The 285,533-nt window shown below is 53.4% G+C and overlaps 2 protein-coding genes and 1 long non-coding RNA gene across 7 annotated transcripts; 2 read left to right on the top strand and 1 right to left on the bottom strand.

Moving 5' to 3' along the window:
* The first annotated feature begins 22,407 nt into the window (after positions 1-22,407).
* Positions 22,408-98,710, top strand: PPP1R1A (protein phosphatase 1 regulatory inhibitor subunit 1A). Of its 2 annotated transcripts, none has more exons than XM_054013210.1 (7): positions 22,408-22,651; positions 56,829-56,889; positions 81,536-81,573; positions 82,737-82,800; positions 84,934-85,140; positions 96,391-96,492; positions 97,759-98,710. In XM_054013210.1, the coding sequence occupies exons 1-7, from the start codon at positions 22,571-22,573 to the stop codon at positions 97,779-97,781; spliced, it is 576 nt and encodes a 191-aa protein (XP_053869185.1). In that variant the 5' UTR covers positions 22,408-22,570; the 3' UTR covers positions 97,782-98,710. The 2 variants fall into 2 exon arrangements, with proteins under 2 accessions (XP_053869185.1, XP_053869184.1); XM_054013209.1 differs by having other exon boundaries at positions 22,412-22,651; positions 96,391-96,518.
* Positions 98,711-108,335: 9,625 nt separating this feature from the next.
* Positions 108,336-263,047, bottom strand: PDE1B (phosphodiesterase 1B). 4 transcript variants are annotated; one of them, XM_054012752.1, is made up of 16 exons: positions 263,001-263,047; positions 262,177-262,313; positions 134,095-134,208; positions 128,423-128,605; positions 127,826-127,892; positions 127,014-127,130; positions 120,954-121,094; positions 120,026-120,126; positions 118,892-119,017; positions 118,044-118,145; positions 116,578-116,698; positions 114,880-114,961; positions 114,584-114,704; positions 111,087-111,223; positions 110,367-110,485; positions 108,336-108,476 (listed from the first exon to the last, which is right to left on the bottom strand). In XM_054012752.1, exons 1-15 carry the CDS (start codon positions 263,007-263,009, stop codon positions 110,388-110,390), a joined length of 1,656 nt encoding a protein of 551 aa, XP_053868727.1. In that variant the 5' UTR covers positions 263,010-263,047; the 3' UTR covers positions 108,336-108,476; positions 110,367-110,387. The 4 variants fall into 4 exon arrangements, with proteins under 4 accessions (XP_053868727.1, XP_053868726.1, XP_053868729.1 ...); XM_054012751.1 differs by having other exon boundaries at positions 108,336-108,473; positions 263,001-263,046; XM_054012754.1 differs by lacking the exon at positions 263,001-263,047 and adding an exon at positions 262,443-262,582 and having other exon boundaries at positions 108,336-108,473.
* On the top strand, positions 199,403-205,130 carry LOC128828252 (uncharacterized). Its single transcript, XR_008443172.1, has 2 exons — positions 199,403-199,730; positions 201,138-205,130. It is a non-coding gene; the product is annotated as an uncharacterized LOC128828252 (long non-coding RNA).
* Positions 263,048-285,533: the final 22,486 nt, after the last annotated feature.

Raw genomic sequence — 285,533 nt, 5'->3', positions numbered from 1 at the left:
ATATCTGTGCTGTGCTGCTCCCCACCTCTGCACACCGTCACCCTCTCCCCCTCCGCTCCTTCAGCATGTGTGCCCCCACCCCTTCCAGGTGCTGCCCACCAGGCTCAGGGGGTGCAGGCTCATGTGGGTCTGTGGGAGTGAGGTGGGGACATGGGGGACTGGGAGGCTCTGGCCCCATTCAGGGGAGCTGAGAGCCCCTCAGCGCTCTCCACCCAGCCCCAGACTGTCACCAGCACAACAGCCTAGGTATTCTTCAGCCCCTGCAAAGACCCCAGAGTGACGCTGCAGACAGCGGGCCTTTAACACCAGGACATGGATTCCAGGAGCAGCCAGGGGCCCCAGCTGAGACCACGGCCCCATTGCTGGACAAACAGTCCCTGCCCCAGAGAGTTCACAGTCCAGACAGACAGATGGTGGTGCTCCAGGGCAGGGAGGAATAAAATGGCAGACCTGTGCCCCATCATAACCCATAGAGGCCATTACAACCAGGGCATAAGCTAGGGGGACCAGATGTCCTGATTTTATAGGGAGAGTCCCGATGTTTGGGTCTTTTTCTTATATAGGCTCCTATTACTCCCCACCCCCTGTCCCGATTTTTCACACTTGCTGTCTGGTCACCCTAGCATAAGCCCTCGGGGCTACACTAGCTCTCACTACTGCTGCCCAGCAGAGGACAAGCTGCCTCCACCATCCAGTGCACAGAGGAACCTGGCTCATCGTGTGCAGAGTGGCTGGGCCCAGCACCCCATACTAGCCTGCGCTGGGCTCAGGATTTCACACCTGGCAAAGAGGTTTGCCATGGTGTGTCAGAGAGCTTCACGCTCAGGCTGACACGCAGCCCTGCGCCGATGTGTGTGAATGGAGAGAGGCGGCTCAGTCACATGCGGGGGTGGGGAGGTTGTTTGCGCTAATACGCACTTCTCTCTTAACTGGATTAGTATCGGCTTGGATTTTTCCATCCCCTTTTTCCTCAGAGAAAGGCTCCTTTCACCAGCCTGGCTGCTAGTCATCCCACGGCCCTGCCTCGCTCCAGGGGGACCTGGCTCAGTGACTCATTGGGAAGATCCTTTTTTGTGAGCTTAGATGTTTGCTCTCTTCTCAGAAATGCTGATTTCTGCAAATTGATCCAGGGCCAAATCCTGCCTGTGATATGGTCCCATGCACTACCTGACTGGCACAAGGAGCTCAGAGCTGCACCAATCCACACAGAGGAATCCCAGGCCAGTAACCGGCTCCCAGTAGATGGTGTGATGTCCTACTTGGGCTACCGAGAACAGTGAACCACTGTGTTACCCCTCCCAGCCTCAGCAAGGGAGAGCTGTGTCAGCTCCCAGACACACCAGCTGGCCTGCCCTGCCAGCAAACTCCCCAGGCCTCTGCCAGTCCAAACCTTACCTTGCAGGTAATAGGCCCCCGTTCCTGAGTTCCCCAGAGACATCTCTCTGCAATGCCCAGTCCATCTGACTGGACACTCACAGAAGTTTTTTGCCTCCAACGCGACAGCACATCCACCAGCCTGTTAGTTTAGCTGCAGATTTACCTTCATTGTAATAGACAGCACTGAGCTGGTTTTGTAATAAAACAAGATAAGTTCATTAACAAAGAACAGAGGTGTAAGTGATAATAAGTAAGAAAGAAGAAACAGATAAAGAAGAAACAGGTATGGTTACAAGTAAAAAATAAAAAATAATATGTGACCTGGTGACTAGCGAAGTTACAACAGACAATAAAGGGGGGAGGGGTGCAGATTGGGATAAGTAAAGAACACATCAGAGATCTTCTGGCCAATTGGAATGAATTCAAATCAGCGGGGCCAGATGCTATTCATCCTAGGCTGCTGAAGGAATTAGCTGAAGAAATCTTGGAGCCATTGGCAATAATATTTGGAAACTCATGGATAACAGGAGAGGGACCAGAAGACTGGAGAAGGATTAATGTAGTGCCCATCTTCAAAAAGAGGGGAAAGGAGGAGTTGGGGAACTATAGACAAGGACTACGATATCTGGGAAGCTACTAGAGCAATGTATAAAACATCCAGTTTGTGAATACCTGGAGGATGAAGGGGTGATCACTAGCAGCCAGCATGGATTTACCAAGAACAAATCATGCCAAACCAGCTTGATATCCTTTGACAAGGTAACTGATTTGGTGGATAGGGGGAATGTGGTGGACATAATATAATATACCTGGACTTCAGCAAGGCTGGACACAGTCCCACATGACATTTTGATAAGTAAGCTGGAAAAATACAGGCTTGGCGGAACGGCCATTAGCTGGATATATAATTGGTTAAACAACCACAAACTAAGGCCTTCTCTACACTACCACTTAAGTCGACTTAAGTTATGTTGCTCAGGGGTGTAAAAAACCCACCACCTTAGCGACATAACTTACATTGACTTAATACAGTGTCTACACCGTGCTATGTCTGCGGGAGACTCTGTCCTGTTGACATAGCTTCCGCCTTTCATTGAAGTGGATAATTACGTTGACGGGAGGGTACTTGCCCATCAGTTTATCGTGTCTTAACCAGACCAGCTAAATCGATGCTGCTGCAGCACTGTTGTCATAATCTGCTTATGCGCTGCCTGTGTGACGCTCTGTACCTCAGGGGAACAACCTACACCCCCATGTTCATCTTTATAAAATGATTGTGTGGTATCCAATGCAAAGTTTGTCATGTCGGGTGTCTTTGGAAGGCTCATAATGCACTGAGCATGGTTGTTATAGTGATGTTATAGTAATTGTTATAGGAAGGTTATAGGTTATAATTTCATGTATATAGTTATGAGGCTGAAAATGTATCCTCATGGCTTAAAGCAAGCCCAGACAAAAACTCTCCAAGAACAGAGAGGCAGTTCACACCTCGTCAGGGCATCCATGGGACAAACCCAGCCAGCCTCACAAGAACAATGGACACTGACTTAGGCCTTGGCTACACTTGCGAGTTGCAGCGCTGTATAGCCGCCCCCAGCGCTGTAACTCACTCCCCGTCCACACTGGCAAGGCATTTGCAGCGCTGTATCTCCTTGGTTGCAGCGCTGCATGTACTCCACCTCTCCGAGAGGAATAGCGAGTGCAGCGCTGCCACTGCAGCGCTGCGGCGCCAGTGTGGCCATCCAATGCGCTGTCAATGGCCTCCAGAATTATTCGACAGTATCCCACAATGCCTGTTCTAGCCTCTCTGGTCATCAGTTCAAACTCTACTGCCCTGGCCTCAGGTAACCAACCATGTGACCAACTCTTTACATTCCCCGGGAATTTTAAAAATCCCCTTCCTGTTTGCTCAGCCCAGCATGGTGTGGAGTGCTATCAGCAAATCTTTCCAGGTGACCATGCCTCCACGCGCCAAGCGAGCCCCAGCATGGAGCAATGGCGAGTTGCTGGACCTCATCAGTGTTTGGGGGGAGGAAGCTGTCCAGTCCCAGCTGCGCTCCAGCCGTAGGAATTATGATACCTTCGGGAAGGTATCAAAGGACATGATGGAAAGGGGCCATGACCGGGACGCCCTGCAGTGCAGGATTAAAGTCAAGGAGCTGCGGAGTGCCTACCGCAAAGCCCACGGCGCAAATGGCCACTCGGGTGCCTCCCCCCCTCCCGCGACCTGCAGATTCTACAAGGAGCTGGATGCGATACTTGGGGTTAACCCCACCTCCACTCCAAGCACCACCATGGACACTTCAGAGCCGGTGTGGGGGGGGAGAGGAGGAAGAGGAGGAGGAGGAGGAGGAAAACGGGAGTGATGGTGGTGGGCCGGATGGAGACACCCCGGAATCCCTGGAGCCATGCAGCCAGGAGCTCTTCTCGAGCCAGGAGGATGGTAACCAGTCACAGCGGCCGGTACTTAGTAGAAGACAAACAGAAGAGCAGGTTCCCGGTAAGCGTTTTTTTTTTTTTCGGGAAGGAATTTTTTCGGTGTGGGCTCTTTGGGAGAGGAGGGTTAAGCATTCATGCCTAGATGTGGAATAGTGCATTGATGTGGTTTATCACATCGCGGTAATCAGCCTCGGTAATCTCTTCGAATGTCTCATCCAGAACGTGTGCAATGCGCTTGCGCAGGTTTATAGGGAGAGCCACCGTGGTCCTTGTCCCAGCCAGGCTAACGTGTCCGCGCCACTGTGCCGCGAGGGGCGGGGGGACCATTGCTGCACACAGGCAAGCTGCATATGGGCCAGGGCGGAAGCCGCATTGCAGTAGAAGACCCTCCCTTGCTTCCCAGGTCACCCTCAGCAGCAAGACATCGTCCAGGACAAACTCCTGTGGAAAATGTTGGGACAGTGTTCAGTGTAGGTGCCCCCTGAAGCTGTTGGCTCTCCCCGAGGCACAGCAACCCAGAGGACAGTGCAGCCCTGAAACAATCAGTCCCCATTACTCACCATTTTGAGGCTCCCGTGGGATATGTGTGCTCTGTTTCGGATGGGAAAATTATGCTATTGTGTAGACCCTGTGTGTTTTCTACTCCTTAAGTGCGGGAGGAATCATTACTCTGTCTGGTATAAACAATGCTGCCTCTGTTAAATGTTACGTTTTGCCTATACAGCTGCATCAACCTTGAGACCTCAGCCATCCCTCTTATCGCCTGCTCAGAGACTGCAAAGACTCAGGAAGAGACCGTGAAAAAGCAAAGAAGACATGCTGCAAGAAGTGATGCGGCAATCTATTAAAGAGAATGAGAAGGCACAGGACTGGAGGGAGAGAGAAAGCAGGGTCCGCCAGGAAAACGCAGTGAACCGGCGGCAAAGCACCGCGCACCGGCAGCAAAGCACTGATAGGCTCATCAGCATCCTGGAGCGCCAAGCAGATGCTATCCAGGAGCTGGTAGCCATGCAGAAAGAGGAGCAGTACCGCAAACGCAAACGCCACCCCCCCTACAGCCCTTGTCCCAAAACTCTTTCCGTTGTGCCCCACTGTCACCTCCAACCCACTTTCCCCAACTTCCATGTTCTTCACGCCACCCGCTGCCTCCAACACCAGTATCTTCACCACCCAACCCTGAAGACCACGACCCTTACCCTCTGCACTCAACCCCCATCACCATGCAGTATAGCTGCCCTGAAGTGCAGCACTCACTGCACAGCACACCAGACAGGACATACGCGAATCTGTGATTGCACTGTTCCCCACTCCACCCCCTTGTTTCTTTTCAATAAATGGACTCTTTGGCTTTGAAAATATTCTTTATTATTGCATAAAGTAAAAGACTCCTTAGCCCAGGAACTAAACAGGCACTGCAAGTCTGCTTGTCTGCTGAGCAGACACTGATTCCTAAAGATTGGAACTACTGCACTTCACTCCTGTGCAGAGCACCAGATATCACTGCTGGTTTTCAGCCTCAAATTGCTCCCTCAAGGCATCCCTAATCCTTGCAGCCCCGTGCTGGGACCCTGTAATAGCCCTACTCTCTGGCTGTGCAAATTCAGCCTCCAGGTGTTGAACCTCGGAGGTCCATGCTTGAGTGAAGCTTTAACCCCTCCCTTCACAAATATTATGGAGGGCACAGCACACGGATATAACTGCGGGGATGCTGCTTTCGGCCAAGTCCAGCTTCCCGTACAGAGATCGCCAGTGGCCCTTTAAACAGCCAAAGGCACGCTCCACAGTCATTCGGCACCGGCTCAGCCTGTAGTTGAACCATTCCTTGCTGCTGTCAAGGCTCCCTGTGTAGGGTTTCATGAGCCACGGCATTAACGGGTAAGCGGGATCTCCAAGGATCACAATGGGCATTTCAACTTCCCCTACCATGATCTTCCGCTCGGGAAAAAGTCCCGGCCTGCATCTTCCTGAACAGCCAAGTGTTCCGAAAGATGCGTGCGTCATGCACCTTTCCAGGCCAGCCTGTGTTAATGTCAATGAAACGCCCACGGTGATCCACAAGCACCTGGAGAACCATAGAGAAATACCCCTTCCAATTAACGTACTCGGATCCTAGGTGGGGTGGTGCCAGAATAGGAATGTGCGTCCCATCTATCGCCCCTCCACAGTTAGGGAACCCCATTTGTGCAAAGCCATCCACTATTTCTTGAACGTTACCCAGAGTCACGGTTCTTCTGAGTAGGATGCGATTAATGGCCTTGCAAACTTGCATCAACACGATTCCGACGGTCGACTTTCCCACTCCAAACTGGTTTGCGACTGACCGGTAGCTGTCTGGAGTTGCCAGCTTCCAGATTGCAATAGCCGCCCGCTTCTCCACTGGCAGGGCAGCTCTCAATCTCGTGTCCTTGCGCCGCAGGGTGGGGGCAAGCTCCTCACACAGTCCCATGAAAGTGGCTTTTCTCATCCGAAAATTCTGCAGCCACTGCTCCTCATCCCAGACTTCCATGACGATGTGATCCCACCACTCGGTGCTTGTTTCCCGAACCCAAAAGCGGCGTTCCACGGTGCTAAGCATGTCCGTGAATGCCACAAGCAATTTCGTGTCATACACGTTACGCGTCTCGATAGCATTGTCGGAATCCTCACCCTCACTCTCACTGTCACTTTGGATCTTAAGGAATAGTTCAATAGCCAAACGTGACGTGCTGGCGAGACTCATCAGCATATGCCTCAGCAATTTGGACTCCATTTCCCGCAGACAGATCACGCTGCACAGAAACCGTTGAAAGATGGCGCCAAAGGTGGACGGAAACAAAGGGATTTCCGGGATGCGAAGCGATGCATCACGGGGCATTGGGACAGGACCCAGAATCCCCCACACCCACGCCCCCTTCCCACAACCCACGGCGCCAGAATGGGAAAAGGTGCTCTGTGGGATAGCTGCCCATAATGCACCGCTCCCAATAGCGCTGCAATTGCCGCAAATGTGGCCACGATAGGGCGCTGGGCAGCTGTCAGTGTGGACAGGCTGCAGCGCTCTCCCTACTCAGCTGCATGAAGTCAGGTTTAACTCACAGCGCTGTACATCTGCAAGTGTAGCCAAGGCCTTAGGCAGCAACAAAAGAATCTGTTAGGCCCTTGAGGGAGTCACCCCCTTCCTTTGGTCAGTTTGGGACTGCGATGAGGTAGTGCTCACCTGACTCTGAAGGGGGGGGGGCAAAGCCAAGAGGAAAGAAAGGACATGATAAAAGGGATAAAATGCTCTCTCTCTTCTGCCTACATCTACAGACACTGCCACCACCAAGCGACTAAAACGCTGATCAAAGGGGAGAGCCTGACTGAAAAGTAACCAGCCAGCCTGTGGTGAGAAACATCTAAGTTTGTAAGGACATTAAAAATGTTAAGATCAGCTTAGAATGTGTTTTGCTTTTATTTCATTTGACTAAATCTGACTTGTGCTTTGACTTATAATCACTTAAATGTATCTTTATAGTTAATAAATTTGTTTGTTTATTCTACCTGAAGCAGTGCGTTTGGTTTGAAGTGTGTCAGAGACTCCCCTTGGTACATATCAATTTCTTTGTTAAATTGACAAACTTATACACGCTGGCAGTGTCCAGCGGGCATAACTGGACACACAAGACAGAGGTTCCTAGAGTTGTGTCTGGGACCAGAGATATAGGCTGGTGTCATTCGGTCACAAGTAGCTGGGAGCAGTTACATGCCAGAGGCTGTGCATGAACAGCCCCGGAGTGGGGGTTCTCACAGCACAGCAGGGTAAGGCTGGCTCCCAGAGTCAAGGATTGGAGTGGCCTAGCAGATCACCGGTCCAGATAACACCAGAGGGGAACGTCACAGCCTGCCAAACACATTTTAAGAACATATGTCCAGCACACATCTGCAATTCTTGGTAGACACCCCAAACGTACATCACACAATGATTTTTGGGACCAGCATGTCACAAGTTTATATAGAATACCTTGTATGACACCTTTAACTACAGATTATGACAACAGTGTGTTGGGGTAATAAGGATGTCAGGCCAGATGTGAGTTACAGTATAAGGGGCCCTCTACCAATTGGTATTGAGGGGCTCCCAGAATCACAGATTAGTTTAGCTGGGGGTGTGCCGGGGCAGGAGAGTGTGCTGCTGTTACAAGATGGGCTTGGTTAGAACAGCCCTGGGGTTGCTCTATAGACACCAGGGACCTTGGGATCGGGGGTGTGCAAAGGCCAAAAGCCAAAGCCAGGGATCAGGGTTATTCCGTGTCAGTATTTGCCAAATGGTTTGGATGCTCAATCTTCAGCCTGACTGTGGGTCAATCGCAAACCGCCTGCTTCGAACATTCGCTATTCGTGTTGTGTGATCGGTCACCTAAGCCATGTAGTTCTGTTTCTGCTTCCTGACTGAATGGCTGGGAACTTTGGAAACAGGAGAACCGCTGCTGACAGATACCAAATAGAACTGCCTGGGGAGATGGATTTCACTGGTGTGGGGCTGATTTACACAACTGGGGAACTATGCACGGCAATGGACAAATCCAATGACATCTGTCAAGGCAGATCCCCCACTCTAGCACTTCGAGTGCAGAAGGTGGGGGCTCGCAAGGATTCTAAAAATTAATACTGGCCACTCCAGGCTTGTATTAAACTCCCAAGGTTACAGTTTCTCTCTGACCTTGGATGGGTAGATGCTGCCACCACGCAAATGCTAAAACCCTTCTGAAACCAGAAAAGTGCACTTGAGAATTTCTTCTTGTAGGGTACCCTCAAGCCCTTTCACCCCCCTTTGAGAAAAGCTGAGAAAGAAAAACAATGGAAATCATCTGTTGCCACCAACTAATTAAACAACATGTGCACAAACCTCTTAGGACACCAAAATTCCAATCCTGTTCTTAAAAAAAGTAAATTTTATTAAAAACAAAAAGAAGGAAAATACATCTGGAACTTAGGCTTTTGCTAGATTTAAAAAACTCATTTACAAAATTTAAACATCAAGAATAACCTTGAGGTCCAGCTTAAAGGCTACAAGCAAAATAAAAAGCATCTGGGGTTAGCACAAAGGAGTCCACAAGCCAATAAGAAATAAAAGAAATAACCCTAATTGTGTCTTTCTAAACATTCCTTGATTACTTACATATTTGGGGTTTCAGAAAAATAGGGTTGAGCTATGATTTGATGCTTTTTCATACTTGGTTTTAAAGCTTTTTACAGCATAGCTTCAGCCCTGTACTGCTCTGTCTCCTCTCTCAGAGAACCACAACACACAGACAAAGGGAATTTCCCCCCCCAATTTTAAGAAGTTCTAGCCCTCCCAATCGCTCTTTTGGTCAGGTGCCCACTCCTTTCCTTTTACCTGTGGACTTGTTAAGCCTTTACAGGTAAAAGCAAGTAGAGAACAGCTACTAAGAGGAATTTTATAGCTAACTGGCTGGCTGGGTATCCATAAAAGGGAGCTACCCCCCCACACACCTTCATTTATCACAACATCCTAAAACTCCTGATGCCCTGGGGCTCACCGATGGATCTACAGATCCCTGGAGGTCCCCTGTACACTCATGCATAGCAAAGAACATGAGCCTGTGAACTGTAGTGGAACCAAGTGATCCCAGCCCGTTCATGGGGGACACAAACCCCGCTTTACCTGGAATCTGACCCCTCTACCTCTGACTCTTCCCCTTAACACCTCACCCAGCGCTCCATCCTTTAGTAGCCATTGCACAGGTCTTAGCGGGCATCCTCAGTTCTGTCACAGGAAGATTGACAGGGCCAGAGCCTCAGGTGGTACAAATCAGCAGGTCCATGAAATGAAGGGAGCTGCACACGTTTACACCAGCAGAGGAGCTGTCCCAGTGTTTATGCACTTTATAGCATGTGGGTAAAGAATCTGACATTCAAGTGTCATTTTTTTGGCGATAGAGTTATCCTTGGATTTGTCCATTGTTATATCTGGGACAGATCCCGGGCTGGTGGAAATCAGCCCTGCTCTGGTGATTACAATGGAGCGGTGCAGGAGACAAAGCATTCAGTTCAGATACTGATCTTCTTTCATCAGTCTTTAACATCACCCTCAATACCTGGTGCTTCTTCTGCTTCTTCAGACAAGTCTCTGGGCCAGGGACCTTCCAGTATGTATGTGTGCAACCCCTAGCACATTGTACCCATGCTGGGGTCTGGAGGTGCTACGAATAATAAAGAAGAAAGAGTGATGGTTCATTTCCACTGTGACACTTTTTCAGTTGCCACCAGTTGCTGCTAGATCTATTTGGAGGATTCTGGCTGAATTTCCAGTCCCCTGCCAGAGCCCCAGACATCTGGAGAATAGCAGGAGGCAGTCATTTATCCATTGCAGGTCTTCTGCACCTCTTAAGCTGAAAAGCTGCAGTTAGATACTTTAATTGGAACCCAATCTCTGTTGCCCTGGGGGGCTACTGTTGGTGGAGCTCAAATCTGAAAATCTTGATGAAAGTTTTCTAACGTGGGTGTCTGAACTTAGACTGAAATCCTGATCTATGCGTCTGAAACACTAGTCTGATTTACACCTGATCTGCACCCTCAACCCCCACCGAAGGCAATAGGAGCGGTGGGTGCTGCTCAGCACCTTTAAAAAACAAGCCATTTATTTAGGCTCCCAATAGTGGATTTAGATGTCTGAGTTTGAAAATGTTGATCATAAACCTTTGCCCTTCTATAGTCGCCCCCATACAAGGATCTTACAGCACACTAATGAATTAAACCCTACAAAACATCTTCTATCTATCCCCATACACATCTAATCTATCTATCCATCTGTCTATCTATCTCAGCGGGAATTGGATCTATCTTTCTTAGGTGTGTAGGCATTTGTATTCTGCTCATATTGTAGTCATTGAGCACCTGTTATCTCTGCACATTACTTTGCATTATGGATAATTTAGCAGGGCCTTGGAGTCTGTGAATCCCCTACAAATTTGCTCTAACTGTGAGTTCAGCTGTGAGAAGTGAGTGAACATTCATGGCATGTCACAATAACCTGTAACAACAACTATTTATTGGGAAAAGGTGCAAAAACAAGATGACAGACTGCATTAGTACAAACAAAAAGGCCTCCTGATATAACTCATGGACTGTGTTAAGATTATGACTGGCAAAGACGAGGAGTAGAGGACCAGACAGAAATCAATTAACCAAAATTGGTGTGTCAGAAATTAGGCCTAATTGGTGGCCCAAGTGATGAAGGGATGGGCTATTCCACTCATCACTCCCTTTTGGGTCCTGAAAGAAAGAGACTGGGAGAAAAATTGGCAGCTGGAGTGAGCTGCACCATCACGGCTGCCCCTCATCTCCTGGGACCCTGCACCTTTGTCATCCTGATCCTGAGAGATGTTCTGATCAGACTGGGACAGAGGGCCAGAGCCAGATGACATGACCACCTTCACTAGCTCCAGCTGACTCCCAAACACCACCTGGGATGTGACACTTTGTCTCCTCCCAACTCCCCAAATATGTCCTTTTTCTTCCCCTCCCCGCCCTTACTTCTTTTTTTCTCCATTTTGTCTGTCTAATAAGAGTCTGGCTTAGCCACCAAGACTGCAGATTTTGCAACACTGCTGTGAGCCTGTGACCAAAGGCAGCTGAAAGCAGTGTCCTAAACAGGCTGATGCTAGTGCAGGTTTGCCAGATCTCAGAACAGCTGATAAGACCATGTGCTGGACGTGGGTTTTTCCAGCAGTGAGGTTGCAAATGAAAGACAACTTCAGAGACAGAAGCTGCATTTTCTATCTTTGCTGTTCTTTTCTCTCCCCCTTTTGCGTGTGTTTGTGTTGTAGGAACCAGGATTGGACTTGAACAACAGCAGCAATGACAGCTCCAGCCCAGCTCAACTTATTTCTTCTCTTTTCCCCCAAAAGGACAGTTATTACCCTCTTTGATACCATTTAAGAGACTGTCAGACAAAAGTTTTATTTTTCCTTTAAAAACTCTCTACAGCTAATTAGAAAAGTAACAAGGGATGTTGTTACAATGAAAAGCTTATTAATACTGCATATTTCAAAGGCTTTCACTGTTTTTCTTTCTTTTCTGTAGCTTTGGTAAAAGGTTAAAAGGATTCAAAATGGTGTGTTTGCCATGGCACTGAGCAGGCTGAGGTCTCTGTATACCAACCCCTGAACCTTGTTTAACACTCTTGAACATTGAACAGTGACGGGGTTATATTAACACCTTTGACTCTTTGGCGGGGCCGGTTCCAGGCACCAGCCTGGCAAGCAGGTGCTTGGGGCGGCCGCTCCAGAGAGGGGTGGCACATCCAGGTATTCGGCGGCAATTCGGCGGGAGGTCCTTCACTCCGAGTGGGAGTGAGGGACCGTCCGCCGAATTGCCGCCGCAGATTTTTTTTTTTTTTTTTTTTTTTTGGGCTGCTTGGAGCGGCCAAAACCCTGGAGCCAGCCCTGCTTTTTGGGCCCATAGATTCCATCTAGGGTGACCAGACAGCAAATGTGAAAAATCAGGATAGGAAGTGGGGGATAATAGGAGCCTATATAAGAAAAAGACCCAAAAATCGGGGCTGTACCTATAACATCATGACATCTGGTCACCCTAATTCCATCTAAATTAATACAACACTTCATGGGCTATGGGGAGAACTAGATTGTTTGTCTGCATTTCCCTCAACATGTTTGCAACACTCAAGACCCTCACTACAATCCAATCTCATGCTTCAGAGATTCAGCCAGTCTCCTCCAGGGGGCAGGAAGGAATTTCTTTTCCATACACAACTGGTCAGATGTATTCTAGAGTTAGGTTTTTGTTTTCATCTTCCTCAGTCCGAAGTATCAGGGATTGGCCCCAGCTGGAGACTGGGCACCAGATGGAATGGACCAGTGCTCTGAGCTGATCCAGACAATCCTCCGTCTAGATGCCTGGCTGGTTGGTCTTCCTCATATGCTCAAGGTCACACTGATAGTGTTCAGATTTGGGGTGAGGAAGGAATTTTCACCCAGGTCAGATTGGCAGGGACCGGGGAGGGGGGAGGTCACCTTTCTCCATAGCATGGTGCAGCGAATGTCTGGGCATATCCCATCTCTTCAACTCCCTGCCATTGCAGGGGCCTCAGGCAGTGGTGGCACATTGGATTCTCCTGTTCTCTGCCTGGTGCGTGCAACAGTTTAATCTCCTGAGGACTGAAATTCTTTAGCCTAACCCAAGTTATTGGGCTCCATACAGGCATAACTGGGTGGAATGTAATGGCTTGTGCTACACAGGAGGTCAAACTAGGGCTCTAATGGTCCCTTCTGGCCTTAAACTCTATGAAACTATTACATTAAACCCACTGTATAGACAAAGAAACTGAGGCACTGGGCAAAAAAGTGACTGGCTCAAGGCCACCCAAATGCATCAGTGGCAGAGCTGGGAATATTCAAGGATAATGTATAAACTCTGGCATGTGAAAGACCATCTTTATTCCCACTATTCCTACACATGGGGTTGGCTTGTCTCCCGCTCACCACTCTCAGCGGCGTGCTGGCTGGGCAATGGAGGAGCCCAGCTAGGGACGCTGGCTGAATCCCTTACTCTTAGTCTGGTAGGGGCAGGCACAAAGCAGAGGCAGCATGCTCACCCCCTGTGGGTGGCAATGTGACCTAGTGCATAGAGCACTGGACTCAAGAGACCTGGATTCTATTCCCAGTTCTGCAACTGGTTTGCTGTGTATCCTTGGGCAATGTACTGCCTCAGTTTCCTCATCTGTGAAATGGGGATAAATAATATGACCTCCTTTGTAAAGTGCTTTGAGATCTGCCGATGACATATGCCTTATTATGATCGTTTGTTCAGTTCGGGGAGGAAACAATTGCTTTCCATTGCAGAAGAGACCCTCTAGCCCCTCCCCACCTCCCTGGGCAGAGATGAGAGTCCTCCCACTGCAGGGCCTGGCTGGGAGCAGCAGAGATGGGAAGGGTTGTGCAATCTAGAGTGATGAATAAGATGCCATCCAGGGCCTCCCTGTGGTGAGGAGCGTCACACAGCTGTTTGCCTGGTTCCGGGCACAGCTGATGCTCACTGAGGATCAAAGCAGGGAGAGAGCACCAGCACAGCCCGGAGCTGATTGTTAGAAGTTCCCTTTTCACATGCAGGGAGACACATGTTAAGCAGCCCCCCTCCTCCTCCCCGCCGCCTCCGCCTCCACCAGCCAGCAATCAGCAGCTTTCTACTACAGGACTTGAATGAAAGTTCAAACTACACTGCATGGGAAAGCTTGTGAGGCTGCAAAGTGGGCGGGGGGGCCTGTAGGCAAGGGAAAGACAACCAGAAGATGCTACTTACCGCAAGGGTCTGAAGAGGAAGAGGGACTTGGGGGTGGGCTGGGACTGCCTCAATCCAGGTTCAATACCTAGCTCTGCTACAAAACTCTGTGTGACCTTGTCCAAGTCAGAGCATCTCTCAGTGACGTGTGTAAGGTGGTTATTATTATCTGTCTCTGCAGACAAGGCCAGAGAGGCAACTGCAGGGGCCATGTCTGTGTTACAGGGACTGACTGCACTTCTAGAGGCCTGTGCTGGCTTGCTGTCAACCCTGGAGGGATTCTTAAGGGGGACAGGAAGACACTAGCTACTGAAAATGGGACTTCCACAAGGAGGGCGCAAAAAGGAGCCCAAGGAAAAAGGGTGATAATACAGTGAGCCTGCATGATACAGCAGCAGTGTAGCCTGGAATATCCATAATAGGAGCAAGTCCCTTCTGGGCTACCCTCCCTCCCCCTCATTGGAGGAGATGGAGGCAGTGGACCACTCAACCATGCTGGTGCTTTTCTCTCCCTCCTCGAGGGGCAGCAGCAAAAAAAAGGCAGAGTGAGGCAGCACTTGGATTCCCTACTCACGCAGCAGGCCGGGCACTGGGCTCAGCTCTGTTGCCAGATAGAATGATCTGCGGGTACATGTAACCAGCACACCCACCCACTGACAGGTTCTGCTCTCAAGGAGTCAACAATAAGGAGTGATTATTGCCATCAAAATGGACTTTGGGCACCTCAAGCTGGGTGCCCAAAAACAGAGACACCCAAATCCCAGACCACTTTTGAGATACTGAGCCCGGTGTGGGCAGTGCCAACCACCATCGCTGGCCAGAGGATGGCTGCTCAGCCGAGTAACATTGCTGGCCAGAGGACTGAGCAGGGGCAGCGGAATCTTCTCAAAAGTGGGGTGGGGAGGCAGGGGCCCCTGCCCCTCTGTGGCCCCACCCCCTTGCCCCTGAGGCTCCGCCCCTGGGTTCCCCACACCCAGGGCAAATGAAGGGTAGGGTTACCATTCGTCCGGATTCCCCCGGACATGTCTGGCTTTTTTGAGTTAAAAATAGCGTCCGGGGGGAATTTGTCAATGTCCGGACTTCCCCTCCTCCCCCCCCCCCCCCCCCCCCCATACAGAGCGTGCACGCAGCTTACAGAGCAGCCGGAGCTCCGGCAGCCAGAGCCAGAGCCCTTCCTTCACTTCCCCCCTCCTCTCTCCTGAAACTTGAGACCAGCCCCCTCCTCTCCCTCCCTCCCCCTCCCTCCCTGCATTCACAGATCGCGGGCTGTCTGGAGCTCTGACCCTGCTCCCCTCCCCCGCTTCCGAGCGCGCTGCTCTGCAGCACAGTAAGGGGGCCGGGGGCCAGAGAAGTGGCAGGGAGGTTCTGGGGGAGGGGTAGTTAAGAGACAGGGAGCAGGGGGGAGGGGTGGATGGGTCAGGAGTTCGGGGGGGGCTATCTGGGGGTTGGGGGTGTAAGGTTTTGGGCAGTCAGGGTACAGGTGGGGGGGTCTCAGAGGGGGCAGTTAGGGGACAAGGAACAGGGAGGCTTAGGTAGGGGGTGGGGTTCTGGAGGGCAGTTAGGAGCAGGGGTCCCAGGAGGGGGGCAGTCAGGGGACAAGGAGCGGGGGGGGGGTCGGGAGTTCGGGGGGGGGCTTTCTAGGGGATAAGGTTTTGGGCAGTCAGGGTACAGGTAGGAGGTAGGGTCCTGGGGGGCAGTTAGGGAGAGGGGTCTTAGGAAGGGGCAGTTAGGGGATAAGGAACAGGGAGGCTTAGGTAGGGGGTGGGGTTCTGGAGGGCAGTTAGGAGCAGGGGTCCCAGGAGGGGGCAGTCAGGGGACAGGGAGCAGAGGGGTTTAGATGGGTCAGGAGTTCTGGGGGGGGCTGTCAGGGGGTGGGGGTGTGGATAAGGGTTGGGGCAGTCAGGGGACAGGTAGGGGATAGGCTCCTAGGGGGCCAGTTAGGATGTGGGGAAGGTCTCAGGAGGGGGCAGTCAGGGGACAAGAGGCAGGGAGGCTTAGGGAGGGGGTGGAGTCCTGGGGGGCAGTCAGGGGACAAGGAGTGGGGGGGAGGGTTGGGGGTTCTGAGGGGGCAGGAAGTGGGAGGGAGTGGAAGGGACAGGGGCAGGGCTAGGGCGGGGCTCCTCCCGTCCTCTTTTTTGATTGTTGAAATATGGTAACCCTAATGAAGGGTCCACGACTCCCCATAGCTGCAAGCGCAGCTCTTATCCCAATTCGGCTCTGGCCAGGGGGCATGGCCTTGGAGCCGCAGCCTGGTGATGGTAAGAGCTGTGCAGGCAGCTCTCAGGAGCCGCAGACCCTCCACCTGCCCTGGGCAGGAAGCCTGGGGGGCAGGGACACAAGCCGGGGGCTGCTCTCAGACCCCCCCACCCTGGGCAGGTGGCGGGTCTCCGGCTCCCCAGAGCTGCCCAGACTCCAGCTGCCAGCCTGCCCGGGGGGCGGGGCCTCAGGGGAATGGGGGAGGAGGGGCGGCAAAAAGTGGATGGGCCAGGGGTACTCATTCTCCTTGGGCACCTGCCTCTCAGCAGCCCTGTCACACCCCTCTTACCGCCCAGGGAGCTGCCATTGCAGCCGGTACACTCTCCCACACTCGTGCTGGGAGTAGGCAGCTGCAGACTCGCTCCTGCCAGCTCCGGAAACCAAGGCCTTGAGAATGGAGCAACCCCTAGGGTTACCAAATTTCAAGTTCTCAAATAGAGGACACTGCTGGAAGGAGGAGGAGATAGAGGGAGCATTTGAGGAGTGCTGGAGGGGGTACCTGCGGCAGGGGTATCTACTGGAGATGGGCTGCCAGTGATGGGGGGAATGGGCTGGCTTAATGGGGGAGCCCCAGCTGCTGTTTCTGCTGAGGGGATGCTGCATGTGGGGCTCCTGCTTCCCTCATATTCCCCTATCCCCTTCTCTTCCCCATCCCCCTTACCCACTCCCACATCCCCTTTCTCCCCCCACACTCACATCCCTCTGCCCCATTCCACTATCCCTTCTCTTCCCCTTGCCCTCTCCCATCCCCCTGCCACTTCCCCCTTTCCCCCATATCCCCCACCACCGACCCCCTTTCCCTGTCCTATCCCTCCATGGGCACCACTCACCATTGTACAGAAAACATGATGGGACATCAGCCCAGCACACATAGAAGGTGAAGACCACTAGCACTAGGACCCAGGAGGCAGCAGCCAGCTGCAGAGGCAGGAGAAGCAGCTCCTGACTTCCTCCTCTGCTCCTGCCTCCGGGCATCTGTTGGGGGGCAATACCCCCCTCAAACTGCACTCATGGACTCTGGCTGACACTGCTGGGTCCAAACCTGCAGGGGAGCTGCCGTTGCACTGCCCCTTTTTTGCACCGCTGCTGGCTCTGCGCACTGGGCGGTTGCCCTTCTCACCCCGCCCTACTTACAGCCCTGCCATCTGGCCCTCGTGGCTTATTATTGTTTAATTTATCAATTTGTTCCAAAGCCTCCTCTACTGCCACCTCAATGTGGGACAGCTCCTCAGATCTGTCATCTAAAAAGACTGGCTCAGGTCTGGAAATCTCCCTCACATCCTCTGCAGGGAAGATAGATATAAAGAATTCATTTAGCTTCTCTGCAACGGCCTTGTCTTCTTTCCGTGCTCCTTTAGCACCTCAATCATCCAGGGGCCCCACTGATTGTTCGGCAGGCTTCCTGCTTCTGAGGTACTTAAAAAAAAAAATTGCTGTTAGTTTTCGTGTCTTATGGTAGTTGTTCTTTTCTTTTGGCCGGCCCTGCCTAATTATGCTTTTACACTTCGACGTGCCAGAGTTTGTGCTCCTTTCTATTTTCTTCGGTAGCATTTGACTTCCAGTTTTTAAAGCATGCCTTTTTGCCTCTAATGGCCTCTTTCACTCTGTTGTTTAGCCATGGTGGCATTTTTTTGGTCCTCTTACTATTTGTTTTTTATTTGGGGTATACATTTTCTTTCTGCCTCTATTACAGTGTTTTAGGGTGACCAGATGTCCCGATTTTATAGGGACAGTCCTGATTTTTGGGTCTTTTTCTTATATAGCCTCCTATTACCTCCCACTCCCTGTCCCGATTTTTCACCCTTGCGGTCTGGTCACCCTACAGTGTTTTAAATAGTTTCCATGCAGCTTGCAGGCATTTCACTCTTGTGACTGTTCCTTTTAGTTTCCGTTTAACTAGCTTTCTCGTTTTTGTGTAGTTCCTTTGTTACCGTTAGATGCAGGGCCAGATCCAGGCAACCAAGCACATGCTTGGGGCAGCACCTGGTAAGGGGTGGCCAATCTTGGGGTGGCGGGGGGCAGCGCGGTGCCGCGTGGCATTCCACGGGGGGGGCGCTCTGGCGGCGCGGCGCTCGGCGGGGAGGGCGGCGGGGGGCGGGGCGTGGCGCTCGGCGGGGCGGGGGGGGGCGCAGCGGGGCAGCGCTTTTTTTTACTGCTTGGGACAGCAAAAAAGTTAGAGCCGGCCCTGGTTAGAGGCATGCTGGCTGGAGGGACTAGCCCCAGCCCTGCCCCTTTTGCCCAAGGCCTCACCCCTTCCATGCACCCTGCCAGACCCCAGAGCCCCCCCCCCCACTGCAGCCCCCACTAACCAGCCCCAGAGCGCCCCAGCCCCGGAGTGCCGGGAGGGCAAGCTGTGCAACTCCAATCTCCCCAGCCCCGGAGCTCCAGGAGGGTGGGCAGTGCAGCCCTAGTCTCCGCAGCCCTGGAACCATAGGCGCTGACTCTGTGGGTGCTACGGGGCTGGAGCACCCCCAGGGAAAAATTGGTGGGTGCTCTGCACCCACCGGCAGCTCCCCGCCCCCCCACCCCAGCTCACTTCCGCCTCCTCCCCTGAGCGTCCCCACTTCTCCCCCTAGCTCTCACCGCTTGCTGCTGCAAAACAGATGTTTCGTGGCGGCAAGCACTGGGAGGGAGGGAGGAGTAGGGGGAACATGGTGCGCTCCGGGAAGAGGCACGGCCGGGCGGGGATTTGGGGAAGGAGTCCAGTAGGAGCAGGGAGGAGGTGGAGTTGGGGTGGGGACTTTGGGGAAGGGTTTAGAATGGGGGCGGAAGGGGGCAGGGCCGGGGGCGAGAACCCACCGGTGCCGGGAAAAGTTGGTGCCTATGCCCGGAACGCCAGGATGGTAGGCTGCACAGCCCAAGCCCGGGCCATCCTGGGAGACTGGAGCCATACTGAGCGGAGGCATGAGGGGGAGGAGCCGAGAGCGGAGCATGGGTGGGGCCACGCCTCGCTGTTTGGGGAGGCACAGCCTCCCCCAGCCTATGATAACCGTTGCCCATGGTTAGATGCTACTGTGTTGGGTTTCTTTGTTATTCCCCCCCCCCCCCCCCCCACAAGGATGTTATGTTTAATTACATTATGGTCACTTTAGTGAGTGGTTCAGCTATATTCACCTCTTGGCCCAGATCCTGTGTGTCATTTACGACTAAATCAAGAATTGCCTCTCCACTTGTGGGTTCCAGAACTAGCTGCTCTAAGAAGCAGTCATTTAATGGTGTCAAGAAACTTTATCTTTGCATCCCATCCTGAAGTGACCTGATCCCAGTCAATAGGGGGATAGTTGAAATTCCTCATTATTATTGGGTTTTCTGGTTTTGTACCCTCTCTAATCTCCCTGAGCATCTCACAGTCACCATCCTGATCAGGTGGTCGGTACTATATTCCTACTGCTATTCTCTTATTATTCAAGCCTAGAATTTCTATCCATAGAGATTCTATGCTACTGTTTGATTCATTTAAGATTTTTACTCTATTTGACCCTATGCTTTCTTTCACATATAGTGCCACTCCCCTACCAGCACGACCTACTCTGTCATTCCTATATATTTTGTACCTTGGTATTACCATATCCCCATAATTATCATTGTTCCACCAAGTTTCTGTGATACCTATTATATCAATATCCTCATTTAGAACCAGGTACTCAAGTTCGCCCATTTTAGTATTTAGACTTCTAGTATTTGTATACAACACTTACAAAATCTGTCAATATTTAGTTGTCTGCCTTCATGTGATGTAACTGAACGGAACTCATTTAATTTGACTGTTTCTCTTCATTTCCTTCCTGTACTTTATATTCTTGTATTCTCTCCTCTTTAGTAGGATATAGAGAAACCCCTTAAAGGAATTCCCTTAAGGAATATCTCTGTTCAAATCATGTACTCCTCCACATCCGTTCCCCCAGCCCTTAGTTTAAAAACTCCCCTACAACCTTTTTAATTTTCCATGCCAGCAATCTGGTTCCATTTTGGTTTAGGTGGCCGGAGGACCAGGGGTGGCTCCAGGCACCAGCGCACCAAACGCGTGCCTGGGGCAGCAAGCTGCGGGGGGCAGCCTGCCGGTCGCCGTGAGGGCGGCAGTCAGGCTGCCTTTGGCGACATGCCTGCGGGAGATCCGCCGGTCCCGCGGCTTCGGCGGCAATTTGGCGGCTGGTATGCTGAAGCCACGGGACCGGTGGACCTCCTGCAGGCGCGCTGCCAAAAGCCACCTGCCTGCCGTGCTTGGGGCGGCAAAAAACATAGAGCCACTCCTGCGGAGGACTGAGCCGCATCTGGGCAGCGCTGAGCGCTGTCCGGAGGACTGAGCCCTGTCTGGGCAGCGCTGAGCGCCATCACTGGCCAGAGGACTGAGCCCTGTCTGGGTGGCACCGTGCGCTGTCACTGGCCAGATTGGTCTAAACCCCAAACCTTCCCAAAATTTTAATGACACCAGGGCTGTGTCAGAATGTCTGTTTTCTGCTGGGAAAGTCAGGTTCAATTCTGCTCTCTGTCCTCAGCAGAGAGTGGCAGACCTGGGCTGAGCAGGCCTCTGAGACGTCTTCATGATGCTTTCAGCCATACAGCACGTTCCAGTGAAAACCCAGTTAGCCAGGAACGTTCCAGCCAGCCCCCTGCACATGTTGCCTGCACGCAGTGAGAAAAGGGGCCAGCAGCTGAACAGGTGTAAAGCAGCAAAGCTCCAGGTCCTCACTAGCCTTGTGCCCGGGTACACCAGCTCTGGCACTGCCCCAGGAACTGAATTAAAGCCACTGAAACCCAGGCAGCACTTTACAAGCTCACTCAAAGGGATGTGGGAACGAATCTAACCCTAACTTCCCAAATTGCGGCCCATGACTCTCTGCTCCCTGACGCTCCGCCAGCTCACACAGCCAGGGCTCTGTTGGCCCAAAAAGGCCATGATGGCTTGGGAACTGCCAGCCCAAGAGATGCCCTCTCCCTCTCTGTGATGCCTCCAATGTCCAGATGCTCTCACAGGTGTGTGTGAGACAGGAGGCTCTGGATTCCTCCAGCACCACTCTGGGCCTGAAATAGCCCTTCATAGGCAGGCAGCAGAGGCCATCTCTTTGGGCAGGAGGTTGTGGGGGAGGGGTTTGGGCAGGGGTATGGGGGGGGCACCACACACACAATTCTGCCCCTGTGGAGGAGGTGAGAGAGAGAAATCACACATGCCATGTAACTGGACAGCGCAGGGCACCATGGTGACAGGGGCTGCACAGGAGCTGGAGGAGAACAGACTGGCCTGGCCTGGATGGGGTGTCCCAGGATGCTGGCGGGAGTCACGGATAATTGATGTTTTGGTTTGGTGGCCAAACCAAAAACATCCCCCCCCAATTATTTTGGGTTAAATGAAATGTTTTGTTCAACCTAACGTCTGTTCATCATTTGCTTTGGTGTGGGGGGTATTTGGCCCTTGCTTTGCTTTTTTAAATAATTTGGTGGAATTTCAAACAAAATCTGACCTTTTGGAGAAAATTTTCAGCGAAAGACATTGGCTCCACCCGAAATGGCGTTTAAAGTATGTGTCCGAAAATGGCACCTGGCTCCTCAGGGCAGTTCTGGGGCTGGTGTTCCCCCTGTTCTGGAGCTGCTTTCCCCCGACTCTGGGGCTCTGTCCCCCAGGCTCTGGGGTTGCTGTCCCCCAGCTTTTGCACCGCAGCCGGGCCCTGGTCCTCACTTTGCCAGGCCGCCGGCTCCGCCGATCGCTTGCGGGTTCTGTATCCCGAGATCATAAGAAGCGTCCGATGAACCGGGTAGAAACTGGGGGCCTCATCCTGCACCCCCACGCCAGCATGGGACGGGGTCTGCGCTGTCTGCTCGCGCCAGGCTCCTTACACCGCGCCAGGGCGCCCCGCGCCCGGGTGATGGGCGTCCGAGTCGGAGACGCTCAGCACCATGTTCCCCACCCATTGTAAGGAGCGGGCCCCATCACCTCGGGTGGCTGCCGCTGGCTGGGAGGCGGAGGGTTAACGCTCCGGGAAGCGCGCGTGTGTGTGTGTGTGTGTGTGTGTGTGTCGGGGGAGGGGGCGGCGGCCCGCGCCAGACCAGCCAATAGGCACCGGCTGCTTCTCCAGCTCCCCGAGCGGAGGCACCGGGACTGAGCGAAGACTGGCAGGGGCAACCTGGGCCAGCGCGGCACGGGGAAGGGAGGGGAGCCGAGCGCAGGGCGCGTCCTTCTCTCCCTGCCGGTGTCTCTGGGAGAGCGGAGCTGGAGCCCCCGGCCATGGAGCCCAACAGCCCCCGGAAGATCCAGTTCACCGTCCCGCTGCTGGAGCCGCATCTGGACCCGGAGGCAGCCGAGCAGGTGGGTCCGGAGCGGAGCTTTGTTCTGCGGGGGCCGGTTCCATGGCGATGCGCCCGGGGAGCGACCCTGCGGGCTCCCGGGCGCGGCACGGCAGAGCGGGCAGGGCGCGCACGGACCCTCCTGAGACCGGGGCTGCCAGCGCTTCCGGGCGGGGGGCAGCGGAGCCGGACAGGGCTGGAGACTCGGACCGGCCTGACGGAGCCAGGGAAAGGACCCCTAGCCTGCCCGGCCTGCAGGAGATGCCCCGCCAGGACCCACATACCTGCGGGGCACGGGAGGGGGCCGCCGTGGAGGGATCTGGGGTTTGAGTCGCGATGTGTAGTGGGACGGTGTGTGTGTGGTGGGGGGCACTGGGGTCAGAGTATCATGCAGGATGTATGGTGGGGGGGTTGTCTGGGGTGTTGTGCCAGGTAGGGTGTGTTGTGCGGGGAGAGGGGAGGTGTTGTCTGGGGTGTTGTGCCGGTTGGGGGGGGGTGTTGTGCCAAGTGTAATGGGGGTTGTGTGATGTTGGGGGTTGTCTGGGGTGTTGTGCCGGGTGTGCTGGTGGGCTGTGTGATGATGTGTGGTGGTGTGGCTTGTCTGGGGTGTTGTGTCAGGTGTAGTGCCGAGTAGGGGGTGTTGTGCCAGGTGTAATGGGGGCTGTGTGATGGTGTGGGTTGTCTGGGGTGTTGTCCCGGTGTGGTAGTATGTGTTGTTTGGGGTGTGGTGGGGGGCTGTGTGATGGTGTGTGGTGGTGTGGGTTGTCTCGGGGTGTTGTCCGGAGTGTTGTGCCGGGTGTGTGTGGGGGGGGGTGTTACCCCCCAGGGAGGCTCCCCTCGAGCGCAGCCTGTGAGCTATGACTGGTGCTTCCCTTCGGCGGTTCAGCCGGGCCGGACGGTCCGACCCGGCTGTTCTCAGCGCCTCCCCCTCCCCCGGGCTGCCCGGAGAGCGGGGGGAGGGTTTCACGGAAGCTCCGCAGCAGCCCGCACAGTGCAGCAGCCCCGGGCTCCCCCAGGGCCGGTCTCAGCAGCGCCCGAGTGACTCCGAGGGGAGCAGCACCTGGCCCGGCCCGGCTGGGAACGCCTCGGGCTCTTCGCTGTCCCGTGCCAGCCCCGCGCTGCTGGACTCAGCCATGGGCCAGCGCCCAGCTCAGCGCAATGGCATCTGGTGAGCCGAGGGTCAGGGTCTAGAATAGTAACGTGCGGAACGTGGCTCCGCCCCTCCCCCCACGACCCCTGCCCCCTGCCTCGCTGAGACTCCAGGGCTCGCTCCGTTTTGGCTCTTGCTGGCAGGGATCCAGGGCGAGACCTTGGCCCCGGGGACGAGGCAGAGGCTCTGGCTCGCGTTTTTAATCCATCCTGTCCTAACAACATGCTGAGCGGGGGGGCTCGGGGCTCGGTGACAAGGTCCAGCCCCCTTGGGAGTTCTGGGCGGACACAGAGTGGAGCTGGTGGCAGAGGCGGGGCTGGCATGGCATTGCTGTGCAGGCAGGGTCAGCACCCTGGGGCGGAGGGCCCACCTGTAGGGGCCTGAACCCTGGCCCAGTTCACTGGGCTAATGGCATCAGATCAACCTAGCACCAGCCAGCCTTCACGTGACTGCTTTGCAGCAGCGGCCCAGTCCCTTGGCTGCCGGTCCCCATTTGAGCTGGAACAGCAGTGGGATTGTGTGTCAAGGGAGACGTCAGGAATGAAATGGCAAAGGCCAGGTCAGGAGAGGACTAGGGTGTATTAGTAACGCTGGGTGTGGAGAGCTCAGACTGGGATAGCAGGGGGCTGTGGGTCAGGACTGAGGGGCACCAGCAGAGCTGACGGGGGGAGTCTTGGGGTGGCATAGCAGGGGCTGCAGGTTGGGATTGAGGGCACTAGCAGTACTGTGTGTGGAAAGTCCAGGGCTAGAATAGCAATGAGTTTCTGGCCCTCCTGGTTGTGGAGAAAAGCTTGAAAATGTGACCCAAGCACAAGTGAAAGGCTCTGGAACCAGAAGTCAACAAAACAGAAGCCAGCAGTCATTAATTTAAAAACAAACAAACATGATTTTTGAGCCAGTCTCACGATTTGGAGACGCCTGGCGTTGGCCATGCTCAGCTGGGGCTATCTCACCTGGGAAGGGATAGGAGGTGTGGTGCAGAGGGAACTGCTCTGACCCCAGAACTGCTGTTCATTTGAGGAGTTGCAAAGGCTGGTCCCAGACAGGCAGGCAGGCAGCACAGAGCCCAGCTGGGCGGTAGTTACCACCCTGGGACCTTCCAGTCCTGCCTTCCATGAGAATGGAGTGGAGATTTTCTTTTACAGGAACTCCATGCAGTCCAGTGGCTCTCCTCGTGCAGGGCCGAGCATCTTAATAGGTTCCAGGGCTGAAGCTCATGTGCTTTCCTCTTGGTTCTGGGGACAGGAGCCCCAGCACTGCATCTTTGTGGCCTGTGTTCCACCAGCAGGATGATACTGGGGTGTCAAAGATGTGGGATTGTGAAACATGGGCCGTCTCAGCACCGAGTGTCTTGCTGTCACTTCCCAGAGGAGCTAAACGCTGTCAGGCGCCATCTGTGTCACTGCTGCACAGCTCATTTGCAGAGAGGCTCGGAGAAGCTGCTGTAGCATCTCGCCAGCAGCAGCCGGGGTGGAGTGGAGGCTGGGGGATATGCAAATAAATGTGAAACTGATGCAGGGGGTAATGCACTGGGAGGAGGGCCGGGGGAAGCAGTGGAAATGGCACCTTCCTCACCCATCCTGTAGGAGACCTGCTTTGTCTGAGCTAGGAACAGGAGCTTCCACCTCCCAACTCCTCCACACCGTCTGGGCTGAGAGTCCTTTCCGGGAGGAATGATCATCTAGTCTGAACTACTGCGTAGAACTTCCCTGAATTCCATTTTCAAATATGTGTTCCCCAGGTAGGTACCTACACACTATGATCGAGTCACCCCTTTGAGTAGGTCTAGTGGGCTTGAGTGAAGTGAATGGGAGGCAGGACTCCTGGGTTCTAGTCCCAGCTTTGGGAGCGGAGTAAGGTCTAGTGGGTTAGAGCAGGAGGGTCTGTGAGCCAGGACTTGTGGGTTCTAATTCTGGCTTGGCCACTGATTCTCTCTGTGACGCTGGGCAAGTCCAGCCCCTATCCATGCCTCAGTTTCCCTGTCTGTAGATTGGGTTCAGTGACATCTCACAGGCAGGGATCATAGATGTTTGTAAAGCGCTAAGGTTCAGAGTTTCAAGAGTGCGGAACCGCCAGCAATGGAAGGTGCTGGATGCCGAAGGCCTGGCCAGGGGCCCTGGGGAGGCTGGAGCATTGTCCTTGTCATCACACTTTCCATGATCCATTCATTCACTTTTGCAGAGTTTTGTTGCTGAGACAGGTCACTTCTCACTAGGCAATCGACACTGGGCTGCGTGGGGAGAGGCACTTGGCTCCCTAAACTCTCCTCTTTAACCCCAAGGGAGCCCCTGAGCTCACACAGTTCAGAGGCAGCTGGCCGAGCAAGGGGAGCTGCAAAGTCCCTCTCTTGGGCTGGAGGGGAGCAGGCCATGGGCGGGGGGTTGGGAGGGTCAGGAGGCAGCCTGTTGGGGGCCAGCAGGTAGGAGGCTTTCCAGGAGCAGGGGACTGGGAGGCTGTTTAGGAAGAGGAGGAGGGAAGCAGGGGGTTGGGCAGAGCGAGGGGTTAGGCTTGGGCAGAATGAGGCAGGGGCAGGACCTACTGAGCAGCAGGGAGGGGAGCACTGGATAATCCAGGGCCTGTCCAGTCGGTTGATAGGAAACATCTGGAGCTGCTGTCTGTGCCGTACCATGGGGGCATATGTGCTGCGGGCGTGTTCAGTGAGTGCTGTGTGTGGCTGTGGCTGGGCTGTGTGGGCCGCCAGGCACCCAATGGGGTCAGCCAGGTAACCCAGCCTCATGCATTGAGGCACCAGCATGCATCTGTGCAAACCTCCCAGGCACTGTGCGTTCATGCTGGGAACTACAGTGTCTGAGAGCATCAGCCGAGGGACACAGGGCAGGGTGGGTGATGAAGCTGGTGTGATGCTGGGAGTCCGGCTCCAAGTGGTCAGCCCCCTTGGGTGGATGAATCCTGTGCCAGGGCCATCCCAGGCCAATTCACAGCACTTTTGGGGGATGTGAGACTCTCCTGGGGGCTGCCTTCCCGAGCTTCTCCTCAAAAGCAGAATGAAGTCTTTAGCCCTTATGGCTACGAGATGCCCTCGGAAGTGTGACCTGAGCGTCAGCAATGCAGCACTGTCTGTCTGAGTCTACAGAGACCCTGGTACGGTCACACTGTGTGAACTGACCCTGTTCCTTCCCAAGGGTGTTGACTCTGGAGAGTAATGATGATGGTTTAAATGTCAGCACTGTTCACTACTGATCAAAGCAGCTGGTGAAGGGGGAAGACGATCATGTTATGGAAGGATGGCCCTGTGCAGGGTCTCATGGGCATCTTGAGGGGATGGAGCCTAGTTTGTGGGCGAAGCCTGGGGCATAACAGATAGCTTTTTTCCCAGTTTGACCCCTGGTTCTGAACATTCACAACAGAGACTCAAATCAGGAGTCTCCCAAGGTCTGTGAGGAGCAAATCGACCAGGAAAGCCAAAGGCAGTGACTCATTGCGGGGGAGGAGCTGGTGCTTGCTGGGAGAGCCAGGGGCCTGAGTGGGATCTCCCTGCTGGGTTGAGGAGTTATTGGGGTTGGCTTTGTCTCCTGCCTGGGCAATGGAGCCATGATGCCTCAGCCAAATTTTCCTCCCAGTCCAGTGGTGCTGAGCCCAGGCACAGCCAGGCCACGGCCCCTCAATTGAGCTGCCAGGGCTTTCCCTGCCCAGATGCCGGTCCTTCTCAGGAGCTGGTGCAGGAGAGGATGCCTGAGTGCCAGAGCATCAGGGGTGAGAGCCCTCCCTTCTCGCTGTGTAGATGCCAGGTGGTTCATACCGTTTGCTCCATGTGTGCTTAAAACAACAGAGGTCCAGGTCTGCTCTGCTAGAACATGGTCGAAATGAGGTTGTTGGCCAGAAATCCCCATGGAGGCTGCTGTGCTGTCATCCTCCACCACAGAGGTGGCTGCATTTCAGGGTTGCTTATTGCATAAGGGCTTTGCAGTGAGGAATGTGAGGTTCCTAAAATAAATCTCTCTCTTGGTCTGGATTTTGACTGGCCACTGGCAGAGGGTGGGTTAGTGGAGCTGCCCGTTTCCCCCAGTCCCTCCCACTCAGAGGGATAGGAAAATGACCCCACCCCCCCCCAAGATGGGCCCAGGGCAGTGTTTGGACCCAGCCCCAGGCCTGGCTCCACATTCCAGACCCTCCAGAGGCTGGAGTGGGGCTAGATTGGGGCTTTGCTTGAGGCCCAACATACCCAGACCTCCAGATGGCCATGGGGGTGCTGGGGTGAGCAGCTCTGTGCAGAGGGAGGAGAGGCCCTGCCTGCCACGAAGCCTCCTTCTTGCTGCCCTGGCTTCTGACTCTACTCGGGTCCATCCTGACCCTGCCTGGAGGGTGGGAGCTCCCTTCCCTCTGGGGGCATCAGAGGCTGGCTGCTCCCTCTCTACATTCCTGCAGCTCATGAGCCCCCATGGTCCCTCCAGGGCTGTCACAGCCTGTTTCATGCTCCTCCCACTGCCTTCTGGCTCTTGAGCAGGTAGCAGGGCTGGAGAGGGAAGGGGAAGCCTTGGGGATATGGGAGAGACATGGAGCCATCAGCTCCTCCCTGCTTCTCCAGCTCCTTAGGAGGGAGCCTTCCCTGATGTGCTGGGGTCCCATTCTTCCCAGCAGCAACCCATGATCCCACAGTCACCTAGTGATAGCAGGAGCATGACCCTAAAAAGGTGCAACATCAGCCCAGCTCATCTGCCAGGGGCTCGAGAACATAGGTCACAACGGAGGGGCACGGCAGAGTTGTGGAGAAGGGAGCCCAGGGCTGCAGGTCAGGACCGAGGGGCACTGGCAGAGCCATGTGCATGGCAGGTGGGCGGCCCAGGACTGGGTTAGCAGGCGTCTCTGAGTTGGGACTGAGGGGCACCGGCATAGCTGTTGGGGTAGGGTGGAGGTTAAAGGTTGGGAAGCAGGATCCATTATTTGAGCCTCTGTGTCACTCAAATCCCAATGTCCATTTGAAAGTTGATGCTAGAAGAATTAGCTTTGAATTGCACTGAAACTGTAAGGTTCAGCCAGTGGAGAGGTGAGTCCAGGGAGGGGCTTGGTTGGAGACAATATCCCCCTGGTAGTGATGGTGATGAGAGGGGGTGGGGCCTGCTGTTAGTCAAGGATGAAGAGAGAAGGGGGTGCGTCAGTTTGCTGGGATTTGGAACTCTGGGAGGTGATGATGTGGTCCTGTATCCTAGGGGCTGAGATGTGGATGCAGTGGGAGCCCCTTGCTGGGCTGTCCCAGCTCTGCAGCGAGGGGCTGGCTCGTCACATTTCCCAATCCTCAGTCTCCCTGGTGTGGATTCACAAAGAGGTGTTTTTGCTGTAGAGGTGTGAAAGCTGCTGGTCAATACTACGGTCATTGTTACAGCCGCTGGTGCTGGGGTAACCAGATCTCTACAGTACTAGTCGTGCACCAGGCAAACTACAATTCGCAGGTTCCATTTGCCAGACCCTGTAAGCGCTAGGCCCGGTGGGTCCCACCAATGACTCAGCCGTGGCTGAGCGAAGGGCATTGGAGTAGAGCTGATAGGGAGGGGAAATCCCTTTGGGCCAGCGGCTTTAAACAATTATGATTCAAAGTAAAACAATAGTGGTTCCTGTTTGGCTCCTGGGTAGGAGGGGATAGTCCAGCAGAGGGCTCCTCAGGCCCTGTACCCAGGGTGCCCTCCCAGTCTCTTCTAGAGCCAAACAGGAGTTTGCTGGTTTCCAGGCCAGGCTCATGAGTTTGTGTCTCACTGGGACCCCTCTGTACAGCGTCTGCCCCATCTCTGCTGCTCCCCCACAGGTTCTGCGCAGACTCGGGCCCCCGTTGTGGTGTCCACCAATTACAGTCCCTTCACATGTAGTGCCCTGGCTGGCTCCTGCTGCAGCCAGCTGTGAATGCCATTCCATGGGGGTTCTCCTGCTGCTCCCTGTTTGCCCTGCACCCCCATCCCTGCTCTCTCAGAGCCAGGTTATTTCATTGGCTGGGTTTCCAGGGGAACATCCCTCCCCCCAAAAATCAAACCAAACACCCTACCCCAAGCAGAGCTCTGACCCCTGCCCGAGGAGCCAGAGACGCCATGATGTCTTCTAGGGACTTGGCTGCTCCTATTGATCATACATAGAAGGCACACAGACACTATGCTGGTGGGCAGCAGGATAAAACCGTTAGATAGATTGGGGTGTCTGTGGGGACAGACAGGTAGATTTGCCTGGGGCCCCGAATAACTGCTTTGGCACCAGGCTGTGGGAACCCCAGAGCCAGCCCCACACCAGGCACCAGTCCCTGCCCTGCACCCAGCGCATGATCCTTTGAGCAACTGAGCCAACATGCACAGTGTGGGGAGCACAGCCCTGCCCCCAGGCTCTGCACACCCATTCCAGCGGCCAACCAGCGAGCACATGCTAATGCATGCTAATGTGCTGCTGGCTCAGTGCTGGCTCCTGGCTTACTGCCAAGGTGAATGCTCTGATTTGCAACACAAGCCACTGTCCCAGGTTTGCTTTCTCCAAGTGATGAGCAGGAAAGGCTGCTGCCGCCACCTTTTGCTTTGGGAACCGGTGCTAATTAATGCTGCGCTTGGTCCTTTTGCGCCCATCAGTGACTTAGGAGTCGAGCAAATGTTCCCATAGAACCCAGCGCCCATGTGACATGCTCCTTAGGTGAAGGAGTCTGGAGTTTGAACTGTAGCAGAGTATAGACAGCCCAGGTAGGAGCACTCACAGCTCTACTTGGAGCCTCACCCCGGTGCTGGTGACATGTCCTCTCCAGCTGGGACCCTGAGGTGTGTTCAGCCCATGGCCTCTCTGCCTGTTGGTGCTGGCTGTGGTGATAGATGGTGTGTGGCAGAACCAGGCTGAGACCCATCACAACTCACTTCAAGGCACTGAACAGCCATGAAGGTAAAGGCCCTGGGCTGGATTGGAGCTGGTGCCCTAGAGCTGAGGGGCCACAAGTAGTATAGGTGCTGTCAATTGGCTTTGTGATCTGATGAGTGTGGGGAATGGCAACGCACCGGCCACACTGGTTTAAAGCAGCCAGAGCCCCAGGCTGGCAGCCTTGCCCCCGAGCTCTGGTGTTGTAGTGCCCCCAGCAGGAAACAAGAGACAAGGCTTGAATGTAATGAACATACGCGGGTTCTTTATGGAGGCTTCTGGACACAGACACACCTTATGGGTCTCTCTGGCCCTCCAGTCTGCACTGGTCAGTGCCTGCACACGGACTCTGCAGTCCATACTGCACACTGAAACACTAAGGCTGTTAAAGAGAGCAGAGCTGGGGCCTTAACCTGGGAGCCTGGCCAAGGTCCAACATCTCCCCAGATTCAACATCCGGCTTCATGTCCTGTCCCAGGGCTAAATTCAGGGCTGGTGTAAGTGAATGCAGTTTGTCCAGCTTCACGGGGTGAACTGAGCCTTCTGACACCATGGCTGAGTTGTGGCTCCCTGAGTGGCTGTTTAAGCAGCTGCCACTTTCCACCCCAGAGGAGGCTGCATTTTAGTGCTGGGTGCTGCAATTCCTTTGGGGCAGGAGGCGCTATATGGCTGCAGAACTCAATCCCTGTTAGTTCAGCCCTATTCTGAATACCATCTTCTTCTGCTTCTCCCCTAGGAAGGATTAATGAGATTTATTTCCTCCTAATGTTTTGCTTTGTTCCCATCTTGTCCTCCCCTCCCCTGCTCAGTTCATTGTTTCTGTCCTCCTCCTTTGTGTGTAACCAAACCTCAGATCTTTCCAGGTCACAGTGAGCTCCACTCGGCTCCAGCCCAGAGGAACATTGTGCAGGAAAAGGAGAGATTCCTGCATAGAGCGCTAGTGTGGGCAGCTTTTCCAGCCACGTGAGGGGACATTTCAGGGGAGGAGGGTAGAACAAAGGGAGCAGATGAGCCTTCTCCACTTGCTCTGGCACCAGCATCTTGCAAAAGCTTCAGCGTATTTCTGAGCCCCAGCCATGCTTGGGGCAGCGCTATCCACTGGTTAAAGCACCAGGCTGATAATGGGGAGACCTGGATTCTGTTCCCAGCTCTGCCAGTGCGTGGCTGTGTGACCTCAAGTGAGTCCCTCCTCCTCTGTAGCATGGAGAGGACAATCCAGTGAAGTGTTTTGAGATCAATAGATGGAAACTCTTCTGCAGGGGCTGAGCTACACATGCAGGGACCATCTGTAATGGATAGCTCTGGGGCTGGGGTTCAAACAGCCAGGATTGTGAATGTTTGGGGTCCAAATAAACCAAAACTGCAAAGGGAGCCCCCCTGTTTGACATCCGCTGTAGTTTGGGGTCTCACTCTCTCCGGATGTTTTCACAGCCCTGTGCGCTTCCTGCTGCCATTCACCCCCAGAGGGTTGGGGTGGGGGAGGTGAAGGCTCCAGTTGGGAGTGCGGACTCTGGGGTGGAACCGGGATGAGGGGCTCAGGGCTGGGGCAGAGGGTTGGGGTGCAGGCTCTGGGGTAGGGCCGGGGATGAGGGGCTCAGGGCTGGCACAGAGGGTTGAGGTATGGGGGGGGGTGAGGGCTCTGACTGGGGTTGTGAGCTCTGGAGTGGGGCCAGGGATGAGGGGTTTGGGGTGCAGGAGGGTGCTCTGGGGCTACAGCAGGGAGAGAGGACTCCGCCCAGCTGCGTGGCCACGCAGCTTACAAGGAACTTAGGTGGGTTCTGGGTTCGGCTGCCGGGTAAGATGGGCCCAAGAATGGCCACTCCTGTGTTCAGGGAAGGGAAGCATCTCAAAAACCTGTTCTCCTCTGAGCAGCATCCTCTGACCCTGCTCTTGCAGGCCTGTCTAGCATGGGGTGCAAAGTGTTTGGCACCCAGGAGCTGTCAGGGGCTGACTCACAGCTTTCAGAAGTCTTGTATAAATAAGACCACACGGTAGGGTTACCATATTTCAGCAAGCAAAAAAGAGAACGGGAGGAGCCCCGCCCTAGCCCCGCCCCTGCCCCTCCCACTTCCCGCCCCCCCAGAACCCCCAACCCTCCCCCCGTTCCTTGTCCCCTGACTGCCCCCTCCTGGGACCCCTGCTCCTAACTGCCCTCCAGAACCCCACCCCTAAGCCTCCCTGTTCCTTGTCCCCTAACTGCCCCCTCCTAAGACCCCCCCCAACTGCCCCCCAGGACCCTACCCCCTACCTGTACCCTGACTGCCCAAAACTTTCTCCACCCCCCCCCAAAAGCCCCCCCCCGTTTCTTGACTGCCCCCTCCAGAACCTTCCTGCCCCCGGTCCCCCTTACCCTGCTGCTCAGAACAGGGTGTTGGGCTCTGTGCCAGCCGAGCCGGACACGTGGCTGAGCTCCCCAGCACAACAAAACCCGGTCCCTGGCCCTGCACAACAAAACCCGGTCCCTGGCCCTGCACAGTGCTGCCAGACCGGGTTGCAGGAGAGGCCAACTCAGAATGCAGGGCGGCTCCGGCTCCTCTACAGCTGCTCAGGAGTCCAGCCCGGGATTTTTCTGCAGCCCTCCCATCTGCTCGCTCTGCTGGGGGAGGGGGAAATCCCGGACATTGTGAGTGCTTTACAAATTCCCCCCGGACGCTATTTTTAGCGCGAAAAGGAGGACATGTCCGGGTAAATCCGGACGAATGGTAACCCTACCACACGGCCTCCAACACGTGCTGAACCAGTCACGGTAAAGTCCAGGGCACAAGGGTATAGGTATTGCTCCCATCCTGCTGGCACCCATAGGGGGAATTAAGTGATGTCTAGGCTCCCTGTAGGGATCATCTTGCCCAGCCAATGCACGATAAAGCTATGGCCTGCCCTGGCCACCTTGGGTGTGAAAATGGGTTAGTGAGCAAGTTTTAAAACAGGCCTTTATTGTGTAGACAGAGCCACAGAGGTGATGCAAGTCAGAATTAAGGAGCATAGGCAGAGCTGCATGTGGGGAGCCCAGGGCTGGGCTATCAGGGGGCTGTGGGACGGGATTGAGGAGCACCGACAGAGCCATGTGTGTTGGAAGGGAGCCCAGGGCTGGGATAGCTTGGGGCTGTGGGACAGGACTGAGAAGCAGCCCCATAGCTGTGTGTGTTTGGGGGGAGCCCAGGGGTGGGCTAGCAGGGATTGTGGGTCAGGACTGAGGGCATTGCATGGCTGTGGGTCAGATGTGCCACCATTGCAGTGCACCTGCCTTACCCAGCTCTGCCAGCTCCTCCCTTTTGTGGAAATTAAATACAGCAAGAATTGAAAGTGAAGAGAATTAACAGTTTGGACATGGCTGCGGCGAGTGGGAATGTTCGCTCATGTCCCGTGGCCCCCTGCTCTCCCCTCCCGAGTCTTGTCCTCCAAGGCACGCGCAGCCCCCAGTCACCGCAGGGCTGGACTGGTCCTGCGCTGATTGAGCCCGGGTTGCAGTCAATGAACAGGCGCCGAGTTCGATTCCATTCGCATGCCTCTGCGCAGATGGGCAAATTACCCAACTCCGCGAGGAGACGTCTCATTTAGCAAGTGCCGCGCTGGGAGCAGACTCGGCGCAGGTGCAGGTTTGCCAGTGCGGGGAGTGGGGCTGGGAGCTATCTCACTGCGCAGCGGGCACGGTGCCAGCCCCAGCAGCTCCCCTCCCCCGGGAGTATTTTAGTTGCAGGTTTATTTTTATTTCACCTTTTCTGAGTGGATTCACTGCTGAGAAAGCGCCTGAACGGACCAGCCCTGAGCTTCCCCTGGAGTAGAGGCACTGCAGGGTGAAAGCCCCCTGGCACTAGCCGGGGGCCCCGGGCTACTGAACCTTCCATCCCCCAGGCTGGCCCCCTGCACTCATGCGCTCTGCCCTGGACTTGTGCTGAATTGGGCTTCCCTTGCTGAACAGGCTTCCTGCCTTCTGCCAAGGCAGGCCCTCCCTGGGCCTGGTGCTGAACAGGCCTCCCGCTGCCCCCCTCCCTCCACGTTCGGGCTCCCTGTCTGGGCCTGGCACTGAAAGGGCCTCCTGCCACCCCCTTCTGCTAGGGTTACCATACGTCCGGTTTTTCCCGGACATGTCCGGCTTTTTGGCAATCAAACCCCCATCCGGGGGGAATTGCCAAAAAGCCAAACATATCCGGGAAAATGCCAGCTGGGCACTTCCCCTCCCGCGGCTGCTCTGCTCCTCCCCTGACTCTTCGGCTCTGTTTAAGAGCCGAGCTGCCCGAGCGCTATGGGCTTCAGGCAGCCCCCTTGCCTCCGGACCCCAGCCGCCGGCCGGGCACTTCCCCTCCCGGGCTCCGGTGGCACAGGGTCCAGAGGTATGGGGGCTGCCCGAAGCCGGTAGCGCTCGGGCAGCTCGGCTCTTAAACAGAGCCGAAGAGTCAGGGGAGGAGCAGAGCCTCTGGCCGCGGCGGCTCTGCTCCTCCCCTGACTCTTCGGCTCTGTTTAAGAGCCGAGCGCTACGGGCTTTGGGCAGCCCCCATGCCTCCGGACCCTGCGCCGCCGGAGCCCGGGAGGGGAAGTGCCCGGCCGGGGGCGCAGGGTCCGGAGGCATAGGGGCTGCCCGAAGCCCAAGCGCTACCGGCTTCACGGTTTGCCGGGCAGCCTCCAGACCCTGTGCCCCCGGCTGGGCACTTCCCCTCCCGGGCTCCAGCTATGCTGCGGAAGCGCCGGCCGGGGGCGCAGGGTCTGAGGGCTGCCCGGCAAACCGTCAAGCCGGTAGCGCTCGGGCAGCCCTTTTCGCGTGGCTGGGAGTGGGAGGGAGGAGGGGGCGGGGAAGGGGTGGAGTTGGGGTGGGGCTGGCGGTGGGAAATGGGCAGGGCCAGGGCCTCGTGGAGGGTCCTCTTTTTTTATTTGTTAAATATGGTAACCCTACCTTCTGCACCTGCACATCCTGCCAAGGCCTGGTGCTAAATGGGTCTCCTGCTGCCACCCCCGCCCCCGTCTCTCTGACAGGGGGTACCCCTTAGGGCTAGTTTGGGGGATCGGCAACACCTGGGAACTTCACTGAAATCCCAGTGCTGCTGTCTCATGGGGTCAGTGAGTGCCCTGGGGAGGAACAAACCTGGCACATGGGCTGGGTTAAAACTGCTGCCTGAGGGCCCGGGGGAGGGGTGGTCCAGGGGAGGATGTTCTCTAGCTTGTTACCAACCCCCTGCGCCGTCTCCACTCAGCCATGTTCAGCCCCAGCCCGAAGCAAGTTCGGCCCCCCTCGCATTGCCCTGGTGCTCTCTGGCCCTGCCACTTTGCCCCTGACCCCCAGCCCACCCTGGGCCAATCAGCTCATGCTATGGGACTAGGGGAGGCCATGGACACGCTGTCCCCCGAGAAGATGCGAGGATCAGCCCTTCCTGGCAGCAGCACCCCAGCTCCTCCCTCCCTGCCAGAGCTGCCAGCGCATCTGGTTCCTGCCGGGCCTGTCACTAGCGGGGCCCTGGCCATCCCTGTGCGCTTGGCGTGGTGCAGCCTGTCCAGGCTGTGACCGCTTCTCCAGGGTCCTCTGAAACCCCCAAGCCTCTGAACAGCTCCAGTGATTCCCCCTTGTCTCTCGCAGGGACACTGACGCTTAGGGTCCCTTTGCTCCCTGCCCCTCCCCGCACTCCTGCCCTGGCCCCCCTCCAGTGTTGCCTCATCAACTGCAGCCCCGTGGCACCAGGGTCCTGCAGGTGCAGCACAGAACTAGCCCCCAGGACTATTGCTCCAGACGTGCCCCTGCCCATGACCCCGGTCCCAGGATAGGGCACAGGAGCCATGTGCTGATAGGGTTGTCAACTTTCTAATAGCACAAAATGAACAACCTAGCCCTGCCCCTTCCCTGAGGCCCCACCCCCGCTCACTACATTCCCCCTCCCTCAGTGGCTGGGGCAGGGGGTTGGGGTGAGGGAGGGGATGAGGGCTTCAGCTGGGGGTGCGGGCTCTGGGGTAGGGCTGGGGATGAGGGGTTTGGGGTGCAGGAGGGGGCTCCAGGCTGGGGAGGTGAGTCTGAGGGATTCGGAATGTGGGAGGGGGCTGTGGGTCGAGGCAGGGGGTTGGAGTGTGGGAGGGGGTATGGGCTGTTGGCTACGGCAGGGAGTTGGGGGTTTGGGGTTGCGGCACGAGCTTACCTCAGGCGGCTCCCGGTCAGTGGGGCTAAGGCAGGCTCCTGTCTGTCTTAGCACCGTGCTGTGCCCCAGAAGTGGCCAGCAGGTCCGGCTCCTAGGCAGGAGGGCCAGGAGGCTCCACATGCTGCTCTTGCCTGCAGGCACTGTCCATTGCCAATGGGAGTGCGGAGCCGGTGCTTGGGCAGGGGCAGCACGTGGAGCCCCTTGGCTGGCGCTTCTGGGGCGCAGCATGGTGCCAGGACACGTAGGGACTAGCCTGCCTTAGCACTCCAGCACCGCTGACCGGACTTTTAATGGCCTGGTCGGCGGTGCTGACCGGAGCCGCCAGGGTCCCTTTTCGAATGGGCTTTCCGGTCAAAAACCGGACACCTGGCAACCCTATGTGCTGATCTGGCCACTGGCCCAGGCCTGCCTCTGCCCCAGCTTGGCCCCATGGGTGCTGTGGGGATTTCTGGGGAGGGATTATTCAGATTAAAGGCGTGGCCCTCACCCTACAGCCCAGTCCAGCTACCATGGAAGTCACTGAGGGCTTAGCACCGACCTCACTGAGGCCAGAGCGAGCCCTTCTGGAGGCCTCAACTTTCCCTTCCCTGGGGTCTGTGTGGAATTGGCGAGAAGACGCCCTGCCTGAAGCCCTGCTCTGCAATCTCAGAGCAGCAGGGGCCTATAGCTAGATGTCCTCCTGAGGTCCCTTCCAACCCTGATAGTCTATGATATTCTATGATTCTATGGCTCTGCTGGCAGGGAGGGGCAGCCAAGGTGCTCCGGCCCTGCCAAACTTGGCCTGGACACCCTGCCCCGGTGTCAGGCCTTCCATCCCCGTGTCTCAGGGCCCTTCATCCCCCCTCCTCCTGCACCTGGGCCATACCCCTACCCACCTCGCTGCTGGCTAATGCCCTCCCCCAGTAGTTGGGCCCTTCCCAGCCCTGGGCTCCTGACCTCCTGTAGCCCTTCTCAGTCCTCAGTGCTGACCCGCCCCCGCCCCTAGTACTGAAGAGTGCCAGCACCTTTCCTTTTGCTACAACATCAGCAGCAGTTTATTAATCCCAGGCAGTTAACCCGCACTCCCCCTCCCGCACCTGAGTGATGGGGAAAGGCCTTGACCTGGGCTTGTTACAGTTGATGCCAAAATTGCCAATACTCCTATTGACCTCACTGGCTCAGGAGCAGCTCCAGGTCCCCTCGAAGGAAGCCATTTAACCTGCCCCCTCCCCCCTCAGCCAGTTGCCTGGCAGCACTTCTACCTTGGCCACATGTGCCCCATGGGGAAGGGGCAGCAGAGGCTCTCTTGGGGGGGAGGCGGGGCACAGATGCGCCACCTGAGCCATATGCTGTGGGATCAGACAGGCAGAGCAGGGGCTGGCTTTCTGACTTCATATTACAAGATTCTGCAGCTCTCCTCGCTGCTGATCCCATGTGTGGCTGGGCCTAGGCTTGGGGCAAAGCCAAATCCTGCTCAGACCCCTGGCACCATCACACCGCCATCACGGCTGACACTGGCCTGGCGCAGGAAGCAGCAGTGTGGGGAGCTGACAGCACAGGAACAGCATCACTTCCTGTGGCTCTGTTCAGGACTGTAGGCAGGAGGGGGCATCGCCCCTGGGTTGGGGCTTAGCTGTGTGATTCGAAAGCTGAGGGAGGGTTGGGGAGGGTAGTGCATAGCTGAGACCACAGCTTGGCCCTGCCACGAGCTACCAGGCAGGTCTGTGTTTCCCAGCCAGCGCCAGCGCTCTGCTCGAAGGGCATTTGAATGTCTCCTGAGAACTGCTGAACAAACAGCCCAGCCCGTCTGTGGCCACTGCTGCTCTCTGCCTCTGTGTGACATGGTGACAGTGGAGCACAATGAAGGCCAGGGCTTTTTGGGGGGGAGGGGTTGGTTTAAAGCAGGCCTGGGGCAGACAAGACTGGCACCAGGAGGTGGGATTTGCGGGGGGGTCTGTGTAGCTTTTGGTATTCTGCACACTGTGCCTTTAAATGGCAAAGTGCTGTGGTGTGTGCAGGGCCAGGCAGTCTGCTGCGGGGAGGTCAGCGCTCTGTGAGAGGGGACACACGAGGGGCTTGCGCTCCCAAGGAGACTTCCCACTGCTTTGCTGCTTCCCTGCAACAGGACGGAGGTGCCTGTTTGGCTCTTTGGGTGGGGGAAGCAGGAGAAGCCAAGGGCTTGTCACAGTGGGTCAGTCCAGGGGCCCATCTAGCCTGGTATCCCGTCTCTGAGCATCCCAACCACCCGCTGCTTCAGAGGGAGATGCAAGAAACTCCCGCAGAAGGGAATTATGGGATAATCTGCCCCCAAAGACAGTTCCTGCCCAACCCCCATTAGCTAGGGTTTGACCAGTGTTTCCAGGCCTGCCAGGCCTCCAGGTTATGGACACTGTTCTCACACTGGATGCCCTTCTTACCCAGAGAAAGTTTGCTCCTTTGTAGAGTCCTGCTCAGCTTTTGGCCTCACTGCTGTGCTGTGGCAGTGAGTTCCACAGGCCACGTTGTGTGATTTGGAGAGGAGAACAAAGGGGCCTGCAGAGGATCTGCCATGCACTGAACAGCCCCGTCCTGACTGGCAGGGTGGCACCTGCCATTAGATAGTTTGATCCTGATGGCTAACGAGTTCTTCAGAGTCTAATCAGGGTGGGGGAAGGGCAGGGGCCTCTGCGCAGGGAGAGCGAACGGGGAGCCAGGGTCAGGTTGCTCCAACACTGGGTGTGTCTGGCTCCAGAAGCTTTGAGAGAGCAGCACTGCAGTGGGGTCAGGGAACCTCTGGTCTGGGGCACTAATGAGCAGATGGAGAGCATCCTTCCCTGGCAGTGGGGCCAGCCTGGCCACTGAAGCAGGGCCCGGTGCCAGCGCTGGGGTTGCTTGGTGCTCTCACTGTTACAGATCTAGCGTCCCTGGGTGGGTGTCACTTAGCACCACCAGGGCTAACGCTTCTTGTGAGTCCTCCCCCAGCACAGACAGGGGCTTGCAGCACTTGTGCCTTCCTGTGGCCATACGTGTCTTACTGTGTCGCCTTGTCCCCTGTTGGGCATTCAAACCTGCCAGCCAGGCATGTGCATGGAGCGCCACCCATCGCCAGGGATGTGCTTCCTGCAGCCAAAGGGGCCCACACACACACACTGTCCCACGCACACGCACACTGTCCCATGCGTACACTGTCCTGCACACACTATCCCACGAGCACACACACACTATCCCACGTGTACACTGTCCCACACACGCTGTCCCACACACACTGTCCCACATACACACTGTCCCACACGCCCATGGGCACACTGTCCCATACACATTGTCCCACGCACACACGCACACTATCCCACGTGCACACTGTCACACGTACACTGTCCCATGCACACATGTACACCGTCCCACACTGTGACATGCACACTGTCCCACATGCACTGTGCCACGCACACAGTGTCGCACACGCGCACACTATCTCACACGTACTGTCCCACGCACACACTGTTCAACGCACACACTGTCCCACACGCACATGCGCATACTGTCCCACAGGCACTCTGTTCCATGCACACACATGCACTGTCCCATGCACACTGTCCCACATGCCCACGCACACACTGTCACATGCGCACACATACACACTGTCCCACGTGCACACTGTCCCACGTGCACACATGCACACTGTCCCATGCACACACACGCACACTGTCCTACGCGCACACATTCACAGTCACACAGAGAACATAATCTTTCCCTTTCCTTTCACTCACACAAGCTCACACAGCTTGAGACACATGCATGTTGGCAGTCATGCATGTGCATGCAAACAAACATACACGCACACAGACACACACTCTCAGCATGGTCTGTCATTCCCATAGTTATTGTTCTCCATGGCAATGGTCAATCGATGGTGGAGATTGATGTAGAAATAGCAAAGAAAGGAAAGCAGCAAAACTCCCAGCACCTCTGGGGCATGGAGCAAAGAGCCCTGACTGTGGGGCAGGGAGTAGCAGTAGCAGCAATGGGGTCATGCCCCCTTCAGGGGTACGGACAGCAGGTGTGTAGGTCCATGCTTGGAACACTGGCCTGGTGGCTCAGGACTCTTGGGCTCTATTCCTGGCTCTGGGAGAGGAGTGGTGTTTAGTGGTGAGAGCGGTGGGGCTGGGGGCCTGGACTCATAGGTTCTGTCTTTGGCTCTGGGTGAGGAATGGGGTCTAACGGTTGCAGGGAAGGAGCTGGGAATCTGCTCCCAGCTCTGCTCTGATTAGCTGGGTGACCTTGGGCAAGTCAGTTCAGCCTTCTGTGCCTCAGTTTCCCTATATTGTCCCATGGGGATAATGACACTGATCATCTCCGGGGGGGCTATGAAGGTTAATTCATTGGTGTCTGTAGAGTACTTTGAGATCATGGGACTGAAGGCAATAAAGGTGAGCCAAGGGTGTATCATAAGAACATACTGGGTTAGGCCATCTAGCCCAGTATACTGGGCCAGGTGCCCGAGAGGGAATGAACAGAACAGGGAATCATCAAGTGATCCATCCCCTGTCACCCATTCCCAGCTTCTGGCAAACAGAGGCTAGGGCCACCATCCCTGCCCATGCTGGCAAATAGCCATTGATGGACCTCCATGAAGCCATCTAGCTGTGTTTTATGGCATTCTGTTTATTAATAAAATGCCCTTTTCTCTCTGAAGCAGAGACTGGGAAGGAGGAAACTGGAAACTTCCCACTTCCTACTGCCCAGGCCACCAAACTAGAGGAGCAAAAATAACATCTTGGGGTTCAAATACATTTGTTTAGAAGCGAGGGTTTGGGGGAGGAGCTAGGAGGGGTATTGAGGCACGCGCCCCTCCCCTGGTGCCCAATCACCAGCTGGCGTAGGAGGGTGCAAGTAGCATAAATACCCTTCGGTAGGAGCCAGGGCCCACACCATGCCAAGGGCTTTAAGGGGACAGTCATGCCATGCCCAGTGCTGCTTGGGGCCGAAGGTAGGGTTACCATATTTCAGCAAGCAAAAAAGAGGACGGGAGGAGCCCCGCCCCTGCCCCTCCCACTTCCCGCCCCCCCAGAACCCCCAACCCTCCCCCCGTTCCTTGTCCCCTGACTGCCCCCTCCTGGGACCCCTGCCCCTAACTGCCCCCCAGGACTCCACCCCCTATCTAAGCCTCCCTGCCTCTTGTCCGCTGACTGCCCCAACCCTTATCCACACCCCCACCCCCAGACAGACCCCTGGGACTCCCACGCCCCATCTAACCACTCCCCACCCCCTGACAGCCCCCCCCAGAACTCCCAACCCATCTAAACCCCTCTGCTCCCTGTCCCCTGACTGCTCCGATCCCTCTCCCCACTCCTGCCCCCTGACAGCTCCCCCCCAGAACTCCCAACCCCCCACCCCCCCCCCGCTCCTTGTCCCCTGACTGCCCCCTCCTGGGACCCCTGCTCCTAACTGCCCTCCAGAACCCCACCCCCTACCTAAGACTCCCTGTGCATTGTCCCCTAACTGCCCCCTCCTAAGACCCCCCCCCAACTGCCCCCCAGGACCCTACCCCCTACCTGTACCCTGACTGCCCAAAACTTTCTCCACTCCCCCCAAAAAGCCCCCCCATGAACTCCCGACCCCCCCCCGTTTCTTGACTGCCCCCTCCAGAACCTCCCTGCCCCTTCTCCTGCCCCCTGGCCCCCTTACCCTGCTGCTCAGAACAGGGTGTTGGGCTCTGTGCGAGCCGGACACGTGGCTGCGCTCCCCAGCACAACAAAACCCGGTCCCTGGCCCTGCACAGTGCTGCCGGAGCCGGGCTGCAGGGGAGAGCTGCCGGCTCAGAATGCAGGGCGGATCCGGCTCCTCTACAGCTGCTCCAGAGTCCAGCCCGGGACTTCCCTGCAGCCCTCCCAGCCGCTCACTCTGCTCTGCCGGGGGAGGGAGGAAATCCCGGACATTGTGAGTGATTTACAAATTCCCCCCGGACGCTATTTTTAGCACAAAAAGGAGGACATGTCCGGGTAAATCCGGACGAATGGTAACCCTAGCCGAAGGACAGAGTTTGGGAGAGGAGAGGGTGTGATGCTGGGATGGGGCCCTGAGCTACCGTCTCACACCCACCAACTGGAGAGACACCCACGTTGATTCCTCCAGCAGCTGCTCCTGGTTTCGCCAGGTGAAAGGTTGTGCACAGGGCAGAGGGGACACTGCTTCAGCATGGCCTGCTTGGCTGCTGTCACCAGAATGTCCCCGGGGAGGAGCAGCAGGGACGGGGACTGCACTTCACCTGGGACATTGCCGTGGTGGGGTGGGAGGGGGCTGCCCGCGCCGTGTGCCCCAGAGCCGCTGTGCTGGCAGAGAGAACGGCAATGAATGCAAGTCGAGGAGGGAAGCTGATCGGTGGGGCACAGGTGGAGGAGGGAGGGATGCTGGGAGGAGTCAGGGAAGCAGGCCTGACATGTAGGGGGTGGGAGGCAGTTTCTGGACATACGGAGGGCCAGCTCCATTTGAAAGCTGTGGCCTTAGGATAGCGGGCCTGATTAGCAATGACACTAAGGCCCATTTAGGCCATGCTGGCAACACGAAGGAGCCTGGATGAGGGTGGGAACATCCCCCTGAGAATTCCCTGTAAGTAGGGCACCCCTCGCATAGGGAGTGGAGCAGGGCAGCATCAGGGGCAGGGCACTTCTGCTCAGCTCTGCTCCCCAGCACCCATAGGAAGCCATGGAGCAGAATATGAGTTAGAATAGCCCTGAGGTGGCTCTAATTCACACCAGAAAGGCTGGGAAGGCTGCCCTAGGCTTCAGGAACACAAAAGTGGCTCAACACCCCTTGCCCTTTAGCTCTGTCTCAACCTCAACTGCACGAGTGGGGATACGGACCGGACGTGAGCTGAACGATTTGGGGTATGGACCCAGCGTGAGCTGCACGATTGGGGATACGGACCCAGCGTGAGCTGCACAACTCGGGGTACGGACATGGTGTGAGCTGAACAATTGGGAGTATGGACCCGGTGTGAGCTGAACAATTGGGAGTATGGACCCAGTGTGAGCTGAACATTTGGGGGTATGGACCCAGCGTGAGCTGCACAACTGGGGGTATGGACCCAGCGTCAGCTGAAAGTTTGGGGGTATGGACCCAGCATGAGCTGCATGACTGGGGATACAGATCCAGAGTGAGTTGCGTGACTGGATGTATGGACCCAGTGTGAACTGCATAACTGGGGCTACAGACACAGCATGAGCTGCATGATTGGGGGTATGGACCCGGCATGAGCTGCATGTCTGGGGGTACAGACTTGGCATGAGCTGCACAATGGGGGGTACGGACCTGGCATGAGCTGCACAACTTGGGTACGAACCCAGCATGAGCTGCATGATCGGGGGTACGGACCTGGTGTGAGCTGGACGATCAGGGCTATGGATCCACTGTGAGCTGCACGACTTGGGGTAAGGACCCAGCGTGAGCTGCACGATTGGGGGTATGGGCCCGGCGTGAGCCGCACAATCCAGAATACAGACCAGGCATGAGCTGCACGACTGGGGGTATGGACCTGACGTGAGCCGCACAACTGAGGATATGGACCCAGTGTGAGCTGCATGATTGAGGATACAGACCCAGTACAAGCTGCATGATTGGCGGGAGGGGGGGGGGTACAGAGCCGGCCTGAGCCACCAGGCAGTTCCACTCAACGCTCTTGCCAAGCTGTCCTGCAATGAAGCATGAGTATCAGCCTCAGGGCAGGTTGTTAGGAAGCAGGGCCCAACCCCCAAACTGGCTGTGAGTGCTACACTGAGATTTCACCAACCATTAAGTGTAAATTCCTCAGGCACTGTACCAGCCTTAACGTGGAGTCACAGCCAGTCCCCCTGGGTACTCCCATCTATCTCACCACCCAGGTGAGCATCCCTGTGTGACAGATGGTCCCTTACACCAAAGATTGCAGCAATAGTCAGGTTACTCCCAGTCACAAAAGACCAGCCACTTACCCATGGCACCTTAGATCAAAGACAATGCTTGTATCCAATCCTATAATAAACTATATACAGATTTATTAACTAGGAAAATGAAACCAGAGAGTTTTTTACAAGAGTGAAGCAGGTAAATAAACACGCACACACAAACACACACACGAGCTACAGTCTTAAATTTCAAAAGGGAATAGAAGCTTCTATAATAAGCAAGATTTAACTGTCCCTTAGGGCTAACCCAAGCTAAGCACTGGGGATCCCTGTCTTATGCCTAGAAACCTTGCCTAAAAACCCAGAGTCCACACAGCAGTGAGACACGATTCCTCTTTGTCAGGGTTTTATTCCCTTCTCCCCTTGTGCTTTGAGTTTCAAACTTAGCTGATGGGAAGAATTCACTTGCAAGGCTCATCTTCATGGGTGTGTGGAGAATAAACAACAAAGTCTTTTGTCCTCTTTATGGTTCCACTCTGGAATGTCTGGTGTCAATGGACCTTCTTGGTCAGGCAGGGCTTGACACCTTCTGTTGGAGACCAGCACTTGGCACTAGTTAATGTCTCTCTCCTGGCTGGTGATTTACACAGTTCAGAGGCTCACAATGCAAATGCTCAAATATTACCGTACGATATGGGATCCAGAGGCTCTCAGTGAGATTAATGCTGCAGCAGCTCACAAACATCAACAGAGTCTAAACACTAAACACATTCTTATACCCGATACCCCTTGTAACCGCACAGCACACAGGCGAGCCAGACTGATCCAGCTGTGTACTTGCCAGCATCCAGTTGAGGGTGAAGCCACGAGCATCGGAACTGGCTGTCCAGCTCCTTGGGCCTGCTGGCCACACAGCCTGTCCCTTGCCTCCCCATCTGCAGGGAGGGAGGGAGAAGAGATGTGCCCTATAAGCCAGAGAGCAGGGAGAGCGCAGGCGCTCTGCTGGCAGCATGGAGGCATTTCCATTACCCCTCTCTCTGCCTCCAGTTTAAATCCATGACTCTTTGAAAAGGAATATTTGGTTAATGACTCCCCAGCTGTGTTCTTCTCCTGCCGGGGGGGTGGGGGGGGAAGGACAGGCCCTGGGCATTGGGCCCTGGGACTGGCGTTGCAGGGGTGCCCTGCATACCATATATGGGTCATGCTCTCCCCACAGAGCAGCCCCAGAGAATTCAATGTGAACAAGGCCAGAGGCTGGCCCTGAGTCTCCCTCACACCATCCCTTCTCAGCAGAACGGGAGTCTAGCCCTGCTTGACCCCTCCCCACCCAGCTGAGGGGAGCTGCTGGCCCCTGGTGCCCAGTGCAAGCTGAGCTGGCGTGGTGTCTGGCTGCACAGACCCAGAGCAGGTGCTGTCACTGCCTTTTGTTCTGGGTTTTGTTCCTGTTTTCTCAGTGCCTCTGATCAAACACCAGGCACCAAGCGCGTCGCTTTGGGAGCTGCCGCGTGCTGCGATGGTGTCTGATGCCATGGCAGGTGCAGCACGGGGAGTGCTAGTATCTGTCAGTGCTGTCAAGCCATCATCCCTCTACTCCACTTTCTCTAGCCAGCAGACAGGCTGGGCCAAATCCCCTCCCTGGTGAACCTGCAGCCTCGGAACTTGGGGAGCCAGGTGTGAACTCAGGGCTCTGTGCAGACTGCTCATGGTGCAGGGTGCTCAGGTCCCATGGTGAACCTGGGCTCCCATGACACGTAACCTTGTTCCGGGCCAAGTCTGGGTGCAACCACACTCTCTGCACCAGGGCAGGTTTACAGCCAGATCCTCAGCAGGTGCTAGTCGGCATCACTTCTTTGGAGTCCCATTGCAGAGCTGGCCCTTGCCCTTGCAGCCTGTTTCTCCTGCCATCTGCCCAAGCAGAGCGAAGCCGAGTGCACGGGGCAGGGCACAGCCGGGCAGAGCCCTCACAGCTCTCCTGGACGCAGAGGGGAAAGACGTGGAGGCTGGTGGCGGATCCCGCAGCACACACTGCCTGCGCCCACCTCACCTGGGTCCCCTGTCGCAGGCAGTATGTGGATTCCACACACCCCCCCCAGCCCTCAGCCTTTGCTCTCCATTCACACCTTTCCTGTGGGAACATGCGATAATCGAGTAATTTAATCACCAGGGAAACATCCATTTTTGTATCTTTTTAATCTCTGCTGAAAATTCAGATAGTGGGTTTCTATGGCAACTAGTCTAACAAGGAGAAGAGCATGAAAGAGCCCCTCCCCCAGCCTAGTGGGGAGGCAGGGAGGACCCAGATTATTACTGCATAAGGACCAGAAGTGTTTCCCTCCCCACTCTCTTACTGAGCTCCAGCCACCAATCCAGGTCTCATGAGCATCTCCTCAGGGCACTGAAGAGTAAATGATTCTACTGGAAATCAGCATTTGGAGAGATTCAGGATTACGAGCGCAGGCCCAGAGAGTCAGGTGCTTAGCAAATGCAAATAGGAGTTGGCACGTGAGGTGAAGAGAGAAGAGGGGTGAGTCGTTCAAATGATGACCTGGGGCTTGGGAGATCTGCTCTGGCACTGGTGCCCTAGGTGGCTCTTGGCAAGCGGCTTAGGGTCAGATTTGTAAGGGTATCTAAGGCCCTTAAAGATGCAGGGAGGTGCCTTGCACATATCTGCATCTTTAGGAGCCCAGATATCTTTACAAATCCAGCCCTTAATGTCTGTAGGCCTCAGTTCCCCCTCTGTGCTATGTGGATAATGGCCTGGCCTGCCTCCCAGGGGGTGGGAGGAGACATGGTGAGGCGGGTAAGATGGTGAGGTGCTGAGATACTCTGGTGATGGAGACCAATGACACACCTCGTGGTTGCTGTGCAATCTAGCCCCCGACAGCGCCTTACGAACGAAGGCAATTCTGCCCCTTACGGCTCTGCAGTTGCTCTCTACAGTTATTGAGCACAAAGTGGGTTCCTCTCATCTCTCTGCTCAGCAGATTCTTTGGGTCTAATGTTTCCTCCCACTTTCCATCCCTATCGCTCGCCCTCACAGCCACGCTGCCCCCATGTGTGGGGCTGCTGCCAGAGGACTGTTTCAGGGAGGATGCTGATATTTGCATAAAGGCCCAACCCAGTGCAGCATGTACAAGACTTTAGCTGTGAGTAGGCCTTTGGAAAGCCACTGGCAATAACTGCTCCATTAGCAAGGAGGCAGGGCCACTCCACATCCCATCCCTGGAGAACCTCTGGGGAGGGGTGAACCCCAGCAGGTTCCCGTCTCCACAAGACAGGGTGTGTTACCCCAGCTGGAGAGGGGCCATGGTCACCTTTCCTGAAGGTCAGACGATGTTGGGTCTTGGGAAAGGGGAGAGAGGTAATTGTTTGGCCCTTTGGAGAGAGGACTGGGTATGGATCCAAGCTATCCTGGTGCTGTGATCAGGCGAAATTATAACCAACTGAAAACAGGGTCCTACGCTGGGAAATGTCAGGCAGCCTTATCTATAGGTGTCCCTGCAAGCTCTGCCTGTAATACCTTTCTGCTCCATGAGCCCAGAGAGAAGGGATAGCGCTAGCTATTCATTGTATAACTCCAGCCTAATTTTGCCCATCAAGGGGTAATGGCAAACCAACATGGTAGACGACCCTGTGCTTCAGGATCTCTCAGCTCAATGCCCCGCTCCCCACCACCTTTCATGGATGCCTGGGTGTGGCTATGTGCCCAAACAGCAGCACCGCTGAGGCGGATGCGCCAGTCTCTCCTGCTGCTGGATGGGATCTGACAACCTGCCCCAGTCAATAAGGAAGGGTCTGTTGGAGCTGGTGCCTCTGCAGTCTCTGCGGGGGACATGGTGCTAACAAACCAAGCAGAGAACTCCTCAGATGGCGCTTCCAGAGCCTACTGCAGACAGCTAATGGAGCAAATTGCTAAGTCCATCTCTTTTCCCATCACCCTGACCAGGCTGGGGAGGGAGCAGGGAATTTGTGTCCACAGGGGCTTTGAGGAATCAGATGCTTCCCTGGCTGAGACAGAGCACCTGTTCCAGGCCCACCCTGCACAGCCAGGAGCGGGAGTCCAGAAGGCACTGAAGACAAGGCTGAGCAGGTTGTATTTCCTGAGCTACAGTGCCCCAGGCCTGCCCCGCACCCCAGCATTTGCATCGGACTCACTAGTAACAATTTTAGTTACTCTTGTGGCTAGGCGTGTGGTCTCCCCACACCGAACCCCCAGCTTGGTGGGACAGGGCATCTGCCACTGCATTGTCATCCAGCACAGATCTCCTGAACCTTGCCGGAAATCCCCCTGAGCCCTCTGGCCCTGGGATGCAGACTGTCTGTCCTTCCAAAAGACCCACTCTGGCTCAGCCAGCTGTTACTATACTCGGTACAGGAATCGCTGTTTGAGGTTCTCTAGAGGGCTTGTGTTATACATGTTCATAATTAACCCTTCTCACATATAGATCTGTGACTCTCTAACAGAGTATGTGCCTGGGGCTGTTGGCCCTGGGCCGAACCCTGCTGACGGCCCATGGCAAGGGTCATTACCTGTCATAGAAATGCCACCAGTTCCCACTTTAGCACAGGGCAAAGTGTTGTTATGCTAATTATGATGTATTGATACATCAGATCTCCCTGGTGCTTTGTCTCCTGGTGCCTGACCGAAGGGACCCCTCATCCAGGGCAGAGCTGGCTTTATGCTACGGAGTGAATTTTGTACCCTCTCTACTTGGGATAATGAGCCCAAGTGAACTATCCCAGTACCCAGCCCAAGCTGCGGGATTGTATTGAGAAATCTGTAGCTTTGGCTGGTTGCCACATAAATATTTTAGTACAGTGCAGGATGATGGAGCGTGTCGTGGGTAGGTGCTGGCCTGGGGCTCAGGACACCTGGCTTCAGTTCCTGGCCTCACCTTGGGCATGTCACTCAATGTCTTTGGGTCTCAGTTCCTCATCTGTAACATGGGACTAAGAAGAGCACTGTCCTGGCTCCCGGGATGTGTGGAGATAACTGCATGACAGATGGTGATGAAGGGGAGAGAGCACCAACCATATCACAATGCTGCCCCCAGTAACATTCTGGGTGGTTTGGACGCTCTTCCAGTGGCCCAGATCTCTTTGCCTGTGGACATGGTCACAGCTGATTACTAGGCCTTGGAGACCCGGAGTATTGATCCTGGAGACCCTGCTGCCTCAATGTCATTTCCGGTTGAATAATCTCCAGTGGGTCTCATTGGAAAGAGCAACTGGCTCCAGTGCCTCCAATAGTGCCCGACAGAGAGGGAGGCATGGAGTCTGATGGGATCATCTCTGTCACAGCTGCCTTCATTTTCCAACAGAAATGGACAGTTTGCTTTTTGATTATATATTGATTTCAATTTCCAAACTAGAATCCACAGTGAGCAGCAAGCGGCCATTCTCAGGGCAAATCGACAAGGCCAGAGGATACCTAAGCACCCCTGAGATCCCTCCCCCAGGATGGCTGCGGCCCAGCATGCAAATCCATCCGTCCTAAGTGCAGAAAGCCAGCTACTGACAACAGAGCCCGCTGGGGAACCATGTCAGGCAAGAGGCATTCCTGGCCAACAGGGGGCTAGCGCCAGGGCACATTCACCTGCAGACCTGCTCAGGAGGGCTGGAGATTGAAGGGCAATGGAGGGAAGCAGGACTAGTTGCTTAGGAAGTGGCTTGGAGCTGGGATCCAGCTGCCCAGAATTCCCCCAAGGCTGGGCGATAACCCAGGCTGGCTCTGATCACTGGTGACATGAGCCCAGTTTGTTTTGTTTGCTGCAGAGAGTGAACTCCAGCCACACGGGAGAATCCAAAGGCCCCACCTGGCAGATTGGCTCCAGAGACAAAGGAGTGACAGGCAACGCCGGTACCTTGAGAAGGGCTCTGCCCTAGGGGTCGAGATGGGCAGGAGAGAGAATCAGCCCACCCTGGGCTGCTATTGCTGCCAGTGATGGCCAAACCCTCCCCTTGTCACCACTGTGCCACATGAGAGAGGACAGGATTGGGGAGCAGGGAAGTGCAGGGATCTCATGGGGGTTGCTGGGGAACAGGCTGTATCACGGCATCGAACAGGGAAGATGATAGTTCTGCTGGGGGAGCAGGAGGGGCAGGAGGAGAAGCAGCCCTGCTGGAGCTGGGATGGTCTATAGCAGAGTCCATGCTGCATTCCCCCAACCCTAACCCCAGCCCCTCCCCCACTTGTGGAACAGCTGGGCCCTGGGCAGATCTGCTGCTGCGAATTATCATCTGAAGACTTTAGACATCGTGGTCCCGTCTTGTTCACGTTGACTGTTTGCTATCCAGGTCCGGGGGCGGGATTGGTCACATGACATCGTTCCTGTTCTCTGCCAGGAGAACGTTTTTGGGAAGCAGGAGAAAAGCGGATGGGGAATAGTGACCGCAGCTCGTTCTGGTTTCACTTTTCACTCTTCGCGTGAACCGCTGAGGAGTCATAAATGTTTCTGTGCATGAACTGGCCGTGTGGGAGTTTCTGGCTCTTTTCTGGGACAAGCTACCATGACCGTTCTCTAACCCAGCACTGCCTCGCTCTGCCAGGGACTCACTCGGCTACCACCATCTTTCTGGGTTTGCTCATCCCATGCTGCGGCCTCCTGAGCCACAGTACCATCTCTGTGAGGGCCTCGGGCGGGTCTGAGGGATGGTGGCAGAGGCCCACAGGGCACTGAAATGGCTCAAAGGAGGGAAATCTTCTTTCCACTTAAATATTTTTCCCTCCTCCCTTGGAAGCAAGAGGGACACAGTGTGGCTAAAGGGTGTGTTGTTAACCAGGCCTCTGCCCTGCCTGCCAGCCAGACCATGCTGCGGACAGTTGGCTCAGTCTGTCTGGCATCTTTGCAAGTGAGAACTAAACGGGGATGGTAGAAAATCTTCCAGGGATCCCAACGCCCTGGCTGAGCCTCAGGGCCCGGAGCAGCTAATGGCAGCTGGGGGATGGAGCTGGGGCCTGTGTGTATTGTATAAATAACACACTGACGGTGTTTTGGGACCTGTGGTGCAGAAGGGCCCTGCTCTATGTTCCCCCCAGCACTGATCGATACCATGGCTCCTCCTGATATTGATGGGAGGCAGGCAGCAAAGTGGAAGTAGCCTGTGAAAGCAGGAGCAGTCTGGGCTGCTCTCTGCAACATGGTCCAGCCCAGCTGGAGGCTCAGAGGAGCGGTATTGGGTGCAGCCTCTGCTCAGTAACTGGTTCAAATCCAGCCTGCTCGGAGCAGCCCTGGCTGGAGGTTTAGTTACTGCCTCATTCTTCCTCCATAAAGTGAGCTCTCTAACGCACAGTGGATCAGTTCAGTATCCACACAGGCTGTGTGCAGACATCCTCCCGGCTGAGGCTGCTGATAGCTCTCAGCACGCGTGGGTCTCAGAGGGTTTTACAAACAGGGGCTAAGAACCATCCGAAAGCCAAACAAATTCAAATTGCCGAAAAGGCGCAGATTTGTAACTGGGCGGGAGATTAACCATTGGAACAACTTGCCAAAGGAAGGGCTGGAGTCGCCACCTCTTGCTGTCTTCAGATCCAGTCTGGAGGCCTTTCTGGAAGGGGCTTCAGCCAAACACACGTTCCTGGGCTCAGTACAGGGGTAACTGGGGGACACTGAATGGCCTCTGTGACACAGGAGGTCAGACTAGATGATCTGAGAATCCTTTCTGGCTTTAAATCCTACAAGTCACCCCTGGTTTACAGAAGAGGAAACTGAGGAACAAAGCAGGGGAACTGACTTACGCAGAGCCAGATAGCACAACAGGGAACAGAACCCAGGAGTCCATTTTGAAGTACTTGGAGGAGAGGAAAGTGATCAGGAACAGTCAATATGGATTCACCAAGGGCAAGTCATGCCTGACCAACCTGATTGCCTTTTACGATGAGATAACTGACTCTGTGGATATGGGGAAAGCAATGGACGTAATATATCTTGATTTTAACATATATATATTTAATTTTGATACAGTCTCCCACAGTATTCTTGACAGCAAGTTAAAAAAGTATGGATTGGATGACTGGACTATGAGGTGGATAGAAAGCTGGCTAGATCGTCGGGCTAAACAGGAGTGATCAATGGCTCGATGTCTAGTTAGCAGCCAGTATCAAGCAGAGTGCCCCAGGGGTTGGTCCTGGGGCCAGTTTTGTTCAACAGCTTCATTAAATAACTGAATGATGGAATGGTTTGCACCCTCAGCAAGTTCGTGGATGACACTAATCTGGGGGGAGAGGTGGACATGATGGCGGGAGGGATAGGGTTCAGAGTGACCTAGACAAATTGGAGGATTGGGCCAAAAGAAATCTGATGAGGTTCAACAAGGACAAGTGCAGAGTCCTGCACTTAGGACAGAAGAATCCCATGCACTGCTACAGGCTGGGGACTGACTGGCTAAGCGGCAGTTCTGCAGAAAAGGACCTGGGGATTACAGTGGATGAGAAGCTGGATCTGAGTCAACAGTGTGTCCTTGTTGCCAAGAAGGCTAATGGCATATTGGGCTGCATTCATAGGAGCATTGCCAGCAGATCAAGGGAAGTGATTATTTCCCTCTATTCGGCACTGGTGAGACCACATCTGGAGTATTGCGTCCAGTTTTGGGCCCTCCACTACAGAAGGGATGTGGACAAATTGGAGAGAGTCCAGCAGAGGGCAACGAAAATTATTAAGGGGCTGGGGCACGTGGCTTACGAGGAGAGTCTGAGGGAACTGGGCTTATTTAGTCTGCAGAAGAGAAGAGTGAGGGGGGATTTGATAGCAGCCTTCAACTACCTGAAGGGGGGTTCCAAAGAGGATGGATCTAGACTTTTCTCAGTGGTGGCAGATGACAGAACAAGGAGCAATGGTCTCAAGTTGCAGAGGGGGAGGTTTAGGTTGGATATTAGGAAAAACCATTTCACTAGGAGGATGGTGAAGCACTGGAATGGGTTACCTTGAGAGGTGGTGGAATATCCTTCCTTAGTGGTTTTTAAGGCCTTGCTTGACAAAGCCCTGGCTGGGTTGATTTGATTGGGGTTGGTCCTGCTTTGTTCAGGGGGTTGGACTAGATGACCTCCTGAGGACTTTTCCAACTCTAATTTTCTATGATTCTATGACGCCTGGCCTGGGGTGTGACTTGCTGGACCTCCTTTGACTGGGGGGACGAGATTCTGCATCCCACCATGTCCCTTTCACTTCTGCCAGGAGGGGAAAGGCCCTGTATGCAGCTGGCGCAGGGACTGAACTGACAACCACAGGCCCCTCCACCGGCCCCAGGGTGGGGGGTGCTGGAGCAGGCTGGGACTGGAGGAGGCAGGCCAGCTGTGGGAGGGACCAGGGCTGTAGGGAACACTGCTATGGCAATTCTGGGTGGTGCTGCTGCCCACAGGCAGCTCGGCCTGGGCTCCCGATGGGCAGCACAAGCTCAGCTCATCCTGGCTGTGATTGGCCACCAGAGCCCCATGGTGCTGAGTATGCACCCTGATTAGTTGACCAAAACTTTTTAAACCGGAGCACAAGCTGCATCTTTGGGGCAAAGAGCAAATGCTTGGCATTGGTGGGTGAAACCCACTGCCCCCCTGGGCAGCAGCACCAAGGACAGCCATCCCCACAATGTCCATGTGAATCAAGGCCCCTTTACAAGGTTGTCTGCAGGGGTTGAACCTGGCCAGATGGAAAGCAAAGACACACAGCTGAGATCAGGGCCCCACATCATTAGGGCTGGATGGGCACTTCCTGCCCCAGGGAGCTCACACTCTTAGCTAGGCAAGACAGACTAACGTTATAGAATTGCCCCATGTTACACATGAGGAGCTGAGGCCCAGATCCACAAAGGTATTTAGGCTCCTAAGTTCAATTGAAAGCACCCTGAAATCAGGGGAAGTTAGGAAACTGAATATTTTGTGGCTCTGGGCCTAAGGGATTTGCCCAGGGTCACACAAAGCACCTGTGGCAGAGCCATGAATTGCACCCAGAATTTCTGAGTCTCAATACAACACCTTAAGTACAAGGCTATAATTCTATCCTGGTCAGCTGCCTCCCCCAGCTGTCATGGGACCCCACCCCATGGCTAGTCAGGCTTCACTCTTGATGCCTCTCCATCCAGCCACCTGTCACCCAAACTAAACAAATGTAAATGATCAAACAGCGCAGGTGGGCTCCGCTCTCTATGCTGAGCAATGGACAGCGCCCGGCTTTGGTGTGATCAATTTGTTAAATATGTCCAGGTAGTTAATGGCTGTACCGTGCTTTGAACACAGCAAGCACTCGAATTAAATGATTAATTAATTACCCTTGTTGAAGTGCTCTGGCGATGAAGAGCGCTATTAATAAGAGGCAGCCTCGTTGGAGGAGGAAGAGTGGAGCTAAACAGGACCACAAACAGCTCAGACATCGCCAAGTGTTTATCAGCACTGGGTATAATTAGCCCATGTACCTTATTATAGTCAATATTTTCCATGTTTGCCAGGAACTGTTCAAGGTATTGATTTTAAAGGACATCTGCATCCTGCTGAGCTTGTTGGAAGCTGCCTAGGCTCCAAGCCAGCCAGCCATGGAGGAACTTATGGTGCTAGAGAGAGACATCAGGGAGCAGCTTCTTTGCTGGAGCTCTGCTGATTTACACCCTTGCCTCTAGCTACATCATCTCAAGACTCATTACTGTTTGCATTCCCGTTGCACCCAGGTGCTGGGTACTGTCCAAACACATCACCTGCCCCAAAGCTCACAACCTAGCAGGCACCCTAGAGGGGAGAAGGGAAGGTTCGTGATCCCCAGAGCCCAGCTGAGGCCCAGAGGGATTATGTGATTAACTCAAGGTCACACCAGGAGGCTGTGGCAGCCCTCATTACCACAGTCCCAACAACCTGCCTACAAGTCCAGCCTTCCTCCTATCCAGTGTTGCCTCCTGAGCCAGATTTTCGAAAGACCTCAGCTCCCATTTAGATGCCAAGAGAAGTGGGCCAGATGTTCAAAAGAGTAACACATAGATCCTAAACTCTAGAAAGTAGAAATCCCTAGCTCTTGTCTAGTGCTTTTCATCAGTAGATTGCAAAGCACTTTACAGGTAGGTCAGGATCATTATCCCTATTTTACAGACGGGGAAACTGAGGCACAGAGCAAGGAAGTTGACTTTCCAAAGGTCACCAAGCAGGCCAGGTGCAGCACTATCCACTGGGCGCCACTATGTCAGTCAGGACCCCTGAGTGATGCAGTTACACTGACCTAACTCCTGGTGTAGACAGCGCTATCAACGGGAGAGCTTCTCCTGTCGACATAGCAACTGCCTCTCAGGGAGATGGAGTACCTACACTGACGGGAGAAGCTCTCCCGTGGGTGTAGGTGGTTTCTTCAGTAAGTCCTGCAGCTCTGTAAGCATAGACAAGTCCCGTGTTACATATGGGAATAGCGGAGCTGGCTGGGCAATCATTTCCCCCCTCTGAGAAGTTTAGCTGTTCTGCTACAATTTTCCTTTGAAAAACAGTTTTGTTTCTGGTGAAAAACTGAAAAAAAAGTGGATTTAAACCAAAATATCTCAGCTTTTGGGGTTTTGTATTTTTGACAAAAACCCAATTTTTGATAGAAATGGAAATTATTTTTTTGAAAATTTCCATTTGGTCCAAAAATCATTTTCCATCAAAAAATATTTATGAAAATTTTTGACAGCTCTAGTCAATATTGCTGCATGTTGCCATGTTAGATACACTAACAGAGGAGTGAGACTGGGCTTGTGGTTCAAGACAGGAGACCTGGATTCTATACTCATGTTTGCCAGCAATTTTATGCGCGACCTTGGGCCTCTCTTGTTCCTCAGTTTCCCCATCTATAAAGTGGTGACGATGTTCTTTCTCTATCTGCCCAGGAGAGGAGTCATTTATATTTGCCAGGTGCTTTGGGATCCTCAGCTGGGAGTGATACAGAACCAGAATCCCAGAGTGAATTCCCACCTCCTTGCAACTTTATGGGTGTATGAAATCCTCCCCCAGATGCAGATTTTGGGGCTTGAGCTATTTCTAATTAATGCTGTACTAAATATCAGCCCACCTGCAGCTGCTGTACAAGAGATACATGGCCAGGGTGTAGTAAGTACCTACAGACAGGTAGCACTAGGCCAAACAGCAGTGCCTCTGATGGATGGAACCACGCAGCAGCCAGTTTCAAACGGCTTGCTGCACCCGGGCAGTGGCAGGCTGGCACCACGTGTTGGCTCTGTCTCTGGGGTGCTGCCATATTGTATTGCTTTGTCTCCTGTTGCACAGCTGATGTTTAGAGATTATTTTTGTGCCCTCTCTCTGTCTAGATCCGGAGGCGCCGGCCAACTCCAGCCACCCTGGTTCTGAGCAGCGACCAGTCATCCCCAGGTGAGATCTGTAGCCAGCGGATGATTTGCAGGAATGATTTGCAGGATTCCGGAGACCCTGGGAAACTGGTTTCCTTTCTCAGGCCTGGCCCTGCGTCTGGGTGGAACTTGCAGAGCCCAGGCCCATATGCCAGGGTCCTCTCCAGGCACACTAACCCCACTCCCTCCCCTACCAGCTCCAAAACCTGCTCCCCATTAACGGGGGCCCCAGCCCCTGGCCAGCCAATGGGCCTGGGCAAGGGATCATGGTTGTAAGGTCCCCACATCCGGAAGAGCAGTCCTGGGTTCTGGCCATGCGCCAGTGTTGAATTTGTAAGCACCACTGCTCTAGTACTGCCCCACAGTGCATATCCCCAGACTCGGGGGAGGGGGGACTTGCTCCCTCATCAGAGGGAGATTTCCCCCTCACCTTCCCTTCCGGCTGCTTCCCCACCCCCACCAGCACCACCTTGCTCCAATCCAGGCTGCACTTCCTGTTCTGCTCCCAGGGCTGGAGCAGTCATAGCGTCCCTGGGGGCTCAGCCCCCTGCCTCACCCTGTCAATCTTCCGTCTCCTTTGGAAACAGCTGCCTCTGGCATCCGAGAGGCCTGGCCTGCACTGTCCCATCCCAGGAGCCCTTTGGCAGCATCTCCCTGCGCCAGGCAGCAGCTGCCTGGCTGAACTACATGTCCCTGGGATCTGTCTGTCCGTCTGTCTCTTTGTCTGTCTAGGGAAATGTCAAGGCAGCCGCCTGCCCTCTGCTTGCAAGGGCTGCGTCTGACCTGCAACGTGACGTGTAGACTCTGACAGCAGCCATAGGGCTCCCAGCCTCTGGGTTGGGGGACAGGGATGTGGCTGGCTGCTGTGCTACACTCCCCCTCCTTGAATCTCTTCTGCTTCCCTCCTCTCCTTCTCCCTCTCCCTCCTTCTTTCTCCAGCTCTCTCCCTTGCTCTTCCGGTCTGTCTTTCACTGTGCCTCCCTCCCAGCCGCACGCCTGGCCCTTGCAGGCCGTGCCCAGGGCCTGTCAGGGAGGGGGTGGAGTTTCCTCTGGGTATGGGGTGACTGTGTGCACCAGACACGGGGGAGCGAGTTAGCCGAGGTTGGCATGAGCCATGCGAGTGGGTAAGAAAGCAGCAGGACTCAGACTGCACTGCAGAGGCCAACGACGGCAATTTCCAATGTGGACCCCACAGTCTAGCCCTGAATCCTGTATTGAGGCTCTGAAATACATGGCCTGATTGTTCTTGCTTCTGACTTCCCAGTTCTTGTTGATTCGAGCGGGAGGGGGGTGATCAGCACCTTTGATATCAGGCCACTGATTTCGAAGGGGCTTGTGTTAAGGCATTTTGCGACCTGCATGTGTTCAGATGGTCACGGTGGCTGTATCGGCAACCCTAAAAGTTTACAGCTCATGAGCCTGTCTGAAAAATCATGGATTTTATTTTGTTTTGTTTTGATCCAGGGACTTTTCCCCCCCTTCCCCCGTGGTTTACAGTGTAGTCAACTCTACCAACGTCATCACGAGTAAGGCAGGTTTGGCCCCTCCTGCTGGAGCTCTTGTTAGAGGTCCCAACTAAGAACAGGGCCTGGTCACGCAGGGCACTGCACAGACAGTCCCTGCCCCCAGCAGTTCACCGTCTCACATGCAGCATGGTGGTACATATAGTGCAGTGGTTCCCAAACTGGGGTTTGTGAACCCCTGGGGTTTTGTGAAATGTTACAGGGGGTTCTCAGGAAAAAAAATTCCTAATGGCGGACAGAGTTGTCTCTAGGGACTCTGGGCAGCACGGGGCCAGCAGCCCAGAGCCCCTGGGCTCCCAAGAGCTAAGCAGATCAAAGCAAGCATATCTATCACACTGAGATTTAAACTTCAAGACTCCTTATAAGAAATGGAAAGGGAGGTGGGTATTTTTTGCTGTTTTTAAAATTAAATAGGCAGCTAGTATAGTTTTTTAAATTATTATGAAGAATAAGTTTAAGCTTTGTTGTAACGTGCGTTGTTTGCCTGGACTGCTCAAGACCTGAATGCTTTTGTAGGAGGAACTCTGAGTTGGTTTCTAAAATACCTTCCTGCTGTTTCACATCTGATACTCCTTGATGAAACATAGGAGCCTTGTCTTATAACAACAGGCTTATTCAAAGTGATACAAGTTATGAAAGTGAGATCTTGGAAGAGTGTTGCTGTTTTCATAATGTAATAAAAATACTGTAATTATAATAATAATAAATACTGGGTAATAATCATGTCATAAAAACAAATTTTATATTTCCAAGATCACTGCTTTTATAATTTATACTCCGGTAAAGGAGAAAATCCTTGGAAATATTCATTTTTAGGAGGGAGCTCGCGAGACTTGACATTTTAGTGAAAGGGGTTCACAGGTTGTTGAAGTTTGGGAACCACTGATGAAGTGTATAAGCTGGAATGGAGATTCGCCAAACTCATGTCATGTCAGGGCCACCTAATATGAGGGGAACAAGTTTCAGACAGTACTTGAGTCCTAAAAAAGGAGTGCCGGAGTCCCCAGCACCAGCTCCCCACTCCGGAGGAGAAATGGCAGCTCAATAACCAGTACTGTCAGGGAGCTGGTCAGAAGTACTGGAATGCTGTTCTGGAGCATTTTGGCATGACTGAATTGCTAGTTCTAAGCCCAGCTACACTGCGATTCAAACCAATGACCAAAAGGCTCATTGATGACACTCCAAGTTGCTTTCTGGAAAGATACATTTATTAAATTCCTGGTGCCCATGGAGTAATCCTAGGGTTACCATATCTAATAAATAAAAAAAGAGGACTCTCCACGGGCCCTGGCCCCGCCTATTTCCCCACCCCTAACCCCGCCCCAACTCCGCCCCTTCCCCGCCCTAACTCCGCCCCTCCTCCCTCCCACTCCCAGCCACACGGAAAGGGCTGCCCGAGCGCTACCGGCTTCACGGTTTGCCAGACAGCCCCCAGACCCTGCGCCCCCAGCCGGCGCTTCCCCAGCGCAGCTGGAGCCCAGGAGGGGAAGCGCCCAGCCGGGGGCGCAGGGTCTGGAGGCTGCCCGGCAAACCGTGAAGCCGGTAGCGCTCGGGCTTTGGGCAGCCCCTATGCCTCCGGACCCTGCGCCCCCAGCCGGGCACTTCCCCTCCCCGGCTCCGGCAGCGCAGGGTCCGGAGGCATGGGGGCTGCCCGAAGCCGGTAGCACTCAGGCAGCCCGGCTCTTAAACAGGCTCCTCCCCTGACTCTTCGGCTCTGTTTAAGAGCCAAGCTGCCCCAGCGCTACCGGCTTCGGGCAGCCCCCATGCCTCCGGACCCTGCGCCGCCGGAGCTCGGGAGGGGAAGTGCCCGGCCAGCGGCTGGGGTCTGGAGGCAAGGGGGCTGCCTGAAGCCCATAGCACTTGGGCAGCTCGGCTCTTAAACAGAGCCGAAGAGTCGGGGAGGAGCAGAGCCGCCATTTTCCCGGACATGTTCGGCTTTTTGGCAATTCCCCCCGGACGGAGGTTTGACTGCCGAAAAGCTGGACATGTCCGGGAAAAAGAGGACGTATGGTAACCCTAGTAATCCTGCCCCTGAATTGGCGCTAGCTAGAGAGACTTGGGCAAGGAGCAAACTCTCAGCTGTTTGCAACAGCTCCCCCAACGAAACTATATTGCAAAGCTAACAACAATAGAGCATTTCTTCGAAGGCTGGACGCTGCTCACTCACTGGGAAAAGAACTTGTAAGATTGTGCGTAATAGCACCACCTGGTGACTGCCACTAACAACACAGAACTAGAGCTGGGTGAACTTTTTCAGACAATAGTTCAAGGGTGGCCAAACTTACTGGCTTTTCGAGCCACAATCTTCAGAAGTTCGAGAGCCGGGGCACACCTTCTGGGAGCCAGAGGTTGGGGCTTCAGCCCCGCTCCTGCTGAAGGCCCTAGCCCTGGCAGGTGCACCCTGCAGGGTTGAAGCCCCAAGACCCCCCTCCCCGTGCACAGAAGCCCCGAGACCCCCACTCCCTGCTGGGTGGAAACCCCTACCACACCACTCTGCTGCAAGCCAGAGGTCCCAAGCTCCCACCTCTCCAAGTCTAGAAGGTGGAGAATGGGAGATGTGAGGGGGGGACTCTGCGAGCCTCACTTTAATGGTAAAAGAGCCACATGTGGCTCGCGAGCCACAGTTTGGCCACCCCTGCAATAGTTTATTCAACAAAAAATTCAGTTTTAGGTTGACTGAAGCTATTCATGAATTCAGGCTGAATTCGGCAAATCATTTCTGCCGTTAAAAAAAAAAGATTTTTTTTAAAAGTTGAAACTTTTTACACTTTCAAAATGAAACATTTTGACTTTTACTTTCAAAACGATGTTCTATTTCAGAATGTAGCTAGAGTAACTTAAAAAAACAAAATGAAAGAGGAAAAATCACCTGAAAACAAAACAAAAAACCTGAAAATTTTCTGGTTTGGATCATAGAATCATAGAATCATAGAATATCAGGGTTGGAAGGGACCTCAAGAGGTCATCTAGTCCAACCCCCTGCTCAAAGCAGGACCAATTCCCAACTAAATCATCCCAGCCAGGGCTTTGTCAAGCTGGTGCAAACCAAACAGAAATTCTGATTTTTTGGTTCAGCCAGTGAATGAAAGAATCAGTTATTCATCCAGCTCTATATAGATCACATTGTTACAGTGTTTTCTGGATGCCTGCCATAAATTTTCAGGCTGGTCAATTCCATCAAATGATTTTTGATGGAAAATTGGGTTTTTGACTAAATAATAGCAGACCAAAGAGTCTGCTTTCTGTCAAATAAAACAGAAATATTTCAATTCAGAGAGCCTGCTGCAGGCCTCATGGGAGTTCCTCATCTCCCCATTCTCCTCTATGAGCTGGGCTGGACTACGTCTCCCAAGGTACACAAGGACTTCATTATGGCAGAAAGGGCTCTAGGGGTTATAGTGGACCACAAGCTAAATATGAGTCAACAGTGTGATGCTGTTGCAAAAAAAGCAAACGTGATTCTGGGATGTATTAACAGGTGTGTTGTGAGCAAGACACGAGAAGTCATTCTTCTGCTCTACTCTGCACTGGTTAGGCCTCAACTGGAGTATTGGGTCCAGTTCTGAGCACCGCATTTCAAGAAAGATGTGGAAAAATTGGAGAGGGTCCAGAGAAGAGCAACAAGAATGATTAAAGGTCTTGAGAACATGACCTATGAAGGAAGGCTGAAAGAATTGAGTTTGTTTAGTTTGGAAAAGAGAAGACTGAGAGGGGACATGATAGCAGTTTTCAGATATCTAAAAGGGTGTCATAAGGAGGAGGGAGAAAACTTGTTCACCTTATCCTCTAAGGATAGAAACATAGAATCATAGAATCTTAGAATATCAGGGTTGGAAAGGACCTCAGGAGGTCATCTAGTCCAACCCCCTGCTCAATGCAGGACTTAATTCCAACTAAATCATCCCAGCCAGGGCTTTGTCAAGCCTGACCTTAAAAACCTCTAAGGAAGGAGATTCCACCACCTCCCTAGGTAACCCATTCCAGTGCAAGAAGCAATGGGTTTAAACTGCAGCAAGGGAGGTTTAGGTTGGACATTAGGAAAAAGTTCCTAACTGTCAGGGTGGTTAAACACTGGAATAAATTGCCCAGGGAGGTTGTGGAATCTCCATCTCTGGAGATATTTAAGAGTAGGTTAGATAAATGTCTATCAGGGATGGTCTAGACAGTATTTGATCCTGCCATGAGGGCAGGGGACTGGACTCGATGACTTCTCGAGGTCCCTTCCAGTCCCAGAATCTATGAATCTATGAATCTATGCAACTGCTTCCCCTCACCAGCTGGGAGATGCTGTCAGACCAGAGCCTGGCCTATAGAGGGGAATGGGAGTTTGGAGCATTCAGACTACAGATCCCATGAGGCATTTCCAAATTGAAATACTTTGTTTCCCACCAAAAAGTTGAAATTTTCTTCAAAAAACAATTCCATTTTCCAATCGTCTCTCCTAGATTTTCCTTTACAGAACTGCCACCGTTCCTAGCGCTCACCCCTCCTCACCTCTCTGGGCCTGTCCCTGCTGGATAGCTTCCTCCCTTCTGATACATGCAGACCATTAGCGGGTCTCTCTCTGTGTTAGTTGGTTCAGGTGAGAGTGTTTTCTGTTGTTGGCCAAGCTAGTACAACTCCCTTTGGCTTGCTTTTTGTGCCCAGCTCTGGGGAAGGAGTCACCGCTTGCTAATTCCTATGGCAGAACTAGGGTGACCAGATGTCCCAATTGGGACAGTCCCAATTTTTGGGTCTTTTTCTTATATAGGCTCCTATTACTCCCCACCCCCATCCCAATTTTTCACGCTTGCTGTCTGGTCACCCTAGGCAGAACAGCCAGGGTCACTCTCACTGCTTGGATTTGGGTTGCAATCCCCGCCCCCATGCAATGCTCTGCTCTGCTCCAGGCCTTCAGGGGCCAGGAAAGGCCTGGCCTGTTTCTGGGAGCAGCAGTGCTGGCAGATTTAGCTGCTATTCCAGCTAAGGCCCCAGCTCCCTCCACTCCACTGACAAATGAGCTGTGACACGCTACTGAGACCCACAGAGAGCTGCAGTCTTTTAAAAACACTCCTGGGTGATCAAATATGAATGAGCTCGCAATGCCACAGCCGCTCACTCCCTCACTCTGCGGGACTGAGCAGAGCCCCCTTCAGATGGAGGGAAAGCAGCTGGGGACCAGCGGCAAGCAGATTTTCAAATGTCAAGTCCCTCATTCCGGCTGGCGCCATTGATTTGGATCCAGATTTTAAACATCCCAAAGCCCCATGGCATTTGGATCTGGGGGTTTGGTTCGGCCCGTTATAAATGCCAGAGCCAGTGAGGTTCCTAGAGCTGCACTGATTAAGTCTCTGCAAACAAAAACTAATTGAATGCATGGAGCTGAGAGGAGCTGGCAGGTGGACCAAGCTTATTTATGCTGTAATTGGTCTGTCTTTCCTGCTAACCCCTTTTCAGCCATGATACCCTCTGATGCACACAATGCAGGTATTCTCCCTGCAGCCAGATCGCAGGGAGAAGGCTCCACACTTTGTCTCTTACCATGAAAGGAGCTGGCAGACACGCTCCATCAGCCAGGGTGAAATCTCCCTCTCAGAGAGATGGAAAGTGACAGCAGGAACGAAATGTTAATGATGGGAGGTTTAGCATAGCCAGAGCCACACCAGGCCCTGGCTGCCCTCCGTGATCCAACTCATGGGTTCTGCAGGGCTCAGGCATCCTTGCAGCCTGTCACACAACTGTAGAGAGAGGGAGTGGCATCCACAGGACTCTTGCATTGAGCTGTGTGAGCCGCCACTGTGCCAGTGTCTTTCTGTGACGATTGCCTCCTTGTTCTCCAGAATCTCAGTTTTCATTAAAAATATAGTAAGGGCCAGATCCTCAGCTGATGCAACCCGAGCACAGCACCAGTGCAGTCAGTTATCAGCGAGTGTAACAAATGCAGTGAAATTCACTTGAGTGTGCACAGACTGGAGCACTGGCTGTAGGAGGAGTGAACCGCCCCCATTCAGCTCAATGTGTGTTGACTCTGAAGCCTACTAATTACATTTAAAAGGAGCAGGACCATCCTATTATGAAGCTCTGTGCACTGGGTCTTCTTTTGGCGTGTCAAGGGGGTAGCGCTTGGTGGCTGTTTGTGGGTGGAGCCTGGGACCATCTTAGGTGAACAGCTTCTTATTACAGTGATCACTCAAGCACCCTTGTCTGTTGGTTGTGTCTCATCCTATAGTAATGTGACCTGCGTATAGCATCCAAGATCAGGGCCTCTAGGCATGACCACACCTAAATAACAAATAATAACAATACATTAATAAGAAATTATTTTTTCCACTTCACCTGCGCTGCATGATAGGATCATGGAGGCTCATTTTGATGGAGAGTAGGCTCGTCCATTTTATTCAGGTTAGCTGCTGCTGGGGGAATCGTGTTCTCCACAGTGGCTGGCTAAGCCCTGTCTTCACGAGACAGTTACATTGATTATACTTTACCCCACTGTCATTATCTTGACTGTTATTAGCACAAGCCAGTGCCTCCACACTCAGCAGGCACACATGTGGCAATTGTCGTACTCCTGGAGAGACACGGGTGGGCACAGAGCTTCCTTCTGAGCAAGATACGCACCAGATGTGAGCACTGTAAGATCCTTTAATACTTTGCCAGGTATGACAGAGGTGAACTTAACTAAAGTATGTTTCACACAATGCCACCTAGTGGCTGAACTGTATAATACAGTTTAGCATTCCATTACATCTCCCCCTTTAAGTTATAGACTCATAGACTTTAAGGTCAGAAGGGACCATTATGATCATCTAGTCTGACCTCCCTCATGATGCAGGCCACAAAAGCTGACCCAACCCCTTTCCCTTGACTCTGTTGTTGAAGTCCCCAAATTCTGTGATTTAAAGACTTCAAGTGGCAGAGAATCCTACAGCTAGCGACCCCCGCCCCATGCTGCGGAGGAAGGCGAAAAACCTCCAGGGCCTCTGCCAATCTACCCTGGAGGAAAATTCCTTCCCAACCCCAAATATGGCGATCAGTAGAACCCTGAGCATGTAGGCAAGATTCTCCAGCCAGACCCTCATTGGCCATTGATGCTATTTACCAGCGATGGCACGCTGTTGATTTGACTAAAATCATGTTATCCCATTAAACCATTTCCTCCATAAACTTATCTAGCTTAATCTTAAAGCCAGACAGGTCCTTCACCCCCACCGTTTCCCTCGGAAGGCTGTTCCAATATTTCACCCCTCTGATGGTTAGAAACCTTCATCTAATTTCAAGCCTAAACTTCCCCACGGCCAGTTTATATCCATTCGTTCTCGTGTCCACATTAGTACTGAGCTGGAATAATTCCTCTCCCTCCCTGGTATTTATCCCTCTGATATATTTAAAGAGAGCAATCATATCCCCCCTCAGCCTTCTTTTGGTTAGGCTAAACAAACCGAGCTCCTCAAGTCTCCTTTCATACGACAGGTTTTCCATTCCTCTGATCATCCTAGTGGCCCTTCTCTGTACCTGTTCCAGTTTGAGTTCATCCTTTTTAAACATGGGAAACCAGAACTGCACACAGTACTCCAAATGAGGTCTCACCAGTGCCTTGTACAACGGAAGCAGCACCTCCTTATCCCTACTAGATATACCTCACCTAATGCATCCCAAGACCACATTGGCTTTTTTCACTGCTACGTCACATTGCCGACTCATAGTCATCCTGCGGTCTACCAGGACTCCAAGGTCTTTCTCCTCCTCCGTTACTTCCAACCAATGCGTCCCCAGCTTGTAACTAAAATTCTTGTTAGTCATTCCTAAATGCATCACCTTACACTTTTCACTATTAAATTTCATCCTATTTCTGTTACTCCAATTTACAAGGTCATTCAAGTCTCCCTGCAGAATATCCCGATCCTCCTCCGTATTAGCAATACCTCCCAACTTTGTGTCATCCGCAAGCTTTATCAGCCCACTCCTACATTTGGTTCCGAGGTCAGTAATAAATAGATTAAATAAAATGGGACCCAAAACCGAACCTTGAGGAACTCCACTGGTGACCTCCCTCCAACCTGACAGTTCACCTTTCAGTTTGACCCGCTGCAGTCTCCCCATTAACCAGTTCCTTATCCACCTCTGGATTTTCATATCGATCCCCATCTTTTCCAATGTAACCAATAATTCCTCGTGCGGTACCGTATCAAACGCTTTACTGAAATCGAGGTATATTAGGTCCACCGCATTTCCCTTATCTAATAAGTCTGTTAGTTTCTCAAAGAAGGAGATCAGATTGGTTTGGCACGATCTGCCTTTGGTAAAACCACACCCCAAGCACTATCCCAGGGGAGGCTCTAGTAGTTCTTTTACCCAGTGTGAGTATTGCCCAGACAGACTCTGTCTTATCCATTCCATCAGTTATTATTTCTTTACAGTTTACCTCATTATTGACATACAATGCCACCCCCCCCACCTTTACAGTTCTACATTCCTGCCATTTACAAAGTTTACACAACCATGCTATCTTTGAAGCTCAGCATGTATCAGTCTGTTAAGTGCCTCTGAATCATAGTGATTTTCTAATTACATGACCCAAATGCATAACAGCTTGCTCATCTGGCTGTCCATTAATTGCAATGACTGGTTATGTTCAGTTTGGAATCCTTGCGTCTACTTCTTCTGCATCCGCCATCTGTAGAGTTTGCTCTGTTGATCTTGCTGAGGAACAAACTGTAGATGACAATAGTTTCTGTTGAACTCTCCACTGTTGGTCTTGATCACATATGATCTGGGTGATGAATTCTTTTTCTTTACAATAGCTGGAGCTATCCATCCTTTTTCTGCATCCAATTTGACACAAACACAGGACCCAGCTGTTCTCTGAGTGACATCTGTTGTAAAAGTGTTTTTAGGGTCTTTTTGCCTTTTTATCAGATTTGACTACTGTCTTCATGTCTGGCCACTTTCAAGATAGTTTCTGTTCCAAAGTTGGAACAATAGTTCTGAGCTGTCTTCCCATCAGGAGTTGTGATGGACTATATCCAGTAGCCACTATTGGTGTTGATCTGTAACTTAGAAGAGCAAGGATGGATCTTCCCGCTGTAGGATTTTGTTGGCTGTCTATACAGCTTATTTCAGCCTCTCTAATCAATTGTGGCTAATGTGGGTTAAGTCTGTTTTCAACTGTAGCTTCTGTGAAAGATTTTTATGTGTTAACCCGGTCTCTTATAAAAGAGAGAGAGAGCTCTTATAAAACATTCAGCATTTCTCAGATGAAAACATGCTCTTTCATAAACCACATTTCTCTGAGGTATAAAATATGCATCAGACATAGCCAGAACCCTTTCATAGTCATCTTTGTGACTGTCTTCAGTAAAGTCAAAGGATTTGCCTGCTGCCCAATAGCATAAACAAAGAAAATACCTGAATATCTTCCGTTTCACTGTGGAACTTGGTAGCAATGCAAAATCTTGCAAAATATTGTGTTCAGTCTGTCCATTCTGAAGGTTTGTCAAAGCTGAAGTTCTCTGGGGCATTGAAGAGTGGCACTTTGATGAGATCCTGCAACCTTTGTTGCTTTGTTCCTTCTGTTTCCAACTTTTGTTGCTGTTTCCCTTCTGTTTCTGTTCTTAATGTATTTCTGACGCCATGTCATGCTCCTGTACCAGACACGGTCCGGTCACAGAGCTTCCTTCTGAGCAAGATACACACCAGATGTGTGCACTATTAGTCTATTCAATGCTCCGCGATGTATGGCTGAGGTTAGGTTAAATAAGTTAGGTTACACACAGCACCGCCTAGTGGCTGAACAGTATAATAGAGTTTAGGATTCTATTACAGTAATGGACTTGCTATTACATCCCATGCTGCACTCAATCATGTTAATCCCAGAATCCCCGGCACTGCTCCAAACAACAATTCATTGTGGGTGATTTCACATGGCCTTCTGGGCAGGTGCCCAGGTAACATGCGACCAGACGACTAGCGAAGTTACCATGGACAATACAGGGGAAGGGGTGCAAATCAGGATAAGAAAAGAACACATCAGAGGTCTTCTGACCAGTTTGAATGAATTCAGATCAGTGGGGCCAGATGCTATTCAGCCCAGGTTACTGAAGGAATTAGCTGAAGCCACTGGCAATAATATTTACAAACTCATGGATGACAGGAGAGGTCCTGGATGACTGGAGAAGGGCTAACCTAGTGCTCATCTTTAAAAGGGGGGAAAGGAGGAGCCAGGGAACTATAGACCAGTCAGTCTGACTTGTTACCTGGGAAGCTACTGCAGCAATGTATAAATAGGGCCCTACCAATTTTCGGCCATGAAAAATGCATCACAGACCGTGAAATCTGGTCTCCCCTGGTGAAATCTGGTCTTTTATGTGCTTTACCCTATACTATACAGATTTCACAGGGGAGACCAGCATTTCTCAAATTGGGGGTCCTGACCCAAAAGGGAGTTGCAGGGGGGTTGCAAGGTTATTTTAGGGGGATTGTGATATTGCCACCCTTATTTATGCACTGCCTTCAGAGCTGGGTGGCTGGAGAGTAGCGGCGGTTGGCCGGGTGCCCAGCTCTGAAGGCAGTGCCCCGCCAGCAGCAGCGCAGAAGTAAAGGTGGCAATACCATACCATGCCATCCTTACTTCTGCACTGCTTCTGAAGGTGGATCCGCTGCCAGCAGCAGTGCAGAAGTAAGAGTAGCAGTACCGCAACCCCCCCCCCCACACACACACACAATAACCTTGTGACCACCCCACAACTCCTTCTTGGGTCAGGACCCCTACAATTACAACACTGTGAAATTTCAGGTTTAAATAGCTGAAATCATTAAATTTACAATTTTTCAAATCCTATGACCGTGAAATTGACCAAAATGGACTGTGAATTTGGTAGGGCCCTATGTATAAAACATTCAATTTGCAAATACCTGGATGATGAAGGGGTAATCACCAGCAGCAATCATGGATTTACCAAGAACAAATCATGCCAAACCAGCATGATTTCTTTCTTTGAGAGAGTAACTGGTTTGTTAGATCATACCTGGACTTCAGCAATGCTTTGGACAAAGCCCCCCATGATCTTCTGATAAGTAAGCTAGAGAAATGCGGGCTCAACAGAACTACCATTAAGTGGATACATAATTAGTTAACTGCAAACAAAGAGTAACTATGATGTCAGATTGGAGGGAGGTCTCAAGTGGGGTTCCACAGGGATCTGTTCTGGGACTGGTGTTGTTTTACATCTTTATTAATGACCCGATTGTAGCTATAGAAAGCATACTGATCAAGTCTGCAGATGACACAAAGCTGCGGGGGGGGGGGGATGACAGGTTCCCTGGGGTACAACCTGGAACTAGAGTACCGCTGTGCCCCTTAACTCTCCAGCCTGGGCTGTCTCACACAATGCTTTGCTAGTGACAAGCAGCAAACCCCTCCAGGCGCTGTTACCACTCAGTACAACAGCATGTGGAGCCCCACACCCAGCTAGATTGCATGAAGGCACACAAAGCCTCTCATCAATCACACAGAGAAAGGCACCAGCCATTTCCCCTCAGCTCCCTGACCTTGCACCCCTGAGCTGTACCATCTTGCCCAGATCAGAAGCCAGTGTAAGTTTGTAACCCAGTCCACCCCTCCCTCAATGTGGAGAGGATATGCACCAGCTTTTGTATCTGAGCTGCGGTTTTCTAAGCACTTCAAGCAAAATACAGTTTTAGGTAAAATATAAAACAAGTTTATTAACTACTGAAGGATAGATTTTACATAATTATAAGTGGTAGGCATCAAAGGACAGAGATGGTTGCCAAAGAAAATAAAAGATAAGTGCACCGTCTAAATCTTAAGCCTTATTCCACTAGGCAGTATTTAGATCAAGTAATGTTCTCACCCCACTGAAGCCTGGACCGTCTCCTCAGATGAGCTTCGTCTTCTTGGCGTTCTGGTAGTTTCCAGCGTAGGTGGGGAGGAAAAAAGCCAAGACATGGTGCTATTGTCCCTTGTTTGATACCTTTGGCCCATATATCTGGCAGACACTAGCCCAGGCATGTCCTGGTGGGCTTTGCCAAGTCACAGTGATCGAGCAGTTCCCATTGTGTGATGCTTGCATAATTGAGTCACACAGTTGATTAATGGACGGTCAACAAACACCCACCTGGGCAGGGACCCTTTGTATGTCACTAGCAGACTGACAGCCTATTTCAGTAACAGCCATACAGCACAATCTCATAACTTCATACATACTAATGATATACACATTTGGACAGAACAGTGGGTTCTAGCAGATCATGACTTTTCATATGATGCCTTACATGGCATGCTTTGTACGAAATATCACAACCATATATGAATGATGAATATGAGGGTTACATTGTGTCATTCTGAGGTAGAGTGTGTCACAGGGGCAGTGGCATAGCTAGGTGGAGAGAACAGGGGGGGACGGACATAAGAAAAGGCGCCACCCGCTGTGGCGCTTGTACTCACCAGGCGGCGCTCCGGGTCTTCGGCGGCACTGAAGGACCTGCCACCAAAATGCCGCTGAAGACCCGGAGCGAGTGAAGGATCCGCCGCCGAAGTGCTGCCGAAGACCCGGAGCGCCACCCGGTGAGTACAAGCGCCGCAGCGGGTGGCATCTTTTTTTATATCCGCCCCCCCGTTCAGAGTAAAAATTAAAAAGGCGCCAAAAAATTAAAAAGGCGCCACTTGTGCTCAGTGGCCACTCCACCTATACCCCCCACCCTCCCCCGACCCCCCGACCCCCCGACCCCCCGCCCAGCTACGCTACTGCACAGGGGTTGCCAATACTTTGGAGGATAGAACTAAAATTCAGAGAGATCTTAATAAAGTGGAGAACTGAGCTATAGACAAGAAAATCAACAAAATCAAATTCAACAAAGACAAATGTAAGGTGCTAGACTTGGGGGTGGGGAGGAAACAAGCGCGCAAATAGAGAACGGGTTGGCAGCCTGTGACGAACTGGGACTGTTCTTACTGTGGTCTGTGAATGCTGACAGGGGAGTGTGGCTAGGATAGTCTGCATTGGGGGATGGGAGACTGCCCGAAGGAGAATACCTGAGCGTGTAACATGAGAACCCAGGAAGGGGTTGGAGGCCAGGTGACACCTTGGCCCGGGAAACTGAACAAAGGCTGTGGGAGGGGTCGCTGAAGGCAGAGTGTTGGAAGCGGGCTGGAGAGATGGCTGGGAGGCAGAGATGGCTCTGACCTCCCAAGGGGGGGGGCTGGGATGTCCTGGGACCCCAAGATGGACCTAACTGAGGGGGGCCCTGTTGTCTGTGCCTGCAAGACCTGTCTTGGACTGTATTCCTGTCATCCAAATAAACCTTCTGCTTTACTGGCTGGCTGAGAGTCATGGTGAATCGCAGGAAGCCGGGGGTGCAGGGCCCTGAGTCGCCCAATACTCCGTGACAACTGGTGGCAGAGGTGGGATCTACTGCACCCCGTGGACGGCGCTTCCTGCAGTAAGTGACTGGGGAGCAGTAAAACGAAGGGGGATTGACGGGGACCAGGCATGCTGAAGAGTGAGAGAGAGACAGTTATTACCCCTGGGAGTGTGTGACCAGCGAGAAGGACTTTTGCAGTAACAGGGTCCCCCGGGGGGATCGCAGCGAGTGGTCCCAGGGGCGGAGGAGTCTGCAGCTCGACCCTGGCAGAGAGGTGGTGACCTCGAGAAGGGCTGGCACACTAGGGGTCCCCCTGGGAACTGTGGGGAGCTGTGAGCACACAGGCCGGTGAGTGGCCAGCAGGAAGATGTATGCCAAGCGGCTTAAGAGCGACCTGGTGGAGCTGTGCAAGCAGAGGGGGCTGCGCAGTGTGAGGCTCACCAAAGAACAGCTCATTGCCCAGCTGGAGGCGGGAGATCACGCGAATGAACTGATCCCTGTGTCTCAGGGAAGCAGCCTGGCAAATGCAGCGCAGGCACCAGTGTCTGTCCCAGCTGGGAGTGGTCAGCCGGCTGCTGAGGGCTTCCCGAGACCCCTCCTTCCTATGCCTAGGGGAAGGGTGGGGAGGAGCCCAGCAAATACCGAGGGCACCGTGACCCCCCCGGCCATCAGGGGATCCTCCCGGCGAAGCTCGCCGGCCAGCAGAGGATCCTCCCGGCGACGTTCGGCATCCGTGGAGCGGAATTGGCTGGAATGGGAGAAAGAGCTAAAACTGAGAGAGCTGGAGGATTGTGAACTACAGAGACAGCATGAAGAGAGACAGAGACAGCGTGAAGAGAGACAGCGTCAGCATGAACTGGAACTGGCGAGACTGAAGGGCAGCGAACCCCCGGCTGCGGTGAGTGAGGGGGGACCCAGGACTGCACGGAGCTTTGATAAGTGCATCCTGGCCCCACGCAAGGAGTGGGAGGACATGGATGACTTCCTGGATGCCTTTGAGACGGCCTGCGAGCTGCACCGGGTTGATCCCGTGGACAGACTCCGGGTCCTTACCACCTTACTGGACCCCAAAGCCATGGCATTGTACCGCCAACTGGAAGAGGCAGAGAAAGGGGACTACGAACTATTCAAAAAGGCCCTGCTACATGAGTTTGGGCTGACTCCTGAGATGTACCGGGAAAGGTTCCGGAGTCAGGATAAAACCCCTGAGATCTCATATCTGCAACTAGCCGTCCGCATGGAAGGATACGCCAGCAAGTAGGCTGATGGGGCCCAGACGAAGGAGGACCTGGTCAAACTGCTGGTACTGGAGCAACTGTATGAGCGGTGCCCATCCGACCTGAGGCTGTGGTTGGTGGACAGAAAGCCAGAGAACCCGCGACATGCAGGCCGGCTGGCCGATGAGTTTGTAAAGAGCTGGTCAGGAGATAACAGGGAGGAGTCCCAAAGGAACAGTCCCACCACAACGCAGAGAGAGAGTCACCATGGGACCTCCCCGTGGGAAAATACAGAAAAACCCCATCAAAGGGGAACATCCGGCGTCAGGACCATCCGACCCACTCAAGGGGACCCATGGGACATGGGCTGCTACCACTGTGGCCAGAAAGGCCACATACAGGCCCAGTGCCCCAGGCTCAGGGACAGACTGAGCAGACCGAACCCACAGAGGGTTGACTGGGTAGAGACCCAGCCCGGCGAGAGGCAGCATTCCCAGGGAAGGGGGGCTGGCAGAGTACCACCTGCTAAGGAGGGAGGAGAGCTCCAGGCCAGCTCCTCTGAGGGGCTGGATGCTCCAGACTCATGGTTTTTGGTTTATACGGTAGGCGTGGGGCTGTCCCTCCGGAGAGAGTACCTTGTTCCCCTGGAGGTGGATGGAAGGAAGGTCAATGGATACTGGGATACGGGCGCAGAGGTGACGCTGGCCCGGCCCGAGGTGGTGGCCCCAGATCAGGTGGTGCCCAACACCTACCTGACCCTGACGGGGGTGGGCGGGACACCAGTCAAAGTGCCTGTGGCAAGGGTACACCTGAAGTGGGGGGCCAAGGAGGGCCCCAAGGATGTGGGGGTACACCCGTATTTTCCCACTGAGGTGTTGATGGGGGGGACCTGGAGGACTGGCCAAGCAACCCCCAAAGGGCACTGGTTGTGACCCGCAGTCAGAGCCGGCGAGGTGCACTGCGCCCTGACCTTGGGGAGGGTGCCTTGCCTGAGGCGCAGGACCCTAACCTGGTGGGGAGGGAACGCCCAGGGACACGGCTCAGGGAGGCGGCAGCTTCAGACCCAGCCGGCGAGAAAGAGCAGGTGGCCATCCCTGTCCCAGCTGCTGAGTTCCAGGCCGAGTTGCAGAGAGATCCCTCCTTGCGGAAGATAAGGGACCTGGCCGACCTCAATGCGGTACAGACCATGGGACGAGGTGGCTGGAAAAGGTTCCTGTGGGAGAAGGGGTTCCTGTACCAAGAATGGGCTCCCCCAGGGAAAATGGAGTCAGGGGGGATCAGGAGGCAGCTGGTGGTACCCCAGAAGTATCGCCGCCAGCTGCTGTGCCGGGCCCATGACATTCCCCTCTCAGGGCACCAGGGAACCTGGCGTACCCAGCAGAGGCTGCTACGGAGCTTTTACTGGCCTGGGATCTTTGTTACTGTCCGACAGTACTGCAGATCCTGTGACCCCTGTCAGAGGGGGAAGAAGGCCCGGGACAAGGGGAAAACAGCTTTAGGACCCTTGCCCAGCATAGAGGATCCTTTCCGGAGGGTGGCCAAGGTTAAAAGGGCGGCTCTGAACCAAGAGAGCCCAAAGCACAGACCTCCAGACTGGAGTGCTGGGAGAAGACCACAGCCCAGTTGGAACCCCAGGGGTATTGGGGTGGGAAAAGGGCACAGGCCGCATAAACCTTCCCACATGCGAACTGCGAGTGCCATCAAGCACCCCCGACCTAAGGGGGGGCGTGAAACTGGAGGGGCCTGGTGTAATTCTCACCAAGGAATGGGAGGGATGCGGGGGCATCCATGGGAACGGGGGTAGGTTCGAACTTCCCCGGGTCACTGGCTAAAGTGACCCTGCTCAGTTCGGTCTCGAAGGGGGGAGAGATGTGACGAACTGGGACTGTTCTTACTGTGGTCTGTGAATGCTGACAGGGGAGTGTGGCTAGGATAGTCTGCATTGGGGGATGGGAGACTGCCCGAAGGAGAATACCTGAGCGTGTAACATGAGAACCCCGGAAGGGGTTGGAGGCGAGGTGACACCTTGGCCCGGGAAACTGAACAAAGGCTGTGGGAGGGGTTGCTGAAGGCAGAGTGTTGGAAGCAGGCTGGAGAGATGGCTGGGAGGCAGAGATGGCTCTGACCTCCCAGAGTGGGGGAGGCTGGGATGCCCTGGGACCCCAAGATGGACCTAACTGAGGGGGGCCCTGTTGTCTGTGCCTGCAAGACCTGTCTTGGACTGTATTCCTGTCATCCAAATAAACCTTCTGCTTTACTGGCTGGCTGAGAGTCATGGTGAATCGCAGGAAGCCGGGGGTGCAGGGCCCTGAGTCCCCCAATACTCCGTGACACAGCCGCACTGCTGAAAAGGATCTGGGAGTAGTGGTGGATTACAACCTCAACATGAATCAGCAACTCGATGCTGTTGCAAAAAAAGCAAATGCAATTTTAGGTGCATTAACAGAGGCATAGCATGCAGGTCACGGGAGGCGATAGTACCACTCTACTCGGCGCTGGTTAGGCCTCAGCTGGAGTACTGTGTCCAGTTTTGGTCACTACTGTATAGACAGAATGTAGAGAAACTGGAAAAGATCCAGAGGCGAGCAGCAAAGATGACGAAAGGGATGGAACGCCAGCCATATGAGCAAAGGCTGAAGCTACTGGGTATATTTAGTTTGGAAAAGAGGAGATTAAGAGGGGGACATGATAGTGGTCTTCTTGTATATTTGAATGGCTGCCATAAAAAAATGGTGAAAAGTTGTTCTTTCTTGCCACAGGGCAGGACAAGAGGCGATGGATTTAAACTACAGCATAGCAGATATAGATTTAATCTCAGGAAAACTGTACTGTAAGAACAATAGGACCGTGGAACAGATTCCCTGAGAGGTTGTGGAAGTTCCTTCACTGGAGGTTTCAAAAGGAGGCTGGAGCCATGTGTCTGTGATGGTTTACACACAACAAATCCTGCATCTTAGCAGGGGGTTAGACTACATGACCCTTGATTCTAACCCTATGACTCTATTATTCTAATTATGGGAGAGAGGTCAAGCTCCCCAAATCCCCCATGTAACAGCTGATTTACTTGTCTATTGGCAGGCTCTTCAGCAATATTTCTACGGCCCTGGCCATAGGCCTGTTTGGAAAACCCCTCCTGGGGCAACCCCACCTGGTGGAGGTGCTAGTGGCTCAGCCACGTTATTCCCACCTTGTCACCAAGACCTGCATCACAGTGGTTAAAATGCTGGTGTCCTCTGACAATTAGCCTAGTGTAGACACAGCCAGAGAGGACCAGCCTGTACTGTGTGGCATCTAATATGAGGCCCAGTTTGCTGAGCCTAGTGTATTTGCCTTCCATCTCACACTGTACTTTGTCCAGATTAGGTATGAGAAAATCAAACAGCATTGCCTTACTAGAGGTCCCTCTTACTGACGTCTGGTCTGCACTAGAAAATTAAATTGGTTTAACTGTCAACCTAGGTACCATCTCTCAGGGAGGAGGAGGGCTTCTCCCGTCACCCTAGGTAATGTCAACACTGAAGCACTACAGCGGTGCAGCTGTGCTGCTGTGCTGCTGTAGCATTTTAAGTGTAGACAAACCCTGAGACATTAGGGGCCATTGTGATCATCTAGTCTGGCCTCCTGTACAGCACAGGCCAGAGACCTGCTGTGAATTAATCCCTAAAAGGAGAACTTTTAGACAACAATCCAATCTGGATTTGAAAATTGCCCATGATGGAGAATCCACCATTGCTACAATGTCATAACAATGTTCTTTCTTTCTTTACCCCAGCGCTTCAGAGGTATAGGAAGGGGAGAGGACCAAGGGCTCTATTCATGGGCAGCAGGTGAAACCCCCCTTCGGGGAGGCTAGTCTGCCATCTTTTCCAACTGAGGCCCTACTGAGCTCCCCTCTCACACACACATCCTTGGCCAGAGCCCCTCCCCCTCTCCTGGCCTGCCTGCTCCAGTCGCTCCGGCCAGCCTGACCCCAGGTCTGGCCCAAGCCGCCCCAGCCTGCGCCAGGCCCAGCTGCGAGACAAACCCCTAGCTCCAGGCTGGGGCAGGAGCTGAGCCTCTGCCAGCTTCGGAGCCGGGTGAGGGGGGAGCGTGGGCGGGGCCACAGTCTAGATTAGGGGAAATTTAGCCTCCCTTGGCCTATGATACCCACCGACCCTGACTCCATTGAGGACCCTCCTGAGGACCACAAGCTCCTGCAGCCTCTCAGTGAAATTCTGGTTACCATGGCAACACCCTCTTTTGTTTCCCAGGCAACCGAGATGCTACGGGTGGAGTACTCATTGCTGAGTGGGAAAGTGTTTTAAAACTGGGGGATTTTTTTAGTCTGTTGGAGCAGATATTGTCATGGCGACAGCATCCCAGCTCGGTCCTGGCGGGAGGTGGAGAGACACAGGCAGAGAGCCCATGGAATCTCACACATACACACACCCTCCCCTGCTGTGCAGATACATGCTCTCCACACACACTCTGTACACACCCCACACAGACCACCACCCACAAATACACCCATTCCATAGGCTCTCTGTACAAAGAGAGCGCACACACACACACACACACACACACGCGCGCGCGCTCTGGGAGGCTAATGCTGTCCCCACGCTGTCCCTGTGCCTGGGAGGAGAGGGGGCCACTCACCCAGGCTGCCCAGCAGGGACTCGGCTCTACAGGCTCTGACCTCACCAGGGAAAAACGGGGAACAAATAAACCAAGCAGGCTGGGCCTGATCCTGATCTCAGCAACGCTGCTGCAAATCATCAGCAACTGGAGCTGCCTCAGTGTGGGTCAGGGTGAGTCCGGCAGCATCAGGCCTGCTGTGCCGTGTGTCCCATGCCAGCATAGGCTGTGGTGCCCTGGCACAGAGACTCCATTGCTGGGTGCTAGGAGCCAGCATGCTCCCTGGGACTGAGCCAATGCATTCACCAGCAATAAACTGAGACTCCTGGCCAGGGCATGACCGGCTAGGGTGACCAGATAGCAAATGTGAAAAATCAGGACGGAGGTGGGGAGTAATAGGAGCCTATATAAGAAAAAGACCAAAAAAACGGGACTGTCCCTATAAAATCGGGACATCTGGTCACCCTACATGACCCGCTGCTGCCCAGCCCAGTTCTCAGTGGTGGCAGATGACAGAACAAGAAGCAATGGTCTCAAGTTGCGGTGGGGGAGGTTTAGGTTGGATATTAGGAAACACTATTTCACTAGGAGGGTGGGGAAGCACTGGAATGGGTTACCCAGGGAGGTGGTGGAATCTCCATTCTTAGAGGTTTTTAAGACCCAGCTTGACAAAGCCCTGGCTCGGTTGATTCAGTTGGGGTTCGTGCTGCTTTGAGCAGGGGATTGGACTAGATGACCTCCTGAGGTCTCTTCCAACCCAAATCTTCTACGATTCTATGATTCTAAGTGGGCACAAAGTGCTGCCGTGCTGAATGGGTGGTGTTTTGCACCCACTTTGCATAGGTGGGAATGACACATGAGGGGCGTGGTCAGTCTGGCCCAGCCTCTGGCTGCTTGATGGGGTAGGAAGAGTGTCTGAGCAAATAGCCCAGCTGTTTCCCCCTCTGTAGACCCAGGGTTGAGCCCTCTGACCTGCCCCCTCACTCGTTGGGTGCTGCAATGAAGTTAATCCATATTTCTGCAAAAAGAACAGGAGTACTTGTGGCACCTTAGAGACTAACAAATTTATTAGAGCATAAGCTTTCATGGGCTACAGCCCATTTCTTCGGATGCATAGAATGGAACATATATTGATTCATAGATTCTAGGACTGGAAGGGACCTCGAGAGGTCATCGAGTCCAGTCCCCTGCCCGCATGGCAGGACCAAATACTGTTTAGACCATCCCTGATAGACATTTATCTAACCTACTCTTAAATATCTCCAGAGATGGAGATTCCACAACCTCCTTAGGCAATTTATTCCAGTGTTTAACCACCCTGACAGTTAGGAACTTTTTCCTAATGTCCAACCTAGACCTCCCTTGCTGCAGTTTAAGCCCATTGCTTCTTGTTCTATCCTTAGAGGCTAAGGTGAACAAGTTTTCTCCCTCCTCCTTATGACAACCTTTTAAATATCTGAAAACTGCTATCATGTCCCCTCTCAGTCTTCTCTTTTCCAAACTAAACAAACCCAATTCTTTCAGCCTTCCTTCATAGGTCATGTTCTCAAGACCTTTAATCATTCTTGTTGCTCTTCTCTGGACCCTTTCCAATTTCTCCACATCTTTCTTAAATGCGGTGCCCAGAACTGGACACAATACTCCAGCTGAGGCCTAACCAGAGCAGAGTAGAGCGGAAGAATGACTTCTCGTGTCTTGCTCACAGCACACCTGTTAATACATCCCAGAATCATGTTTGCTTTTTTTGCAACAGCATCACACTGTTGACTCATATTTAGCTTGTGGTCCACTATAACCCCTAGATCCCTTTCTGCTGTACTCCTTCCTAGACAGTCTCTTCCCATTCTGTATGTGTGAAATTGATTTTTCCTTCCTAAGTGGAGCACTTTGCATTTGTCTTTGTTAAACTTCATCCTGTTTAACTCAGACCATTTCTCCAATTTGTCCAGATAATTTTGAATTATGACCCTGTCCTCCAAAGCAGTTGCAATCCCTCCCAGTTTGGTATCATCCGCAAACTTAATAAGCATACTTTCTATGCCAATATCTAAGTCGTTAATGAAGATATTGAACAGAGCCGGTCCCAAAACAGACCCCTGCGGAACCCCACTCGTTATGCCTTTCCAGCAGGATTGGGAACCATTAATAACAACTCTCTGAGTACGGTTATCCAGCCAGTTATGCACCCACCTTATAGTAGCCCCATCTAAATTGTATTTGCCTAGTTTATCGATAAGAATATCATGCGAGACTGTATCAAATGTCTTACTAAAGTCTAGGTATACCACATCCACAGCTTCTCCCTTATCCACAAGACTCGTTATCCTATCGAAGAAAGCTATCAGATTGGTTTGACATGATTTGTTCTTTACAAATCCATGCTGGCTGTTCCCTATCACCTTACCACCTTCCAAGTGTTTGCAGATGATTTCCTTAATTACTTGCTCCATTATCTTCCCTGGCACAGAAGTTAAACTAACTGGTCTGTAGTTTCCTGGGTCGTTTTTATTTCCCTTTTTATAGATGGGCACTATATTTGCCCTTTTCCAGTCTTCTGGAATCTCTCCCGTCTCCCATGATTTTCCAAAGATAATAGCTAATGGCTCAGATACCTCCTCTATTAGCTCCTTGAGTATTCTAGGATGCATTTCATCAGGCCCTGGTGACTTGCAGGCATCTAACTTTTCTAAGTGATTTTTAACTTGTTCTTTTTTTATTTTATCTGCTAAACCTACCCCCTTTCCATTAGCATTCACTATGTTAGGCATTCCTTCAGACTTCTTGGTGAAGACCGAAACAAAGAAGTCATTAAGCATCTCTGCCATTTCCAAGTTTCCTGTTACTGTTTCTCCCTCTTCACTAAGCAGTGGACCTACCCTGTCTTTGGTCTTCCTCTTGCTTCTAATGTATTGATAAAAAGTCTTCTTGTTTCCCTTTATTCCCATAGCTAGTTTGAGCTCATTTTGTGCCTTTGCCTTTCTAATCTTGCCCCTGCATTCCTGTGTTGTTTGCCTATATTCATCCTTTGTAATCTGTCCTAGTTTCCATTTTTTATATGACTCCTTTTTATTTTTTAGATCATGCAAGATCTCGTGGTTAAGCCAAGGTGGTCTTTTGCCATATTTTCTATCTTTCCTAACCAGCGGAATAACTTGCTTTTGGGCCCTTAATAGTGTCCCTTTGAAAAACTGCCAACTCTCCTCAGTTGTTTTTCCCCTCAGTCTTGATTCCCATGGGACCTTACCTATCAGCTCTCTGAGCTTACCAAAATCCACCTTCCTGAAATCCATTGTCTCTATTTTGCTGTTCTCCCTTCTACCCTTCCTTAGAATTGCAAACTCTGTGATTTCATGATCACTTTCACCCAAGCTGCCTTCTACTTTCAAATTCTCAACCAGTTCCTCCCTATTTGTTAATATCAAGTCTAGAACAGCTTCCCCCCTAGTAGCTTTTTCAACCTTCTGAAATAAAAAGTTGTCTGCAATGCAGTCCAAGAATTTGTTGGATAGTCTGTGCCCTGCTGTGTTATTTTCCCAACATATATCCAGATAGTTGAAGTCCCCCATCACCACCAAATCTTGGGCTTTGGATGATTTTGTTATTTGTTTAAATATATACACACACAGAGAGAGCATGAACAGGTGGGAGTTGTCTTACCAACTCTGAGAGACCAATTAAGTAAGTGAAAAAAAACTGTTTTGAGATCCCCAGCCGGGCAGGGACACTATGGAAATACAAAGGATTTGTATGGTCGGCGGGGAGAGGGTTAATGGTTTGAATGCAGTGTGTTATAAAGCAGCTGATGATGATCCCCAAAGCTGGATCTGCTCCTGAGCATCCACCTGGATGTGATCAGTTCCTGGAGTCTTCTCTCTATTAACCTGTTGCTCCTTTTCTCTCCCCCCCCCCATTCTTTTTCTCCCCATTTCCACATGCCCCCTCCGCCCCACAGAAATCGACGAGGACCGGCTCCCCAACCCATTGCTGAAGGTAGGTGCCTCCTTGTCTCACGCACCCTCCTCTGTGGTTTGGAAGGGGCTGGCAGGCCTGTACACGGGCACCCAGTGTGGTAGGACTCCTGCATGCCTTGCATTTCCTAGCAGGAACATACCTGAGTCTCATGTTCCTGGTCAGCCCAGAGCAGCAGGGCAGAGCGGTTCTGTCAGTCGGCTCAGCCTAGCCTGATCCCTGGGCCCAGTGGGCCAAGAGCCTGCCATTCTTGGAGAACAGTGGTGTAGGGAGCACGGACGAGGAGAGGCCATTGGGCTACTCCCAGGACCCAGCTCCCCCGGGCAACTCCAGACCTGAGCTAGCAGGCAGGAGAGACCGTGTGTGGGGGCAGGGGTAAAGGAAATGTGGGAGGCTGTGTGTGGTGTGTGAATGTGCATGTGCCTAGCTGTGGGGGAGTGGGCATGTGCGGGGGTGGGGGCTGTGGATGGGTGAGGGCTGTGGAAGCAGACAGACTGTGTGCTCGGGTGTCGGGAAGGAATCTTGGTTCTCTCTGAGCTCCAGGAAGGATTTATATGAAATCTGTAACCAGTCCCCCGTATGTCCCAGCTGTGACAGTGAAATGAGCCACACCCAGGAGGTGCCCCCATCAGCCTCCAGTCCCATCTGCAGGCAGCCCCCAGCCCTCCTAGCCACTCCACAGGCTCCCTCACCAAAGCTCTTCCAAAGGGGTGGGGGAGTGAGCGTGCATGTGCACCTCTGTGTGCAGTAGGTTGTGGGGTGTCTGGGGGTGCACTTGGGGCTGGAGGAGGGGGACGTACAGGATACCAGCACTGCTCTTGATTCATTGTAATCAGCCGATGTCTGGGGCCCCTTAGCTATAGCAGGGCTGCCAGCTGCTCATTGCTCCATTGGGATCCAGGTGGTGAGACCTCACTGCCCACACATCCCTCTCCCTGTGCCACCCTCCCAGACTGAACATGAGAATGTGGGCAGGTTCCAGCAGGCATTGCGCCATCCTGACCAAAAGCACCCTGGGACCTGTGTTGTGGGGGGCAGGAGGGGCAGTGTGGTCTGTTCTGAGCCTGCTGGATGCCAGCCCCACTCCACAGCAAACTACCAACGCAGCCGCTGGTGCCTCTAGCTCTGGTTGCTCTAGTGCCGTGCAGTATCCTGTTGTGACCTGGCCTTCCCTCTCTTTGCAGCCAGGTCTGTCCATGTCGCCCAGACAGAGGAAGAAGGTCCCCCGCACCACCCCCACCATGAAAGGTACCGTGGCACGCCCTCCACTTCCCGCTGCTGTTGGGAGGCACGAGGACATGCAGCGGGCACATCTCATGCCTGCTTCTCTCTGGGAAATGCTTCTGTCCTCTCATGCTTCCTTCATCCACCCCGTCTTCCATCTCACATTCCCTCCCTCTCCCTCTGAGCCTTGCTCCATTTCCCTGCCAACTGCCCCCTTTGTCCTCCCCCAGTCTTGTCCCATGTTCATACCAGCCAACATCTGGCACTAGGGGCCTCTGGAGAGAATAGGCGCTTGCTTGTATTCATTCTGCACACAGGGAAAGAACAGCCCTGTTCCCTTCCTGACATTTACCAGCCAGCGAGCAGTTGGTGTTATATAATGCAGGGGAGTCCTGCCCATTTCACTCCAGGCTGCTACTGTGCTCACAGGCCAGCGTGCCTTCCCCCATTCTAAAGATGGGGTCACTTGAAGGTCTGGGAAGTGGCTGTGGGTGTGGGTATCCAGGTCATCGCCCATCCCCTCCAGCTTGAGATGTGTGGAGCTGTGAGCTGGGCTTGGACCCATTTTGAACACTTTTTAAGCACACTGGGTTGCTAAACTGAGTAGCCATGTGGCTTGATGGTGTGTCCCAGTTCCACTCCACGGTTGATGATGCAGCAGCTAACATGTCGGTGGAGTTATTTTTAAATGAATAATTGTGTTGCTAGCAGTATAAGAAAAGAAGGCGTGAGCTAAGTATGTGCTCTGAGCTTGCAAGCTAAACAGTACTAGGTATAGCCTGATCTCGGATGGGTGCCCAAGGGGAGCTCAGGTGCTGCAGAAGAAGTGGGGTTGGTGATGCCATAGGGGGCGCTCTGCTCTCTGAACCTGTGTTGGTGGGGGGTGCAGATGCCCTGGTGTTGTTCTTGGGGGGTGAAGCTCTGGCGTTTTGCCTCAAACACGGCTACAATTAATCCACCCTCTGGCTTTTGTTCTTCACCTCCTTCCTACATGGTTGTGTCGCAGTGCAGTGAGGCTGTTGAACAGCTGCTGTGCTCCACCCCAAAGGTGGGTGCATTTCAGTGTGTGCAGGGTGATCGGATTCCTGTGAGGATCTCCAGGTGAAAGGTGCTGTAGAAAGGATAAATCAAGAAGGGACTTGCAGAGCCCGGAGCCTTCCCTGACTTAGACCTTCCCAGTCCATCCGCAGTGAGCACCTCACCAATTGCAGCCAGCAGAGCAGCAGGGGATCTGCATGGCCCCATCCCCACCCCTCCCCACCTGGTCACGGACTTTGCTCCCTTCAGAGCCTTGGCTGCTGCAGTTGCCCTCAATGTCCTCCCTGCTGCCTCCCAGCACATGGGACTCCAGCTCCTCTTCCATGTCCATCTCAGGACTGGACTGTCGTCTTTGTTTCTAACACCCCCCTGCTTTGCCCTCCCTCGCCTGGGGCCCTGGGGTTAGAATCTCTGTCACTTTTCACCAGTCATCTCTCTCTACTGCCCGCCCTCCCATCACCAGGAATCAGCCTCCTCTGTCCCTTGGCAGGGCCCAGCCATTGTTGGCACAAGAACCTTTTCCACAGCTCATTGCCTCTCTCCACCTCATGCCCTGTCCCTCTCATCTTCACCTCTGCTGAGAACCTGGCTGTGTACTGGCCTCACCCTGCTGTGTCTCTCCCTCTGCTGGGCTGATCCTGTACTTGTTCAGGGGCACGGTCCCGCTGGGGCCTAGACTCATGGACCACAGAGCTACTGCCACTGTCCTGATAGACAGGACATAGGGGTTAAAATCATCTTGCCATCTCACCCTGCTCACACCCAGTCGCCATCAGGGGATCCGCACCAGGTCTGATCCGGGGCAACTCAGTGCCAGGGACAGGCACCGGGGGGGAGAGGATCAGCACTGGGAATGGGCAAAGAGTGACTCAGTGCTGGAGACGGGCACAGACAGATCAGCACCGGCTCTGACCGGCATGGCTTAGCACTGGGGAAAGGCCTGGGGGCTGTCAGGATCAGGCTGACCTGGGGTGACCCAGCACTGGATGTACTGTGCCCCCCATTGGAGAGACACTGGGCATGTGTCCAAGTGTCTGATTACCCACGTGGGCCAGGAGTTCCCCCTTTAGCCCCAAGCCCCCGCGCGTTGCTCACCCCCGGCCTTTCTCTCTCCTGCAGAGCTCCAGATGATGGTGGAGCACCACCTGTGCAAACAGCAGGCGGAGGAGGAGGATGCCAGCCTGGGGAGCCAGGAGCCACACAGCCCCGGGTGCTGCCACCACGGTAACACAGACCCCAGCCACAGCCCCGGGGGGACCTGCCCCCTTGCCCAGGCCAAGACCAGGCTGGAGTCTCAGGAGGGCAACCATGCTGGACCAGACGGGAGTGAGTATAACATGGACACGCAGGAAGGCTATTAGGGTGCCCCCAGTGATGTCCTCGGTTGGACAGAGTCCATCCCCGGGCAGTCAGCACCTGCCCCCTCTGTCTGCCCTGCTCTGCGCCAGGCCCATTCCCCCCCTTCTCCATTGTCTGGCACCTAGTGCCTCACTTGTACCAGAGCCAGGCAGGTGTAACATGCAGCCTGCTGCGCACACACTGGTGTCAGTGCCGTTGCCACAAGCAGGTCAGCGGGAGCTGAGCCCCGAGGCAGAACCTGCAGCTCATCTGGCTTCCGAGCTCAACCCAGGCTCCTCCAGATTCTGGGGCAGGCGGCAGCCTCTGGCTGTGGGGAGTTTGGGGAGGAGCCCAGCCTGGCTGCTCTATCCCATGTCTGCTCCCAGCTCCCAGGAAGTTTGGGCCCGTGGGTGATTAAATGCGGCATTGAGCTTTGCTTTGTGTCCCTGGGCCTGCATGTCCCTCTCTGTCTCAGGTACCATCACCATGGTATCTGGGTGCCTCACCTTCTTTAATGCATTTACCCTCCCAGCCCCCTGGGGAGATGGGCAGGGCTATCCGCCCCAGGGTACAGGAGGGGATCTGAGGCATGAGTAGGGTTACCATATTTTGTGCCTCCAAATGGAGGACACTCCACGGGCCCCGGCCCCGCCCCCAGCCCCGCCCACTCCCCAAAGTCTCCGCCCCCTCCCCTGCTTCCCGCGAACATTTGATTCGCGGGAAGCCTGAAGCAGGTAAGGGGGGGGGTGTGTGGGGGGAGGAGGCGCGGCCCAGGCTGGCCCCCCCGGCGGCTCCAGCCTGGGTCGGCTCGGGCCCTGCGGCCCAGCGCACCCCCCCCAGCTATCCCGGACTGGCTCCCGGCCCCGCGGCCCAGCGCAACCCCCAGCGGCCCGGACCCACAACCCCGGACCGGCTCCCGGCTCCGCGACCCCGCGCACCCCCCCGCTACCCCGGACCGGCCCGCGGCCCCGCGCACCCCCGGCTCCCCGCCCGGCCCCGCGGCCCGGCGCACCCCCCCCGCTACCCCGGACCGGCTCCCCGCCCGGCCCCGCGGCCCCGCGCACCCTCCCGCTACCCCGGACCGGCTCCCCGCCCGGCCCCGCGGCCCCACGCACCCCCCCGCTACCCCGGACCGGCTCCCCGCCCGGCCCCGCGGCCCCGTGCACCCCCCCGCTACCCCGGACCGGCCCGCAGCCCCGCGCACCCCCGGCTCCCCGCCCGGCCCCGCGCACCCCCCCCCCCCCGCTACCCCGGACCGGCTCCCTGGCGCACCCCCCCCCGCTACCCCGGACCGGCCCGCGGCCCCGCGCACCCCCGGCTCCCCGCCCGGCCCCGCGGCCCCGCGCACCCCCCCCCCCCCGCTACCCCGGACCGGCTCCCCGCCCGGCCCCGCGCACCCCCCCCGCTACCCCGGACCGCCCCGCGGCCCCGCGCACCCCCGGCTCCCCGCCCGGCCCCGCAGCCCCGCACACCACCCCCTGCTACCCCGGACCGGCTCCCCGGCGCACCCCCCGCTACCCCGGACCGGCTCCCCGCCCGGCCCCGCAGCCCGGCGCACCCCCCCCCCCCGCTACCCCGGACCGGCTCCCCGCCCGGCCCCGCAGTCCGGCGCACCCCCCGCTACCCCGGCCCGGCACCGCGCCCGGCCCTGCACCATGCCCCCGGCCCCGCACCGGCCCCGGCCGAGCCCTCCATCCCTCCCTCCCGATTTTCCCGGACATGCCCGGCTTTTGGGGATTTCCCCCCGGACGGGGATTTGAACCCCCAAAAGCTGGACATGTCCGGGAAAATCCGGACGTATGGTAACCCTAGGCATGAGAGGGTTTTACCTCCCCATGAGATACCCCCTCAGTCCTGGCCATGAGATCAGTTCAGCTGGGACCATCCCCTCCTCTCTGACCCAAGAATTGGAAACCTCCTATCCTGTACTGCAAGGAGGCATTTACCATAAATATCCTCATAAAGCCCACATACAAGCACACAATATTCAACCAGGCTGAGCCTCAAAGCCCTGCAAAGGAGCAGCTGTGGGAGTGGAAACATAGTGCCTGTTACCCTGACAACAGCTTTTGCTTAGCAGCAGGGCTTTAGGTGTGGAAATTCACATGACATATCTCAGTAATAACCTTAGCTCTGACCCAAAAGCCCCAACCTCCTTGTGCCCTGTGCTGGTGCTATGTGGGGCAACCCCCCTTTTTTCTGCCCCCTGTCCCATGCTACCCTCTCCCCGTGGTGCCCCCCACTTTCATGCTCCTCCTGCCACCTTCAGTGTGTCCTGCTTCCCCGCCCTGATGGGCTAAGTGAAGCCATGTCTTCGAGAGGCTGTGGGAACGAGATGGAGGGCAAAGGCCTTGGGTCTGATGGCAAAAAGAAAGGATCTGCAGCAGTGGTGGGAACACTGGCCTCTAGTGGTCACAGGGAAAAGCTGTGGCTACCCATCAATCCCACCAGCCGCTGAACAGGCTGAGTGATAGACCCAGGTCACAAGGCAAGAGGCACAGGAGTGTCTTGTCCAGATCAGCGCTATTGGTGAGCACACGGGAGAGCAGCTGGGGCTCTGGATGCTCCAAGGGGCCATGATGCAGCCGGGGGAAATGCTTTAATCTCTTCCCGCCCTGATGAATCATTCACTGGAACAGCCTTTTAACAAATTCCTCCAAAACCCTCATCAAATATTTACCATGAAATTCTGTCCCCCTCCTGGCAGCCTGCAAAGCAGGATACACACATCACTGACTCCAGAGCAACTGATGCAGCCAAACGAGAACCGGTTCCCTAGCTTCTCACTCGCTTTCTGATTTTTGCTGCTTTGCCTAAGTGCAGGATGAATGCACAGACACCACAGACTCTCCTGCAGTTTCTGGGGCAGAGGGGATGCTGCTGGAGTGGGAGACAGAACGCCTGGGTTCTATCCCTGGCTCTGTGTGACTTTGAGCAGATATCGTCCCCTCTCTGTGCCTCAGCTTCCCCTTCTGTATTGCAGGGAGATGTTCTCTCCCTGCTTGACATGGGACTGAAAGCGAATATCTTCAAAGGACTTTGAGATCTGCACAGGGCTCTTTTTCTCTCTCTGTCTATCTTTACCTATCTACTCTTCCATCAACAGCATGGCTACCCCATCATGGCATCATTGCTCTATGGTGGCATGTCCATTAGTCATTTCATTGTCCCTAGGTTCCCACATCCTTCAGGGACATGATGGGAAAGCAAACAGACACACAAGCTTTTCAAAGGAGTCTAAATCCAATTGTTCATTATTGTAGATAGTACAAGAATTACCCAGCGCTAGACAAATTAACATCGCATCTGGACGCATTTCTCTGCCTCAGTTTCCTCACCATTGTGGAGCATTCTCTGGACTCCTCTAAGGGGCCCAAATACCTCCTTCTTCACATGGCTTCTCCTCCAGATCATGAAGTCTTCTCTTATTCCTGCAGCCAGCTTCCTTCTGCTTCTTGTCTCCCCTCTCTATCGCTCTCTGTCTCTCTTTCTCAAATGGCCAGTGAGAGACCTTTTCTCTTATAACCCCTGGCCCCCTTTGTCAGATGACCTTCCAATCAGCCTCATCTGGTGTGCCTTGGGCAGCAGCCATCTCTTTGTTCACAGATGCTCCATTTGAACAGAAAATCATCAAAGTTTAACGACCCTCCTTTGCAGTGGTGTAGCCAGGATCTAAGAGCAGGGGAAGCAAACATAAAAAAGGCACCCCCCCTTGGCTCCTCCTTCGGCCGCTCTGCCACCCCATTGGCTGCTGGCTGCCATGATGCGCCCCCCCTTGCTCCTCTGGCCACGGCTGTCGGCCACGCTGCAGAAGGGTGTGTGTGTCTGTGCCTCCTTTGCAGGGCTCTCCCGGCCCCGGGTGGGTTCTCGCTGCCCCCTGCTCCTGCGGCCTCCCCGGCCCCACCATTCCCTGGGACTTTGCCTCCCACACCAGCCTTTGTGTGCGGAGGAGGGACAAGCCCGTGCCGGGAGGGAGGCTGGATTTTAGGGCAGGGGAACAGCCGAGCGCTGCATCTCTGATTACAGAGCCGGGTGGCCAGCCAGCGGCTGCAGAGGGTTGCGGCGGGGGCGGGGGTCTCCTGCTTCTCGTGAGCCCTGCAAGCTGCCCAGGTCCCGATCGGGGCCCCTGGGCCCGGGACAAGCAAGGTCCTTTGCCTCCGTGTCTCAGTGCGCCGCGGGTGGGTGCGTCTGGGGCTGGGGCAGGAGCGGAGCTCACTGCAGCAGGCTCGGGCCACGCGGGACCTGCCCGCGCCAGGGCTGAGCTTGTGTCTCACTTGGACACCAGGGGGCTAGAGCAGCAGGCGAAGGAAAGGAAAGAAGACTTATTCCAATGGGACAATGGGCCTGTGCAAGGAATCTCACAGCTGCTCTGCCTCCTCTGGCCACTCCCGCTGTCCCGGCCCATTGGCTGCGGGCCGCCCCGCTGCACCCCCCCTCGCTCCTCTGGCCGCGGCTGCCGGCCACGCTGTGCGGGCTGCCATGCTGCGCCCCCTGCTCTGCCTCCTCCGGCCACACCCACCACACCCCCATTGGCTGCGGGCCGCGGTGCGGGCCGCCCTGCTGAGCCCCCCCCTCGCTCCTCCGGTCGTGCCGCCCCCTCCCCATGGCTCCTCCGGCCATGCTGCCCCCCTTGCCTGTAGGAGGTCAGCGCCAGCCGGCAGGCGCGCCGCTTTTTGAAAATGTGCTGAGGGGAAGCGGCTGCTTCCCCTGCACCCCACTAGCTACGCTACTGCTCCTTTGTTAGCCCTGTGCCAGGACATGAATTTCTCCAGTCAGCTCCTGTGCATTTTAGCTCCATATGGAGACATATGGCACCACAGACGCCCACCATTCAAAGTGGAATCTGCAGCGTGTTACAGATACCCATAAAGTTTCCAAAATCAAACAGAATTCATAAACTGTACACAGAGAGACAAGGTGGGTGAGGTAAATGATTTTAGTGCACCAACTTCTGTTGGTGAGAGAGAAGCTTTCGAGCTGCACAAAGCTCTTCTTCAGGGCTGGGAATGTGCTCAGCGTGTCACAGCTAAATACAAGATGGAACAGATTGTTTAGTGAAAGTAAATACACATTTCAAGGGACTATTCAAGGTGAAGTGACATGGGGGGGGAAGGACAGGGGGGGCAGCTTGGGTGAGGAAGTTGTTAGTGGGTTACAGATTGTTGTAATAAGCCATAAATCCAGTGTCTCTCTTCAGTCCACGGTATTTAGTGTCTAGCAAAGTTATGAATTTAAGCTCCCAGGTTCATCTTTTGAAGGGGTTGTGCAGGTTTCCTTGGAGAATGAGGACTGAGAGGTCAGGTATGGAGTGATCGTTTTGTGCAAAGTGCTCAGCCCGAGGTAATGTGCTGTTTTTCTCTTTCATCATTTTCCTGTGTGAGTTTGTTCGAGAGCATAGTGATTGTCTGGTTACACCCGCATCATTGTTACTGTGGCATTTAGTGCACTGGATGAGGTGCCCCACACGTTGTGATAGGCATGTGTGTTGTGGGGGGTATTGATCATCACAGCAGTGAAGATATGTCTACACGTTTTGCAACTGTTGTTCGGACAGGATCTGGTGCCGCTTTGAATTGCTGGGTCCTGGTCTTCTTGCTTCTGATGATGAGCTGGGAGGGTTGTGTGAAGGCCATGTGACAAAGTTCCTCCTCTATCTTGGTGGGCCCTGTGCTTATTGGCAGATTTTCTTGCCTCAGAGATTCACCATGTGGGTTGGGGAACAGCCCAGATACCTTCCCCTCTGGAAGAACCCACAGTCCAGGTCAATTGGGAGGTTTGGGGGGAACCCGGGCCTGCTCTCTACTCCGGGTTCCAGCCCAGAGCCCTGTGGACTGCAGCTGTCTATAGTGCCTCCTGTAACAGCTGCATGACAGCTACAACTCCCTGGGCTACTTCCCCATGGCCTCCTCCAAACACCTTCCTTATTCTCACCACAGGACCTTCCTCCTGGTGTCTGATAACGCTTGTGCTCCTCAGTCCTCCATCAGCACACCCTCGTGCTCCCAGCTCCTCACATTCACACCACAAACGGAAGTGAGCTCCTTTTAAAACCCAGGTGCCCTGATTAGCCTGCCTTAATTGATTCTAGCAGCTTCTTAATTGGCTCCAGGTGTCCTAATTAGCCTGCCTGCCTTAACTGGTTCTAGCAGGTTCCTGATTACTCTTGTGCAGCCCCTGCTCTGGTCACTCAGGGAACAGAAAACTACTCATCCAGTGACCAGTATATTTGCCCTCTACCAGACTTCTGTACCCCACTGGTCTGGGTCTGTCACAGCCAGAAGAAGGCATTCAGGAAAGATTTCTTTCAGAACATGTTCCCCATCAAGTATGGGTTGTAATTTTTTTATGATTCCCCATACGGATTCTAGTGTGGGATGGGAGGTGACAGCTAGGGGTGTGTGGATGGAGGGAGTTTTATTTCCATATACTTTTTAGGGTATCTGGGTGGTCCATTCCAGGATGTGATCTACTTCTTTGATGGAGTGTCCTTGTTTGGGGAAGGCAGTTTTAAATACACCACAAAACCAATGATATACCTGATACACAGACAGATGACCTAAACTCGCTCATAGATTTCCACCACAATTTCAACAACCACCACCCATCCATTAAACTCTTTCTAGAAAACTCCCACACCAGCACCAACTTCCTGGATATCACGCTCTGCTTCAGCAATGGAACCCTACAGGTAACTATATACAGGCAACCCACAGATCACCACATTTTGTCTACACTACAAATTTCTTCAGTATAACTTTGGAATAATCCACATCCCTGAGCAACATAAATTACACCGACCTAAGAGCCAGGGTAGACAGTGCTATGTTTGCAGGAGAGCTTCTTCTGCCAACAGACCTACCACCTCTTGTGGGAGGTGGAGTAATTAAGCCAATAGAAGAGCTCTCTCCCCTCAGCTTAGAGCATCTGTGCTTATGTGCCGCTGTAACTGATTTCATGTAGACATAGCCTTACCTTCACAGATGCAGTAACCACCCCAAGCACACCAAGAAATCTACAGCCAGGCACTCAGATACCAAGAATATGCTCCCAAGGAGAAAGTCCGGGATTCACATCTTAACACACTTAAAACTGCCTTTACCAAACATTGTATCAAGTCAATTGCATCATGGAAAACCTGTAGACATATCTCCACCTCTAAGATGATGAACACCCCCCCATAACACCCCTTTCAAGATCCATGAGTCCTACACAGGCGTATCATAGAATATTAGGGTTGGAAGAGACCGCAGGAGGTCATCTAGTCCAATCCCCTGCTCAAAGTAGGACCAATACCAACAAAATCATCCCAGCCAAGGCTTTGTCAAGCTGGGCGTTAAAAACCTCTAAGGATGGGAGATTCCACCACCTCCCTAGGTAACCCATTCCAGGGCTTCACCACCCTCCTAGTGAAATAGTGTTTCCTAATATCCAACCTAAACCTCCCCCACTGCAACTTGAGACCATTGCTTCTTGTTCTGTCATCTGCCACCACTGAGAATAGTCTATCTCCTTCCTCTTTGGAATCCCCGTTCAGGTAGTTGAAGGCTGCTATCAAATCCCCCCTCACTCTTCTCTTCTGCAGACTAAATAACCCCAGTTCGCACAGCCTCTCCTCATAAGTCATGTGCTCCAGCCCCCTAATAATTTTCATTGCCCTCCGCTGGACTATCTCCAATTTTTCCACATACTTTCTGTAGTGGGGGGACCAAAACTGGACACAATACTCCAGGAGTGGCCTCACCAGTGGCCTCACCGGTGTCCAATAGAGGGGAATAATCACTTCCCTCGATCTGCTGGCAATGCTCCTACTAATACAGCACAATATGCCATTGGCCTTCTTGGCAACAAGGGCACACTGCTGACTCATATCCAGCTTCTCATCCACTGTAATCCCCAGGTCCTGTACTGCAGAACTACTGTTTAGCCAGTCAGTCCCCAGCCTGTAGCAGTGCATGGGATTCTTCCATCCTAAGTGCAGGACTCTGCACTTGTCCTTGTTGAACCTCATCAGATTTCTTTTGGCCCAATCCTCCAATTTGTCTAGGTCACTCTGGACCCTATCCCTACCCGCCAGTGTATCTACCTCTCCCCCCAGCTTAGTGTCATCTGCGAACTTGCTGAGGGTGAAATTCATCCCATCATCCAGATCATTAATAATGTTGTAGACCAAAACCAGCACCAGGACTGACCCCTGGGGCAGTCTGCTTGATACCGGCTGCCAATTAGACATTGAGTCATTGATCACTACCCGTTGAGCCCGACAATCTAGCCAGCTTTCTATCCACCTTATAGTCCATTCATCCAATCCATACTTCTTTAACTTGCTGGCAAGAATACTGTGGGAGACAGTATCAAAAGCTTTGCTAAAGTCAAGATATATCACATCCACCAGTTTCCCCATATCCACAGAGCCAGTTATCTCATCATCGAAGGCAATCATAACATGTGGGGCACCCAGGGCTGGTGCAAGGAAGTTTCGCGCCCTAGGCGAAACTTCCATCTTGCGCGCCGCCCACCCCCCCCGCCCTGCGGCAGCTCCCCACCCCCCTGCCCTGAGGTCCCCCTCTGCGGCAGCTCCCCACCCCCCCCGCCCTGAGGTGCCCCCCTGCGGCAGCTCCCCACCGGGGAGCTGCATGGCAGCTCCCCACCCCAGCTCACCTCTGCTCCACCTCCTCCCCGAGAACGCCGCCCCCGCTCTAATTCTCCTCCCCTCCCAGGCTTGCAGCACCAAACAGCTGATTGGCACCACAAGCCTGGGAGGTGGGAGAAGTGGAGCAGCGACGGCGTACTTGGGGAGGGGGCGTAGCAGAGGTGAGCTGGGGTGGGGAGCCCTACAGCAGGTCCCCCCACCCTGAGGCAAACCCGTGGCAGCTCCCCACCCCCCTGGCCCAGGGAGCCGTGCAGCAGCTCCCCACCCCAGCTCACCTCTGCTCTGCCTCCTCCCCGAGCACGTTGCCCCTGCTCTAATTCTCCTCCCCTCCCAGGCTTGCGGCGCCAACCATCTGATTGGCGCTGCAAGCCTGGGAGGCGGGAGAAGTGGAGCAGCGACTGCGCACTCGGGGAGGGGGTGTAAGAACGCTATAAAAAAAATTGGGGGCACCGCTTTTTGGTGCCCCCAAATCTTGGCGCCCTAGGCAACCGCCTAGTTTGCCTAAATGGTAGCACCGGTCCTGGGGGCACCTCATCCCGTGCACTAAATGGCACAGTAACAATGATGTGGGTGTAACTAGACAATCACTGTGCTCTCCAATGAACTCACACAGGAAAATGATAAAAGACAAGAACATCCTGTCACCTGTGGATGAGCACTTTTCACAAAATGATCACTCTATATCTGACCTCTCAGTAGGGTTGCCACCCATCTGGCCTTTACCCGGACACTCCGGTTGTGGGCTTCTGTGTCCAGGTGCCATTTAGGGATGCCAGGTGCCTGGTTTTCAACGAAAAGGGGACCTGACAACCCTAAATGGCACCCTAACTAAAAATCCAGTTACCGCGGGGCGGGAGTTAACCCACGCCAGCCCCTCATCAGCCGTGACTGCCTCCTACCTGCAAGCAGGCTCCTTGAGAGGATCCAGCGAGCAATGCGGGGAGGAAGGGAGAGGAGCGAGCGACAGGGCAGGGTCTTGGGGGAAGCGGCAGGGATGGGGCCTTGGGACTCCAGTTACAGGCAATTAGAAAGGTGGCAATGCTACCTCTCAGTCCTCATCCTCAAAAGAAACCTGCACAACCCCTTCAAAAGATGAGTTTAAAGACGAGTGGGAGTTTAAATTCCTAACTTTGCTAGACACTAAAAATCACGGACTGACGAGAGACACTGGATTTATGGCTTATTACAACAATCTGTACCCCACTAACCATTCCCCCCAGCTGCCTTCCCAGATATGATTGGAGAGGTGTTAACAGGCCACTTCACCTTGAATGGTCCCTTGAAATATGTGTTAACTACTTGTGCTAAAGAATCTGTTCCACCTTGTATTTAAGCTGTGACACCCCCCCCCCCCCCCCCCGAGTAAGCTTCCCAGCCCTGAAGAAGAGCTCTGTATGGCTGGAAAGCTTGTCTCTCTTACCAACAGAAATTGGTCCAACAAAAGATATTACCTCCCCCACCTTGTCTCTCTAATATCCTGGGACCAACACGGCTACAACACCACTGCATATCAGCTATACATAGACAGCTTCCCTAAATCATCCCACCTGAATTTGGTCCTGGCATTCCTGGCCCCCCTTCGGTCACCATTGAGGATTGGACCTGGGATTCTAAAGCACTAAAAGCCCCATTTCAGCTAACAGGATAATGGCCCTAGTTGGAGGTGGTAGTAGATTTTTATCCTCTTAAATGAATCAGCCACTAGAGGGGGGACTCAGAACACTGGGCTGGGGGACTGGGCTGCAGTGGCTCTGACTGGGTACCTGCCCCCTCCCTTCGATTCTGAAAAGCCCTGTCAGGTCCCTGGAACAAGGGAGCCACTTAGGGCAGCACTGAAGGGCTCCCATAGCCTATGTTAGGGGCTATGCGGGATAGAAGAGGCACAAGCCCCTGACCCTATGTCTTGGCATCAGTGCCTACCAGGGGGGCAATCTGGCTCAAAGAGCTTTGTGCAGGGCAGCCCAAATCCCTTGGTACTCATGAGAACAGTGTCCAGCCCACATAAAGTCATATCCCAGTGACCTCCACTCAGTCACGTCTCCGTGGCAGCCTCTGTCTGCACAGGAAGGAGGTGGCAGGCTGAGTCTGGAACTTCCTGCAGCATGGAGATCCCTGGGGCAGGCTCCATCGGCAACATCCTGCAGGGCAGGCCGCGACGGGAATGTCCTGCAGCATGGAGATCCCTGAGGCAGGCCACATTGGGAACGTCCTGCAGGGCGAAGACCCCTGGGGCAGGCTGGGATAGGAACGTCCTGCAGGGCAAAGATCCCTGGGGCCGGCCGCAACAGGAATGTCCTGCAGGGTGGAGATCCCTGGGGCAGGCCACGACGGGAACGTCCTGCAGGGTGAAGATCCCTGGGGCAGGCCACGCTGGGAACATCCTGTAGGACAAAGTTCCCTGGGGCAGGCCACGTTGGGCACATCCTGCAGCATGGAGATCCCTGGGGAAGGCTGCATCGGGCACGTCCTGCAGCGTGGAGATCCCTGGGTCAGGCCGTGTTGGGAACGTCCTGTGGGGGGCGGGGTTGCACCTTGGAGCAGGCCATGTTGAACCCCGTGCTCATGCTCCTTGGGCCTGTTTTGTGCAGAGGAAGAATCGACAGGAGCTTGTGCAAAAAGTGAAGACAATGGAAGGCCAGGACTGTCCTCAGAGAAGCAGCATGTGCATATACTACCAAAGGACTCCTCAGGCAAGCAGGCTCCTGCAAGTGACTAGGTAGGAACCCATGGGAGGCTTGGGCAGGAATCATCGAATCATAGACGATTAGGGTTGGACGAGATCTCAGGAGGTCATCTAGTCCAATCCCCTGCTCAAAGCAGGACCAATCCCAACTAAATCTAACCTGAACAGGCTGACCTGAGCAGACCTCAGCTAGAATAGTGCATGTTGCTGCCATATGACAGAGCCGGGAGAGAGAGGGTGTGTTTGGTGATAGATTGATCAACGAACTGATGAGAATCCCAAGAGGACACAGATACTGGGGCTGGCAGCACAGACAGAGGAGAGAGAAGTTAAAAGCTGCTAGGTCTGGCTTGGCTCTGTGGTCACTGGGTGGGGAGAGGAAACACACAAGAATCCCTTGGGCTGTGAGTTTGCTTGCCCAGGGACATGGTAACGGGTGTGGGGCTCGACTGACCCCTCTGGGCTTGGCTCACAGCTTTCCCGTTGGCTGATGTCGATGTTGTGCCCTGGACACAGGAGCTTTAGACTGACCGTTCGGAAACAGAAGAGAGCATCCCTAGTGGCCCATTCATAATGCATGTGGTCACCAGGGGGTGCTGCTGCACTGCCCTACGAGAGTGCCCCTAAAGCCACTTTTTAAATCCACAAGGTTCTTTTTTGGCTCATCTCAGCTGCCCCCGAACTCCAGCTCCATGTGGCGCCTATGAGATAAAATGGGGACAGGTGCCCACTCCACACATGCCACCACCACAGTTATCGCTAATGGCCCCCTCCTGGGCAGCCCCAGCAGCGAGGCCAAGGAGCAGATGAGCCCTGGAGTCTGAACCTCAGCTCAGGCTGGGTCTTGGGGCTCACCCTCTGGGCTCTAAGGGGAGGCATTATTTGACTTAGGCTGGACACCTCCCTACCACCCATGGCAGCCTTAACTCTGCTTCTAGTAATGCCACCCTGCCTTCATCCCTTCTGCTCTCAGCTCTGCACTGAATCACCCTACCAGCACAGCCAGTGGCTGTCCCAACCCTCCCCAATCCCTAGTGCTGGGGGACCATTGTCTGGGGAACAGGCGTGTGCACACTGAGGAAATGGGCAGAGTTAAGGTTACAGGGCATGGTCTGTGGTGTTCAGTAGCCGTGGCAATGGGAGGACATGTGCCTGTAGCGGGAGGAGCAGCAGGATGAACTGGGAGGCAGCTTGGCTTTTCATTGCCTTGCTTTTGTGGGTTCATAGTGTGGGTCCCAACCCCAATGTTTGTTGTGTTAATACCCTCCTGTAGGTGGCGCTCTGGTCCAGGTGTGAGTGGTGTTTCGAGGACAGAGGCAGGGCAACGCGGCAGGGAGGAAGGAAGAAGGAAGATCACTGGGTTGTGTGTGGGGGGGTTAATGATTGTTTTCTAAGATTACAATGGCTGTTTGGGTGTTTGTGATTTTTTTTTACTGCCGCAGAGAAGACGCCCTGGAGAGGGAAGGGGTAGGCTGAAATCTAGCCCCACCAGCCCGTCCTGGCTCGTGGTGGTTGGGGCAGCCCGGCACAAGTGGGGCATTTCACAGTAAACACAATGATCCTGGGCAGGATTGACAGTGCCGGGCGTGGACATGTAATTCCAGGCAGAGTCCAGAGAGGGTGAGGTTCCCCTTGCACAACCCAGCCCAGCCCAGCACCTCACACCCTGCATGAGACCAGAGCAGGAGTGTAGGAATGGCTGGGTCTTGTGCCAGGCCACCCCCTCACCCAGCTGACACTTGGTGAAACTACGACCTGCCCTGTCCACACTGGGGGTTTGAAGCATATTGTCAATCATGGTTTAAACACACCTTTGTGCTAGTGTGGACAAGTCCCAAGGAGCACAGCACCTAGGGGAACACCCCTTTCTCCCCAGCCACACAGGAACCCCCTGCAGCAGAACCCCAGTGCTTCCCCCTCACCCTGGGTCTGACCAGGGTCTTTAACCCTACAAGACTCCTGCCATCCTCAGCCAGGTCCCAGGACAGGTGGGCCAAGCTGGGACCAGGCTCTGCTGACCCCAGGGCAAGCCTGGGATGTGAGCATTCAGCGTGCCCCGAGCCTGGCTGCCCTTGCCCCTGTCCAGCGGTGCAGGAGGCTGAGCCCTGCCCGGTGTGTCTGTCATTGCCAGCACTCAGCCCTCTACAAGCCCCCGTCGTCACCACAGCTTTGGCCATCTGGAGCACCAAGCCTGTCGTGTCAATCAATAAACTGATCTCATGTTAGCGCCTGCTGCTCATTGCACCTCTGTGCTGGGGACGGAGTGCGGGAGGGAACAATAGGCTCTACCAGACGGGATCAGCCCAGTCTTCCAGTACTAGAGACTGCAAAGGAAGGGGTAAGAACCCCCGCTGTAGCAGACGGATGATAATCTGCGACACCCACCCCCCGTTGCCAGCCCAGATGGGCCCCGAGGGGGCAACAGGGTTCGTTGCCCGGTGTGCGCCGCACCAATAGACACACCAGGGGTGGAGAAGCAAACAAAGTTGATTTGAGATCTCAAAGTGGTGCAGGGAGACAGGCACGTCTCAAATCAAGCACAGAACATACAAGCAAGTGTTCCCTTTTCTATTCCAAGCTGTTTGTGTGTAAGCTTTGTTCTGTTTTCTCCCTCAGACTTCTCCCTACCCAATAGCAGTTACAGCATGTACACATTGGGCATGTTAGAAACTTTCCACTTCACATGCTTATCTTTGACCTTGTAAGCTCTACGCACTAGGCCTTTCCCTCCCCCTTTTCCCCCGCATTATCACTACTGTTTCTGTTAGTACGAGCAAAACTGCAGCTGTCTGCTAGAAAAGCTGACCGTTACATATTCTGCTTCAGCATAGGCTGTTAGCATGGAGGTAGGTTAAAGTTCACAAGATGGAGTTACTGTGGCTCACTTAGACCCAGAGCAGGGAGGTTTCATCGGCACTTATGGCCTTCCACCCCCTCCCCGAGTTACCTGGTAGCTATGCCTAGTGACACCAACACTCCCCTCCGTGAAGGTCTCATCCTGCTCTTTAATGGTCAGTGATCAGCTTAGTTCCTGAAGCAGGAGGTTGAATAACCCTTCCTAAAGGTTTGGTCTCATTATTTATTCATAGTCAGTCTGGCTGTTCTTGAATCCACATAGATGTCCAATCCCTCTAGATTCACAGATTCCAAGCCCAGCAGGGACCACTGTCTCTTGATCTCAGTGACATCCTGTTGCAGGGAGTTCCACAGGCCGAGCACACGCTGGGTAGTAAAGCATTTCCTTTGATCAGTTTTGAAATTCCTGCCTTTAATTTGTGGGAAGGAAAGTGAAGAAAATAAAACCCAGGGAAGCAAAGTCAGGATCAGAGCTGCAAGAACCACTCCAAGCCACTGTGATCCTGGCAACTGCCCCTTCCCTGGCCTCAGGGGCTGTTTGCAAACACGGGGGGCAAGTGCTCAGTCTTAGTGACTCTCCAGCTCCTCAGCAGATAGATTCCTATTGGGGGTGAGATGCAGGAGGCTCTGATGGCCGACCGGGGCCCCATCCGGTGCAGCGGCTCTGGCTGGGAGGCCTGGAGCCCCCAGCTCAGAGCAGCGTCTCGCCTGCCACCCCTGCACACACCCCAGCTCGCTGGCTGGGGGACATTGATGCCGGCCAGCCTGAGACGAGCTCAGACAGTGAGTGATGGAGAAGCACCAGGCACTTTAGGGGATGAGGAATGGAGCAGTGCAGGAGGAACTGCATAGTCCATTGGCTGAGAGGGACAGTGCAGGGAGCTCATTGGATGGGAGGGACAGTCCAGGTAAGGCACTGGCTGAGAAGAGACAGCAAGGGTAGCTCATTGGTTAAGAAGGGACAGTGAAGGTAACCCATTGGCTGAGAAGAGACAGCAAGGGTAGCTCATTGGTTAAGAAGGGACAGTGAAGGTAACCCATTGGCTGAGAAGAGACAGCAAGAGTAGCTCATTGGTTAAGAAGGGACACTGCAGGGAGTTTGTTGGTTGAGGACTTTTATTAGGGTTACCATTCGTCCGGATTTACCCGGACATGTCCTCCTTTTTGTGCTAAAAATAGCGTCCGGGGGGAATTTGTAAAGCACTCACAATGTCCGGGATTTCCCCCCTCCCCCAGAGCGGCTGGGAGGGCTGCAGGAAAGTCCCGGGCTGGACTCCGGAGCAGCTGGAGAGGAGCTCCGCCCTGCATTCTGAGCAAGTGTATCAGCACAAAGTGCAGCCCTCCCCTTTTGCAACTGGGAGCGGTTACTGCCATGCAGCGTAGCAAAACGGGAGCGAGAGCACTTTGTGCTGATACAAGGGCAGCTCCCCCCCTGCAGCCCGGTCCGGCAGCCCTGTGCAGGGCCAGGGACCGGGTTTTGTTGTGCTGGGGAGCTTAGCCACGTGTCCGGCTCGCACAGAGCCCAACACCCTGTTCTGAGCAGCAGGGTAAGGGGGGCAGGAGAAGGGGCAGGGAGGTTCTGGAGGGGGCAGTCAAGAAACGGGGGGGGCGCTTTTTGGGGGGAGTGGAGAAAGTTTTGGGCAGTCAGGGTACAGGTAGGGGGTAGGGTCCTGGTGGGCAGTTGGGGGGGGTCTTAGGAGGGGGCAGTTAGGGGACAAGGAACAGGGAGTCTTAGGTAGGGGGTGGGGTTCTGGAGGGCAGTTAGGAGCAGGGGTCCCAGGAGGGGGCAGTCAGGGGACAAGGAGCGGGGGGGGTTGGGAGTTCTGGGGGGGAGCTGTCAGGGGGCAGGAGTGGGGAGAGGGATCGGAGCAGTCAGGGGACAGGGAGCAGAGGGGTTTAGATGGGTTGGGAGTTCTGGGGGGGGCTGTCAGGGGGCAGGAGTGCGGAGAGGGATCGGAGCAGTCAGGGGACAGGGAGCAGAGGGGTTTAGATGGGTTGGGAGTTCTGGGGGGGAGCTGTCAGGGGGCAGGAGTGGGGAGAGGGATTGGAGCAGTCGGGACAGGGAGCAGAGGGGTTTAGATGGGTTGGGAGTTCTGGGGGGGGCTGTCAGGGGGTGGGGAGTGGTTGGATGGGGCGTGGGAGTCCCAGGGGGTCTGTCTGGGGGTGGGGGTGTGGATAAAGGTTGGGGCAGTCAGGGGACAAGAGGCAGGGAGGCTTAGATAGTCCTGGGGGGCAGTTAGGGGCAGGGGTCCCAGGAGGGGGTAGTCAGGGGACAAGGAACGGGGGGAGGGTTGGGAGGTCAGGGGGGGCGAGAAGTGGGAGGGGCAGGGGCGGGGCTAGGGCGGGGCTTCTCCCGTCCTCTTTTTTGCTCGCTGAAATATGGTAACCCTACTTTTATGCCTCGTATCTCAAAGTTCTTTTCATGTCCTATAAAGCCCGGTCAGATTCCATCCCCTGGGCTGCTGGAGCCAGACCCCTGGGCTGGGGGTGATGGTGGGTGGCAGCCCTGGGCAAGGGCAGAGATGGGCCATGGCTCCGAATTTCAAAAGTGCTCAGCCCCCAGCAGGTTCCATTGAGAATAACAGGCGGGAGAGCCTCCATTGTTCTCAGTGTGGAGGGAGAGCCTCCATTGTTCGCACTGGGGTGGGGGAGCTGCAATTGTTCTCACTGGGGTGGGGGGCTCCATTGTTCTCAGTGTGGAGGGAGAGCCTCCATTGTTCTCATGGGGGGGAGCCGCCATTGTTCTCACTAGGGGAGGAGCCTCCATTGTTCTCACTGGGGCGGGGAGCCGCCATTGTTCTCACTGGGCTGGGGGGGCCTCTATTCTCAGTGTGGAGGGAGAGCCTCCATTGTTCTCACTGGTGTGGGAGCCGCCATTGTTCTCACTGGGGTGGGGGGCCTCCGCTGTTCTCACTGGAGGGGAGCTTCCATCCCCTGCTAGCACTGGGGCAAGGGAGTTTGTCGCTGCTATTCTGGGGCTCTCCTGCTGCCCCCTCCTCAGCGCTGACCAAGCACAGAAATGCCTCCAGCTCTCAGGGCCCCTGCTGTCAGCCCTGCCCTCACAGCTCAAGGGCATTAATATCCTGGGGGGTTCAATGGATGACCGGCCCCGTCCTGTGTCTCCATCGCAGCCAGGAGGCCTTTGGTGCAGCCAGCTCTGAGCTTGGTCCCAGGCCCAGCCAGTGCTGCTGCCAAGGGTTTAGGAGAGGAGCAACAGGGGCACCTGCTGGCTGGAGAGGGGAGGCCTGGCCCAGGCACTAGGAAATGGGCAGTCGATCAAAGGCGATGCCCTGTGATTAATGCCCTATGCTATCCGTAGTAAAGATGTGTATCTTGACCCACAGCACCCCCCTGCCCTCACCACAAGACCCCATTCCCCTTTTCCAGGTCATTTATGTTGAACAGCACAGGTCCCGGTACAGCTCCTTGGGGACCTTGCTATTTAGCTCTCTCCATTGTGATAATGACCATTTTTTCCTATTCTTTGTTTCCTATCTTTTAACCAATGACTGATCCATGCAAGGCCTTTACCTCTTTTCCCATGATAGTTTACATTATTTAAGAGCCTTTGGTGTGGGACCTTATCAAAGGCTTTCTGAAAGGCTAAGTACACTGTTTTGACTGGATCACCTTTGTCCACATACTTCCTCTCAGAGAATTCTCATAGATGGGTGCGGGATGATTCCCCTTTATAAAAGCCATGTTGACTCTTCCCCAACATATGTGTCTGATAATCCTGTTCTTTTAAAAAAATCAGCATTACACTAGCTACCATCCAGTCATCTGGTGCAGTTCTGTAATTTCACATTTGAGTTCCTTCAGAACTCTTGGGTGAATACCAGCTGGTCCTGGTGATTTATTACTGCTTAATTTATCTATTTGTTCCAAAACCTCCTCTATTGACATCTCAATCTGGAACAGTTCCTCAGATTTGTCACCTAAAAAAGAATGGCTCAGGTGTCGGAATCTCCCTCATATCTGCAGTGACAACCGATGCAAAGAATTCATTTAGCCTCTCTGCAGCAGCCTTGTCTTCTTTGTGTGCTCCTTCAGCACCTTGATCATCCAATGGCCCGACTGATTTTTTGTGGGGCAGGCTTCCTGCTTCTGATATACTTACAAAAAAATGCTGTTAGCAAAAAATCCTGCTCTAACAATTACACCCCACTCCCTTTCCCGAGCAAGGGTTAAAATTAGACATGAGCTTTTTCTTTAAAAAAAAAATCACTGTTTCTCTCTCCTGTCTTGCCCTGTGAAGTCTTTTTCTCTCATTTGGTCTCTTTCCTTTTGGGGGCCTTTTAAAAATTATTTCCAAAGCCAGGGGACAAAACAACAACAGAAACCATTTTAATTCTCTTTTGTTTTTTATTTGTCCTTCACATAGTTCTTTTGATTAGTTCCTTAGTTTCATTTTTACATGCGCACAGTTTGGGTTCAGCATCGGAATGTGGAGCTGTTCAAATAATAACCAGTTTCGAGAAACAAAGAGTAACGGCATGGTAGAAAATGATGCCCGAAGTACAAACACGTACAGAGAATACCCACGGCGGAGGTGAGCTCGGGTGTATTTACAGTGCAGGGCAGGAGAGGTTAGCAACTTGTGGCCATTGGGGCACGCTGCAATCTTGTATGACCTCTAAGCAGCGACCAGGTTAAAGGTCCTCACAGCTGAAAGAGTCCCCCCTAGGGAGCCAGTTTGATGAGGTCAGTCCCAGGTACGCTCATGATGGGGAGCTGCTGATTCTGGGCCTGCTTCTGTCTCACCTAGCGCCTGATCCTGAGAGGTGCCGAGCCCTGCTGCCTCCCATTGGCCTCAGACACAGTGCTAGTGCTCTCTGGGACAGGCCCTCAGGAAGGTTTTACTTGGGTGATTTTCCATGGTGTGGGCAAGAGCAGGATGTGGCCCGGGGTTGATGCTTGGGTGCTCTAAGAACAGGCCATTGGCTCTGAGTGGGGTGGGGGCTTTGTCTCCCTTTGCTCTTCCTCTCCGGCACCTTTGCCCTCCCACCTCCCTGCAGATCAGACTCAGCCCACAAACAAGCCCTCACTCTGCAAAGTGGGGCAACATCACTAGTCCCATTTTAGAGAGGAGGGGACTCAGCACGGGCCATGGGGTGACTCTCCCAAAGCCACACAGCACGTCAGCAGCAAAGATGGACCCACGCAGCCCCCCGTTTTAATCACCAGACACATTCACTCCCAGAGCCTGAACTAGAACCAATGTTCTGAGTCCCACTCTCCCATTCCAACCACTAGATGTCCTGACTCCCAGTCCCACCTCTCTAACCCCCTGCTCCAGGTACCACGCCTCTCCCAGACCTGGGGGTCGCACCCAGGAGTCCTGACCCCCAGTCCCACTGCTCTAACCCCTGCTCCAGGTACCACGCCCCTCCTAGAGCTGGGCTAGACCCCAGTGGTCCTATGGCTTGAAGCACCAGGAGCAAAAGTGGTTCATCAGCCACAGCTTCCTTTCTAAGGGCAGGGCTGAGGCTCCCTCTGGGGTGAGTGGGATTCTGCAGGTGCCACTGAGTCTAGCGCAGGGGCCGGGGGGGTGGGAGCGCCCCATACCCAGCTCTCTGAACTTTGGAGACATGTTGTGAGCTGCCCTCTCCTGAATCCATGCGTGTCCGGGTCAGCATGCAGCAGCCAGCTCCCCGCAGGGACCAGGGACATCAGTGTCTCCCACCAGGCCAGACAGCCCCGAGCAAGACAGGCCAGCCCAATGTAGAGGGAGGGCTCCAGGACTGGGCTGAGGCCCAGGGTGCCCAGGACACCTGGGCACCTGGGATGTGGGGTGGCCAGGACTGAAGCCCCGACAACCAGGGCCCCTAGCTCAACAGGTGAATAATCCAGGGGACGTCAGACCATCCACCTCAGCTGAGCCAAAGGAAAATCTGCTCCAGGGACCAAGTGCCCAGCCCTTATAGCAGGTATACCTGCCAGCCACCCCCCTCCGCTGATCTCCCAGCCCTTATAGCAGGTAAACCTGTCCATCCCCCCCGCACGCACACACAGAGCGCCCAGCCCTTATAGCCAGTGCACTCCTCAGAGCATGCAGCTCCCAGGCCCTATAGCTGGTGCACCTCCCTGTCCCGTCACCGCGCCCAGCCTGTATAGCAAGTGCACACACCCCCAAGCAGAAGCTCCCAGCCCCTACAGCGGTGCACCTCCCCCTCTCTCCCAAGTGCCCAGCTCCTGTAGCAAATACACCTCAGGGACCCTCCAGAGCACTTGGCTCCCAACCCCTCCCCGAGAGCGCGGCTCCTGGCCCCTATAGCAAGTGTACCTCCCAGCCACTCCCCAGGGTGCCTGGCCCTTATAGCAAGTGTACTTTAGCCTCACCTCCCCCCCCCAAGTCCTTGGCTCTCTGCTCTTCAAAGCATGTGGCTCCCAGCCTCTATAGTGAATACAGCCCCAGCCCCCCAGCATGGACTCTGGCCCCTAAGCATGCAGCTTCCAGCCCCACCCCCACCAGCCCCAGCACAGGGCAGCCAGCCCCTATAGCGAGTGCACCTGTCGGCCCCCAGCATGCACTGCAGGACAGGCTGTCATTTTAGTGGAAGGGTTTCTTGGATCTGAAGCCCGGGAAGCACCAGGTGTGGAGCCCAGCGCCCCACTCACACACCCTTTCCCCTCCCCCATCCACGCATCTCAAAACACTTGACCACCAGCAGTGAATTTAGCCTGGCAACCCCCTAGGGAAGTGTCATTAACACCTTAGACAGCAGGGGAAACTGAGGCAGGGGGTAACTTGGCCCTGGTCACCCTACAAGTAGCGGAGCTGGAAATAGAACCCAAGAGTCCTGATTTCCCCTCCCCCCCTGCACCTGCTCTAATCCGCTGGAGCCCACTCCCCTCCCAGAGCTGCAGATAGAACCCAGGAGTCCTGATTCCCAGCTCCCTGCCTGTACTACTACACATACGCTAAATATGTATTTATCTCCTCCCTAGCTCGCCCTGGAGCCAGGAAAAGAACCCAGGTGTCCTAGCTCACATCCATTGGCTAAGCACAGACCTGGGATTGCATAGCTCTGATAGAGGTCACCTGAGGTCAGGCCGAGGTAGCTGATTGGAGCAGGCTCACCCGGAGCTCTGGTCTTTCCTCATCTAGACAAAGCCTCTGGCTTTTCCTGACCCATGAACCCTTGGGAAGTTCAGCATTGGACAGCTCCCAAACAAACCCACCGCAGAGTCCCTGTGGCCCTGGGAATCAGGAGGAACTTAATATTTACTGTTAGATACAGAGCGGGCTGGATAAAGACAGGCTTCATGGATACGTTCCCACCAGCGCTCCATTGATACCCCTCAGTTCTGACCGCAGTCACTCTCTACCGGTGCCCCTCAATCCCAACCTGCACTCCCTGCTATCTGAGCCCTGGGCTCCCACACACAGCTCTGCCAATGCTAGTCTATCACAACCTATTCTTCATTCCCTTTCCAGCCCCTCTAGGGTGCCCAGCCCCCCAGCTCCTGCTATTCCAGTCCTGCCCCCTGCCCCCAGCTCTGCCAATGCCTAGAGCCTGCTGGCTCCCATGGCACTTGCTGAATCCTGCTGCACCACAGCCCACGGCAGCTCAGCAGAGTTAACAGTTGTAAGCTGAGACTGCCACAGTCATTGCATGTGTGACTAGACCAGGCCCAGAGTGCAGGGTTCAAACGTGCCCCCTTCCAAAAAAAAAACGTCCCTGTCCTGCAAGGTGGGAGTGGGGCTGTGGAGTTTGCTCCAGGCCATCCTGCGCTTGGGAGCCAAGTCCTGTTAACAGCCAGGTGTGCAAAGGGGCCTGCTTTGGAGCCCCCCTCCAGCCACGGGACACGGATCAGAGTAACACTCTGCTCTGTTATGGTCATTCCACCCCACAGGGCGGAGGGTGAACCTGCCCCGGCCCCTGCCCGTCCTTCCACGCATGTCGCTCAGGGGCACTTGGGAGCAGTGACATGTCTGGCTCCGCGGCCTAGGAAGAGACACAGGCTGGAGCGGGCGGGCGGGCGGGGGGGGGGAGGGGGTGGCGAGGCCTTGGGAAGCCCTTGTCTCAGTTCCATTTATTATTCTGCATGTCTGAGAGATGTGGCTTCACCTGGCCTTATTGTGGAGCATGTACCTGGCTCCTTTACTGTTTAGCAAGTGTTTATCCAGGCAAAAGAGTGTACACTCCCCACCCTGTGACCAGTGGAACCTCCCGTCACGCTGCAAGGACCCATGTGCAAGGTGACACTGAACAAACACACTCTGTAACCCGCCAGCTCCATGACATCTGCAGGGAGCTCCTGGGTTCCCCGTGGGAAAGAGAGTGGGCCCTGACCCAATCAAATTGGAGGGGAGTCCTGGGAAAGGGGGTTGGGCTCTGGGTAGATCATATTGGGGCTGCAAGTCAGGAGGGTTTGCCACTGCAGGGACCCCACTGCAGACGGGGAGGAGATTCTGGCCTGCGAGGAGTGGATGTGTCTGTCTGGGGGTACGAGGGGCGACCCAGTCCATGCTCTGTTCTAAGGGTAGGCCCTGGGGCTCTGACATCACCCCAGACAGGTATTTTGTAGCGGTCATCCATCCTGGCTCCAGTGGGCAGGTAAGCAGCTGTGACACGCCCTGGAGGCACTGCTGGAGTCCACAATTCCCCAAGTGACCAAGTTGGCTCCACATTCTCCCCCAAACTCCTCCCACAGCCCTGTGGATCACCCTGAAGCCTCCGCTCCTCAATCATCCCTGGGCGTCTGACACATTGGGATTCCAGAGAACAAGTCCTTTAAAAAGACACAGGCAAAGCCCTGGCCCAGCAGCTCCGGGCGTTTGCTGGCTGGGCAGTGAGACGTCTCCGATAGCCCCAGCTAGAGGGGTGGGGCAGGAAGGCAGATGCAACAGGGGCCTGTAGTACCTGGCTTGGCGGGGCTGGTGACTGGCCTGGCCAGGCCAGGGCTCAGGGTGGTGGCGGCGAGGGAGGGCTTTGATGGGTTCAGGCCATGTGCTCGGTGACATCAGGATTTCCCTTGACTCTAAGGTTTACATTAATTTTTATATCTTGACAATGGTTGCTCCCTCTCGCCCTCTGGCCTGGGGCGGCTCCTCCTGCGATGGTGCTGATTTCGATGGCATCGAATACTTTGGACTAAACTGCATCATTCAGTTGGAAAAGGGACCTGCTGGGTCAGAGCGGGAGAGTCAAGGCCTAGACAGCAGGATCCACCCTCCCGCCAGGCCCCGCTGAGCCAGGGCACCCCTGCATTGTGCCAACCTAGAGTGCATTGGTGCACAGACGCCTCTGTGCAGGATAGCACATCCCACAGTCCCCCTCCGCTGGGCCCTGCTGAGCCAGAGTGCCCCCCACATAATGCCAACCTGAGAGCATGTTGGTGCATGGCCACCTTTGTGCAGGACAGTGCGTCCCACTGCCCCTACCCCGGGGACCCAGTGACCCAGAGCGCCCCCACATGGTGCCAATCTGAGGGCACGTCGATGCACGGCTGCCTCTGTGCAGGACAGCACGTTCCACCTTCTCCCTTCCCTGGGTCCTGCTGAACCAAGGCACCCCTGCATAGTGCCAGCCAGAGAGTGTCTTGGTGCACGGCCCCCGCTGTGCAGGACAGCGATGAGCTGCTCCAGTCAAAGTCAGAGCTGGCTGTACAGAGTGGGGCTGAGGGAGGCGCTCTGCAGACTCACACCCCAGCAGCACAGCAAGCTCCAGCCTCGCCCTAGAGGGACATCTCTGCTGGGGCTGAGAAGGGAGTGTGGTCTCCCCAGCCCAACCACTGCTTGGCATCTCTGCTGAAACAGCCACAGGATCTGGGCTGAGACGCCCCAAACGTATCTGAGAGCCGGGCCCTCAATAGCTGAGAGGGCAATAACATGTGGTCACTACAGGAGCGGGAGCCATTGGAATCACTGCCCTAAAGGCTCCGTCACCCAGGCCAGGTGTCTCTGTGTCCATGCAAGGTGAGGGAGTCTTGCTCCCGCAGGTGTTCGACTAGCCCAGAGAAGGCCAGCACTGCCATGTCCGCAGCCCTAACTTCACCACGCCAGGAAGGGCCAGACCCTGCTGCAGGTTCTGAGGTATCCGCTGAGCAGATGGCAGTGGACAGTCATCAGGATCACCGGGTGTGCTCTGAACCTGCCCCGCTCAGCTCTTTGGGTGCCATTTACACCGGGGCAGAGCGAGACTGGGATGCCACTCAACTGCGATGGCACATTGCGCCAAGGTGACGGCCCCAAGCTGCACTGACTCTGGGTTCACACTGACAGGCAGCAGGGCGAAGGCACCAGGCCACTCTGACTCCAGCGTTGCAGTGATCAGCGCCAGGGGAAGGCACCAAGCTGCACTGACTGGGTGTCCAAGTGACCGGTGCCAGGGGACAGTGCCAGGCTGCACTGACTCTGGCATCGCGGTAACCGGTGCCAAGGGACAGTGCCAGGCCTCACTGACTCCGGGTTCGTGGTGACCAGTTCCAGGGGACAGCGCCAGGCCGCACTGACTCCGGGTTCGTGGTGACCGTTGCCAGGCTGCACTGACTCCGGGTTCATGGTGACCGGTGCCAGGGCACAGCGCCAGGCCGCACTGACTCCGGGTTTGTGGTAACCAGTGCCAGGGGACAGCGTCAGGCCGCACTGACTCCGGGTTCATGGTGACTGGTGCCAGGGGACAGCGCCAGGCCGCACTGACTCCAGATTCATGGTGACCGGTGCCAGGGCACAGCACCAGGCCGCACTGACTCTGGGTTTGTGGTGACCGGTGCCAGGGGACACCGCCAGGCCGCACTGACTCCGGGTTCAGGTGACTGGTGCCAGGGCACAGCACCAGGCCGCACTGACTCCGGGTTTGTGGTGACCGGTGCCAGGGGACACCGCCAGGCCGCACTGACTCCGGGTTCGTGGTGACTGGTGCCAGGGCACAGTGCCAGGCCGCACTGACTCCGGATTCGTGGTGACCGGTGCCAGGGGACAGCGCCAGGCCGCACTGACTCCGGGTTCATGGTGACCAGTGCCAGGGGACAGCGCCAGGCCGCACTGACTCCGGGTTCATGGTGACCGGTGCTCACCTCTCTCCCTCGCAGACTGTGCTATTCCACATCACCGTTCTGATTGTGCTGGTTTTCGGGCACATGTGGCTCCTCCTCGCACGGTGACAGCTCATCAATGGATGTCTGGTTAGTGATCCCTGGGGAGACAGGGCATGTGGGGCACTGGGGCTTGCTCATGAGACCGGGCTCAGGATGGAGCTAGTGAATGTGGCCTATTGGCTCCATGGTCTCGCTGCAGGGTGCCATGAGGGAGCTGCTTCACGCCACCTGTAATAGGCAGGCATGCGGACTGAGCTGAGACCTGCCAACTTGTCTCATGCAGGGCTGCAGACCCAGCCACCAGGGGGTTGCCGTTCGGCCGCCGTGCAGCCTGCGTGGGCTGGAGTATCTGGTCTTTCTCCACCTCACTCCACTTCCCTGCGTTGGTTTGGTTTTGGAATTAGATGAACAGCTTCCGCTGGCCCCCATCTGCCCTGCTCCCAGGAGCACCTGCAACCCTCAGCCCTATGGGCTCTGCTGCCACAGCCACAAGCACCTCACCCCCCCAGTGCAGGGGCGAGGTTCACACAGCCGGGCCCTTCCTCCTGTGCCACCACTGCCTCTCACTGGGACCGGCAAGGAGGGATGACTCGATCTGAAGGGCGCGGGTGGGGGCACAGTGAGATCACCCTGAGAGTTTCTCAGATATGGGGGGGAGGGATTCTCCTCAAAGGGCCCCAGGTCCTGGGCAGTACGTACCGCTGGCTGCTCGCTCCTTCCACTTCTGCTTGTTCTCCTGGATGTACTTGGTCCATGTGGAGCGGAAGCTGGTGATGTCAGCGTTGATGTCGCCCAGCTCTGAATGCTCGTCCAGGGACGGCTGCTTCCATTGAGAACTGCAGGGAAACCAGAGGGGGCAGCGCAGTGTAGTGTGGGAACCACACCAAGGCTGGGAGGCACGGCAGGGAGCCCTAGGAGTCAGGACTGGGCTGGGGCGAGGACACTGAGGGCTTGATCTCCTCAGTTGGGAGCTGCCTTCACCCAACAGCTCAGCAAATCAGCCCCTCAGCTGGAGTAACAAATAACCCTGGATGCACCTGCTCCCTGGGCACCCCATGGCATTGGCATTGCCCTCCTGGCACAGACGAGAAACTGAAACCTAGGAGGTGAAGTGACCTGCCCAGTGTTCACAGACTGGCAGAGCTGAGACGAGACCCCCTGACCCCTGCCTCGCAGCTCCCAGTCCCTCACACTGAGAGCCCACTGCTTCCTGGGAGCGCCTGCTCCGTGAGGTGTGAAGTGAGATTGCCATCCAGTGGCAGGAGCATGGGGAGCAGTAATGCTGCCGGCTTGAGGACAGGAACAGCTGCCAATAGGGAGGCTCTGCTGGCGCTGACCCAGTGAAGGGGCAGCACTGAGTTCTGTTGGACCCCCTGCTCCCTCTGACTGCTCCGTCCTCCTTTGGCGCTCCCCATTGACTCCCCTCAGACCTGTTCCATCCTCAGCCGATGCTGTTATGCACAAGACCAGCAGGGGGCGAGCACAGATCACACATGAGGCAGCTGGGAACCGGAGCCAGGCAAACCTTTCCCAGCAACACCCCAGGGGCATGGCATTTGCATGTGGCTGTGGGGTCTGCACTGGCAAACACAACTACGTGAATGTCATGCAAAACTTGTCCCGGCTCAATTATCCCTTCATGGTGTTCGTGTTCGGGCACCACATGTCTAGAGGGGAACCTGCCACCAGCATGACAAACCCCATGGTCTTTGGTCACTTGCTAAGTCTTGTGGCTAAGGCCTCCTGGGTTCTATCCCCCGCTCCGGGAGCGGAGTGGTCTCTAGTGAGTTAGAGCAGGGGTGGCTGAGTCAGGACTCCTGGGTTCTATCCCCAGTTCTGCCACTTACTTGTTTGGGGCCTGATCCGAAATGCATTCAAGTCAATGGAACTACTCTGGATCAGGCCTTCTGCCCTTGGGCTCATTGGCTCAGTCTGACCCTCCGTCTTCCCTGGTGAAATGGTGCTAACAATGAACATAAGCTAATGGTGAGGCTCTGTTAATTCATGTCTGCGAGGCTCAGGCACTGCAGCCTAGAGCCATCGGCAGGGTCCCAGCTGGGCCCTGGCCTTCGGCTCTCACACTGCAGAGAAGCTGGCAGGTGCATACAGAGCAGCTGTGAAGCTCTGAAGTTGGGTCATGACTCCCAGCTACAAAAAGGAGCCGTTTACACAGAGCCTGACTTTGCCCAAGGCCACGCCTGCCCTGCTCCCCACCTCCCCAGAGCCTTGCGGAGATAAAGGCCTTTGGAAGCAACACCTTGAAATTCCGCTTTGTTCCCATAGAGAAAAATCATGGCCTGTAACTCCTTCAGGGCTCAGCAGGGACTTGGGCAGGCAGCACAGCTGGGAACCTGCCTTTACAGCATGGCAGGGGCAGACTGGGCTGGAGCTGCAGCCCAAACTCAGGCTGAACCAGCACTTTGTTGGCAGTCTGGGGAAGTCTCCGTGGTGGTTGTTTTACATATTCCTGCTGCTCTGAGGTGGGGGGTGGGGGAGTGGGGGTCTGTTTTCAGGAGACTCTTCGAAGTCTTATCTGGAGCAGAGAGATTAGCGTCTCATTTGCATAAGGACCAGCTGACGGTACTGCCAGAGCTTCAGGCAGGTCCCAAAGCTTCCAGCATCTTTCCTTTCATGGCCATGTCGGACTGCATCCAAGGGACTCTCTGGGAGGTGGGGAAGGATACCCGGGGGAACATACAGGGCTCATGGGGATACTAGGGCCAGTCAGCACACTAGGGGCTGGACGTGAGTAACGTCACTGAGGTAGTAGTGTCAGCATTTTACACATGGGGAAACCGAGGGATTGGGAGGCCTGATTTACCTACAGCCGCATCATGAACCTGTGGCAGAGATGGGACCAGAGCCCAGGTGTCCTGCTGTCCAGTCTGGCAGGCATTCTTCTGTGCTCTGCTGGCTCTCGAGGCACAGGGGATCACATAGCAGCACCAGCCTACAGGGGTGTGTGGCCCCTCTGGACAGCATCGGGGGCTGCCTCACTTTACTAGCCTGGCTACTGTTTCAGTCTAATTTTATTTCTGGACAGGGAGTGCCCCTGAGGGCAGGGTCAGAGGACACAGGCCCACATGGCCCACAGCATTGCCTGAGTGAGGAGCTGGCCCAGTCCTGCAGACATCCCCTCCGAGCATTTCGGAAACACTTAATTAAGATAAATGCCTCTAGGCTGAATGACTGTCCTGCAGCCAGAACAACAGAGACACAAGCAGAGGTTTTCCTGATCCTTGGGTGTGGAACACCCAGGCTCACATCCCTGCTCTGAATTGGGCTAAGCAGGACCTGGACCCTGTGTCTCTCCAGCCCTAGTCAGCACCCGGCCCACTGGGTACTTTGGGATGCGTCTCTCTCACTTTCTCTCTGGGTTTTTGTCAAGGTCTTGGTTCTGTCCCAGTGTGGAACTAAACCAAATGCCGAAACCTGGACAGTTTTCACACCATGAAATTCTTGTTTTCAGGCCAGCCCTACTTTGTCCCCCCCGCTCCCACTGAGAACAATCGGGATCCTCCCTTCCCCACTTCCCATCCTTGAACACAATGAAGAATTCCCCTCCCCCCAGAACAATAAGAGCTGCTGGGACAACCTGGCCCTAGGGCTCTGGGTGCTGCCCATGAAATCCAGCCCCCATGCCCCCAGCAGTGTAACCACCTCCTGGAGAGGGGACTGAGGCAACACAAGGCACCAACAGATCCCCTGCGCCAGGAGGCCTGGAGCCGCCCAGCCAGTGACACCCCAGAACTCAGTGGCGCTGGCTGGGAGGGAATCAGTGACGTGCCTAGGCAGCCCCCACTGACCGGACTTCGACCAGGACTTGCAGCTTGCCCTGCCCTGCCTTGCCCTGCCCTGCCCTGAGGATCTCTGCAGTCAGAGGTGAATACAGCACCGACACTTCCCTTGGGGCAAACTCCCCCATGGGGCAAACGGCACAAGAGGTATGGACTGGACTGGGCCTATGTATCGAGTGTGCAGCCTGGGAGCCAGGATTCCTGGGTTCCAATCCCAAATCTCCTGTATGCTTGCTCTGAGTCCCTTCCCTGCATCAGGCCTCAATTTCCCCACCTGCAATGTAGGGATAGTGATATGATCCCTGCATTCCTGAGCACGCTGGAAAATTACAAGGGCATCGGTGCTAGTAACACTCCCCTGAGTTTCTAGCTGCTGTGAGCCTCCCATATTGTGCTCACCTGCTCTGCTGGCTGGAGGAGGACTTAGACTTGGAGTCTTCCTCCACCAGCGGGAGGACGATCTTCTCCGCCACGTCCGTCAGCACCGAGAAAGTGGGCTCCACGATGAAATCGATGAAACCTGTGGAGGCAGAGGGAGGCGGCATTAGAGTGCAATGCACCCGGAGCCCCACTGGGCCACGTGCCCCTGAGCCGGCAGGGCTGCATGCACAGACACGAGGGCATGGCCTGGCCCAACGGGCAGGCAAGTCACCAAGTGTATCAGAGCAGGTGTTTTGGGGGAGGCAGCGACTCACCGATCTGGGACTGGGCCACCAGCGTGGACTTGCGATCACAGAGCGGAGAGAAGGGCAGGCCCAGCTCAGCCTCCTTGTCCCCCTGCGGGAAACAGGACAAAGAGAACCATTAACCCTGCCAAACACCTGGGGCACCCAGCCGCAGGGTGACGCAAGAGCAGCCTGAGCACAAGAGAGGGAGTCGGTGGACTCAGCTACTGTTCTGAGCGTGGGAGATACGAGCCAGGACACCTGGGTTCTTCTATCCTCAGCTCGTCCAAAACACAGGATTCAAACTATCCCTGGGCGTGAGGCTCAACCTGCCTGCCACTGAGCAGCCCAGCCCCTGGGGCAGGACAGCAGGTGTGAGGGCCAACCTACTCGATCTGCACCCATCTGTCTGTAATGTCTGTGTCTCCGGGAGCGAGTTTGGTTCACGCAGTGAGTGTTTGTAGCTGCAAATGCCTGTTTTCACACGCCAGCGGGGATGAGTCTGTAGTGACACCCTGAGGACACATGGAATGATGGTTACCACGCGGCTGTCACGCCCCGAGGCCACGCGGCATGGCGGTCACCACGCGGCCGTCGCGCCCTGAGGTCAAACGCTTCTAGTGGCACTTGGGATGGTTCAGTGGCTCCTTGGCAGTTAATTGGGTGGCTGAGCTGCCTCAGGGGAATGTTCCTTATCATGGCTGGGTCCCATTCCTAAAATCCATTCCAACCAGCCAATGTCTCATATCACCCATCCCAGATCCAGAGGCAGCATGAGCAAGTTCACTGAGCGCAGGGCTTGGGGTCATGATCTGCTGGTTTCCATATCAGCCCCACCATATGACCCAGGGCAAGCCCTCCTCACCAGGCCCCGGTTTCCTCATCTGTAAAATGGGGTTCATGCTGTTTCCTTGGTTGGTGGCAAGCAAAGCTGTGTCTAACAGCAGTGGGAGAGTCAGGACTCCGGGGATCTCTTCCCAGCTCTAGGAGGGGAGTGGGGTCTAGCGGTTAGAGCCAGGGAGGCAGGACTCCGGGGTTCTCTTCCCAGCTCTGGAGGGAAGTGGGGTCTAGTAGGATTGAGTGGGGGGAAGGGAGTCAGGAGTCCGGGGTTCCGTTCTCAGCTCTGCTACTGGCTTTGAGCCATGTTCCTTCCTCTCTCTGTGCCCTGCCCTTGCTGCTGGGGAGCTCCATTAGTTTTGTGCAGCCCCAAGCTCCTTGGCTGGAAGAGACTCTGGGCAGGGCTCTCTGCTGTCGGGGGACTGGGTTCGGAATCACTGCCCCAGCCAGAAATACCCAGCTCAGCAAAGCCTCAGAAAGGCTGGTTGGTACTGTGGAGTCACAGGGAAGATTGTGCCACCAACAGGGCGACACTGGGGCAGGCCCACAGTTGGGAGCGGACCGAGGGGGGTCACAGCAGGGATGGCTGAGTTCCAGTGCCTCACCTGGGGCTGTGAGGCTGCGTAAGGGAATCGCCCTCCCCTGGCCAAGAGGAGCTGGTTCAGGGGAAGCCCTAGCAAGGCTGACCGCACTCTCCACACGCAGCCTGGGTATGGACTCTCCCTGGCAGCGGGTGACACTGAAATCACTGGGGATCTCTCGCCCCCGGGACAGGTTCCCAAGATGAAGGCTGCCTGAGGCTGCAAGCTCCTGGGTCCCCTGAGCTGCTTCTGGCCAAGGCCTGGGCTCATCTGGTTTTCAAGGGCATTGGGAAGAGCCTCCCCGCGGTACCTGTCTGAAGAACTCCTCCATCAGAGCCTTGGTCCAGCGGCTGTGGACGCTCCATTGCTTGGTGGGGTGGCTGATGTCGGCTGCATGCAGCAGCAGCGACAGCGCTTTCGATTTATCAATCCTGCAGAGGGAGGCGCAAGAGGCATATTAAGGCAGGGGCCCTGCTCTCTACCCGGCCTCCACCCAAGCATGGCCTGGCCCCACCACTGTTCATCCCTGACGCCCAGACACAGCTCAGCACACCTGGGCACAGAGCTGTGTGCACACCGGCACACAGGCACGTTCACACACACACACCACCATGCACAGACACAATTCAGCTCAACCGTGTTCAGGCCATTACAATCATCTGCTCTGTCCGTCTGCATCGCCCCGGCCAGAGCCAGGGATTCCAGCATCCAGCCGAGCCAGAGCGAAGCTTTTAGAGCCAGACTCCAAGTGTCTATCTAGGCTGCAGCGGAAGCTGTAATTCCCGGCTCCGGCAGATGTACACACACTAACTCCGATGGAACTAGTGCTCTGAACACAGCAGTGTGGCCACAGCGTCATGGCAGCGAGACGGGCTGGCTGCCTGAATACACACCCAGGATTTCACATGGGATTTTAGCCTGCACCACCACCCATGCCACTGCAGCCACACTGCTCTTTGTAGCATGTTACCTCCATCAAAGCTAGTGAGTGTCCGTACACCCAAACTGGGAATTACAGCTCCAGCTGCAGGACAGATGGACCCCACATGACAGAGAATCCACTGCACCCCGGGACCAGTTGTTCCCAGGGTTAATTCTCCTCACTTAACCTTTTGCATCTTATTTCTAGCCTGAATTTGTTGAGCTTCTGCTTCAAGCCATTGGATTGCGCTCTGCCTTTGAGTGCGAGATTAAAGAGCTCTCTGCTCTCAGAAATCTGCTCCTGTGTAGGGATTTACAGACCAGGATCAAGTCAGCTCTTACCCTGCTGTTTGATAAGCTAAGTAGATGGAGCTTCTTCCGTCTCTCCCCGGCAAGCAGCTTCTCCAGGCATTGAATTGTCCTTGTGGCTCTTCCCTGAACACGCTCTAATTTGTCAACATGATGCATGCAGACACATGTACACGCACAGGCACATGTGTGCAGACACACATCTGTGCACATGCAGGCATGTGTAGATATACGTGTGCGTGCATATAGACACACAGACCTGCACAGCCAAAGCATGCATGTGTGCACAAACACACACACACTCATACAATGAGCACCCCCTCCCAGCACACATCCGACTCCCAAAATCCACGCGTTACACACACGTTCCTGTCACCCACCTCAGCTGCACACAAAGCCACACGTGCCCATAAACTTCCTATGTGCACAAAGCATCTTCCCCCCGCCCCCCCCGCGCCAACACCACCTCTTGCTTCCCCTTGAAGCAGCACTTTCCTTCAACACCCCCCGCAACACCTCCACCTCTACCTCCACCCCCTCACTCACCTCTCCAGCTGCTGGAGGGAGGTTTTCATGGACTTGACCTGCTGGAAGTGACAGGACATGTCTGTGGCCAGGACCATCTCAATCACCAGGGACCGCAGCTCCCTGCCCCATGTGGAGAAATAGACGCGTGATCACTCCTGTACAGCCAGCAACTCAGCCCGTTGCACACGCCCCACCCATTGCATTTTATGAACTGACCCCTTTGTGGCTGCTCTGTCAGTACAACACAATGAACCCAAGCTGGCAGCTGCCCCCAGGGCTCCCCATTAAGGGGTCCCCTGCACAGAGAAGGCTCAGAAATACAGTTAGCAGAGCCTCCGGCTGAATGAGCTCCCTGCCCCATTCCCCACCTGGTGCAGAGGGACTGATGTGCTCCAGGCATGAATGTCAGAGAGATGGACCCCCATCATTAACCACTTCCACCCCCATGATGGGGTGCTTTACTGTCGCTCGGTGTTAAAAATCCCATCAGCAACTCACTAACTAGGCATCCTGGGGACTGTCTTTTTGTATTGTGTCTGTACAGTGCTAGCACACCGGGATCCTGCTCCAGGACTAGGGCCCCTAAGCGACACAGTAACTCAATTGATAAATCATAAACACGGAGGGGAGGCAGGTCCCCTCTCTGCCTCCATTGCGATTTGGGATGGGGCCGACGTCTGTATCTGCTGCCCAGTGTCTCTGCTCTGAGCGGACACATATGATCATAAGCAGAAGCCTGCAATGTGCTCCCTGCTGGCCAGATGGGCAGCAGGATTAGCCACTTATTTGCAACCCCATGGCTGGCAGAAGTGAGGGGGATACAGGTTCTGGGGGATCTGCAGGGGGGCGGGAGGGCAGGGCCTTACCCAAACTCATCCTTGGCCAGATTGACGAAAATGTTCATCTCATCCTCCTGCATCATGCGGAAGACAGCGCTGATGTGGTGGTTCTCCAGCACCGAGCGGTCGTTGTACAGGATGGCACAGTCAGACCTGGGACCAGAGGAGCCGTGGCTCAGATTTGGGGCTGGGGAGAGGCCGCCCCGGGCAGGCAGCCGGCCGCTATCACAACAGCGTCACTGAGGGATGAGTAAACCAGCACAGCGTAGGCCAGATTGGGCCTGATTCTGCCCCAGAGCCCATGCTGGAGCGAGCCCAATTCTTCACCGGAGTGCAGGCCAGGCCCGATCCCCCCAGAGCGCAGGCCGGAGCAAGCCTGATCCTCCCGCCCAGAGCACAGGCCAGAATGGGCCCGATCCTCCCCCACAGCACAGGCCGCAGTGTGCCCGATCCTCCCCTAGGAGCACAGGCCAGAGCGGGCCTGATCCTCCCCCAGAGCACAGGCCGGAATGGGCCCGATCCCCCCAGAGTGCAGGCCGGAGCGAGCCCAATCCTCCCCCAGAGCACAGGCCAGAATGGGCCCGATCCCCCCAGAGCGCAGGCTGGAGCGAGCCCGATCCTCCCCCAGAGCACAGGCCGGAATGGTCCCAATCCCCCCAGAGCGCAGGCCGGAGCAAGCCCGATCCTCCCCCAGAGCACAGGCTGGAACGGGGCTGAATCCCCCAGAGTGCAGACTGGAGTGAGCCCGATCCTCCCCCAGAGAGATGGGGGTGGGGTAATTCTCATGATATCTGCAGCTCAGCCACAACCAATGGAAACCTTTGTATTGTGCCCAGCCCAGAGTAGTCCCCATCCCCACCCCATATCTATGCCCGGCCCATAGGCACCCTGCTCCTTCCCCACAGCTCAATCCATAGGCACCCTGCCCCTTCCCCACTGCCCGACCACAGGCAACCTGCCTTACCCACATTGCCTGGCCCATGGCACGCTGCCCCTCCTCCCAGTGCTTGGCCCCTGGACACCCTGCTCCCCCCCTGCTACCCACCCAATGGGCACCCTGCCCACCCTGCAGCACTCGGTGAAGCATAGCTCCTCTCCAGGAGAGCCCATGAGATCCCGGGCAGGAGGGGCCGTGCCATGCGCTGCCGCCTGGGCACTCACTTGGTCTGAATGTGGAAGCTATTAGTGGTGCCCGTGTGCTCATAGTCGTGGATGGCAGCTGCGAAGATGATGGCCAGGACCTCAATCTCCGTCAGACAGTGCTGGGGGGCAAAGACGCTGTTAGTGCCCAGGAGGGGCGCTGCCCAGCTCAGCACCCTGTCCTGTCCCTGGGCAGAGGTGCAAGAATCACTGCTCCTACATAACTTGGAAGGGGGGGAGGTTGGGAGCAGGCACCTTAACATAGTGACCCCCAAAACTTGTGTCCCTCCAGCCTGTTCCTGACTCCTTCTCATGGGCTGGGGCCCAGGCTATGCTGGCAGCAGGGCAGGCACAGGTGTCAGGTGCAGGTGATGGCTGGGCTGGGCAGGAGGAAGCAGCCAAGGCCTGCCCAGGGAGCTGGGAGAAGGAGGGCACTCAGCTCCATTCACCCTCCAGACCCTGGGCTGGTTTCTCCACCTGGCCGTTTCTGTGAAGGTGGAGAGGCCACTAGGGGGCGCTGTGCGCCTTGGTAACAATGCAGCCCCTTGCACTGGAACCAGGCAGCTCTTACATGGGCTTGGACTAAGACCCAGATCCCAACACCCGCAAACTCTGGTGAAGTGGGGCTGGATCTAACCCACCCCCAGGCTGGGCCCTGACTCTAAAACTAGCTGAACCAAACTCTGGATCCCCCCCAAACCTGGGAAAGAGCCAGAATGGAGCTTCCCCCTCCCCGGCTTGTGCAACAAGGAGCTTGGAGCAGCTGCTGCTGAGTGCTGTGGGAGATCCCCTACCCTCCACCCATGGGCACCAGGGAGGAAGCAGTAGCATGCCCTGATCTTCCCACCTCCCCCCATTAGCCACCAGTGGAGAGGCCAGACCATGACCCCTCAGCATGAACCCAGAGGAGGGGCCCTGGACACAGCCAGCTGGCACAGCACCTACGTACCACCATGCCAGTGCGCAGCAGGAAGCAGTGCACAGTCTGGGTCACGTCCGCCGCATGGATCTGATTGTGGTAGGGGTTCTTGTATTTCCCATAGCCAGCCTCCAGTGCGTCCAGTAAGGTCATTAAAAACACAGTGGGAATCTGCGGAGCAAGGAGACAGGGGTCAGGCTGCAGCACCAGAGCCCTGAGCCGGCAGCATGCAAGCCGGGTGCCCCTTGCACGCTGCAGGGGTATCTGCATGCCAGAGAGGGCTGCCAGCCTGTCCTGTAGCCAGAAATCTCACCATGTAATAACCCTAGGGGCAGCCAGGAAGGACTGATGGGGAAATTGAGGCACAGAGACAACCAAGTGACTTTCCAAAGGTGAGAAAAGGACTCAAGCACTCCTGGCTCCCAGACCTGTGCTCTGGCCACTAGACCACAGATCTTCGACACCCCACACACACACAGACCCCCGGGCAGTGGCCTGCTTTCCCACATCTGAAGAAGTGAGGTTCTTACCCACGAAAGCTTATGCTCCCAGTACTTCTGTTAGTCTCAAAGGTGCCACAGGACCCTCTGTTGCTTTTTACAGATTCAGACTAACACGGCTACCTCTCTGCTGCTTTCCCACTGTGGTTTTGGGGAATCTTGTTCTATTTGCTGATGTCAGAGTGGCTCAGGCCCCATCCTGCAGGGACTTACTCACTGGAGTAACTGCTGCTGCTCCCGTGGGTAAAGCCACCTGTGTCTTTGAGCAGTACCTGCAAAGAGGCCAGGGAGTGAATGGGCCCCAGGACTCTCCCAGCCATTGTGGGGCTCAATGGGGCCAGGCTGAGGCTGGGGCCCACAGGCAGGGGGCAGCCCTGCCCTGCCTGTTCTATGGTATTGCAGCTGCCTGGCCCAGGGGACACCATGCTGCCAGCCCCTGAGTGACAGCGCCACGTTGCCAGAGCCCTGCCATACGCAGAGGGCAGAGACGAGATGGGGGGTGGAGATGCTGTCTGTCAAGTCCCGACCCTGCTGTGAGTGGGGAGAGGAGCATCACACCCGAGTCTGTTCCCTCAGGGGACAGGGGCAAAGGGGAGCCTGCTCCAGAGATTGGCAGGTGGAGACAGCCTGTGCTGCTTCTGCTCTCCCTCGCCCCAGCACAGCCTGTCTGACACCTCTGCTCTCCAGGCTGGGGCAGCCAGTGCAGCACCCGGCACACTGGGCCTGACCCCGGCCTGGGCTCTTTGGTGCTTCCATTTGGGAAATCAACAATGATCTATTCTAGACCAACACACTGTCAGGCTTCCAGCCCCCTTGGGCCCCCGCACCCATTGTGGCTGCAGAAGGAAAGCCCCAATCTGCTAAGCCAGGGTCCTTGACGGACATGCCATGACTGTGGGGCCCATGGGAAGGTCTCTGGGATTGGGGCTCGACTCTGCTCTCAAAAATCTGGAGCAGCGCCGGCGACTCCCAGCAGATGTGTGACAAAGAGCAGAAATGGGCCCTGGAAATCGGGCCCTGCAGGGCACTTGTGCTGCCCAACGCAGCACCACTGACTCCCTTCCCCATTGCAGCCCTGTGCCCACTCCAGCCCCTCCCACCCAGGCACCCAGACAGGGCTGGCTCGGAGTTTAGTACATCAGTTGGAAGTAACAGAGGAGGAGAAGGACCTCGGAGTATTGGTTGATCACAGGATGACTATGAGCCGCCAATGTGATATCACCGTGAAAAAAGTGAATGCGGTCTTGGGATGCATCAGGCGAGGTATTTCCAGTAGAGATAAGGAGGTGTTAGTATCGTTATACAAGGCACTGGGGAGACCTCATCTGGAATATTGTGTGCAATTCTGGTCTCCCATATTTAAGAAGGATGAATTCAAACTGGAACAGGTACAGAGAAGGGCTACTAGGATGATCCGAGGAATGGAAAACCTGTCTTATGAAAGGAGACTCAAAGAGCTTGGCTTGTTTAACCTAACCAAAAGAAGGCTGAGGGGAGATATGATTGCTCTTTATAAATATATCAGAGGGATAAATACCAGGGAGGGAGAGGAATTATTTAAGCTCAGTAGCACTGTGGACACAAGATCAAATGGATATAATCTGGCCATCAGGAAGTTTAGACTTGAAATTAGACTAAAGTCTCTAACCATCAGAGGAGTGAAATTCTGGAACAGCCTTCCGAGGGAAACAGTGGGGGCAAAAGACATATCTGTCTTCAAGATGAAGCTTGATAAGTTTATGGAGGGGAGGGCATAATGGGATAGCCTAATTTTGGCAATTAATTGATCTTTGACTACTAGCGGTAAATATGCCCAATGGCCTGTGATGGGATGTTAGATGGGGTGGGATCTGAGTTACTACAGAGAATTCTTTCCTGGGTGTCTGGCTGGTGAGTCTTGCCCACAAGCTCAGGGTTTAGCTGGTCGCCATATTTGGGGTTGGGAAGGAATTTTCCTCCAGGGCAGATTGGCAGAGGCCCTGAGGGGTTTTCACCTTCCTCTGCAGCGTGGGGCACAGGTCACTTGCTGGAGGATTCTCTGCACCTTGAAGTCTTTAAACCATGATTTGAGGACTTTAATAGCTCAGTCATAGGCTAGGGGGTTATTACAGGAGTGGGTGGGTGAGATTCTGTGGCCTGCGTTGTGCAGGAGGTCAGACTAGACGATCATAATGGTCCCTTCTGACCTTAAAGTCTGTGACTCTATGATGCTAACATATATTCTGCCCCACATGATCAATGCTCGGACAGTAACAATGGCAGCTCTTGGCATGTGACCCCTGCCAGAAGCCATTTCACCTCAGGGCAGCTCCCTGTACTCAGCCTGGCACTGAGCAGCCAGGAACCCTGAATGAACCTGGGTCACTGATGTGGACAGTCTCCTCCTCCCAGGTCCCTGTGTGGCAAGGCATCCCAGCATGCATCACTCCATGATGCCGTTGTGTGCACGTCTCCTGGGTGCGTTGTCCCTGTTGAGGCACCACGCGGTAGCTGCCTGGATTTTCCCAGCATGCACTGAGGCATGCACTCAGGCAGTGTGTCTGGGGTGGATGCATGGTCGTGCTGCAGCAGGAACATGGCTCAGACACATTGGTGCCACCTTCTTGGAGGAGTTGGGCACTGGCTGTTTTCATGGATGGGCCAGTGCCTGAGATGGCCCCTTTCAGCCACACTGAAAAGCCGCCAGGGGATGCGATCTTGGGAACCACAGACCCCTGTCTTCCCCTTGCTCCGCGGCTCTGGATTCAAGAGTGCTGAGGGAGTTCGTGGATGTGATCGTAGAGCCATTGGCCATTATCTTTGAAAATTTGTGGTGATTGGGGGAGGTCCCAGATGACTGGAAAAAGGCAAATATAGTGCCCATATTTGAAAAAGGGAAGAAAGAGAACCCGGGGAACTACAGACCGGTCAGCCTCACTTCAGTCCCAGGCAAAATCATCGAGCAGGTCCTTAAGGAATCCATTTTGAAGCACTCGGAGGAGAGGAAGATGATCAGGAACAGTCAACATGGATTCACCAAGGGCAAGTCATGCCTGATCAACCTGATTGCCTTCTATGATGAGATAACTGGCTCTGTGGATATGGGGAAAGCGGTGGATGTGATATATCTTGACTTTAGCAAAGCTTTTGATACGGTCTCGCACCGTATTCTTGCCAGCAAGTTAAAGAAGTATGGATTGGATGAATGGACTATAAGGTGGATAGAAAGCTGGCTAGATTGTCGGGCTCAATGAGTAGTGATCAACAGCTTGATGTCTAGTTGGCAGCCGATATCAAGTGGAGTGTCCCAGGGGTCGGTCCTGTGGCCGGTTTTGTTCAACATCTTTATTAATGATCTGGATGATGGGATGAATTGCACCCTCAGCAAGTTCACAGATGACACTAATTTGGTGGGAGAGGTAGATACACTGGCGGGTAGGGATAAGGTCCAGAGTGACCTAGACAAATTGGAGGATTGGACCAAAAAAAATCTGATGAGGTTCAACAAGGACAAGTGCAGAGTCCTGCACTTAGGAAAGAAGAACCCATGCACTGCTACAGGCTGGGGACCGACTGGCAAAGCAGCAGTTCTGCAGTACAGGACTTGGGGATTACAGTGGATGAGAAGCTGGATATGAGTCAGCAGTGTGCCCTTGTTGCCAAGAAGGCCAATGGCATATTGTGCTGTATTAGTAGGGGCATTGCCAGCAGATCGAGGGAAGTGATTATTTCCCTCTATTGGACACTGGTGAGGCCACACCTGGAGTACTGCGTCCAGTTTTGGTCCCCCCACTACAGAAGGGGTATGGACAAATTGGAGAGAGTCCAGCGGAAGGCAATGAAAATGATTAGGGGGCTGGGGCACATGACTTACGAGGAGAGGCTGAGGGAACTGTGGTTATTTAGTCTGCAGAAGAGAAGAGTGAGGGAGGATTTGATAGCAGCCTTCAACTACCTGAAGTGAGGTTCCAAAGAGGATGGAGCTAGGCTGTTCTCCGTGGTGGCAGATGACAGAACAAGGAGCAGTGGTCTCAAGTTGCAGTGGGGGAGGTCTAGGTTGGATATTAGGAAAAACTATTTCACTAGGAGGGTGGTGAAGCACTGGAATGGATTACCTAGGGATGTGGTGTAATCTCCATCCTTAGAGGTTTTTAAGGCCTGGCTTGACAAAGCCCTGGCTGGGATGATTTAGTTGGTATTGGTCCTGCTTTGAGCAGAGGATTGGACCTCCTGAGGTCTCTTCCAACCCTAATGTTCTATGATTCTATGATCCCAGCAGGTGATCCCTGCTCCCTGCTGCAGAGGAAGGTGAAAACCACCAGGTCCCTGCCAATCTGACCTGGGGAGAAAATTCCTTCCCAACCCCAAAGCTGGTGATTGTATGACCCTGAGCACATGAGCAAGTCGGGTGTCTGCGTCACGCCTGGACAACGGGGAGCGTTGGAGAGAACAGGAAAAGCAAGCGGAGCTGTTCACACAGACCTCATCCCCATCAGTTACTGTCAATGGGCGAACGCAACTGGCCCAGCAAGGGAGGGAAGAAAAACAGTCAATGCTTGCAAAGACATGCACAGACACGCACAGACATGCACACCCGGGCATACACACGCACAGACATGCACACCTGGGCACATACACACAGACATGCACACCCGCGCACAGACATGCACAGACACGCACACCCGGGCACAGACATGTACACCTGGGCACATACACACACTGACATGCACACCCGGACACACAGAGACACACAGATGATGCACAGCTGTCACCTACACACACAGACATGCACACCTGGGCGCACACACGCCACAGACATGCACATGCAGACTCACAGGCATGCATTCTCCTACACCACACATGCATGCATATCCATAGTCATGCACACATATGTGCAGACTCATACACATACATGTGCATATGTAACCCAGGCCTGCTGGGTGTGGCACTCTGTCCCCTCTAGCGGTACCTAGCCCAGCTAGCGATTGATGAGTCCGCTACAGCTTTGGTTAAGAGCCACGTGGTTTTTAGCTCATGCAGTAGAGACTCATGCATTTAGCTCCAGAGGTCCCAGGTTTGATCCTACCCGGTGTCTGTGGGCATTACACATACACATTCACATGCACACACATACCCACAGATGTGCACGTGAACCCTACCTAAGCCTTCGCAGAGCCAGGAAGGTTGGTGTAACCACTCCATTCAGTTGGCTTAGAGAAGAACTCAGGGGATTTCTCCTCTGCAAGGCCCAGCCCTTCATCAACACACAGAGGCTGGCACCCAGCCCCAGGAATGGGTTCAGGGCTGTTGTGACCCCACCGGGCCTGTTCAGGTGCTGGCTCTGCTGGCCATACCCCTGTACTGTGTCCCCCAAACCTCCTCTCCAGCTGAGCGCTGGGGACAGGTCTGGGCTGTGTAGAGGGTTGGAGATCCTGGTATCATTCATGGGCTCCTGTTCCACTGCCCATTGGATCTTCCAGCCCTCTGGGGCTGAGTGGGCAGGAGGCTGCTGATGGAGCATGATGGGGGCAGGGGGCTGGTGATGGGACATGGCGGGGAGCAGGAGGCTCGTGGGGGACGAGGGGGGGGGGGAAGGTGGCAGGCTGCTGACCTTGAAGCGGCTGTTGAGGTTGTGTCTGGTGAGCAGCTCAAAGACAATGGTGCGCAGGGCATGGTCCTCCGTCACTCTGTTCAGCGCAAACACATCGAAGCACCACAGGTCCAGGGTCTGTGGGGGAAAGGCAGAGCGGAAGTCACATCTCCGCCCCATGCAGCAAGGCCAGCAAGGGACAGGCAGCTTGGCTCAGAGCAGGCCCGTGGCAGGCAGGGGGAGCACAGCCTGAACTAGGCTCGGAGGAGCTGGCACAGGGTTAGGCTGGGTCCCATTCCAGGTAGCAGAGTTACATCCAGGTGGCATTTGAAACACCCTGTATCTAGCACGGGCAGCATGAGCTGTGAATGGGTGCAGGGGCAATGTGTATGACCTAGAGAAGCAGGAAGGGGAGGGGCACCGACACCCCAGCTAAGGGTAGGAGGGGGTTGTGCCTGTGGTTGTGGGGGCCCTGTCCATCAGCCTGGCACAGCCCTGCCCAGCCGATACAAGCAGGCCCATGGTGGGCATGTCACAGGAAGAGGTGATGGGGATTTTCAGGTGCTGAGAGGGGACAGGGCTAGTGTGACACGGTGGGGCTGGGCCGAGTGACCCCTCCCAAATGAAGGGCATAGTGATGCAGCCTTCGCAGGGCCAGCTTTGGCTCTGCCAGCACGGGACAGAGTCATGCTTGGCTCTGATGGCCGCAGGGAAATGGGCGAGCAGCACAGAGGATGCCAGGTGCCGCTGGCTGAAGCCTCTGCCCCCATGGGAGCCATCGCCCCTTGCGGGGTCAGGGGCATGGGGAGCAGCAGGCACCTCCCCGCCATTACCTTCAGGCAGTTGATGACAGAAGTGGAGTAGTTAGGCCCCACAGCTGTGTACGTCCGGCGGAACATCCTGCAAGGAAAGGGAGCAGCAGGTGGGACTGGGCCCTGCTCCCCATTTGCCAGAAGAAGCCGTTAAGGCAGGTAGCCAGCCCAGTGAGGCAGATCCCCTGCCATGTGAGGGGAGGGGTGTGTGATCCTGCTCGACCCTTCCTCAGAGCACTCAGCAGATGTTCAGCCTCATTCTCCACTCCCACACCCAGTGTGGGGAGCATCCCCGGGCATAATATGGGCAACAGAGGCACAGAGAGGAAGGGACTATCTCCCTTCCCAGAGCCAGGAATGGAACCCGGGAGTCCGTCTTCTTGCTCCCCAACTCTAACCATTAGATACCACTCCCCTCCCAGAAAGTCCTGGCTCCCAGTCCCCATGCTGAAACCACCAGATCCCAGTCACCTCCCAGATCCAGGAATAGAACCTAGGAGTCCGGGCTTCCAGTCCCCTCTACCAGGCAGGGAGCTTTCTCCCTACATGCCAATACAGCACCCTGCAAACTCCCCATATACAACCCCCGCCATGCCCCCTCTGCCCCCAGCTCCGAACCTCTCGACGAAGATGCCGGCCTGAACGGCGTGGACGATGCTGCGGAACTTGGGCTTCTCCTCGGAGCGTCGGCCCTTAGCGCGGGTCTGCTGGGTGAAGGTGGAGGCCAGCCAGTCCCGCACCTCCGACGGCACCGCATCCGACTTGATCTCCTGCAGCTCATCCTCTGTGTCCAGGATTTGCCTGAAACAGAATCTGCCAGTGAACCGGGAATGGACACACACCACCCCCCACACTCCACCTCTGTACACTCACCCCTCATATGCCCCTATCAGCACAGCCCTGTGCCCTATACATGCCATGTGCCATCTACAATATATCCCTGTCAGCATGGCATCCCATCGCCTTTATGTCCTCCTCCCATATATCCCTGTCAGCATGGCATCCCATCCCCTGTATGTCCTCCCCTCATATATCCCTGTCAGCATGGCATCCCATCCTCTGTATGTCCTCCCCTCATATATCCCTGTCAGCATGGCATCCAATCCCCTGTATGTCCTCCCCCCATATATCCCTGTCAGCATGGCATCCCATCCCCTGTATGTCCTCCCCTCATATATCCCTGTCAGCATGGCATCCCATCCCCTATATGTCCTCCTCCCATATATCCCTGTCAGCATGGCATCCCATCCCCTGTATGTCCTCCCCTCATATATCCCTGTCAGCATGGCATCCCATCGCCTTTATGTCCTCCTCCCATATATCCCTGTCAGCATGGCATCCCATCGCCTTTATGTCCTCCTCCCATATATCCCTGTCAGCATGGCATCCCATCCCCTGTATGTCCTCCCCTCATATATCCCTGTCAGCATGGCATCCCATCCCCTGTATGTCCTCCCCTCATATATCCCTGTCAGCATGGCATCCAATCCCCTGTATGTCCTCCCCCCATATATCCCTGTCAGCATGGCATCTCATCCCCTGTATGTCCTCCCCTCATATATCCCTGTCAGCATGGCATCCCATCCCCTGTATGTCCTCCCCCCATATATCCCTGTCAGCATGGCATCCCATCCCCTGTATGTCCTCCCCTCATATATCCCTGTCAGCATGGCATCCCATCGCCTTTATGTCCTCCTCCCATATATCCCTGTCAGCATGGCATCCCATCCCCTGTATGTCCTCCCCTCATATATCCCTGTCAGCATGGCATCCCATCGCCTTTATGTCCTCCTCCCATATATCCCTGTCAGCATGGCATCTCATCCCCTGTATGTCCTCCCCTCATATATCCCTGTCAGCATGGCATCTCATCCCCTGTATGTCCTCCCCCCATATATCCCTGTCAGCATGGCATCCCATCGCCTTTATGTCCTCCTCCCATATATCCCTGTCAGCATGGCATCCAATCCCCTGTATGTCCTCCCCCCATATATCCCTGTCAGCATGGCATCCCATCCCCTGTATGTCCTCCCCTCATATATCCCTGTCAGCATGGCATCCCATCCCCTATATGTCCTCCCCCCATATATCCCTGTCAGCATGGCATCTCATCCCCTGTATGTCCTCCCCCCATATATCCCTGTCAGCATGGCATCCAATCCCCTGTATGTCCTCCCCCCATATATCCCTGTCAGCATGGCATCCAATCCCCTGTTTGTCCTCCCCCCATATATCCCTGTCAGCATGGCATCTCATCCCCTGTATGTCCTCCCCTCATATATCCCTGCCAGCATGGCATCTCATCCCCTGTATGTCCTCCCCCCATATATCCCTGTCAGCATGGCATCCCATCGCCTTTATGTCCTCCTCCCATATATCCCTGTCAGCATGGCATCCAATCCCCTGTATGTCCTCCCCCCATATATCCCTGTCAGCATGGCATCCCATCCCCTGTATGTCCTCCCCTCATATATCCCTGTCAGCATGGCATCCCATCCCCTATATGTCCTCCCCCCATATATCCCTGTCAGCATGGCATCTCATCCCCTGTATGTCCTCCCCCCATATATCCCTGTCAGCATGGCATCCAATCCCCTGTATGTCCTCCCCCCATATATCCCTGTCAGCATGGCATCCCATCCCCTGTATGTCCTCCCCTCATATATCCCTGTCAGCATGGCATCCAATCCCCTGTATGTCCTCCCCCCATATATCCCTGTCAGCATGGCATCCCTCCCATCCCCTGTATGTCCTCCTCCCATATATCCCTGTCAGCATGGCATCCCATCCCCTGTATGTCCTCCCCTCATATATCCCTGTCAGCATGGCATCCAATCCCCTGTATGTCCTCCCCTCATATATCCCTGTCAGCATGGCATCCCATCCCCTATATGTCCTCCCCCCATATATCCCTGTCAGCATGGCATCCCATCCCCTGTATGTCCTCCCCCCATATATCCCTGTCAGCATGGCATCCCATCCCCTGTATGTCCTCCCCCCATATATCCCTGTCAGCATGGCATCTCATCCCCTGTATGTCCTCCCCCCATATATCCCTGTCAGCATGGCATCCCATCCCCTATATGTCCTCCTCCTTTATACCCCTGTCAGCATGGCATCCCTCCCATCCCCTATATGTCCTCCTCCCATATATCCCTGTCAGCATGGCATCCCATCCCCTATATGTCCTCCTCCTTTATACCCCTGTCAGCATGGCATCCCTCCCATCCCCTATAGGTCCTTCTCCCATATACCCCTGTCAGCATGGCATCCCGTCCCCTATGTGATGCTGGCATATCTCGTGCCAGCACATGTCAAGGCCCCCATGACTCAACTGAACACTGACAACTACGTAGCTGGAACCAGTCTGGCTCACTTGTGTGTTGTATTATTAAAATAGGTATTAGAATTGTATGAATGTTTAGACTTTATGAAATGCTTGTGAGTTGCTGCAGCATTAATCTCACTTACAGCATCTGTATCCCATTTGGTCTGTAACTGTAAATCATCAGACTGGAGAGAAGTATTAAGGAGAGTGTAAATACAAGTCTCTAACAGGAGGTGCTAGCTCCTGCCCAACTAAGGAGGCTGTGATAAATGAAGCGAGGGGGGGCTGCTCCCTTTTATGGACACCCAGCCAGCCAGTTAGCTATAAAGTCCCTCTTGGTGGCTGTTCTCTGCTTGCTTTACCTGTAAAGGGTTAACAAAGTCCCCCAGGTAAAGGAAAGGGAGTGGGCACCTGACCAAAAGAGCCAGTGGGAAGGCTATAACTTTTTAAAATGGGGGAAAACTTCCCCTTTGTCTCTGTTATTGTTCTCTGGGAAAGAGGGGAACAGTGAGCAGTTATGCTATGAGAAGCTTTAAGCCAGGTATGATCGTAGATCATCAGATCATACCTAGAACTATTTATTTGGAACCCCCAAATGTGTAAGTAGATCAGGAATGTTTAGAAAGACGCGATTAGGTTTAGCTCTGTTTATTTCTTATGGCTAGTGGACTCCTCTGTGCTAACCCCAGATGCTTTTGTTTGCTCGTAACCTTTAAACTGAACCTCAAGAAAGCTATTTTGGGTGCTTAGCCTAAGTTTGAGATGTTTTTCTTTCTTTTTGTTTTTAATAAAATTTACCTTTTTTAAGAACAGGATTGGATTTTTGTGTCCCTAAGAGGTTTGTGCATATGTTGTTTGATTAGCTGGTGGCAACAGCTGATTTCCTTTGTTTTCTTTCTCAGCTCTTCCCTGGAGGGGGGTGAAAGGGCTTGAGGGTACCCCACAGGGAGGACTTCCCAAGTGCACCTTTCTGGGTCCCAAGGAGTTTTTTTGCACTTGGGTTGTAGCAGCATCTACCCATCCAAGATCAGAGAGAAGCTGTAACCTTGGGAGTTTAATACAAGCCTGGAGTGGCCAGTATTAATTTTTAGAATCCTTGCGGGCCCCCACCTTCTGCACTAAAAATGCCAGAGAGGGGGATCAGCCTTGACAGAGGCCCATCAACACCGAGCATCAGAGGACAAAAGGCTTTGCTGATCGCTCTCCCCCACCATGAAGAGGAGCCATGCAAGTGAATTCCTCCCAACAGCTGAATATACAACTCGATGCAGAAAGGGGAAAGAAATAAAAAGTGCTAACAAGGAGGAATTGTAACTTTTATATTGCTTGGACTCTTAGAGGCAAGGATTGATAGGCAAAAGATCCCCAGCTTCTTAGCCTGGGTTAGCCCAAAAGGACATATGAGCTTGCATATTAAAGAACAGAGGGATAGCCATGTTAGTCTGAATCTGTAAAAAGCGACAGAGGGTCCTGTGGCACCTTTAAGACTAACAGAAGTATTGGGAGCATAAGCTTTCATGGGTGAATGCCCACTTCATCAGACGCAAGTAATGGAAATCTCCAGAGGCAGGTATAAATCAGTATGGAGATAACGAGGTTAGTTCAATCAGGGAGGGTGAGGTGGTCTGCTAGCAGTTGAGGTGTGAATACCAAGGGAGGAGAAACTGCTTCTGGAGTTGGCTAGCCATTCACAGTCTTTGTTTAATCTTGATCTGATGGTGTCAAATTTGCAAATGAACTGGAGCTCAGCAGTTTCTCTTTGGAGTCTGGTCCTGAAGTTTTTTTGCTGTAAGATGGCTACCTTTACATCTGTTATTGTGTAGCCAGGGAGGTTGAAGTGTTCTCCTACAGGTTTTTGTGTATTGCCATTCCTGATATCTGATTTGTGTCCATTTATCCTCTTGCATAGTGACTGTCCAGTTTGGCCAATGTACATAGCAGAGGGGCATTGCTGGCACATGATGGCATATATAACATTGGTGGACGTGCAGGTGAATGAGCCGATGATGTTGTAGCTGATCTGGTTAGGTCCTGTGATAGTGTTGCTGGTGTAGATATGTGGGCAGAGTTGGCATCGAGGTTTGTTGCATGGGTTGGTTCCTGAGTTAGAGTTGTTATGGTGTGGTGCGTGGTTGCTGGTGAGAATATGCTTAAGGTTGGCGGGTTGTCTGTGGGCAAGGACTGGCCTGCCTCCCAAGGTCTGTGAAAGTGAGGGATCATTGTCCAGGATGGGTTGTAGATCATCAGTGAAATAACTCTTATTTCCTTTCCCTAGTTTATAAATCTGTATATAGTTTATTATAGGATTGGCTACAAGTCTTGTCTTTGGTGTGAGATCTAAGGTGCTACTGACCTGGGGTAAGTGGCTGGTTCTTTGGGACTGGGAGCAACCTGACTATTGCTGTGATCCTTGGTGTAAGGGAACATCTGTCACAAAGACAGGCTCACCTGCGTGGCAAGACAGATCAGAGTACGCAGGGGGACTGTCTGTGACTCCGAGGTTAGGCTGTTACATTGCCTGAGGAGTTTATACTTGATAACTGATTGGTGAAATCTAAGCACAGAACTCTCAAATAATTTGGGGGTTGTGTCCTGGTTCTTAACAGTCTGCCCACAGGCTGGTACTCATGCTCTTGAGCTGCTGCAGGACAGCTTGACACCCTATACACTTCCCCTCCATCTCCCAGGCAGCACAGCACCCTGTTCCCTATACACACCCCTAAAGCACAGCACCCTGTCCCCTATGCACCCCCCCACACACCCCTGTCAGCACAGCACCCCATCCCCTATATACTCTCCCTCCATATGCCCCATCAGCACAGCATCTCATCCCCTATGCATCCCACCCACACTTGTCAGCATGGCACCCCATCCCCTATACATCCTCCCCAGGAGGGAGTGTCCCCCATGCACCCCCTAGTGTCCCCAGGGGGCACTATGAGGCAGGCACACCCCAGCCTACCTGGTCTCATCAATGTAGACGGCCTCTAGCAGTGAAGCTGTGTACTCCAGGTTCTTCTTTAGTTCCACGATGTTCACCTCGCCATTCTCCAGCTGCTTCACCATGTACCTCAGCCTGCAAAACAGGACAGACCTGGGTCACCCTTTGCCTGTGCCAGCACTCCCTGCCTGCCACGGGGGGAACTGCTGCCTGGATCCGTCAGGGCTGGTGCACTGCCCTTCCCCCAGCACACACACACCCTGTCACGGCCCTGGCACTCACTGACTCCTGCCAGCCCACACAGGGACAGCAAGAGCCCTGCTCACCTGCCGAAGGGGAGGCCCTTGGAGCTGGTATCTGAGCCACATTGGCTACAACAGGAGCAACAGACTCCCACTGTTGCACACACACCAGAATCAGCAGTGGAGCTAGACTCTGGAGCTTCAACTCCAGGGCCCAGCGAGCTGGGGAGTCGCTTTGCCAGGGAGGGCAGTTAGCAGGCAGCTCCCACCCTGGAGGCCTGTTGTCCTGCTTCTGCTGCCAGCATAGATGCGTGTCTAGATGCTGCACAGATGTTCATTCCAAGACATAGATGCCTGGGTTTTGCCCTAGGGCTAAGCATCGGTGCTGGGCTGAGAACCCATCAGCTTGTCTCACCCAGCTCTCCAACGGAGCAGCACTATCAGCTACTAGCACACTGCTCTCCCTATGTACGGCCATATAAACCTCAGGGGAGCTTGCTTATCGAATGCAGTGACCCCTCACCCACACCTGCTGCAGAGGAAGGTGCAAGAATCCCGAAGCAGGCAGATGTGGGGTAATCTGCCCCAATGGAGGGCTCATCCCAAGTCTGACCAGTTACAGGTCAGCTAATGCCCTGAAACGGGAGGTTTATCTCCCTTCAAACACTGTTTGCATCAGCACAAAGCCTGGCAGTTTGGGAACCACGCGCTCAATGGGATTCTGTCTTTCTGTGCGCCGCCCCTTTAAAATTTTCTGGCATTTGTTGCCATCTGCTAGAGAATCTGCTGCCATTCTGTGCTCTGATCAGTGCAGACTGTTACAGAAATTGCACGTACACATGCACAAGTGTTCTGAGAGAGAGAGAGAGAGAGAGTAAGCATCAGAGGACTTTACTTTTGTGTTTTTTTCTCTTATTTTATTACTTTCCTTTGATCTAACATGAAGGTGATTCCAAATGTAAATACAAATACATTCTGCCCAAGCTTTAGGGGTGGTTTGAAGGGGAAACAAAGTTAACAGATTGGAAAATTCCCATGCAATGGATTTTGTTTGCAGTGGGACCAGTCAGGATCTTTGTTTTGGCAAAGTGAGAGCTTTGCTTCGGCAGAGTTAAGAACCTAGAAATCCCTTGTCATTTGGGCTAGTGCAGCGGTTCTCAAACTGTGGGTCAAGACCCCAAAGTGGGTCGCGAGTTCATTTTAATGGAGTCGCCAGGGCTGGCGTTAGACTCGCTGGGGCCCAGGGCAGAAAACCAAAGCCTGAGCCCCGCAGCCCAAGCCCAAGCAATTTAGTTTGGTGGAACCCCTTGTGGTGTGGGGACGTATAGTCATTTTTGTTGTCAGAAGGGGGTCACAGTGCAGTGAAGTCTGAGAACTGCTGGGCTAGTGCACGGGAATAATGGAAGTGAAACTTAGAACGGGAGTTGGCTGCCTAAACACCTTTAATAATCTGGGCCAAAGTGAATCAGAGCAATGTTGCAGAATGGCCAAGCCTCCAGCATTCATAAATCAGCTCTCAAAAATCACGAGATTGGCTTTACAAGTCTGGGATTTTAAAAAAATGAAATTTCGGGACATTTTTTTGTCTGGTTGAGGACATTTAGATCACCCTCGGGTCACAGTTTCAAGATTTTCTCAATCATGAGGGAGAGAAATATTTTTTTAAAATAAAAGCTGATATTCTCACATGATCACTTGACTCCAGCAGCTGGAGCTTTAAGAACAATGAATACCATGAGACTCAAGATAAAATCACTTGCATTGGCAGCACCAATTTTGTTTCACTTTCCCAGCTGAGTGAAGTGCAAAACGAAGCAAAGTTAATCAGCAGCAAAGTAAATTAGACTCGTCAAATTCATCCTGTTTAATTATCTCAGGTTGAAATTGTTTTAAATAGGATTCCCATCCAGCTAATTACAGTAACAAACATCAGATTCAGACTTCAAGGCTGCCTGGGTTATAACATCAGGCTTAAATTGCCATGGATTTGGGGTGATTCCCTTTTTCAGAGCCTGACTTGAAACACCTGGGGCCTGATTTACACACGAAGCTAGGAACCCCCAGTTCCCCTTGGCTTCAGCTGGAGATTTGGGGGTTGAGCAGAGCATCCCTACAAATCAGGCCCCGAGGTGGGGCCTTCCAAACCAGCAGCCCCTTTTTTAAATGTTTGGCATTCACTGTGAAATGCCTCACAGGGCTGATTACTGCCTACGCCCTGTGCAGTGATTGACACCAGAGCGAAGGGCGTTCTGAGATGGTGCATTTCACACCCAGGATGTGCCAGTGCAAATGACATGCACAGGGTTATACTCTGGGCCCCGTATGGTCTTGGGTTTTATGCAGTTTTTATTTCCTACTCACGCTCTCTGGTGATAGTGTTACTCTACAGCTGGAACCAATAGTCACGATCAAGGTAAGAGCTAGGAAAAATAGGACTAGATCTTTATCTTTGCAGTGGCTCTTTAAACCACCCTGATCCTCCTTTGATGGATGGCAGTGAAGCTCTCTCTGTCTCTCTCACACAGGCACACACTCCCCTACCTCCCTAAATTACTCCTCCTCAGATTAGGAGTTGTCACTCACTTGGAGTTTCTTTAAATCAAAGCCTCTTTCTTGTGCTAATTGAGTTTCCCAAAGAAGGGGGCTGCCTCTCTGGTTTGTATTTCACAGGCAGGAAGGGACTGGTTTGTGTGCTTGTCTAAGGAAGCCATCCATGCCCTGACTACCAAGGGAGCTGGAATTACACACTGAAAGAATTCCCAGCTGTATGCTCAAAGGCCAGTGGGTCTGCGCTCCCAGCTAGGCATCTACCCTGCTGGGACTGGATGGGGGAGGTGTGCAGGCTCCTTGCCAGCTGCTCTCTAAACTGTTGACTGTTCAGTTCTCTGTTCTAGCCGAAGCTGCAGCAGGCCTGCGGGCGGATCTGTCCCAACGGGGCTGGGGTTTTCTCCTTTGCTGTTACATTTACGAGAGTGATGCAGTGAGGCATCGAGGCAGGCCCAGCCAGCATGTTGCTGAGAACTTGCATCTTGGATTGGGCTAGAGCAGGGGTAGGCAAGCTATGGCACATGTGCCGAAGGCGGCACGCGAGCTGATTTTCAGTGGCACTCACACTGCCTGGGTCCTGGCCACCGGTCCGGCGTGGGGCTCTGCATTTTAATTTAATTTTAAATGAAGCTTCTTAAACATTTTAAAAACCTTATTTACTTTACATACAACAAGAGTTTAGTTATATATTATAGACTTATAGAAAGAGACCTTCTAAAAACGTTAAAATGCATTACTGGCACGCGAAACCTTAAATGAGAGTGAATAAATGAAGACTCAGCACACACTTCTGAAAGGTTGCCGACCCCTGGGCTAGAGGGAACCATAGGTTCTGTCTGCAGCCAACAGCCTCAGTACAGTGTGAGCCTGGATGACTCTGCTCCTGCCAGGGCCGGCTCCAGGGTTTTGGCCGCCCCAAGCGGAAAAAAAAAAAAAAAAGCCGCGATCGTGATCTGCGGCAGCAATTTGGCGGGAGGTCCCTCACTCGGGAGTGAGCAACCGTCCGCCGAATTGCCGCCGAATAGCTGGACGTGCCGCCCCTCTCCAGAGTGGCCGCCCCAAGCACCTGCTTGGCAAGCTGGTGCCTGGAGCCAGCCCTGGCTCCTGCCATCAGCGCATCAGGCTCCTGCAGGCAGGGCTGCCGGGGGGAGGGGGGGAAGTGGGGCAATTTGCCCTAGGCCCCGGGCCCCGCAGGGGCCTCCACGAGAATATAGTATTCTATAGTATTGCAACTTTTTTTATGGAAGAGGCCCCCGAAATTGCTTTGCCCCAGGCCCCCTGAATCCTCTGGATGGCCCTGCCTGCAGGCGGGATTTGTGCTTATCTAACCCACCACTCTGGATGGCCCTTTCCCCCCAGTGTGGCTAAGCCACATAGAGGCTGGGGAGCCGGCTGCAGCCTTGGATAACGGAGCAGGGCCTGGGCAGTTAGTGGCCTGTGCTTTTAGAGGTGCCATGTTCTATGTCTGCTGCTCACAACCCTCTTCCTCACACTCAGGCAGCGACAGCACCTTGAGCCGTGGGGACAAGTGGCCTCTTGGAGGGACTGGCGCATACAGCCAGGGCCCCATGAGAACAGACTGCAGCTGGCAGGTCAGTGCAGCTCAGCGGGCAGCAGCACAGTCTATCTCGGAGCTCAGTGAGGCCCCAGAGCAAGCCCACTCCTCTGCAGCTCCCCAAAAACCCCCAGCATCCCAGGTAGGGCTGCTACCTGCCTGGTTTTCACACTGCCATGCTGGCTACCAGTGACAAGATTTAATGTGCTATTAGGGTTACCATATTTCAGCGAGCAAAAAAGAGGACGGGAGAAGCCCCGCCCTAGCCCCGCCCCTGCCCCTCCCACTTCTCGCCCCCCCTGACCTCCCAACCCTCCCCCCGTTCCTTGTCCCCTGACTACCCCCTCCTGGGACCCCTGCCCCTAACTGCCCCCCAGGACTATCTAAGCCTCCCTGCCTCTTGTCCCCTGACTGCCCCAACCTTTATCCACACCCCCACCCCCAGACAGACCCCTGGGACTCCCACGCCCCATCCAACCACTCCCCACCCCCTGACAGCCCCCCCCAGAACTCCCAACCCATCTAAACCCCTCTGCTCCCTGTCCTGACTGCTCCAATCCCTCTCCCCACTCCTGCCCCCTGACAGCTCCCCCCCAGAACTCCCAACCCATCTAAACCCCTCTGCTCCCTGTCCCCTGACTGCTCCGATCCCTCTCCGCACTCCTGCCCCCTGACAGCCCCCCCCAGAACTCCCAACCCATCTAAACCCCTCTGCTCCCTGTCCCCTGACTGCTCCGATCCCTCTCCCCACTCCTGCCCCCTGACAGCTCCCCCCCAGAACTCCCAACCCCCCCCGCTCCTTGTCCCCTGACTGCCCCCTCCTGGGACCCCTGCTCCTAACTGCCCTCCAGAACCCCACCCCCTACCTAAGACTCCCTGTTCCTTGTCCCCTAACTGCCCCCTCCTAAGACCCCCCCCCAACTGCCCACCAGGACCCTACCCCCTACCTGTACCCTGACTGCCCAAAACTTTCTCCACTCCCCCCAAAAAGCGCCCCCCCCCGTTTCTTGACTGCCCCCTCCAGAACCTCCCTGCCCCTTCTCCTGCCCCCCTTACCCTGCTGCTCAGAACAGGGTGTTGGGCTCTGTGCGAGCCGGACACGTGGCTAAGCTCCCCAGCACAACAAAACCCGGTCCCTGGCCCGGACCGGGTTGCAGGGGAGAGCTGCCCTTGTATCAGCACAAAGTGCTCTCGCTCCCGTTTTGCTACACTGCATGGCAGTAACCGCTCCCAGTTGCAAAAGGGGAGGGCTGCACTTTGTGCTGATACACTTGCTCAGAATGCAGGGCGGAGCTCCTCTCCAGCTGCTCCGGAGTCCAGCCCGGGACTTTCCTGCAGCCCTCCCAGCCGCTCTGGGGGAGGGGGGAAATCCCGGACATTGTGAGTGCTTTACAAATTCCCCCCGGACGCTATTTTTAGCACAAAAAGGAGGACATGTCCGGGTAAATCCGGACGAATGGTAACCCTAGTGCTATGCAGCTACTGCTGGGAGCAGGGCTAGCACCTGCTGAGTCCTACCCCGAGGGCCAGGCCCTCAACCTGCCAAAACCTCGGCAGCTCCTCTTGGAGTTGGGGTCCAGGAGCGAGGCTCACCAGCAGGGAGGAGTGAAGAGTGGGGAATGGGGTTGTGGAGGCCGGAGCTCCTGGGAGGGGATAGTTGGGTAGGGTTACCATATTTCAGCGAGCAAAAAAGAGGACGGGAGGAGCCCCGCCCCTGCCCCTCCCACTTCCCGCCCCCCCTGACCTCCCAACCCTCCCCCCGTTCCTTGTCCCCTGACTACCCCCTCCTGGGACCCCTGCCCCTAACTGCCCCCCAGGACTCCACTCCCTATCTAAGCCTCCCTGCCTCTTGTCCCCTGACTGCCCCAAACTTTATCCACACCCCCACCCCCAGACAGACCCCTGGGACTCCCACGCCCCATCCAACCACTCCCCACCCCCTGACAGCCCCCCCCAGAACTCCCAACCCATCTAAACCCCTCTGCTCCCTGTCCCCTGACTGCTCCGATCCCTCTCCCCACTCCTGCCCCCTGACAGCTCCCCCCCAGAACTCCCAGCCCCTACCCCCCTGCTCCTTGTCCCCTGACTGCCCCCTCCTGGGACCCCTGCTCCTAACTGCCCTCCAGAACCCCACCCCCTACCTAAGACTCCCTGTTCCTTGTCCCCTAACTGCCCCCTCCTAAGACCCCCCCCCCAACTGCCCACCAGGACCCTACCCCCTACCTGTACCCTGACTGCCCAAAACTTTCTCCACTCCCCCCAAAAGCCCCCCCCCCGTTTCTTGACTGCCCCCTCCAGAACCTCCCTGCCCCTTCTCCTGCCCCCCCTTACCCTGCTGCTCAGAACAGGGTGTTGGGCTCTGTGTCAGCCGGACACGTGGCTGCGCTCCCCAGCACAACAAAACCCGGTCCCTGGCCCTGCACAACAAAACCCGGTTCCTGGCCCTGCACAGTGCTGCCGGACGGACCGGGTTGCAGGGGAGAGCTGCCCTTGTATCAGCACAAAGTGCTCTCGCTCCCGTTTTGCTACGCTGCATGGCAGAAACCGCTCCCAGTTGCAAAAGGGGAGGGCTGCACTTTGTGCTGAGACACTTGCTCAGAATGCAGGGCGGAGCTCCTCTCCAGCTGCTCCGGAGTCCAGCCCGGGACTTTCCTGCAGCCCTCCCAGCCGCTCACTCTGCCGGGGGAGGGGGGAAATCCCGGACATTGTGAGTGCTTTACAAATTCCCCCCGGACGCTATTTTTAGCACAAAAAGGAGGACATGTCCGGGTAAATCCGGACGAATGGTAACCCTATAGTTGGGGGCTCCTAGGAGCTGGTGGGCACAGGGGCTTTTGGGGGAAAATTAGCTATAGTTGGCACTAGGATCCTTTTTGTTGGTGTGGGGGTGGCCTGTGGCCATTTTTTCTGCCTCTTGTCTTGGAGATGGCAGTCCTAGTCCCAGAGTCTCTGCTGGGGTTTGCCCTGTGGCCTGATTTCCAGCCCTAGGGACTGAAGATGGGCATGGGCACAGAACAGCATGGCTGCAGGCTACCCCTGATCCAACCTGATCCCCATAGACCCAGGGTTGGGGGCAGCTCTGCCTCTGGGGCCCTATTTGAATCTTAGCTTCTTTGTTGAGACAGCCAGCAGTAGGTATGGCTTCATGATGGGGGTAAAAACTCACCAGCTCATTTCACCGGTCAGTCCCAAACTGGGTTGGATTTGGTGTGAATCGTGCCTGGCCCATGAGCTGCCCCTGAGAATACTGGCCCCCTTTGTGACCAGGCACCTGGTGAATCACACAGAGACACCGTGCCGCAGCAAGCTGTGAACCGACACACACACCCGCTGCACCCTGGCCGCTGATGGCATCCCAGAGCTGAGTCCACCTGGAGTCATTCAGAGGCAACGTAACAATACTGATAGAGGGAAATGAGACCTGGCTCCCATTCGAATACAAGGCTGGAATCTGATTGAGGAGCCCTCTTAATGCCATTTATATGATGAACAGCCTCTGATGGCTTTTCAGTTGCCAGCAATTGGATTAACGCCTCCGTATTCAATCAGAAATCCGCTCTGCCCTGACAAGGAGCACACAGGCACATCTGCACACACACTGCACACAAGAGGCGCACATGCATGCACACGCGCGCGCGCACACATACACACACAATTATTTTGCTCTCCAGTCACGTGGCGTCAGTTTGAAAGCGGTCATGCAGAAGAACATGAAGCGCGGGGAGGACAGCAGCACCGCCTGCACTGTCCTCTGGGGCAAGGAGTGCGGGCTCTGCTGGCAAAGGAGGAGCCTTGAAATCAGCAAGGTCACCACGCAAGTCCCACACCCTGCAGCACCCATCACTGCTCTGTGAGGAATGATACACCGGAGCTAGAATCCCGCTTGCCCCCAGGAAGCCCCTACGTGGGGGGAGGCACTTTCAGACTGACAATAAGGCGTCTATTCCACTGCCCTCTGCTGCTTCCCAGGTCTCTCCCTGCCCTGCTGTCTACAGAGCCCCAGCCAGCACCTGCCCCTTCTCCTCCGAAATTGCATGGGAGCTGGGAGCTTCAGGCTGGGAATGGACCGCATGGATTCTCCAGAACAGACTGGGAGCCTTCGCTGCACCTGGGCATTCACGCGCCCGGCAAATGATAGAGGATATTGTCTGTACCCAGCCCCAGCCAATCCTAGCAGCACTGTGGCCCTGCAGGCTTCCCATGACAGCCAACAGCAATGCCTGACTTCATAGCACAGCCAGAGCAGAGCTTGGAGAGTGCTGTCTAGTGGTCAGAGCACAGGGCTGTATAGACGTCTGAACAGCCAGGTACCACAGTGATGGGTGAGACAGATGTTTCTTAGGGAGCAGGATATCTGCCACCCTAACAGCCTCTTGCTAGTTGAGGGCAGCTAGAAGTCAGTCTGCTTCTCCAGCCTCGCTGTTGCCATGTCACCTATTACAATAGCAATCACAATAATTACCGGAATACTTATTTACATTCCATTACACGTCAAAGGCGTGGCGTTCTCGTTAGGCTCGAAATGAGCCAGAAGCTCTGACTGAAAGCAATGGAGAATTCCCCTGCCCCTGACCAACTGGGAACCATGGGAGCTGCTGGGTGCTGAGCACTTTTGAAAATATGGCCCATAGTATCTTTCACCCAGAGTCCCACGGGCATTTTGCACACTCACTGCAAATTCCAGACAGAAAATACTTCACCCAGCACTGAACTACAGCCGCTTCTGGGGTGGATCATCAACTGTTTAACAGCACACTGCAATGCTGCATGACAGCCGAGAGGAAGAAATGACAATGGTTCTTCATGACTTTGGCAGGGCTGGCCTCGTGATTTGCAAGGCCCCAGGCTGCTGGCAGGTGTGTGTGTGCGCATGTCGATGGCTGTGTGCGTACACAGGGAGGGGTGTCTGATCTCAGACAGCAAAGACAGATTTTTTAAAGGTATTTAGTTGCCTACAGATGCAGGGGTCTCCGAGTGGGTTTGCAGAAGTGCCTAGGTGCCTAGCTCCCACTGAAATCAAAAACACTTTTGAAAACCCTATTAGGCACCTACCTGCATCTTTAGACATCTAAATACCTTTCAAAATCTGGCCCTACGTTGCCCCCAGGGCCTTGCATAAGGGAAGATGGGGAGGCCAGCCGCATCACTCTCGGTCCCACTGCAGGGGAAGGGGCTTGGTCGGTTCCTTGTCTGCTCAGGGTGACAGCAATGGTTCCATGAGGACAAGCTCAGACTATGCAGAACAAAAGCTTCGTGGAGTACCCAGAACCAGCTGCGCTGCATTCACACAGTCATCTCGACACCTCTGTGATTTCCCTCCGCGGTAGGGTTGCCAACTTTCTAATTCCAGAAAACCGAACACCATTCAGAGCCAGTGCTGGGGGTGGGGGTAGTGTGCAGAGTCCCATGGCTGCCCTGCCAAGGAGTCGAACCTGCTGCTGGTCACTTCTGGGGCGCAGCACAGTGTCAGAACAGGTAGCGACTAGCCTGCCTTAGCTGGGCAGCACCGCCAATGGGACTTTTAATGCCACAGAGTGAGAGATTGGGACTAGGGGCGGAGAAGCCGCAAGACGCCGCGTCAAACCAGTGGTGAGCTAATCCCTGGATGAGCCACAAGGAAGCGCCTCAGCCATGAGTGAAGCAACCCCCGTGACACCTGGGCAGAGGCCTGAACATCACTTGAGTCCTCCGGGTTACATGGTGCCAAGGCCTGGAGCTAGGGCTGGATTTAGGGACAGGAGACCTAGGTGACCGCCTGGCGTGCTGGACTTGGGGGGCACTGGGCTTGGGGGGCTGTTTTTGTTGTTAGCGACAAAAGGGAAAATAGAATGTCTGAGGTAAAATGTTTCAGGTATTTCCTATGTGGATTCCTTTTCCACTAATCTCCTAGAATGTTCCGGACATTTGTAGAACCTCGTGGAACCTTCCAGACTTTCAGAACGACTTTTTTCTTGCTTTTATATGCTTATATATCGCATGAATAAGTACAGATTTAAAGCTCCTAGTGTTCAAATGTATCATCTTATATGACAGGGATCAATCATGCATGTGAATTGTGCATCAAAGTCATGAAATGGGCTACAAATTCAATAAGAAATAAGGTATTCAAAAGTTTACCAAATGGGGGGGGGGGGGGGCAGAAGATGCTACTTGCTTGGAGCACCATTTCGTCTCGGGCGGCCCTGCCTGGAGCTGCCACCCACAGGGGGCCGGGGTCGGTGTGACATTGCATTCCATATGCTTTTATGAAAATATGCTAATGAGAGTGAATATAATGTAACTGGAATATGCTTCATGCAAAAGGTCTCTTGTAAGGTATCATTACAAAGCTTATAATCTACCGAGTGTGGTCATCCTATTTGGATGAATGAATCATTCTTGTATCTCAAACTAGGAATATAAAATATAACTCCGAGGTCCTATTGTAGTTATGCAAAGTGTGCGCCATTAATGGTGGTTTAGAATCTTGATGGCTCCCATCAACTAGGACAATTGACTGTAGATGGCTCTATTTACTTGCAAGCTTTCCTGTGAGTCAGGCCGGGAAGAATGAAGGCTTGGGGTCTTACAGGATTATGCGACCATGTCACCTGGTACTGGAATCCATCTTAAACCTGGTGCTTTTCCATTTAGAAGCAGGGGTGGCGACCCAAAGAGACAAAAGATTCCTGCCTTGTGCCAAAGTTATATAGGGGGTGAAACAGAACAAAGGGGGCCACAGTCATAAGAAATCCCCTAGCTACCACCTGAGCTGGAACAAGGACTGAAAGGATTGCACCCAGACTAGAAAGGAGTCTAGTCTCTGAAAGAAACTTATTGGAACATCTCTGAGGGTGAGATTTATCTGTATTCAGTTTCCTACTGTATTAGCTTAGACTTGCATGTTTTTGTTTTATTTTGCTGGGTAACTTACTTTGTTCTGTCTGTTATTACTTGGAACCACTTAAATACTACTTTTTTTACTTAATAAAATCACTTTTTGCTTATTATTGAACCCAGAGTTATTGACTAATACATGGGGGAGCAAACAGTTGTGCATATATCTCTATCATAGACTATCAGGGTTGAAAGGGACCTCAGGAGGTCATCTAGTCCAACCCCTTGCTCAAAGCAGGACCAATTCCCAACTAAATCATCCCAGCCAGGGCTTTGTCAAGCCTGACCTTAAAAACTTCTAAGGAAGGAGATTCCACCACCTCCCTAGGTAACCCAATCCAGTGCTTCACTACCCTCCTAGTGAAAAAGTTTTTCCTAATATCCAACCTAAACCTCCCCCACTGCAACTTGAGACCATTACTCCTTGTTCTGTCATCTGGTACCACTGAGAACAGTCTAGATCCATCCTCTTTGGAACCTCCTTTCAGGTAGTTGAAAGCAGCTATCAAATCCCCCCTCATTCTTCTCTTCTGCAGACTAAACAATCCCAGTTCTCTCAGCCTCTCCTCATAAGTCATGTGCTCCAGCCCCCTAATCATTTTTGTTACCCTCCGCTGGACTCTTTCTCATTTTTCCACATCCTTCTTGTAGTGTGTAGTACTCCAGATGAGGCCTCACCAATATCGAATAGAGGGGAACGATCATGTCCCTCGATCTGCTGGCAATGCCCCTACTTATACAGCCCAAAATGCTGTTAGCCTTCCTGGCAACAAGGGCACACTGTTGACTCATATCCAGCTTCTCGTCCACTGTAACCCCTCGGTCCTTTTCTGCAGAACTGCTGCCTAGCCATTCGGTCCCTAGTCTGTAGCAGTGCATGGGATTCTTCCGTCCTAAGTGCAGGACTCTGCACTTGTCCTTGTTGAACCTCATCAGGTTTCTTTTGGCCCAATCCTCTAATTTGTCTAGGTCCCGCTGTATCCTATCCCTACCCCACTACCCTCCAGCGTATCAACCACTCCTCCCAGTTTAGTGTCATCTGCAAACTTGCTGAGGGTGCAGTCTACGCCATCCTCCAGATCATTAATGAAGATATTGAACAAAACTGGTCCCAGGACTGACCCTTGGGGCACTCTGCTTGATACCGGCTGCCAACTAGACATGGAGCCATTGATCCCTACCCGTTGAGCCCGACGATCTAGCCAGCTTTCTATCCACCTTATAGTCCATTCATCCAATCCATACTTTTTAACTTGCTGGCAAGAATACTGTGGGAGACTGAATAAAAAGCTTTGCTAAAGTCAAGGAATAACACAGCCACTGCTTTCCCCTCATCCACAGAGTCAGTTATCTCCTCATAGAAGGCAATTAGGTTAGTCAGGTAAGACTTGCCCTTGGTGAATCCATGCTGACTGTTCCTGATCACTTTCCTCTCCTCTAAGTGCTTCAGAATTGATTCCTTGAGGATCCTATCAATGTTATAGAGGGCGGACAATTTATGAATTTACCCTGTATAAGCTTTATACAGAGTAAAATGGATTTATTTGGGGTTTGGATTCCACTGGGAGCTGAGTGTCTGGGTGCTAGAGACAGGAGCACTTCTTAAGCTGTTTTCAGTTAAGTCTGCAGTTTAGGGGGGACGTGGTTCAGACCTGGGTCTGTGTTTGTAGCAGGCTAGCGTGTCTGGCTCAACAAGACAGGGTACTGAAGTCCCAAGCTGGCGGGGAAAATGGGCTCAGAGGTAGTCTCAGCACATCAGGTGGCAGTCCCAAGTTGGTTTCTGTGACCCAACCCATCACACTTGGGTAACCCACAATGAACAGAATCACAAGGATCCAGGTCTGCCCACACAGAATTCACAAATGGGAGAAGTGTCCAGGTCTCAGTAATCTCCCCAGCGCTGCAGACTCCTAGCAGCCAGCAAGGCCTCTCCGGGAACAGAGGGCAGCCCTGCGTGGCTTAACCAGGACGATTGGAATTAAAGAAGCTCATAAAACAATTACAGGAGCAAAGAGAAGGGCTGTTTAGTGCCAAGCAATGTTACTGCTTCCCTGCCAGCCTGCAGGCCCAGAGCAGGAAATTCTGCTGCCATCCAGACAGCATCCCAGGCTGCTCAGTGGGGAAAAATGTCCATCGATCAGAGATGTAAATGGAGTTAGAGATCCTCACTACCTTGGTGGTCTTGGCTTAGAAACTGTGGCCACAGGCATCACTGAAATGCCTCACAGAGAGCGTGAGATTGCTATGGTGCATCTCACTCACCCCTGGAACACGGGAACTGCCATATGGGATCAGACTCCAGAGTCCAGCTGGGTTATTCCAATGTCCTGACTCCAACAGGCCCTGCACCAGATGCTGCAGAGAAAGGTGTGAGGACCTTGCAGTGGCAGATGGCGGATAATCTGCCCCCCATTAAGGTTTCATCCTAGTCTCTAATAGCTAGCGATCAGCTGAAGCCCTAAAGCAAGTGGTTTAATTGCCCTTCCAGAATGTTTGTCATCATTAATGATGATAACCTGGAATAGTTTTGTTATTCTAGAAATGTCCAATCCCTGTTTGAATCTTGCTAAGTTCTTGGCCTCATGACTTCCTGTGGCAGGGAGTTCCACAAGCTAGTCACATATGTGAAATGTGCATCATCTGCATTGTCTTTCCAACCCCTTCTCCAAACCCCTCTCTGCCACAATGCCTGCAAAAACCTTGACAGCGGCTACGCAGCTGGTAGGCTGCGACCACAGACTGTCATGCTCACCAGGATCCTCTCATTGTTCCCTTATGCTCCCCGTCTGCCTCTCTGTATCCACCTGTTGTGTCTTGTCTTAGGGTATGTCTACACTACGGGATTAATTCGAATTTATATAATTCGAATTTGGGAAACAGATTGTATAAAGTCGAATGTATGCAGCCACACTAAGCACATTAATTCGGCGGTGTGCGTCCATGTTCCGGGGCTAGCATCGATTTCTGGAGCGTTGCACTGTGGGTAGCTATCCCATAGCTATCCCATAGTTCCCGCAGTCTCCCCGCCCATTGGAATTCTGGGTTGAGATCCCAGTGCCTGATGGGACAAAAAAATTGTCGCAGGTGGTTTTGGGTACAGCCTCACCCCTCCCTGCATGAAAGCAACAGACAGCAGACAACCATTTTGCACCTTTTTCCCTGGGTGAACACTGCAGACTCCATACCACGGCAAGCATGGAGCCCGCTCAGCTCAAGACAGCAGTCATGAACATTGTAAACACCTCGCGCATTCTCGTGGAGTTTATACTGAGCCAGGATCAGAAAAACGAGGCGAGGAGGCAGTGGCGGCGGCAGCGCAGCGACAAGCGTGATGAGGACATGGACACGGACACAGAATTCTGTCAAACCGCGGGACCTGGTGCTTTGGAGATCATGTTGTTAATGGGGCAGATTCTATCCATGGAACGCCGATTCTGGGCAAGGGAAACAAGCACAGACTGGTGGGACTGCATAGTGTTGCAGGTGTGGGATGATTCCCAGTGGCTGCAGAACTTTCGCATGCGTAAGGGCACTTTCATGGAACTTTGTGACTTGCTGTCCCCTGCCCTGAAACGCCAGAATACCAAGATGAGAGCAGCCCTCACAGTTGAGAAGCGAGTGGCGATAGCCCTCTGGAAGCTTGCAACGCCAGACAGCTACCGGTCAGTCGGGAATCAATTTGGAGTGAGCAAATCTACTGTGGGGGCTGCTGTGATGCAAGTAGCCAAAGCAATCACTCAGGTGCTGCTACGAAAGGTAGTGACTCTGGGAAATGTGCAGGTCATAGTGGATGGCTTTGCTGCAATGGGATTCCCTAACTGTGGTGGGGCGATAGGTGGAACCCATATCCCTATCTTGGCACCGGAGCACCAGGGTACCCAATACATAAACCGCAAGGGGTACTTTTCAATGGTGCTGCAAGCACTTGTGGATCACAAGGGAAGTTTCACCAACATCAATGTGGGCTGGCCAGGAAGGGTTCATGACGCTCGCGTCTTCAGGAACACTACTCTGTTTAAAGGGCTGCAGCAAGGGACTTACTTTCCGGACCAGAAAATAACCGTTGGGGTTGTTGAAATGCCAATAGTTATTCTTGGGGACCCAGCCTACCCCTTAATGCCATGGCTCATGAAGCCATACACAGGCAGCCTGGACAGGAGTCAGGAGCTGTTCAACTACAGGCTGAGCAAGTGCAGAATGGTAGTAGAATGTGCATTTGGCCATTTAAAAGGTCGCTGGCGACGTTACTGACTCGCTCAGACCTCAGCCAAACCAATCTCCCCATTGTTATTTCTGCTTGCTGTGTGCTCCACAATCTCTGTGAAAGTAAGGGCGAGACCTTTATGGCGGGGTGGGAGGCTGAGGCAAATCGCCTGGCTGCTGATTACGCGCAGCCAGACACCAGGGCGATTAGAAGAGCACACCAGGAAGCGCTGTGCATCAGAGAAGCTTTGAAAACCAGTTTCATGACTGGCCAGGCTACAGTGTGAAATATCTGTTTGTTTCTCCTTCATGAAAACCCACCCCCTTTATTGACTCATTCGCTGTAAGGAACCCACCCTCCCCCTTCCCCCAGCTTGCTTTCAAACCAAATAAAGTCACTATCGTTTAAAAATCATTTATTCTTTATTATTAGATTATAAAAAGAGGGAGGGAACCTGGGTGGGGTTTTGGAGGAGGATCGGCGGGAAGGAAAAGGCCACTAAAAAAAGGTTAAAAAAATGATAGCCTTTTGCTTGGGCTGTCCACTGGGGTGGAATGGGAAGATGTACGGAGCTTTCCCCCCTCTACCCCCCCCCGCGTTCTTATACGTCTGGGTGAGGAGGCTATGGAACATGGTGAGGGGGGAGGGCAGTTATACAGTGGCTGTAGCGGCACTCTGTTATCCTGCTGCCGTTCCTGAAGCTCCACCAGATGCCGGAGCATGTCTGTTTGCTCACGCAGCAGCCCCAGCATTGCATCCTGCCTCCTCTGATCTTCCTGCCGCCGCCTCTCATCTCAAGCGTCTCTCCTCTCCTTACGTTGGTCCCTCCTGTCCTCACATTGGTCCCTCCTGTCCTCACATTGGTCCCTCCTGTCCTCACGTTCACTGGCTTCTTTCCTATACTTTGAAACCGTGTCCTTCCACTCATTCAGATGAGCTCTGTCACTGCGGGTGGATTCCATGATTTCTGCGAACATCTCATCTCGCGTCTTCTTTTTCCGACGCCTTACCTGTGATAACCTTCGGGATGGAGGAGGGAGGCTTGAAGAATTTGCAGCTGCTGGAGGGAGGGAAAAAAGGAGAGAATTTTTTTAAAAGATACATTTTGCAGAACAATGCTTATACTCTTTCATGGTGACCAACACTATTCACATTACATAGCACATGTGATTTCTGTGCAAGGTTGCATTTTGCCTCTTAATATTGAGTGCCTGTGGCTTTGCTGTTAGAGATCACAGACGCAGGTCCGGGCAACGGAATTCGGCTTGCATGCGGCCATGGTAAGCCATTGTCTTTCGGCTTCTGCGCCCTCCTTTCCCACATACCAAGCAAAGCCCGTTGAGTGCTGCGGTTTTCCTGTTAACATTCAACAGCAGAAAACAAACTAACCACCCCCCCGCATCCAATTCTCTGGATGATCGCTTTATCCCCCCACCCCCGGCGCGTGGCTGGTATCAGGGAAGATCCCTGCAGGAACCAAACTAACACCCCCCACCCCGCCATGAATTTTCTGGGATGATCGCTTTACCCCTCCCCCCCACCGCGTGGCTGGTATCAGGGAAGATCCCTGCTAGCCAAACGTGAAAAGCAGGGCCGGCTTTAGCAAGAGTGGGGCCCGATTCCTGGGGGCGGGGCTTGCTACAAGCCCCGCCCCCAGGAATCAAGCCACGCTCTGGCCGGGGTTGCCGGGCTTGGGTCCGACCCGGAGCCGCGCCGCGTGGGCCGGGCTTGGGTCTGACCTGGAGCTGCGCCGCGCCGCGGGGGCCGGGCCAGAGCTGCGCCGCGGGGACCGGGCCGGGCCAGAGCCGCAGCCGCGCTGCGGGGACCGGGCCGGGGCCGGGGCCGGGCCGCGGGGGCCGGGCCGGGGCCGACCCGAGCCGCGCCGGACCCGACCCGAGGGGGCCGGGCCGGGCCAGACCCGAGCCGGGCCAGAGCCGCTGGGGCCTGCGTGCTCGGCGGGAATGGGTGGCGGCGCCTCCCCGGAGCCCTTCTCGCGCCCTCACCACCCCAGCTTACCTTGTGCTGCCGGCCCGCCCCTGCTTCTTTTCAGACTTCCCGCGAGAAGCAGGGGAGGGGGCGGAGCGTTCAGGGGAGGGGAGGAGGGGGAAGTGAGCTGGGGGCGTGGTGGAGAGCTGCAGCGCGGGGCCCTTTTGGTGAGGGGCCCAATTCAGCCGAATCGACTGAATCGGCCTAAAGCCGGCCCTGGTGAAAAGCTCTGGGCCAATTCCCCCCTCCCTGCGCTTGGCTAACTGCAGGGAAGGATTTCTTTTCAGCCACAGGCAAACAGCCCAGTAGGAACTGCCACCTCTGTCCCCTTAATTAAATTCCCGTATTTCAACCAGGTTACCATGAGCGATATCACTCTCCTGAGGATTACACAGAGAGATAAAGAACGGATGTTGCTTGAATGCCAGCAAACACCGGGACCATACGCTGCCGGGCTTTGTCATGCAATGATACCAGATTACTTGCTGCAAGCATGGCGCGGTCAAGTGTCCTACCATGGAGGACAGAATAAGGCTGCACTGCCCAGAAACCTTGTGGCAAGGCTTTTGGAGTACCTCCAGGACAGATTCATGGAGATGTCCCTGGAGGATTTCGTCTCCATCCCCAGACACGTTAACAGACTTTTCCAGTAGCTGTACTGGCTGCGAATGCATCCCAAGTCCTCAGGGCAAAGTAATCATTAAAAACCCTTGCTTTTAAAACAAGTTTTATATTTTAAAAGGTAAACTCACCTGAGGTTCCTTCCATGGGGTCGTGGTCTTGGATACTGGGTTGGGAGGGTACTTCAGTCAGGCTGAGAAAAAGATCCTGGCTGTTGGGGAGAACGGAGTGCTGGGTGCTCTCCGCAAGCTCCTCCTCCTCCTCCTCTTCCCCGTCCGCAGAATCCTCAGGTGTAGCTGATGAGATTATCCCCACCTCGGAATCCACGGTCAGAGGTGGGGTAGTGGTGGCGGCCCCCCCTAGAACTGCATGCAGCTTGTCGTAGAAGCGGCATGTCCGCGGCTCTGACCCGGACCGACTGTTTGCCTCCTTTGTTTTTTGATAGGCTTGTCTGAGCTCCTTGACTTTCATGCGGCACTGATCTGAGTCCCTATTGTGGCCTCTCTCCATCATGCCCTTGGAGATTTTTTCAAAAGTTTTTGCATTTCGTCTTTTTGAACGAAGTTCTGCTAGCACTGAATCCTCTCCCCATATAGCGATCAGATCCAGTACCTCCCGTACGGTCCATGCTGGTGCTCTTTTTCAATTATCGGCCTGCATGGTTACCTGTGCTGATGAGCTATCTGTGGTCACCTGTGCTCTCCACGCTGGGCAAACGGGAAATGAAATTCAAATGTTCGCGGGGCTTTTCCTATCTACCTGGCCAGTGCATCCGAGTTCAGATTGCTGTCCAGAGCGGTCACAATGGTGCACTGTGGGATAGCTCCCAGAGGCCAATACCATCAAATTGCGGCCACACTAACCCTAATTCAAAATGATAAAATTGATTTTGGCACTACTCCGATCGTCAGGGTGGAGTACAGAAATCGATTTAAAGAGCCCTTTATTTCGAATTAAATGGCTTAATTGTGTGGACGGGTGCAGGGTTAATTCGATTTAACGCTGCTAAATCCGAATTAAAGTCGTAGTGTAGACCAGGCCTTTGACTGTAAACTCTTAGAGGTAGGGGCCATATCTGTCAGGTGGTGCTGGGCTTCTAGGCACTACCACCATACAGATAACAAATAAGAACAATACCACAGTGGATGGCTAGATTGATCTCACCCCCAGGTGCTGCTCTGAGTGGTCTCGGGTACAGCTTGTGTCTCGGGTACTTGTGTCCAGCCCCGGAGCACCCACAGATTCGGTGCCTATGCTTGATGGGTCTACTACAGTAGGATAATTCAGCCCTACCTAAGATTCCCCAGTGGTGGAAGCTGCAGGGTTAGACAGGGCTCAGAGCACAGGGCCACCATGCTCAGAATACCTCTGCCCCATTTCAGAGCCTGGGGGGCTAGGTGTGTGCATGGAAGGGGGATGTGTCTGAGCCAGCAGGGGCTGGGATGCAGAGGGGTGAGGCACCTTGTGGGATTCTGAGCCGGGAGTGGGGGGGAGTGACAGGGAGGAGTGGAGTCAATTGGGGAATGAGGGCAGATGTGGGGGAGCAGGGGGGGATGGTGGTGTAAGAGCTGGATTGTAGAGGGAAGGTTGGGACTAGGAATGAGCAGTGAAGGGGTTGACAGCAGGGATCCATGTTTGCAGTACAAGCAAGTGTCCCAGTTTTCCTTCCTGAAGGGGGTGGGGGAGCCTCCCTCTGCCCAGCTCTAACTAGCTTCCTGTGTCCAAGCAAAACACTTCCCTTGATACACACAAACACACCCACACAAACACACACACATGTGGCACCCTAGTTTTACAATATGAAAATGGGATCAATCTGAAGGAGGGGTAGCCGGGGGGATCTGGCCACCTGCAGCCCCACCAGGCATCACCGTCACATTCACTGGCGCAATGCTGAATGTGGTTTGTCCTGGTCTGAGCTGGCAGCTTGACCGTGAGTCATGCAGCACGATTGCTGAGAAGTGGCCCGACGTTGCTGTGCACACCCGGCTAAGGCGCAGCTGAGCAGAGACTGGAGCAGGAATGCCATGCTCAGAACTCCATAGTTCACTCTGCCTAGGCCTGCAAGGAGACACCTCTCAGCCCCAGCTCAGCCCCTGAGAGACACAGCCTGGCTGCTGTTGATAGATTCACAGGCCAGAAGGTTGAATAGCACAGGCCAGAAAATAGCCCCAAGGTGCCACAAGTACTCCTGTTCTTTTTGTGGATACAGACTAACATGGCTGCTACTCTGAAACCCAAAATAATCCCTGGGGCCCAGCTGGATTTAAAAATTGCCAGTGATGGAGACTTCTCCACGGCCCTAGGTAAGCTTCAACTTCTATGCATAGGAACTGTGTTAAACCTTTTGTGACAATGCGGTTCTGGCGGAACCCAACTGAGAGTGCCAACTCAGGACAAATTGCTAAAATAGGGCAGTTACAACCCAAGGCCGGGGTTTTTCCACCAAATTGCTAAAATAGGGCAGTTACAACCCAAGGCCGGGGTTTTTCCACCTCTAAGGCAAACCAAACCAGCCAGACTAAGACTTCGGTCTCACCCCACTGGCTAACCGCAAGTCTCACAAGCAATCTCCTTAGACGCTCCAGTTTCCCAGTATTACCACCAGTGCCACACGTTATGGGGACAAATGGTTATAAAAACCAATACCCCAGTAAAAGAAAAAGGTTCTCCTGATCCCAAAGGACCAAGCCCCAGACCCAGGTCAATATACAAGTCAGACCTTACCCACAAATCACGCTACTGCCAATCCTTTAGAATCTAAAATCTAAAGGTTTATTCATAAAAGGGAAAATATAGAGATGAGAGTTAGAATTGGTTAAATGGAATCAATTACATACAGTAATGGCACAGTTCTTGGTTCAGGCTTGCAGCAGCGATGGAATAAACTGCAGGTTCAAATCAAGTCCCTGGAATACATCCCCAGCTGGGATGGGTCATTCAGTCCTTTGTTCAGAGCTTCAGTTTGTAGCAAAGTCCCTCCAGAGGTAAGAAGCAGGATTGAAGACAAGATGGAGATCAGGCATCAGCCTTATATAGTCTTTTCCAGGTGTAAGAACACCTCTTTGTTCTTACTGTGGAAAATTACAGCAAAATGGAGTCTGGAGTCACATGGGCCAGTCCCTGCATACTTTGCTGAGGTACCAGGCGTATCTGCCTTCTCTCAATGGGTCCATTGTATAGCTGATGGTCCTTAATGGGCCATCAAGCAGGCTAGGCAGAGCTAATCTCAGCTTGTCTGGGATGTCACCCAGAAGCATAGCATAAGTTTGCCATACAGACAGTATAGAGCCAATATTCATAACTTCGACTACAAAACTGATACATGCATATAGACAGCATAATCATAACCAGTAAACCATAACCTTGTCCTAGACACCCCATTTGACCCCCTTTATACAAGATTTGGGTGCCACTACCGGACCTTGGTTGCAACGATGATCTATATGGTCCCAGTTTATGTCAATAACGTCACACCCCCAACGCAAAATTGATGCAGGAAGGGATGACACAAACATCACTGACTGCATCCCAAGAGCTCCCCATCCTGGGTTCTGTCTCACTACAGCTAGTATTGGGTTAGAAGCCGTACCAGTGTATAACAGAAACGGTTTATCAAAATCATGTTCAACCACATGATTGAACCTCTTTACAAACTCAAGGTAACACTTAGTTAGAACAATAGTGGATTGGATCTGCTCTGGCAGCATGGTTCCTGTATGTGCCATGTGATCTTGCCAAGAGCTAAAGAAAACTGCTACTTTATCCATACCAGCTCGGGCAAACGTTTGGAACCCAATTAACATCGAATAAATGCAGATATTAATGTTCTTCATAGTCCAGGAATCTTGGCATTTAGCCATGAAAGCAATATGGTAGTGTGCCTCAGTCTTCCTTTTCATACAGCACATTAGATCTGGAATGTCTTTTCCCCTGTGAAAAGTTCCCATATTGTTCATAGGCATTACCTGTGAAACCCCAGTGTAACAAGGCCTTTTAACATAACGTGTGTTCTCATGTATTCCTTTTAACATGTTCAAGGGATTCTCCAAAAGATTAGGCACATTGTTAATTACAAAATTTAGCAATAACAACAAGTTCATTGCAAGTGTCCATCTACAGTCATGTTTGTCATGCCACACCTTTGGCTCAATACCATTGGAGTTTGGGCATTTTAGGGTTAACCTGTGGCTTCCCTTTGCAAAATTCAGTGTTCTCTTTCCTCCTTGTCCTGCAGGATCAAACCCCGATTTCTCTTGCTTAACAGAATTCACTGGCTGATGGGGTGGGCCCTCTGTGCTAACAGCTATTAGCAAGTCCTTCCTTTCCCAGCCAGGCAAGTAATTTGCACTACCCCAGACCAGAGCCAGTCCACCAGTTTTCATATCGTAACTGCTATCATCTCCAAGGCTGGACTCTGTCTTAAAGAGATACCACACAAATCCAAAGAGTCTGCGGGTGAGAGTTTGCTTGCTCTCCCCCGCATCCTCAAGCATTTAGCCATAAAACTGCTCTGCTCTGACACATCAGTAACCAAATCTGTCCTCAAACCCTGAAGCACAAACTGCTCATTTAAAGAATCAGAAAGGAGACATTCCTGTTCCAACACCATTGTCTCCCCAACAAGTTGGCCCCACACAGCCACTTGGTTATAGGGCTGCCTCAATTCCTTAACAACTTTTACTTCCTCTGAAACCTTCTCAAAGCTACCCACACTGGATCTTTTAAAAGGAAAGTCAGAGGATCCATTCACAACAGACAATTTTTGGCTGCTAGGAACTGAAACTTCCTTGATTAAATCACTCTCACACCCTTCAGTTGCAGGGAACTGCTTGCACCGAGTACCATGAGGATTCCTTTCTCCAGGAGCTTTTCTAAGCAGCAATTCACCCCTCACAGAAATTCTGCCCTTACCCTCTTCACCTAGGGCTTGCTCTAAAGGCACACTTTCCTGAGCAACAACAGACTCTGTCTGGGACTTACTTACATTCAGGATCACCTCTGGCCCATCAGGCAGATCTCTACGCAATCCCCTTTCAGGCGAACCCATAGACTTCCTAGATAAAAGGTTAGAAATATTTCCCTTCTCTTTGCCACACACCAGCTTAGAAATTTTTTCCTTTTTGCTACAAGTTGTTAAACTGTCCGTAGGTAACACAACCAAATTACCTTTCTGCTCTTCTTGTGCCCTGGCTAGGGTATCACCCTGATCAGACAGAGTTGTTACACCCTTCTCCAACCACACATGAGCAACAGGCCCAATACAAGCATCAGAATTGTCTGGTCTCTGGGATTTTGCTAAGACACTAACTGGATGCAACCTAGTTACGGTGCCATTCTCCCCAGCAGACGCAAACTTAGGACCATTCCCTTCCTGGGCTTTAGTTGAATCCAGAACCAACTCTGAGACAACTAAATTACTCTCAACCATCACAGGCCGAAAGGCACCTTCTGTCTGCTCCACAGACAAAAAAGAGTTGGAGACGCATTTTTCTTTACTAGACATATAGTTTGGGATTTCATTTCCCTTGTCCCAGCACACTGGGCTGTTCACAGACAACTGCTTGGAGACTGGGGTAGCTTCCTCCATAGGCAAGTCAATACCCCTGACAGACACAGGCACATTTCCTTCACTGTCACTATTCTTCGCACAGGAAACAGATAAGGTATAGGGACACTCATCTTCCACTCTCCTTGCCTTCCCAAACTGCTGACTAGATGAAGCCATCAGCTCACATGACTGCCTAGGCTCATCCAAAATCTCCTTGTTCTCCTCTCCCTTCGCTTGATCTAATTCCAGATTTACTTCTGAGACATTAGATAGATATTCAGAAACTTCATTCACAGCCAAACCGCTACTTTCCAAAGACAAACCTTTGGAGAAACCCTCCATAGGCACAACCTTAGGATCAATCCTCTCTTGTGCCTGGTTTGTATTAACTTGACTGACCATAGCTTTAATATCATTTCCAATCATAATATCCTTAGGGATTATGTCTTTTACTCCCACAACCATAGTGCCCTCCAATCCCTTCCATTTCAGGTGGATCTTAGCCAAAGGCACCCTGACAAAATACTTAGATAAGGCTACAACAGTTATATCTTCACCTGGCAAATAATCTTCCTTCCTGACAAGACTTGCTTTAGCCAGAGTAATATCTGCTGCGGTGTCCCTCCATGCCATACACCGGACTCCATTAACTTCTGCACTGCTAATAAACTCTGCATTATTTCCCCCATATTTAGCTCTAATGTGAGTTTTAAGGTCAAATTCTTCAGAGACCACAGAAACAGCATTTGCACACAGGGCACCAATGCTGGGCTCTGTGTGGCTTGCCTGTGAGTTTACAACAACAGGGTTAGCATTTGCCGTGGCATTTGGGGCTGCTGGTTTTGGGCCGCCCTTCAGTGTCGGGCAGTCTGGTCTCATGTGGCCCAGGATACCACAGTGATAGCATGTAACCTGTTCCGTCCTGGGATGTGAGTTCCTACCCCCCGGGCCCCCTTGAACTCCTTTAGAAGAGTCAGGTTTACTTTTAAATCCTTCCCTCCTCTTGAACTGGGGAGAATGGTGATCAGTTTTCCCCGGGGTTTTACACCCTTCTCGAGCCCTGTTTTGGGTATGGGCATCCGCAATCTCTGCTGCCCGTAGGACTGACTCAGGGTCCCTGTCACACACAGCTGCTCTCACATTGTCCGGCACAATGTCTAAGAACTGTTCCAAAGTTATTAAATCCAGCAGTTTTTCAAAACTCCCATGAACCTTGGCTCCCATAACCCACTTTTTAACAAAACCCATCAGTTTATGAGCACATTCTACAAAAGTACAATCCTTAGACATTTTAAACTCTCTAAACTTAACTCTGTAAGATTCAGGAGTAACCTTGAACCGCCTTAACACAGAATCCTTAAACCGCTCATAATTTAAGGCTTCTTGTTCCCCCAAGTCATTAAACACCTCCCTGGCTTTTCCAGTCAGTCTGGTCAGCAGGACAGGCATTCGCTGACCCTCAGGGATCTGGTACAGATTGCAGAGGCGTTCAAAGGTAGACAAAAACTCCTCTATATCCTCAGTATCATTGTAAATGGGACACATCCTTTCCCAGTTTTTCTCATGGTGGGGGGGAAGTGGAGTACCAGGTGGGGATGACTTTCTCCGCTCTTCCATTACTTGGAGCTGAAGTCTGGCCGTCTCCTGTTCAGCAGCGAGCAGTTCTAGACGTCCCTTACGAGCTCTCTCTTCTCTCTCAGCAGCCTCTTTCTCTCTCTCAGCAGCCTCTTTCTCTCTCTCTCTTTCTAACTCTGCTATTTTTTGCCTCTCCAGCAATCGAAGATCTGCTAGCTTCTGTTCATGCTCAAATTGCAGTTGACTTGTCACCCTTTGCATCCTAATCTTTTCTGCATCTTCTGCAGCCTCAGGTAAGGGCTGTGCTCTTGCCCCCTGATCACTGGCTATTAACAGATTTCTCAGTTCTTCCTTTGTAGCTTTCTTTCTAAAGCTTATCCTCTTTTCTGAACACAAATTTTCCAGGGCTTTTTTGCCAAGTCCCTCAAATGCTCTTTGCTCAGCCATTGCAGCAGCTCTTTAACCAACAAAACTCTCAATCCCAAAATTCAAATTTGGATAGCGTGGGGTTCTGACCCAAAGCTTAATTGACCTGGTTCTGTGGATCCAAGCACGACTACGCCACTGTGACAATGCGGTTCTGGCGGAACCCAACTGAGAGTGCCAACTCAGGACAAATTGCTAAAATAGGGCAGTTACAACCCAAGGCCGGGGTTTTTCCACCTCTAAGGCAAACCAAACCAGCCAGACTAAGACTTCGGTCTCACCCCACTGGCTAACCGCAAGTCTCACAAGCAATCTCCTTAGACGCTCCAGTTTCCCAGTATTACCACCAGTGCCACACGTTATGGGGACAAATGGTTATAAAAACCAATACCCCAGTAAAAGAAAAAGGTTCTCCTGATCCCAAAGGACCAAGCCCCAGACCCAGGTCAATATACAAGTCAGACCTTACCCACAAATCACGCTACTGCCAATCCTTTAGAATCTAAAATCTAAAGGTTTATTCATAAAAGGGAAAATATAGAGATGAGAGTTAGAATTGGTTAAATGGAATCAATTACATACAGTAATGGCACAGTTCTTGGTTCAGGCTTGCAGCAGCGATGGAATAAACTGCAGGTTCAAATCAAGTCCCTGGAATACATCCCCAGCTGGGATGGGTCATTCAGTCCTTTGTTCAGAGCTTCAGTTTGTAGCAAAGTCCCTCCAGAGGTAAGAAGCAGGATTGAAGACAAGATGGAGATCAGGCATCAGCCTTATATAGTCTTTTCCAGGTGTAAGAACACCTCTTTGTTCTTACTGTGGAAAATTACAGCAAAATGGAGTCTGGAGTCACATGGGCCAGTCCCTGCATACTTTGCTGAGGTACCAGGCGTATCTGCCTTCTCTCAATGGGTCCATTGTATAGCTGATGGTCCTTAATGGGCCATCAAGCAGGCTAAGCAGAGCTAATCTCAGCTTGTCTGGGATGTCACCCAGAAGCATAGCATAAGTTTGCCATACAGACAGTATAGAGCCAATATTCATAACTTCGACTACAAAACTGATACATGCATATAGACAGCATAATCATAACCAGTAAACCATAACCTTGTCCTAGACACCCCATTTGACCCCCTTTATACAAGATTTGGGTGCCACTACCGGACCTTGGTTGCAACGATGATCTATATGGTCCCAGTTTATGTCAATAACGTCACACCTTTCTCTGCTAGATTGAAGAGCCCATTATTACATATTGTTCCCCATTTAGGTACTTATAGACTGTAATCACGTCACCCCTTAACCTTCTCTTCCTTAAACTAAATAGACTGAGCTCCTTGAGAGACAAGGTGGGGGAGGTAATATCTTTTATTGCCCCAACTTCTGTTGGTGAGAGAGAAGCTTTCGAGCTGCACAGAGCTCTTCTTCAGGGAGGGGAAACGTGCCCAGAGTGGCACAGCTAAATACAAGATGGAACAGATTGTTTAGCACAAGTAGTTAACACATATTTCAAGAGATCATTCAAGGTGAAGTGGCCTGTTATCACCTCTCCAGTCACGCGGGGTGGGGGTATTAGTGGGTTATAGATTGTTGTAATATGCCATAAATCCAGTGTCTCTAGTCAGTCCAGGATTTGTAGTGTCTAGCAAAGTTATGAATTTGCTCCCTGGCTCTTTTAGGGGACTGAGTGAGGAACTAGCTTTGCTCCTCCAGGGCCAATGACAAACCCCTGGATCCAAACACCTCTGGGTGTGTGGACAGCCCACATCTGGAGTGTCCCTTAATGGCTCTCTGTGTCTTCAAGGCAGTGTCTAATTCTGCCTGGATTAACCCTCTGCACATGCAGAGAGGAGCAAATATTAGTGGAGCTGGGGGTGCATTAGCACCCCTGCCAGCCAGGCACCCATGCATGCGAATAAACAACCTGGGCCAGCGGTGTCCCACTGCTCACGGAGGCGGGGACGCGGGTGATGCTGCTTGAATGACCACATTTCAACTTGACAGCCCTGTGATCTAGACTCGCTGGCCTGAAAATATCCCTCACTGGCTGTCGATTCAGCCTCCCCTCCTGGGCAATTTAAACAGCAACACTATAATCTTGCCCAACTATCTTTTCAATTAGCCAGGAAGGTGGCTGCTGAGAGGCAAAGCGGAGGAAGAAGAAAAACATCATCAGCTTTCAAAGCCAGGAGCAAGGGCAAACTCAAGGAGACACTTTGCAAGAGAACACTCTTGTCTCTGAGATGCTCCTGCTGTGGGACCCGCCCTGTGCCCCGGCTGCTTGCCAACCAAAGACCCATGTAGTCAGCCCCCCAACTCTGCTCATGCTTCATCTGCAGTTCTGAGACATTTCTGGGCTCACAGGAAGCACTCAGCAATTCTAACCCCAGGGCGTTTCTCATGAGTGGAAGCTTGCTTGGCATCACTCCATGAGTGGAAGCTGCCTGACAGTCCATTTCATGGGAAATTTCAACACTTCGAAGATTGTCTTCATTCCATTTTGGACCCAACCCAAATATTTGCAGCATTTTCCATGAAACAGAAGTTCGCAGGTTGTGTTGCAGAAAATTTTTTGTTTTGACACTTTTTTTTCATGGAAAATTTCATCAGACTCAATATGATTTTGTGAGAACCGGTGGGTTCATCACAGCAGTGTTTCCTTATGGAAAACTGTCTCAACAACATGTTTCCAGGGCAGTTAGTCAGCTGAGCTACCCACATGGGGCCCAATGTACCAAGATACATAGGTGCCTCAAGATGCAGAGAGGTGCACTATCAAAATCCCTAGGCGAGTTGGGTGCTTGACTAATGACTTTCCAGGGGACTTAGGTACCTAACTAGCTCAGAAGCGTTTGTAAGAAACGCGAAGTGCCTAAGCTGTATCTTTAGGCGCCTACATTCCTGCTGTTCCCATTCCCTGACTGGACACACTAATCTTTCTTATTCAGATCACCTTCCATCCTAAAGGCCCTGTCACAACAGGAACTGCACAGACCCAGCGAGAGACAGTCCCTGCATCAGAGAGACAAAGCAAAGCAGAGGACAGATTATTATCCCCATTTTACAGCTGAGGCACTGAGGCACAAGAAGATTACGTGACTCACTCGATCTGCCTCCTGCAGAGCTGGGATTTGAACCCAACCCAGCCCAGTGCTTTAACACTCCCTCTCTGAGCTGCTCTTACCCAGGATTATGTTTTTGTCATTGGTAAATGGATCTCATGGTGAAATTAATCTGCTCTTGGTTCTGGGCCCCCAACTGGCTTTCACCGACATTCATAAAATTGGGGGTGTTCCCAGGCAGGGAACAAAGAGGGAGCAAAGTTCTATTGCAAAGTTGTTTGTGAAACACTTTTCCTGCCATTCATCTTGGCTGCCCAGCAGCCCTAGCGCTGGGTGCTTGACCACAGCTGTGTATTCCACCAGACCACAGGACTGAACCTGTGACTGCCTGTAGAGGTAGCACAGGCCCCTGACATGGTGCTAAAGCAGAGCTCCTTTAGCTGGCCCACGTGAGGCAGCCATACTCATACCATGGAGTCCTTGGGATTCTCAGGACCTGACACTTGTCAAGTATCTTGTGTTACAAACTTTTCTATGAGGACTCTTGAGATTAATGGAATTTACCAGGCTAAAGGCTTTTGGGGTTTAGTAGTTCAGGTGCTGGCTTGAGTGTCTGGACTCCTGGGTTCTCTTTGCAGCTCCATCATAGTGTCAGTGTGGCTCCACAGACAAGTCTCTGTGCCTCAGTTTCCCCAGGTGTAAAATAAGGGTGAAGAGCCTCACCCACTGCACAAGAGTGTTGTGAGATTGAGTTCACTAACGTTTATCGGCCTGGGAGTGTGCTACACCTGATACAGCCCTACAGAGTGACTCTCTGGAGTTTAGAACTGCCCAAGGCCTCTGGACCTTGCCCCACTCCATGCTCCTCTCTCGCCATCTCGGACTGGCCCCTCTTGTGCTGCGTCCATAAAAACCAGCAGAGGATGGCACAAGCCGTCCCTGTGCAGCCTGTGGAACAATGCCCCTCCCCCCCCCACACACACAGACTCACTGTTGCGTCCCAAATCACAGGTGTAAATAATCACCCCTTTCCTCCCACTGCCTGCACTCATTGTGCGTCTCTGACTCTGCTTGAGCCCAGCAAAGCATGGGGAGAGTCAGTCTGTAGGGGACAGACTCTAAAAACGAGACCCCCCATTGTGCAGTATGAGCGCAATGCCTCCTCCTGGGAGTCCACTGGGCTGGCATTCTGGAGGAAACGGGCCTCCTACGGGTTAAATCTGAACTCTCTCTCTCTCCCCCACAACTCCCTATCCCCAACAGTTGCTGCAGCAACTCACTCTGTGGATGGTGGATTTGACTTCCCAGGGTTACGATCTTCCCTCCCACATGCAGAATCTCCTGTTTAACCATTGCAATTTGTGCCGGTATCTTTCCAATGTTGGGTGGGGGCCACCTCTTTCACTGCACCCTGCCCCCCCCACACACACTCCCCACCCTTGCTGCACCCCCACGCCTCCTCTTTGCTGATGGATCCAGATCCATTAGCTCTTGCTTTGCAGGAGCAGCTGAACACACATTCACTTGGAGCGAGTTTTGCTCCTGAACATGCAGTATTTTCTCCTCCGCTACTCCCTGCCAGCAAGGCCAGTGCTTCCATTTAGGTGACCCAGGCAGTCGCCTAGGGCGCCAGGATTTGGGGGGGTGGCATTTTGCCGCCCTCAACGGCAATTCGGCGGCGGGGGGTCCTTCCACGCTCCGGGTCTTTGGCAGCAATTCTGCGGCGGGTCCTTCACTCGCTCCAAATGGAGATGGCGGGAGCAGGTTGGAGTGAGATTTCACCCCCAGTTGCTTGGAGGGACAGCCCTGATTCAGCTCAGTGCATCTCCGTGAACATTTGCACCACTCTCTGGGCTAGCCAGCTGGGCTCTTGGTATTTGACCCCATGGGACCATTTCAGTCATGCAGACAGGGGTGCTGGAGCAATCTGTATAGTGGGGGTTCTGAGAGCCATTGAATCAAACTATAAACCCACTTCAAGACAGGGGGTGTGGCAGCACCCCTAGTTCCAGAACCTATGCATACAGAGGGGCTGTGCCCGACCCACCCTGGTAGTGTATCTCTACAGTCCTGCAGCCCTCTGGAAATTATTATTTTGTTGTTGTATTGCAGCGGGGTGACAGAGGGAATTTTCTGTAATATCAGTAGGATTCCTATGCATGCCTCAATTTCCCTCTAGAAACCTCAGTGGAGATTTGGGCCCCATTGTGCTGGGCGCTGTCCCACACAGCTTGCTGTCCATACAGCCCATAGGGTGGTAGAAAGCCAGGACCATAATACCTAGGGTGACCATGCACCCCGTTTTGGCCGGGACAGTCCCTTTTTTAAGCCCTGTCCCGGTTGTCCCGACTTTTTTGGCAAAACTGGGCAGTTGGCAAAACTGGGCAGTTGGCAAGAGCAAATGGGACAAATGCCTAGTTTTGCCAAAAAAGGGGGATGCAACCCCTAGAGGGGCACAGAGGAACTTGGAGGGGGCAGCGCCAACACCAGCCCCTCATGGAAGGGAGGGCTTAGGAGAGTGACTCTGGCTGGGCGGGCCCCACTGGTGTACGGTGACCAGATGTCCCGATTTTATAGGGACAGTCCCGATTTTGGGAGCTTTTTCTTATATAGGCACCTATTACCCTCCCTTCCCCGTCCCGATTTTTTACACTTGCTGCCTGGTCACCCTACACTGGTGGCATGGGGCTCAGGCCTCCCTGCATGCGGGGAGGTGAGAGGGAGCCTCGGGCTGGCCTTGCACAGGCAGGCAGCTTGGGGCCTGGGCCACCTAACCTAGGGAGGAGAGGTGGTGCCTCAGGCTGGCCCCAGGCATGCGGGGGGGCGGGGGAGGGGACCTCGGACCAGCACCCTGAGGGCAGGAGGCAGGGATGGTTCAGGCCAGACCCGCAGGGGGGGGCGGGAGGGGGGCCTTGGGCCAGCTCCCTTGCAGGTCCCATTTTCCCTTTGGGAAAATATGGTCACCCTAATAATCCCCCCTGTTACCAGTGGGGAACTGACCCCCAGAGAGATTAACAACCATAGCGTCCCAGGTGCTCAGCCTCATATAGTACTCTCAGTGCAGGGGACTCCTCCATGAGCTCAGACTTTTGAAAGTCCGGCCCCTCATAATGCCCCCAGCTGACACAGGGCAGGCTCCCCAAGCCCCTCAGCACTTTGACAGCCTTGGCCAAGTGCGTTGAGAATGCTTGGTGGCCATTTTCCAAGATGGCAGATGCTAGGGTCATTGGAGCCCAAGTGTGGGCAGAGAAGCTCCTGGGCTCATTGGAGTCACTGAGGGGGAGGGACAATAACATGGCTGCCAATGGTCTTAATGTGGGGCAAGGGGGCATTCATGAAATGTGACCTGGCTCTGATTGCTCCCATCCTGACCCTCCCCCATTACCCTCTGGGCTGCACCACCCGTCCTCGCTGAGCCCCTCACCCCTCCTGCTAGGAACCTCCCTCCACACACTCGTCTCCTGTGTCCCCTCACCACAGCCAGCCCCTACAGTGGTATCACTAATGCTCCCTCTCTGCCAGGCCCCTCTGCCCTGCCAAGTCCCTGGGAGCTTGTTCCCTGAGCCTCATGCTGGGAGGGTTCTGCCCTGTTAGAGACCTTGCCCTCCCCCACCCCTCTCCCGCCTGGTTCTGGAGGCCTGCCCGGGCCCAGCTGGAAGGATGCCTGTGTGTTTCCAAGTGTTGTTCCCATGCCCTGCGATTGAGGTGCTGGCTCAGTATGCATCCCCTTCCTGCAGCAACCAGGATCCAGCCGAGGCCCAGGGACCATTTGTTTCCCTGAGATTTTGATGTTCTCATGGATCGTGACACGTGGCACTGGCACCAATGGCTAGTTGTGGCTCAGAGAGCGAAACGAAGCAGGCAAAGGTCAGGTTTAAATACAGGCTCAGCATTCCTGCAATTGGAGTCCATGGAGGAAGCCGAGCCCCAGCTCCAACCCGGCAGCCGCTACATATGGGGTGGGGGGACGAGGCCGTGAGGGGGGGATAGAGGTGAGAGGTTGCCATGAAATGGAGACACAATGGGGATGTGAGGGCCGGGGTACAGCCAGGAGATGCCATAGAGCCTGGAGCTGTGAGACACTGGGGCCTGGGGAGACTGCAGCACTGAGACACCGTAGGGCCGGGGCATGTGTGCTGAGACACTGGGGGGTCAGGGAGGGCTGTGAGGCACAGAGATGCCTGGGCTGAGGAGGGAAGTGTGAGAAGTATGAGGTCGGGGAGGCAGAGTCTGAGCCCTGTCATACAGAGTCATGCTAAGGTCCAGCAGGCGCATGCTGGCACACCCAGAGGCATGTATCGGAGCCTGCCCAGGGCAGGAGCATGCATATACCCTCAGGGATCCGGGGAGACTTAGGGAATTAATGATGGTAAATACCGCTCCAGTATTCCTGCATGTGGCTCCCTTTAGTGTCTGAGCCACTCCCCCCTCCCCCGGGAATTATGTAATTATGCAGATTAAGTTTTTCTCCCTGCTTTGCATAACAAACACTTGGTTGGTGCTGCAGGGCACTAAGGAGATACTACAGGGCACTTGTTCTGCTTCCAAGAGCCATGAGGGACTGACGGCAGCGCCACCCCCCAACCCATCCTGCACCCTCAAATCATGTGATCAACCCCCTTCACACCACTCCAGAAATCATTAACCACACACTTACAGAAATAACAGAGCATGAGAAGGGCGCTCTTATCAATTAGCATAGCACAGGCAGTGTGGGCTAGTGGATACAGCAGCAGAGCTGGGAGTCGGCACTCCTGGGCTCTATTCCCTGGCTCTGGGAGAGGAGTGGGATCTAGTGGTTGGATCAGGGGCTGGGAGTCAGGACTCATGGGTTCTTTCCTTGGCTCAGGGAGGGAAGTAGGGTCTAATGGTTAGAACAGGGGGGGTTGGGTCAGGATTGCAGGGGTCAGTCTCTTGCAGACTCACTCCGAAGTCCAAGGATTAGAAAAACAAACCCCCTGGGAACTGTATGAATCTTCTTGCCTAACCGAGATCACACAATGAGTTAGTGGCAGGGCCAAGAACAGAACCCAGGAGTCCTGGCACCGTGGACCCTAGTTATCATTGTTCTACAATCCCTTAACATCAGCAAGGCTGCCACCGAAGAGCCACAAGGCAGGTATACAAATCCCCTGGGCAACACCCCTGGCGGAGAGAGAGCTGGCTCCGTCATTCCCACACAACCAGCATCAGGGGTGTTTCAGGATGGATGGCTTATGGATCAACAGCCGAACAGATAAAGCACAAACTGCTGACTGCCAAAGACCATCAGATCACACTAGGGAACGGGATGACTGGCTCCTTAAGCACCTATCTACAATGTGTAGGAAACAAAACTTTGTTATCTTGGGCCCCTTCGATCTGAGTGGCACATGCTGCAGATCTCGTGCTGCCCAGTATTAAAACATCCTCAGAATTGCTAAATATTATAGATGACAATTTCCTAACTCACAAAGTGTTGCAGTCAACATGGGGGAATTCTATGTTAGACCACATCTTAACAGCTAAAGAGGAACTGACCACAGAACTAAAAATAAGTGGTAGCTTAGGTACAAGTGATTGTGACTTGATCACATTGGTTATGTGTGAACAGGATAGAGTCCAGATCAGTGATACATATACTTGGTGCTTGAAAAGAGCCAGTTTCACAAACCTGAAACACAATTACGAGCCAAATCAGCTGGGAGGAAGAATTTAATCAGAAAAATGAGATGGATAATTGGGAATTGTTTAAGCACATTTTACTAGATGCTCCAAAAGCCACAATCCTACAGTCGAGGAAGAAGGCCACACTGGTAATTAATCTTGGAACAGCTTCCCAAGGGTTGTGGCGGATTCTCCATCATGGGCAATTTTCAAATCAGTGGGCTGTGGATGTGGTCTGGTTCATGCCAGGGCAGCTCTCTGTGGCCTGTGTCACACAGGAGGGCAGAGTAGAGATGATCCCAATGGTCAACGCTGAATGGCAGGCAGCCCCTTTCAGCCTGGGGCTCGCATTGGACCCTACTTTAACAGATGGAGCTACTGAGGCACAGAGTGTTGAGGGGACTAACCCATGAGAGCAGGTGACAGAGACTGGCATAGGGAGCCCCTCTCTCCCTTTCCCTCTGCCTGGCTTTGGTCCCTCAGCCACGCTCCAGTCTCTGGCAGCTGTCAGGAATATCAACTCTAAGTCAGATCACCAGACGTTAGATTCGCCACAACCACCAGTGAATCATGGCAGCTGATGGCCAGCAGGGGGAGCCGCGGGCCCCAGGATTCACCTGAGGATGGAAGCGGCAAGAGGGAAGCTACAGTGGGGGAGGTTTAGGTTGGATATTAGGAAACACTATTTCACTAGGAGGGTGGTGAAGCACTGGAATGCGTTACCTAGGGAGGTGGTGGAGTCTCCTTCTTTGGAGGTTTTTAAGGCCCGGCTTGACAAAGCCTTGGCTGGGATGATTTAGTTGGGAATTGGTCCTGCTTTGAGCAGGGGATTGGACTAGATGACCTCTTGAGGTCCCTTCCAACCCTGATATTCTATGATTCTATGATACTTGCTCTGGTGGTGTTTCCAATCTGGCATCACAGTGAATAGCCACAGCCTGGACCAGGCTGGGGTGCTCAGCAGCAGGGCAGCAGGGGGAAAATGGGGGGCTAACTGAAAAGGGGTGTCGGGGAGCAGAGAGGGCACAGGCGGGTCGATGGCTCAGGGCAGTGGGAATGAGGCATTGATTATTATTTATATTCCAGCAATGTCTCAGACCCAGCCAGGATGGGGCCCTGCACAGACATGGCACCAAGAACAAGAGGCCCACAGAGCAGGACCCCATCTCTGACCCATGTGCTCAGAAGTGACAGAACCTTGTGTCCCCCGAGGTCACTGGGTAAAGACCATCGCTACAAGGGGGTGGGCTGGGAGTTGAGCGACAGGACAGACATCCCTCCAGATTGCTCCGGGATGGCACTCAGTGATGGCCTGTCAGTGAGGGTCAAACCCCCCTTTCCTGGGTAGGGCTGTTGTCTGGGATGCAGCATCACAGGCATAGCCTGGCTTATGCTGCCACCATGCTAACATAGCACATGAGAGTTCAGACCTGGACACAGTCACACTGGGATGCCAGCAAAGCTGTGGGGGATACTGGGTCCTGCCCTGCCAGAGACAGACATACCCCTCTGCCACATTGGGGCACCGGCACAGCTGTGGCAGGGCTCTTGGCCCCTTGCCAGCCTGCTCTGCCCCTTGCTGTTCCTGTAAGATCAGTCATCCCCATGTACCAGTGCTCAGCTCATCCACACGGCTCTACTGAAATCCCCATGAGCCGTCCTGGCCACTGGGTCCAGTAGGCAGCTCTTTGGAGAGGCTATGGCCCCAGCCCTGTGGAGCAGATGACTGGGGCCTCACCCAGGATCCACCCTGGCTATGGCCAGAAGTTCCTGGGAACCACATGGGATAAGATGCTGCAGCCCAGTCGCTGGGGCTGGGGCAGGGTTTGTATCCAGGGGGGAGCGCCCCACCTCCAGGTAGGCAGCACACTCCAGCCAGGGGGCACTGGGGAGTTAGAGCTGAGGAGTCGTCCTCAGGACTGGGCTCCAAGGAAGGAGCAGTCCCCAAGGGCCAGGGTGAGGCAGCCAAGCCAGGGCTGGGGGAGGGAAGCTAGCTGTGAGGTTTCATATATGCATAGATTCCAAGGCCAGAAGGGACCATTGTGATCATCTGGTCTGACTTCCTGTACAGCACCTGCCCCCAAAACAATTCCTAGAGCTGAGCTGTTAGAAAAACATCCCATTTTGGTTTAAAAATTGTCAGTGATGGAGAATCCACCCAACCCGTGGGAAGTTGATCCAATGGTTAATCACCCTCACTGTTAAAAATGTACAGCACCTTACTCCCAGTCTGAATTTATTTAGCTTCAACTTCCAGCCACTGGATCATGTCATAACGTTCTCTGCTAGACTGAAGAGCCCTTTATTAAATATTTGTTCCCATGTAGGTACCTACAGACTGTGGCCAAGTCACCCCTTAACCTTCTCTTTCTTAACCTAAATAGATTGAGCTCCTTGCATCTATCACGAAAAGGTGGATTTTCTAATCCTTCAATCATTCTCATGGCTCTTCTCCGAACCCTCCAATTTATCAACATCCTTCGTGAATTGTGGGTCACAGAACTGGCCACAGGATTCCAGCAATGGTGGCACCAGTACCAAAGACAGAGGTAAAATAACCTCTCTGCTCCTGCTCGAGATTCCCATGTTTATACATCCCAGGATCGCATTAGCCCCTTTGGCCACAGCATCATACTGGGAGCTCATGTTCACCTGACTATCCACTCCACCCCCAAATCTGTTTCAGAGTCGCTGCTTCCCAGGATGGAGTACCCCATCCCGTAAATACGGCCTAGAGTTTTTGTTCCCAGATATACACATTTACATTTAGCTGTATTAGAAAACAGATTGTTTGCTTGCACCCAGCTTACCAGCTGATCCAGATCACTCTGAATCAGTGACTTGTCCTCTCCTTTATTTTCCACTCCCCCAATCTTTGTGTCATTGGCACTGTCCTGAGCACCATCAACTCTCCCTGGAGCCCCAAGGGCTGAGAAAGGCTTGTAATGTGAGCACAGTTTTTCCTCCCATTGCAAACCTCCCACCCTCAGTGGTTTCATCCTGAGTCAGAATGTTCCCATGAGCTCCTTGGGGCTGTTTCAGGTCTGGGCTATAGGAGAGGGTTGGGGCTGTGATGGGTCCCTCCTACGTTGCCGGTGTCATGAGCAACAACAATCCTCGGGAGAGAGGAAACGGCACTGAGATGAAACCAGCTTGGATTCCTAGTTACCTTTCCCAGTTTATGAAGCAGACAGCCTGATGTTATTATTATTTGCATTACAGCAACACCAAGAGGCTGCAGTTGAATTCAGGGCCCTGATGCGCCAGGGGGCTGCACAGACACAGAGCAAGACTGTCCCTCCCCCAGACAGTTCACAGTCTAAGTAAGCCAGCCAGCAGGGAAAGGAAGCATGATTAGGGCCATTTTACAGGCAGGGAGCTGAGTCCCAAAGAGATGTGCTTGTATCCTGATCACACAAGAGGCTGTTAGTAGAGCGAGGAATTGAACCCTGACCCCTTGCACTGCAACACCTTAACCACTAAGCCATCCTTCCTCTCTCAAAGAGTGTCCTGCAGGAGCCATGTTGGCTGATGGCGCAGCTCCTATCCATTACACCAATGGGATGCACTGACTTCAGTAGCGCTACTCCAGATTTACCCCAGCATAAATGAGAGGAGTCTCCCCAGCATGTTCAACGGAGCTTGTAACCCATGGTTGGCCCTAGCCGGGGCTGTGTTCCGTGGGCAGGTGAGAGACTCCAGCCCCACACCCACTCCCAGCAGCTCATGCCCATGCCTTGCTTCAAAGCTCAGGTGATCCAACTCTGATCTTGGGGGTCTTCAGAGCTCTATGACTCTCAGAGCATTCTGGGAGCTGGGCTGGAAGGGCGGTGGACATAGGGCCACAGGCTCAGAGAGAAGTGTGGCCCAGAGTCTTTGGTGCATGCATCCTGCTGTGCTGAAGGTCAAGGCTGCAAGCGTCACTTCATGCGCACCTCCGCCTAGGAGTCGGACCTACTGCTGGCTGCTTCCGGGGCGCAGCGCAGTCTGCAGTGCCAGGACAGGCGGAAAGCCTGCCTCTGCACCCCTGCTGCGGCACTGACTGGGAGCCGCCGGTGGTAAGCCTGTGCCCCAATACCCTGCCCCAGCCCTAAGCCCCCCCCAAGCCTGGAGCCCCCTCCTGCACACCAAACCCCTCATCCCCGCCCCCACCCCAGAGCCTGCACCCCCCAGCCCAGAGCCCTGACCCCCCTCCCACACTCCAACCACCTGCCCCAGCCCAGAGCCCCCTCCCACACTCCGAACCCCTCATCCCCAGCTCCGTTGGGTCGCAGACATCAACAATTTTCTTCAACTCAGTCACCAGAAAAAAAGTTTGAAAACCACTGCTCTAGACAGTCAAGTTTCGTGGACAGTCAAGTTTTCCCACAGTGCCCCACAAACAAAGGGCTAGAGTGGTCACATTGGGGAGGGCTAGGAAGTCTGGGATATGGGTGGCTGGGCTCAGACACACATAACATAGTGTAGACACTGGAGCCCCTGTTTGGAACAAGGGTTCAAGAATTCCTAACCTGGGGTTACAAATGAGTGTAGATGCTCAAGCCTGAGGGAGGGATAGCTCAGTGTTTTGAGCAATGGCCTGCTAAATCCAGGGTTGTGAGTTCAATTCTTGAGATGGCCATTTAGGGAACTAGGGTAAAAATTTATCTGGGGATGGGTCCTGCTTTGAACAGGGGGTTAGACTAGATGACCTCCTGAGGTCCCTTCCAACCCTGATATTCCATGAACTCAAGTTCCACTAACCCTGGGCTTACATTGCAGTGTAGATATACCCTGAGTCTGATTCTCCATTCATTGACACAGGTGCCAGTCAGCAACTCAATGCAGTTACACTGGGGTAAAATTACAGGGGTCTTATTCCAACCCCACTTGAACCAGCGGCAGCTCAGTGTAACTTTGGGGAATTTACTGCCAATTTGCCTGGGTGGGAGTGTATGTACGAGAGAGGTAAAGTCAAATCAGGCAATGTTCAGCTCAGCTCAGCCAAACTCATTGGGGAGGGAGGATGGTGGGGGGCACTCCAGGGCTTCATCCAGTTGCCTACAGGTTCAGGAAGGAATATTTTTCCACAATGCACAGATGCATTCTGTGGTTTTTTTCCCACCTTCTTCTGAATCATCTGGGATTGGTCACCGCTGAAGACAAGACACTGGACAGGGTAGAATCGTGGTCTGAGGTGGCACAGAGAATCCTTTGTCTTAGGTGCTTAATTGGTGAACCTTGCTCACATGCTCAGGGTCCCACTGATCGTTAGGTTTTGGGTCAGGAAGGACTTTTCCCCCAGGTCAGATTGGCAGGGACCTTGGGTTTTCTTCAACTTCTCTGCAGCATATAGAGCAGGGATCACTGCTTCTCCCATTTAATCAATTCCCTCCATTGCAGGGCCTGGGCCACCGATGGCACCGCGGCCTCTCCTGTTCTCTGCCTCTGGCTCACAACAGTTTAGTCTCCGCGGACTGAAATGCTTTAGTCTAACCCATCACTGGGCTCAGTACAAGCGTATGTGGATGCTGGTGGTGGCCTATAGTAAGTCCGTCTAGATGATCTAATGGTCCTTTTTGGCCTTATACTCTATGAAATCTATGGAATCTTTCCCTAGTTTTGTATTTTCACAGAGCATTTCAGTTCCCCTTTTCAGTCACTTCTGTCTCCGGCACATTTTCTCTCTCACTGAGTTCAGAGAAGATCCTGGAGTAGGGTTACCATACGTCCGGATTTTCCCGGACATGTCCGGCTTTTTGGGCTCCAAATCCCCGTCCGGGGGGAAATCCCAAAAAGCTGGACATGTTCGGGAAAATTGGGACATGCGGTGCCGGGCCGGAGGTTCGGGGGCCGGGCCGGCGGAGCGGGGCCGGGGGCTCCGGGGCCGGGCCGGCGGTGCGGTGCTGGGGGCTCGGGGGCTGGGCCGGCGGTGCCGGGCCGGGGGCTCGGCCGGCGGGGCCGGGCCGGGCCGGGGGCTCGGGGGCCGGCGGGGCCGGGCCGGGGGCTTGGGGGCCGGGCTGGCGGTGCTGGGCCGGGGGCTCGGGGGCCGGGCTGGCGGTGCCGGGCCGGGCCAGGGGCTCGGGGGCCGGGCCGGCAGTGCCGGGCCGGGCCGGGGGCTCGGGGGCCGGGTCGGCAGTGCTGGGCCTGGGGCTCGGGGGCCGGGCCAGCGGGGCCGGGCCGGGGGCTCGGGGGCTCGGGGGCCGGGCCGGCAGTGCTGGGCCTGGGGCTCGGGGGCCGGGCCAGCGGGGCCGGGCCGGGGGCTCGGGGGCCGGGCCGGCGGTGCCGGGCCGGGCCGGGGGCTCGGGGGACGGGCCGGCGGTGCCGGGGGCCGGGCTGGGGACCGGCAGTGCGGTGCCGGGGGTGGGCCGCGCCTCCTCCCCCCACACCCTCCCTTACCTGCTTCAGGCTTCCCGCGACTCAAATGTTCGCGGGAAGCAGGGGAGGGGGCGGAGTTGGGGCGGGGGCGTGGGCGGGGCTGGGGGCGGGGCCCCGTGGAGTGTCCTCCTTTCGGAGGCACTAAATATGGTAACCCTATCCTGGAGTAAAGAATTCCCCTGCCCAGCCCAGCCCTGCGCTGCCCAGTACTCCTCTCCCATCTCACACACCCTCGGCCTTCTCTGCCAGGAATAAGTCCTTCCCTGGGAAGGGAAAGGTCACAGCAGCTCCCACTCCTGTTGTATCCTGCGCTCTCACTCCCCCTCCCAAGCCTCACGGCTGCAGACAGCACAAACACTGGGATTAGCATTGACATGACATTACACTGCTGCTCTGCAGATCGATGGCCCAGCGCAGTGGTGCTAATGGGGCCATTTCAGAACACGGCAGGGAAACAGAAATCTCTTGCTCGAGACACTCTCAACAAGGGTTAGAAGAAAAACAGTGCACAGATGACAATGGCATCTAGAGAAATCCATTGCAGGGGGTCTGATCCTCCCCAGCTTTGCACTGCTCTGGGGCCTGATTCTCTGTAACATGCCCTGCACTGGAAGCGTTAGAGGGCACTGGAGAGGGTGCAAATGGCCACTGAGAATCCCCCCTCTGTGGTTTGTAGCTCGTTTAAGGGCTCTGTGCCAGCCCTGCTCCTAGCCTATGGCATGGCTGTTCTCTGTTTCTCCCATCCCATGGCGGGGATGGCCCAGCGGCACAGGGAACCTAATATAAGAGAGCAGCCTTGAGGCTGCTCTGACTTACACCCGGATCAGGACAGGCCCCCAGTTGCCCCAGAATACAGGGCGCACAAAGCCCCTCCATTCCTCATCTCTGGTCCCATCCCCCGCAACACACAGGAACATAGCAAGGTCCTGTTTAGACTGTGAAATCTCTGGGGCAGGGAGCATATCCTGGTCTACGTGTGTGCAGTGCCCAGCACAAGTGCCCTTGTCATTCCAGTGCCTAATCCTGGCTCTGAAACCAACTTCTCTTTTGGCCTTGGGCAACTCCCTTCCCTGATTGGGCCTCAGTTTCCCCACTGCAAATGGCCCTAATGCCAACCTTGCTCTCAGGAGCGCTGCTAATACTCTTTGCAGCTGGTAAGTCCCTGTTGTGTTTCTGTGCCCTCCTGGGAAGCCCAGAGCACTTGTCTGGCTCAGGCAGGGCCCAGTCCGACTGCGGGTGTAGGGTGACCAGATGTCCCAATATTAGGGGCTTTGTCTTATATAGGCAACTATACCCTTCCTCCCCTCCCCCTGAAAATAAAAGTGCCCTGATTTTTCACACTTGCTATCTGGTCACCCTGTCCAAGTGTGTGTAATGGGTGGGCAGCATTGCCCTGTGTATGGCAGGGACTCTGCCACTGGATCTGATTCAGTGCCAGCTCTCGCACAGCAGGCTCCTTACCCAATTGAAATGAAGTGCAGAGCAGGGGAGTATGACAGGCTGGGCTGATTTTCATAGGTTCATAGACATTAAGGCCAGAGGGACTGATAGCTCAGCTAGTCTGACCTCCTGGACAGCCCAGGCCAGAAAACATCACCCAGTTACCTCCATACTGAGCCCAGAAGCTCTAGTTAGACCAAAATAATATCAGGCTCCTTTGGGTTGGGTTTGTTTGTTTGCAGAAACAAAGCACTTTGATTAATTCCAGGGACTCCCTTCCCCCAGACCAAGTGGGCCGGACCCAGGGACGTGCGGGCCCCAAAGGCTGGCACGAGAGCCTCAATGCGGTGTCCAAACTGCCTTCTGGATGCTCGGGGAGAATGGCTATCGCCCCCCTGCCAGTGCTGGGCCCACAGAGGCTGCACAACCTGTCAGGCAAGAAAATGGAGAGGGCAGGCCCTGGCTAGGCCAAGCGGAAAGGCGCGGGGGGGTAGGGGGGACTATGGATTGAAGTCTCCTGCTGGGCCCAGGTGGGATGGGACAGTCCCATTCAGAGTGTTGTGTGCAAAGTTTCCATCACAAAACCAGCTCTGATGCTCCTCCCCTCGGCTAAGCCCCCTACAGGGCATTGGCCTTACACCCAGAAGCTCAGGCCTACACCAGGCAGAACCCTCCTGCCTGCAGGGACATGGATGGACACGAGGTTCCCTGAAGTGACCTCCTATCGTCAGGCGGGCTGGCAAGGCCCAGCCAGTGATAAGGCCTAACTCGAGTCTAGCAAAGCCGTCCTTCCTCGTACAGCAGCGCTGGGTAGCTGTGCCTGCTCTGATGGGCTGGGTGCCAGGGCTGTGACTGCCGGAGCCCCGAGAGATCTCTGCAAGAGCCAGTCCCCAGCCTCTGCCGAACTTGAACCTGCTGGACCTGGCAGGGCAGAACTCTCGGCTGTTCGTAAACTCAGCCCCAGCAGAGTGGGGGGAGGGCACCCTCAGACCCTAGCTGGATTGTAACTATAGTGCCCAGGATACCCTGACACTGGGTGCTGCACAAACACTGGACAGAGATGGCTGCTGCCCCAGAAGAGCAGTATACGACAAGACACACCAAGTGCAGATAGGCAGATGGGAGAATACAAGGGAACGATGACACAATACCAGGCTTGAGAGCAGGGGCGCACTCAGACCAAGTGGGCTGGGTTTCTCTATGGGGGGGAAGGAATGTTGGCCCCACCCTGCCCTCCGTACCCTCCATCAGCCACAGGTGCCCTCACAGACCCCTCAAAGTACTCCCTGCCTGTCAATCTTAGGGGAGGGCTAGGGTCGGGGGAGCACAGAACTGGGAGACAGCGGGGGCAGGAGGTGTGGGGTGCAGCAAGGACGTATGGACAGGGAGAGGTGGATGAGGCAGCAGAGTGGGGTCGCTGTCCCCCGGAATGAGCTAGCAGAACCATACCGTGCTGGCTGTGACAGCCCCACAGCTCCTTCCAAACGGGAAACACCCAGATCCCCTTTGCTCTCCGCTGGGGGAAACGTCCCCCAAATCCCACCCAGGTTCAGAGCCTCCTTTCAGCAGGACTGGAGCTGATGACACTGGCCCAGGATCTCAGCATGTGCTCAACACCCCAGCTGCAGCTGGCGAGAGCGTGTGAGGAGGCTTCCTCGGTGCACCCCAGGCCTTGAAACTAACTCTCCTGGGAACAAAGGGCCGGATCGTCATAGGCAGAACCCTGCGCCCCCTTGACCCTGATACGGGATTCTGTCCATACAGACCCAGCCACAGGATCTGGCCCTTCCTGAGTAAATGAGCTTGTTAAGCTAGAGGTCAGCACAGCAAAACTTCCCACCCCAAACCTCTGCCCTGCTGCTGCCTGGACTCAGCGCGTGACATGTGCACATTTGCTCTGTTTGGGGGCAGGGCAAAACTCTGACCCTAAAACAGATACTGTTTAGTTTGCTCTTTGCCTAAGTTTTTAGCTCTGTTTGTTTTGCCCTGGTGCCTTTGTCAGTGAACGATTCTGTGATATCTTCCATGAGTCTTGTTCTCTCCCAAGGATTCCAATGCACTTTATATGGGAGTCTGGATTCCCGGCTTCTACTCTGGATTTTTTGCCACCAGCCAGCTTGGTGACCTCAGGAAGGCCACTTTGCCTTTCTGCGCCTTCCCTGCACAATGGTGAGCACCCTTCCAACCTCCCTCTGCCAAGGCCTAGGCAGCCTCAGACGTAAGGAGCAACAGAAGTGCAAATCAATACCCCTGCCACTGAAATGCAGCCACCTCTGCGATGGAATGCAGCAGCTGTTTAATAGCACACAGCAATGCTACCCAATGGGGTGGGTGGATGGAAAAGTATGAGCAGGGAAAGAATTATGGCCAAGCCCCTGCTGTTACCAAGTGCCAGGGAACAGATGACGTCTCTGCTGAGCAGAGGAGCTTGGCTTGTGGGCTGTTCGCCTCCAGACTCTGACTGTCCTTCCCGTCTAGTGCTCCTTACACTGGAGCATCAAAGCAAGATTTAAAGCCTGGTCAGCATGGTGCGCCATCCCTCTAAATAACCCTTGGCAGCCAGTGCAGTCAAGGCATCGGTGCCTTGTGGAGCCTACAGGTGGGATTCAATTCCAGAAACAGCCCCCAAGTGCCCAGAAACACAGCGCTTATGTTACTGGTAGACCAGAGCTAAGCTGGGCAAAGGCTGTGTGAGGAACTTCACGCTTCTTACCTTAGGATAGGCCCCTTCAGATGGGCTCTCTGCACCGTCACGAACCGTGCCATGGTGGACAAGTGCCAGCTCGTTGAGTGCCAGGGCAAAGCGCTGGGGTTCTCCCTCCCACAAATGGTGTAAATCCCAGGGAAAGCTGGCCCCCCTCACCCCAGCACCATAGGTCGCTCACCACTGGCCGGGGCCGCGGGGAAGCTGTTTTCTTCAGAGGAACTAACTTTGGCAGCTGCAGCGATGGCGTGGGAGTGTTGTGGCCAGGAGGGCGGGGGTTAGGGGGGGCTCAGAGGGGAGTGATGAAGAAAATAACCCCACAGGAACTGTCAAGCGGCTGTGGGGGAAGGTTTGCCGTAAAACAAGCAAACAGCCTGTAACCTCTGCCCGGTTCTGCCTGTGTGAGTTTACTCCATCCCCGCCTTTGGCTCTAGCCTTGTAAAGAACAATTTCCCAGCTATTCTTGGGAGGACCCATCTTCAGGGCACGCAAAGGGGACTGAGCAGCAGCACAGGCTGCTTGGGGGACAGCCCGTTGCTGTACAGAAATCCAGAAATGCTCTCTGCCATGCAATGGAACGGGCCCTGCAATAGATGCACCCCAGAAAGGAGCAGGGGGTGCCGTGTCCAGCCAGGAGTGCAGTGTCCAACATCCCCAGGGTTTGGCTCACGGAGCTGCAGCGATGCTCTCAAGAGACCCCCCGGAGCTGAAGCCTCTCTCCAAAATCCTCAGTTAGTGCGGTTACAGTCTGAGTTTGCAGGCTGCCTCCTCTGCTGTCCCTTTGGGAAGGCTGTGTACTGCGAGGGGGCGGGGCTAGGAGCGGCCTCGCTATTTTAGGCAAGTTGTGTGTGCATTTTAAAAAAAGTAAAGCAAAGCTCTCTCTTGCTCAGCAGTGTCAGGGCTAAGGTCAGAAGCAAGGCTCTCGGGTTGGATTGGATGCTTTTTGCTCCTGTGGGCCAGGCGTTCCCAACCCAGTCACTGGGGGTGGGAAGCTGGGCTCTCGCTCTCTCTCCTCCAGTGCGTCATTTGAGTTGGTTACCAGGAGGACAATTTTCAAAAGCACCAAGTGACGTAGGCTCCTAAATCCCATTGTCAAAAGTGATGTGGACACTTGGGCTCCTGAGTTCCAGGGACTCTCAATGCGATTTTGGCCCTCAGAGTGCCTGAGTCAGTTTGGAAAATGGGACTTAGGTTCCCAAGTCACCTAGATGAAAATGTAAGCCGAGAATCCAGCAGTCTCTCCCCCTCCACCCCATCCAAAGTCACTGATGACCATAGGTCTGCCCAGTTGGCACTCACAACAGCATTTGCAGGGGAGCCACATGGGTGTGAACAGTGCATTTAAACTTCTGTTACTCCCTGAATTTCTAGACTTTGCGTGTCAGGGGGCTAGGACTCAGCCACATAAATGATGGGAATCTAAACCACAAGCCAGTCTGGTCATCTCTAAGGAAACGCCGCGAACCATTTGCTTCTGCTGCTGGTGGTGCACAGACACTTTCTGCACTGCCTCTTCACTGCAAGGGGCCAAAATTTGGCTAAAGTAGACAGCCCCAGGTCATAGATTCACAGATCAGCAGGGACCATTGTGATCATCTAGTCTGACCTCCTGTGTAACTCAGGCCAGAGAACGTCCCCCAAGATCATTCCTAGAGCAGATTAGAAAAACATCCAGTCTTGATTTAAAAACTATTGATGATGGAGAATCCACCACGACCCTTGGGAAGGTGTTCCAGTGGTTAATTACTCTCACTGTAAACAATTTACACCTGATTTCCAGTCTGAATTTGTCTCGCTTCAACTTCCAGCTATTGGATCATGTCAGACTTTTCTCTGCTAGATTACAAGTATTATAAATTATATATTATAAAATATTTGTTCCTCATGTAGGTGCTTATAGTCTGTGATCAAGTCACCCCTTAATCTTCTCTTTGTTAAGCTAAATAGTAGAGCTCCTTGACTCTATCACTATAAGGCATCTAATCTTTTAATCATTCTCATGGCTCTTCTCTGAACCCTCTCCAATTTATCAGCATCTTTCTTGAATTGTGGACACCAGAATTGGATGTAGGATTCCATCAGGGATCACCTGAGAGCCAAATGCAGAGGTAAACTAACCTTTCTACTCCTACTCAAGATTCTCCTGTTTATGAATCCCAGGGTCGCATTAGCTCCTTTGGCCACAGCATCGCATTTGGAGCGCATGTTCAACTGATTATTCATCCTGACCCTCAAATCTTGTTCAGAGTCACTGCTTCCCTGTATAAAGTGCCCAATCCTGTAACTGTGGCCGACATTCTGTGCTCCCGGATGTATACATTCACATTTAGTCATATTAATAGGCATATTGTTTACTTGTACCATCTACCAAGTGAGCCAGATCGCTGTGTATCAGTGACGTTCTTCATCATTATCTACCGCGTCCCCAAATTTTGTATCGTTTGCAAACTTCATCTGTGATGATTTTATGTTTTCTTTCAGGTCATTGATACAAATGACACTGCCTGTCCCTGCCAAATGCAGCTCTGGTGGCATTTGATGTCGGCTTTGCACAGGTATGAGTAGCTGCACCAGGGCAGTGGTGAATTGAGTCCCATAGTCACTGCAGCACTCAGACGCCCTGCAGCCTTCATACCACCTACACCCCTCGCATGCCACACAGCCCTCGTACCTAACACAATGCTCAGCCCCATATAACACCTGTGCGCCATATGGTGCTCGTATCTAGCACTCAGACCCCCTGCAGCCTTCATATCACCTACACCTCTCGCACCCCACACAGCCCTCGTACCTAACACAATGCTCATCCCTATATAACACCTGTGCGCCATATAGTGCTCGTATCTAGCACTCAGATCCCCTACGGTCTCATACCCCACACACAGGGCCACCTCCAGGCACCAGCTTGTCAAGCAGGTGCTTGAGGCGGCCACCCCAGAGAGGGGCGGCACATCCAGGTATTCGGTGGCAATTCGGCGGACGGTCCCTCACTCCGCCTCGGAGCGAAGGACCTCCTGCCGATTAATTGCAGCCGCAGATCACGATCGCGATCGTGGCTTTTTTTTTTTTTTTTTGCTGCTTGGGGTGGCCAAAACCCTGGAGCTGGCCCTGCCCACACAGCCCTCGTACCCCACACAGCACCCCATATAGTGCTTGTATCTAGCACTTGTACGCAATATACTGCTCACACCCCACACAGCACTTAGTGTGTGGGGTTTGTCTAGATCGATGGTTCTCAATCAGGGGTACACATACCCCTGGAGGTACACAGAGGTCTTTCAGGGGGTACATCAACTCATCTAGATATTTGCCCAGTTTTACAACAGGTGACATAAAGAGCATTAGCGAAGTCAGTACGGACTAAAATTTCATACGGACAATGATTTGTTTATACTGCTCTATAGACTGTACACTGAAATGTAAGTACAATATTAATATTCCAGTTTTTTTATTTTATAATTACATGGTAAAGATGAGAAAGTCAGCATGTTTTCAGTAATAGTGTGGCTGTGACACTTTTGTATTTTTATGTCTGATTTTGTAAGTTTTTAAGTGAGGTAAAACTTGGGGGTACCCAAGACAAATCAGATGCCTGAAAGGGGCACAGTAACCTGGAAAGGTTGAGAGCCACTGGTCCAGACTAGGAAAAGAGGTCCCAGTGAGCCTGTTAGTAAAACAGGGCAGGGTCAGCTAATGTAAACAATGCCCCATATTCCTGGGGGGGGAGGGGGATTGAGAAAAAAAAACGTAATCAAGGTCTTCCCAATTCAGTGATACTGCCAGCTTCAGCTTCCAATCAAAACTGTTTGACATTTGACCCTGCCCATCAGCCGCGCCCTCTCTTTGGCCCAATGACTAGTCAAGTAGTTTATCCAAAGTGGAAGAGCTGCACCAGGAGACACTGCGAATCACCCACATGGACTGTTTTATAGCCTAGTTTGGCCCATCACCTGAGCTGGAGGTGACCCAAGAGCAAGTCCTTGGTCCAATGCTTAATTAATTAATTAGCCACAGTGGGGCAGCTTAGAATCATATCCTAGACTCATAGGATTTGAAGTCAGAAGGGACCATTATGATTGTCTAGTCCAGGGGTCGGCAACCTTTCAGAAGTGATGTGCCGAGTCTTCATTTATTCACTCTAATTTAAGGTTTCGCGTGCCAGTAATACATTTTCCCATTTTTAGAAGGTCTCTTTCGATAAGTCTATAATATATAACTAAACTATTGTTGTATGTAAAGTAAATAAGGTTTTTAAAATGTTTAAGAAGCTTCATTTAAAATTAAATTTAAATGCAGAGCCCCCCAGACCGGTGGCCAGGACCCGGGCAGTGTGAGTGCCACTGAAAATCAGCTCGTGTGCCACCTTCGGCCCGTGTGCCATAGGTTGCCTATCCCTGTTCTAGTCTGACCTCCTGCACAATGCAGACCACAGAATCTCACCCACCCACTCCTGTAACAAACCCCTAACCTATGTCTGAGTTATTGAAGTCCTCAAATCATGGTTTAAAGATTTCAAGATGCAGAGAATCCTCCAGCAAGTGACCAGTGCCCCACACTGCAGAGGAAGGTGAAAAACCCCCAGGGCCTCTGCCAATCTGCCCTGGAGGAAAATTCCTTCCTGACCCCAAAGATGGCGATCAGCTAAACCCTGAGCTAAACTCACCAGCCAGACACGCAGGAAAGAATTCTCTGTAGTAACTCAGATCCCACCCCATCTAACATCCCATCACAGGCCATTGGGCATATTTACCGCTAGTAGTCAAAGGATCAATTAATTGCCAAAATGAGGCTATTCCATCATACCATCCCCTCCATAAATGTATCAAGCTAACTCCCAAGATGCAGGATTTGTTGTGTCTAAACCAGCAGTTCTCAAACTCTGGGGTGCACCTCCCTTGTGCCAAGGGAGGTGTGAGCTGTGTGCTATTTTTTTTTAAGAGCTCCATCTGTCAGCCCTGGGCATCTGGGGCTTGTGGAGAAGGGCTGTGCATACCCTGGAGGTGGGGGGAGGGAATAAAGGGGACAACCAGAGCCCCCCCTCCCAGGATTGACAGCTGGAGCCCCGCCGCCCGGGCTCTCTTCCCCCCGCATCCTCAATCCCTCCCCATGAGGCAGCCTGGGTTCCCCCCCACCGAATCCCGCACCTGGAGGCAGCAGCAGGTCTGACAACTCAGGCTGTCAACCCCTGGCAGCGAGGTTCAAACTGTCAGCCCAGGGATGGCAGCAGCAGAGCAGAAGTGAGGGTGGCAAGGGGGCGCTAAGTCAGCTTTGACAAATAACACTTTTCACATTGCCACTCTTCCATCTGCGCTGCTACGGGCATGGCACTGCCTTCAGAGCTGGGTGCCGGGGATTAAAATTCAAAATGATCTGGACAAACTGGAGAAATGGTCTGAAGTAAATAGGATGGAATTCAATAAGGGCAAATGCAAAGTACTCAGTTGCACATACAAACTGGGAAATGACTGCCTAGGAAGGAATACTGCGGAAAGGGCTGGGGGTCACGGTGGATCACAAGCTAAATATGAGTCATCAGTGTAACACTGTTGCAAAAAAAGCAAACATCATTCTGGGATGTATTAGCAGGAATGTTGTAAACAAGACACGAGAAGTAATTCTTTCGCTCTACTCGGTGCTGGTTAGTCCTCAGCTGGAGTATTGTGTCCAGTTCTGGGTGCCAGATTTCAAGAAAGATGTGGACAATGGAGAAAGTCCAGAGAAGAGCAACAAAAATGATTAAGGGCTAGAAAACATGACCAATGAGGGAAGATTGAAAACGTTGGGTTTGTTTAGGCTGGAGAAGAGACAACTGAGAGGGGACATGATAACAGTTTTCAAGTACAGAAAAGGAAGTATATAATAGCGTATGACTTCCACAACTAACCAAACCAGCATGTGGAGGGTGGAAGCCGTGCAGTGTCGGGAGCCAGTTTTGCTCCAGCACAAGACTCAGCTTCAGCCGACTTTTTAGACCATGACCTCCTTGAGGCGAGGGCTGACTGTGCAGCGCCTGGCATGGGGGGCCCTGATCCCACTGGGTCCCTAGGCATGGCTGTAATACACATGATCATTTTGAAGCTGGTGTCTGGGCTCTCTGGAAAACCTGGCTGTAATCTGGGGTGTTGGAGAGGGCACCCATGATAGCCAGTGGCTTCAGCACCATTGGTGGGTGCCAGCAGCATCTCTGCAAAAATAGGTTTGGGGCCAGATTTTCCCAGGAACTCAGCTCCCATTGAAAAGAAGGGAGAATTCTCCTCCCCGCTCATTGGGAACACTAGGAGCTGATGAGCAGTGAAAACCCGTCTGCTTCATTTCAGTGGGACCTGAGCCCTTTGGGGAAAATCTGCCCCATGTCTGATCCCGCAAGGTGCCCAATGCCTTGGCTCCTGCCAGGCGCTGAACTCAGCGGATTTGTACCATTGAGTGTAATGGAGCCATTCTGCAGCTGCAGGCAGCAGCAGCTGCAGGGCCATTTAGGTGACAAAGCTATTTAATTAGTTTCATTTCTTCCCTGTGCAGTTATGCACCCAGCTGAGGCACATTTCGATTCAGTGGTCTCTTGGTGGTTTCAGGTTTGTGTCTTGAAATCTGAAGTACCTTCAATTGCCAACGCACTGCGTTCTGTCTCAGACAGCAGGGGTTATAGAATGCCGGGCTCCTGGGTTCTATTTCCCACTCTCTGCTGACACAGGCTAAGTCCAAGACCTCTTGTGCCTCAGTTTACCCATCTGTAAAACAGATCTAATACAGTCCCTGTCTCCCAGCAGAGGGGGTTGTTAGAAGGGCAAAGTAACTATGGGACATTTATCACACTCTGATTCCATTGCTCCAAGCTCCTTCGAGAGCTGCAAATAAAGATGGTTAAAAGCCAGAAATGCTGCATGTGCCCAGTGAGTGTGTGGAAAGCAGCCTGCCCCTTACTGGCCAGAGTTACTCCCCAGATGCCATTCACCTTTTGTGTGGGCAGAGGTCAACATGAATCTTCTCCATCTCCTATAATCCCACCTCATCCCACTGGGGGAACGCATAGCTCCTGTGCTCGCTACCTGCATTGAGCCAGAGACAGAGACATAGTCAGGGCTGGTGCAACCCATTAGGCGACCTAGGTGGTCACCTAGGGCTCTAGCATTTGGGGGGGCGGCATTTTGGGGCCTTCGGCGGCGACCGTGGGGGCCGGATCTTCGGCCGCCCCGGGCGGCGGCGGCATATAGGCAGAGGGAGCTGGGGCAGGGGGGCACGGGGAGGGCTGCCTGCAGCAAGTAAGGGGGGGGGGCTCACAGGGGAACTCCCCGCCCCAGCTCACCTCTGCTCCGCCTCCTCCCCTGAGCACGCCGCCCCGCTCTGCTTCTCTCCCTCCCAGGCTTGCGGCGCCAAACAGCTGTTTGGCGCCACAAGCCTGGGAGGTGGGAGAAGTGGAGCAGCAATGGCGTGCTCGGGGAGGAGGCGGAGCAGAGGTGAGCTGGGGTGGGGAGCTGCCACACGGCTCCCCGGGCCGGGGGGAGCTGCGGGGGGAGGGAGCGCCTCAGGGCGGAGGGGGAGCTGCCGCGGGGGGGCACCTTAGGGTGGAGGGGGGGCAGAGAGCTGCCACAGGGCTGGGGGTGGGCGCAAGATGGAAGTTTCGCCTAGGGCGCAAAACATCCTTGCACTTGCCCTGGACACAGTTGCTCACTACAGTGATTGAAACCAGCCTATGATGCCTCCCACACAACCACAACAGGTTGCACAGGGTCTTTAGTAAACAGGATGAACTACGAAGCAGACAGCTTGGCTATCTGATTCCCAAGTCTACCTGGGCCGACAGCCCATCTGCCCCGTGACCAGAGCCGGCTCTAACTTTTTTGCTGCCCCAAGCAGCAAAAAAAAGTGCCGCCCCCCCGAGCCCCCGCCGAGCCACCCCCCCAGCGCCGGCCCCCGCCAAGCGCCGCGCCGCCGGAGCTCACCCCCCCCGCCGAGCGCTGCGCCACCGGAGCGCCCCCCCCCCGCGGAATGCCGCACCGCGCTCCTCCCGCCGCCCCTTACCAGGTGCCGCCCCAAGCATGTGCTTGGTTGCCTGGTGCCTGGAGCCAGCCCTGCCCGTGACAGACATCTTGACAAATAAAGAGGAACTGATCACAGAACTAAAACTTAATAGTACAGTAGAACCTCAGAGTTACAAACACCAAGAGCTCTGAACTGACCAGTCAACCACACGCATCCTTTGGAACCGGAAGTACACAATCAGGCAGCGGCAGAGACAAAAACAAAAAAGCAAATACAGTACAGTGCTGTGTTAAATGTAAACTATTTAAAAAAAAAAGGGGGAAGCAGCATTTTTCTTCTGCATAGTAAAGTTTCAAAGCTGTAGTAAGTCAATGTTCAGTTGTAAACTTTTGAAAAAACAACCAGAATGTTTTGTTCAGAGTTACGACCAACTTCCATTCCCAAGGTGTTCATAACTCTGAGGTTCTACGGTAACTTAGGTGCAAGGATGGCATTAGCACTCCACAGCACTGGGAGTTTAACTTCAGTTGATTAGCTACCATGACCCCCAACTCATTTTTAGAGTCACCAGGATAGAGCTCCCCACTGTGTAAGTATCACAGGAGCTGACTTTTGTTTTTGCCAGTGGGTGCTCCTCTCTGCCCCCTCCTCACCATGCGAGTGGCAGGTGGGGCCTCGGAGTGGAGCACAGGCAGAACAGGGGGCGGGGACATAGTCTGGGAGCCAGGGTCCACAAAAGATTAATCCAGCCCTGTGGGTGCTGAGCACCCCCCTTTTTTTTTCAGTGGGTGCTTAAGCCCTGGAGCACCCATGGAATTGGGACTTATGGTAAGTATGATTTGCACTCTTTGTTCCTGGATGTATACATATACATTTACCCATATTAAAACACATACTGTTTGCTTGTGCCCAGCTTACCCAGCGATCCAGATCACTCTTTATCCTCTTCATTATTTACCATTCCCCAATTTTTGTGTCATCTGCAAACTTTATCAGTGATGATCATAATGTCATTTAAAAATATTAAATAGTGTATGGCGAAGATCTAATTCCTGTGGGACCCCACTTGAAACACATCCTTTCTAGTAGCTGCTGTTTAACATCCTCCTGAGATACTAGTGCAATGGAAAGAGTGGTATCATATGATATGAATACATCATTTCCCCCCCTCCCCAAACACACCACAGAAATATGTATTGAACACTTCTGCTTTACTATTGATAATTTTATCATTTCCATCTAATAATGGACCAATACAATTGTCAGGATTCTTGTTGTTCCTAATACATGTAAAAAAACCCCATCCTTTTTATTGTCCTTAACTCTGCTGGCCATAGATTTCTCTTTGTGTCCCTTTGATTCCTTTATCAATTTTCTATAATTCCTAGCTTCTGATTTATATTCATTACTATCAACTATCCCCTTTCTTCCATTTGTTACATATTCCTTTTTACAGCTGTCTTCACTTCTCCGCTAAACCAGGTTGGTTTGTTAACCAATATGGAACAGGACTGCAGTGATGACCCATGCCCTGAATGTTGCCCAAGTTAGAAGAGTGCTAATGCCTTTTTCCAGCCTGCATCAGCCTCAGTCAAACCCTCTGATTCTGCTTCCTCTGGGAAGGAGAGCCTGAGTCAGGGAGAAGGGGGTGGGGAAGCACCCATCACATGGGACATTCCTGAAGGAGAAGTTGCAGGAAATTCCTCTCACTCCCCCCTGCCCAGACATCTATGGAATGACCATGCTGGGCTTGCTCCCTCTGGGAACTGGCCTGCAGTTGCTTCTTGTTTAGAACAGCTGTGCTGAGAGGTTTGCAGTGGCCACTTCCTGTGGCAGCGGCTTTCAGAGTTTTCTCATGGAGGGAGCTGACCTCAGAGCAGAGAGCTCTGGGTCCATCTGCTGCTAGCACGGGCAGGGGCAGGGACAGAGTGGGGGATAGCCAGAACCTCATTGAACAACACTGTCTAGACTACAAAAAGAACAGGAGTACTTGTGGCACCTTAGAGACTAACAAATTTATTAGAGCATAAGCTTTCGTGGACTACAGCCCACTTCTTCAGATGGATATGCATCCGAAGAAGTGGGCTGTAGTCCACGAAAGCTTATGCTCTAATAAATGTGTTAGTCTCTAAGGTGCCACAAGTACTCCTGTTCTTTTTGCAGATACTGACTAACATGGCTGCTACTCTGAAAACTGTCTAGACTGAGGTTTGAAGACATGTTAGCTGACTGTGGTTAACCTCAGTACAGCTGGCCACAAGCGGTTAATACATTTTAAGTCCAGTGAACACGTATTTAATCCTATCTTTGCCAACTCATAGGTTAAGAACATAAGAACGGCTGCACTGGCTCAGACCAATAACTCAGTATCCTGCCTTCCAACAGTGGCCAGTGCCAGAAGCTTCAGAGGGAACAAACAGAACAGGGCAATTATCAAGTGATCCATCCCATGCTGTCCAATCCCAGCTTCTAGCAGTCAGAGGTTTAGGGACACCCGGAGAATGGGGCTGCGTCCCTGACCATCTTGGCTAGTAGTCATTGATGGACCTGTCCTCCATGAACTTATCGCATTCTTTTTTGAACCCTGTCATATTTTTGGCCTTCACAACATCCCCTGGCAATGAGTTCCACAGGTTGACTGTGCATAGTGTGAAAAAGGACTTCCTTATGTTAGTTTTAAACCTGCTGCCTATTAATTTCATTGGCTGACCTCTGATTCGTGTGGTATGTGAAGGGGTAAATAACACTTTCTTATTTGCTTTCTCCACACCATTTATGATTTTATAGACCTCTATCATATCCCCCCTCTGTTGTCTCTTTTCCAAGCTGAATAGTCCCAGCCTTTTTATTTCTCCTCATATGGAAGCTGTTCCATCCTCTTAATCATTTTTGTTGCCCTTCTCTGTACTTTTTCCACTTCTGATATATTTTTTGAGATGGGATGACCAGAACTGCATGCACTATTTGAGGTGTGGGCGTACCATGGATTTATATAGTGACAATATGATATTTTCTCTTCCATTATCTAGCCCTTTCTTAATGGTTCCTAACATTCTGTTAGCTTTTTTGACTGCCGCTGCACATTGAGCAGATGTTTTCAGACAACTATCCATGATGTTCTTGAGTGGTAACAGCTAATTTAGACTCCATCATTTTTATGTATAGATGGGATTATGTTTTCCAATATGCATAACTCTGCATCAACACTGAATTTCATCTGCCATTTTGTTGCCCAGTCACCCAATTTTGTGAGATCTCTTTGTAAATCCTCAGTCTGCTTTGGACTCAACTATCTTGAGTAATTTGGTAATCATCTGCAAACTTTGCCACCTCACTGTTTACCCCTTTTTCCAGATCATTCATGAATATGTTGAACCGCACTGGTCCCACTACAGATCCTTAGGGGACTTCGCTATTTACCTCTCTCCACAGTGAAAACTGACCATTTATTCCTACTCTTTGTTTCCTATCTTTCAACCAGTAACTGATCCATGAGAGGACCTTTCCCCCCATCCCATGACAGTTTTCTTTGCTTAAGAGCCTTTGGTGAGGGATCTTGTGAAAGGCTTTCTGAAAGTCTAAGGGGGGAAGGGATAGCTCAGTGGCTTGAGCGTTGGCCTGTTAAACCCCGGGTTGTGAATTCAATCCTTAAGGGGGCCATTTAAAAAACTGGGGTAAAGTTCTGTCTGGGGATTGGTCTTGCTTTGAGCAGGGGGTTGGAGTAGATGACGTCCTGAGGTCCCTTCCAACCCAGATATTCTATGATTCATCCACTGGATCACCCTTGTTTGTAGATATCCTCAAAGAATTTTAGGCATGATTTCCCTTTACAAAAGCTGTGTTGACTCTTCCCCAATATATCGTGTTCCTTTATGTGTCTGATAATTCTGTTCTTTACTATAGTCTCAACCAATTTGCCTGGTACTGAAGTTAGATTTACTGGTCTATAATTGCCAGGATCACCTCTGGAGCCTTTTTTTATAAATTAGCATTACATCCAGTCATCTGCTAGAGAGGCTAATTTAAGCAATAGATTACATACCACAGTTAGTGGTTCTGCAATTTCATATTTGAGTTCCTTGAGAACTCTTGGGCAAATACCAGCTGGTCCTGGTACCATATTACTGTTTAATTTATCAATTTGTTTCAAAACCTCCTCTATTGACACCTCAGTCTGGGACAGTGCCTCAGATTTGTCACCTAAAAAGAACGGCTCAGGTGTGGGAATCTCCCTCTCGTCCTCTGCAGCGAAGACCAATACAATGAATTTGTTGTTGTTTAAAGGCATCTTACTGAAACCATGCAAGTTAACACATTTTCAACCATCCCTCTTCCCACAGCACAGCCTGGACTGGGAGAAAAGTTCATGCTTAAATACATGGGAGCAGAACTAATGTAGACTGGGTTTAACAGCTTGCAAATGTGCTAGCTAGTTAGCGAGACCCCAGCAGGAAGCATAGGGTTAACCAAGACCAGAAGACTCACTACTAAACCTTTTTCGGTTTAACCTAGGTTAATGGTTAAACCTAGTCCAGACTAGTGCAAAATGGGGTTTGAAAATACTGAAGGTGTGTTAGCTGGCATGGTTTAAAAAGCACAGCCTTTGCACCCAGGGGCCTAGAGGGACCCTGGCCAAACACACAAGGGGAACATAATATTATAGAAATGTAGGGTTGGAAGAGACCTTGAGAGGGCATCTTGTCCAGCCCCTCATGCCGAGGCAGGACCAAGTGTACCAAACAGGGGTTTGTCTAACCCTCCAATGACAGGGATTCACAGACTTTGACTATCCTTATGGTTAGAAAGGTTTTCTAATATCTAACCTAAATCTCCCTTGCTGAAAAGTAAGCCGACTCCTTCTTGCCCTATCCTCAATGGACACGGACAACAATTAATCACCATCTTCTTTATAACAGCCTTTATCATAGCTGAAGACTGCTACAATGTCCCACCTTGGCCTTCTCTTCTCTAGACTCAACATGCCTGATTCTTTCAACCCCTCCTCAGAGGTCAGGTTTTCTAAACCGCTGATCATTTGTGTTGCTCTTCTCTGGACTCTCTACAATTTGTCCACATCTTTCTTAAAGTCTGGTGCTCAAAACTGGGCACAGTACTCCAGCTGAGGCCTCCCCACAACAATCAATAAGGATTTTGTTGTTGTTGCTGCTGGTATCAGTGCGGCTCTGTTGGGGCTTTCGCGGGCATAGCTATGTGAGGGAGGATTTGTCATGGTTGTAACTCACAGAGCTACTGGCAAAGCTTTTAAGTGTGGACGAGGCCTAAGTCCCAGTGACATTCAATGAGCCTTCGGGTTTGAAGTGCCCGAGTCCCTTTTGATAATGGGACTTAGGCCTGCTCAGCACTTTACTGGTCTAACTCTGGTGGTTGGGGAGGGATTCTTTTACTGTGTTATACTGGTACAACCCCAGGCTAACAGGAATAGCTGGACCAATGTGATGCCCCTTTATAGCAATATAACTGCGTCTACACCGGGGGGAGAGGGCTGGGCGTTGTGCCATTTTAATTATACCAGGATAGTTAAAGCACTACAACGCATGTGTAGACAACTTCTAGGCACTTAGGAGCCTACATATAATTGAAAGTCAGTGGAACACCAGCCTGTAAATCACTTTTGACAGTGCTACCCAAGGACTACATCTGGGGCCAGGCGGATGGTGCCATATGCAGAGAGGGGTTCTACTGCATGACACAACTTGTTATGGGGGGCAGTGGTGAGCACAGTGACCTGGAGCTCAGAAGACGTGGATCCTAGTCCTGGCTTGGCTATGCACCTGCTGGGCGAGTTGCTTCCCCCCTCCATGCCTCAGTTTCCCTATTGTAAAATTGAGCTGATGTGATAGACCTTTCCTGGGCTCCTGAGATACCAGGTGTATCATAGGCAAAAGAGGTTCCTTTCTTATTGAAGCCCTGGGTAAAGCAGCAAACATGCTCTGCTTTGGGGGATATTTAAAACCTAATGAAGAGATTATTAAAAAATAAAGACAGAGTTTTCCAGAACCAGTTTCCTGCTGGCTCCTCCGGTCTGCTGCTCCCTGGCACCGCTCCACCTCATTAGCACTAATAAGAATTGTCAGATGAGCACAATAAACTTGCAATGCTATTTAGTTAACTGCAGTTCAAACCCGACTGGCGGCTAATAACATCACTCAGCAAAACCACACTGCAGCACCAAAGCCTCTGGCAAGAGAGGACTCCTCTGCCAACTGGAAGCAGAGATCCCTCCATCCCTTTGCTCTGAGGCTCAGGGCACAACCGATTGTCATTACATGACACACTGGTCCATGCATGTCACATGGCCTGTTTGGAGCCTGCTCCAGAACACAGGAGTCTGGTACGGCCGCAAAACACAAGACTTGCACCTTTAGCTCAAGCCAGTATCACCTTCTGGCTTTTGCTCCACAGGTTCCTGGTTCGGTCCCACTCAGGACCACATTAATTGTGAGAATAATTAACCACTGGAATAATTTACCGAGGGCAATGACAGACTCTCCATCCTGGGAGTTTTAAAGGAGATTGGATGCTTTTCTAAAAGGTCTGCTCCGGTTCAAACAGGAGTTAATTCTGCAAAGTCCCAGGGCTTGTGCTATATCAGAGGTCAGACTAGATGATCACAGTGATCCCTTCGGCCACAAGAATCTAAGAAGATGGCAGTCACTGCACTGCCCTTTGGTGACCACCCTCTTTCATTCATGTTGGCACCTAGGGTGAGATCCACAAAGGTGCCTACATCCAACATTTAGGCACACTAAGATTCTCAAAGCCACTGCTCAGCTGTCTCCTAATCCTGGAGGCACCTCAACTCCCCCAGCACCTGAGTTTCCATGGGTGGGCATATGAAAAACTGTCTAAGTCCTGGCACTGCCAAACAGGGCCAGCGCAACCCATTAGGCGACCTAGGCAGTTGCCTAGGTCACTACAATTTGGGGGCAGCGACCACGGCGGTATTTCGGCGGCGGGACCTTCCGCTGCCTCTGTGGGGGGCAGCATTTTGGGGAGGGACCTTCCGCCGCCTAAGGCGGCAGAAAAGCTGGCGGTGCTCTTGCTGCCGAACTGCCTGGAGCCCTGGCTGCCACCTAAGCCCCAGTAGGGTCCTTGAACTAGGTGTTCCGCTGCCAGTCTCTCCTGCAGGGTCTGGTCTGGTACGCATGCTCTGAGCACACCTAACCTGCACAAAAGACAGCCAGAGATGACCAGATCAGGAATTTTTCAAGGCAAGGATGTGCCCTAGAAGTTGAACAGCAGAGCCTGGTGGTTAGGGCAGGCCCTTGGGATGTAGGAGACCCCTTTCAAGCCCCTGCTCCAGTATTACATTTTTCATACAAAGGGGAACAGCTTCATCAGGAGAGCTGGTGAGCACATCACTCCGGAACAGCCGCTGGCCTGGGGGCTCAGGCACTCAGCTGGGAGATCCAAGTCCCTGCTCCAAAGGAGGCAGAGCAGGAATTTGAACACAGCTTTCCCACAACCCAGGAGAGTGCCCGAACCACTGGGCTGCCAGCTACAGCGGGGGATGTCCTTGCCCATACACTGGCCTAAGCACCCAGCTCCAGCCAAAGGTCCGTGGCTGTGAATCCTGAGCAGAGCTAGGCACTAAACCCCTTTGATGGGTGGGGGACGTCTCTCCTTAGGCCTTATCCCCCACAGTGTGCTGGCTTCTGTGAAGCCCTTTCTTAGGTGCCTACAAACCCCGCTGCGGCGAGTCTCAGAGCCCAGGCCCACTGACTCAGGCTCATGCTATGGGCCTAGGAACTAGGGTTACCATTCGTCCGGATTTACCCGGACATGTCCTCCTTTTTGTGCTAAAAATAGCGTCCGGGGGGAATTTGTAAAGCACTCACAATGTCCGGGATTTCCCCCCCGCAGAGCAGAGCGAGCGGCTGGGAGGGCTGCAGGGAAGTCCCGGGCTGGACTCCGGAGCAGCTGTAGAGGAGCCGGATCCGCCCTGCATTCTGAGCCGGCAGCTCCCTTGCAGCCCGGTCCAGCAGCACTGTGCAGGGCCAGACCGGGTTTTGTTGTGCAGGGCCAGGGACCGGGTTTTGTTGTGCTGGGGAGCTCAGCCACGTGTCCGGCTCGGCTGCACAGAGCCCAACACCCTGTTCTGAGCAGCAGGGTAAGGGGGACCGGGGGCAGGAAGGTTCTGGAGGTGGCAGTCAAGAAACGGGGGGGGCTTTTTGGGGGGAGTGGAGAAAGTTTTGGGCAGTCAGGGTACAAGTAGGGGGTAGGGTCCTGGGGGGCAGTTGGGGGGGGTCTTAGGAGGGGGCAGTTAGGGGACAAGGAACAGGGAGTCTTAGGTAGGGGGTGGGGTTCTGGAGGGCAGTTAGGAGCAGGGGTCCCAGGAGGGGGCAGTCAGGGGACAAGGAGCAGGGGGGGAGTGTTTGGGAGTTCTGGGGGGGGCTGTCAGGTGGCAGGGGTGGGGAGATGGATCGGAGCAGTCAGGGGACAGGGAGCAGAGGGGTTTAGATGGGTCGGGAGTTCTGGGGGGGGGCTGTCAGGGGGTGGGGAGTGGTTGGATGGGGCGTGGGAGTCCCAGGGGTCTGTCTGGGGGTGGGGGTGTGGATAAGGGTTGGGGCAGTCAGGGGACAAGAGGCAGGGAGGCTTAGATAGGGAGTGGAGTCCTGGGGGGCAGTTAGGGGCAGGGGTCCCAGGAGGGGGCAGTCAGGGGACAAGGAACGGGGGGAGGGTTGGGGGTTCTGGGGGGGTGGGAAGTGGGAGGGGCAGGGGCGGGGCTAGGGCGGGGCTCCTCCCGTCCTCTTTTTTTCTTGCTGAAATATGGTAACCCTATAGGAACAGCCATGCAGCCTGCAGGGCCCAGGCTCGGCAACCCGCCGAAGGGGTAGGTCTCAGACCACGGGCTCCAGCCCAAGTGGGAACATTGACACTGCTATTTGTAGCCCCATAGCACAGGACTGAGTCAGCTGACCCGAGTTCTGAGCCTCTCTGCCAAAGCGGTGGCGGTTGTGCACCGTGGACATCCCTAACTGTCTGTGTATGGTACGGGAGGGCCTTACTCGGTTTCATGGTACAGGGGAGCCAGGAGGCCTCACTCGGGTGCATAGTACAGGGTGGCCGGCGGGGCCTCACTCGGGCTCAGGATTCCACTAGGCAGCAGAGCACCAGACGTAGGTGCTGCAACATCTCAGTCCCTTTGTGGGTCTAGCCCCTAGTGCCTGGGCTCAGAGAGGACCAGCTCAGCTAGGAGACATGACTGTCAGTGCAAGGGGGGCAGAGTCCTCTAGTAGGGTTACCATACGTCCGGTTTTTCCCGGACATGTCCGGCTTTTAGGCAATCAAACCCCCATCTGGGGGGAATTGCCAAAAAGCCGAACATGTCCAGGAAAAATACCGTCCGGGCACTTCCCCTCGCTGCTCTGCGAGTCCTCCCCTCTCAAACTTCGGCTCTGTTTAAGAGCCAAGCTGCCCGAGCCAGCTCTCCCAGCTTCGGGCAGCCCCCCTTGCCTCCAGACCCCAGCCGCCAGCTGGGCACTTCTCCTCCACGGCTCCAGCTGCTCTGCTCCGGCGGCTGGGGTCCGGAGGCACGGGGGCTGCCCGAAGCCGGTAGCGCTCGGGCAGCTCCGCTCTTAAACAGAGCCGAAGAGTCAGGGGAGGAGCAGAGCTTCCGGCCGCAGCGGCTCTGCTCCTCCCCTGACTCTTCGGCTCTGTTTAAGAGCCGAGCGCTACGGGCTTCGGGCAGCCCCCATGCCTCCGGACCCTGCGCCGCCGGAGCCTGGGAGGGGAAGTGCCTGGCCGGGGGCGCAGGGTCCGGAGGCATGGGGGCTGCCCGAAGCCCGAGCGGTGCCAGCTTCACGGTTTGCTGGGCAGCCTCCAGACCCTGCGCCCCCAGCTGGGCGCTTCCCCTCCCGGGCTCCAGCTGCGCTGGGGAAGCGCCGGCCAGGGGCGCAGGGTCTGGGGACTGCCCGGCAAACCGTGAAGCCAGTGGCGCTCGGGCAGCCCTTTCCACGTGGCTGGGAGTGAGAGGGGGCGGAGTTAGGGCGGGGTTGGGGCAGGGAAGGGGCGGAGTTGGGGCGGGTTTGGGGTGGGAAATGGGCGGGGCTAGGGCCCCGTGGAGGGTGCTCTTTTTTTATTTGTTACATATGGTAACCCTACCTCTAGGTCTGGCCCTATGGGGTCCCTGTGTGAGCAATAGTGGCTACAGCTCACTGGTTTGATTACAGAGAAACCTGTGCATTGCAAAACAAAAGGTAACCTTGACAAAGAGCTGATTCTGGAATCCCACTGCCTTGTCGATATCACCCTGCTGGCCCATCAATAGCTTCCAGCGCTGCGTAATTGGAATGGATTTTATGATAGAAGAGGCTCTGTACAGAGCCACCTTGGAACAAGGGACACTGCACTGTTGCTTTCCCTGTGCGAGTGTAGAGGATGGGGGGCAGGAAGGGGGGCTCAAGCTTGCTGTGACAGACCTTTCTCCTCCGTTGACACAACTATTGTTTTGCTCCAGTGGAGACTGAACTGGGCTGCCTCGTCCTGCCCTATGGCAGTAATACACCATGAACAAGAAAATCCCGGATGGAGGGGGCAAGACATGGAGCCACCTCCTCTGTGAAGCAGAGAGGCGAGTCTAGGAATGGCTGGAAGTAACAAAAGGGAATGAAAGATCATCCTCCCCCTTCCCCCCCGCCAGGAGCATCACTTTCAAATGCAACCAGTTCTGGACTCGGGGCAAAAGGGGTCACTGAGTGAGTGCCATGGCCAATGGGATGCAGGAGGGGCCACTGGGTGGGTGCCATGGCCCGTGGGACTCAGGAGGGGCCGCTGGGTGGGTGCCATGGCCCGTGGGACGCAGGAGGGGCCGCTGGGTGGGTGCCATGGCCCGTGGGACACAGGAGGGGCCGCTGGGTGGATGCCGTGGCCCGTGGGATGCAGGAGGGGTCACCAACCCAAGTGCAATCCCACTTGGGACTCAGGGCTAGTTCAAGAGTGGGCGAGCTGGGCATTTGCTCTGGGCGCAAGCTTCCAGAGGGCAGGGCCGGCTCTAGGCACCAGCAAAACAAGCTGGTGCTTGGGGCGGCACATTTTTAGGGGCGGCATGGCCAGCACCACAATGCCGCCCCTAAAAATGTGCCCCGGCCACCCTAGCTCACCTCCGCTGCTGCTGCCACGGCGCGCGAAACAGCTGTTTCGCGCGCCACAGCGGCTCGGGGTCTCCCCCTCCCTCCCGGGCTCTCAAACCTGGGAGGAAGGGGGAGATCCCAAGCAGCTGCGGCGCGCGAAACGGCTATTTCGCGCGCCGCTGCTCCTCCTCCCTCCCAGACTTGAGAGCCTGGGAGGGAGGGGGAGAAGCTGCGCCCGCGCCACGGCCACTCGGAGTCTCCCCCTCCCTCTCTCCCAGGCTCTCAAACCTGGGAGGGGGGGAGACTCCGAGTGGCCGCGGCGCGGGCGCCGCTTCTCCCACTCCCTCCTAGGTTTGAGAGCCTGGCGGGAGGATGCAGGGCTGGGGATTTGGGGAAGGGGCGGAGTTGAGGCGGGGCCAGCGGTGGGGTAATTAAAGAACCGGGAAGGGAGGCGGCCAAAATTGTTTTTGCTTTGGGCGGCAAAAATCCTAGAGCCGGCCCTGCCAGAGGGTGCTGCATTTCTGCGATTGGCTGCCCCATTTCCTGTGCTGACTGGTCAGCACGGGGGGTTTTCTCTCTGCCACCCAGGTTGGGAAGTGGGGGCACTAAAAATGTTTTTCCCGTGCCCAGCAAAACAGCTCGAGCCGCTCCTGCCAGTCCATACTTAGGCAGCTAGCCCGTCCTGCTGCCCACGCTGCTGCAGCTACACTGTGATTTTGATTACATTAGCTTGCCCAGAGCTAGCACATGTATGTATACCCGAGCTGGGCAGTACCCCTCCAGCTCCACTGCAGACAGATCCAGAGTCATGATTATCACCAACAGAGACGCCAGAGGGCAGGAGCAGAAGCAGGCAAAGCAGGGACTGCTGCACGTCGGCGCGTGGGAGGGCCTGGACCCTGAACTGTGCTGGGGATTCCCCCCTCCCAGGGGCTGGATGACACTGGTGGTGCCTCCCCCACCTCCACACCATGTGGTTCTGGGGGAGAACTGCAGAGCAGCCAGCCAGACACTCCTTTGGTAGGACCAGGAGCAGACAAAGCTGGAGCCTCGGGACAGTCAGTCAAAACTCCATACCATTGATATAAAATTATTCTACTTACCTGCCAGGGGGCAAATTTGTTACATATACATGGGAGAAAGAAGAAGGACAAAATGCAGGGTCAGCTATAGGTAGTCAGGAAGTTCCTTCAAGAGGAAATGTAGCCAAACTCCAAACCTGGAGACAATGGACCTTTCTGTGCCTGCGTCCTGTAGATAGCTAACCACTTAGTTTGCAAAATAAGCAAGGAGGAGGGGGCAAACAGATGAACAATAAGGGGTCATAAGAGGGGCAGATACATGTAGCTTGCTAATTATGTATAGTAATAATGGCAAATTTTGGCCAATCATAGAGCGATAGATTATCATAAGCAACTGCATATAATGCTTTGGTGTAAGTGTTTTCTTTGTTCTTGCTGACTTATGAGCTTGAACCCAATTGCAATTGAAATAAACGGATCGCCCCTCCCGGGGCTCCTTGCTTGATTAGCTGTGTCTGTTTCTCCTTATTCCTCAGCTGGAACGGACAGAAATTTCTATAACAGTTTTGGCAACCACAAAGGGACTTCTCCAGCTCGGAACCGCTCCAGGGCCCCTTCCTCGAGAAGGACCAGCGCGCGCTGAGGTGAGTTTACCTTGGGTTGTATTGTCTTGGGAGTTGGCCCCCAGCAGAGACGATAAGGAGGATTCTGAGAGACGGACCACAAGCAACGAGACAGATCGCGTTGGAAAAGGCCTCATCAGGAGACAGGTAAATTGTCTCTGTTTTATGTTATGTGTACACGGGGGTCTTAGACCCGACAGTTTCCTTTGGACAGCCTCGGTGAAATTACTGGGACATCCATCTGGCAGTTAAACACTTTTAGAGTGCCAGCCCAGTATAAAAACAAGTTTCAGATGACAGGAGATTACCCAGGCAGGAACAGAGGCTGACTGGATAGGCTGGGTGGTCTCCCCCGGACATAAAGGAAACCGTCACTGACTCCAGGGCTTTGTTCTCGGTAACACTGCGGATGGTGGAGAACTGAAGCAGGGAATTTAGGAGTCAGTTAGACCTGACATGGGAAATTGTCAGGGGAAATTCGATGCCGGCACACTTCTGGGATGTGTTCTCAGGAATTGGGGAAGACTTCGCCTCAAAACCTTGAGAACCATCCTGGAAGATTTAAGACCAGAACGAATGAATTATTTGTATTTGTTTTATAGCGCTGCTCCAATTTGCAAAGATAAAGAGTGCACTCTCATGCTACAACAAACTAAACCTCCTCCTTACCAGCAGTGTAGAGTAGAGGAAGATTATTATAGGCCTGTTTCCCAACCAGCTGTGTCCCCTCAACCCCTTCCCATTCAGGTAAATCGGGTGGTCCCAGGGACCGCCTCTGCACTGGTGTAGGATCTGCCTCTAACCCTATCCCGACCCCAAGCCACATCGTATCCTGATCTGCCAGTGGCCTATACCTGAAGCCACGTTCGCAGGAGAAGTCTGCCTGACTCCTCGACCGGCTCATGGAGTTAGTCTCCCGAGTGTGTTCATGGAAACGTCAATTTCAAGTTAATTAAACAAGGAGGACAGGACCTTCCAGTACTCCAATTGCCCTTAAAACAGTACCCTGTTCATACCGGAGAGGGTCAGGTTGTCCACACTCCTTTCTCTATCAGTGACCTATTGAATTGAAAGATTACCACCCCAAGGGTCAGGGACAACCCAGAATCTGTACATAGGACATTGAAAGAAAGGAAACAAGTGCTCAGTTGAGCTCAGGAGTCTATAGGTGATTTACCCCCACCCCCACCAGGACGGAATGCCCTGACAGCAGGAGATGTAACTGGGGGTGATCCTAACTGAGATTACAACAATGCTGGAGAACAATATAAGTTAACCTCTTTAAAGACTGTAATTTTAAATGGAATTAAGAAGGCTGGGCAGAGAACTACTAATTGGAGTAAAGTAACTTCTGTCCATCAAGGCCCACATGAACACCCCTCAGACTATTATGAAAGACTGATGAAAGCTGCTAGGTTGTTTGGGGGTCTAGATCCTAAAGCAGAGGCAAATATGCCAGTGATAAGAGGATTGTTTAGAGACCAGGCTGCAGAAGATATAAGGTGGAGATTAAATGATGTGGAAAATTTGCAGGGATGTCACTCTCTCTTTCAGAGTGTTTAATGGGTGAGAAGCCTGACGAAAGGCTGAGAGGGTGAAGGAAGAAAAAAGGGAATATAAGAATGCTGGTGGCTGTATTGAAGGAAGCAGAGCCTGGTGTCGGCAGAGGCCGAGGAAGAGGACAAGGGTTCATTGGTAGAGTGGGACCCAATAAAGGGGGGTCCAGAGGACTTTAAATTTATTACTGTCATCAAAAAAGGCACATGAACAGAGATTGTAAACTGAGAGCCCAGGGACAACTTAAACCTCCTCAAGGTGTTAATAAGGGCCAAGGTCCAGCTTGGACACCGCCTAATCAACCCTTCCAGGGGGTAATGCAGATTGGGGGACTTTATGACTGATGGGATAAAGGGGGTTCCACGTTGTTATGTTGCCCAGTGTTTTCCTTATCCCGCAATGATCCCCTAGTTCCTTTGATGATTGGAGGAAAACAGTATGATTGCTTATTAGACACAGGAGCCACCCTTTCCATCCTTACTGATTTGGATCTTCCTAAAAGTGGCAAAATTGAACGTGTTATGGGAATTGAAGGAAATCCTTTTCGTTGTCAGATTTCCAAACCTTTAAGCATACACATAGGGCCCCTGTCTGAGGAACACACTTTCCTACTTACCCAAGGACCAACCAGTTTTATTGGGACACGATTTGCTTTGCAAACTCCGGGCTACTATTCACTGCTCTGACCAAGGCATTCTTTTGAGCCTGCCAAATGACTCTGTCATTCCCTTGATGGCTCTAATGAATCATGAAACTCCTTTATATTTAGCAATGCTTCCCAGGGAACTGGAAAATGCTGTCTCACCTTGGGTATGGGGAATAAAAAACACTGACGTGGAATTACTAAAGTCAGCTGAGCCAGTTCGGATATGTGTTAGGACAGACATAGACCCCCCTCGCATTCCCCAATACCCTCTCCCACGAGAGGCAATAGAGGGACTGACTCCTTTAATTGAGTCATTTTTAGGGGGTCATCCCAGATATCCTGGGGGCATCTCCCTCAGGGGTATGTGGAATCCCCCGCTATATTTTCAGCTGTGTTGCATAAAGATTTACAAGATGTAATTCTCCCAGGACAGTCTATGTTGCTTTTGTGTGTGGATGATCTTTTATTATGCTCAGAAATACAAGAGACAAATTAATGAGCAGGACTCGATAGAGTTTTTATGTGCCTTAGCAATGAAAGGACACAAGGTGTCACCCTCAAAGATTCAATATTGCTCACAGGAGGTGAAATATTTAGGGCACATACTAAAACCAGGAATGAGAAGCCTTGCTCAGGAAAGAATAAGTGCCATTTTAAATGTACCCCAGCCCAAGACAAAGAGACAGTTAAGGGGGTTCCTCGGCATGGCAGGATTCTGTAAGTCCTGGATTCCTGGGTATAGGGAAATGTCAAAACCACTAGTGCAGATGACCACTAAGGATGAACCTGACCCAGTGAAATGGACTAAAGATGCTACCAAATCCTTTGAGAGTATCAAGACAGCCCTTGCATTGGCACCTGCCTTGGGATTCCCGGATTCTAGGAAACCTTTTACCTTATTTGTTCATGAAAGGGCGGGAGTGGCCTCTGGTGTTCTTATGCAAGCTTTAGGATCACAGCAACAGGCTGTGGCCTATTTTTTAGCACTACTGAATCCTGTTGCAAGAGAAGCAGTAGACTGTCTTAAAGCCCTAGTTGCTGCAGCTTTGTTAGTTGAGAAAGCTCAAGAGTTGGTACAGAGACATCACCTAGTGGAAAAAGTTCCACATGCTGTTACTCTCCTTCTAAATTAACGAAATTTAGAAGGATCAGTGGATGGTGTAGACCTTGCCTGGACTGAAACTTAAATTCACTCGAAAGGGAACCCCAGATAAGGTCCCCAGCGTGGGAGCGACGCTTGTTGGCCAACTGGCAAGGCCAACCCGAAGTAGATGACTACAGGGCAGCCAAGGCCCTAAACGACTGATATCAGTTTTCGATGGATATAGAAGATTGGACTGTATTATTTGGATTAGAGTTTATTGCTCTTTTTTCTTTTATATGTTGGTATTTTAACCTGTTGTGAAAATGTTTCCTGTGTTGATTTTGTTGTTTTTCCCTTCCCTTTCTTATGGCCATAATAATTTCATTAAATTTAGCCATGTGGGGAGGAATAGAATCCCAGAATGTAGGAATGACTCATGCTGGGTGTGCACCTTGGTGCCTCCCGATGCGGAATGAGGACTTTCTTTCCTTCCTATCCCTTTGATGGCTGCAGATATTACTCATTCATAGGTGTATGTTACTCCCCATCAGGCTACGACTCATACCTGGCAACAAGAAGGTATAAACCCTAACTCCAGGTATTTGTTAACCTTCAAGGCGCAGGGTGAGTGGTGTCTCCTGGGAAATGGGCTAGGCCTGTTTTTAGGGAACAGTACTTGCAAATACTATGTGGGCCCAAATGGTGATGGAGAGTGGGTCACTCCCCTTGTTTATTGTTTTGACACCACTGACGACATTAACCACAAGGGTGCCTGCGCCAATAGTGTCTGCTATGAAAGCTGCACTATGGTATGGGAAAACTCCAATGGACAATGTCTGTATGCAGGCAAAAATGTAGAGACGGAGACATCTCCTCGAAGCACGGGCCTATTGGGTTTATGGGATGTTATACATCCCTGTTACAAAAAGCGTTGGGAGTGACATGGGATACTCCTCCCGGCCCTGTTCCAGCAGGGTTTGGTTCTTACTGGGTGTGTGGAAATAAAGCCTATCATACCCTTCCAGTACACTTCTCAGGTTCTTGTTATCTTGCCTGGTTGTTACCCCCACTCGTATTGTGAAGCAATTACACAAAGGCAAGATTAGAAATGTAAGGGACACTACCAAACCTCAAGCTGAAGAGGATGCAGCCCTTGAACCAATGACATGGACAACATTCCCTAATAATCGTAGACTTAGGAGAAGGGTTATAAGACTCCAGGGTTTTTATAAATTATGGCTAATGAAACTGCTACAATAGTTACAAGTCAAGCCACTGAGCTTAAGCAACTTAGACAGTTAGCTTTACAAAATCATATGGCTTTAGATATTTTTTTTTGGCAGCTCAAGGAGGAACTTGTACCCTCATAGGCCAAGAGTGTTGTGTATTTGTGAATGACACCTATAAAGATACCTTTGACAGGGCAGCCCACTTAAGAGACATTGCCCAAGACAGGTCTGCTGAAGGTAGCTGGACAAATGATTGGTTTGATGGTTTATTTTCCTGGTTCCCTTCCTTAACAGGCTGGTTAAAGGGACTCCTGAAAGGAGGTGTTATGATTTTACTGATGATTGTGTTTATTTTTTTGTGTGTGTGTTTAAACTGTCCATGTGAATAATGTCTAAATGTGCTAGGACAACTAGCAAATCGAAGGGGATATTTCTCTCTTTACAAGAAAGATGGGTTTTGGCAAAGGCGGAAATGATGCCAGATGCTGATATTCTGACCCCTACATATTTGCTGTAACACTCCTACTGCTGTGAAAAGTGTGATCATGAGCCCATTATATGGGTCATGATCAAAGGGGAAAAATTGATATAAAATTATTCTACTTAACTGCCAGGGGACAAATTTGTCACATACACATGGGAGAAAGAAGAAGGACAAAATGCAGGGTCAGCTATAAGTAGTCAGGAAGTTCCTTCAAGAGGAAATGTAGCCAAACTCCAAACCTGGAGACAATGGACCTTTCTGTGCCTGCGTCCTGTAGATAGCTAACAACTTAGTTTGCAAAATAAGCAAGGAGGAGGGGGCAAATAGATGAACAATAAGGGGTCATAAGAGGGGCAGATACATGTAGCTTGCTAATTATGTATGGTAATGATGGCAAATTTTGACCAATCATAGAGTGATAGATTATCATAAGCAACTGTATACAATGCTTTGGTGTAAGTGTTTTCTTTGTTCTTGCTGACTTATGAGCTCGAACCCAATTGCAATTGAAATAAACGGATCGCCCCTCCCGGGGCTCCTTGCTTGATTAGCTGTGTCTGTTTCTCCTTATTCCTCAGCTAGAACGGACAGAAATTTCTATGACACCATGCTCTGGCTTGCTCTGCCCTGGGCTGATCCTCGTTTGCTCCACCCTTCCCCTCCTCAGTCTCTTCACCTAAGCTTCGTTCCACACCTACCCCTCTTAGCCCCCTCCCTCCCTCTCTCTCCCCTTCACTTTTCTGTCCAGTTAGCTGATCCCACCCAAAAAATAAACCATGGTGCGAACATGCTGTTTGCTGCCATCACCCATCACTCTGCTGGTGAGTTCTACCCCTTCCCCCACCCTGTGTCTGCCTTGCCTATTAGACAAGGTTCTTGTATTGTTTCCTTGTACTCTCCATCTGTCTGTGTCCAGGGCTGTCTTTTGTCTTATCCTTAGCTTGTCAGCTCCTTGGGGCAGGGACGATCTCTTTGTTCCGGGTTTGTGCAGCGCCTGGCACAGTGGGGTCCTGGGCCATGACTGGGGCTCCTGGGAGCTACTGCTATACATGTAATAAACACAGCATGTGGGGCGGGGGTTGGGGGGAATACACATATGGGGGACAGTGAGTGTGAGTGTGCGTAGAAGACAAAACTCCTACTGACTGAATTATTTGCATAGCGTGTCTCCCAGGGGCTCCAGCAGAGAACGGGTTGGAGTTTGTCAGCACTGCAGCTAGCAACGCAACTGGGAACCAAGTCTGGGAAGTGAACGACAGCGAATCCTGTAGAGCAGCCAATAGCTCCTTCCATACCACCACAACCCTGGCCAAGCTGGCTGAGGCTATGGTCAAAGGGGGTTGTCAGGCTGGAGAGCCAGCTTACACCAGCCAGAAGGAGCTTTTGCCAATATCGCTGCGTCTACACGGCATAAAAATGCCATGAAAAAAACACCCCCGGCTGACATGAGCATGCTGGCAAAAGCTTCCAGCATCGCCCTGGCCTTTGGGAGCCCATTGGGACTCACAGGGTGCGGCTGTGCCCAGCTGCCTCCCATTCTGGTCTATAGGGGATGGCTCCATGGCAAAACTCCCCTGTGGCAGCAAGTCTCGGAGCCTGGGGCTCCAGACTGAGGCTCGCAGGGCTTGCACTATAATAACCATGTGGCCATTTGGACTCAGCACCAGCCCGGGCAGGAATGTCTACATGGCTATTTCTAGCACCACAGCACAAGCCCCACAAGCTCCAGGCTACAGACCAGGACTCTGAGACTCACTGCTGTGAGGTCCTTGCCATGTAGGCATACACTCCCCTACACTACAATCCTGCTCGTTCCCATAGACACCCACCTACATCCAGCCAGCTGGTGCAGAAGGAAGATGGACAGACAGGCAGATGGGAGCAGCAGGCAGAGCTGCGGAACATGCCGTGGTGCCGGCTGTACCCACGCCCGGCAAGCTGGCAAGTACAGGCAGAGAACAAGGGAGGAAACCATAGAAGAGTTCTACACAATCTCAACACCCCTGGAGATCAGCCAAAGCCCAGACCTGGCCAGCACATGCCCAAGAGATTACTTGTCCAGCAGAGCTCACATAGCCATCTCCTACTGCAGTCTCTGTTGCCAACACCCCTAGACCAGCTTGAAAATCATGAGATTTTAAAAAATAATAAACAGGCTCTTTTCCGTTGCCTCATGGGGCATATTTTCAAATTTTTCTCAGCACCCAGGAGGGCTGGAAATGTACTGTTATTTTTTTAATTGAAAGCCAAGAGTCTCTTCTCATGCCATATCATAGAATATCAGGGTTGGAAGGGACCTCAGGAGGTCATCTAGTCCAATCCCCTGCTCAAAGCAGGACCAACACCAACTAAATCATCCCAGCCAGGGCTTTGTCAAGCCTGACCTTAAAAACCTCTAAGGAAGGCGATTCCACCACCTTCCTAGGTAACCCATTCCAGTGCTTCACCACCCTCCTAGTGAAATAGTGTTTCCTAATATCCAACCTGGACCTCCCACACTGCAACTTGAGATCACTGCTTCTTGTTCTGTATTCTGCCACCACTGAGAACAGCTGAGCTCCATCCTCTTTGGAACCCCCTTCACGTAGTTGAAGGCTACTATCAAATCCCCACCTCACTCTTCTCTTCTGCAGACTAAATAACCCCAGTTCCATCAGCCTCTTCTCATAAGTCATGTGCTCCAGCCCCCTAATCATTTTCGTTGCCCTCCGCTGGACTCTCTCCAATTTGTCCACATCCCTTCTGTAGTGAGGGAGCCCAAAACTGGATGCAATACTCCAGGTATGGCCTCACCAGTGCCGAATAGAGGGGAATAATCACTTCCCTCGATCTGCTGGCAATGTTCCTACTAATGCAGCCCAATATGCTGTTGTTCTTCTTGGCAACAAGGGCATACTGCTGACTCATATCCAGCTTCTCGTCCACTATAATCCCCAGGTCCTTTTCTGCAGAACTGCTGCTTAGCAAGTCTGTCCCCAGCCTGTAGCAGTGCATGGGATTCTTCCGTCCTAAGTGCAGGACTGGGCACTTGTCCTTGTTGAACCTCATCAGATTTCTTTTGGCCCAATCCTCCAATTTGTCCAGGTCCCTCTGTATCCTATCCCTACCCTCCAGCATTTCTACCTCTCCCCGCAACTTAGTGTCATCCGCGAACTTGCTGAGGGTGCAATTCATCCCATCGTCCAGATCATAAATGAAGCTGTTGAACAAAACCGGCCCCAGGACTGACCCCTGGGGCACTCCGCTTGATACCGGCTGCCAACTAGACATGGAGCTGTTGATCACTACCCATTGAGCCTGACAATCTAGCCAGCTTTCTATCCACCTTATAGTCCATTCATCCAATCCATACTTCTTTAACTTGCTGGCAAGAATACTGTGAAAGACCGTATTAAAAGCTTTGCTAAAGTCAAGATATATCAAATCCATGGCTTTCCCCATATCCACAGAGCCAGTTATCTCATTATAGATTTAAGAAAATCCCCAAAGATTATGAGAGTTGTGATAAAATCATGAGACCTGGCACCCCAGGGAAAGAGGTGTCTGGGCCTGGACCATGAGAGCTAGTGCGCAAAAGTGAATCAGGCTGCCACCAGCTTGCCCAGATAGCCCTAGGGTGGGCACCATTCCTTCTGGGGGCCAGTGGAGGCAGGGACCAGAGTGCATCCTGTTACCAGGGAGCCCTTCACCCCCACCTGGGCTACACACTGGTCCTGCGCAGCGCAGCATCCCACAGCCCAGCTCTACTGGCACTTCCAGTGAGCAGGAAGGAAGGCATTTACTCCTTGATCGATGGAGAAACTGAGGCAGGGCAAGAGTAAGGACCTTTTGACTTAGCAAAGGTCACATGGTGTGAGACAGAACAGCTTTCTCCTGTGAAGATTGCAAAGCTGCAAATTGGTCTTTAGAACTAAATGAATTAATAAAAAACAAGCAGTCTTGTTCCTCACCAGCTATGACAGCCAGCAGCCACACAAGAGTAGGGAAGGAGGCAGTAGACAGACCCCTAGGGAACCAAACCCCCCTAAGCCCAGCATTGCAGCTGCTTGTCACTTAGCAAGATGGCACGTGCCCACTCCCATATATGGAGCTGAAGGTGGATGATGGAGCTTAGCTGTTCGCCAAGGCCTGGGTATTTGGTGGGCTCTGCTCTAGGCAGCTCCAGGGGGTGCTCAAAGCCCCTGTGAGTTTGGCGCGGGAAGCCAAGACCCAGGTGTTTCACACCACAGATACCGTCACACAGAGGCTAGAAGAGCATACGCCATGGGAATGGCAAATCCAAAGGGAAAAGAAACCTCCTCCCTGCTTGTGAAATCACAGCACTGCCCAGCCCAGCAAGACCACCCCGAGCTGCAGCCGCCTTTGTGGAGGGAAGGCCACACGGCAATGGGGAGCCTGGGTTGGGCGTTACCATTCTGCACTGGGAGATGTCAGCCACTGCAACCCTATGGAGCAGAACTGGGGAGGCCCCTGCAGTGTGGGCTGGGCACTGGGAGAGAACGGCAGGGGTCCAGCACACCCAGATCCTGCACGACAGACATCCCAGGTCCAGCACAATCATCCTGGTGACCCAGGGAGCCCCCACTCCCCTCCCCTCCCTTCCCATCCCCAGCAAGGGCTGGGGCTTTGCTGGTGGGATTCCCTTGATCCTGGAGGGGAGGCACCTGGCAGCAAGGGGTTCAAACCTGGTGAGAGGGATTTACCTTTCAATAACCCCAGACACAGCTCCCCTCCCCACTCCTTTGCCAGGGCTCCCAGGAGAGAGTGTGGCAGCAACTTCCCCATCTGACCTACAAGGAAAATCAGAGACTGTTGCTGTTTGTGTCTGCGCCACCTCTGGTTCTGATCCATCCTGAAGACTGGACCAACAAGTACTTCCCTGTGCCCCACAGCATGGAGCATGTGAACTGTCCAGCTTAGCCAGAGCCCTGGGCCGGATGTGGTCCATGGCTCAAGCACTCAGGTTCTCTCCTAGTCTGCACAGGAAACCCCCGAGATCCATGTTCCGCTCCCTGTGCGTGGAGCTCACAGCTGCTGCACTCTCAGTTTTACTGCAGGGGAAATGCCCACACTCCCCGTCCTCCCTCACACCTGGGGCTGGGCTCTGGTTTCTTCTCGGTGGGTGGCTTCCCTTCCACCAGACTGCAATCCCCACGAGTCTGGCTGCTTCGCTCTCCGGTTCTGAATGGGGCAGGAGATAAAGCCAGAAGGGACTGTGTGGCCATCTAGCCCGACCTCCTGTATAACAGGCCAGAGTCCTGACCCGCCTTCACTCCTGGTTGAACAGAGCAGAGCTTTTAGGAAAACATCCCATCGGGACTTAAAAATTGTCAGTGATGGAGAATCCACCACAACCCTTGGGAAGTTGTTCTAATGGTTAATTCCCCTCGCTGTTAAAAAACTGCCTCTTATTCCAGTCTGAATGTGTCTAACTCCAACTTCCAGCCTTGGGATGGTGCCAGACTCGCTCTGCCAGACTGAAGAACCAGTTTCTAAATTTCTGTTCCCCAACTAGGTACTTTTAGACCAGCGGTTCCCAAACCATGGGTCGCAACCCCAAATGGGGTCATGCTCTCAGATGGGGTCACAGCCATCCCCAGTGTGCGGACGATGCCACTTAGCTCCACACAGGGTGATTGCATGTATGGTGTGTGCAAGGACACGATGCAGGGAGGGCGCCATTTTGCTCTACAAAATGGCACCCTCTGTACAGTGGGATCTCACATGCACCAAAAGTACAAGTTCCCACTGTGCGGCAGATGCTGTTTTGCTCTTCAAAATGGTCTGCTCCATGCTGTCTAGGGTCCCGGAAGGAAATAATTCACTAAAATGGGATTGTGCAGGCAAAACATTTGGGAACTCTTGTTATAGACTGTGAGCACGTCACCCCCTAACCTTCTCTTATGAATCCCAGGATCACATTACCTCTTTTGGCCACACTGAGAGATCATGTTCGGCTGATTATCCACCACAACCCCCAAATAGGATAGAGTCCCCCTCCTGTAAATATGGTCTGCATTTGACACAAGAGACCACAGCCTAGGGTTGCCAATTTTAATTGGATGTATTCCTGGAGGTTTCATGACATGACATAATCTTTAATTGAATCATAGAATCATAGAATATCAGAGTTGGAAGGGACCTCAAGAGGTCATCTAGTCCAACCCCCTGCTCAAAGCAGATCAAAGAAGATCAATCTTTAATTCCTGGAGACTCCAGGCCAATCCTGGAGGGTTGGTAACCCTAACACAGCCACAATGCTTATGCAACCCCCCCTGATAGCAGGTGTCCTCTCCCCCTCTAGTGACTGGTCCACTAAAGAATAACAGCCTACTACTGCAGCCATTTAACAGAGTTACCCTGCAGCTCAAGTGGCCACAGTCTGTGGTGCGTGGGTGAACTGCCCAGGTTCAAACGCTGCTAGAACGGGGAAAAATGTGTTTTTTCCCTCTTTTTCCACCTCCATCCCAGGTAAGTTCCTCTGTCCCAGGCTACGGACTATTCTGGGGTCTCTGCTTTCTGGGAAAGGAGCTCAGCATCATGATTTGCACCATACATGTATTCTCCCCATGTCCTGCCTTTGCTGGCTAGTCCTGCTCCAGCCTCTGCACTGAGCTTTCTGGAGAAGGAGTACTGGATCTCTCCTGCTGAGCCCAGCACTGTCTGCAAAGCAATTTGCAATAAAACCCCATCATCTGGAAATAAATAAATAAATAATAACCGCTCTTTGCATTGAGCTGATGGAAAATTTAACGACCTTGGCTTAGCGACAGCTGCCGTGTCTGGGGGTTGACAAATAGGGTGTCAATAACCCAAACAGATGCTGTTCACAACGTGTCACATGGCTGATAAAAATCATTCAATTAGCAGGAGAGCTGGCATCGTGATTAAGGTGAAGATTTGGAAGCCAGTTAGTGGTAGATGGGAAACTTGTTGGTCAGGGCAGAGGAAAGGGAGTCAGGACTCTTGGGTTCTGACCCTGGGAGGGAGTGCGGTTATAGTGATTGTAGCAGGGGTCTGGGAGTCAAGAAGTCTGGGTTCTGTGCTCAGCTGTGGAAGGGGAGTGGGGTCTAGTGCTTTGCTCAGGAAGGGGCGGGAGTCTATTCTCAGCTCCGCTATGAAGTGATGGGAGGCCAGCAGCGGCTGTACTCTCAGCAGCAATCAGAGATGGGTAAAAGTTCTGTCACTGCCCTCGGCCTCAGTTTCCCCATCTGTAAACAGGGATCACACTCTTGCCTCACCCAGCCAGGCTCGAGGTGCTCCAGGGAGGGATGCCTGGAATGGGAAAAGCTCTGGTGTGGGCGCTGGGAGAGACAGTTTCAGCACAGCCACAGGCGGGGCGGCGCAGCACCATGTGGCGGGCAGTCTGGGCAGGGCCAGAGCCCCATGCAGGCTGGAACAGCAGGGAGTGAGAACACAGGCTGTGGCTTGGGAAATGAGAGCAGGAAGGGGAGGGGTTAAGAGACAAGGAGCGAGTGGTTATGCAGACACATTCCCTCTATGGAGACAGAGGCGGCGCCAGACAGCAGGACTACAGAGGAGCTGGCTCTTGCACCCCGGGGGAGGGGAGGGCAGCACTGCTGAAAGGCGGGGGGGGGGGGGGCGTCACAGCAGGGAGCGCTCTGCCCCTGGGAGTCTGAGACACTACTCAGACCACAGGGGACATGTCTGCAGTGTCTCTTCCCAGCTCCAAGGCAGGATGGGGAGGAGGGTGACACTCGCTGCAGGGGCATCATGTACCATGGAGCTTTATGCTGTGGCAGGCACACACTGGGCACGTGCTCTCTGTGTCATCGTGGGGAGCTGCCTTCTGGCTTGTACAGGGGAGAGCCCATGAACGGGGTGCAGCACAGGAGAGGAGGGCGGGATCAGACTGCCCACCCTGGGGCAGAGAGAGCGTCGGTGCTGAACCTCCCCCACAGCAGAGCAGAGCCGGGGTTTGGCTGGGATGGAGAGAAAGGAGAATCCGTACTGAGGGCAATGTTTAGGAACAGGCTGATATTGCTTTAAATAGCCCCCAAAAACTCGAGTGGCGCTGCCCATTTTGTAAAGTTCAGCAGCCACCAAAAACCAGGCAGGGCAGCCATGTGTGCCCCCAGCCGGAATCTAGCAAAGCCCAGGGCTTGGGACTCAACCTGAATGGAAACACTTCAACAGGACTAGCGGCCGTCAGCACATCCAGCTCTGTCCTGAACCAAACTCTGCAAAGTCATGGTGAGAGCACAGATGTTTTGTTGGGGGGTGGGGGAGGAAGGGAAGGATTCTGACAATGCCAACTCAGCTGGTTTAGAGACAATTGCTGGACCCAAGTCTCACAGCCGTGCTAAGACGTCCACACTGCACTGACAGGTCTGCGGCTTGAGCTGCGTCCATGCTGCACAATGACAGGGCTTGGACCTGAGTCTCAGCAGAACTTGGGCTCTGACCCAGCCTAAGCAGGGTCCTAGCATCCGAATGCTGCTGCTTGCTGATCCGAGTCAGACTGATCTGTGTGAGCAGATGGAATTGGGGCTTGGGCTCAAACCGGAGTCAGAGTCCAGGCTGATGGGTCTCTCTGGCTCTTTATCTTGAGCCTGTGCCGGCCTGTATCATTCATCACACGGAGTCTCCCTAAACCCTGGCCTGAACTCTGCAGCCACGGAAGAGGCTGGCGAGTCTGGACTCAGGCTGGAACTGGATCAGACCAAAATAACATCTTCCCTTGCGCCCTCTCTGTGCTTCTGCTTCCCCGCCCAGGCAGAGCCGTGAGAATCATTTTTCTTAAAACCAAAACGGGAAGTTGTCTCAACTTATTTAACCTCCAGGAAGCTGAAGTTCAGTTTAAGTAAGGGGAGGTGGGGGGTATGGAAGGGGGCTAGGACTAGGATAGCAGGGGGGTGAGGATCAGGACTGAGGGGCCCCAGCAGAGTTGCCTGTGGGGAGTCCAGGACTGGGATAGCAGGGGGGCTCTGGGTTGGGACTGAGTGGCACCAGCAGAGCAACATGAAGGAAGCATACATAATTTCTGCAGCCATTACACCTGTCTCAAACCAGTGGCTAGAGCCCCGTGAAACAATTTTTATTTTTTAATATTTTTTCATTTTATTTTTCAGGAATTTTTCATTTATTTTGTTTTATCCATTCAAATGTTGTTTTATTTCTATTACATTTACATTAATAAAATACCTCAAATGAGCATGTATAAATAAAAACAGTATCAAGCCCAGTCTAGCTGTACCATCGAGAGAAACTGGGATTTAGACTCTTTATTTATATAAGGTCATTTGAAGTAGCCACCCCAAAATACCCAGACAGCTCCTTTGGGTTCCCCACTTGAAATGTACCTAGTACTGCAGCCCCCAAATAACTACATACCCCAGAGGACACCACAGGTCTTCCCAAGCACTACTGCTTCCTTCTCCAGCTCCTCAGTCCCAGACCCCCCCACCGCCCCATATTCCAGGGACCCTTCCTGGATGCCCGCATCTACCCTTATCTATTCCCCCTCCCCCATTGAACCTCACTCCTCAAACTCCCCATTACCCCCAGAAACTCCTACCCTACCCCCTTACACATTCACCCTCCCCCATGAGCCCCAGCCCCCCCACCTGTTAGTACCAGGGATCCCTCCTCTATTCCCCTAATATATTCCCCATCCCCATTGGTCCTGCCCCTGGGTGGTAGGAGGACCCAGGAAGGGGGGTTGTGTCCTATCCCCAGGAGGTGGAAGACCCCAGAGGTGGGTCCTGGCCCCACAAGTTGAGAGGCACCAGGAGTGGGGTTTGGTCCTGCCCTCAGGAGTTGGGAGGCCCTTGGGAGCAGGGGAGGTAGGTCCTGCCTCTGGGAGGTGGTGGGTTGGGGAGGTGGATCGGGTGGGAGGCCCAGAGCAAGCCTGCACCACATTCATCCCGCAGTGCCAGCCCTTGTCCCACCAGGCTGGCTGGCTTGCTCGCTGGGCTCGGCTCCCTGCTCCAGGCATTGCAACCTGGCCCCTGGCACATGGGGTCACAGCACGGCTCAGGCTTGGCCCAGCCACGTCTTCTCATGATGATGGAGGGGGCAGTCGGGCCAAACTTGAGTGAGTGGTGCCGCGACCCCATGCAGCTGCAGCTGGTTGCAATGCTACTCATTCAGATTTAGCCCAGCCACGCCCTTGTCAGGAGGGCCAGGCCAAACCTGAGTGGCCGTGCAGCCCTAGGCACCAAGGGCCAGGTCACAAAGCCTGAAGTGGGGAGCCAAGTGCAAAAGACACGGGGCTCTCTCAGTGGCTCACCAGTTTTCCAATCAGTAGATTTGCTCCCTCCTTTGAAAGCTTCAAACCTTGGCCCCCTCTCTCCTTGCGCTAACAAGACCAGGGCAGCACGTTAACTGCATCCCAGGGCACCAGCCACTTCTGCACCTGGGATTCTCATTGAGCCACTGCACAGAGCTGAGAGCAGCCAAACCCCGTCACACTCGGCACTGCTAGGGTTACCATTCGTCCGGATTTACCCGGACATGTCCTCCTTTTTGTGCTAAAAATAGCGTCCGGGGGGAATTTGTAAAGCACTCACAATGTCCGGGATTTCCCCCCCGCAGAGCAGAGCGAGCGGCTGGGAGGGCTGCAGGGAAGTCCCGGGCTGGACTCCGGAGCAGCTGTAGAGGAGCCGGATCCGCCCTGCATTCTGAGCCGGCAGCTCCCTTGCAGCCCAGTCCAGCAGCACTGTGCAGGGCCAGACCGGGTTTTGTTGTGCAGGGCCAGGGACCGGGTTTTGTTGTGCTGGGGAGCTCAGCCACGTGTCCGGCTCGGCTGCACAGAGCCCAACACTCTGTTCTGAGCAGCAGGGTAAGGAGGTCAGGGGGCAGGAAGGTTCTGGAGGTGGCAGTCAAGAAACGGGGGGGGCTTTTTGGGGGGAGTGGAGAAAGTTTTGGGCAGTCAGGGTACAAGTAGGGGGTAGGGTCCTGGGGGGCAGTTGGGGGGGGTCTTAGGAGGGGGCAGTTAGGGGACAAGGAACAGGGAGTCTTAGGTAGGGGGTGGGGTTCTGGAGGGCAGTTAGGAGCAGGGGTCCCAGGAGGGGGCAGTCAGGGGACAAGGAGCAGGGGGGGAGTGTTTGGGAGTTCTGGGGGGGGCTGTCAGGTGGCAGGGGTGGGGAGATGGATCGGAGCAGTCAGGGGACAGGGAGCAGAGGGGTTTAGATGGGTCGGGAGTTCTGGGGGGGGGCTGTCAGGGGGTGGGGAGTGGTTGGATGGGGCGTGGGAGTCCCAGGGGTCTGTCTGGGGGTGGGGGTGTGGATAAGGGTTGGGGCAGTCAGGGGACAAGAGGCAGGGAGGCTTAGATAGGGAGTGGAGTCCTGGGGGGCAGTTAGGGGCAGGGGTCCCAGGAGGGGGCAGTCAGGGGACAAGGAACGGGGGGAGGGTTGGGGGTTCTGGGGGGGTGGGAAGTGGGAGGGGCAGGGGCGGGGCTAGGGCGGGGCTCCTCCCGTCCTCTTTTTTTCTTGCTGAAATATGGTAACCCTAGGCACTGCCATTCCCAGAGTCCTTCTCATTGCTCCACTTGTGCAGCCAATTAAACCAAATTCCTAGTTCTCCACACGGTGACTGCACTGAGTGAGTTTAGTGCAACTTGTCTCTTCACCAGCCGAACAAGTCGAGCCCGCCACACGGGGGAAGCTAACTGCCCCGCACCAACTGAGGTGCTCCAGCAAAGGGGTGGGGAGCCCCCTAACACTGCAGCAGGTCTGGAGCACAAGTTGAGCTGGGAGGGATTGAAATTTAGCGCATGGGCCAAAATTTTCAGAGGGCCTGAGCGTGTTTCCTAAAATAAGGGGCCTGGTTTTTTCCCAAGGGTGTTTGGGGAGCCACAATTGTGGCTTGAGAAGGCTAATTTCAAGCCCTTCTCTCTATAATACAAGGCCCGTTTCACACAAACGTTGGGTGCTCTGCAGAAGTGCTGCAGCAGCTCTGGAGTTAAAGCTGATGTGGGAAGTGCGGAGGGCGGGGAGGTAACGGAGGCCTGGAAATGGGCGAGCAGGGGGGAAATTTTAAAAAACAGCTTTTGATTTTTTTAAACCCATTTGACATTCAGCTCTTGGCTGCTCTATCGTGGGACAGTGTGACTCACTGGAGAGCTAATAGCTTTATAATCACAATAGCAAAGAAAATGAGATCTGATTAATTGAGAGGGGAAGAGATTTTTATTCAGGCTGTTTATATTCTTATTTCCCCCCCTTTTATTGGTTACTTTATTTTAATGAATAGCTATTAACTCAGACATCCAACGCCCACACAGGAGAAAACAATCTGTAAAGTTCATAAAGAGAATTTAAGGCCAGAAGGGACCATTACAGTAAACATTAATAATACCGAGCCCTTCTATCGCACTCCTCAGCTAAGCATGAGCAGGCACTTGTCCAAACTCATTCCCCTCATTTTATGTGGGGAAACTGAGGCACAGATTCTGATCACCTAGTCTGACCTTCCACATGACACGTCAGAGATTTTCATCCAAGGATTCATGCATGGAGATAGCATGAACCTTAGAGGCTTCCAGTCTTGACCTAAGGCTCCAAGTGCTGGAATATTTACCACAACCCTTGACAAGTTGCTCCAATGGTAAATACCCTGGTTACAGTTTATGCCATGTATCAGAGGGATAGCCGTGTTCGTCTGAATCTGTAAAAAGCAACAGAGGGTCCTGTGGCACCTTTAAGACTAACAGAAGTATTGGAGCATAAGCTTTCGTGGGTGAATGTCCACTTGTTTCCACTTTTGAACTTCAACTTTCAGCCCCTGGTCCCCATCCTGTCTTTGCTGGAGATGCCACAGCCCAGCCTCTTGAATGAAAGGGCTGGAAATCTCAATCTCCACATTTCTGGGTGTTCCAAAGAGATCTCCAGGAAGACTCAGACGACAAGACTCCACATTGCTCCTGCTGCTGATCCCATATGGCCGTTCTTATGTTAGAAGAACAGGAGTACTTGTGGCACTTTAGAGACTAACAAATTTATTAGAGCATAATATGTTAGAAGACACTCCTCCTCCCCCAGACCTTCGTCACCTAGCGGAAAGGCCTGAAGCCGATTGTTGCCCCTTGTCCAGGCTGCCTTTGAGATTTCAGCCACAGTCGCCTTGTGCAAAGCACATTTCATGTACACAAACCCACAGCAGCAATACCATTGTTACAGCTGTAAGAGAGTGCTCAGTACCAGCCCATTCTAAACACACACCCGTGATGCGCCCCCCAACACACACACTAGGACCTGACCCTGCTACTATCCCGGACAGCCCCAGCCAAACCACCTCTAACCCCTAGTGTTATAGCTAAAGAAACAAAAAATTGTTTGTGTTGCGGTAGCACCCTAGTCATGAACCAGGACCCAGTTTGCGAGGTGCTGTACATTATTTATTAGGTGTATTATGGGAGTGCCTAGGAGCTACAGGCATAGTCCAGGGTCCCATTGCACTGGGTGCTGTACATTATTAGGTGTATTACAGTAATGCCCAGGAACCTCCATCATGGACCAGGACCCAAGGGCGCTAAGTTCTACACAACCACAGAACAAGGGATGGGACCTGCCCTGAAGAGCTGACAATCCCAATAATGCAATGCTAAGCCAGATGCAGTTTCAGCCCCACATCTGGCTTTGCAGGAGGTGCTGGGAGCTGCCGGGGGGGGGGGAAACAAGCGCTGCCTCCCTCACTCCTCCAAGATAGGGGGTGACGGGGTGTGCCAATCCTGCAGTGGTGAGGCAAGAGTTAAGAAACTGCTCTGGATACAGGTAGCCACACCCCCGCCCCCTGCTGGGCATGCTCCCCGTGGAGGAAGGGTTCAAAAGGACGCAGCCCAGGCAGAGCGACCAGGGGAGCACTCAGTAGCTGCAGCCTCCTGCAGAGAAGCTGCTGGGGCTCCAAGTGCCGGGACGGCCACACTGTCAGGCTGCCAGCGGCCTCTCCACCATGGGGTCCGAGGAGTGACCCAAGAGCACTCCAAAGGGGATCCCAAAACGGAGCCGTGGTGCAGATGGAGAAACAGAAGCAGGGGTGGGAAGTGACTCAGGAAACAGGCATACGGATGCCTGCCCCTAGGCCACGTACTGGGACCATTATTTTGAAGGATCTGGGTTGGAACCCAATGGAGCAGGATGGGCCCAGGTTCCCCTACCCCCAGCCACTGACTCTTGCTGCTCGGCAAGGTGGCCACAGACTTTCACAGCTAGGCAAGGCAGTCACTGACTCTAGTTGCTAGGCAAGGCAACCACTGACTCTCACCACTTGGTGACATAGCCCAGAGTATCACCACTAGGCGGTACTGCCACCCTTGGACACCAAATCCCCCTGACATGGGAACACGCGGGGAATCAAGGCAGCCAGGCCAGCCTTACAACTACAGGGACACTCCTACAACTACAGACTCTCAGACTTCAAGGCCAGAAGGGCCCATTCTAACCATCCAGTCCGAGCTCCAGCATTGCGCAGGCCAGAGTACCCAGCTGGAGGTCCAGGCCCTGAGCCCAGCACTTGCAGTTCAGCCAGATGTGTCATTTAGAAAGACACAAGTCTCAACTCAAAGATGCCAAGTGATGGAGAAACCGTCCTGTCCCTAGGTCAGGCACTCCATGGCTCACACCATACCTATGAGCAGCTACCCAAGATGTGTGAGGGGTTTGCAGAGCTCTGGCTTGGAGCAGGATCTGTGCCAATGAACAGTCAGATAAGATCAAACCCCAGTACAGCAGGGGGAAGTCGCACACCAAACCAACAGGATATTTGGCCCCACCTAATGTGCTAGGACAAACTGTAGGGTAACTTAAAGGGACAGTATCCAGGGTGACTGGCCCAAGATATTACTGTTGATTTTCAGTAAGTCTTGGAGCACTGGGGAAGTTCCAGAAAACTGGAAGAAAGCTAAGGTTGGGCCAGTTTAAAGGGTAAATGGGATGGCTTGGGTAATTATAGGCCTGTCAGCCCGACATCAATCCCAAGCAAGATAATGGAGCAGCTGATATGGGACTTGATTAATACAGAACTAAAGGAGGGTAATGTAATTAGCACAAACCAACACTGGTCCATGGAAAATAGCTCCTGCCTAATTAATTTATCTTCTTTTGATGAGATTATAAATTGGATTGATAAAGGCAATAGACTTAGAGTTCTGTAAGGCATTTGATTTGGGACCACACGTTTTGATTAAAAAACTAGAATGATATAAAATGAATATGGCACATATTAAATGGACTACAAACTGGCTAACTGATAGATCTCCAAATATAACTGTAAATGGGGAATTGTCATCAAGGGCTCCATTTCCAGTGGGGTCCCAAAGGGATCAGTTCTTGGTCCTACACTAATAGGGATAGCTCAGTGGTTTGAGCATTGGCCTGCTAAACCCAGGGTTGTGAGTTCAATCCTTGAGGGGGCCACTTGGGAATCTGGGGCAAAATCAGTACTTGGTCCTGCTAGTGAAGGCAGGGGGCTGGACTCGATGACCTTTCAAGGTCCCTTCCAGTTCTAGGAGATGGGATATCTCCATAATTTGAATTTGAATCTTTCTCAATGAGCTGGAAGAAAACATAAAATCATCACTGACAAGGTTTGTAGATGACACAAAAATTGGGGGTGAGGTAAATAACAAAGAGGACAGGTCGTTGATTCAGAGTGATCTAGATCACTTGGTAAACTGGGCACAAGCAAACAATTGAGTTTTAATACAGCTAAGTGTAAATGTACACATCTGGGAACAAAGATTATAGGGCATATTTCCAGGAAGGAGGCCTCTTTCCCGAGAAACAGTGACACTGGGGATCAGGGTGGATAATCAGCTGAACATGAACTCCCAAGTGTGATGCTGTGGCCAAAAGAGCTAATGTGATCCTGGGCTACATACACAGGGGAATCTCATGTAGGAGCAGAGAGGTTATTTTACCTCTGTATTTGGCCCTGGTGTGACTGTTCCTGGAATCCTGTGTCCAGTTCTGGTGCCCACAATTCAAGAAAGATGGTGATGAATTGGAGGGTTCAGAGAAGGACCATGAGAATGATTAAAAGATTAGAAACCGGGCCTTATAATGATAAGCTAAATAGACTGAGCTCCATGAGTCTGAGGCTACATCTACACTACAGGGGGGGGTCGATTTAAGATACACAAATTCAGCTACGCGAATAGCGCAGCTGAATTCGACGTATCGCAGCCGACTTACCCCGCTGTAGGGACGGCGGCAAAATCGACCTCTGTGGCTTTCCGTCGACAGCGCTTACTCCCACCTCCGCTAGTGGAGTAAAAGCGTCGATTCAGGGATCGATAGTCGCGTCCCGACGGGACGCGATAAATCAATCCCCGAGAGGTCGATTTCTACCTGCCGATACAGGCGGGTAGTGTAGACCCAGCCTAAGAAAGAGAAGGTCAAGGGGTGACTTGGTCACAGTCTATAAGTACCTACATAGGGAACAAATATTTAATAACAGACTCTGCAGTCTAGCAGAGAAAAATACATAACATGGCCCAATGGCTGGAAGTTGAAGCTAGACAAATTCAGACTGGAAATAAGGCATAAATATTTAACAGTGAGTGTAATTAACCACTGGAACAATTTTCAAAGGGTCGTGATGAATTCTCCATCACTTACAATTTTTCAGTCACGACTGGATGTTTTTCTAAAAGCTCTGCTCTGGGGATTATTTGGGGGCAGTTCTATGACCTGGGTAACACAAGAGGTCAGATGAGATGATCACAGTGGTCCCTGCTGTCTTTAGAATCTATGAATCTAAGAAAGCTCTGGGCACCCAAACTGCTTGTAAAGGTCCTTGTCGTGGGGTCGCTGTGCTAGGGGTCGATGGAGGCAGTTTGGGGGAAATCATGCTTCAGTTATTATTATTTTCTAGCAGTTTGTCATAAGTCAGCACAGAACTCACCGGAAGGACACATTGCACCCGGATCCAACAGGCCTGGGAGGGCTGTGAAAGGCCTGAGACCAGCAGACTAGGTTTGCCGTTTCATCAGATTCATTCAGGGATCTCAAATTGCTTTATAAATATCAGTACTCCATAAGGTAGGTGCTGCCTCCCTATTACAGGTGGGGAAACTGAGGCACAGAGAGAGGTCCTGAATTGCCCATGCTCACATACAGAGTCAGTGGCAGAGCCAGGGACAGAACCTAGGAGTCCTGCCTCCCATTCATCTGCTCTAATCACTAGATCCCTTCACAATGCCCTAGACCCCACGGAGTCCTTCCCTAGATCATTACACACAGCTCACGTCTTCCAAGGAAGGAGCCATCTGCCTCCTAGGCTTCCAGAGCACCCTGCAGGAACTAACCAGCATGCCCATCTCCCATTAGCGCATGCCCTCCTGCAACTGCACTGGAAGGAACCATGGGAATGTCAAGTCCCCAGGGGAGTAAGGCGAAAGCTTAATACAAAGATTCACTGAGTGTCCTTTAAATGTCTATAGTGTGATCCCCAGCTCACTCCAAGGGGCATGGCCCTCGCAAACCAACACCAGTTCAGACTCTGTCTCCAGTGCAGCCAGATCAGCTCGGACGAGGGAGAATTTATCTGGCAAAGTGCTGGGTTCCATCGAGCCAGGCCCTGTGAAAAGCAACACCGAGAGCGACCGATGTATGCTTCAGGGGACAGACCATCAGCATGGCTCAGGGAGCCCGGCTGATCTACACACGCAGCCTGTCGGCTCGGCTCAATCTCAAAGGGTGTGGAAAGCCGGCACACAGCACCTGGGGGAGAGCAGAGACCCAGGACGGGATGCTAACGCATTTATCTGCATGAGAAGAGCCCTGCACAGCCTATGTCACAGGCACCTCACCGCTGCTGCAAACCAGGGCCACATGGGGGAGGGCAGATCTCTTTCAAGAAGGATTCTGAGCAAAAACTGAAAATTACTAAAATTTCCGCAAAGAAAAATTCTGGGAGGATATGTCATTGTGGGTTGATCACATTTTTGTTTCAATTTAGACTTTTTAAATTTTGTAACGTACAATAATAGTTTCATTTCAAAATGAAAAACTGACACATTTCGTTTCAAAGATGTCAAAACACAACATGTCTACCTTCGTGGGACTTCCCCTCCCCGCCCCCCAGTTTTCTTCCAAAATGAAACTCCAGTGAAATTGACCCACGTTTGACAGAACGGCACTTTCCGACAGAACATGGCTCTGTCCGTGTTTCCTGCCAGCACTACTGCAGAGCCACAGTCACTCGCATACACAGCGACAGAGACCGTGGCGGGGGACTTCCTCCAACTCTGCCCCTGACACATCATGGGACCTTGGCGTGACGGTGCACTCCATATGATTTCATGAAAATATGCTAATGAGTTTTGTATTTATGTTATTGTAGTTATGCAAAGTGTGGGCCATTAATGGTGGTTTGGAATCTTGATGGCTCCCATCAACTAGGACAATTGACTAGGGATGGCTCTGTTTACTTGCAAACCTTCCTGTGAGTCAGGCCAGGAAGAATGAAGACTTGGGGTCTCACAGGAAATGTGACCATGTCACCTGGTACTGGAATCCATCTTAAACCTGGTGCTTTTCCATTTAGAAGGAGGGGTGGGAACCCAGAGAGACAAAAGATTTCCGCCTTGTGCCAAAGCTATATGGAGGGGTGGAACAGAACAAAGGAGGCTGCAGTCATGCAGTCATCCCCTAGTTACTACCTGAGCTGGAACAAGGACTGTATCAGGGGAAAGGATTGGGCCCAGACTAGAAAGGAGTCTAGTCTGTGAAAGAAGTTTATTGCAACATCTCTGAGGGTGAGATTTATCTGTAATCAGTTTCTTAATATATTCGGTTTAGACTTGCGTGTTTTTGTTTTATTTTGCTGGGTAACTTACTTTGTTCTGTCTGTTATTACTTGGGACCACTTAAATCCTACTTTTTATATTTAATAAAATCACTTTTGCTTATTATTGAGCCCAGAGTTAGTGACTAATACCTGGGGGAGCAAACAACTGTGCATATCTCTCGATCAGTTTTATAGAGGGTGGACAATTTATGAGTTTACCCTGTATAAGCTTTATACAGAGTAAAATGGATTTATTTGGGGTTTGGATCCCATTGGGAGCTGGGTGTCTGGGTGCTAGAGACAGGAGCACTTCTTAAGCCGTTTTCAGTTAAAGCCTGCAGCTTTGGGGCACGTGCTTCAGACCCTGGGTCTGTGTTGGAGCAGACAGGTGTGTCTGGCTCAACAAGGCAGGTTCTAGAGGCCCAAACTGTCAGAGAAAACGGGCTCAGAGGTAGTCTCAGCACATCAGGTGACAGTCCCAAGGGGGTCTCTGTGATCCAACCCATCACAGTGGTCGGGGCTTCCTCCAACTCTGCCACTGACACATCATGGGACCTTGGATAAGTCCCTTCTGAGCTCTGTGCCTCAGTTCCCCTCTGTAAAATGAAGATGATGCAATCTGGCCAACCCCAACAGTCAAAAATCATGAGGCCGACCCCCCAGCTGTCATGAGATTTTTTAAAAAGAATAAACTTTTCAAGTTTCTTTTCCCCCGTTTTGGTTTCTGAGCCTGCAAGGGTCCCATTTCTGAGATGAGGGCTATAAAATTACATTTGGGGTTAGATGAAAGCAGAGATTCTCCTATAATCACAGGACTCCAGCACCTGGGGATTTAAGAAAAACACTATGAGACTGACGGTAAAATCCCAAAAGGCTGCAGCACAATTTTGACATTTCCCCATTGCCTCCAGGCCTGCTCACAGCCAGCATTGTGTGTAATTAGCATTGCACAGGCTCCCTCATACTCAGGAGTGTCTGCACCCCGCGCCTTCATACGGACTCCTCAGCGTTCAGAGCTTGGGCCGGCATGTCCCAGGGCTCAGTGGTCATTCAGGGCTGGGATCCAGCCTGGTCTCACCCGCGCTAAGGGGCCAGTCGCTTACCTAGCTGAAGCCCTGCCCATTCGCAGGCGGCTACAGACATTCCGACTCTCCAAAGGAAGACGACAAAGCTGCTGCTCGGGCGGACGCCAGGAAGGGGGACTGTGGGATAGCACTAGCACCAGGCTGTTCACAGGCTGCAGCCGCCTGCCACACAACCTCTTTAATTACTTTTTAAAGACCCCAACATGCAGCATGGAGATTAACACATCTCCAGGCTGGTTAGTGCAGTCAGGGCTTCCTTCTCTTCTGCTCCCCGCACCCCCACCTTTAAAGAGATAACAGAGCTTTGCAGAGAGGAACTGCTTATCTGCTTCTTGACAAGTACACAACTGCTACAAATGGATGGGGAGGAGAGCAATAGAGGGCCCCAACTCAGATAAGGGGAGCCATTCATGGATCCTGGCTCACACCATGATCATTCCCAGTGGGGTGGGAGACATGGGGCGGGGGGGGGTGGGGGGGTGCATGGCTCTGCCATGCCCCAATTGCTCAGGCCATGCCAGGCACAGGGGTCATGAATTCACACAAACAAACACACAGTAGTCATATGCTCTCAGTAGTTATTTTAGATTTGGGGGGAAACAAAAGAACAGCTAAGGAAGAACAAAAGTAAAGTCTCTGTGCGTGAACAAGAGTGCAGTGTGTGTAGCTGTCCTGCATCAGCTCTGCCCCCTGGCACCGCAGCAGTGTCTGCAGACAGGCGGGCTCTGTAGAAAGGTAAAGGTGCAGACCACACAAACAGCCCTGCAGCCTGCTGCACTGCAGCCACAGGAACAAACCCCACCCTGACCATCAAGGCCTGTCAGCCCACTCACACAGCTCTCCAGACACAACGGACTTTGTCACTGGGGCACAAAACAGGTGCAGGGCCTGGCATGGGGACCAGACTGGAGGAGCGGCTCGTTCTGCACTAGGCTAAGAAGGAGGAAGGGTCTGCAGCTGGGAGCCATGTGCACGGTGCTGCGCAGAGCAGGAGTGAGCCACGCTTGTTATTCTGGGAAACAACACCTACTCTGCAGCTCAAAGTCTGAACAGCTCTGCCCCCGCCCACCCCCTGCCGTCTGGGCACACTCCCCCTTCCCTCCCCAGCTGTGCGCACCCCCCTGGCCCAGCCCCTGCCGTCTGGGCACACTCACTGTGTACACCCCCAGCTGTGCACACTCCCTCCTCCTCTCCCCAGCTGTGCACACTCCCCCCGCCCAGCCCCGCCGTCTGGGCACACTCACTGTATACACCCCCAGCTGTGCACACTCCGCCTCCCCTCCTTTCCCCCAGCTGTGCACACCCACCCACTGCCGCCAACAGTGCACATTCACATCCCACCGGGATGCTTACACTCACCCCACCCCCCGGCCGGGCATGCTCACCCCCTTACACACACCAGCTGTGCTTCCCCCGACTTGCAAGGACTGACCCCAGTGCACACAGCCACATTTCCAAAAGCGGCTTCATTTTGGGCACCCAACTTGAGGAGCCACAGCTCTTGCTAGGAAAACTGGAGACCCTAGAGCTCTTCCTGCTGGACCAAGCAACAGATTCCCCCCTCCCCCCCCCCCACGTTCCTTCCAAGCCTTTAACTGTGCTCCCCCGAATGACCCAGCCTGGAGAGCACAAGAGGCAGATGCTGGCTCAGGGGAGCTATCGAAGGCAGAACGCAGCAGTCAGGCTGGTCTGGGTTTAGTGCCGGTGTATGTTACCCCACGCTGCTCACTGCCTGGGCACTGCCAGAACCTCCCACCACTGCGTCAGCCCCCGCCTGGGCACAGCAGCAAGGCAGGAGCCCAGCAGGCATTAAATTATAGACCCGGCAAGCTGCTAAAAATTTAATAAGAGAAATGATATCTCCTGGCCCCACGAATGCATTGGAGAGCGCCAGGCAGCGCCAGCTCAGCCCAGGAAAGCAGGAGCCTGAAGGCGAGGGGGACCCGACCCGTCACAGGAGAGCCGGAGCTGCGGAGCACAAACTGGATCCCGGCAGGGGCCTCAGCACCACTGAGCCAAAGACAGTAGGTCAGAGCAGGAAGAGCTCTAGGGTCTCCAGTTCTCCTAGCAAGAGACACCCCCTCTCGCTAGACAAGACTCACAGCCACCTCTAACCAACACCAGCAGCCACCCCAGCCGAACCCCCTCCCCGGCCAAGGGGGCGTCAGCCAAATTCTCCTGCATACAGAACGCCACAGAGAGGAGTGGGATTAAGGCTGGGGGATGGAAAGGGGCATCCCCTCCTCTGGAACTAGACCCTGATCCCAAATCCTTTGAAAACCCCCGATGGCTCCAGGCACTGACTACAGGCTTAGAGGAGTGTGTGTGGTGGGATTTCTCCAGCTGTCCCCCTCAATCATCCCCACTCCAACAGTTTCAAGCCCTTGTTGGGAGTTTGGTGGCCTCGGCCATGGTCCCCTCGCTGCTTGTGGGGGCAGGCTGGTTAGCAGAGAGCCCAGGGTCTTAGCTCAGCTACAGGTAGCAGGGTGGAGGCTGCGGGGGGGGGGGGGGGGGGAGGGGGAGGGTTGGCAGCCTCCTCTGCACCTGGCCTGGCTGTTCAGAGAGAGACCAGGTGGCTGCGGGACCCCGGGGAAGCAAAAGGCTCCCATGCCCTCAGTGTGATCCAAGAGGCAGGAGCACATACCAGGTCTGCAGGCTCATTGGGGCAGGAGAGAGAAACAAGCCAAGCTGCAGAGCCTCTGGGCCCCTGGGCCTGGGACTTGGCACATCCCCACAGAACCCAGCACTAGGCAGGCTTGGGCCGTGCAGATCCCCTCCCCCACAACTCCCAGCTTCCAAACTGCAGCCGGTTTCCCATCAGGAGGAGGGGACAGGTTGGGTGCTGCCTGCTGCGTGAGAATAATACAGAGAGGGACGTATTAGCTGTATTACGGTAGCACCTAGGAGCCCAGTTAGAAGTAAAGGCCCCATTGCGCTAGGTGCGGAACAAACATGTAATAGAGAAAGTCCCTGCTCCACAGCACCCCCACCCCACACACTGGGGGGGCAGGACACAGACCTCAGGGGAGCCAGGACAGCTCTGCTATGGGGGGAGGCTGCTTGTCTTAGTGTCTCTTGGATTTAAACGGAGCAAGATCACCAGAGAAACAAGCTGTGCCCTGCTCTTAGGTCTAGCCCAGCACTGGCCCAGCTCTGCGGGTGGTGGCACCGGTGCAGACTGGCCATAAACCTTTGCCGGCCCCTACCTTAGCCCTGCCTCACTGTCCTCAGTTAGTTGCTGCCTGACTTGCTCTTGCCCACATTTGGGGGTCAGTGCCCCTGCAGCGATCCCCACAGCCAAGGCTGGGCTATTTCCACATAGGGGCAGGAGCAGGGGAACTGGGATGTCCCCAGCAGCGGTGATAAGATTAACTCTGGACTGTCACCTGCGGCTGACAGCAGAATTGGACCCAAATGCGACGTCACGTTTCATCTTGATTGACTGATGTCCACAGCGAGTGCCGGCTTAGCGAAGAGACTCGGCACCTCCTACAGGTCGTCCCCGGCCCCGGCTGGCTCAGCTGTCACACCTACTGTGCCAAGGAGACACAGGCTGCCTCGAGCGGCGGGGTCCCACTTGTGGGACAGGCGCCTCCCACGCCCAGCCCACCCGTGCCAGAAATAGGCCTCAGACAAGGAGGCTTCAGAGATAAAAGCATCAAATTGCTTGAAGATGTGACAGGGGCTTTGATGGCAAACAGCGAAGCTCAGAGAGATTGCCAGTGCGCTGGTGTGTGGTGTCAAAACTGTTACAAGGACCCCCTGCGTTCCCGTTCTCTGTCACTCTCTCGCACGCATGCCAGTTAACCTAAAAGGCACATCCTGAAAATTACGACCCTGCCACAGTTATATAAATCCACCCAGAGGCCTCCTAGAGCAGGAGGAATTTACCCCAGCTAGTTCTCCTGATCTGTCCCAGCTGGTTCCCTGGGCCAGGAAAGGCCCTGAGCAATATCAGCAGGAAGGGAAGTGGCCTGGCTCCTGCATTAGCTCAGGGGCGACTCTCAGGAATTCAGGAGACTTTGGGTCCATTTCAAGACTCACCGCGTCCTTCTAACATGCCCCAGAGAACAACCACGGTTAATATTCCATTCCCAGACTCCCCCTCTCCTACCGCAGGAGAGACTAAGGCACAATAACGGGGAAATGCCACTCAGTGCTTTCCACTCTCACTGCGAATATCTCTGTTTGCAGAGGCTGCCAGAGCCCAGCACGGAAAGGACGGTACTTTATCAATCTATTTCTTGCTGCACCCCCAGCTGCGACAGCGCCCCCAGGCCGCAGTGGGGATGGAATGCACAGAGTATCATCCAGGTGCACATTGCCTGGCTGAGCAGTTCACTGCAGGCCTTTTCGAATGTACTTTATACACACTACAGGGGATTCAAACAATGCTGCAATAATTAGCTGATCTTGGGAGCCTTTCATCCAGTACAGAACAACACCATAGTCCCCCCTCTCCCCCCCAAGCTTTAGAAATGTGGCTATTGAGAGATCGAGGGTGACATTTGCCAGAGCAGCCGCTGATTTCAGAGGCCAGATTCTCAGAGGGACTGTGCATCCACAGGTCCACCAAAGACCAGGCATCCCCTGAGCCCCTCTCAGGATCGGGCCCAAAGCCCCCGCTCTGCTTTCAGCAGTGCTTCCCCAGGACCCGCACATGGACTAATGGACACTGGTTGCATTTAATCCTCTGATCCCAGTTACCATCTCGTTGCTGCCCCGACCTTTCACTGTAAATTGTGCCTAGTGCAGCCTGAACTAGATCCACACGCACAGGCGCTGCGGGCTGCCACACTGCTCCATTTATCTGGGGGGTTAATTTCCTGCATCGTCCTTACTGGGCAAAATATTTCCTTTTGGGCTTTAGGATGTTAAAAAAATTATCCTTTTAAAGATTTATGAGGCAGTTAGCGAGCTCAGAGAGAGAACCATTTCATGTCAAAAGCAAGATTATGTTCTTCTTTAAAAAGGAATCCTAAGCAATTGGTGTTAAGCATGAAAATATCACCCCGTCCTCAGGCAGTTCCACCAGCCACCCCACTGCTTCAGGACCTGCTCCAAAACTGTCCTGCCCAGGGTCGGGACCCAGCCAACCTTGTTTCTCACCAAAACACTCCAGGCTCCCTGCACTCCTCAGCCCTGGCCGCCTACCCCAGATTCCTATGAGGAATCTTGCCACTGCTGGTGCAAAGTCTAAGGTGAGAACCTGCCCACCCCACCTGCTGCTCTTGTTCCCCCCCACAAGTTCTGCCGGTGCCCCCCAACCTGCAGCCACCTGCTATTCCAGCCCTGGGCTTCCCATCCCCCATGGATCTGCTGATACCCTTGTGCCTACACACAGCCCCCTGCTGTCTCAGTCCTGGTCTCACCCCCCCACCCCACCCCAGCTCTGCTGATACCCCTCAATGCCTACACACAGCCCCTGCTATACCACTCCTGGGCTCCCCCACCCCAGCTCTGCTGATACCCCTCAATGCCTACACACAGCCTCTGCTGGCTCAGTCTTAGCCTCCCAACATGTGGATCAACTCCCAAATCTTTAGCTCTAAGAACACAAGCTCCTATCCCACAGGCTCAGTGTCTCGCCACTCACTGTAAGCATGATTATTGTCACCAGGGCCTGGCACTAGGGGGAGCCACTGGCTCCCCAGGGTGCCACTCCTGCAGACCCCCTGAGTGCAGGATCCAGGGCAGTGCAACAAGTGTAGGCTACCCATAGGGGTATGGCAAGGCACAGTCCCACCCCCCCTCCCCACTTGCTACCAGAGGCTACTGGGGCATGTGCCAAGGGGTACGTCAGCGACAAGCTTTGCCCCATGAAGTGCTGTAGCAGCAGCTGCCCTATCCAACCCCCACGGGACCCGGGCAGGTATCACATATCACCTCTGCACACAGACACCCCCGCAGCAGCCACGGCTCCACGACAGCCCTCGCCATCTCCTGGGGATGATCCGCAGGGCAGGGGGCAGCCAAGCCCTTCCGATGCTCACAGAAAGGTGGGTCCTTTCCCAGCGTCTCACTCCCAAATTAGACCAGTTAAATGGTGCTATTGCCAGAAAGCAGGGAGGGAGGGAGGGAGGGTGTGTGTGTGCGCACGCGTGTGTGCATGTGTGCGCGTGTGCACATGCAAGCGCGCTGCAGACGGTTGTGTGTGTGTGTGCCTGTGTGTGTGCACATGCAAGCGCGCTGCAGACGGGTGTGTGTGTGTGTGCACATGCTCACATGCACTAGGGAGATTGCGAGCATGTGTGTGCACTGCAGAGAAGATGGGGGAGTGCACAGGTGCACTTTGCTTGTCACCAATTGGACAGAGTCAGGGCGGGGCAGTGCCCAGGCTCGCCGTCTCCTCCAGTGCAAACGCCCAGCTCGGCTCAGCTTTCTGCCCTACATGCCGGAGCTGAAGCCGAGCAGCAGGGAGCCAGAATGCCTCAGCCCACCTAGTCCCCCACACGTCCGATTCCTCCACACAGATCAGACTGGAGTCCCACCAGCATAGCCTCCAAACAGCATCCTTCCGCTAGCCAGGGCCTGGTCAGTGCTAGAGAATCTCCTCACCCAGCACCGCTGCATCCTGGCCCTCCCCCCAACATGCACACACACACACACAAAGCACTGCAGCTGGGCCTGGGGGAAGCTTGTTACCTAGGACACCCAGCCCAAGGGACAGAGACGGGAGACAGCCACACATTGCGCAGCACCATGCATGTGTGTGTGCAGATGGAAATTAAGAGGGTTTCCCCTTTGCAGCCAATAAACGCAGCATCCGTGAGGCGTGGAGTGGGCCCAATGGCCTGGCCCAGCCAGAGACACAGGCAAACAGCATCACAGGCTGCCAGTCCCCATCAAGGCACCAGGTATCTTCCACCATGGGCTCAGTGCCTGGAGAACAATTGGCTTGTACAAGCCCAGCCCGGTCTCCCCTGTGCCTTCGTTCCTGTGCTAACCCCTTCCCCAGGAGCTGCAGCTTGCTGAGTGGCACCATCCTCATCCCTCTCCCCTTCCCTGGGCACTGGATGGGAAGGTGTAGCCACCCAAGCGACAAGCGCGAAACACCTAGATGTTCTGAAACCAGACACCATGTGTCTGCTCATCCCTTTCTGCTGCTGGGGGCAATTAACAGGGCAGCTGGGCAGGCTGCTGGGGTGTGGACTTGGGGACTCTGAGAGGTGCCCCCCTATGGGAGTATATTTGCATTCACTATTGCTGCAATTGTGCAAGGCAGGGCTTGTGTCTGAGGCACTGGCCTGGGGCTCAGGAGACATGGGCTCAGTTCCTGGCTCTACCACTGATTCCCTGGGTGACCTTGGGCAAGGCCTTGCATCAATCAGGGCCCCCATCGGTGCTGTGGGGGAAGGGCCCTTCCTTTGTCTTGCGTGGTTAGGCTGTGAGCTCCCCAGGGCAGGGCCTGTCTCCCTCAGTCTGCGCAGTAGTGTGATGGGGACCTGATCTCAGTTGGGGCCTCTAGCCGCTGCTATGATAGAAACAATTCACAGCTCAAACTGGGGCTGGAGAGCTGGAGCTGCTGCGAGTCCCACTGGGCTGGCACGGACAGACGCTCCGAGAGTCGAGCTCCAACTTTACTCCATGTGGTGAGACCGTCCCACATACGCTGCATGGGCATCCAAGAGCCAGGGCACTTGCCATGGAGTGGGAGGTTCCCCTGTGCCCATACCCTTGCCTTCCCCTTCCCTCCCCCCCATACACACTCCCTAGAGGTGACCGCACGCCACACTGCTGCCTGGACAGAGTTTGGGGTGCACAAGGGAGACTACAGAAACACAAAGCATTCCCCTTGTGTGGGAGTTGGCCTACGGCAGAGGCCAGGCTGGTGTGGCACAGATCCTGCCCCATTCCCTTCCCACTGCACAGAGCAGCCTGCCAACACCCCGGTGCAACCTCCCTGCTGTAGGCAGGCTGCAGGGGCTAGCAGCAGCTATCCAAGGTGCTAATGGGCAACTCGTTAATTTGTCCAGGGCCTGGGCAGAGCCGCAGCTCCCTGCGGTTTCTCAAGCAGATACAGCCGGTTTGAAGAGGGCATGGAGCAGCTGATGGTGCGTTGCCATGGGAGAGAGTGCAGGCTGCAGCTGCTATCTGGGCCCATGGCTCGTACGCTCCCATGAATGGCACGCAGCACCACGCTGCACCTTCCAGCAGACGAGCGCGGAGCCTCAACTGATGCCCAGCGGAGCCCGACCAGGCAAAGTAGCACAGAGAGCAACAGGGCCACAACTTGTCCAAGGTCACCTGCTCGGAGAGGAGTAGCTTGGTCCCAGTGGTCAGGACACTAGCCCGGTGCTCAGGAGAGTCAGGCAGAGACACAGACTTCCTGTGTGACCCTGGGCGGGTCACTTGGGCCGTCTGGTCCTCAGTTCCCGTCAGTACCACATGGATAACAGCCTTCCCCAGCTGCACAGGGGGTGCGAGGATAAATACACTGGAGCCTGGAGCTGCCCAGCCGCTGTGGTGATGGGTGCCTGATAAGCACCATCGTTTCCTGCTCTGCGTCTAGAGGTAGGCATGTTACTTACAGTTTGTATTTGAGCAGTGTCTCAGGCCCAGTCGCACCAGGCACTGCACAGACACAGTGAGACAGTCCCTGCTCCAGAGAGCTCCCAGGCTCGGTGGACAAGCCAGACATGACGGATCATTCCACAGCAGAGGACTGATGCCTGGAAAAATGCAGTGACTCATCCAAGGGCACACAGAGGGTGTCTGCAGCAGGGCTAGAAACTGAACCTGGGTGTCCCACATGCCAGGCCAGTGCCTTGGCAGCAAGGCCAGTGTGGAGGCCTGCAGGGCACGGGGTAGCTCCAGGCCTGGAGGGAGATTAACTGGTCACTCCATCCCAAATGCCGGGGCCTTGGTTTGACTCCACCAGTTTGCGTCTTCTCTAGTGGGGAATTTTGCTCTGACAAAAAGCAGTATGATTCAGTCCAACAGGCAGTGGGGTGACCCCGACTCCAGCCAGCCCAGCTTCCCAGATAGTACAGGGCCCCCAGAGTAACCCACTGCTCATGCTGGGACGTCGCTCTGAAGCCACCTGCTGACGCTGGAACATGATGGGTTGGAACAAGCCAATCCTTTTGTCCTATTGCCAGGGGTCACACACACACACACACACACACACCCCCAATGTCTCCTCTGAATCAGCCCTGGAGCCTCTCCCCCTTGGGATGTGCCCAGTGCTCACCTCCAAACCTACATGCATGATCCCGCAAGGACATCAGCTCCCGCTGACTCCCAGGGCTCTGCACCCATGCAGGATTGGCCCCTACTACGCAGATCTGATTCATGCACCCCAGGGCTCACAGGCTGCAGCTTTTTCCAGGGACTGAGGGCAGGCGCTTCCTAGCCTCCTAGTGCCTTTGCCTGGGGGTGGGGAGAGAGGCAGAAGAGGCAGTTGCTCTGCCTGCAGCCCGTGCCTTTGGGCCCACCCCTTCTTAGTGCTATCGGCTACAGTCTGTACCGAGTCAGAGCTGCTGATCTGTACCAGAGAGCACATGTCCCTGGCCTGTGAAATCACTAATGATCCTGACCCACTGCTTTCGGTTACCACCCGCCCGCCATGCATCCACGTGCCATTTCTACCCCCGTGCTCAGGACTCTGCCCCACTCCCCCCTTGTTTACACAGGGACTGGAGTCAGCCCTCGCTCCCACCCCAAGATGAGGGATCTGAGGCGTTCAGATTTCAAGTCAAGGCTACTGATCTGGTGGATTTGTAGGCAGCCCGCGCTGCCTTCCCCACATAGCTCCTGGGAGCAGTCAGGGTCATTAGAAACAGCGCGGCATTAAGCACAGGCTGTCAGGCTGGGGCTCGTTTCCCTCTCTCAGCAGGAGCAACTGTGCCAAGGGAGCCTTTGAGGAGCTCTCAGAGTTTCGCTTTTTCAAATACGGTGAAAGTGGCTCACTCCGAACAAGGACGAGCTCGGACTTTCATCCGCCCCCAGTGCCAGAGCAGCCGCCCCAGAACAGCTCTGGCTGCCAACGCCTGCTTGAAACATGCTGCCGGCTCCCAGGGAGACTGAACGCAGAGAAGGACATCTATCTCTTGTGCCCTCTGGAGACCAGAGCAATGGCTCAGCCCAGAAATTAGAGGCAGCGAAGTGAGAACTGGTGCAAGGGAACTCTTTAAACATGCAGGGTCAGGCGCACCAATGCTACTCAGCCCCGTTGTGCTTCGGTGGGGCAGAGGAGCCACAATCAGGCGGCAGATCATTCCCCTGGCAGAGAGGATCTCCCTAGCAGAGCTAACTCCTGCACCAGCCACACCCTCCATCTGCCATAGCGGAAGACACAATGCTACAGGGTCTTTCAGGGATCTTAGACCAGTCCCTAGGATGCTCTAGTTTACACAAGGGCCAGCAGAGACCAGAATCCAAGATAAGGGACCCATAATCAGCTCCCTTAGGCACACACGCCTGTTCCCCACACACACATGCTGCCTTCTGCCAGGCAATGCTTGGAGAGAATCTAGCCCAGAATAGTATAAATTTGTGGAACTCACTGCCTCAAGGTATTACCGAAGCCAAGAGCTTGGCATGATACTTAAAAAGGACTGGACATTTATGGCTCCAATTCACCCAGTCCCTTGCATAGCCACTCACACTAGTGCAAAGCAGTTTTACACACCCACATTGCAGTGGTGGAACGTGGGACCTGGGCCCCTCTCTCTGGGCATCACGTCCATGCCCTTGCTGTGAGGAAGCAGCAGCTGCATTATCTGACAGCTCAGCAGCATTACAGGGCAGAGGCGAACTCAGTGTGAGCCCTGGTGAGCCCTGTGGGGTATATCCCATTCTTAATGCTATGAACCTTATTTAACATGAGGAAAGTCCTTCTCAGTTTATACTGCAAGTGCCACTACAACCACCCCCACCCAACAGGGCCCCAGCCTTGGAAACACCCCACAGCCAATTGAGACCCATCCCCAAGTACCACAGGCTGACAAGTCAAGGGGGATGGATTAAACAAGCAGTTCAGATATACCCAGACATGCTGTAACCAAGGGGGAATGGTACCAGGCTACCACCAAGAGCCCATGGGCTCTAATCCCAGCTCTTTTACCTACTGACCTTAATATTTCTGTGCCCTTCACAGCCATTACTAACCAAGGCCTCAGACCCCAGTCTGAGGGCAGGCCACAACCGTTCACCTATCTTGCAGCAGTTGGGCAAGGTCACTGCAACCAGAGCTGGTGACAGAACACAAGTGCCCAGTACTGCACAGCCAAGTCTTGTCCATTTTCCCACTCTGCCTTTCAGAAGGAATGTGCCAAATTATGTGCCTGTATAACCCACACCAACGCAGGATGAGTCTTTGTCCCTTTCTAGTGGCTAGATCACATGGACAGGTTTATGAGGCTGCTACTGCTTCCTTACTAACATATGTTCTTTAGCCACAGTGGTAGGTGATCATGACTTGCTTTATAATGAGTAAACAGAATAAAGTCCAGACCAGTAATTTATATACTTGGTGCTTTAAAAGAGATAATTTCACAAAGCTGAGAACAATTATGAGCCAAATCAGCTAGGAGGAAAAATTTAATCAGAAAAAAGAGAATGATAATTGGGAATTGGTTATGAACACTTTACTAGATGCCCCAAAAGCCTTAGGGCTAGTCTACACTGGCAACGCTAAAGCGCTGCCGTGGCAGTGCTGCTGCAGCAGCACTTTAACTTGCCTTGTGTGGTTGTGGCGTGGCGTGGCGTAGCGTGGCGTGGTCGTGGCTCTAAAAAACCACCTCCATGAAAGGCGCAGCTCCCAGCGCTGATGCCTAGTCTACACTGGTGCTTTACAGAGCTGAAACTGCTGAGATCAGGGCGGTGTTTTTTCACACCCCCGAGCAAGAAAGTTGTAATATAGTAATATATAACAAATGGAAAAAAGGAAGTTGACAGCATAAATCGGACGTTAGGAATTGTAGAAAATTGATAAGGGAAGCAAAGGGACACAAGGAGAACTCTATGGCCAGAGGCGTTAAGGACAAGAAGGAGGAGTTTTTTAAGTGTATTGGGAACAAAAAGAATCCTAATAATGGTATTTGTCCACTACTAGAAGAAATGGTAGAATTATCAATAATGAAAAAGGCAGAAGTAGTCAATAAATATTTCTGTTCTGTATTTGGGGGGAAACAGATGATGTGATTATATCATATGATAACACTTTTCCATTCAACTAGTATCTCAGGAGGATGTTAAACAGCAGCTACTAAAATTAGACATTTTTAAATCAGCAGGCCCAGATAACCTGCAGCCAGAAGTTTTAAGAGAGCTGGCTGAGAAGCTCGTTGGACAATTAATGTTGATTTTCAATAAATGTTGGAACACTGGGGAAGTTCCAGAACACTGGAAGAAAGCTAAGGTGCCAATATTTAAAAAGAATAAATTGGATGACCTGTCAGTCCAATATCGATCCCAGGCAAGATAATGGAGCAGCCATTATGGGACTCAAATAATAGAGAATTAAAAGAGGGCAATGTAATTAATGCCAATCAAGATGGATTTATGGAAAATAGATCCTGTCAAATTAGCTTGATATCCTTTTTGATGAGATTTGGTTGATAAAAATGTTGATGTAATAGACTTCTGTAAGGTGTCTGAGTGGGTACTGAACATCATTTTGATTAAAAAAACTAGAATAATATCAAATTAACCTGGCACATACTAAATGGGTTAAAAGCTGTCTAACTGATAGGTCTCAAAATGTAATTGTAAACAGGGAATCATTATCGAGTAAGTGTGTTTCTAGTGGGGTCTTGCAGGGATCAGTTCTGGGCCCAACACTATTTAACATTTTTATCTAAGCCCAGGAAATCAAACAATTTTATTAAAGCCCAAAATCATCACTGATAAAGTTTGTTGGTGACAAATAATTGGGGGGTAGTGAATAATTAAGGGGACAGGTCACTTGTACGGTGCGATCCAGATCGCTTGATAAGCTGGGTACAAGCAAACAATGTGTGTTTTTAAATGGTTACATGTAAATGTATATATCTAAGAACAGAGAACGTCAACCTGATGTACAGGATGGGGGACTATCCTGGGAAGCAGTGACTCTGAAAAAGATCCGAGGGTTGTGGGGGATAATCAGTTGAACATAAGCTCCCATTGCAATGCTGTGACCAAAAGGGCTAATGCAATGAACAACGGAATCTGGAGTAGTAGAGAGGTTATTTTATTTGGCACTGGTGCCACTGCTGCTGGAATCCTGAGTCCGGTTCTGGTGCCTAAGAAGGATGGTGATCAGGGCCGGCTCCAGGCACCAGCTTAACAAGCAGGTGCTTGGGACGGCCAAGGGAGAGGGGCGGCACCTGCGGCAATTCGGGGGCGGCAGGTCCCTCACTCCCTCTAGGAGCAAAGGACCTGCTGCTGAACTGCCGCCACCGATCACAGCTTTTTTTTTCTTCCAATTGCCACCGCCGATCGCAATTGCGAGCGTGGCTTTTTTTTTTTTTTTTGTTTGGGGTGGCAGAAATGCTGGAGCCGGCCCTGATGGTGATAAAATGGAGGGTTCAGAAAAGAGCCACAAAAATTATTAGAAGATTAGACAACCTGCCTTCTAGTGATAGACTCAAGGAGCTCAGTCTATTTAGCTTAACAAAGAGAAGGTCAAGGGGTGACTTGATTGTAGTCTGTAAGTACCTACATGAGGAACAAATATTTGATAATGGGCTCTTCAATCTAGCAGAGAAATGTATAACACGATCCAATGGCTGGAAGTTGAAGCTAGACAATTTCAGACTGGAAATAAGGCATAAATTTTTTAACAGTGAGGGTAATTATATGCTATATATTACATTCACCCCAGAATGATATTAGCCTTTTCCGCAACTGTATCACATTGTTGATCATAACGTGAATATGAGTCAACAATGGGATGCGATTGAGAAAAAGGCTAATATCATTCTGGGGTGTATTAAGGGGAGTGTTGTATGGAAGACACAGGAGGTAATTGTTCCACTCTATTCGGTACTGGTGAGGCCTCAGCTGGAGTCCTGTATCCAATTTTGGGCCCACACTTCAGAAAAGATGTGGACAAACTGGAGAGAGTCCAGAGGAAAGCAACAAAATATATAAAAGGTTTAGAAAACCTGACCTATAAAAGAAATGGTTAAAAAACCTGGGCTTGTTAAGTCTTGAGAAAAGATGCGGGGTGGGGGGGGAGGGGGGGAGGCGGCTGCTAAGTCTTCAGCTATGGTAAGGGCTATTATAAAGAGGATGAAGAGCAGTTGTTCTTCATGTTCACTGAAGGTGTATAAGAATTCTGCAGGGAGGGAGATTTAAGTTAGATATTAGGGAAAACTCTAAGGGGAGTTGAGCTCTGGACTAGGTTTCCCAGGGCAGTTGTGGAATCCCATCATTTGTGGTTTTTAAGAACAGGTTGGACAAACACCTGTCAGGATGGTCCAGGTTTGCTTGCTCCTCCCTCAGTGCAGGGGGCTGGGCTTGATGACCTCTCAAGGTCCCTTCCAGTCCCACATTTCTATGATTCATCACTGGAACAAATTACCAAGGTAGTGGCAATTTTTCAGTCCAGACAGGGTGTTTTTCAGAAAGCTCAGCTCTAGGAATTATTTGGGGGCAGGTCTCTGGCCTGTGCCGTACAGGAGGGCAGACCAGATTATCACAATGCCCCCTTCTGTCCTTGAAACCCATGAACCTATAAAACCAGCTCCATGAAGGTGGAACATCAGCACCAACAAGGACTAACTGCCTCAGGGCATCGCTAGTGAGTGACAGAGCCATGGCCTATGAGTCACTGGTCTGAACCAGCGCAACTCTGCAGGGGTTATAAACTGCTTCCATCTAAGAGCTGTTCAGTGGCTCTAATATGAGATGAGTTGCAGGGGGCAGTTTCAGCTCCGGCTCCCCCATCACAAACTCACTCCCCCCAACTAAGCAGAGAGGCAAAAAGCTGCCTGGCTGAAATGACACTGAGACAAGGGTCCCCCAGATTAGGGTCAGCTGTGCTGGCAGGGCAGTGCGGTAGGTAAGCTGACCCTGCTACTGCCTCAGAGATAAATGGAGGGTTTCGGTCACCAACATCTTTCACCTGCACTAAATCCACACTGTATCTTTAAACCAGAGTTCATGGCTACATGCAAATTAGTTACAAATATGTAAATCCTTGCATTAAATCTGCATAAAGTGTCATATGGAGCTGTGAAGAACAGGGCAGCTCTGCCCCACCTCTCCGACATTGAAACCACTGCTGCTTTTGCTAGCACAAAGGCAGCCCATGCCGAGCCTTAGGGTTGGAGTGATGGGTGTGAACCCACGGCTGGCTGCAGCATGTATGACTCGGATTGGAGCAGCGCTGAGAGGTCCCTTCCAGGATTGGGGTCACATTGGGCTGGATGCCTGGAGCCAGAGTTTACAATCCAACTAGACAAGGCAGAAAGGCAGGGTTAGCGTCACACTGAGACACAGAGACTCAGTGACTCACCCAAGGTCACCCAGAGAGTCTGCGGCACAGCAGGGAATTGAAGGCAGATCTCCTGAGTGCCAGTGCCCTCTTCAACCACAAAGCCACCCTCCGGGCCCTGGACAGCTCTGTTCCTGTGACACAACCTCCTCCCCGACCTCTGCCTTCTCATGCAGGGGTCCGCAAGTCTCTCCACAGGCTGCTGCTGAACTCACTTGCCCTGGCTGCAGCTGCAGGCCAGCTGGAATTGGCTGGGGGGAGGTGGGAGCAGAGGAGACAAAGGTGGACTTAGGGAAGGGGGGTTGGGGTGGGCCATGGGCAGGGGGCTGCAGTTAGGGTGACCAGATGTCCCGATTTTATAGGGATTTGTTACAGGAGTGGGTGGGTGAGATTCTGTGCCCTGCGTTGTGCAGGAGGTGAGACTAGATGATCATAATGGTCCCTTCTGACCTTAAAGTCTATGAATCTATGATTTTTGGGTCTTTTTCTTATATAGGCTACTATTACCCCTCACCTCCTGTCCCGATTTTTCACACTTCCTGTCTGGTCACCCTAGCTGCAGTGGGCCCAAGGCGGGCTGTGGGCAGGGGGCTGCAGTGGGCCCAAGGCGGGCCGTGGGCAGGGGCTGTGGTGGGCCCAAGGAGGGCTGTGGGCAGGGGAGGTGAAGGCTGGCTGTGGGCAGAGAGCTATGGTGGGCCCAAGGCGGGCCATGGGAAGGGGCTGCAGTGGGCCCAAGGAGGACCGTGGGCAGGGGAGGTGAAGGCTGGCCGTGGGCATTGAGCTATGTTGGGCCCAAGGAGGGCCGTGGCCAGGGGAGGTGAAGGCTGGCCTTGGGCAGAGAGCTATGCTGGGTCCAAGGCAGACCATGGGCAGGGGAGGTGAAGGCTGGCCGTGGGCACGGGCTGTAGTGGGCCCAAGGCGGGCCATGGCAGGGGCTGCGGTGGGCCCAAGGAGGGTCGCGGGCAGGGAAGGTGAAGGCTGGCCGTGGGCATTGAGCTATGTTGGGCCTAAGGAGGGCCGTGGCCAGGGGAGGTGAAGGCTGGCCGTGGGCAGAGAGCTATGCTGGGCCCAAGGAGGGCCGTGGCCAGGGGAGGTGAAGGCTGGCCGTGGGCACGGGCTGTGGTGGGCCCAAGGCGGGCCATGGCAGGGGCTGCGGTGGGCCCAAGGAGCGTCGCGGGCAGGGAAGGTGAAGGCTGGCCGTGGGCATTGAGCTATGTTGGGCCCAAGGAGGGCCGTGGCCAGGGGAGGTGAAGGCTGGCCGTGGGCACGGGCTGTGGTGGGCCCAAGGCGGGCCATGGCAGGGGCTGTGGTGGGCCCAAGGAGGGTCGCGGGCAGGGAAGGTGAAGGCTGGCCGTGGGCATTGAGCTATGTTGGGCCCAAGGAGGGCCGTGGCCAGGGGAGGTGAAGGCTGGCCGTGGGCAGAGAGCTATGCTGGGCCCAAGGAGGGCCGTGGCCAGGGGAGGTGAAGGCTGGCCGTGGGCAGAGAGCTATGCTGGGCCCAAGGCAAACCGTGGGCAGGGGAGGTGAAGGCTGGCCGTGGGCACGGGCTGTGGTGGGCCCAAGGCGGGCCATGGCAGGGGCTGCGGTGGGCCCAAGGAGCGTCGCGGGCAGGGAAGGTGAAGGCTGGCCGTGGGCAGAGAGCTATGCTGGGCCCAAGGAAGGCCATGGGCTCTCTCAGGGTTTGGCCTGGACCCAGACAGAAAGGGATGCAGCAGAGTCTGAAGCTGGAGCTGCTGGTTGCGCTCCACAGCATTTTCAATGGAGTCTACAAATCCCAGCCAGGCTCATCATCAACTCCAGCCATCACAGCTCCACCACGCACAGGCACACCGGGCTGCTTCAGTCACAGCCAGAGCCTCGCGCAGCAGCAACTCCTGGATTAGTTACAGCAGCCTGTCAAAGGCTGCCAGAGCCCATATAATTCAGCACCAACTGCCCCATATACACCTTCCCGCCTCCTGACCCAAGCAGCAGATTAGCCACAGCGGAGCCAGCACCACCCAGAAACGGGCTCTGTCATAGCAACACACAGCACCTCCTGGGAGCCAGGGGCTGTACCAATCGCAATACCAGTGCTTTCCCATCCGCAGATCACATAACATTTTACATTATCCGCATTAGACAAAGGGGGAAACTGAGCCACAAAACAGTAAAGGCCACAGCAAGTCAGCAGCAGAGCCAGGAACAGAACCCAAGAGTCTGGCCTCCCAGTTGCATGATCTAACTGGTAGATCAATGAACAAGCTAATTAAAAAATGGATGAATTTCTTTCCCTATCAGCCTCCATGTTCTAATAAATCTGTAAATTGCAAGACCTGGCTTCCCCATGGAGCACATGCCGACTGATTCTCAGAGCCTTTTCATGGAGCTAAGAGGGGTGAATGAGAGTCAAGACCAGCATTGTGGTCTTGCTTCATGGACACCACTCACACAACAGGCTCAGGGAGGAGTCCTGCCTCAGTAGGTCTTCCAGTGCTGCTGGGGTGAGTGGTCCAGCCTGTCCATCAAACACCCTGATTGATGGTTGAAACAATCTTCAAACAGACCCCCCACTGTATCAAGAAGTCAGCCAATGCAGGGGCATCGGCATCAGAAGCTGACCAATCACGTCCCAAGTGGGAGCCAAAGCCAGGTGTGCAACCCTGGTGGTTGGGGTGGCGTGAGCTGGGGATGCTGGGGTTGGATGGAGGCAGCCGTGAAGGGCAGGAGAGTGTCTCTGGAGAGCTGTGATGCCCATGACATCTCAGGAGAAAAGTAGTCTTTAAATGGACTCTCTGAAGCCAGGGAAGCTACAGTAACTCCTGATATCGAGAGAGAGACTGAACCTAAGAAGAAAGTTCTGAAAGTGAGCAGCAAAGTGGCAGTGATACGAAGAGGGTAATAGGGGTCTCCCTGAGTCCATGTGGCACAGAGAACAGCATTGCTGTGCCCAGAGAGGTGGCTCAGAAATAGCCCAGGTTAAGTGCCAGCCACATGACAGCCTCAGCTTCCATCATCTGGTGAAATGAGTCATCCTGCACCTAGGAAACCCGAGTCTGTAACAAATCTGTGGCCACGCAGGACTTCACAGTTGTCATTTTGCTGCTCACCATGATCAATCAGAACTTTGCAGTGACCGAGCTAGGATCTTCCAGGTCCAAAGGCCCAGCCCCTTACCACTCAAGCTACAGGAGAATCCCCATCAGCTGTCGACAGTACAGGGCTCATGACACATGGCTGAACAGTTCTAATCCATCCAGAAGAAGGCAGCAGATACACATACACATGCCTGCCCGCTGCAATGCTAAACTTCTTTCCCCAAATCCAGCTGCAATGGAGCCATTATAGCTTTGAGAGAAATAAGCCCAAGTGTTTATAACCCCTGTAGCCTGAAGCCCTTGACAGTAGGGAGCTCGCTACTGACCCCTGTTGATGAACAGGGAGAAGAGCAGCCTAGAGCCAGTTTGGAATGCAGGATGGATGGAGGTACCATAGGGAAGGGAGCTCTCTGCTGACATCTGTTGGTGAGCAGGGACCAGGACTCATTTCCATTTCTGGTACGTGATTGTTCAGGTCATTCTGAGCAAAAGTTTGGTACAGTTTTAAGTTTGGGGCTGATGAAGCTTTATTAGCCCCGTGGAGAAAATAAAGGAACAGAGAACTGCATCCAGTGTGCCTGGGGTGGTCTGGCACGCTAGGGTACAGGAGCCCGGTAACAACTCCCGCGGGAAAGGATCTGCTTCGTAGCAAGGGTTGTTTTAGGTTCCTATAGGCCAATGATTTGTAGTACAGGGCTGGGGGATCTTTCAAGACAGTAAATAGCCTGGAGGCAGCAGGCAATGCAGAGGCAGATTGGGCTGAAGCTGCAGGCAGCAGAGGGATTCCAGTGAGGGTGTCTCTACCCAGCATGTCAGGTCTTGTGGACTACCCAGCCAGCCTTTCCCAGTGGGTTGGAGCAGGGCCTGCCTTGACAAACTGAATGGAGAGCTGGGATGGAGCTGATGCTAGAACATATTGCCTCATTAGCCACTCAACCATGAGGGAAAGACTGAGGATCACAGTCACATGACTGCTAAGATACCCCGGAGGCGGGGTGTCTGACCTAACGGATGGCATTGGTTTATTAGTCGCTCGCTCTCCCAAGTTTATTCTATGTTCCCTCCCCCACCCCCATAGAGTCAGCCGTTTTGTTTTGAGATTTTAAGAGGAACTCCAAGATTTTGAACCCGGCCCTTTGTGCTGCATACAGCACCTGGCCCGAAGAGGTCCTATCTAGAACCACGGCGCGGTCCTTGAATCTGCTCCTTCCCTAGGCCCAGTCGGGGGCCAGCATTCCCTGCAGCCCCTCACCCCAGCAGCCTGGGACTGAGACAGAAACATGCAGAGGATTGTACCATGGGGCCAAGGAGAAGATGAGGCTGTTTGCAAATTTGCCTGAAGCTGTGCTTGTCCTCTGTTGGGCCGAGGTTTCCAGGAAATAAGCAGGAACCCTGTACAATAGGGCTTAGGGCTGCCTGCAAGGCTCATGCACACCAGATACTCCCCCATCTATAGGAACCTAGCTCTTTCCAGTGCATTGGCGCTATTCAATATTTTTACAGCTCAGTAAGATGCTGCTCAGCTGACCCTCCTTCCCCCACCCCAGTCAGCTCCCCACCCCTCCCCCAAGCCCCACCATTTCTCTTCCCATTTATTTCACGCCTGTTTAAACATCCCTCACTTCTTTTTCCAAGATTCTGTTTCATTGCTGCTGTTGTGCCAGGGCCCCAGCGGTAGGCACTCTGGGGGTTACGGGCAGATAAGTGGGATATTCTGAGCCAGTCCCGCTGAGCCTAATGCTACTTTATGCGGGAATATTAAATGAGGGCCTGAAGGCACTGAGAAAATCCCAGTGCCTGGTGAACGAGTTCAGATTAGGGAGAACCAAAAGAAGTGATGAAGGGTTCCCAAGTCCCCATGGGAAAGGCGAGAGCAGAGCTCCTTTGCAGGATGGATTACACAGGTGCCCCAGTGCAGTTAATTTCAGTTTCTCCTTTCAGTGCTCTGCTGCACCTCCCCAGCCCAGTAGATAACTCACTGGAGATGGGGCTCTGGCATCATTCACCTCCCTTCTAGTCCACAGCTCTCACATTACCCCTGTTCACATCCAACACTGCCTGGCACTGCATCAGGCTCACTGGTTGGAAAACAAAACAAAGATCAAAAGAGGAACTTGGTCAGGAGCCACAAATGATAAGGCTCCAGTGGTAACATTAACTCAGCCACACCCGATGCATGCCACAAACAGCCAGGCATTAGCTATACATTTAAACCAAGCCCCAAGAACATCAAATGCTACCTATCTGCAGGACAGCCTGATAAACAGTTCTGTTTGAACCTTCGCTTCTGTTCCCGACTCCGTCATTTTAATGGAGCAGACTGAAAGTGCTCATGACAGTTTTTGGCAACTAATTTCCATGTTTGTTTTTTAATTAAACAGAAATAAGTCATGACAAGAAAGCATTACTCTGCATTTGCTGCTACACCAACAATGCAATAGCTCTGCTCTTGTCCAGGGAGACCAGAACCTCACCTGTGTCGAAGTTCAGGTCTCATTTTTCATGAAAAGCTCGACAGGTGATAAGACACATCAGAAAAAACCCTGGTATTTCAGAGGACAGGTTTTATTATTTCATTCTCTTTATAAATCTTTGGATCAGGGTTTGGTTGGGGGTTATTATTATTAATTTAATTCAAATGCCTGAGAAACACTTAGGAGAAAAGACGTCTTTGTTAAAGATTAAACCCATCCTCCCCTTCCTTTACACAGCTCACAATCCACATCTCTGAGACATCCAATCTAGCAAATCCAGGAGAGACCAGCACCTTGTATTTCTAAAGAAAGAACAAGCAGAAAACACCCACATGTGAACATGTACTTCACGTACTTATTTGCTGCTTCTTGATGAGAAACGTGACAGGCAAGTTCTATATTATTATTATTAATTTGTATAACTGTAGCTGCTAGAAGCTCCACTCATGGACCAGGCCCCAGATGGTGCCAGGTGCTGCACAAACACAGAACACAGAGCTGCTCCCTGCACCAAAGAGCTCACATCTACATAAACTGACCCGTCACTTTTCTCCAGCATGAAGCAACCAATCAGGAGCATATGTTCTATTTCCAACCAGCCCCCACTCTCCCCCTTCACTAGTCCCTTTACTCAGGCTGGGCATTTTGTTAATACAATTGAAGCAGGTGCCTTGCGATCTGACACAGAGACTTCACACCCATTCTACTTTCTCCATTGCAGTGAAAGTTACCCAGGAGGTAGCAGCTCTGATCTTGTAGCCCCCTGAACCTGCATGGAGCCCCGAGGGAATTCTGCAGACAGGTGCACCTCGCCGGACATGTGCCATAGTGCAGGGGAGATCTCCCACGGACTCTGCTGGGGAGTTGGCCTAACGGGGAGGGCGCATTAGTCGGAAGCGTTGCCTTGGCTTATTATTTGTTCCCTCTCCAGCCTGCATGGGAGTTCTCATCAAGGATCTATTGTTATACACACACCTGTCTCCAAGCAGCGCCTGCTGCCAAGAAGGGGAGAGCAGGGGGGAATCTCCAATGAACAGGCAGGTGGAACATGTCTCAGCCTCAGCCTTTCCCCAGCACTTCACAGGTATTAGGTGTGTGTGTGTCTGTGGTGCGTGTGTGTGTGTCAAGAGCCCCATTTTACAGAGGGGGAAGGGACCTGCCCGAAACTCCATCCCTGGCTCCTCCAGCTCCCTGTGGGCTCGATGGGAGCCACATCAGGCCCATCACTAAATCGGTGGCAGAGCTGAGCATGGAACCCAGGCTGCCTGTCTCGCACTCCAACTCCTTGGAGGGTTATGCACTTGTGGGGAAGGGCAGGGCGGGTTTGTCTCTAGTTTGGCCTCGAGTGGGTGCCCCCTGCTAGAAACTACAGAGAGATGATCCTGGCTGCTCTGGACGTGCAGAAACCCAGGGCTGAACTGCGGGGGAGGGGCGTCTGACCTGCCAAGGCTCCACCAAGCCAGAGAATCAGCTGGGTGCCCATGGGAGCAGCAGGTGCGATAGGCTCAGTATGTAGCCAGCCAGGTTAAAGGCAGCCAGGCAGGTCCAGCAGTCCAAAGGACAGTAATGGTACTAGCAGGCCAAGGGAGGTGGTGTGGCCAAATGGAAAGCGCACTGGACTGGGACTCAGGAGCCCTGCCTTCTAGTCCCAGCTCTGTCACTAGGCTGCTTGGCAACCTTGGCCAAGTCCCTTCTCCTCCCTGTGCCTCAGTTTCTCTATCTGGCCCAGGGGGCTAACCATTCCCTCCTCCTTTGTAAAGCCCAGGGATGGAGAGCCGATATTGTCCAGGTAGCAGCTCAGCACCAGCCTAGAACCTGCCACATCCCCACCCATATAGTCACTTAGGGTGTCATTTCCAGAGGTGTGAGCACCCACCGTTCCCGTTGGCCCTGCTGACGCTGGGGGCACTCGGCCAATCAAGCCTTGGGGTTCTAATGGATGTAGCATGTAGGCAGTGCACCCAGTGCAACAAATGCAGGCTGTAGAGTCCCCAGATCCTCTCTCCAGACTGCATCTGGGCCCCGTAAGGCCTCTGGCCACATGTCGCATCCCCAATTCTCCCTTCTCCTTGTTCATCCCCGATCGCAGCAGTGATTCAAGGGATGAGTGAGACAGGTGGGACGGGGCCGGCAAGGAAACGGAGATGCCAATTTCAGAGCGCTGGGAAGCTTTTGAGCGTGGCTCTGCTCTGCAGACTGCGTGACTGTGAAAATGACTTTGGGAGGAGGCTCCGTCCCCTCGTGAGCACACGCGCTTCCCTTGCCAGAGAGAAGGGGGGGTTCCACCTACCAGCCCTGCAAACCTGGCCAGGAAGGTAAGAGGCGCCGGGCTCTCTCCGCGCCAGGAATAACGGCTCCACAGGCCAAATCCCGCCCTAGACACCAGTTCAGGCCCATTGCCTTCTGGCAATGATGCACGAGGAGGAAGAGACGCTGGCTGCCCCACTGCCTCTCGCCCCTGAGCTGGGCTGCTCTGGCAGGGCTAACAGGAGGAAAAGGGCGGGGGGAAAGCACCACACACTTGTTTTCACAACCTCAGGAAGCAGCACCAACTCTGACGCACTCTGGGCGCCACGCTGGGCACAGGGCCGGCTCCAGGGTTTTGGCCACCCCAAGCAGCCAAAAAAAAAAAAAAAAAAGCCGCGATCGCGATCTGCGGCGGCAATTCAGGGGGAGGTCCTTTGCTCACAGCGGGAGTGAGGGACCGTCCACCGAATTGCCGCCGAATACCTGGACGTGCCGCACCTCTCCGGAGCGGCCGCCCCAAGCACCTACTTGCCAGGCTGGTGCCTGGAGCCAGTCCTGGCTGGGCAAGAGGGTCTCTGCATAAAGCGAATGGCCTTTCACAGCACAACTCACGTCAGCCAGCATGCGCCCACCAGCTCTTCCACTGAATCATTTCTGTTTGCAGTGCATCCAGGTCCCCCGCCCCCAGGTCACCAGCAGTGGTTTCAGCCCAGCCATTCTCACCAGCAGCTCCGTCCTGCCAGGGCAATGAGAGTGCAGGGGTCCCACTCCACAGGGTCGCTGCTAGAACTGCATGTGAATTTTTCAGTCAAACATTTTTAATTGAAAATTGTTGGTTGGTTGAAACCAAAACTGTTGTCGAAACAGGGTCAGCTCTGATGAACCTCCCACCTCAGACAAATGGGGAAAGAGTTTTGACGTTGTTGAAATGTTTCAATTTGACATTTTCTAAACAGATAATCTGAGCTTTCCTGATTCAAAATGACATTTTGTTCTGAATTTAGGCTTATTAGACAAAAAAGATAAAAGGAAAAAAAAGTTGAAATCAAACAAAAATGTCTCCATTCACCCAAATGGGAATTCTTTCGGGAGGGGATTGGTTTACAAATATTTTCAAGATTTGTACATTTTGTCCCAGTTTGAGACAGGGAGAATTACATTTGTTAGTCTCTAAGGTGCCATAAGTACTCCTGTTCTCTTTGAACTCTAAAAAATAACCTAGGGGTGGGAAGCCGCTTCCCCCAACCCCCGTCGCTGGTGACGGCCCAGGGGTGGGTCTGATATCAGCCGGGGCACAAGGCCACCGAACGGCCAAGCCCACTTGACAGGGGCAAGTTTGCCCCGGGGAGGTAACTTGATATTGGAAAGCCTGCGGGGATGCAGGAGGGCGACCCCATGGGCAGGCAGTCCCAGGCAGTGCCGTCTCTAGCACAGATCTCAGCGAGAACAGCGACCCTCTTGCTGATACCAGGCCAGCCAGCAGGTAGTGGGTGTCAATCCATTCCTATACTCACAGTGGGAGCAGTTGGTATCTCAGCAGGGCTGGCTTCAGGCACCAGCGTACGAAGCAGGTGCTTGAGGTGGCCAACGGAAAGGGGCGGCACGTCCGGCTCTTTGGCAGCAATTCGGGGGTGGGTTCCTCAATCCCTCTCAGAGGGAAGGCCTTGCCGCCAAATTGCCACCAAAGAATGAAGAGGCGGCGGTAGAGCTGCCACCAAGGGCGGCTTTTTTTTTTTTTTTTTTTTGCCGTTTGGGGCGGCAAAAACGCTGGAGCCGGCCCTGTATCTCAGTGTGGGGCTAGCTATTGTTTTACTTAATCTCTCAGCACTTAGCAAATCGCATAAAACTAGACAGCTTCACACAGACAGACAGACACACATGCCCGTCCCCACATCATCCGTGCTGCCACCTGCTGTGGGTCACTTCCTCCTCCAGCCCTCATTTAGATACAAACTCAGCAAGAGAACAGTTTCAAAATGTGCATCTCAGCACATAGCCATGCCCCTCGGCTAGCAGTGCCCAGCTCCTCCCCAGAGCAGCCAGCAATGGAGTGACCGGGGCAGGGTGCAGGCCAGGAATTACCTGCCCCAGCTCCTCCAGGGAGTGTTTGCTAAGACGGGTCAGTGGACCCCAGAACTGCCTCCCTAGACATGGGGGTGGGCAGGGTGAGAGCTCCGAATCTGGGGGGCAGTGGGCAAGGGGGCACCTCAGATGGCCAGTCCCCCTGGCAGCATGGGCCAGCAGACTGCTGGGCACTCAGTGAGCATCGTTTAAACCGGAGTTATCATCCCAACAGCCACACGGAGAAGAGGGAAAGTAGAGACAGAGCAGCGGCACATTGAGTCTAGCACTCTGCTGGCCCGGCTGCGCAGAATCCCCTCCATCCCACCCCCATCTCCTCACCCCAGCAGCCCAGCTAGCCCACCGTGGGAAGACGGCACCGGGAAGGGGTTTCAGAGAAGTTGGGAGCCATGATGCCATTGCCAGGCGAGAGGTGGGGACGCAGCATGGGTCTGGCAGAGAAGCGACTGCCCAGTGGATCAGCAAAGCAGTCCACAGATGGTCAGGGCGTCTGAGAGCTGAGGGGGTCATGCCATGCTGACACCCAGAGACAGGCTGCTTGGGATGGAAGATCCCTCACATGTTCCCTTCCATTGCTGGCACCTGAATATTCACAGTACACTCACGTGGAGAACTCCTCCCCCGCCATTCAGAACAATGGAGAACTCTTCCCCCGCCATTCGGAACAATGGAGAACTCCCTCTCCCCCATCTCCCAGTTCAGAACAATAGGAGCTGAGCACTTTTGAAAGTCTGGCCCAGTCCAGCTTCTTTCCACCTCTGATCTCAAAGCCCTTCCCAAGGGGCAATAACAGCCATTCGGAGGACAGGGAGAGAGGTCACACACACAGCAAAGCAGGGCACGGCCCCGAAGAAAAGCATCCAGGAGTCCTTGCGCCAGCCATGCCCTGAGAAAGGGGGAAAGGTCCATGGGAACAGAGGTCTCAACCCTTTAGCTCTTAGGCATGGGTCACCAAGGCATACAGCTCCCCTATGCAGACCCTCAGCTGCAGGTGCAGAGGAAATATTCGTCACTGTCGGGATTGCTGGGGGAAGTTCTGAGGCCTTCTGCTCGTAATGGGCCCTTCTGGAGGCTGTGATTGGGGGTGCAAACCCAAATGCCTGGGACTCCTGAGCAGGTGAGGGGCACCGCGCTCCCATCGGCACTTCCCATTACGGTCTGTGCCTGCAAACTCTACCCCCAGAGAAGGGAGACCGGACCCACAGCCCTGATGAAAACTCAGTCCTTGGGGAGGTGCCATTTTAACACAGCCAACGATTCACGACCCAAGCACCTCCCACCGGCCACGATCCAGAACTCTGAGCATCGCCCCGAGCTTTGAGGAAATCAACTTCCAGCAGAAAATACACTCAAAGTGGTCCCTATGCGGGGAAGAAGGGGGCATTTTAGAAAAGAAAGAAAACGGCCAACTACAGCGCATCTCCCGGAGCTGTCAGGAGCCAGCCGAGCAGCAAGGAGGAGGCAGACTCATCAGAGACTGGCAGCAAGGAACCAGGGACATGAGGGCAGGAAGGCAGGAGCTGTAAGTACTGTGCAGCGTAGGGGAGTGGAGTGCCGCTGCCTCGCTAAACTGGGCAGACAGGCCACTTGATTTATGGAAATATATTAGGGGAGGGGGCCAGCAATATCTCCTTGATGTGACTTATCTGTTATACTGAGAGCTCCCCCCCTTCCCCTCCCCAATCCTACATGTACTTAACCCTTGGCAACATATGGAGTGTGCAGGCAAATGTTTGCAAGGGATGCAGAGCAGACAGAGAAGCAAGTACCAATAAACAGCTGGTATCCCCTCCCCCTCTTCCCCAGTTCTGTCAACAGGATCTCAGACAGGGCGACCCCACAGACACCACCGGGCGGTGGATGCCTAGAAGAAACTGCACTGACGAACCAAAGATTCATCCCCTCCAGCCTGCCCGTCTCCAGAGAAAGGGCAGTTTTCTAGCTTCAATACAAGCCAGAGATTTCTTCCCACCCCCGAGATCCAGGCATTTTAAACCCCCCTGTAGGGCTGCTCCTGCACCAGCCTCTGCTTTGTAGTTAGTGTTAGATCAGTAGGCGGGAAATGCTGAAACACAATCAGAAATTCTCCTCTCGTTTCAAAGGCAAGTGCTGATCACGAGCAAGGAAATTCATGCAAAGATTAAAAGGAAAAAATAATTCGCCTCCCAGCTGCCTGCGTTGTCACTCAGTTAACTTCAGTTTCTCTCTTTAAATATATATATAGTGGTGAATGCTATTTTATGCTTAAATCCGGTAACAAGCTGCAGCCAAATCATGCTAGTGGGTGCCGCGAAAGCTTCACTAACACAGCTTGGACAGTTCCCCTCAATCCCAACCCACAGCCCGCCTCCCCCCACCCCAGACCTGGGTGCCCCCCCCCACAGTTCTGCCTATGCGCCTCAACCCCACCCGCAGCTCCAGCTATCCCAACCCTGGGCTCTCCGCAGCGGGGGAGGGGGGCTGAGGAGGCGAGCGGCGAGTTGGTGGCAGACCTGTTCTACTGATCTTGTCTCTCATAAAAATTGGTCCTTTTTGCTGCTTTTCTCTGGGCTGGGGGTTGTCCCAATGCTGCAAAGAGGGTGTTCCCAAAGAAAGGTGCTTGCTTCTAACCCCAGAGGCAGTCAGTATGTCTGCTCTTCAAGTTTGATTGTCCTTGGTCTGGCTCCCATCCCCGCTCCAAGGATTGCAGCTATCTGGAGGTGCTTACCTTCCATTTCTTCTTCATTCACACCTCATTCATTCAACAGGGCAATTGATTACAAAGTAGGGGGAAGAGCTCAGTCCTATTGTTTGCTTTAATTGAAAAATTCTTAATAAAGTATCATCTCCCCCCCCCCCCGCTCCTCTGCAAAACCTTCCTTTTCGGCCCACAGCTGTTTCGGCAGGGTGGCGCTGGGGAACGAGGGTTTGTTTCCGTGAGGTGGGCAGCGCTTGGGAGGTGTGTATTGTGTTTCAGCGGGGCCAGGGGGTTTTGGCCCTCAGTTGTTTTCTTTGGAGTAATATGGCCCTCGCCGCTTTCCGAGTTGTGCAGGCCTGGGCTAGGTTTTACTTAACACTCCAAATCACGACCAGAGTCTTTGGTTACGTCTTCACTACCTGCCGTATCGGTGGGTAGCAATCGTTTTATCCGGGATCGATAGATCGCGTCTTGTTAAGACGCGATCTATCGATCCCCGAACGCGCTCACCGTCGACTCCGGAACTCCACCAGAGCGAGCGGCGGTAGCGCGGTCGATGGGGGAACCGCGGCCATCGATTCCGCACCGTCTGGACCCCAGGTAATTCAATCCAAGATACTTCGACTTCAGCTACGCTATTCGCGTATCTTGGATCGATCCCCCCCCCCCCCCAGTGTAGACCAGCCCTTTAACTGGACTTCACTGATGTCCAGCACCTTCCCTAGCTCCTTTCATTGCACTTGTGAATTTAGCACTGGCCAGCAAATCCCTCCCCCCCAACTCCACATCTTGCCTGCTTGACTGTGAAATGAAAACTGATTCACAGCTCTTCATACAGAAAGCTTGGTTAATCTGGAGCAAAGGCTGCAGGCTCAACCGGATTTCCTCCCTGTGGGATGGAGTTGCAGAGCTCCCTTTCCCCCAGGCAGAATGAGGCAGCTTTGGTCAATAATAAGAGCTGTGAAGAGATATTAACAGCAGTTGTCAGAAGAGGAGTTTTGAACTCATAGTCTGCTGGCACCCAGCCCAGTGCACCTTCTCCTAGGCAACAGGGTATTTTGTGGGGACAGGTTTCAGTCTCTCTCTCCCTGCACATGGCGCTGCAGCACCACCCTCAAAGTCCAATCACTGCTGCATTATTGGGGTTGGTTTGGAGCTGGCTCTAGATCTTGGCAGGAGCAAGTCCAGTGGCAGGAGGTGTGAGTGGAACTGACCACAGCTCTACCACCCCCTGCAAAGAGAGTGGTAAGAAAGGTGAAATGTCTAACATAGGCCATGGGGGCATCGGCGGAAATCTCAGAAACCACTTGACCAAAAATGTGCATCACAAACTCCATCCCGGCCCAGAACTAGCACCGTGGCTTCCAGACCCATCTGACTGTAGAGATGCATTTCACAGAACTTTCACAATTAGGGTTTGAACAGCCTTAACTATGAAGCGGCTACTCGCCACCTAGAGGCTGCTATTTGTATTACATCAACATGACAGGACTTGGCAAGCAAAGTAATTCTGTCCTTCTTGTCCAGCCCTGTTTAAGGAACCTACAGGCTGAAGCATGGGGGGAACAAGGGTTACCCAGCCCAGCTGAGAGGAGTTCTGTATGATCGCACAGCTCTTTGGGGCAGGGACCCGAAGAAAAGCAGGGACCGGGCCTTATTGCGCATCCTACAGGCATGGAGCCAGACAGATGTGTATTAATAAGCATCTGGCCTGGTTCGCCAAGGAGCTGCGCACCTGCAGCTCCCGCTGGTCTCCGGAGCCGCTCTGGCACCCCCAGAACTCGACACTCGGACACAGCAGAGCCAGGAGCACCAACTGCCCATCTGCTCCCATTGAGAGCACTGGGGAATCCCTCCCCTGGCTGAGCTCTTTGGAAAATCTGGCCCACAGAGGGAAGGAACAAGCAGGTAATTTAGAGAGCAGTTAATTGCAGAGCTAACAGTGGCCTCATCTATATTACATTCAGCTTCAATGGGAGCCATTGGATGCTACAGGCCTGGCACAGCAGTTGCAAGCCACTGGGTTGCACTTGCCTGGCTGCTCCTGGGACGGATCGCTCCAGGCATGGACTGTTCCCAATGGAGGCTGGTCTCTTGGTAGCTGAGAGGGTTACTGGCCCCAACATCAGATGGGTGTGGTTAGGTCTCCGACATGGGCAGTAGCACAGCCACCAGCCTGATCCACGTCTGCCGAATCCAGGCCAGGATACAGGGAGAACGTGCAAGGACCCCAGGCAGGAATCTGGAAGTTACAGGGTGCATTGGTGTCCAGCATGGAACACCCAACGTCGTAACCGCAGCCAAGTCCTGCCTCTGCTCGACCTTGGGGAGCCTACAGCCACTGTATCATTTTAATAGCCGGGAGCAGAGCCTGTGTTAGTCTTCTTGTGCCCTGGCTAATTAAGGCAGCACAGAATCTCTGTTTTGCAGCAGATCAGGACGTCTCAGAGCAACCAGGGATTAAAGATGTTGTTATATTTGTCAATACGCTAATTAAAAGAACAAGGAAATTATTGCACAGCTTTGCAAGTCTCCTACCCCTCCGTGCTGCCTGTGCCATCAGCTGCGACCCCTGCTGGGAGGCTCGGCACAACAGCTGCTCCCCCCAAAAGAGGTGCTAGCATCATGCACATTAGTGATCTTGGCTTGATGCCAATGGGGTCTGCTCTCAGGCACTTTGGTGGGGATAGAAAGACACTGTGCAGCAAGAAACATCCCTATGCAAAGTGCTTCATTACGGTGAAGTTCGGCACAGCCGGTGGGCTGAGGGTGTGTTACCTTTTAGGAATGATAGAGTTAAAACCCCACAACGGTTTAAAAAAAAAAAAAAAAGCAGGTGTTATATAGACCCAAAGCCTCCCCAGCAGGTTGCCAACTGGGATCAACCCTACAACCTCTCTCTCTAAATGCACAAGTCTTTCCTGACTGAGCCAACTCCATGATGTGCCTTAAGCCCCTTTTGCATATTAATTAATATACTATAAGAAGTCCATGGCTTCATCGCATTTCACAGTTCATCCCTGTGCTACAAACCACAGCTCCGTGAAACTTTACAGCCCCAGGGACAGAGCTCAAGCTTGCCTGCTGCTGGAGCTCACAAGCCGGCCACCTGAGCTAAAGGAGAATCTCCATCAGCTATGGCAGTATGGGGCCTTTGACACATCGCTCCAATTCCATGTGTTATGGGGCAGCGGAGCACTCACACATGCTCACTCCACAGGTTCATTACAACCGAATCTTAGAGATGCAGTAACTAAATGACCGGCATTTCCCTTTTGAGTTCTAGGGTCATGCCCCAGGGCGGCTAATAACCAGGGACTGAGTAAGACAAGGGAGAGAGTTGTCAATGTTAAAGCCAGAAGCAATGACTGTGATCGGCCTGTTATGCAGCAGGGGGCAGGAGTCACTGGCTGAGAGTCTCTGGAAATCGGACTAGATCATCAGAACAGTCCCTTCTGGCCTTAAAATCTATTAATCTGGTTTGATCTGCTATATAGCACAATCAATAAGATTTCAACCTGTAATTTCTGCTTTGAGACAAAGAATGTCTGGCGGAGCCAGGGCAGAGCCTTTAGAAAGAGACTCCGAGAGATGGAGAATCTGCCACATTCCTTGGTAAAACGTTCCACTGGCTAACTCCACTCCCTGTGAATAAACAGCACCCGTTTCCAGCTCTCTGACTGGCTCCCGTTCCAGTGAGATGGGATTTACCCTAACATCTCATTTGTTGCTTTTATTGAAATTGGTCTGACCCTGGAAAAGACTCAGCTCCCCACAGCTGCAACCTGAAAAGCATTCCCACTTCGCCACCAGGTGCCGGGAGCGGGATCTCCCTGCTCCGCTCCTGTGTGGAAGCACATGCAGCTCCGTAGACAAGGACCCTGTTCTCAGCAGCACTGTACACCCTGGGACTCTGATCTATTCCAACATCCTCTCCACCCACAGGGCTGGAGCACCTGGGGGGGCCTGTAGAGCCACACAACTGCGCACACCCGCACCAACTAGATCAGCTGTAACAGTCCAGCTGGAGCAGTGGGAACAGCTCCTTTCCAGCCCCAACAGAGAAGAGAGAAGCAGCACAGAGCTGTGGGACTGCAGGGCTCAGGAGAGCAGCTCCCGCCTGACTAGGGACTAAGTGCAGGGAGCCGTGAACATGACAAGCCCCGCTCCCAGGGCTCAGAAGCTGCCCTCAGGATCCCGGGAGCAGCCTCAATGATCCCTGGCATGGTGGTGCACATGCTGTTCATGCACTTTACTGTCTTAGCTCCATGTGCAAAACAACAAACCATAAGGGAAGTAAATTAGGGGGATGCACCTTATTGGAATGCTTTGAACCCCCCACGGAAGGAGTGGCTGAGTCTCCCTGGACCTAGGCCCAGCTAACCAGCCTCCTGAGCCAGCAGCTCACATGGGAACCTGCTGTGCCCCTGATAGTGTGGCTGTGTTTTCCCAAACAACTTCTGGTTTGAATACAGAATCCTCCCTCTCCCACATGAGCCCCGTCAGGCTTCAGCCCAGCTGTGTGCTGGGCGTAGGGACCCTGGGCCTGAGCAACACGACTAGGCACGCTAGAATAGGTCTCACGCTCCCACTCACTGATTAGCTGAGAGTTGTGGGGCTCTGAGCACCAGCCTGGGCTGGGGCTTCATCCCAGCAGAAGAGAGATCCAAGCCCAAGTCCACCTCTAAGGAGATGCTGGGCTGGATAGAACAGCCTGAGTGGATTTAACTCCAAAAGAAGGGGAAGGGGAGAATCAAAGCTGAGAGCCAGACCCAGGGTGACCAGACAGCAAGTCTGAAAAATCAGAACAGGGGGTGGGGGTAATAGGAGCCTATATTAAAAAAAGACCCAAAAATCGGGATTGTCCCTATAAAATCGAGACATCTAGTTACCCTAGCCAGGCCCTTGTGCCCTACAGGGCGAAAGTCACCTTGACTCTTACAGTTTAACCCCCTCCCACCCAAATTAAATGTGGCCAACGTGGATTTTACCAAACTCTGGGAACCCCAACAATTAATGTTCTCCTGTGGGGCCAAGAAGCAACAGAACAAAACGTCAGTCTCAGAAGGGAGAGTCCCTGCACCAGGGCAAGCCCAAGCGACCAACCAGCCAAACCCAGAGTATGAGCTGGATGGGCAATCCGGAGCAAAAAAAAAAAAATTACTTTTTGTAGTGACCCAGCCACTCCCAGTCTTTATTCAGGCCTAATTTGATGGTGTCAAGTTTGCAAATTAATTCCAGTTCTGCAGTTTCTCGTTGAAGTCTGTTTTTGAAGTTTTTTTGTTGAAGAATGGTCACTTTTAAGTCTGTTATTGAGTGTCCAGGGAGACTGAAGTGCTCTCCTACTGTTTTTTGAATATTATAATGATTTATGTCCATTTATTCTTTTGCGTAGAAACTGTCCGGTTTGGCCAATGTACATGGCAGAGGGGCATTGCTGGCATATGATGGCATATAACACGTTGGTAGATGTGTAGGTGAATGAGTCCTGATGGTGTGACTGATGTGATTAGGTCCTATGATGGTGTCCCTTGAATAGATATGTGAACGGGCTTTGTTGCAAGGATAGGTTCCTGGGTTAGTGTTTCTGTTGTGTGGTTGCTGGTGAGTATTTGCTTCAGGTTGGGGAGCTGTCTGTAAGCGAGGACTGGCCTGTCTCCCAAGGTCTGTGAGAGTGAGGGATCATCCTCCAGGATAGGTTGTAGATCCCTGATGGTGCACTGGTGAGGTTTTAGTTGGGGGCTGTAGGTGATGGTCAGTGCCCACATCCACCCTGATTGAATTGGGCTCGTTACACTACAAAAAGTAATTTTTCCCTCTGTTGATATTCACCCCTTCTTGTCAGCTATTGGAAATGGGCCACATCCACCCTGACTGAATTGGCCTCGTTAACACTTGCCTCCCCACTTGGTAAGGCAACTCCCATCTTTTCATGTGCTGTATATTTATACCTACCTACTGTATTTTTTGCTCCATGCATCTGATGAAGTGAGTTATAGCCCACAAAAGCTTATGCCCAAATAAATTTGTTAGCCTCTAAGGTGCCACGAGGACTCCTCGCTGGTTTTGCTGATAGACTAACAGCACGGCTACCCCTCTGAAAGTTATACACAGGAGCCCACCGGTCCCCAGCACAAAAAGAGAAACTTGTCGCCTCCAGTTAATTTTTGACTTTATCCAAACCCAAGGACTCTGAACCCCAGTGATTTGCATCCAAAGGAAGTGTCCCATGAACCTTCAAACATGGAACCTACTCACCAGAAGTCCTGACACCCCAGTGAAACAGCAGCACACACACACACACCCATGAGGCGGTAGTGTGGGCCCACTTAGTTTCTCACCAGGCCCTGCACCCTGGATATACAGGAGCAGGGGGGAATTTTTCACAGCCTCTGGCTAGTCAATTTAAGTTCCCGATTAGCAGATATATAGGGAATTTTTCACACCCTGGTTAAACACACACACATGCGCATGTTCAGGCAGGCTTTGAGAATTGGTTGCATTGCAGGAAATGGGGATGGGGTTAAGTGGAGCCCGTACAGGGTCTGTGACTAAGCTCTGGGGGAGCATGTGCCAGTGGAGCAACTCAGCTCAGTGCTCCCCCAGTGGCCCAGCTGGGCTGGCTGGAGCAAAAAGAAAGGGCCACATCCCTGCCCTAGCCCTGGCACTTTAGGGGTGGCCAAGGTGCACTGAGCTTGGGGCTGGCCACTGAACAGAAAAAAGCTCCCCACAGTCCCAGCACGGCTCTGTGAGATGCTGTATCAATAGTGGAGGAGCCTAACCATGGGCAAAGATCCAAAATATTCCCTTCAAAGGGATCTCCAGCAGGAGACAGGAAGTGACTGGAGTGAAACTTACTACAGGGGTATGTTTCAGAGTAGCAGCCGTGTTAGTCTGTATCCGCAAAAAGAACAGGAGTACTTGTGGCACCTTAGAGACTAATAAATTTGTTAGTCTCTAAGGTGCCACAAGTACTCCTGTTTTTACTACAGGGGTAGTCGATTATTTTTTGTCAAGGTCTTGGTCAAGGTATAGTCAAGGTCCAGGCTCCAGAGAAAATAATAATAATAATAAGTAAAGAAAAAGATTTTGAGTCCGGTCAAAAGTGTCTGGTGCTCTGGTTTTGCCCGCAGACCGCCTGTTGACTACCCCAGGACTAGGAGACGTGTTTCCAGGAGACTGTCCATACGGCCTCTCCAATCCCAATTGTAACTTGGTCCCAGACTAACAGTGAGAACACCACAGCCCCTCGGAGGGTTACGGACAGCTGGTATAATTACTGATACCCTCTCCGGACTTGGAGGCTGCCTTTTTCACATGAAGGTGACGTGTGCCAAAGGAAATGAAAACTCTGTCTGGCAAGTTGTTCATTAGGAAACGTATCCCGAGACGGGGCTCTTGGGACAGTGAAATTCCGACAGTGAAACTAGTTTAAGACCTTGTGGTGAGCAGCAATCAGCCACAGTGCAGGCAGGTTTAATTACTGTCACTGAACGAGGCTAAGGGAGTTCTGCAGCAGCTGTACCTCTCATAAAGGTCTCATGAATTTCTTAACTAGATCTACCCATTACAAGTCATAATTGTTACAATTACTGGCCCAGACCCTCTACTCCAGCCTACCCATGCACCTGTGCAGATTCTAACTGGACTCCATATGGGAGGGTGTAGGGACCGGGGCCCACACTGATCTCACAGCAGGGTCTGTGCCCCTGGCTTGATAATTCAGGTCCCTCTTCTGATTTCCCAAGCACTTGCAAGTTATCAGGAAATAGCCACCAAACACGCAGATAATAATTATCAGGCTAAAATGTATTCCCGTCGCATCACCTACACCACATGGTATCGTTTCTCTTCCTCTCCCCCTCTCCCCCCCCCAATTGGACAACAAGCTTTCTAAACCTAAAGAACAAGACAAAATCGGCCCTTTCTGGGACATGTCTTCAGACCAGTAATTGCTGGGGCTAAAAAGCCAGGATTCGTGACCAGCTTCTGTGCAGCCCTCATTGCTACGCAGACACTCACAAGTAACATACAATCCAAACCAAGACCCACACCAGCCTGAACCCAGCACTTCTGCCTGCCTGTAAAGAGAGCCACAGACACCCCCCTCTTCCCACAATTTCACTAGCTCCCTCCACAGCTATGGAAATATTCCTTTCAGGTGATGGACCCTGAGTCATCATCAAATAGAAAGAGGCCGGCCGCCCAGGGGTGTCTCAAAAGAAACTCTGGCCACATCGCCACTTGAAACAGCTCCCGCTCCATCCCGTGACACTCAGTGCAGGGGCTGGGCGAGACAACCTCTCCAGGTCCCTTCCAGCCCTACATGTCTAGGATTCTACGATTTCAGAGATGGCATAACAAAGAACAACTATTATTTTTGCTCCTCTGTAGTGTAAACAGGATGCCTAATGAGGACTTGTGGGATGCAGCTAATCGCTCCAGATCACGGGCAACACACTTCAGGCTCAGCGCCTTCATCTCACACTTACCAATACATTCTGCACCCACAGATATTTCAGAGTTTTTCTGCCTATAGACAGTCTCCCCTAGTCTCCTATGGGAACAGGAGAACACCCTGCACTGGAAATTCCTGCTTTGCTGTGTATTTTTCTAATCTTACTGTTTACTCGCCCTCTCAAAAGCACATATTTTTACCCTGGATTCTACTCTTTTTCATGTATTTAAATATCGAAAAACCCAAGAGCTCAGCCCATGCAGAAAGAATGTGTGTGTGTTCTCTCAGGTATGCAGCTGGGCTGAGGACAGATAACATAGTGCATCTATTAAGATCTTACAGGTGTTAGCCACTTTCATCTAGGTGCTAAGATGTGCTCTGCTCATTAAGGAGCATGCTTCCCGTGCTCAGGACAGAACGCTTGCTGCATAAAGCAAAGATGATCTATTTGCTCAGCTGTTTAAAGACAATAATACCTTGTACCTGAACTGCCAACACACAGAGCTTCTCCCATGCAAAGCTGGGCTTAACAGAGTGCTCGACACCCTTTAAACCCAGCTCTCCAGGCCAGCACAAGAATGTTCAGCAAGGGTATTAATTGCACGGGCGCTGCATAATAATTAGCCTCTGAATCTAGGGCCTCCCATCAGATGACAATAGAGAACTGGATGCACCGACTCAATAGACTGGGCAAAGCACATGGCTCTGCAATAAATCAAGCAGTGGCATTGCCCCTTTTGTCATTGCCTGCCCCCCCCCAAGAGCTCAGTTTATCACAGCCCCCACACACACACACCATACAGGCCCATGTTTACAGGGGTCCTTAAACTAGGGAAGGAGACAAATCTTCCCCCCTAAAAACCACCCCCAATATAAATGTAGTGTCAGCACCAGGGGGGGGGACCAGATGCCCATGGTGGAGGGAGGAAGACTAGGTGCATGGGGGTAACGGGGGAGACCGGGAGCAGGAAAACCTGGGGGGAAGAGGGAAATGGGATAGGGGTCCCTGGGGCACAGGGAGGTCCAGGGAAGTAGTAAGAGGAGAGGGGCGTGGGACACCCAGTGGGGAAGGGGATGTAGGAGCCCCTGGGAAGAAGGAAGACATCCCTGGGGGCAGTGGGGGGCAGGGCCCCAGGGAGAGGGAAGGGGTCTCGGGGACGCAGGAGGGGGCAGAGCCCCAGGGAGAGGGAAGGGGTCTCGGGGACGCAGGACGAAGGGGGCGGGCAGAGCCCCAGGGAGAGGGAAGGGGTCTCCGGGGCGCAGGACGCAGTGGAGGGCAGGGGTCCCTGCTCTGCCAGGCCGGGATTACTCACAGCGCCCGCAGCTTGACCCACATCTTCTTGCTGGGGGCGGACTTGAGCTCCAGCGGGGACGGGCAGCCCTCGGGGGACTCCAGCAGGTCCCGGTCCAGCTGCGGGGGGCTCCGCGGAGCGTCCATCTCCTGCTCCCTCTGCAGCGCGGGGGAGAGAGACCGTAAGAGCCGGCGGGCAGCTGCCACCCCACCGCCCCGGCTCCCCGTGCGTGCCCCGGCTCCCCCCGCGCCCGGAGCCGCTGGCCCCTGCTCCCTGCGGCCAGTTACCCGAGTCGGTGGGCGCGTCCTGCGCTCAGCCCTGGCGACCCCGCCGCCCCTGCCGCCAGGTGCCTGCGCAAGGGCCGGGGAGCCGGAGAAGCAGCGCCCGGAATGTGCGCACAGCGGAGCAGCCTGGCTCAGCCAGGCGCCGCCGGTCCCTCCCGCTTGCCAGATAATGGCCTCTCTCCGGAGCGCCTGGGCGAGCCCACCCCCTCTGCCAGCGCTCCCAGCCGGGAGGGGCTCCCCGCCCCAATCCGGGCAGCTGGGAGCGCCTCCCCCGGCTAAGGTACCGGCGGAGACGCAGCTCGCTCAGCCTCTTGCACCGCCGCGGGGGCTGGCCGGGCAGGACATCCCCGGCCCCGGCCCCAGCCCCGGCCCCGCGAACGCGAGCTCCGGCTGCGCCTTCCCTGCCAACCGCCGCTCCGCCAGGGACTGCAGGCGCCTGGCGTTTGGAGATGAAGCTAAAATGGCATCCGGTGGGTGCCAAGGTACCGGGGCCCCGGGCTCCTCTGTAGATGGACCCTGGCACTGAGGAGGGAGACAAGAAAAGCTCGTTTAAACCCGAACCTGCTGCATTATTAACCAGGCGATTCTGCTGCCTGGACAGCGCTGGCTCCTCGACCCAGGCCCCTCCCTGACTTCCCGGATTCCCAGAGGAAATTAGGGAGGCTGTAACTTTAAATAAGTGGGACCCCGCGAATGGTGCAGAGCCGGAGGGTGGCTGGGCTTCCCCCTCCTTCTCGGATCGCGACCGCACCGCCAGGACAGGGGTTGGGGCAGGTGCGCTCCGTGCGTCTCCCCGGAGAGCTGGGGTCAGCCCGCACATGGAATGAGTGCGGAGGCCTCCGCCTGTTGCTAGGGGAAGCTGAGCCCCGCCACAGCTCTGGTCTGCAGAGGAGTCCCGAACCCAGCTCCCCCCAGGTTTTAACCTCAGCTGTTAACCCGTCTCCACCGCTGGCTTAACGGAGCTGAGGCACACCTCTTTCTGCAGTGTAGACATAGCCTGCAAGAGAGACCAACTCAGATGAGCCTCTTCCCCCTTCCCCCCCCCCCCCATACCATGGCCTCAGCTCTCCAAGAGGGGATCTGTGGGGTATTTGCACGGGCTCAGGAAGACACTGGCCCCTTCCAGCCAGGCTGAGGGGCTGCTCTGAAAAAAAAGGGTAAGATCCCAGAAGACCCCTCTCTGCCCAAATAGGGCAGCAGGACATCCCCTGGCTTTTGATCAGCCAGTGGGCGATGGGAAGGGCTACAGGTTGGGAAAGCTCCTCCATGGGAAGAGAGGCTGGGAAGATGGGGCCTGTTTGGTTTAGAGAGGGGGCAAATAACACCGCAAATGACTGGGGAGGGGTTAGAGGAGGTGAATTGCACCCACCCTCATAAAGACAAGAGGGTGCTGGGTGAAGTGGAAAGGCACAAAACTTACACCCAGCAAAAGGAAATGCTCTTGATCAAAACACAAAGTAGCCTGCGGAACTCACTGCCACAGGGGGCATTGAGGCCAAGAGTTTAGCAGCATTCAGGACCAGGCTGGTCACTGATAGGGATAATCCCATCTTCTGCACTTACATTAGCTAGGGGGTGATTTACACTAGACAGTCACACACTTGGCACTTTGTGCAGGCCAAACTGCAACCCTAAGTGCCCCTCAGGGCCAGCTGGCAAGGGCGTTACAAGAATATCCTCATTCTGGTATGTACAATCTGGGGCATGTGAGGTCTTAAAGCCAGGAGCACCCTGGGCATTAGCATTGTTGTGAAATGCATGTACAGAGACTATGTCAGGAGTTATGTATGTATGCTAATAATATGGTCTTAAAGTCTGTATGGAGGCAGAGTTGACAAACAGGATTCTGCCGGACAGAGGATGTTTATTCACCTGTCTCTGTCAGCCCACGTGTAAATTAAGATTGTGAGTTAACACAATACAGCATCATTTAAATGCAAAGTCGGGGGTGGGGGGGGCTTGAAGGCAGCACACCAGACTACGGGGTCATCCTGCCTCCCTGAGGCACAAACACTGAACTTTGGAGACTGTCAGGAAAAGGTAAGGGAGGCTCCCCTTAGTCCTGCGCCAAGCAAGTCATCAGGCAGCCCGATGACACTCATGATTACAGAGTCTCAGCCAGGCTTGGCTGCAAGGACACCAGCGAGATGAACGCGTAACCTGGTGCACTCACTAGTGCTCACGTCTCCCCCTTTGAGAGACGAGTTAGTGTGAAAACGATCACACGGTTATCTCATTGCAGTGGTGCGACACCAGGAGCTGCTCCTGCACTGAATCAAAAGGCTTGGGTGTGACTGTTCCACTTGGGGATAGCAGAGCTGGTGTTTTGGGAGTGCTCAGCAGAGAGGGGGCTGGACACTACAGGGGAACAGGGACTGGGGGCCACCTACTGTTAACCTGCACTGCAAACAGGGGCCGGCGTAGCCCAGAGGCGGTTGTTTGGTGGCTGATGCTGTGGCCAGTGGTGTCAGGGAGCTGACATCCAGTTTAGCACAAGCAAGTCTGCCTCCTGCTGGGGCCTGGGCAGGGGCAGGGGCGGGGGGGGGGGGGTAACAAGGGTGACTCAGCCCTAGGTACCACAAGAACCATCACACAAGCTCACGGCACACACCAGGGGCTCCTTGCACCCTCCCATTTCCCCCCGCCAGCTCCCTGGGTGCCACCCTCCCATATGGACTCCCCCCTGCAAGTGAGTGCCTCTATCCTCCCCTCCTCCCATACCAGGGTACCCCATTCCATGGCACAGTCTCTGTGTGTGCCCCCATTCTTTTCTTTGTCCCCCCTCCTGTTTCCCCCCCACCAGGTCCTCTACTCTCCCCGCCAGGGGTTCGATTCCCCTCACTCTATGCCAACATCTTCCATTCTCTGCCCCAGGACAGGGGCTCTGTGTGCACCCTCTTCTCCCCATTTCCTCCTGCCCTCCATTCTAGGAGCTCTGTGTGCCCCACTCCCCCATACCAGGGTCCCCCAGGGTGTTAACTTGTTAAAACTCTACTTGGTGGATGAGCAGTGCTGAGGTGGGGTATTGTTATGCTGACAGGTGTTAAAAGGTGTCATCCACCTGATGTATAGACACTTGCAGAGGTGCTGGAAGCTGTGGCTGTAATAAGCAGATGGCTGGGGCTCCAAGGTGTCCCCCATTTTTCCCCCTTTCAGTTTTCCCCCAGATCATTGGGGTTCTGCCCACTGATGCCTGGAATGGTCCCTGGAATGCTGAAATTAATCAAATGAGGCATTCAAATGTTATCACATTACAGACAAACACAGAAATGCCATTGAGGGAAGTATAAAGCCTTCACAATCTCAGCTAAAGAAAAGGCACATGTCCTCCTGCATCTGCGCACAAGCCAACCTCTCACTAATGGGGCTAGGAGGAAAATTATTCCAGAATTGTTCACTTCAGGGTCTTTTGTACCTTCCTCTGCAGCATCTGATGCTGGGCGCTGCCGGAGACGGGATCCTGGACTAGATGAAGCCTGGGGCTGATCCCATTGGGCAGTTCCCATGCTGCACTTTGCTCCCTACAGGGGACGTGAGTGCATTTCCAGTTGCTTCTGGGATGGTGTTTTCCTTCAGCTATGTCATGCCATGTGTGTATTTGCTCTTTCTGGTTTCCCTTTCACATTTTCTCAGGAGCAGCAGCATTCTGTCAGGGAGTCCTAGCGTGAAACATTAGAAATGGAAAATTCCCCATTGCAAAACAGTGATGTGTGTCACACCGCTGAAGCAATTAGTCTAGTGCGGGGCTAATTAGCCGACACTGGAGGAGGCCCCGTGCCCAGTGGAGTTCTAGCCATGGGCTGAACAGGGCTCCACGAGGACTTTGAATTGTCTTTTCTGGAATGGCTGGTTCAGGGGATTTGGTGTCTGTGAATGAGTTTTTGGGGATTCAACCCCAGTGCAAGCTCTCTCCATGCCCCAGCCCAGCCAAGCCAATGGGGAAGTGCGGAGTTCAGCCTTTGGCCTCTCCGTCACAGCCCCTTTATGCTGCTCGGGTGGCACTAAGGGACGGTAGAGCTGGCAGATCTGGCCACCTGGTGATTCCCCGTGCAGTGTAAGGACTTGACACCGCCCTCGTGCATGGAGCAGGACACAGTCCAGAGGCAGGAGGCGTGGCTAGAGCATGGCTATGCTCCGGCTACCAGTAGCTGTTGGATCAGCCCCTGGATGTTAGGCAGTTGGGAGGAAGTCAGAGCAGCCCTGAGAACAGGCCAGAACAGAAGAGGAGCTAAGAAGTCACCTTTCTCTGTCCTCCCCTGCCCTGCATGCCCGCCTGGAGCAGAGGTGGATCAGGGTTCTCAGGTGGCATAGAGAATCCTATCTAGGCACCTGGCTAGTGGGTCATACTCACATACTCTGCGTCACACTGATGGCCAGTTTTTTGGGTTGGGAAGGAATTTTCCCCAGGTCAGATTGGCAGCAAGCTTGCAGGAGGCAGTGGGGCAGGGGTGTTCATCTACCTCTGCAGCATAGGGTATGGATCACTTGCTGGGATCAGCTGGGCACATCTTACCTAATCAATGACAGGTTTCAGAGTAGCAGCCGTGTTAGTCTGTATCCGCAAAAAGAACAGGAGTACTTCTTTGGATGTAGCCCACGAAAGCTTATGCTCAAATAAATTTGTTTGTCTCTAAGGTGCCACAAGTACTCCTGTTCTTTTTACCTAATCAATTTCCTGCCATTCATGACACCTCGGTCTCTCCTGTTCTCTGCCTGTGGCACATCAGGAATGACTGTGAATTGCAATGAATAGTCACTGGGCCATAGAGTGACCAGACAGCAAGTGTGAAAAATTGGGATGAGGGTGGGGCGTAATAGGAACCTATATAAGAAAAAGACCCAAAAATTGGGACTGTCTCTATAAAATGGAGACATCTGGTCACCCTACTGGGCCAAAGAAGGAGAGAAGGACTCTGCAGTCTGGGGGTTAGGGCCCTCACCTAGAACATGGGACACCCAGACTTAGGACCCTGCTCCAATCACTACTCATCTGATGCAAAGTGAAAGAGCGTCAACAGGAGAGACTGAGGCAGCCCTACACCAGACTATCTCCTTAGCCCAGGCTAAGCCATTCTCCTGCCACCTCATATCTGGGGGTTGGGGGGGAATTGAATCGGGGTCTCCCACAGCTCAGGTAAATGCCCTAATCACCAAGTGAAAGGTCCCATCCACCAGTGTTCTGTCAATCTGCCCCTCCTCCACTTTTGTCAAATGCCCGAAACCAAATGGAAGAATTCCAGGGACCTGAAGAAGGGCCCCGTGTAGTCTGAAAGCTGGTCCCTTCCACTCCAGGAGTTGGTCCAGTAAAGATATTACCTTAGCTACTTCATCTCTCTCATAATCCTGGGACCAACACAACTACACACCAACACTGCAAACAACATCAACATGAAACACTGCGAGTCCATTCGACACACAATGTTGAGCTTTGAACCAAATCGACATTTTTTGACTTTTCAACTAGCTGAAATTTTTTAAAAAACGTTGATTTGGGTTCAGCCTGGACGAGCCGCCCCTGGAATCGCCAGAGAACCAAAACATCTGTTCTCCACCCAGTTCGATTAAGAAGGGAGGTTGTTATTTTCCTGCCTGCTGCAGCTGTTTCCTCAGAGCTGGCTCCTAACCCATCCTTCAAACCTTGCGCCTCCCCTCACTGGTAAAGCTGGTTTCTAATAGAGCTTGAAATTAGCACGGTCACTTCCAGCGTATGCAGGGATATTATTAGTGGTGTCAGTCTGCTCTGTCAATGTCTCCTCCCTCAGCTGGCTATGCAGAAGCAGAGCACAAAATATTGTCGGTCCTCGGACTACAACGGCTATTTTTCTCTTATGTGTGGACAGAGTTTAAGAACGATATTCAAATTGCCGTAGTGACCAGGAAACAGGGCCGGCTCTAACTTTTTTGCTGCCCCAAGCAGCAAAAAAAAGTGCCACCCCCCCCCGAGCCCCCGCCAAGCGCCGCGCCGCGCCACCCCCCCCAGCGCCGCCCCACCGCCGAGTGCCGCGCCGCCGGAGCCTGCCCCCCACAGCCGATCGCCGCCAGAACACCTCCCCCCAGCGCCGCGCCCTGCGCCACCCCCCCCGCCGAGCGCCGCGCCACCGGAACCCCATCCCGAGCGCCGCGCCGCCGGAGCGCCCCCCCCCCCGCGGAATGCCACACCACGCTCCCCCCGCCGCCCCTTACCAGGTGCCACCCCAAGCATGTGCTTGGTTGCCTGGTGCCTGGAGCCGGTCCTGCCAGGAAAATGCCTCCCATGGGGCAAGCCTCAGTTACCATGTGCTTAGATGACATGCTGGACACTGGACAGATCCCAGCCCGGCTCAGACAGCCTCAGCCTGAAGGGTATTGGGCTTCAGACAATGAGCTATGTGCACACACAGGAAACAAAGGCAAAACACAGTGACCGCCAGAGCTAAAGTGCTCTGCACATGAGACCGGAACCCAGGCAAGGAAGTGTCCGTCCTGCAGGTCCCAAGGAAAATCCAAGCTTCCACATGAGGAAAGGACCCTGCCCTGCATGGATGCCCTTTCTGCTGAGGGACAGGGATAGTGGCAGCTGGGCACCACCCCAGGGAACACAGGAGGGGGTGCCCATCTGCCAGTCCCATGCAACGGGGGTTCCACTGGAAAAGGAGGGAAGCACAGCTTTCAACTCACGGCTATACATGTGCTCTAGTGGGTTTGGCTGCGGAGGACTCGCTGGCCCCCCTGTGAGGCAATGCTGCCCGGGGGGAGCACGGCATGCTGGTGCTCTGGGCTCTGCTCCAGCTCCCCATGCAGCTCCAGACCCACTTCAAGGCCTTGGCTGGTGCCCATGTTTCAAGGTACAGTGGGCAGCCTGGGTGAGAGGAGGATCACTGCTGCAGACAGAGCATAGGGGGTGGGGGGTGTTTTCAGGCTCTGAGTCGTGGAATGCCCCTGCCGCCAGGGATCAGAATGGGACCCCGCTTCAAAGCACAGTGGCAGACGCATCTCATTGTGCCAGCTAGATGGAGGCTGTGGCATGGCTCCCTGCTGGCTGAGCAAAGGCACCTGGGAGAGCAGCAAGAGCAGCGCAGCACTGGGAAGGGGGGTGTAAATGATGCTGTTCAATGTGTGCACATGGGGTGCAATCCATCCCGGTGTCGTGGGCCATTTCTGCCAGGCTAACGGGTGACTTAGAACAGTCCCGCTGCCCCTCCACATGGGGGTGAGACTGATTTGTGGTGCCCGCAGACTCCAGCGCTGCCTAGAATAGGTTTAACATGTGCCTTGGTACCCATCTGGGAGAGCCCCGGGGTGGTGGTGATGTGTCAAAAGCACCAAGTTGACTTAGAAGCACAAGTCCTGTTGCCTTGTCCACCTGGAACTCCCCCCGTCAAGCTGTCCTGCCATGACTCAAGAGCGTGCATACAAATCTCAGGACAGGCTGTTAGGAAGCGGGGCAAAACCCCAAACTGACTGAGTGCTATACTGAGATTTCTCCAACCAGTCATTAAGTATTAATTCCTCAGGCACTGTACCGGCCTTAACTTTGAGTCACAGACAGTCCCCCAGGGTACTCCCATGTATCTCACCACTCAGGTGAGCATCCCTTTGTGACAGATGGTCCCTTACACCAGGGATCACAGCAATAGTCAGGTTTCAGAGTAGCAGCCGTGTTAGTCTGTATCCGCAAAAAGAACAGGAGTGCTTGTTAGTCTCTAAGGTGCCACAAGTACTCCTGTTCTTTCTTTGAGCAATAGTCAGGTTACTTCCAATCCCAAAGGACCAGCCACTTACCCCAGGTCAATGGTGTGACGTTATCTGATTAAAATATGACCATGTAGATCATTGTTGTGACCACTGTTATATAATTGCAACAAACCTTGCACAAAGTATGTGAAATAAGGTGTCTATGGAAAAGTTATGATTATGCTATTTGTATGCATATATCATTTTGGTATCTGAAGTTATGAATATTAACTATGTACCTGTATTTCAAACGTTCGCTCCTGTGGTAACACCCACAAAGTATTTAGCCTGCACATCTTGAAGGGACTATTCAAGTTAAATGGCTCATCAAGGAATTCAACTCACAATAGACCATGGAAGATGCCCATCCACACCTGATGGACTTTCATGTGAACATTCCTACTACAGCAGGGGTTCTCAAGACAAAGGGTTTGTCTACACTGGCAATTTACAGCACTGCAACTGTCTCACTCAAGGGTGTGAAAAAACACCCCCCTGAGCACAGCAAGTTTCAGCGCTGTAAAGCACCAGTGTAAACAGTGCCCCAGCGCTGGGAGCTACGCCCCTGGTGGAGGTGGGTTTTTTAGAGCTCTGGGAGAGCTCTCTTCCAGTGCTGCGCTGTGACCACACAAGCCATGTTAAAGCGCTGGCACAGCAGCGCTTTAGCATTGTCAGTGTAGACAAGCCCAAATGTTTTGGTGGCATCAGAGTGTGGCCACCAACTCTTGCTGTCTCGCACTTTTTCCTAAAATAATTAATTAGCTTTAGGAAAAACAAATAAATATGCACATACCCATGTCCAAGTCATTGTCATTTATTTATTGCTAGCTAGTAAGTCTGTTGTGAAAAGTGATAACATACAAGTATCACTTTTCACAGCAGACTTACTCTGCCCCGGCAAGCCTGGGGACAAATTAAGCCCTGGATGGGGGGCCAAGGAAGGCAGTGGAGGGCTAGAGCCACCAGAGTCTGGGGCCTGCTGCTGCACAGCTGGAGCCCGGGACTGGAACCTGAAGCCCTGCACCACTCCCACCACCCCAGAGCTGAACCCCAAAGCCTGAGCCCCACTGTCCCTGGGAAGGTAGAGAACTGTTCCTCCAGCATTGTGCCCCAGGTGTCTCCAGAGGGGGGCAGGCCCTAACCCCTGCCGGCGGTCCCAGTGACCAACACCAAGGCAGGACATCCAGGATCAACAGGGAGGGGGAGTGGCTGCTACTTTGCTCCCCTCACAGCCCAGGAGACTGTGGCCGCAAGAAAAGTCCCTGGTGCACACATGCGAGAAACGCTGAACTGGCGTATGGGTAATGGCCTCTACTATGATTAAGCAAAGAATGTATGGACATGTGACTTGCCCATGTGACTCCAAACACCATCTTGTTACCCGTAATTTTCTACAAACTAGAGCAATGGGTTTCCCTTCATTTGGCTATAAAAGTCCCTGGAAACATCTCCATTTTGCCTCTTTCCTGCTCAGACCTTTGGACTATGGACTTATATTATTGGGAGCATTCTAACCAAGGGACTGAGGACCTTCCAATGATTTGGAAGCAATTTATTCCATCACTGCTACAAGCCCGATCCAAGAACCTTGCACTTTAACCAATTTTAACTCTCATCTTTCTTTCTTTTTATAAATAAACCTTTAAATAATAGATACTAAAGGATCGGCAACAGCATGATTATTGGGCAAGATCTGAGTTATATATTGGCCTGGGTATGTGGCTGATCCTTTGGGATCAGAAGAACCCTTTGGTTGAGGAAATTGGTTTTAAATAACCACTCATCATTACATCTAGGGGTTGAATCCAGGACTGGAATACCCAAGGAGGCTGTAGATATATATATATAGAGAGAGAAAGATATACCTATCTCATAGAGCTGGAAGGGACCCTTAGTACAGCCCCTTGCCTTCACTAGCAGGACCAAGTACTGATTTTGCTCCAGACCCCTAAGTGGCCCCCTCAAGGATTGAACTCACAACCCTGGGTTATCAGTCCAATGCTCAAGCCATCCCTCCCCCACTTCTGACTTCTTGTTAGTCAGTGTGGTGAGACAGAAGTTTACTTGTGTTGCTGGTTTGGTATATCTTATGGGAGAATAACCACCAGCTTTGGGGTGTGTCTGCCCTCTTTCTCAGCAGTTTGTCCTGAATTTGGTATTCTCAGCTGTGAACCACGGAGACACGGTGACAAATGACACCTTAGATCTCACACCAAAGACAACTCTTGTAGCCAATTCTATAACAAACTACATACAGATTTACTAAATAGGAAAATGAGACCAGAGAGTTATTTACAAGGGTGAAGCGGGTAAACATACATACACAAATGAGTTACAATCTTAAGTTTCAAAAGGTAATAGAAACTTGTATAATAAGTGAGCTCTACTGGTATGTCTACACTGCAATAAAACACCCATGGCTGGCCCATATCATCTGACCTGGGTTCAGGCTGTGGGCTATAAAATGCCAGTGTAGACCTTCAGGGGAGGCGAGGGAAAGGCCCAGAGCCCAGGCTCCAGCCCAAGCCTGAACATCTTTCCTGCAATTTTATAACCCCGGGAGCCTGAGTGAGCTGACAAAGGCCAGCTGCGGGTGTTTTATTGCAGTGTAGACATGCCCTTAATGTCCTTTAGTGCTAACCCAGGCTAAGCAGCTGGGGATCTCTTGCTTATGCTTAAAAACCTTCCCCTGCAGAGTCCAAGCAGCATAGATACCAGTTCCTTCTTGTTAGGGGTTTTTATTTCCTCCCCACAGACACCCTGAGCTGTGAACTCGGCTGATGGAAGGAACCCACTTCCATGACTCATCTTCACTGGGGGAAGAACAGAGCAACAAAGTCTTTTGCTCTTTAATGTTCCACAATAGTCCATCCGGTGTTGATTGGACTTCCGTGTTGGCCAGGATGTGACACCTTCTGTTGGAGACCAGCACTTGGCACTAGTTAATGTCTCTCTCCTGGCTGGTGATTTACACAGTTCAGAGGCTCACAATGCAAATGCTCAAATATTACCGTACGATATGGGATCCAGAGGCTCTCAGTGAGATTAATGCTGCAGCAGCTCACAAACATCAACAGAGTCTAAACACTAAACACATTCTTATACCCGATACCCCTTGTAACCGCACAGCACACAGGTGAGCCAGACTGATCCAGCTGTGTACTTGTCAGTGTTCAGTTAAGACATGGGGACCTTGGCATGAGCTGACTCCTGTCTGCCAGCATCATCCCCCTCCCATCCCCTTGTCTCTGCCTGCGGGGTCACCACTCTTGACCAGCAGCAAGAGCCCTGTGCAGAGCAGCAGGGAAGCAAATACCCGTCTCCTCACCCATGTATGACCAAGTCACACCTGAGCCCCCCCATGCCTCCATGCAGCATTATCATTGTTATGCTTTATAATTTGGTGGTGCCAGAAGACACCAGTCAGGGATCGGGAGCCCATTGTGCTGGGCACGGTACTTCCTGGCTCTAGCAAACTCACCTGCATACTGCTCGCTCGCAAGCGCACCCTCCCCTCTCAAACACATGGCAGGAGTTAGCTAAGGGGAGAGTGGGGAGTAGATCTTTGCTCTTCAACAGGAAAGATGGAGAGGAGACTGGCAGAGCTTAGCTTGTGTAGTGTGGCAGAAAGAAGGCTGAGCAGGGATCTGATCATAGGTGCTAGAACTAGGGGTGCTGCCACACCCCTGGCTTGAAGTGGCTTCCATCTGATACAGGGTTCACACTTTGATTCAATGGCTCACTATACAAATGGTTCCCACACCCCTGGATATGATTGCTCTCTAGAAATACATTGCGGGGTAATTGAGGTTGAAAAGCTATTGAAGCTAAAGGACAAATGGGTACAAACTGGCCACCAGCAAATTCAGGCTGGAAATTGGAAGATTTCTAACCATCAGAGCAGTGGGGTTCTGGAACAACCTTCCAACAGGGGTTGTGGGGGTTCCATAGTCCAGAGCACCTGTATTCCCTTTCCATGGTCCATCAATGGCACCCGCTCCTGGCTTCTCAGCCATCACCTCGCTTAGGCAGAGACCCAGATTAATCTCCTTCCTGGACAGGGTTTTATGGGCTGCACAGCTCCCTGCCTACATTGGGATGTCCCCACCAAGGCAGATCTAAGCAGGCCTGTGTCTGCACTTTGTTGTCGCCTCAGAGGCTGTGACCTGTTGTAACTGCCAGAGTGATGGTACCACCCACTCTTTCTAAGCAAGCACATTGATTCTCAAGGTGAAAGCATATCAGAGGACATGCATTAAACACAATCAAAGAACCTACACGCAGCTGCTAAGCACCAACTCCAGCCAGGGCTCTGCTAAGAGCCAGACCTATAAGCCCCATGCAGGATTTTCCTGTGCTTACAAGTTCAGAACAACCCTGCCCATTGATGGGTCAGTCTCTCCTTTCCACAGCTTGGGCCTTTGATCTTCAGATTCCGGGAACAGGTGCTTGGCAGACCAAGGCCCTGCCTCAGGTAAGACTTCAAAAGCTCTCCTGGGCACAGCTGGGTAACACAGACATACCCAGGCAGGTATATCTCCCTATGATCCACCAGCTTCTCAGTACTTCACCCAAGGGGACGGGGGGGGGGGGGGCAGGGTTCTGCCGAAAGTTAAGAGCTGGCTGATTGTCATGGTTATTGCCAGCTGTTTGCACAGGAAGCTATTTTAGAGCAATGTGACATGTAGGGTATTGAGATCCAAATCTGCTGGGAGTGAAACCTGTCACCTGAGGAGGGAGAGTCTGAGAGCTGACCAGTCAAAGTAAGAACAATGAACAGCCCTGGAGACAGCCTGTGTTTACTGTCTGCACTGGATGCAGGCTGGAGATTTACAAAAACAAACCCAGGAGAGGTTGGGGAGAGGGGGCTCCTTGGGCTAAGAGACAAAGAGTTTGTGACTGTAAGAGGAGAAGAAATGGCCCAAACAGATGATCCAGTACAGTGGAGTGACTGGGACAGTGGGGCGGGGGTGTCTCGTGAAAAGGGGGTCCCAGGTCTCTGAACTGGTTACGTGCTGCAAAAACTAACCAGTGGGTGAGAAGGTGAGAATGAGAAATATCTTCTTAGACAGGAAAGTCACTTTTTAAGATGCAACAGAGGGTCCTGTGGCACCTTTGAGACTAACAGAAGTATTGGGAGCATAAGCTTTCGTGGGTAAGAACCTCACTTCTTCAGATGCAAGTCACAGGACCCTCTGTTGCTTTTTACAGATTCAGACTAACACGGCTACCCCTCTGATACTTTTTAAGATGTACAGACTCTAGATTGCAGGAGGGGGGAGTTTACCTTATGTTTCCAAGCCTTATCTCAAGCTCTGATAAATAAACTTCTGTTTGGCTTTTCTCTAACCCGCGTGCCTTATGCAAAACAAAGTGTGACTGAGCTGAAACCAGTGAACTGGGGGGCCCTGTTTCTACAGAGGCAGCAGTCAGGGTACATTGCAGCTGTCTGGAAGATAGGGGGCGAGGCGCTCCGAGTAATAAAGTGGGGTGTGTCAGTTGCTAGCATGCAGCAGGAAACAGCCTGGAGCAGAGCGCCTGTGTTGCCTGTAGCCAGTGGATAGGGAGAGTTTCCCCTAGTGGGCCCTGATAGACATGGCTCCCTCCTGCTGTCAGCAGGGGACAGTAATTCACCCTGGACACCGCAGGTAACCCTAAAAAAGTGTCACAGCCACTGGGTTTTGCATAACCGGCACCAGAGCTGGGGCAGGGTGGGAGGGAAGTTTCATTCACCTCCTCCCAGATATTTCGCAGGAAATCCACTTCACTCCTATTGCCCCAAAAGTCCATTTTTGTCTGCCGCACTGGTCAGTGAAGTCCTTTGAGCCTCCAGGCCCACAATAATACATAATCTATTTGTTTAATCCAGCGGACCCCACAGATATGTCAGTTTACTTTAGTAAGGCCTCCCAAGGACACCGCAGGGAATTGCCATCTCTGCCATGGAGCAAACCACGTAACGAGAGAGAACCAGACGTTTATGAGTGTAACTGTATGATGGGGTTGCTTGTCATGGCGTGGGGTCAATGGTGAGCTGGGGCCAGTTCGCACCGGTTCACAAGAACTAGTTGCTAAATTTAGAAACCGGTATAGAACTGGTTGCTAAAGGGGCGGGCGGGTGGACAAACTCCGGTCCGTGGGCCACATCTGGCCCATGGGACTGTCCTGTCCGGCCCACCTGAGCTCCCAGCTGGGGAGGCTCCCCCAGCCCCTCCCCCGCTCCCCCACCGCAGAGCCGCAGCGTGCCGAGCCGCCAGCGCCAGCGCAGCTCTGCAGCTCCTGCTGCTTTGAGCAGCATGGTAAAGGGGCCGGGCCAGGGCTGTGAGGAGGGGTTGGCAGGGCTGCCCAGAGGGGGGGCAAGTGGGGCAATTTGCCCCTTGCCCCAGGCCCCGGGCCCCACAAGGGGCCCCACGAGAATCTCTGAGGCTCCTCCCTGGCCCCGCCTCCACCTTCCCCCCTACCCAACCCTCCCGTTCCCTGACTGCCCCCCCGAATCTCTGCCCCATCCAACCTCCCCCCCACTCCCTGTCCCCGGGACTCCCTGCCCCTTATCCAACCTGCCCCGGCCCCTTACCATGCCGCTTACCCCCGCCTCCTCCCTCTCCCAGAGCCTCAGCGCACCGTGTCCAGGAGCGGCCCTGGACAGCGCTGCAGCAGCGTGGCTCCAGTGGGGCCTGAACTCCTGATGCTCAGAGCCGTGTGGTAAGAGGGAGGGGCTGCGAGCTCTGAGCGGGAGGAGCTGCCATAGCTGCCTGGCCGCGCCTCCATGTAGGAGCCAGAGGGGGGACATGCTGCTGCTTCTGGGAGCTGCTTGAGGTAAGCATCGCCTGGAGCCTGCACCCCCTCCTGTGCCCCAACCCCCTGCCCCAATCCCGATCTGCTTCCCACCCTCCGAACCCCTCAGTCCCAGCCCGGAGCACCCTCCTGCACCCCAAACCCCTCATCCCCAACCCCACTCCAGAGTCTGCACCCCAAGCCAGAGCTCTCACACCCCCCAGCACCCCTGCCCCAGCCCAGAGGCCCCTCCCACCCTCTGAACCCCTCAGCCCCAGTCCAGAGCTCCCTCCTGCACCCCAAATCCCGCATCCTCTGGCCCCACACCAGAGCTTGCCCCCCCAGCCGGAGCCCTCAAACCCCCGAACACAACTCCCTGCCCCAGCCTGGTGAAAATGAGCAAGTGAGGGTGGGGAGAGTGAGCAACAGAGGGAGGAGGGATGGAGTGAGCAGGGGCAGGGCCTCTGAGATGGGGCGGGGCCTGGGCATAGCTTTGGAGAAGGGGCGGGGCAAGGGTGTTCAGTTTTGTGAGTAGAAAGTTGGCAACCCTAATCTGAAGAGACTGGTCCAGACTTCAGGAGGGAACTCTGTGCATTAGGACTGTGGGGGTGAGACTATTGCTTGATTCAAATCCTGTTTAGTTTATAGAATATAGATTGTATGGTTATTTTTATTTTCTTTGGTAACAATCTCTGTCCTTCCACTTATAACCACGTGAAATCTATCTTTCTGTAGTTAATAAATCTGTTTCATAGTTTACCTAAAACAGCGTTTTTCTTGAAGTGCTTAGGGAATTGGCTCAGTGTACAAAAGCTGGTGCATTGTCCTCTCCATGTTGAGGGAGGGGGAGACTGGATTATAAATTTACACTGGTCAGGCTTCTGAGCAGGGCAGGATGGTACAGCTCAGGGGTGGAAGGCTGGGAAGCTGGGGGGAATTGGCTTGAGCCTCTCTGCTGGTTCATGAGTAAGGCTAAGCTTATGTCATGGTTATTTTTAATAAAAGTCACGGACAGGTCACGGGCAATAAACAAAAATTCACGGAAGCCGTGACCTGTCTGTGACTTTTGCTGTTGTGGCTCCATGGTTTCCCCTGCCACCATGGTAGCTTGGAGCTGTGGGGTTCCCCCTCCGCCCACGGCAGCTGGAACTGCAGGGTGACCATGTTTCCCAAAGAGAAAACGGGACCCCCGCCCCCAGCCACTCACCTGAGGCGTCGCCCTTTCCTCCCCCCCCCCGTCCCCCACGCCTATGGCACAAAATACTCTAGTCTCCCATGGGCTGAAATACTTTGCTCTTATTTCGGTTGTCTGGTGTAGTGTGCCGAGTGCGGGTGCTGTCTGGGGCTGGAGGAGGAGGTGAGATCGGATGACCTGGTGATCCCTTCTGGCCTCTGACTCTGCCCCTCTTCTCTCTGCACCGGTTTGGTGCAAGAATGATCAGCAGTTTTAAGGCAGGATCAGGCCTTCTCTGGGGGGTTGCTGTTAGGATTTCTCCTGGCTCTAAGATGTTCCCTGGCATAGGCTGGCCCCGAGGTAATTAACTTCATGCAGATGAATCCAACAGATTCCAGTCTGGATTTGTTCCTGCAAATAAAAACAGCCAGTCCAAATTCTCTGGCACCTAACCAGCCCAGAAGGGCACTGGGCAGGAAAGCCGGGGCAAAGATAAAATGAGCAAAAATGAAATTGAATTTGATTGCATGGAAAGAGCTAAGTAAAGCTGATGGTGGATTGGAGGCTCCTGGAATGGAAAGCAGAGTTTGCAGAGGGGAGTTGAGGATGCAGAGGTAGGGGAAGGGCAGGTGAGATTGCAGAGGGGCAGGGGGCTAAGGGTGTGGGGAAGGGAGGGAGGGAGGAGAAGGGAGCAATACAGCGGTGCACAGAAAATCGAAGGAAGTTTTTTGAGAATGTTGGGGACAACTTCCTGGTGCGAGTGCTGGCAGGGCCGCCCAGAGGATTCAGGGAGCCTGGGGCAAAGCAATTTCGGGGGCCCCTTCCATAAAAAAAGGTTGCAATACTATAGAATACTATATTCTCATGGGGGCCCCAGCAGGGCCCGGGGCCTGGGGCAAATTGCCCCACTTGCCCCCCCTCTGGGCGGCCCTGAGTGCTGGAAGAACCAACTAGGGGCCGTGCTCCTCTAGACCTGCTGCTCACAACCAGGGAAGAATTGGTAGGGGAAGTAGAAGTGGGTGGCAACCTGAGCAGCAGTGACCATGAGATGGCCAAGTTCAGGATTCTGACAAACAGGGTCGGCTCTGGCTTTTTTGCCACCCCAAGCAAAACAAAAAACAAAAAAACCTGCAGGGCAGCTGGAGCAGCAAAGCCAAAAAAGAAAAAGAAAAAAAACAAACGTGTGGGACGGCCGGAGCCAGGGTGCAGGGGGACTCCCTGTGCTGCAGACGTGTCCCGGGCAGCAGAGTGCATGCCCCAGCTACCGGGGGGGAGAGAGAGGGAGCGGGGAAGAGAGAGACGGGGGGCAGCCAGGGCTTCCTTCAGCGGGGCGCTTGCGACACGGCCCTTCCCGCCGCGCCACCTGCCAGGAGGGCTCCGCACCGCTCCAGTCGGTGGGGAGGGAAGGACGCGGGCTGCCCTGCCAGGCTTGCTGCAGACCTGGCACTGGCTGGGGCAGACGGAGCGCGCAGCCCGCTCCCAGCAGGGCGTTCCCCTCCTCCGCGCCGCCGCCCCCTATAGGGTGGCTGGAGCGGCGAAGCAAAAAAAAAAAGGATTGGAGGGAATGCCACCCCTTAGAATCTGCCGCCCCAAGCACAAGCTTGCTCGGCTGGTGCCTGGAGCCAGCCCTGCTGACAAAAGGAAGAAAGATGAGGAGCAGAATACAGACCCTGGACTTCAGAAAAGCAGACTCCCAGGATCCCCGGGGAGGCTAATTTGAGGGGGAAAGAAGTATTTTAAGGAAGTCTTATTGAGGGTGCAGGAACAAACCATCCTGATGTGCAGAAAGAACAGTAAATATGGCAGGCGACCAGCTTGGCTTAACAGAGAAATCTTCAGTGAGCTTAAACACAAAAAGGAAGCTTACTTGGGAGGAGTATAAAAATAATGCTTGAGCATGCAGGGGTGTAATCAGGAAGGCCAAAGCACAAGTGGAGTTGCAGCTAGCAAGGGATGTGAAGGGTAACAAGAAGGGTTTCTACAGATATGTTAGCAACAAGAAGAAGGTCAGGGAAAGTGTGGGACCCTTACTGAATGGCGAGGCAACCTAGTGACAGATGATGTGGAAAAAGCTGAAGTACTCAATGCTTTTTTTTTTTTCCCCTTCGGTCTTCACAGACAAGGTCAGCTCCCAGATGGCTGCACTGGGCAGCACAGTATAGGGAGGAGGTGAGGAGCCCTCAGCAGTGAAAGAACAGGTTAAGGACTATTTAGAAAAGCTGGACATGCACAAGTCCAAGGGGCAGATCTAATGCATCCAAGGGTGCTGAGGGAGTTGACTGATGTGATTGCGGATCCATTGGCCATTATCTTTGAATACTCATGGCGATTGGGGGGAGGTCCCAGATGACTGGGAAAAGGCCAATATCATACCCAGCTTTAAAAAAGGGAAGAAGGCGGATCCGGTGAACTACAGACCGGTCAGCTTCACCTCAGTCCCTGGAAAAATTATCGAGCAGGTCCTCAAGAAATTCATTTTGAAGCACTTGGAGGAGAGGAAGGTGACCAGGAACAGTCAACATAGATTCACCAAGGGCAAGTCATGCCTGACCAACCTGATTGCCTTCTATGATGAGATAACTGGGTCTGTGGATGAGGGGAAAGCAGTGGACGTGATATATCTTGATTTTAGCAAAGCTTTTGCTACAGTCTCCCACAGTATTCTTGCCAGCAAGTTAAAGAAGTATGGATTGGATGAATGGACTATAAAGTGGATAGAAAGCTGACTAGATTGTCGGGCTCAATGGGTAGTGATCAACGGCTCCATGTCTAGATGGCAGCCGGTATCAAGTGGAGTACCCCAAGGGTTGGTCCTAGCGCTGGTTTTGTTCATTAATTATCTGGATGATGAGATGGATTGCACCCTCAGCAAGTTCACAGATGACACTAAACTGGGGGGAGAGGTGGTTACGCTGGAGGGAAGGGATAGGGTCCAGAGTGACCTAGACAAATTAGAGGATTGGGCCAAAAGAAATCTGATGAGGTTCAACAAGGACAAGTGCAGAGTCCTGAACTTAGGACGGAAGTATCCCATGCACTGCTACAGGCTGGGGACTGACTGGCAAAGCGGTATTCTGCAGCAAAGGACTTGGGGATTACAGTGGACGAGAAGCTGGATATGAGTCAGCAGTGTGCCCTCGTTGCCAAGAAGGCCAACGGCATATTGGGCTGCATTAGTAGGAGTGTTGCCAGTAGATCGAGGGAAGTGATTATTCCCCTCTATTTGGCACTGGTGAGGCCATATCTGGAGTATTGTGTCCAGTTTTGGGCTCCCCCACTACAGAAAGGATGTGGACAAATTGGAGAGAGTCCAGCGGAGGGCAATGAAAATGATTAGTGGGTTGGGGTACGACTTACGAGGAGAGGCTGAGGGAACTGGGCTTATTTAGTCTGCAGAAAAGAAGAATGAGGGGGGATTTAATAGCTGCTTTCAACTACCTGAAGGGGGTTTCCAAAGAGGATGGAGCTCAGCTGTTCTCAGTGGTGGCAGATGACAGAACAAGGAAGAATGGTCTCAAGTTGCAGTGGGGGAGGTCTAGGATGGATATTAGGAAACACTATTTCACTAGGAGGGCGGTGAAGCACTGGAATGCGTTACCTAGGGAGGTGGTGGAATCTCCTTCCTGTGAGGTTTTTAAGGCCCGACTTGACAAAGCCCTGGCTGGGATGCTTTAGTTGGGGATTGGTCCTGCTTTGAGCAGGGGGTTGGACTAGATGACCTCCTGAGGTCTCTTCCAACCCTAATATTCTATGATTCTCTGATTCTATGGGCAGGGGAGATTGCAGAGGGGCACAGGGCTAAGGGTGCAGGAGGGAGGGAGGGAGGGGAAGGGTAGGGGAGATTGCAGAGGGGCAGGGGGTTAAGGGGGCAGGGAAAGGGCAAGTGAGATTGCAGAGGGGCGGCGGGCTGTGGCAAAGTGTGAATACAAACTTAGATAAAGTAGAAATTAGAACTATTGCTTCTAAATTCTTAGTAGGAAAAACTGAATTTGGCAGCGGGCGCCCCACTGCTGCAGACCTGCCCACCCAGGCTGTGAGCGCCACAATGAGCAGGGTCAGACGTGCTCGCCAATGGGTTAAGACACTTCCACAGAAATCCCAGATCCCTGCAAAAATTGTGTCAAGTCCATGGCCAGCGGTGAACCAACAACCCAGCCCGGGATGCCTCAGCTGAGACAAGCCCCCATTCTGAGCACGTGATTATCAAAGATCCCGTCCATATTGCAATGGTCAAAGTGTCCTGGTCAAATGCCCATGTGAAGAACTACATCAATGACTAGCTGTGCTGGGTACTAACCCACCTGAACCCCATGGGTACATATTTGGCACAGCAAACCCTTGCCACTGCTCACCATTGCCTGTGCTATTGTGACTACATGACTATTTTTAGTATGCTAGCTGGATGAGAACTAACACAAGTATTTCTACATGCTGGGAATCACACTCCCAGTGCCACGTGAAGACATACTGGTAGGTGCAGAGAGTTTAAGGGACCTTTCTGATCATCTAGTGTGACCTCCGTACACAGACCAGAGAACCTCACCCAGTGATCTCTGCAGCAAACCCAGAACTTCTAGATGAGCTTGAGCAGTGGTTCTGAACCAGGGGTACATGTGCCCTCGGGGGTATACAGAGGTCTTCTGGGAGTACATCAACTCATCTAGAGATTTGCCTAGTTTTACAGCAGGCTACATAAAAAGCACTAGCAAAGTCAGTACAAACTAAAATTTCATACAGACGAAATCCGAAAGGAAGCAATTTGCCAGTAACAGTGTGGCTGGGACACGTTTGTATTTTTATGTCTGATTTTGTAAGCAATGGTTTTTAAGTGAGGTGAAACTTGGGGTACACAAGACAAATCAGCCTCCGGAATAAGGTACAGTAGCCTGGAAAGGCTGAGAGCCACTGAGCTGGGGGGGATCTCTGAAAAAGACACCCAGTCTTGGTTTAAGGACTCCAAGGGGTGGTGAATCCTCCAGGTCCCTACATCCATTGCTCCTACGGTCAATGATCCTCATTATTAAAAACATGAACCTTATTTCCAGCCTGAATTTGTTAAGCTTCATCTCCCAGCCACTGCATGTTCTTCTGCCTTTGACAGATTAAAGAGCCTGCTGCTTTCAGAAAGTTCACCCTGTGTGTGTTCTCATAGACTGTGAGCAAGTCACCTCAGCAATATCACTCAGGCATGCAAGAGTGAAATCAGGAAGGCCAAATTGCACTTGGAGTTGCAGCTAGCAAGAGATGTTAAGAGTAACAAGAAGGGTTTCTTCAGGTATGTTAGCAACAAGAAGAAAGTCAAGGAAAGTGTGGGCCCCGTACTGAATGACAGAGGCAACCTAGTGACAGGGGATGTGGAAAAAGCTAATGTACTCAATGCTTTTTTTGCCTCTGTCTTCACAAACAAGGTCAGCTCCCAGACTGCTGCACTGGGCAGCACAGTATGGGGAGGAGGTGACCAGCCCTCCATGGAGAAAGAAGTGGTTCGGGACTATTTAGAGAAACTGGATGAGCACAGATCCATGGGGCCAGATGCGTTGCATCAGAGGGTGCTAAAGGAGTTGGTGGATGTGATTGCGGAGCAATTGGCCATCATCGTTGACAACTCATGGCGATCAGGGGAGGTCCCAGATGACTGGAAAAAGGCTAATGTAGTGCCCATCTTTAAAAAAGGGAAGAAGGAGGATCCGGGGAACTACAGGCCAGTCAGCCTCACCTCAGTCTCTGGAAAAATCATGGAGCAGGTCCTCAAGGAATCAATTATGAAACACTTAGGCCTGGTCTACACTACGGGTTTAGGTCGACTTTAGCAGCGTTAAATCGAATTAAGCCTGGACACGTTCACACGACGAAGCCCTTTCTTTCGACTTAAAGGGCCCTTTAAACCGGTTTCTTTACACCACCTTCGACGAGGGGATTAGCGATAAAATCGGCCTTTGTGGGTCGGAATTGGGGTAGTGTGGATGGAATTCGACATTATTGGCCTCCGGGAGCTATCCCACAGTGCTTCATTGTGACCGCTCTGGACAGCACTCTCAACTCAGATGCACTGACCAGGTAGACAGGAAAAGACCCGCGAATGTTTGAATTTCATTTCCTGTTTGCCCAGCGTGGAGAGCACAGGTGACCACGCAGAGCTCATCAGCACAGGTAACCAGTGATGGAGTCCCAGGATCGCAAAAGAGCTCCAGCATGGACCGAACAGGAGGTACGGGATCTGCTCGCCATATGGGGAGATGAATCAGTGCTAGCTGAACTCCGTAGCAGTAAAAGAAATGGCAAAGTATTAGAAAAGGTCTCCAAGGCCATGAAGGACCGAGGCCATAACAGGGACACACAGCAGTGCCGCGTGAAAATTAAGGAGCTACGGCAAGCCTACCACAAAGCCAGAGAAGCAAACGGAAGGTCCGGGGCAGAGCCGCAAACTTGCCGCTTATACGCGGAGCTGCATGCCATTCTAGGGGGTGCAGCCACCACTACCCTAACCGTGTGCTATGACTCCGTCAATGGAGAAACACACAGGGAAGAGGGTTCGGGGAACGAGGAAGACAAGGATGGAGGTAATGTAGGTAGCTCACAGCAGCAAGGAAGCGGAGAAACCGGTTTCCCCAACAGCCAGGATATGTTTGTCACCCTGGACCTGGAACCAGTAACCCCCGAACTCACCCAAGACCCCGAGGGCACATAGGAGACCTCTGGTGAGTGTACCTTTGTAAATATTACACATGGTTTAAAAGCAAGCGTGTTTAATGATTAATGATTAATTTGCCCTACTACTCCAGCTACTGGAAAAGTCTGTTAACGTGTATGGGGATGGAGCGGAAATCCTCCAGGGATATCTCCAGAAAGCTCTCCTTCATGTACTCCCAAAGCCTTTGCAAAAGGTTTCTGGGGAGGGCTGCCTTATCCCGTCCGCCATGGTAGGACACTTTAGCACACCAGGCCAGTAGCACGTAGTCTGGAATAATTGCATAACAAAGCATGGCAGCGTATGGTCCCGGTGTTTGCTGGCATGCAGAAAACATCCATTCCATTTCTCTCTTTGTTATCCTCAGGAGAGTGATATCATTCACGGTCACCTGGTTGAAATGGGGTGATTTTATTAAGGGGCCATTCAGAGGTGCCCGTTCATGCTCTTCTGAACAGAAATGTTCCCCGCTGTTAACCACGCGGTGGGGGGAGGGGTGAAGTGGTCATCCCAGAGAATCGTGTGTGTGTGTGGGGGGTGGTTTACTTGGGTTTGTGCTGCATGTTAACCCAGAAACCGCAGCCCCTCCTTTTACATTGAAAACCCATTTTAAATGGCCAACCCAATTCATCCTTGATATGGGAAATGAGGGCGCTGCTGTTTGAAACCATTCCCACATGTTAAGAAGGTTAAAAAAGCCAAAAGACTGTGGCTTACCATGGCTGCCTGCAAGCCGAAATCTGTT

Source organism: Malaclemys terrapin, chromosome 23, assembly GCF_027887155.1.
Source record: "Malaclemys terrapin pileata isolate rMalTer1 chromosome 23, rMalTer1.hap1, whole genome shotgun sequence".
In the NCBI taxonomy this organism is placed as follows: Eukaryota; Metazoa; Chordata; order Testudines; family Emydidae; genus Malaclemys; species Malaclemys terrapin.
This window is presented reverse-complemented; position numbering and strand designations above follow the sequence as displayed.

Excerpts from the sequence above, each read along its gene's own strand:
- PDE1B (XM_054012752.1), bottom strand. Across the intron at positions 134,209-262,176 it reads TGGGTCAAGCTGCGGGCGCT|GCTGAGGTACATGGTGAAGC; the intron begins GTGAGTAATCCC and ends CCTGTTTTGCAG. Across the intron at positions 114,962-116,577 it reads TGGAGGAGTTCTTCAGACAG|GGGGACAAGGAGGCTGAGCT; the intron begins GTACCGCGGGGA and ends TGTTTCCCGCAG.
- PPP1R1A (XM_054013209.1), top strand. The coding sequence starts at position 22,571 with ATGGAGCCCAACAGCCCCCGGAAGATCCAGTTCACCGTCCCGCTGCTG. Across the intron at positions 56,890-81,535 it reads CAGCGACCAGTCATCCCCAG|AAATCGACGAGGACCGGCTC; the intron begins GTGAGATCTGTA and ends TCCGCCCCACAG. Across the intron at positions 82,801-84,933 it reads CACCACCCCCACCATGAAAG|AGCTCCAGATGATGGTGGAG; the intron begins GTACCGTGGCAC and ends TCTCTCCTGCAG.